General features: G+C 43.7%; 3 protein-coding genes and 1 non-coding gene across 6 annotated transcripts; 1 reads left to right on the top strand and 3 right to left on the bottom strand.

Annotated features, from left to right (window-relative positions):
* Positions 1-52,409: 52,409 nt before the first annotated feature.
* SOWAHA (sosondowah ankyrin repeat domain family member A) lies at positions 52,410-54,095 on the bottom strand. The gene has a single exon (XM_056569426.1). It carries the CDS (start codon positions 54,093-54,095, stop codon positions 52,449-52,451), a length of 1,647 nt encoding a protein of 548 aa, XP_056425401.1. The 3' UTR covers positions 52,410-52,448.
* A 51,416-nt stretch (positions 54,096-105,511) lies between these two features.
* Positions 105,512-214,986, top strand: SEPTIN8 (septin 8). Of its 3 annotated transcripts, none has more exons than XM_056574947.1 (10): positions 105,512-105,809; positions 139,568-139,682; positions 148,566-148,761; positions 157,757-157,937; positions 168,004-168,165; positions 174,004-174,100; positions 176,504-176,672; positions 177,567-177,699; positions 178,924-179,114; positions 214,807-214,986. In XM_056574947.1, the coding sequence occupies exons 1-10, from the start codon at positions 105,780-105,782 to the stop codon at positions 214,970-214,972; spliced, it is 1,440 nt and encodes a 479-aa protein (XP_056430922.1). In that variant the 5' UTR covers positions 105,512-105,779; the 3' UTR covers positions 214,973-214,986. The 3 variants fall into 3 exon arrangements, with proteins under 3 accessions (XP_056430922.1, XP_056430923.1, XP_056430921.1); XM_056574948.1 differs by lacking the exon at positions 214,807-214,986 and adding an exon at positions 185,570-186,408 and having other exon boundaries at positions 105,514-105,809; positions 157,751-157,937; XM_056574946.1 differs by having other exon boundaries at positions 105,522-105,809; positions 157,751-157,937.
* On the bottom strand, positions 201,517-201,705 carry LOC130267847 (U2 spliceosomal RNA). Its single transcript, XR_008843307.1, has one exon. It is a non-coding gene; the product is annotated as a U2 spliceosomal RNA (small nuclear RNA).
* On the bottom strand, positions 214,979-232,700 carry CCNI2 (cyclin I family member 2). Its single transcript, XM_056574949.1, has 5 exons — positions 232,352-232,700; positions 226,187-226,342; positions 225,345-225,479; positions 223,635-223,709; positions 214,979-216,298 (listed from the first exon to the last, which is right to left on the bottom strand). Exons 2-5 carry the CDS (start codon positions 226,298-226,300, stop codon positions 216,140-216,142), a joined length of 483 nt encoding a protein of 160 aa, XP_056430924.1. The 5' UTR covers positions 226,301-226,342; positions 232,352-232,700; the 3' UTR covers positions 214,979-216,139.
* Positions 232,701-259,761: the final 27,061 nt, after the last annotated feature.

Raw genomic sequence — 259,761 nt, 5'->3', positions numbered from 1 at the left:
AGACATATTCTGCTGAAACATTACTCAGGCCTGGATGAGCTATTTTGAGCTTTGTCTCTCTACTTCTCACAGGGGTCCAATTAACCCCTTCAGCCTTGAATGAGGATTACATCATGGGAAAAATACTAAGCTACTAAGGCCCCTATTATGAATCTGGAATGATGACCTATTTGGCTTGTTGAACAAAATATCTGTGAAACAAAAATATCATTGGATATATTTTACTTTATTCGATTAAATGTCTGTGTTAATCTTGGTGAAATATTTTGGAATGTAACTTTGTGCCCAGTTCACACATTTTTCTCCGGACTTATCAAAGAAACAGAAGCAGGGTAAAGTTTTTCTTTGGAATGCTTTTTCCATTGCCTCTATATGGTATCCATTGAATAGCTATGTCCAAATAATCATACTGCACTAAATAATACTGTTATACAGTGGACAAAAACTGTGCTCAACATGATAAATAATACTGCTATGAGGGCTTCAGACATTGACCAAACTGGGCACCAATACACTTTAGCATATGCAGATGGTAACATTTGTGACTAGCCCTGCTAGCACTTTTTTCTATCATCTTTCCAGTGATTCTTTTGAAAGTTCTGCAAACACAACTTATTTGGGCAGTTGGCTCTTCATGCATTAGTAATAAGTATTTCATCTGACCATAATTAAATGGATGTCTAACTTAAAGGGGTACTCCACCCCTAGACATCTTATCTCCTATCTCTGCTGCACCCGGCGTTCGTTTAGAGCATCGGGTGGAGGGCCAGAGGCTTGTGACGACATGGCTGCGCCCCGTTCGTGACGTCATGGCCATGCCCCCTCAATGCAAGTCTATGGGAGGGGGCGTGACTGCCATCACACCCCCTCTCATAGATTTGCACTGAGGGGGCATGGTTGTGACGTCACGAGTGGGGTGTGACCGTGATGTCACAAGCCTCTGCCCTGCATCGCCAGTCTTCCGGCAAAGAGCGAAGTTTGCTTCATGCACCGGATTTCTGGGGTGCTGCAGCTGAGAGCCGATCAGACATCTTATCCCAATCCTTTAGATGGGGGATAAGATGTCTAGGGATGCAGTACACCTTTAAGTATTAGTTACTACATATCATCAAAACTCGGCCAATGTTCTACATTGGTTGTTTCCATTGGTGTTTCACCTGTTATGGTTGTCTCCCATCTTTAACCCTAAAACCTTGGCCTATCTTCATTGGCCCCCAGATTTATTGTTTCTGGGATGAGCGGCCTAATATCTTCTGGGTATGCCGCACTGTTTATCCACTCGGATTAGCAAAGCAAGGAACAGATGGTTCTGCTCTTCACCCTTTGGGTTCCTTTCCTTGGGGAAAATGTCTTCAGGCTCTCCAGTTACAGATCTGACGCGCTTCAACTATCTGTGATACTAAACAACTTCCCCTGCCCATTTGGTGTCTTTCCTATATGCACTGTTACTTGAGGGAAGGAGGGCTGATGGCCTTTCTCTTTATCCACACATTTTTTAGACACCTGTAGAAAATGCATCGGTTCTCCTCCTGGTGTTACAAAACATTGGTGAAGTTGAAACAGGAGTTTCCAAATAGCTCTGGAATATACTGAAGCTGTAGTGGGGAGGAGGACACACATAGGCGTATCTCCTCTTTTGGGAAAACTCTCAAATTATATCCTGAAGCCTCCATAGACCAGACCCTCTGGACTCCCTCAACAGCTTTATTCTCTATCCGACCCAGTGCTTTCTCTTCCTAAAAGAAAGGGTTTCTTTCTACAGGCAAATCCATATTGGCCCCAACTTACCTTAGGATGGCTATTGAAACTTTCTAATATTAAAAGAATGGAGATACTTTTGCTCATGACTTAGTATTAGATAGAAGATATATAATTTAGAGTCCTTGGTCAAGTTACAGGTAACAGAAGTTACGGGCCTTTTCAGACTGGCTTTTTAACTAGTGCTCAGACACCCACTGATCAATAGATTTAGAAGCATGTGGCTATGCACTTCACTCCCAAGCTTACTCCTCAATCTGACTTGTTGCAGGAGACAGGCTCTATTTTAAAGGGGTTGTGCGCTGCCCTGCAGTTCGGAACTCTGCTCACAGCGTCCGGAGTTCATTACTCCGAACGCTGTGTCCGGTCTTCCGTGTTCGCAACCGCCGGCGTGACATCACGCCCGGCCCCTTCGTGACGTCTCGCCCGCCTCCTCGTTACATCACGCCCGCCCCCTCAACGAAAGTCTATGGTAAGGGGGCGCGACCGCTGTCATGCCCCCTTCCCATAGACTTTGGTAGAGGGGGTGGGCGTGACGTCACGAAGGGACCGGGCGTGACGTCACGCCCGGCGGCTGCGAACACGGAAGCCTGCACACAGTGTTCGGAGTAATGAACTTCCGGACACTGTGAGCGGAGCTCCGAACTGCAGGACAGCGCACAACCCCTCCTACAGCAGGCTCCATTTAAAAACTCCAAAAACGAGATACAGTTCAGTTGGCATGCCACTTGGTGCAATATAGAAGACACCAATATGCTGCTATGCAGATTAGCTACTCACGGATCCTCCGCTGCATGGGTGCTCATCCAGGATATTAGAGGCAATCATCAAAAGAATGACACCGGAGGCACTCAATGCTGTTGCGGGTGATTTATTCTAAGCAGGTTCACAGGTAAATGCTCAGTCGACGAATCGTTTCGCGCACCTGCGCTTAAAGGGGTACTCCGGTGAAAACCTTTTTTGTTTTAAATCAACTGGTGGCAGAAAGTTAAACATATTTGTAAATTACTTCTATTAAAAAATCTTAATCCTTCCTGTATTTATTAGCTGCTGAATACTACAGAGGAAATTCTTTTTTGGAATGATCTCTGATGACATCACGAGCACAGTTTTCTCTGCTGACGTTATTATAATAACACTTTATTTATTGTTGTCCTTAGTGGGATTTGAACCCAAGTCCCCAGCACTGCAAGGCAGCAATGCTAACCACTGAGCCACCATGCTGCCCTTAGCGTACATCTGCTATACATGGTTGCTAAAATGGACAGAGATGTCAGCAGAGAGCACTGTGCTCGTGATGTCATCAGTGTTCCAAAAAGAAAGGAATTTCCTCTGTAGCATTCAGTAGCTAATAAGTACTGGAAGGATTAAGATTTTTTAATAGAAGTAATTTACAAATATGTTTAACTTTCTGCCACCAGTTGATTTAAAAGAAAAAAGGTTTTCACTGGAGTACCCCTATAGTCAATGACCACCCATCTAAATCTAAAAGATTAATGCGGGTCCCGGCTATGACACGCGCTCAGCTGCTGCGTCTGCTGCATAGCACAGGAGTTGGCACAGGGCGTAAAATTTGCGCCCTGCGTCCTCTAGGAGTTGATCCGTGTGGTGAGTGCAGACGGCTTACCACACCTCCGTGATACCTGCCGGCGGGAGTCTCACTGGCAAGTATCGGATTAGGTATCTGGGACATTTGCATGAGTACAAGTACTTGTGCAAATCCTTTGGATAGGGGATAAGATGTTTTCAGCGGAGTAGCCCTTAAAAATCAATTCATCGTTTCATTGCCAAGTCCCAGACTCTTAACAAAGTATGCAGAAACACACTGGATCCACAATTTTGCATATGATTCAAAAGTAGGAACCGGTGGTGTCTGTTGTGCATGGGGTCCGTTCGGCACCGAACAGACCCTAAACAGGACACAGCTCTAGTTCCCCTTGGCAGCCCATTTACAAAAATTGTACCCCATATTTGAGCCATTTTTGTAATTAATGTAGTATTATTCATATGTTTTTTTTTCTACTCCATATCCTCTCCTCAGGCCCCCAGCTCCTCTCCCTATCTCCCCAAGCCCCTGGACTCACAGGTGACGTCTTCGCTGATCGGAGTCTTTCACTTTTCATTTTCTTCACTATCCGGCCTAGACTGCCATTGAGATTTCTCCTGGCCTTGTAAAAATTTTAGGCTCCTTTTTTGAAGCACAATGCTCACCTCTTTAGCACAAACTCCCCATGTGTATTGCCACACACAATAATAGTGCCCTCTTTGTGCCCCTGTATAGCTGTAGGCCCCTATTCTGCTCCCATATATAATGTTAGCCCTTCATACTGCCCCGCTTCAGTGCTCCACTGCTTCTCCGGTCTGAGGATGCTATGGCCCTTAGCAGTAGGAGCACCAATGCTGATGGTAGTTACTACAGCAGCCGGGGGCCTGTGCCTTTACTCTGCTGTCCTCCTGCTCCGCTTCTAAGTGCAATGACATCAGCATACCACCAGCCAGGGCTCATTTCTTTTAAAAGGGCCATGGCCACTTTTTCCAATACCCCCCCTGGAGAACTGCAAAGTACCCGTAAAGGGTACTTGTACCCCAGGTTGGGAACCACTGGTCTATGGAAATGCATCTTCTCACTAACATAGACTCCTGTGGAAATATATAACAATTCTATGTTGACAGATTCAGGATTACTTGTGAATTTAATTTAAAACATACACACACACTACATTTTTATTATGGTCGGTTATATTTTTTGTGCCCTGCCCGCCCACATAAATTGACCCCTGTTTAAAAATTTATAAAAATGTTGTTATAAAAAAGAAAAATTTCGTTAAATGCAATTTTTTCCATCACTACTGTATCTTTATTTATTTTTATTTTTTAATGGAACCCTACAAAATTTTATTAAAAAAAGGTATCTCCATCACTTATTTAGATCGCTAAAGTCCAAAAGAGAATTAAAAACCGCCTGAAAAAACGCCAAAGTTAAAACCCACATGTCGTTTTTCTTCGCGTTTTTTCACTCCCATAGACTTCTATGGGAGTAAAATGCCACGATTTCAGGGGGCCATAGGCTCAACATGCTGCGATTTTGCAAAACCACCAAGGAGCTGAAAAACGACAAAAAAAGAGTGAAAAAGCGCCATAAGGATTAAAAGATGCCAAACTTCAAAACGCAAAGTGGAAAAAGAATTTTGCAATTTCTCATTGATTTACAGCTAACATCTGGCCGCATCGTTTTTTGGCCGAAAAAAACGCCATGCAGCAGAATTGACATTTTTCTTGGCGTTTTTCCCCCCAAAAAAACAAGTGGAATTCCAGCCTAGGCCTTGTTTCATTCACTACAAATGTCTTTAGTCTGATCAACCAGGCCACACCTCAGGCTTGCAGGGCTAGAAGACCTTTCTTCAGCTATTCACTATGCAACTAGGACAAGAATCCTACTAAGATGCCAAATAGAACTTCTCCATGTTTGAGCCATTATTCATCCTATACTATGAAGTGAAGGGCAGTTCGGCAGCACGATTCCAAGTAAAAATGTATCTTTATTGAGTTAAGCCATAAAAATATGAGTCAAAACCACACAACATAAAAACACTATGCATAGACCTGATGTGTAATTTATTTATGTTGTGCGGTTTTGACTCATACATTTTTATGGCTTTTAACCTGGAATCGTGCTGCTGAACTGGCCAGTGCTTGTGGCCTGTGCGTGTAGTCTGTTACCAGAGAGAAGATGAGAGCTGGTTTACATTTTTCTACTTCATATACAGTGATCCCTCAACTTACAATGGCCTCAACATACAATAGTTTCAACATACAATGGTCTTTTCTGGACCATCGTAACTTGAAACCAGACTCAACATACAATGTACAGACAGTCAGGATCTGTGAAATGTGTCATAACTGGAGGAACCGACCAATCAGAATGGGCATTCACTGGTAAATCACCTGTATTACTGAAGTGCATGCACCGACTGGCGGTCTGGTAGCGCCCCCCTGCAGTACAGGGAGGAACTACAAGTTCTCTACTACTCCTTATCTGTGCCAGGGTTAGCTGCTCCTTTTGAACACCAAGTAAGGACGACTCCATTTGGGACACTGTGTGTACTGTATAGGACCCTGAAGAAGCTCCTGTCCTCTACATAAACCATTGTTTCCCAACCAGGGTGCCTCCAGCTGTTGCAAAACTACAACTCCCAGCATGCCCGGACAGCCAACGGCTGTCCGGGCATGCTGGGAGTTGTAGTTTTGCAACAGCTGGAGGCACCCTGGTTGGGAAACACTGACATAGACATTTATTTACAGCTCCCAGCAGATCTTTCTTACTTTTATATGTAAGGATTTGCTTTATCTATATTAGTTATCTACTTATTTTTCTATAATCCTCATTTTTTTTTCCCTATTTTTGGATGACATTTTTGTGGCTTCAGAACCAATTACCAGGTTTCCATAGAGTTATGGTCTCAACATACGATGGTTTCAACATGCGATGGTCGTCCCAGAACCAATTAATATTGTAACTTGAGGGACCACTGTATTCATCCCTTGCTGGTTCCCTTAGGGTCCTATTACTATTACAGGGTGATTATCAGACCAAACATCCCAACATCGCCCTGTGTGATAGGGCCAAATATTAGCCAACAAACAAAATGCCTGATCAGGTTGTTTTTATCTGCCAAAAAATTGTTGCTGCACATTTCCCTGTAATAGCCGGCAGCTGATTCCTGCAAAAGGTGGCACAAACTATCCAACATTCATTCACATGACCCTTCCGGCATTGCGCTCTAGTCGTGTGATAGGCTCTGTGAATGACCATCGACCTACGAGACCAGTGCTCATTTACAGGGACTGGGCTTGGGCTGTTTATCTTGGTCCATAAGTGAATAATGTTATCTCCAAATTCCTGACAGACTCCCCAGAGCTAAACATCTCACATCCGAGGGGCACTCGGTCAATACAGCCTTAGTGGCCACAAGTACAGGACCATTAAAGCCATCATGTCCAAGGCTAGACTCTCCTAGTCCCATATTACTTATGTACACCCCATGAGCTGCTCCCATATTATTGGATTTCTTGTATACTTCTATTATTAAGGGACTTAATAACTATTATTTAGAGGCATAAAGGAAAATCATACTTATGCTTTTCTTTTTAAAAGGATACACTGCTGGTGTATTGTGCACCTATTGTCTCACACTTTTACATTACCTGCCCAGGTTATCATACGCTCCAAATGTGTATTTGTTTTTAGGGTCTGTAAATTTTATTATGGTTATGTTCACACACTCCTGAGGTAATAGCAAGGCCTAGGAAAGAGGCTGGGAGGGTGCTCAGATCACATGCCCAAAGGGTGGAACTCTATGTTTAAGGCTAGGTTCAGACTACGGAATCTCCGGGCAGAAAATTTCCGCCCGGAGATTCTGAGTTCCGCCTGCGCCGACTGAATCAGTAGGCGCTAGGACCATGCGGACACTGCAGTCTCCCATAGACTGCAATGTGTTCCGCGAGGAGTTCCGCCTGAAGAAAGAGCACCGCCTTTCTTCAGGCGGAAATTTCTAAGCGGATTTACTAAGCGGATTTTCTGCTTCACAAATTCCGAAGTGTGAATTTGTGAACGGAAAACCATTCACCACACTAGACATTTTAGCAAGCGGAATTTCTGACGGAAATTTTACGACTGAATTTCTGTCGGAAATTCCGTAGTCTGAACCTAGCCTAAGAAGTGGAAGGCAGAAGGAGTGTGGTGCCTGCTATTACATTGTTCTTAAGGTTAAAAGAAAAGAGTCCACCAAGTACAACCTATAACCCAACTGAGTTGATCTAAAGGATGTCATAGAACCCTAATGGAGCCAGAAGAGGATGGGCACATTCCTAGCATCCAATATATCAATCGGAATAAATCCGATTGAATGAATCAATGTCCTGTCTCCAAAAATCTAGTATCCATAACTTAAAATATTATATTTTTTCAAGAAAATTTTTTGTCAGCCATCTCAACATCATGTGGCAGAGAGTTCCATTCACTGCTCTGTGGAACCTTTTTTCCTCCAGATGTAGATGGTTACCAGCCTAGGTATAAAAAGATCACTAGAAAGATCTTTGTACTGTCCATTCATATATATTTACATTGTGATCAAATAGCCCCAAGACATCTTTTCTCCAAACTAAATAACCCCAAGCTTGATAACCTGTCTTGATCCTGTAATCCTCCCATACCATTGATTACCTTGGATGTAGGGCGGCCATCAGGGGGGTACAGCCAGTACCCCAGTGAAGGGTCCGGGCACCCAAGGTGGCCCGGGGCCCTAAGGCTGCAACAGGCTGGGACGGATGCTGGCGCAGTCCCTGCATGTGCATAACCAGACCCTTCACCTGCAGGCCCCATCGTGCCCCCTATGACTGGGCCAGCAGGGGGAGGGGGGCTGCGCCCGCAGATCAAGAACACCCATCCCGAATCCCCGAGCGACCGCAGCTTTTAACACTGAGTGCGCCTTTAAGACGCACACAGCGTTGAGCGTGCGCTCGGCCGTGGCAGCTGACGTAACAGAAAGGAGCCGGTGGCTCCGTCCTGTCACTCCAGCCCGGGCTTCCTGTGCAGCAGCGGCTCTGCGGAGGCTGTCAGCACAGGAAGCAGAGAGAAGAGCAGAGAACAGGAGCTGCGGGGAAAGAGGCAAAGGTGAGTGATGTTTTTGTTTTTGTTAAAGGCATTACTATATATGGGGGCCTTGTGAGTGGGCATTAATATATATATATATATATATATATATATATATATATGGGCCATGTGAGGGGGCATTATTATATATATATGGGCCATGTGAGGGGGAATTATTATTATATATGGGCCATGTGTGGGGGCATTAATATATACATGGGCCATGTGAGGGGACATTAATATATATATATATATATATATATACATGGGCCATGTGAGGGGGCATTAATATATATATATATGGGGGCCATGTGAGGGGGCATTAATATATATATATATGGGGGCCATGTGAGGGGGCATTAATATATACATGGGCCATGTGTGGGGGCATTAATATATATATATATATGGGAGCCATGTGAGGGAGCATTATTATGTGTGGGTCCCATGTGAGGGGGCATTAATATATATATATATACACATATATATATATATATATATATATATATATATATATATATATATATATGGGGGCCATGTGAGGGGGGAATTATTATGTGTGGGGGCAATGTGAGGGGCATTATAATCTATGGGGGTAATGTAAGAAGGCATTATTATATGTGGCGGCAATGTGAGAGGGTATTATAATGTATGAGGACAATGTTGGGGCCTAATACTATACAGGGGCACAGAAGGGACTACTATATGGGGCAGTGTAATACATATAGGGGGTTTGTATAGAGGTGTAGCGAGAATCCTAAAATGTTTGACTGGCAGATTCGGTGAAGAGTTGTGATCGGGAGAAATCTTCATGATGACCCAGAACAGATGGAGAAGAAAGAGAAAAGTGAACGACTCCGATCAGAGAAGACAGGACCCTGTGAGTATATAACAATAATGTGACATATCGCCTGCAGCACCTGTGTTCAGCTCAAATCTACTATTATATAGGGGTTATTGGGGGAGATTTATCAAAACCAGTGTAGAGGAGGAGTGGTGCAGTAGCAACCAATCAGATCGCTTTTTCCATTTTTAAATAGACCTGTGAAAAATGAATGAAGCAATTTGATTGGTTGCTATGGGCAACTGCACCACTCTTCCTCTACACAGGTTTTGATAAATCTCACCCATTGATCTTTTGTATAGTGGTTTTTATTCAATAACAATATAGCAGTGTTAATGGTAGTGGTCATGGTGTGGCGGAATTATATGTCCCTTATATTGTGGTGTTATTAGTGATACTGGTCTGTGTATAGTGGCTTTTATTTCCTTAAAGTATGGTGGCATTACTGCAGAATTAATATGGAGTGGCGATATTATTTTATGTTTCTAAGCCCGATACTAAGGTAAAATCCAGCGTGTGCTGCAGTAAGGGAGGGGGGGGCACTACAAGCTGTGTAAGGGGCCCCAAAATTTCTGATGGCAGCCCTGCTTGGACGCCCTTCTCTGCACCCTCTCCAGTTTCACCGTATCGTTCTTATATACAGGTGGCCAAAATTGTACACAATACTCCATATGTGGTCAGACTAGTAATTTATACAGAGGAAAAACTATGTTCCTGTTACAAGACTCTATATCTCTCTTCATACATCCCATTACTTTTTTTTTAGCTTTGGCAGCAGCTGCCTGGCACTGATCACTAACGTCAAGCTTATTGTCCACCAGTACCCCCATGTCCTTTTCTCTAGCAGTTTTACCCAGTGTTTTATTATTCAGTACATACTAATACACTTTGTTTTTAGGGCCCAAGTCCATAACTAGAGATGAGCGAATTTACAGTAAATTCAATTCGTCACAAACTTCTCTGGTCGGCAGTTGATGACTTTTCCTGCATAAATTAGTTCAGCTTTCAGGTGCTCCGGTGGGCTGGAAAAGGTGGATACAGTCCCAGGAAAGAGTCTCCTAGGACTATATCCACCTTTTCCAGCCCACGGGAGCACCTGAAAGCTGAACTAATTTATGCAGTATAAGTCATCAACTGCCAAGCCGAGAAGTTCGTGACGAATTGAATTTACTGTAAGTTCGCTCATCTCTATCCATAATCCTACATTTTCCATTTTGAAATGTATATGCCATTTTTCTGCCCAAGCTTCCCCAGATCCATCTCTGATAATATGCTGTTTTGAGTAAAGAACGCTTCTGGAAGAAAGAACCATGCAACAGAAAAAGGTACCAGCCAGTCAGGTGCCCACTGTGTATGTGCTCAACCAAGTAATAAACTCCACTGGTCCACCAGCAACAGAATTAGGTTAGCTTCACGCTACTGTGGTGCTCCGACCCGCTAGGAATCCGTTTGGCTCTATTTTCTACCCTGAACGGGTCAGAGCATAACTGACACCGCTGGGTCCCGACAGATCCCATTGACTTGAATAGGGTTCGTCAGTGTCTAGTATTTTAGTAGAATTGTGCAGACAAAAAAAGTAGTTGTGCCGAGCGCACAGCTCCCTATAGCAAAACACTGCGACAGTGTAAATGTAGCCTTCCCAGCATGTCTTTTAGGTTCCATGACAGAGAATCCATAGGGAAAGATGCATCCAGACAATAGAAGTCACAGCTTTAATGGTATGAAACCTGAACAAATGGGTCCCAGACAGTAGTAACAAGTAGTAAACTTTGTAGCCATTTAAGATAGCGTTTTCAAATTTAGGAGAATCCAAGCAAACCTGTTACCCTTGTTGTGTATGTGTTGACTGCAAACACATGAAAAAAACAAACGAATTTATGTGTGGACTGCTTACGTCCAGTGATCCAGAGGAATTGCTAACTACGCTCAAATCACATCCTTCAAAAGTATATACATAATATCCAGCTCCCAACTAAAAAAAGGTCAAAATCCTAAATTTTTTAGATCATGTCAAAAATGAAAAAATAACAAAATGGTATGAATATGCCATGATTAAGAACCATGGGGTTCAAAATGCATCAGCGCTTCTGTTGTGTTTTTAGCTACGATTATGCAATTTTTTCATTTTTAACATGGCCTAACAAATTTGGGATTTTTAACTTTTTTTTTTTTCATTGGGAGACAGACATTATGAGGGAGATTTATCAAAACCTGTGTTGCAGTTGCCCATAGCAACCAATCAGATGGTATTTTTTTTATTTAGTTTTTTTCATTTTTCACAGGCCTCTTTAAAAATGAAAGAAGCAATCTGATTGGTCGTTATGTGCAACTGCACCATTCTTCCTCCACACAAGTTTTAATAAATCTCCTCCTATGTATTTACTTTCACCCATGTGCCTTCACTGAGAAAATGGCTCCGCTATTTATCCTGTGCTTCCCAAAAAATATCTGTGTGTCCTGTTTACTCTCCTGAACGATGTGCTCGTTATTTAGGTTCTTGTCAAATCCCATTCTACCGGTAACCTTCCTTTCAGGTTGAAGACTGATTTCCCTTTGGTGGGCCCCATGTTCTAACCAGGGGCGGATCCAGAGTCTAGTCTCGGGAGGGGCACTATCAGTATATTTTGTGTTGGTGGAGAGAAAATAAGATTTGTTGCTCACGGAACTGTATCATACAGGAATTTGGCATGGAAATTCTGCTGCAGCATAGTCCCGTTGAATTCAACAAGATTCTGCTGCACTGTGCACATAACGGAATTTCCATGCCAGATTATTTTTTTACAGCACGGAAATTCCCATTACTGTATCTGCAGAAACAATGAACCCGTTCAATCTTTCTGCAGACACCGCACAAAATGCATAGCCTTCTAGGAGACGGCTGTCCGCACAGAGATTCTCTGTACAGAAATTCTGTAGCGTGAACATGGCATTAGAATACAAACAGATATATAAATATTACAAAGATCATAAGACATTTTAAGCAGTTTATGTACAATATAATAGAATGTGTACAGAAACAGGGCTTTATATAGGACACATGGTCACACATTTAGACTGGAAAAAAGGGGATTTTTCTAAGGCAAAGGAAAATGTTTTTTACACAAAAAACAATAAAGATGTGGAGTCCTCTGCCTGCAGAAGTGTTTTTTGAGAGAGTCTGAACAGACGTTTAAAGAGCAACTGGATGAATACTTGCAAAAACATAACATTAAAGGGGTACTCCGGGGAACTAAATCCATAGCCCATTCTTTCCCTCTCACCAATCTATGAATTTGTCTAAATATAATTCATTAGCTATATACAACAGTTTTCCTCTTTCAGCTGTCACTTACATGCAGGAAGTGAGAGAAAAATTCATTTTTTAGATCCACGTTGTCTCCTCAGTGAAAGCAGCCCCTCCCATCAAGACAACATCACCTGATCTATGACTGATTTCTGATTGGGCTAGCACAGACAGGGGTTATTTACTGTAAGAGCATTAAGACTGTGGAACTCTCTTCCAGAGGAGGTGGTCATGGTGAACTCAATAAAAGAGAACAGAACGTTGATCCAGGGATTTATTCTGATGCCATATTTGGAGTTGGGAAGGAATTTATACCTCTAGTATGAGGGTTTTTTGCCTTCCTCTGTATCAACTCGGTAGGAACTCATGAGGGATATAGGATGAATTTTATGAACTCTGGTCTTTTTTCACACCAATAAAATAGTAATCACAGCCCTGGGAGTATAATACAGAACTATTACTGTCTGGGATCCCTATCTTTCAACCCCTGCCTCAAAACGTTGTATATCCTGTATTCCCATATATATATTAATGCAACACATTTAGTGTCCCCCCACAATGCCCCATATAAAATGATATCCCCTTATATAAAATATTTTTTCTCAAACTGTCCCATATAATCTTTATGAAAAAGAATACACCTCGAAAAGTGTATATATAAATACTTACTCACTGCTCCCCTTGCTCCGCTCCCTCACACCAACCGGTACCTATGGTCCCCCTTTTCTCCCTTATTGAACCTCATATCCCCCTGTCATACTAATGGTGCCCCTCAAAGTGCCTCATAATATTGATGACCAACCTTTTCATAGTCTGCTCCGGGTCCCCATGGGCTCCCACTCTCTCAGAGAAAGTAAGATATCATAAAACAGCCCTGTGTTTCCAGCTTCCTTTTCCTTTGCGCTGCTTCACCAGGCTGAGCTTGGGCTCCGTCACTCTGTGACCATCCTGATGCCACATGTCTACACAGCCAATCCCTGCTCGAGGGTTGATGTCACCCGATGTGGCAAAAAAAGGTGTCACCCCATACCCCTTCTTCCCCCAAAGTAATTTTTTAGCCTGTTGTGATGCCCGCGGTGTAGCACGTTGCAGAAAATAATTTCCAGTATAATAATTAAATATATCAACTGTCACAGAATGGGAAGGTGCAGAAGAAATTTTTACCATTTAATACTACAGCTCCCAGAATCACCTAAGCAGTGGTAAGGTTATGCTGGGAGTTGTAGTTTCACTCGTCATAACTGTAGAACTTGCAAGTGACTACAGCTCTGATGGGACATAGTGAGAAGAATACAGAATGATATCAGTGACTACAGGTGACCTCTTCTCTATAGTCTTTCCTTAACTAATTCAGATGGTACATACCACCGGGGCTTTGTCAGCTAAGTCTTCTTTCTGAAGAAAATGACGCCCAGATGGCTCCTTAATTTGTCAGTGAATTCTGATCCTCTATATGAAAACAATAATTATTATAATAAAGCTAAACACTGTACCTCTGAATATAACACTACCACATACTGCGCTTTCTGAATATAAACCCGCCACACACTGTGCTCTCTGAATATAATACTACCACACACTGCGCTCTGAATATATTACTAGCACATAATGCGCTCTCTGAATATAATACTACCACACACTGTGCTCTCTGAATATAAACCCGCCACACTGTACCTCTGAATATAATACTACCACACACTGTGCTCTCTGAATATAATGCTACCCCACACTGCACTCTCTGAATATATTACTAGCACATACTGCGCTCTCCGAATATAATACTACCACACACTGTGCTCTCTGAATATTACTAGCACATACTGCGCTCTTTGAATATAATACTACCACACACTGTGCTCTCTGAATATTACTAGCACATACTGCGCTCTTTGAATATAATACTACTACACACTGTGCTCTCTGAATATTACTAGCACATACTGCGCTCTTTGAATATAATACTACCACACACTGTGCTCTCTGAATATTACTAGCACATAGTGCGCTCTTTGAATATAATACTACTACACACTGCCCCTTCTGAATACAATACTGTAATGTATTGTGGCCCATAAATATCGTAGTACCCCAGAAATTCCTTCATAATATAAACTATACCTCTAAAATGCAAAACATTCTATGCCCCTCATAAATAGTAATAATGCCCAATCTTGTCCCCCACATATAATAATTATGACCCGTCCTGCACCCTCACATAATAATAATGTCTGACCTGTTTCCCCCAGATAATAATTCCCTCTGTCCTGTGCCCCTCACATATTCCTCCTGTGCCCCTTACACATAATGCCCCCGTCATGCCCCCCTCACATATAATGCCCCCTGTCCTGTGCCCCAACATATAATGCCCCCGTCATGCTCCCCTAACATATATTGCCCCGTGCTGTGCCCCTCACATATAATGCCCCCTGTCCTGTGCCCCAACATATAATGCCCCTGTCAGGGGATCATGACAGAGGCATTATATGTTGGGGCACAGGACGGGGGCATTATATGTGAGGGGAGCATGATGGGGGCATTATATGTTGGGGCACAGGACAGGTGGCATTATATGTGAGGGTCACATCACAGGGGGCATTATATGTTGGGGCACAGGACAGGGGGCATTATATGTGAGGGTCACATACAGGGGCATTATATGTTGGGGCACAGGACGGGGCATTATATGTGAAGGTCACATGATGAGAGCATTATATGAGGGGCGCAGCACAGGGGACATTATATGTTAGGGGAGCATGGCGGGGGCATTATATGTTGGGGCATAGCACAGGGGGCATTATATGTTAGGGGAGCAAGATGGGGGCATTATATGTTGGGGCACAGGACAGGTGGCATTATATGTCATGCTCCACTAACATATAATGCCCCCTGTGATGTGCCCCTTACACATAATGCCCCCTGTCCAGTGCCCCAACATATAATGCCCCCTGTGATGTGACCCTGACATATAATGCCCCCTGTCCTGTGCCCCAACATATAATGCCCCCTGTGAAGTGACCCTCACATATAATGCCCCCAGTTCAGCCCCTAAGGGGGGAATTATACGTAAGGGGTACAATATATGTGAGGGGCACAGCACAGGGGGCATTATATGTGAGAGACACATGACAGGGGTCAGTGCTCTTAACATATAATGAACCTGTCATAGGCCGCTCACATAAAATTTCTCCTTTCCTGTGCCACATAATTGCCACATAATTGCCACCTGACCCCAGTGCCATAGTTGACTCTTTTAAACAGAAAAAAAAAATTTACACTTAGATTTTGTTCCCCCGCCGAAAATCTTCTTACTGGCAGCGTCACACAGGCAGCTCAGTGTGCACTGCAGACGAGCCGAGCGACGAGCCGCGGGGACGGGATCTTCCAGCGCCGGCGCGATAATGTGATGTCATCGCGCCGGCCTGTCAGCAGCACTTTGTATAGAGTCCCCGCAGCCGTGCCGCACCGGCAAAAAGGTTAATAAACAGTGAATGAGGGAGCGGGAGCTGACACCTCCCGCTCCGCTATGCTATTTTACTAGTATTATACAGGGGGGCAGAAATCTCGGGGGGGGGGGGGGGCAATTGCCCCGTTGCGCCCCCCCCCCCCCCCTGGATCCGCCACTGGTTCTAACACATCTAAGGATATCCGTGCCTTGGAGAGCATGCTGGTATTTGTAGCACAACAACAGCTGAAGAAATGCCTTTGAATGTTGACATCACTCTCTCATCTGTTTGCTTGTAGTGTGAGATATAGGAAGAATATGAAATCCCCACCAGAGTTCTCATCTTTTCCGTTGCGCACATGTACCATAGATGTATACATTGAAAGTAATAAATCAGAGACTACCACCCACACTCCCTGAAAAGTGATCGATACATATAATTTTCTACTAATTTACACCCACACAATTGCTTCATAGCAGGTGGTATTTTGTCGGAGAAGGATGTGCGCAGTATCCAATGTTTGGAGCAAGGCAGTAAGACATATCCGCTCTTCTCATAGAGCCAAAAGTGTTCTTGTCTCCAATTACTTAATCACTAATTACGGAATAGTTGTAGCAGCCATTCTGTGCATGAACCATGTGAATCACAGGCTGAGGACTTTGTTATATAAATGATCCTGGCTACTTGAGTCGTAGGAACTACAATACAACTGGGTATGTCAACTTTATTTCCCAGATTGAATTTTAATGAATTAGATATTTATACAGGGCCTATATGGTTTATATACTGCAGTAATTCACTGATTTGTGGCCCCATTAAGGCCCACAAAATACACCAGCAGCAGCCAAAAAAAGGGTGTTTTTGCACCATTAAAAACTTAGCAGCTGCTCCGCTTTTCCTCTAAGGCTAAGTTTTTTTGGGGGGAGGGAAACGTCAAGAAAAACGCCAATTCTGCTGCATGGCTTTTTTTCAGCCAGATGTTAGCTGTAAATGAGAAATCACAAAATTATTTTTCCACTTTGGCACTTTTTAACATGTTAAGGACCATGGACGTGTATACACGTCCAGGCAGGATGCACGTTCCGCCATTAGGACGAGTATACATGTCCATGGCTCTCGTGGGTGCTGCCCAGTGCACCCACAAAATCACGGCAGGGACCCGGCTGTAACACAGCCGGGACCCTGCCGCACTGCCGGGACCGAAGTAAACTTCGGTCCCGGCAGTTTAACCCTTACAGCCACGGTCGTAAGTGACCATGGGCTGTAACTCTTTTGACAGAGGGAGAGAGCTCCCTCTATCTTCCCTGCAGCACCCCGCAGCGCGATCGCGGGGTGCTCTGTGTAATCCCCGACTCCCTCTGTCTCTCTCCTGTAGCACCCCGCAACTATTTTGAGGTGCTGCTGGTTACTTGGGCAGCCGGTTGTCTTTACTAGGACCCCCAGGACTGCCCCGGTTATTGCCTGTCAGGACGTGCCAGAGGCCTGATATGCTGCCTGCTAGTGTAAAACTGGCAGACAGCATATAATTGCAATGCTTTGGAATACTAAGTATTCCAAAGCATAATAAAAAGTGTAAAAAAAAATATAAAATAAATAAAAAAAGTGTAAAAATAATAAGTGTAAAAAAATGTTTAAAAAAGTTTAAAGAAATAAAATTAAAATACATTTATTAAATAAATATAATGAAAAATAAAAATTCATAATGTGTAGGATCACACAGCGCACATCCGCAGCATATTACATGCTGCGGATGCCCGCCAGCAGTCACAATAATGAAGCACAATTGTAGAAAAAAGTAGATTGCACATTTGGAGATAAAAACGTCTTCTTTATTGGATGCTCACTTAAAACATGCTGAGGTGGCGGTAGAGAGATGCGGTCAGCGCTATCTACTTTTTCTACAATTGTGCTGCATACAATATTTCTGGACATTTGATGAGCACCCCCAGGAGTCTATTCATTCTCTGCACTACTCCATGCCACACACCTGCATATTAACCCCCGCTTACCTGCATTGGTGCCTGCCCAGCTTTTCTCAGCCACAGTGATAGTCACAATAATGAGCTCCCTGCTGCGGCTGGGAAGCTTTGTGTGTACACTCATAGCAACAGATTTCCTGCCGGCAGTCATGAGCGGACACAATGAGCTACCCAACCGCAGCAGTGATCTCGCCCTTATGACTGCATCCGCAGTGTAAAATAAGCCACAGATGTGCTCTATGTGACCCTACACTGCGTCCTGTTCATACTGCGTTTCAGCAGTATGTTACAGCCACGCGTCACTACAAGCCGACCAGGGACCGATCAGAGCGGTGCCTGGTCCAGCCAATACACTTGTAGGGCTGCGGTATTGTTCTGCCAGCTCCAATCCTTTGCAGGCATGGGGTGGGGTCTATAATTCATAGAATGATGCCCTGAAAGGTAAAGGGGGCTCCTCTCCTTCTTGGTCCTACCAGGTGGTCAGGCAACCAGATATGGCCTAAGTAGGGGTACTGCCCAGCCCGGGACGTACACGGTGATAAAATATGGGAGCATTTACTCCATTTCGAAAGCGACTTAACAAAATGATGTCCCACAAATAAAGAATTTGTGGGGGGAAAAAAGCTAATTTCTATTTTTTTCCACTGACTTTGAAATAATTCGAGCCACACAATAAGGGCTCAACGTACTCACATTTGCCCTAGGTGAATACTTTAGGGGGTGTAGTTTCAAAAATGGGGTCACATCTGCAGGTGCGGTATTGTTCTGACAGCTAGAATGCTTTGCAAGATGAAATGCTGCCTATAATTTGAATAACGATATCCTGAAAGCCAAATGGGGCTCCTCTCCTTTTGGGTCCCCCATGTGGCCATGCAACCAAATATGGCCTAAGCGGGGGTATTACTGAACACGAGACGAACAGCGTAATAAAATATGGGGTGCATTTTCTACTTTACAGATGCAATGTACAAAAAATATGTCCCACAAATTATGCATTTGTGGAAAAAAAAAAGAAAATTTAATTTTTTCACTGACTTTGTATCCGTTCCAGCCACACAAAAAGGACTCAAAGTACTCACTTTTGGTCAAGGTGAATACTTTAGGGGGTGTAGTTTCCAAAATGGGGTCACTTGTGGGGGTTCTGTATGGTTCTGGCAGCTAAAACCCTTTGCAGGCATGAAGTGCGGCCTATAATCCATTCAGCCTAAAATGATGCCCTGAGAGCCAAATGACGCTCCTCTCCTTCTGGGTCCTACCACGCGGCCAAGGAACCAAATATGGTCTAAGCGAGGGTTTTTCCAAACACGGAAAATATAAAATATAGGGTGCATTTTTTTCAATATCAGAAGCAATGTACAAAAAATATGCCCCACAAATGATGCATTTGGGGAAAAAAAGCTAATTTTGAATTTTTAACACTGACTTTGTAATAATTCGCTGCTATCTGTCTATTAATGCAGGTACTACAGCTCCCAGCGTGGAGCAGAGTGTGCTCCATGTTGTGAGCAGTAGTACCTGCAGTTAAGGACAAATCACAGCGGGTGTCACTCCTGACACCCGCTGCGATCATCCTTCATCCCTGAGATTTCTCAGCTTTCTCCTGCGCTCGCATCTCTGCTCTGTACTCCGGCCGGCCACCCACTCATTCATATTTCCCACTGAGAGCGGGGATTGGCTGCCATCATCTGGACAATCCCTACTCTGGATGGAAAATATGAGTGATGTGAATTTCTACTCACATCACAGGCCGGCCCGGAGTATAGTGCAAAGATGCAAGCACTGTATAGAGCCACTCCGCATCTCTGCTATATTATGGAGGATCGCATCAAGTGTCAGGAGTGACACCCAGGGAGATCTGTCTAATAGTACAGGAACTACTACTCCCATCATGGAACAGTGTGTTCCACGCTGGGAGTAGTAGTACTACCTAAAAAATATGAAGAAAAAAAGTGAAAAACACACACACACTACATTTTTATTATTGTCGGCTAAATTTTTTGTGCCCTGCCTGCCCACATAAATTGATCCCTGTTTAAAAAAAAATTTAAATTTTGTTATAAAAAATATAAATTTCGTTAAAAAAAACACCAAAGGGGCCAAAAATTGCATTTCCACTCAAATGCAAAAATGACAGAAAAAATGTCAGACGCAAGAAATTGCACTGGTGTTTTTTCTGGCGTTTTTTTCGCACAAAAAAAAGTGGGAAAGAAAACCAAGTGGAAACTTAGCCTAAACAGGTATTGATACAACTAACCTTATTTTTTAACCCATGGGTTTTTTAACCCTTATGGGTTTAACCTGTCTTTTAACCCAACTTAAGGACCCAGGGCGTACCTGTTTGCCCATGGGAATTCTGGTCCCGCTCACCAGGCGGGGACTGGACCGGGATGCCCTTCTGAAATCATTCAGCAGGCACCCCGTGCAAACCCCTGGGGGGGGGGGGGGGGGTCCTGAGACCTCCTCATGTTAACCGGTGATTCCAAGTCAATCGGGTTTCCAAACGTCCTTCATAGTGTTGGGCTGTAAGCATAACCACCACCTGTGGACGTTGGGCCCTCATACCACCCTAATGGAATCTGTTTCTGACCGTTTGAGTGGACACATGCACATATGTGGCCTGCTGGAGGTCATTTTGCAGGGCTCTGGCAGTGCTCCTCCTGCTCCTCCTTGCACAAAGGTTGCAGTAGCGGTCCTGCTGCTGGGTTGTTGCCCTCCTATGGCCTCCTCCACGTCTCCTGATGTACTGGCCTGTCTCCTGGTAGCGTCTGCTCTGGACACTACGCTGACAGACACAGCAAACCTTCTTGCCACAGCTCGCATTGATGTGCCATCCTGAATGAGCTGCACTACCTGAGCCACTTGTGTGGGTTGTAGACTCCGTCTCATGCTACCTCTAGAATGAAAGCACCACCAGCATTCAAAAGGGACCAAAAATATCAGCCAGGAAGCATAGGAACTGAGAAGTTGTCTGTGGTCACAACCTGCAGAACCACTCCTTGATTGGGGGTGTCTTGCTAATTGCCTATAATTTCCACCTGTTGTCTGTTCCATTTGCACAACAGCATGTGAAATTGATTGTCAATCAGTGTTGCTTCCTGAGTGGACAGTGTGATGTCACAGAAGTGTGATTGACTTGGAGTTACATCGTGTTGTTTAAGTGTTCCCTTTATTTTTTGAGCAGTGAATTATTAATACTGTGCAGTTATAATAATACTTTCCCTTTATGTAAATTTCAGACATAGAACACTTGATCCTGGCTGGCGGCCAGGTGATAGCTTGCGGTATGCTGGGTAGATGACATCCAAATAACTACTCCTTGACACACCTGTTTCTATATTTAGACTGCCTGAAGCTTATTCTGTAGATCTGTGGTAAGCAATAACTAAGGAGTCAAGGAAGTAGGAAAGGACAAATTCCATGGGGCTAAAACCAGGGGCTTATTTATATCCAGCAATAAACTCGTATTTGTCTCACACTAAATGCCAATGAATGGTTCTACTGATTCTAATCCAGTTTGTTATTCTGAGCTTGAGATAAACATAGTAATCCTTCTCTTTATTTTAACTTCACCTTAAAATGACCTTGATCATAGTAAAGTGAAAATGCACTTGTGTTACAGCAGAACCAGTAAGACTGTTTACCCAACGACTAACAATGCCCATTGTACAGCTGATCTGTGGTTTGGCAATAGATGACATACAGGAGTTTCTCACTCTTTAATATGCTATCAATGTACAATGGTCGTTCTGGTGTGATCATTGGGTACGCTGTGGCCCTGGCAGACTATAAGAATGAAGCTGCAGGGTACCTAGGAAAGTGCCAGGCCCCTTTGGCTCTTCTCAGCCATATATAAAGCCCACATTGGGAGGCAGTAAATATAAGTGGTTTCATTTCATTCACCAGTGGTGGTATCAGTGGTCAGACCCATACCAAATAGACATTGATAGTTTATCCTGTGATAGTCCCTTTAACCCCTTAAGGTTTTTCCGTTTTTGCACTTTCGTTTTTTCCTCCTTACCTTTTAAAAATCATAACCCTTTCAATTTTCCACCTAAAAATCCATATTATGGCTTATTTTTTGCGTCGCCAATTCTACTTTGCAGTGACATTAGTCATTTTACCCAAAAATGCACAGCGAAACGGAAAAAAAATAATTGTGCGACAAAATCGAAAAAAAAAACGCCATTTTGTAACTTTTGGGGGCTTTCGTTTCTACGCAGTGCATATTTCGGTAAAAATTACACCTTATCATTATTCTGTAGGTCCATACGGTTAAAATGATACCCTACTTATATAGGTTTGATTTTGTCGCACTTCTGGAAAAAATCATAACTACATGCAGGAAAATTTATACGTTTAAAAATGTCATCTTCTGACCCCTATAACTTTTTTATTTTTCCACGTATGGGGTGGTATGAGGACTCATTTTTTGCGCCGTGATCTGAAGTTTTTATCGGTATGATTTTTGTTTTGATCGGACTTTTTGATCACTTTTTATTCATTTTTTAATGATATAAAAAGTGACCAAAATACGCTTTTTTGGACTTTGGAATTTTTTTGCGCGTACGCCATTGACCGTACGGCTTAATTAATGATATATTTTTATAGTTAAGACATTTACGCACGCGGCGATACCACATATGTTTATTTTTTATTTTTTTTACACTGTTTTATTTTTTTTATGGGAAAAGGGGGGTGATTCAAACTTTTATTAGGGAAGGGGTTAAATGACCTTTATTAACACTTTTTTTTTACATTTTTTTTGCAGTGTTATAGGTCCCATAGGGACCTATAACACTGCACACACTGATCTCTAATGCTGATCACTGGCGTGCATTAACACGCCTGTGATCAGCATTATCGGCGCTTGACTGCTCCTGCCTGGATCTCAGGCACGGAGCAGTCATTCGTCGATCGGACACCGGGGAGGCAGGTAAGAGCCCTCCCGGTGTCCGGTCAGCTGTTCGGGACGCCGCGATTTCACCGCGGCGGTCCCGAACAGCCCGACTGAGCAGCCGGGTCACTTTCACTTTCACTTTAGAAGCGGCGGTCAGCTTTGACCGCCGCTTCTAAAGGGTTAATACCGCACATCGCCGCGATCGGCGATGTGTGGTATTAGCCGCGGGTCCCGGCCGTTGATTAGCGCCGGGACCGACGCGATATGATGCGGGATCGCGGCGCGATCCCGCTTCATATCGCGGGAGCCGGCGCAGGACGTAAATATACGTCCTGCGTCGTTAAGGGGTTAAAGGGGTGCTCCTGTGGAAATCTTTTTTATTTTTTATTTTTTTTTAAATCAACTGGTGCCAGAAACAGATTTGTAAATTATGTCTATTAAAAAATCTTAATCCTTCCAGTACTTTTTAGCTGCTGATACTACAGAGGAAATGTTTTTTTGTAATTTTTTTGGAACACAGAGCTCTCTGCTGACATCATGATCACAGTGCTCTCTGCTGACATCTCTGTCCATTTTAGGAAGTGTCCAGAGTAGGAGAAAATCCCCATAGCAAACATATGCTGCTCTGGACAGTTCCTAAAATGGACAGAGATGTCAGCAGAGAGCACTGTGGTCATGATATCAGCAGAGAGCTCTGTGTTCCAAAAAGAAAACCACTTCCTCTGTAGTATTCAGCAGCTAATAGGTACTGGAAGGATTTTTTTAATAGAAGTCATTTACAAATCTAAAAAACAAAATGTAGCCCAGACCTTCTAGGTGAGTATATAGAAATAAATGATCATGGATCGTGCTTCAATAATAATGCGAGCGAATTGAGCAAAAATGCTTAATAAATTATTTCCCTCTTGTGTATATTCAAGGCAGATGTGTCCTTTTTGCATATAATATCAGACAGTTTGTAACAATTTCAGATTGTTAAAAACTGTCTGATATTATATGCAAAAAGGACACATCTGCCTTGAATATACACAAGAGGGAAATAATTTATTAAGCATTTTAGCTCAATTCGCTTGTCCTGTGTAGTTGCTGTTTTGGCTACACATTAGAAGCCAATTTATGCCAGTGATACCGTTACAATAATTTCATGCATCATTTTTACTGTTAGGTTGCTTTTATTATGTATGTTCTTCTCACAAGGGCCCTGTGAGAAGTATCTAATTTTACTCACATTATATTTTTAATAAATTGTTGATCATTATTATTGAAGCACGATCCATGATCATTTATTTCTATATACTCACCTAGAAGGTCCGGGCTACATTTTGTTTTTTGTTTTTCCATTTTTAGCAATTAAGGTATAATTGCTTGCCCAGTTTGACCTCGGTATGTATTAATTGTGAGCTGCACACACCTATATATTTTCTCTTTTTTAATTTACAAATCTGTTTAACTCACCAGTTGATTTTAAAAAAAAAGTTTGCCACGGGAGTTCCCCTTTAATGCTCCATCAATACTGTGCATAGAGGGCACAACTAAGGACAATCAGGTGTCTGGTGTCTTAGACCATACAATGTATTTTTAACACCAGTGGTTGGTACCTGCGCCAGTGTACAGCATGTCCTGGAACTCACTGCTGTTGGGCCACATTCTCTTCTCCAGTTTCTTGCAGACTGCTTGGGGCTTTCTCCTTTGGTCTCTCTCCTGCTGCTATCCCCACAGCTGCAATTCCTGCCCACGTGCATGCACTAGCTGCAACTTTAAGGGGCAATGCATGCGTCTTTCCCACTTAGTCACCTATGTCTGAGAAATAATGTGGCTCATCCATAGCAAAGGTATGTTCCTACTATCCTGTATCTGAAGTATGCTTGTTTACCTGATGTTTCCTCTACATGACTCTTATTCCAGGATTTTTTTTTATTTGACTATGCTTCAGGAGCTGTAAAGTTAGAGTGGTTCATAATATAGTGTTTGTACCTGTGAGTGACAGTTTTCTCACAATTCTTCTGTGATTTTCTCTCCAATATTTATTTTTAACAGCATACAAAATGACTGTTGTCTCAGATTTTTCCCAGCTTGCAATGTGGCAGAGACCAGAGATCACTAGTCAGCTGATGACTGGGTGGAGCGATCGCTTGTTGGGAGAGAGATCAATCTGCAGCTACTGTAGGCACCCTGATTCAAAACCACAGGTCTTTTGAATGGATGCAGCTCATTTATGTTTCAATGGGTGTGGTGGCTGATGTGTGGGAGGGAGGAAGATGGAATTGTGGGATTTGTAGTCGAAAAAGAAAAGGAAATACCAGTTCACAAAAAGCTAGCCACAGTATTATGGTAATCTCGCAACAAAGCCATTTAGCCCCAAGACAAGCGCAGATCCTTCCTAAGTATGTCCATTACTGTCTGTGAGGTATGTACTAAAATCACCTTATGGTGGATAACCCCTTATACTCATACTGGACTGGACTGTCTCTTTTGAATTTACTACTAGACCGCTGACCTGTTGCACCAGCCCCACCTCTGTCTGTATGCCTAATGCCTGGCTTCGGGGCTGTATGGCCTGCTTGGTCAGCCATTACCAGGAACACTTATGGGGCAGCAACTTGGTATCCACTAGCAGGAAAAGTCCAGCTTCCACATTCTGGAGGGGAATAAAGGGTAAAAACCTAGAGGATACTTAGACTCCACTCCCAAGTTTGGCCCGAAGTCAAACCAGTAAGGCAGAGATCCCCAACTGGGGCACCGCAAGAACCCGCCAGGCATGCTGCGGGACTTGGGTTGGAAAGATGGCATCTGAGAGAAAATGAAAAAAAATTTCTTCCAGGACTCCTGATGGGAAGAGTCCCCAACTGGACACTTCCAACAGAGAGGAGCAAATGTATGTAGACAGGGCATCGAGTGGGAAGCATCCACAGCACTGCAGAAAGTCCTACCTATCACTATCACAATGGACGCTACCCACCAGGGAAGACCCTCTGTGCCGCCACACCCTCTGCGAGCCTCCATGGACTCTCCAACAGGTGCTCACTTGTACTGAATATGCTGGAACTGGGGAGTCTGGAGGCATTTTGGGACAGGAGTCTGGAGGGATTTGGGGAGGTGGGGGGGGGAGTCTGGAAGCATTTTGGGGAGGGGAGTCTGAATGTATTGTGTAGAGGGGGTTGGGGAAAATTGGGGGAGTCTAGAGGTTTGTGTTTGAGAGGAAACTGGAGGCATTTGGGGGGTAATCTGGAGATATTATCTGTGGGGGGAGGAGTTATGGGGGGAGCAGAAGGTATTGGATGGGAGGGTCTAGAGCCATTGTGTGTAAGGGGAGTCTGGAGGTAATGTGTATGAGGGGAGGCTGGAGGCATTTTTGCGGAGTCTGGAGGTATGGGGGGAACAGAAGGTATTGTGTGTGGGGGAGTCTGGAAGTATGGTGGGGGCAGAGTCTGTAAGCGTGGGTTAGCATGTCAGTTGTGCACAGTGAATGATGTTAAAGGAAAATCCCCCAAAAGTTACAAAACATAGAAAAAAAAATTCAAAACCACACTGTAAGTGGGAACTTTTGATGTTGTGAAGCATGTATAACCAATAGGTTTTGCAATTGCTTGCATTAGAAAATTTTCAGTATTTCATACTGAAAAAGCCAGTCAAACAACTGCCCCCCCCCTGCCTGCTTGGACACATACTAGTCCTGCTGTGTCCATGCATCATCACCTATGTCATGGACACACTTCCATGATTGACAGCTGTGAGCACAGGGCTCACTACACTAACATGCTGGTGTTGCCCTTTACTTTTTATTTTCACAAGAGGTAAAAGGAAAAAAAGACCCCCAAAATTTGTAACGCAATTTCTCCTGAGTATGCAAATACCCCATATGTAGGCGTTAAATGCTAATTATCTGCGAGCACACAACAAGGCTCAGGAGTGAGAGCACCATGTACATTTGAGGCCTAAATTGGTGATTTGCACAGGGGTGGCTGATTTTACAGCGGTTCTGACATAAACGCAAGAAAATTAATACCCACATGTGACCCCATTTTGGAAACTACACCCCTCTCGGAATGTGTGCGATGTGGGGGGGGGGGGATGTTTGCTGTCCTGGCACCATAGGGGCTTCCTAATGCGACATGCCCCCCAAAAACCATTTCAGAAAAACTCACTCTCCAAAATCCCATTGTCGCTCCTTCCCTTCTGAGCCCTCTACTGCCCCCCCGAACACTTTACATACACATATGAGGTATTTTCTTACTCGAGAGAAATTGGGTTACAAATTTTGAGAGGATTTTTCTCCTTTTACCCCTTGTAAAAATTCAAAAACTGGGTCTACAAGAACAAGCGAGTGTAAAAAATGAAGATTTTGAATTTTCTCCTTCACTTTGCTGCTATTCCTGTGAAACACCTAAAGGGTTAACACACTTACTGAATGTCATTTTGAATACTTTGAGGGGTGCAGTTTTTATAATGAAGTATTTCTAATATGAAGACCCTTCAAATCCACTTCAAACCTCAACTGGCCCCTGAAAAATTCCGATTTAGAAAATTTTGTGAAAAATTGGAAAATTGCTGCTGAACTTTGAAGCCCTCTGATGTCTTCCAAAAGTAAAAACATGTCAACTTTATGATGCAAATATAAAGTAGACATATTGTATATGTGAATCAATATATAATTTATTTGGAATGTCTATTTTCCTTACAAGCAGAGAGCTTCAAAATTAGAAAAATGCTACATTTTCAAATTTTTCATCAAATTTTTAAATTTTTCACCAAGAAATGATGCAAGTATCGACGAAAATTTACCACTAACCTAAAGTAGAATATGTCACGAAAAAACAAACAATCTCGGAATCAAATTTATAAGTAAAAGCATCCCAGAGTTATTAATGCTTAAAGTGACAGTGGTCAGATTTGGAAAAAATGCTCCCGTCCTTAGGGTCATAATGGGCTCCGTCCCCAAGGGGTTAAAATATAGGATAGTTAATTTAACCCTTAACTACCCCCATTTGTGAGGGTCAGGGTTTTTGTTTAAAGTCCCATGCAAATCAATGGGAAATGTATGTTTCTACATAACTTCCATACGGCTGGAGATATTTCAATAATACCTGGTACACATATTACTTATATGTCAAATAAAAAGATATGATTAAATTAACCCTTACCAACACCCTTATATAAAAGATGGGTTTTTGTTTCAAGTCCCATGCAAGTACATGGTATTTCCAGTACCTTACTCCACAAGCTCCGCTCTGCATCTCCTGGTGAATGTGTCAATCTGGCTTTCAAGCCACACCCCATCTCACAAAGATATGCCCACATTTTAAGCCCCACCCCTTTTATTATCTGCCCTTTTTGTGCATCGGTCTGGCTTGCATATCACACCCAGTCCCACAAAGCCACGTCCCTTCTATTTTCAGCTTACAATATCTTCATCACAAATCAGTCTCACCTGAGGACAGGATATGAGGATGGGACATAAGGATGGGATATACAACACAAAGAGAGAAACACAGCTGCACATTCACCATTTGTAATTTGATCTACTTGCTTCTCAGCATAATTTCAAAAACTAACAGGTTGTTAGTATACATTTTGATAAAAAAAGTACATGCCCACTCGCCACGTCAAGGCCACCTCGTTAGAGTGGGTCCCTAACCTAAGACTGGCGTAGCCCCCCGGCGGCGACCACTGCCTCCGAGACCCCATGCCCAGAGGGGGGAGTGACCCAGTGGCCAGGCAGCCCCACTACTGCCCGACCAAGCCCCTGGCTCTGGGCCACTCCACCCCACAGACAAAGCATCACAGAAACAATGGCCACCACAGAGAACCACACCAGTATGAAACCTACCATGTGCTCACTGCCAGAGGGCTGGGAGAATGGTAGGAGAAAACCCTTATGCAGTTTCCTGCTAATTAAAAACGCCTGGGCCAAATGGGTGGAGCGGAGTGCTGGCCATGGAAGAAGGGAGAGACTACAAATGTGCAACACAAAGAGAGAAACACAGCTGCACATCCACCATTTGTAATTTGATCCATCTCAGCATAATTTCAAAAACTAACAGTTTGTTAGTATACATTTTGATCAAAAAGTACATGCCCACTCGCCACGTCAAGGCCACCTCGTTAGAGTGGGTCCCTAACCTAAGACTGGCGTAGCCCCCCCGGCGGCGACCACTGCCTCCGAGACCCCATGCCCAGAGGGGGGAGTGACCCAGTGGCCAGGCAGCCCCACTACTGCCCGACCAAGCCCCTGGCTCTGGGCCACTCCACCCCACAGACAAAGCATCACAGAAACAATGGCCACCACAGAGAACCACACCAGTATGAAACCTACCATGTGCTCACTAGTGTTGCTCACGAATATTCGCAATTCAAATATTATTCGCGAATATCGCATATTCGCGAATTCGCGAATTTCGCGAATATAGCGCTATATATTCGTAATTACGAATATTCGTTTTTTTATTTATTTATTTTTTTTTTTTTTCACAGTACACATCACAGTGATCATCCCTCTCTGCTTCCAGCTTGTGTGGTGTAAAGAATATTACTGTGTGAGACTGGCGTGCGCAAATTCGCATATGCGAAAATTCGCATATGCTAATTTTCGCATATGCGCATTTTCGCGTATGCTAATTTTGTATATGCTAATATTCACATATGTTAATTTTCGCATACGCGAATTTACGCATATGCGAAAATAAAACGGGAATATAACGAATATGCGAATATTCGTGAATATATGACGAATATTCGTCCATATATTCGCGAATATTCGCGAATTCGAATATGGCCTATGCCGCTCAACACTAGTGCTCACTGCCAGAGGGCTGGGAGAATGGTAGGAGAAAACCCTTATGCAGTTTCCTGCTAATTAAAAATGCCTGGGCCAAATGGGTGGAGCGGAGTGCTGGCCATGGAAGAAGGGAGAGACTACAAATGTGCAACACAAAGAGAGAAACACAGCTGCACATCCACCATTTGTAATTTGATCCATCTCAGCATAATTTCAAAAACTAACAGTTTGTTAGTATACATTTTGATCAAAAAGTACATGCCCACTCGCCACGTCAAGGCCACCTCGTTAGAGTGGGTCTCTAACCTAACACTGGCGTAGCCCCCGGCGGCGACCACTGCCTCCGAGACCCCATGCCCAATGGGGGGAGGGACCCAGTGGCCAGGCAGCCCCACTACTGCCCGACCAAGACCCTGGATGGATGGGATATGATGTCGGGATATGAGGTCGGGATATAAGGACGGTATATGAGGTCGGGATATGAAGACTATGAGGACGGGATATGAAGTCAAAAGCTCCCTCCTTTGTTGATTTTCCTCCCCAACAAGGATTAGGAAGGAAAAACTGGGCAACGCCAGGTACTCAGCTAATATATATATATTTGAGTAAATGGTTTCAACTAATAAACATATGGAATTGGGAAATGCTGTTTGCATGCATGAATTGTAAGCCAGGTTATTAAACCATGTGCATTGTGTGTACACAATAAAGACAGTACGCCTTTGTTACTGTACAGTCCCGCACATCCACAGTAATGCCTGCAGACTGTCATGTTCTATTAGAAACATGTGTCTTGGGTTAAACACTGAGGAATGTTTATTCAGCCATCATCTGAAGGTAGATCTATATCTTACTAATGATACCATGTAAACAGAGTGGATGGGTGACCTTAAGATACCCAGCGAGTTCATATTTTATAGCAGGAATGACTTCACTTTTAAAGAATTTAGTGAAAAGATTTTTTTTTTCTGTAGCTTTTATCTTATTTTATCTCATTTTTCAAAGATGCTGAATTCTAGCATCATATGTTTTATTACTGTTTTATTATAATGACTCAGATGACCTAATAAGTGACCTAATAAGTAACCTATGACCCTATGTAACACCGAAAGGGTCGTATCCGTAGCAAATTTTAGTATCAAGTGTTCCAACTCTAAAATTGACACAAATAGAGTTGCACTACCATTATGAGTAAACGTTTGTGGCTATGTTATCACTTCTCTTATGGTTGCAAAAATGTGGAACTCTTAAGGAAGCACTCCGGGTTGTTGTTTGTTTGTTTTTTTCACCCATATCATGCACACTCACCATCACTAGTGGTACAGTCAGTTTGGTCAGCTGACTTCATGTGAACTACAGGATGGCATCATAACCTATATGATGCTAGCTTCCAGGCCCCTCCCCATCCAGATCTGTATGCTGATGCTATTTTAAGAGGATCAGGGTATAGAGTAGTTATGCAACGTCTGGAGGTCCACAGTTTGGAGACCATTGCTATAGACTATGAATAGTACGCATGCTCATCGTTTGAAAATTCATAAGTTTCCCATTGTGCTGTGAGGTACAACAGGGCATTCGGGACCCTGTTCTAGGGATCATGGGGGCCGTAATAATCTACATTTATTCTCAATCTTGTGGGTAGGTGATAAATGTTTTTTGTGAAAGTAAGAAATGTGCATTGCCCCTCTGTAATTCCTCTGGGAAATGTATGACTAAATGTAACCATTGTAAAGGGGTTGTTGAATGGACAGTGTCAAAATGTATAGGGACATGCCTCTTTTAAAAGTAATATTAAATTTAATGGGGTACTCCGGAGCTAAGACATCTTATCCCCTATCCAAAGCCCCGTGATCTTGCACACAGCACCCCAATAGAATCAGTCCCTGGAGCGTGTTCGCTCCGGGTCTGATTACTGGCGATCACGCCCCTGATTACTGTCACGCCCCCCCCCATAGGCTTGCATTGAGTGGGCGGAGCATGACACCCCTGCCACGCCCCCTCCCATAGGCTTGCATTGAGTGGGCGGAGCGTGATGTCACACCAGTTCTTTTCTAGTGTGGAAATAAAAAAAAAAAAATTGAATGGTTGTTTTTTGTTCATAAGTTTGTTTTTTGTTTTTTTTTGTTTTTTTTGGGGGGGGGGGTCGGGGAACTGTTATTTAATAATTTATTTAAATATTTGTTATTGTCAAATGATGAAAAAATATATTTAACCTGTTAAGGACCCAGGGCGTACCTGTACGTCCTGAGTCCGCTCCCGTTCTATAACGGGGGGGCCACGGCGTGGCCCCGCGTCATAGCGGGTCGGGCCCAGCCTCTAACAACGCTATTAACCCTTTAGACGCGACGTTCAGAGTTGAACGCCGCGTCTAAAATGAAAGTGAAACCATGCTGGTTAGCTCAGGGAGCTGTTCGGGATCGCCGCGGCGAAATCGCAGCATCCCGAACAGCTTACATGAGAGCCGGAGGATCCCTACCTGCCTCCATGCTGTCCGAACGCCGAATGACTGCTCAGTTCCTGAGATCCAGGCATGAGCAATCAAGCGGCAGAATCATCAGAAACCAGTGATTAATGTAAAAGATCAGTGTGTGCAGTGTTATAGGTCCCTATGGGAGCTATAACACTGCAAAAAAAAGTGAAAAAAAAGTCAATAAAGGTCATTTAACTCCTCCCCTAATAAAAGTTTGAATCACCCCCCTTTTCCCATTAAAAAAAAAACTGTGTAAATGAAAATAAAAATAAACATATGTGGTATCGCAGCGTGCGGAAATGTCCAAATTATAAAAATATATAATTCATTAAACCTCACGGTCAATGGCGTACGCGCAAAAAAATTCCAAAGTCCAAAATAGTGCATTTTTGGTCACTTTTTATATCATGAAAAAATGAATTAAAAGCGATCAATAAGTCCTATCAATTCAAAAATGGTGCCGCTAAAAACTTCAGATCACAGCACAAGAAATGAGCCCTCATACCGCCCCGTATGCGGAAAAATATAAAAAGTTATAGGGGTCAGAAGATGACAATTTTAAACGTATACATTGTCCTGCATGTAGTTTTGATTTTTTCCAGAAGTACGACAAAATCAAACCTATATAAGTAGGATATCATTTTAACCGTATGGACCTACAGAATAAAGAGAAGGTATCATTTTTACCGAAAAATATACTGTGTAGAAACGGAAGCCCCCAAAAGTTACAAAATGGTGTTTTTTTTTCAATTTTGTCTCACAATTATAATTTTTTCAGTTTTTCCGTAGATTTTGGGGTACAACGACTGATGTCACTGCAAAGTAGAATTGGTGGCGCAAAAAATAAGCCATCATATGGATTTTTAGGTGAAAAATGGTAAGAGTTATGATTTTTTAAAGGTAAGGAGGAAAAAACGAAAATGCAAAAACGGAAAAACCCTGGGTCCTTAAGGGGTTAAAAAAAAGTTTTTTGGTCTTTTTTTCACGGTCGCTGCACCTGCACTCCCATTTAACCCCTAGACATGTTTCATCCACACAGTGTGGGAGATTTATCAAAACCAGTCCAGAGGAAAAATTGCTGTGTTGCCCATAGCAACCAATCACATTGCTTCTTTCATTTTTAAAAAAGGTCTGTGAAAAATGAAAGAAGCAATCTGATTGGTTGCTATGGGCAACTCAACAATTTTTTCCTCTGGACAGATTTTGGTAAATCTCCCCCAGTTATCGCTTGTTTGGGTACTAGTAATCATGGAATACCACATGAGATGCTTCTGCAGAATGTTTTGTGATTTACAATGTGGTCAACTCTTTACTCAGAAGACATCACAGCAGGGAGAAGCTATATCCAGTATAATATTTATTGTGAACCAGATACAGATATAACAACATTTACAACTACAGTAACCCCCCGACCTACGATGGCCCCGACATATGATAAAATCGACATACGATGGCCTCTCAGAGGCCATCGCATGTTGATGTCAACATCGACATACGATGCTTTTATATGTCGGGGCCATCGCATTAACTGCTATCAGACAGCGCAAAATGCTTAAGCTGCTGTCGGATAGCAGTTTAAGCATCCCTGGCAGGTTCGCTTACCTATTCCCGCTGCTCCGGGTCCACTTCGCGATCCTCCGGTGTCTTGCGCATCTTCTCCAGGGTCCGAGCCTTGCTTTCCGGCGTCGTTATTACGTCACTACGCACGCCGCGCCGGTGCAGCAGCGTAATAACGTCACCAGAAAGCGAGGCCCGGACCCTGCAGAAGATGCGCAAGACATCGGAGGATCGCGAAGAAGACACCGGAGCAGCGGGACAGCATCGGGAGCCCCTGGGACAGCATCGGGAGCGGTGAGGACCTGGTCCGGAGCGACGGGGACAGGTGAGTACAGCTTCCTATACTTTACATTGCACGGATCCCTCAACATACGATGGATTCGACAAACGATGGGTCGTTTGGAACGAATTACCATCGTATGTTGAGGGACCACTGTATTACACAGTTATTACAAAATACAAAGTACACATGGAACATCCTGCCCCTGTTTACCACAAGTGATAACCATAAACCACCATCTATACGCTATCTAATATACAGGTAAGAATTAAAGGGGTCCTTTTCACCCGTTGTAATAGGTGCAAACATTGGTTAAGATATTAATTTTTATGTCAAATCTTCTTGTCAACAAAAACTGAGATGAATCTGCATTGGATTGGATTGTAGTGTTGAAGGAAAGGACTCATTTCTATTGGCTCAGATTTGTTATAGTCGATATGGTATATCGTGCATATTAAGGTAAGGACATATTTGTCATGTGCAAAAGCTTTTATATAATGTAGATAATACCATTATATATATATATATATATATATATATATATATATATATATATATATATTTGTAATATACATTGGTTAAAAAATTTGTATATTTTTTGGGGAAAAATGCAATCCCTTCAACTATTGCCTGCTTGTCTCAGTGCTCTGTACAGACTCCTGGCTTGTCCATCATCCTGATGTGTGATCCAGGAGCGTTTCACAAAGCCTCAGTGCACAGAGCTCTACTTCTCCTCAGCACACAGAGCCCTGCTTGTCCTCACTGCACAGAGCCCCACTTGTCCTCACTGCACAGAGCCCTGCTTGTCCTCACTGCACAGAGCCCCGCTTGTCCTCAGTGTACAGAGCCCTGCTTGTCCTCAGTGTACAGAGCCCTGCTTGTCCATGCTGCACAAAGCCCTGCTTGTCCTCACTGCACAGAGGCCTGCTTGTCCTCACTGCACAGAGCCCTGCTTGTCCTTGCTGCAAAAAGCCCTGCTTGTCCTCACTGCACAGATCCCTGCTTGACCTCAGTGTACAGAGCCCTGCTTGTCCTCACTGCACAGAGTCCTGCTTGTCCATGCTGCACAAAGCCCTACTTGTTCTCACTGCACAGATCCCTGCTTGTCCTCAGTGTACAGAGCCCTGCTTGTCCTTGCTGCACAAAGCCCTGCTTGTCCTTGCTGCACAAAGCCCTGCTTGTCCTCACTGCACAGAGCCCTGCTTGTCCTCACTGCACAGATCCCTGCTTGTCCTCAGTGTACAGAGACCTGCTTGTCCTCAGTGTACAGAGACCTACTTGTCCTCACTGCAGAGTCCTGCTTGTCCTCACTGCACAGAGCCCTGCTTGTCCTTACTGCACAGAACCCTGCTTGTCCTCACTGCACAGATCCCTGCTTGTCCTCACTGCAAAGAGCCCTGCTTGTTCTCAGCGCACAGAGCCCTGCTTGTCCTCACTGCACAGAGCCCTGCTTGTCCTCACTGCACAGAGCCCTGCTTGTCCTCACTGCACAGAGCCCTGCTTGTCTTCACTGCACAGAGCCCTGCTTGTCCTCACTGCAAAGAGCCCTGCTTGTCCTCACTGCACAGAGCCCTGCTTGTCCTCAGTGTACAGAGCCCTGCTTGTCCTCACTGCACAGAGCCCTGCTTGTCCTCAGTGTACAGAACCCTGCTTGTCCTCACTGCACAGAACCCTGCTTGTCCTCACTGCACAGATCCCTGCTTGTCCTCACTGCACAGAGCCCTGCTTGTCCTCACTGCACAGAACCCTGCTTGTCCTCACTGCACAGAGCCCTGCTTTTCCTCACTGCACAGAGCCCTGCTTGTCCTCAGTGTACAGAGCCCTGCTTGTCCTCAGCGCACAGAACCCTGCTTGTCCTCAGTGCACAGAGCCCTGCTTGTCCTCCCTGCACAGATCCCTGCTTGTCCTCCCTGCACAGATCCCTGCTTGTCCTCAGCGCACAAAGACCTGCTTGTCCTCAGTGTATAGAGCCGTGCTTGTCCTCACTGCACAGATCCCAGCTTGTCCTCAGTGTACAGAGCCCCCGCTTGTCCTCACTGCACAGAGCCCTGCTTGTCCTCACTGCACAGAGCCCTGCTTGTCCTCACTGCACAGAGCCCTGCTTGTCCTCACTGCACAGAGCCCTGCTTGTCCTTGCTGCACAGAGCCCCGCTTTTCCTTGCTGCACAGAGCCCTGCTTGTCCTCACTGCACAGAGCCCTGCTTGTCCTCACTGCACAGAGCCCTGCTTGTCCTCACTGCACAGATCCCTGCTTGTCCTCACTGCACAGAACCTTGCTTGTTCTCAGCGCACAAACACCTGCTTGTCCTCAGTGTATAGAGCCATGCTTGTCCTCACTGCACAGATCCCAGCTTGTCCTCAGTGTACAGAGCCCCCGCTTGTCCTCACTGCACAGAGCCCTGCTTGTCCTCACTGCACAGAGCCCTGCTTGTCCTTGCTGCACAGAGCCCCGCTTTTCCTCGCTGCACAGAGCCCTGCTTGTCCTCACTGCACAGAGCCCTGCTTGTCCTCACTGCACAGAGCCCTGCTTGTCCTCACTGCACAGATCCCTGCTTGTCCTCACTGCACAGAACCTTGCTTGTCCTCAGTGCACAGAGCCCTGCTTGTCCTCAGCACACAGAGCCCTGCTTGTCCTCACTGCACAGAGACTGGCTTGTCCTCAGTGTAAAGAGCCCTGCTTGTCCTCACTGCACAGAGCCCTGCTTGTCCTCAGCGCACAGAACCCTGCTTGTCCTCAGTGCACAGAGCCCTGCTTGTCCTCAGTGCACAGAGCCCTGCTTGTCTTCACTGCACAGAGCTCTGCTTGTCCTCACTGCCCAGAGCCCTGCTTGTCCTCACAGCACAGATCCCTGCTTGTCCTCCATGTACAGATCCCTGCTTGTCCTCCATGTACAGAGCCCTGCTTGTCCTCACTGCACAGATCCCTGCTTGTCCTCACTGCACAGAACCTTGCTTGTCCTCAGTGCACAGAGCCCTGCTTGTCCTCAGCACACAGAGCCCTGCTTGTCCTCACTGCACAGAGCCCGGCTTGTCCTCAGTGTAAAGAGCCCTGCTTGTCCTCACTGCACAGAGCCCTGCTTGTCCTCAGCGCACAGAACCCTGCTTGTCCTCAGTGCACAGAGCCCTGCTTGTCCTCAGTGCAGAGCCCTGCTTGTCTTCACTGCACAGAGCTCTGCTTGTCCTCACTGCACAGAGCTCTGCTTGTCCTCACTGCCCAGAGCCCTGCTTGTCCTCACAGCACAGATCCCTGCTTGTCCTCCATGTACAGAGCCCTGCTTGTCCTCAGTGCACAGAGCCCTGCTTGTCCTCAGTGTAGAGAGCACTGCTTGTCCTCAGTGTACAGAGCACTGCTTGTCCGCCCACACTTCCTGTATTTGGTCTCTGCACAGAGACACACAGACAATAGCTGCAGGGACAAGGCAGAATTTTTTCAACAAAAATATACACATTTATTAACCAATATATATTACACATATAAATATAGTGTTATCTACTTTATATATGTTTTTGCAAATAAAAGTGCCTATTTAACTAATAAAGGAAGACAATGAAATGTGTGAAGTTGTCATGTATCACTTCCCCATAACAACAATAAGTGTCTAGATATATCCTTAGAGGAAGAACCCAAATAGTATTTTGTATATAAGATGTTTAGACTGTAACCACTGACTGAGTTTTCCTGTAGTGTTCATAGTAAAACAGCTAGATGTTACTAGAAGTGTATAGTGAAATATTAAAAAGTATATATGTAAAGTATTTTGTTTGTAGTGTTGTTGGACAGTATTTGGGGGAAGGGGGTGGGTGGGTTGGAACATCCCCGACACACAGAATGCATTGATTCAATTATTATAATGCATCTTTTAGCTAAATGTAGTGCATTCTATGTTTAACTGCTGGACTGCAGCAAATATCTGACCACAGTGTTTATATATATATATATATATTACTCACGGAAAACACTGGTTAAATTCCTAGTTGTGCTAAAACTGCAAGTGGAAGAAAACTGTAAACTCTGGTATAAAACTACAACAAAACAATAAGATAGCAGCATGCTGAGCAGTTTTTAATAAGAGCACATGAACAATATTTGTCTATGGTATTCCTAACTACAAAAGTTATCCCTTCTCCACAACATAAGGGGAAACAAGACTGATCAGTGGGGTCTGACCACTGCAACCCCCTGCACCCCCATCCTGAGAATAAAGGGAAATTTTTTCACAAATTGTAGTATAGAACTTCATTCACTCTCAATGGGGCCTCCAAATGAGCTCAGCGGTCGGATCCCTACCAATCAGCTTTTCACTCCATGGTACATACAACATTACTAGAGATGAGCGGACTTTTGAAAAATTTGATTCGACCGATTCGCCCAATTTTTCGAAAAAATTTTGTCCGATCCGAATTTATTGGTGGCAAATCTATATTAAAAACGGCTATTTCTGGCCTACAGAGAGCCTCAATAGGGGTGTAGAACACTTTGCTATGTTCTAACACGCATATGGAGTGTGCTGGGGTAGTGAAATAATACTGTTATTCAGAATGACATGCAGATTACAGGCATCGATTTTAGAATCACTGCCGCAGAGCAGCACAATGACAGAGCCTGGAGGTGGCATCAGTATGAGGAGAACATATAGTGGCTGAATGACACAGCGTGGAGGTGTTGGCAGCATGAGGAGACCATATAATGGCTGAATGGCACAGTGTGGAGCTGTTGGCAGCATGAGAACACCATATAGTGGCTGAATGACACAGCTTGGATGAGGCTAAAGCATGAGGAGATCATATAGTGGCTGAATGACACAGCGTGGAGATGTTGGCAGCATGAGGAGACCATATAGTGGCTGAATGACACAGCGTGGAGGTGTTGGCAGCATGAGGAGACCATATAGTGGCTGAATGACACAGCCTGGAGCTGGCAGCAGCATAAGTAGACACTAAGGCTTCACAATCCCTAAGATTAAAAGATGAATTTTGAAATTTAAATTGAAGATTTATGGTAGCTGGTGCAACCAAATTTCTTTAGGTCCAGGCCCAGGCGAAGCAGCATCAGTAAACCATATATTGGCTGAGTGACACAGCCTGGAGGTGGCTGAAGCATGAGGAGACCATATAGTGTCTGAATGGCACAGCCTAGAGTTGGCAGCAGCATGAGGAGACACCAAGGCTTCACAATCCCTAAGATTAAAAGCTGAATTCTGAAATTTAAACTGAAGATTTTAGGTAGCTAGTGCTACCATAACAAAATTTTTATTCCCAGGCCCAGCAGCATCAGTAAACCATATATTGCCTGAATGACACAGCCTGGAGTTGGCTGAAGCAGGAGGTGACCTTTGAAATTTATGATTTTGAAATAAAAAATGTAAGATTTTTAAATTGGAATTAAGAATTTTGAAATTGAACTTTTAACACTCAAGTTTTAGTGTCCCGGGCCCCGGCGTGTGGGTACAAAGGACCAAATCTAACAAGGAGTCACATGGCAGCACAATGACAGAACCTGGAGGTAGCATCAGTAGGAGGAAACCATATAGTGGCTGAATGGCACAGCCTGGAGTTGGCTGAAGCATGAGAAGAGACCACATATGTCAGGATCCGGACTGGTATGCGGAGAGGACACGGGTGGTGTGTCAGTGAGGTGATGGCGTGGGCCGTACCAGGGGAACGGAATCTAAGGGGTTACTGGTTTTCACCAGAGCCTGCCGCAAAGCGGGATGGACTTGCAGCGGCAGGTAACCCCCAGGTCGTTCCACCCGATAGCGACTCAACCTCACTGACAGCTGAGACAGGCGCGGTACACAAGGACAAGGAAAGAGCAAGGTCGGACGTAGCAGAAGGTCTGGACAGGCAGCAATGGTTCGTAGTCAGGGGCATCAAGGGTCTGGATACACAGGCAATGGAACACACAAACGCTTTCTCACGGCACAAGGCAACAAGATCCGGCAGGGACAGGAAGGGGAAGTGGGTTTATATAGTGTAGGGAGTGTTAGGAACTAATTGGGCCAGGCACCAATTAATGGTGCACTGGCCCTTTAAATCTGAGAGACCCGGCGCACGCGCGCCCTAGAGAGCGGGGCCGCGCGCGCCGGGACTGAGCAGAAGGACGGGGCCGGTGATTGACACGGGATGCGACCCGCGGGCAGGCACATCCAGCCACGGTGATCGCATCCCCGCCGAGGGACACAGAGCAGCGCTCCCGGTCAGACTCGCTGACCGGGGCACTGCAAGTAGGGAAGTGATGCCGCGAGCACTCCGGAGGGGAAGCGGGGCCCGGAGCGCTCGGCGTTACAACATAGTGGCTGAATGATACAGCCTAGAGGTGGCATCAGTATGAGGAGACCATATAGTGGCTGAATGACTGCCTGGAGTTTGTGGCAGCATGGTGAGACCATATAGTGTCTGAATGGCACAGCCTAGAGTTGGCGGCAGATGAGAAGACAATAGGGCCTCGCAATTTCTAAGAATAAAAGATGAATTTTGAAATTTCCATTGAAGATGTATGGTACCTAGTGCTATCATAAACATATATAGGTAATGTCCTAGGCCCAGCAGCATCACTTAACCATGTAGTTGCTGAATGACACAGACTGGAGCTTGCTGAAGCATCAGTAAACCATATATTGGATGAATGGCACAGCCTGGAGGCGGCTGAAGCATGAGGAGACCATATAGTGCCTGAATGACACAGCCCGGAGTTGGCTGAAGCATGAGAAGAGACCATATAGAGGCTGAATGAGACAGCCTGGAGGTGGTAGCATCATCAGGAGTCCTGAAAGTGACCCGGTGACAGAGTGGTGCGGTGGGTAGCAATACCAGTACCCGGTGACGAAGGTGGGTGAAAAAAGGTCTGATGTGGAGGAATGTTTGTAACTGGAGAGCAGCACCTTTAATCTGTTTGGCACTATCCATATTTGTGAAGTGTTGGTGTGGCACCATTGTCAATCTACTCTTATGCATCAGGCATTGGTGGTTGGAAATCCTGGCTGATCCATGCCTGATTCCTCTTCACAAAGGTCAGTCTCTCCCCATTTTTTGTAGACAGATGAGTTCTCCTTGGGGTGTCTATAGCCCCCGCCTCACTAAACACCCACTCTGATGGCAAACTACTGGCCGGGCAGGACAGCTTTTCCAGTGCAAACTCTGCTAGTTGCAGCCACAAATCAAGTTTGGTTGCCCAGAACTCCAGCGGATCTGTAAGGTGTGTTGGCATGGGCATGTCAAGGTATGCCACCACCTGCTGGTTCAGGTCCTGCTACTTGTCTACCTGCTGATGATAAGTTGCTTCACTATGCGGCTGAAGAAAGCTACTCCTCAGCGACTGTAGACTCAGGCTGCTGCTGATGAAGCTGGTACTGCTCCTGCTACCCCACCCCTCTGCAGCAGCCATGGCAGTGGAAGGTGAGCGCAGGGGGCCCCCTGATTCAGACCTGCGAGAGGATGGACGATGGCGCCGATAGGCATTGGCCAACTGACTACATAGGATGCCTCTGTAGTAGGTAATTTTGTCCTCCCTCTCAGTGGGTGTAAAAAAAAGGCCCCTATTTTGTGGCGGTAGTGAGGGTCCAATAAGGTTGAGATCCAGAAGTCCGAATGGTGACAATTCAACTGCCACTACGCAATCAAGTGAGCATGCATCGTGCCATTTGTGCAAGTGACTCGGAGGGACTCCCTGCCTCCATCTCCAGTACATACTGCCATGGTGTGTCTGTGTCCTCTGTCTCGCCTTCCTCATAACCCTCTAGCTCCTCTGGCTGACCCTGCTCCTCCTCTCCTGTCAGATTACTAGAAAAAAATGCCCATTTGGCAAAACTTAAACTGTGCTCCACTGTACCCCTCCCCCTCCTTCTCCAGTTCAGCCCCCACAGGGCTCATGTGGCCGTGAGATGTAGGCGCCATGTCTCCAGTGCCCTAACCAGCCATCATTTCCAACAGGTGTAAGAAATGAAGCAGTGCAATGACGTCGTTCATCCCGTAATCCTGGCGACTTACTAGTAAGGTGGCTTCCTGAAAGGGCCTGAGCAAACGGCAGGTGTCATGTATGAGCTGCCACTGGTTCACATTGAAGTTACACAGGGGAGTGTCCCTATCCACTTGGATCATCAAGAAATCGGTGATGGCTTTTCTCTGTTCGTACAGTTGGTCCAACATATGGAGGGTGGAATTCCAACGTGTGGCAACGTCACAAATCAGACTATGTTGGGGGATACCGTTCTGACGCTGCAGCTCAAGGAGGGTGTGTTTTGCGGTGTACGAGTGGCTGAAGTGTATGAAAAGTTTCCTTCCCATTGTTAGGATGTCTTGCAAATGGGGGGGGGAACACTTCAGGAACTGCTTGACAACCACATTGAACATGTTTGCAATGCAGGGCGCATGGCTCAGCCTTCCCAGTCGCAGCGCCTGCAAGATGTTCTTCCCGTTGTCAGTCACCATGGTTCCTATTTCGAGTTTTCTTGTAGCAAGCCATGCTCCGATTTCTTTACGAATGACTTTTAGCAGTTCCTCCCCTGTGTGACTCTTTTCGCCAAGGCAAATCATGTGAAGAACAGCATAACACCGCTGTGCCTTGCACACATGGTATGCTTAAGGGCCACTGAAGCTTGTCTGGGCAGTGGAGGCTGAGGACACGGTGGAGGATGAGGAGGCAGAGTCGCACACTTTCACATGACCAACGGCCTGAGAGCATGGAGGAGGAAGCGGCGTGACCTGTCCAAGTTGGTGTTGTGGCTGTGCAGGAACCACATTCACCCAGTGAGCCGTAAAGGACATGTATTGTCCCTGACCGTAGTTACAGCTCCAGACGTTGGCGCTGCTGTGCACTTTGGTACACACCAACAGGTACAAGGACTGGACCACCTTCTCTTTCACAAAATTGTGCAGGGCTGGTACTGCCTTCTTTGCAAAGAAATGACGGCTTGGCACTCTCCACCTCGGCTCGGCAGAAGCCATCAGTTCTCTGAAAGGTACAGAGTCCACCACTTGAAAAGGGAGGGACTGCAGCACCAGCAACTTAGACAGGAGCACATTCAGCTTCTGCACCGTTGGATGAGTGGCGCATACTGTGATCTCTTGGGGATGGCTTCGCCGATGGATTGTTGGAGTACTGGCTGACTGGCAACAGGAGGGTATGACACACAGCCCTCTTCGGCAGAGGTGGTGGAGCCTTGGCTGGCGGAAAGAGGGAGCGGCATGTCACTGGGTGATGCAGCAAGCTGGACCACTACATCGGAGCCAGTTTTCCCAGGCCGCTTTATGGTGGCGAAGCATATGTTGACGCAGGGCCGTGGTGCCAACATTGGGACCTTGGCCACGCTTCACCTTCTGCTGACATATCTTGCATGTGGCTATGTGAACCTCCTCTGGATGCTTGATGAAAATCTGCCACACCACCGAGTAGCTGATTTTCCCACCAAAAGTCCGCACTGATTGACTGCTACTACCGCCTTATCCAGGTACCCGTGTTCCACTACCCCTCGGGAAGGTAGGCTGCCGCAAAGCAGGTGGTCTCCCGCGGGCACGTTTGCTGACTGCCAGCCATGCCACCACCTTGCTGGCTCAGCTGCTGCCTCGCGGGCAACCTGTAACTCTTATGATGATGAAGCCCCTTCTGCACCTGGCTCCCAATTGCGATCGGCTTCATCATCATCAACAAGTGTCTGCACGTCACTGATGTCCTCCTCAGGTTCCTCAACAGTGTCTGCTTCAGGTCCCTGAACGCTGGCAAAACCGGCTCCCACGTCACTCTCCTCATTACTACTTGCCTGCCTAGTGGGGGAAGCGGCAGATGTCTCCTCCACTTCTTGGCTGGGCAATAGCTGTTGACTGTCCTATTAGATCATCCTCACTGAATAGTGGAGCCGAACCCACAGCATAAGATACTTCTTTAGGGGAGGGAACAGCATAGGACAGAGGCAAGGGGAGGACAGAGACTGCTTTTGGGCCATGCCATCTGAGAGTTGTGGCTGCGACTCCTGCTGCCACTCGCCCCTAGTCTGCTGCGACCTCTGCCTGAAGGATTTAGGCCTCTGCCACTCCTCTGTGCATGTCCTGGCACTTCTTTGCCTGACCTACTTAGTGCGTATATGAGGGAAGTACAATACGCTTCACTATGCTTAAAACAGTATTTGTCTAGGACAGCAGCAGGTGAGCACTTTTGGCTGGCCTTTCACAGTATCTAGGCCCTTGACAGATTAACAGGTACAAAATAGTACACTACTTAGATGTAGGTATGTAGTATGAGGTATGCACTTATGAGGGCAGAAAAATGCAGTACAGTACGCTTAAAAAAAAAAAAAACGCATTTCTGTACAACACCAGCCGGTGATTACTTTGTCCAGGACTTTCACAGTATGTAGGCCCTTGACAGATTAACAGATTAAAGATTTTATAAAACACCAGCAGTACACAACCGTGCTGCATCCAAAAAAAAAAAAGCAGTGCAATAAACACAAAATTGCACTCTGTCAAAGACTATTAGGAATGGACTGCAGGTTATTATACTGTCTACAGACTAATATAACCAGCAGATGATTTTTTGTGGAACAAAGACACTGAATTGCGCTGAAAAATTATTGCTGGCTCCTCTGCTAAGGTTTCTGAAGTTGATGCAGCTTGTTGAAATGTATGAGGCAACACACAGCGGTCGCGCCCCCTTTCCATAAACTTTCGTTGAGGGGGCGGGCGTGACGTCACGAGGGGGCGGCCTCGAACACGGAAGCCCGCAGACAGCGTTTGGAGTAATAAACTTCTGGACGCTGCGAGCGGAGCTCCGGAAGTCAGGGCAGGGGAGAACCCCTTTAAGAATGTGAAGGACAAATTGTCGTTCAGGAAAGCTTGAAGAGAACCCTTGTAGGAGCTGTAATGATGTTATTTTGTCTGTGATTTACTGACGTAGCTTTATTTGCGTGTGTTTTCACTCAAAGAATTCATGGTAGCCTCTTGTTTTCAGTACTGACAGACATCCTAAAATATCATGCTTCTTTGATGTTAAAATGTGCTTTTCATTATTATTTAATAACATTTTATAGGATCCTCGTATAAGAAGAAGAAAGCTGCACGCTCCTATGTTTACTAGCATCAATGCAAGCAGGATTTCCAAAGACAGGGGCCTCTTCTAATAAAAACTAGTTACATACAAGTCATATATATTTATCATAGCACAGTCCATGCAATATTCCTGTCTATCTTTAGAAGGCCTGTAGAGTTTGAATATGAATAAAGAGACCATACCCATGCTTGACTGCTGCTGCTTTCTAAAAGGGGGACTCAGGATCCCCGTTCTAGTGAATGCTAGGGGTCTCAGCAGTAGTGTTGAGTGCGAATATTCACATTTCGAATATTTATCGTGAATTTCACATATTCGCAAATATGGTGAATATAGCGCTATATATTCGCAATTACGAATATTCGTAATTGTTTTTTTCACACAGAACACATCACAGTGATCTCATCCCTCCCTGCTTCCAGCTTGTGATCTAAAGAAGGCTCCTATACTATTCACTTTATTAGGAGAGCGAAATTCATGCATTTGAGAATATGCAAATATTGTCACAAAAATTAGGTAGATAGACAGTGACAAATTTGAATATGGCATATGCGGCTCATCACTTCTCAGCAGTCAGACCCCCAATAATCAGACACTTCCTCTGAATAAGAGATACGTTGTCAGTATGGCATAACCCTTCAGTGTTTGGCATGTCTGTATATGTACCCTTATAAAACAGATAACTGTCAATCACTGTGAAGGACCGCCCATATGACTACCTAATCCAAATTAGCCCAGCTTTACATGAATAGGTAGCCCATTATCCTGGAACATTTCATATTTCCTTCTTGACTCCCAGCTAACATCTGGCTGCAGCATTTTTACACTAATTTTTTTGTGGACATGAATGTTTCAGTGATAGTACCCAAAACACACCAACAAAACAAGAAAAACAAAACACCAGTAACCATGAAGTGAGGATGTAAGGTTCTGTAAGCAACTTTCGGAACCCCAAAAAAAATTATATTATATTACTGCATTTATGGTTATGCACCAAGACCTAAAGTGCGGCTATCGTTTTGAGGTCCTGTTTCACAGTGGTTGGAGGGGAGATCCTGCTCCCCATTACAATCTTTCAAACACAAAAGCAGCTACATGAAGAACGTTAAACAGCAATACTGCGCAGTGTTAGGGCTAATTCACACTTTTGTATGATAATACGAATCACATATGGATCTGCAATAAGTACTGTTTTTGTTATTTTTTTTTACATATTGTATTTGTTTTTACTTTAAGCGCTCTCTTTTACATATGTATTTGTTACATTTTTTTTGTTTAAAGTTTTTTTTTATGCTCTTTTGGTAATGTTAGCAAAGTACATATTTAGTGTACCTATCATGATCAAAACTCTCCTGAATACCTCCCCCTCTGTCCCTGACCCTCACTGACATTATCCCTGTGTTTCTTTTCATTCAAAACCCCCTCTTTCTACCTGATTTATTGTGTTCTTGGCTGCTCATTCAGCTGTCCTAGTGTGAGGGAGCACGACCCAGCATAGAGGCTATGAACACAGCTCTGAATCTTCTCCTCTGTTTTCAACTGCATGTACAGAGAAAAGAAAGATTGGAGCTCACATAGTAAAATGAATGAGGGCATGCAGTAAGGCAGAGTCAGGAGGGCAGGAAGCAGTGCTGAGCTTGTCTGTGTCCCAGCTGCAGTCTGAAATCTATAAAAAGACCTTGCAGCCAGGACTGGTAGGGAGACCCCTAGTGGTCATTTTTTCAAAGTGGAAAATGAAATAGAAACATATTTTTTAATAACATGCAATTGGAAAGTTATTCTGCATACATTAATCTATAATATATCAAGTTTTTTTTATGAAAAGGTACCCTTTAAAGAAAAATATACTTAAAAAAAAGAAAAACAGAAAAGAAAAAAAGTACAAGGAATAGACACATTTGCAGACAATACAAAAAACATTGTCCCTAATAAAATACACAATTTTAAATAGAAAAAAAGTGAAATAAAGGGGTTAACCAGGTTTTTTAAATTGAAGACCTAATCTTAGGATAAGTCATCTATTTCAGTTTAGCAGGGGCCCCGACACCCCCACTGATCTGCAGCGTAGTCTTGGAATGGAACTGCAGCGTAGTCTTGGAATGGAAAAAATGTAAACAATAACGGGGCTGCGGTGCTTGAGTGTCATGACCCCTTCAACCAGATGATCAGTTAGGGGGCTGGGAGTCAGACCCCTCTGATATAATACTGATGACTTTTTTGACATTGGGCAATCAATTTTAAAAAACTGCATAACCTTTTCATAGGGGTCACCCAGCATTCAGCATTAGAAAAATACAGCAAATTTCTTCCAAAAGCTGCACCACATTTGTCTGCAGGTTGGCAGTGGTTTTGCAGCTCTGTTCCATTGAAGTGAATTGAGCCAAGTTGTAATACCTCGCACAGCCTGAAGACAAGTGTGGTGCTGTTTTTGTAAGAAATTTGTTCTGTTTTTCTATTGATGGATAATCCCTTTAATAGGGGGTCTGATATACAAAAGTATAAACAAGCCTTTACTGAGAATGAACACAGGGTGAGATACAGCACCAGAAGTAACAATCTCGTTCTTTGAAGCTGAAAATCCATTTTATCAGGGAGTTAAAGGGGTACTCCGGCGCTTAGACATCTTATCCCCTATCCAAAGGATAGGGGATAAGATGCCTGATTGCGGGGGTCCCGCCGCTGGAGACCCCCAGGATCTCGGCTGCTGCACCCACCTCAACTGCTTCCGGCAACGCTGGAGGCTTCGGATCCCGACCACGCGAGCGAAAGAGCGTGACGTAATGACTCCGCCCCCGTGTTATGTCACTCCCCGCCCCTCAATGCAGCGGCAGGACCCCCGCGATCAGGCATCCTATCCCCTATCCTTTGGATAGGGGATAAGATGTCTAAGCGTCGGAGTACCCCTTTAAAGGGGTACTCCACTGTCCAGCATTCGGAAGTAAATGTTCCAAACGCTATTTTCGTACTGCGGGGGGTCGGCCATGCCCCTCGTCCCATCACGACCACGCCCGCTCAATGCAAGTCTATGGGAGGGGCTGTCACGCCCCCTCCCATTGACTTGCATTGAGGGGGCGTGACTATGACCGCACGAGGCATGTGGTTGACCCCCGCAGCGCGAAAACAGCGTTTGGAACATTTTATTTCCGAATGCTGGAAAGTGGAGTACCCCTTTAAAGAAAGTGGTCAGAATAGGATTGGGGGGGGGGGGGGGGGGGTGTCCAACAAGAGGAGAAAGAAGCACTTTTCTGCAAAAAGATATATTACAACATTTCATAGGAAAAACAGTTACGCATTAGGAGGAGAGTTATGAAACCTTGTGCAAAAGGACGTGCGGAGTAGTTGGTTGCCCATAACTGTTTCTCTGTACAAGTTTTGATAAATCCCCCCCCCTTTAAGGTTTTGTACAATTTCAGTCACAAGTAACAAATACAAATTATGTTCAATTACCATGTGACAAAAGGTTTCCTTCCAATTGCACAGGAAAAATGACATGCTTCCACAAGAATGTCAATTACCAAATGACTGCCCTGTTCCTGGTGAAAGACTGCGCCCTGAGCTAGAGAGTCTAAAATAAAAAATATCACATCGAAAAGAAAGATGAAAATTAGAGACATCATGTACGTTAGAAGGGCAGAATCCTAACCCTAAGGCCACTTTCACACACGTGTATATAAAATCCATATTACTCCCACACTTTGACTGCAATACAGAAATAACGTCCATCTAGGAGGCTTTTATAATGGGCAAATATTATATTTGCATATTTAATGGAAAAGGCCCATTAAAGGGGTACTCTGCCGGAAAACATCTTGTCCTCTATCCAAAGGATAGGGAATAAGATGTCTGATCACGGGGTCCCACCGCTGGAGACCCCCGCGATCTCCGGGCTGGCAGCGGCGGTGTCTGGAACATGGAAGCCTGGAGCTTCCTTGTTCATGACGTCACGCCACGCCCCCTCCATTCATGTCTACAGGAGGTCACGCCTCCTCCCATAGACATGAATGGGGGGGCATGGTGGCTGTAGTCACCAGTTATCCGACACAGAGCAGAGTTCGCTCTGTGCACCAGATGACTGGAGTGCCGCAGCGGAGATAGCGGGGGTCCCCAGCGGCAGCATCCCCGCAATTAGACATCTTAAACATCAAAGATGTTTTCCGGTAGACCCCTTTAAACCCTATAGGGAGGAATTACAATAAAGACGCGTCCAATATTTGATTCATGGTGCATTCACATTCATCCAGTATTTATCTATTTTGCATTTAGTTTTTCAAAGTTTAGTTCCATTTCTTGATGACTGCCATACAGATATTCAGGATTCAATACTGCTCAAATACTGATGACATCCATCCATATTTTGTAGCCGTATTAGAGGCATATACCAATACGCTCATGCAAAACAAGACTAAGAATATATAGACAATTAATTGCAGAAATCTATGGGGGAGATTTATCAAAACCTTCCTAGAGGAAGAATGGGGCAGTTGCCCATGGCAACCAATTAGATTGCTTCTTTCCTTTTTAGAGAAACCTGTCCAAAATGAAGGAAGCAATCTGATTGGCTGCCATGGGCCACTGCCCTTTTCCTCTACACAGGTTTTGAGAAATCTTCCAAATCAGTTTCATGTGAATAGCACTGTGTCAGTGGAAGCACCTGAATTTCCTTGTGTGAATTCCCTTATCTGCCTTGTATACGTAGACTAGGAAAACTACCTGTTGGAACAGGCTACCGGGGCACTCAACAGCAAGTTATTATTGTCCTAGGGCAAAACAACCTTCACGCCTGCAAATTGTAAATATTTCTTTGCGTAAAAGTTACTATAACTATCTGCTTTCCCAGTGATAGAGAAAAATGAGGAAATTGCCATTGAGAAGTGAATTCCAATTCCTGCCGTTCTACTGGAAATATTGTAGTATCATTGGGAGATCTAAATGCTCATATCCATACAATAGATGGGCAAATACTCAGGATCAACTACAGTAGATCATGGACTTGACTGCAAAACAGGAAGACAAACAGAAGACAAGACGAAGTGAGCAGAAACTATGCACATCTAAGAACCCTGGGTGACCCTGTGACAAAAAATACATAGCTATTATAGGGGTTATCCAGGGGAAAAAAAACTTGAGATATATATATATATATTTTATAAATATATCAACTGGCTCCAGAAAGTTAAACAGATTTGTAAATTACTTCTATGGAAAAATCTTAATCCTTTCAATACTTTTAAGCTGCTGAAGTTGAGTTGTTCTTTTCTGTCTAAGTGCTCTCTGTCTTGGGAACTGTCTTGGGAACTGTCCAGAGTAGAAGCAAATCCCCATAGCAAACCTCTTCTACTCTGTGCAGTTCCCGAGACAGACAGAGGTGTCAGCAGAGAGCACTGTTGCCAGACAGAAAAGAACAACTCAACTTCAGCAGCTAATAATTATTGGAAGGATTAAAGGAGTAGTCCAGTGGTGATTCAGTGGTGAGCAACTTATCCCCTATCCTAAGGATAGGGGATAAGTTGCAGATCGCGGGGGGTCCGACCCCTGGGGCCCCCCGCGATCTCCTGTACGGAGCCCCGACAGCCCGCTGGAAGGGGGCGTGTCGACCTCCGCACAAAGCGGCGGCCGACACGCCCCCTCAATACAACTCTATGGCAGAGCCGAAGCGCTGCCTTCGGCAATCTCCGGCTCTGCCATAGAGATGTATTGAGGGGGCGTGTCGGCCGCCGCCTCGTGCGGGGGTCGACACCCGCTATCTCGGCGGAGAGCCGGGGCCCCGTACAGAGAGATCGCAGGGGGACCCAGCGGTCGGACCTCCCGCGATCTCAAACTTATCCCCTATCCTTAGGATAGGGGATAAGTTTTTCACCACTGGACTACCCCTTTAAGACTTTTTAATAGAAGTAATTTACAAATCTGTTTAACTTTCTGGTGCCAGTTGATATATATATATATATATATATATATATATATATATATATATATATATATATATATATAAGTTTTTTTCCTGGAATACCCTTTTAAAATAAGTGCTGTAACGTTGTTGCCGCACGATTTCCAGCAGCCATAAGTATTTTTACAGCAAGCAGCCTATAGATATACATCATTGATATCAATAAAAAACACCCCAAAAACCATTGGTACCAGTCGCAAATTATAATGAGCTACATGATATGAGTTTAGGTGACTAAGAAAATTTCGCAGCACTGATAAGTTATACAAATTTATCTGAAGACATCTTAGTAGTCACGATTCTATTATTACAAAACAGGCATGAAAACAGAACCCACATACTAATAGTGAAAAACTCACACCCAAAACAGAGGAAATAGCCCATGCATTTAAAGGGGTACTCCGCTGGAAAACATTTTTTTCTTTAATCAAGTGGTGCCAGAAAGTTAAACAGATTTGTAAATTAATTCTATTAAAAATTCTTAATCCTTCCAGCACTTATCAGAAGCTGTATGATCCACAGGAAGTTCTTTTCTTTTTTTAATTTCCTTTCTGACTGACCACAGTGCTCTCTGCTGACACCTCTGCCCATTTTAGGAACTGTGAGCAACCCTCTCCTGCTCTGGACAGTTCCTGACATGGACAGAGGTGTCAGCAGAGAGCACTGTGGTCAGACTGAAAGGAAATTCTAAAAGAAAAGAAATTCCTGCAGATCATACAGCAGCTGATAAGTAATGGAAGGATTAAGATTTTTTTTTAATAGAAGTAATTTACAAATCTGTTTAACTTTCTGGCACCAGTTGATTTAAAAAAATAATAATAATAATAATTCCACCGGAGTACCCCTTTAATCCATTATCAGTGCAAGGTGCCAGCTACTGGCTTAAAAAAGGGATAGAAAAACAGAGTTAATTTACACAAGAGGAAAAAAAAAAAAAAAAGCACACTTGTCCTCATGTTGGGTGTGGTATTACCACTTGACTCCATTCATTTTAAAGGGGTATAGCGGCCATAGACCTCTTATCCCCTATCCAAAGGATAGGGATAAGATGTCTGATCATAGGGGGGCCTGCTACTGGGACCCACCACGATCTCCGTGTAGCACCCACATACTATGTCGGGCTGCTGCTCCAGTCTCGGAAACCTCCTCCATTCAGATCTATGGGAGGGGGCTGTCACCCCCCCTCTCATAGACATGAATGGAGGAGATGTGGCTTGACATCACAAGGGGGCGTGGCACGACATCACGTCTCCAGTCCCGGAAACACAGAGGTTTCCGAGACTGAAGCAGCAGCCCGGCACAGAATGAAGGTTCTGCATGGAGATCGCGGGGTGTCCCAGCCGCGGGCCCCCTAACGATCAGACATCTTATCCTTTAAATAGGGGATAAGAAGTTTATGGCCGGAATACCCCTTTACTGGAACTGGGATTCAATACCACACACACAACACAAGGATAAATGCATCTCTCTGTTGTCTGAAGAAAGCAGCTCTAGTTTTGCAGTCCTGGATAACCCCTTTAAGAGTCAACTAGTGGCTAAAAAACTCAGAAACAGGTCTGCGCTTTCCCACAATTTCCTCAGGCTCCTCAGGTTCTTCACAAAGAGAAGAGATGGATGGATAGCTGTCCCTTGCCTTCAGCTTCTTCCTCACCCCAGAGGGTGCAGTAAAGAACTTATTGAAAGTTCCAGGCTTCTTGAGACCTTTTGTCAAGTCATGAAATGCAAGGTCATCAGAAAGGACACCAAGGAAGGCGCTGGTCGTTCCCAATATAGAGGCAGCAACCTTTGAGTTTCTTTTCGTTGGGATAGCATGTTCTTGATTTGAAACAGTGGGATCCTTTAAAATAAACCGGAGCTGCACGGGGGCACTTTTCTTTAAGTAATGGTACGGCTTTCTGCCACTGTTATCCCGGATGTGGACGTTTGCATTATACACGCTAGTTAACAAAAGGATGACATCTTTACACTCATGGATAGCAGCTATATGTAGTGGTGTATACCCGCCAAAAGACCTCACATTCACATTAATGTTACTGCCACTTCTCGAACTTTGTTCAAACAATAATTTTACCATCTCCAAATTGCCACTCTTGGCTGCCCAATGCAATGCTGTATATCCAGATATAAAGTCTTTCTTACCAGCCAAGTCACTGTCAGTCATAAGAAGACCAAGGAGTTTATGATTCCACCTACCATTGGTGGAATGTACCATCCACTCGTGTTCGGATTGCTCCATGGGCACCACCTCGGAATATTTGTTCTCCTCGCTTATTTTTATCATTTTGGAGGACTTCTTGATTTGGGGGGACTTGGAGCCTATATCTTCAGGTTGCCTCCTAGGCACCTTGGGGGACCTGGGTAATGAAGCTTCCTGAGGAGCTTTAGTTAGTGCCGTTGGTGGAGAAGGGTCTTCACCCTGGCATATTTCATCCGAAGAAGGGGCATAACGTAATGGCAACATGTGCGGCTTATACACCTGTTCTTTAGGCTGGGTATCAGACCACGATTTGGGGAAAGGGACAGGTCCAGCATTGTCCATTCTAGACACAATGTCAAAGACAGACTCCCTTTTATCTCCATTAAGGTCTTCCGTATACTCCTCATACATGGTGCTGGTTTCAGGCTGGCCAGTAGTCTCAGGAGTAGTCTCAGGAGTAGTCTCAGGAGTAGTCTCAGGAGTAGTCTCAGGAGTAGTCTCAGGAGTAGTCTCAGGAGTAGTCTCAGGAGTAGTCTCAGGAGTAGTCTCAGGAGTAGTCTCAGCAGAACCTTGTAGCTCATCTAGTCTGGGTTCTGGTTCAGATGGATCCTGCTGTGAAGTCCTTGTCTCCTGACAGCTGGGAGCCCCCTCCTCTATGTTGTTAGTCAAAGGTACAAGTAGTGTTGGATCTTCTGTGCTGTACCTGGCCATCTCCTCTTCCTCCAGCACTGAGGTACTTGGTGCCCCTGCCAGTAAGTGGGTATATTTCTTCTTTAGCACCACCATCTTGGTGCCCTCTTCATCTTTAACCACTGCTATGTTATTGACAAACTTCTTGAACAGTTCCCTGTTGTTTGCCTTCTCCTGAGGGTTAGAAGACTCCACCGCAGCCTTAAACCTTCTGATCAGATCGGAGTTCTTCACCTTTCCTCCCTGCTCCAGCAGAAAGTTCAGCACAACTTCTTGTGTTACAGCCATTCTCCTCTTTCACATTCAGGGGGTGTTAGAGGGGGGGTCTTATCTGCTGTACAGTCCAGATCTCCCTCCTCACATGTCTTCTGCTCCTGGCTTCATGTGCAGCTTTTACCTGTGGCTTCCGGGGTGAAACTGTGATCAGCTCAGCTACGCCCAGTCCTGACTGATCAGTCAATAAAGGGGGGAGGGGAGCAGCCGGAGGCTATGGCAGTCCTTGTGCTGTCACCTGGAGAGCTGACAGGTGACATCGGAATACAGGCATAGACGAGCAGAACAGGTCTCTGTTATCTCTGACCATTCATCTGGGATCACAGCCGGTATTTTATACATTGCAATGACATTTACATCCATATAGTATTTCCCCTTTTATCCTGGTTGCTACGAATAGGCAAAAAGCCCCATGAATGTAGTAAATAATGTGCTTCTATTTTCATAACATGTAGTATTATTTTACTCATTGGGTCTTAAGGGTGTAATTACATGTACAGGATCTACTGCCGCATATTTCAGTGTAAAACTAAATGATTGAACACAGGCTCAAATATGCAGCAGATCCTGTATGTGTGAATACACCCTTAGGGCTAATTCACACGAGCGGATTGCAGGTTTCCCGCAGCGAATTTGAAAAGGGGACGGACTCTTCACAGCTGCCAGCAACAGGTTTTCCGCTGCGGATTTTCCGCGAAGAGCCCGCCTCCTTTCAGATACGCAGCGGGAAACCCGCAAATAAATCCGCTCATGCGAACGAGCCCTTAGGCTCGTTCGCAGAATTTCTGCCGGAGATCGAGACGGCGGCGCTAGGACTTAGCAGACTACATTGTCGTTCCCATAGACTGCAATGCATTTCTGGGTGGATCTTTTGGGACATCTGCTCAGAAATGCATTGCCATCTATGAGAACGACAATGTAGTCTGCACAGTCCTAGTGCCTCCGGCAGAAATCCTGCCCAGAAATTCCACAGTGTGAACCTAGCCTTAGGGTCTATTCACACAGCAGAATTTCCACTTGCGGAATTCTGCTATCTGAATTTTACCTCAAATTAAAGCCCATAGACTTCTATGGGATTCCGCATTCCCATTCACACTTCGGAATTTCCGCTTGCGGAAATTCCAAAGTGTGAATGGGAGTGCAGAATTCCATAGAAGTCTATGGGCTTTAATTTCGGGCGGCATTCCGCAGGTGGAAATTGTGCCATATGATTGGACCCTAAGGCTAGGTTCACACTGTGGAATTTCTGGGCAGAATTTCTGCCGGAGATCAATCCGGCGGCATTAGGACCACGCGGACTACATTGCTGTCGCCATAGATGGCAATGCATTTCTGAGCAGATCTCAAAAAAAAAAAAACAGAAATGCATTGCAGTCTATAGGGGCAGCAATGCAGTCTGCTCGGTCCTAACGCCGTTGGCTCGATCTCCGGCAGAAATTCTGCATTGTAAACCCAGCCTTAGGATCAGTTCACAGGTTCTAATTTTTTTGCTGCAGATTTGCTGCAGCAGATTTTGCTACCCATTGATATTCCACCATGTGAACAGTGCGGCAGAATCCCATTTAAATCAATGGGACTCTGCTGTAGCAGAATTTCTGAGCGGAATATTCCCACGGAATTCCGGACATAAATTTTGCTGTGTGAACATAGCTTAAGGGTTAATTCACACAGGTGGATTTCATTGCGAGTTACCAGCATGTTTACTGCTGCAAGTTTAAATCGGGGCAGGCTCTCCATGGCCGATTTTTGGCTGTGGAAAATCTGTCACAGACCCCCATTGACTTGGAAATGCACCATCTCCATAGACAGCATGTACAGGATCTGCTGTATATTTGATGCTGCAGAGTTTAATGTAAACTAAATGAACACAGCTTGAAATCTGCAGCAGATCCAGTGTGTGTGTGAATACATCCTGAGGGCTCTGCCACACGGGCGGATTTGATTGTGAACTTTGAGCACCTATATTCAAACTCAGGGAAATAAGCAGCAAGTTCACAATCAAATAAGCTTGTGTGACAGAGCCTTTAGGCTATGATAACATGGTGGAAAATGTTAAATGTCCGTCCGGATAACACGACCAGAAAGTCCTTACGTTTGCATGTTCCGCTAGCACTAGGACTGCTCTGAAATGCACTCAATGGATGGCAAAACATTTCCGAGCAGCATCCACAGAAACCATGCGGATTGTTTCTGCCACAGAAATTCTTTACGTGCACGGTGCTGCAGAATCAATAAGAAATCAATAGGACTCTGCTGCAGTGTAATTTCCATGTAGAACTTTTTGTGGATGACTCTGCTCAGAAATTCTGCCGTGTAAACATGGCCTTTGGGTTTGTTCACATGGGTAGTTTTCAGGGCTTTTTCTGCCACGTATTTGCTGCAGAAAATCTGCAGCTGATTTTGCTACCATTGATTTCAATGAGTCAGCAAAAAATATGCAATAGTGGCAGATTCAGGGATTTTTTGCAGACCCATTGAGGTCAATGGTAGTACAATCCCCTTAGGGTACGTTCACACATGCGTATTTTGCTGCAGATTTTCTGCTGCTGATTTTCCTACTTGTTGGCTTACCAGCAAAAAAATAAGCAGCAGAAATAAAGCAGTAAAAATAAGCAGCTGAAAATCTGCAGCAAAATACGGACAAAAATATGCAGGAAAAATACACTCATCTATTCACACGTACAGTATTCTGCGCAGATTTGATGTGCAGATTTGATGCACAGGATTTCAAGTCATTCAGTTTACATTGAAATCAGCAGTAGAAAATCCTGCACATCAAATCTGCGCAGAATACTGTACGTGTGAATAGACCCTAAGGGAGAGGTTCACACGTGTAGAGGAAGGGTGGTGCAGTTGCTATGGGCAACTGGACCACTCTTCCTCTTTACAGGTTTTGATAAATCTCCCCCTAAGAGTAGGGTGACACATGACGTATTTTGCTGCATATTTGCTGCTGCATATTTTCCTATCCATTGAAGTCAATGGATAGCAAAATCGGCTGCATATTTTGCTACCCATTGACTTTTATAGGTAGGAAAATACGCAGCAGCAAAATACTACACGTGACCCTACCCTAAGGCTCGGTTCACACTACGGAATTTCCGCCTCCAATTCCGCTTTGAAATTGCAGAAATTCCGCTTGCTAAAATGTATAGTGTAGTGAATTGGTTTCCGTTCACAAATTCACTCTTCGGAATTTGTGAACAGAAAATCCGCTTGGAAATTTCTGCCTGAAGAATGGCGTTACTCATTCTTCAGGCGGAAATACTTGCGGAACACATTGCAGTCTATTGGAGACTGCAGTGTCCGCACGGTCCTAGCGCCGACTGATTCAGTCAGCGCTGGCCGCACTGGGAATCTCTGGGCAGAGTGATTCCGTACTCTGAACCTAGCCTAAGGATGCGTTCACACATGCATGTTTTCTACTGCAGATTTGTTTCAGTAGATTTTGCTGCCTATTTAAGTCGATGGGCAGCAATTCTGCGGCATAAATACGCACGTGTGAACGTACCCTAAGGGTGCGTTCACACGCTAGTAACCAGCAGCGGATTTTCCGCTGCGGGAAATCCGCTGCGTGTTACGCTACCATTGATTTAAATGAGTTCACAGACAGTCCGCGGAGTGTCAGATTTGCGGACTGTCCGCGGACCCATTCAAATGAATGGTAGCGTAACTCGCAGCGGATTTCCCGCAGCGGAAAATCCGCTGCTAGTTACTAGCGTGTGAACGCACCCTCCAACAACATTTACCTCCTAAACATCCTCAGCCCCATGTTGCAATTACAGAGTCCATAGGGTTCCTCACCCAGCTTTCACAGACTTCTCAATTAAATTTCTTTCTCCTAAACACAATGCTGTTTTGGCTATACTTTCATCGTCTTTTTGTTTTGTTTTTTGTTTTTAAACAAACCTATCAAGCTGTTTGGGAGAAAAACACCTGAGACTGAGTGGAAAGTGCCGCAGCTAGAGCATGAAGTGTTTCTGAAAGACTAACATTAACCCCTTAATGACCAGGCCCATTTTCACCTTAAGGACCAGGCCAACTTTATTTTTGCGTTTTCGTTTTTTCCTCCTCGCCTTCTAAAATCCATAACTCTTTTATATTTCCATGTACAGACCCATATAATGGCATGTTTTTTGCGTGACCAATTGTACTTTTTAATGAAACCTCTCATTTTACCATAAAATGTACGGCGAACCTTAAATGAAATTAAATGAAATTTAAATGAAAACCAAAATTTAGCGGTTTTGTTTTCACACTGTACAATTTACGGTAAAAATGACATGTGTTCTTTATTCTGTGGGTCAATACGATTAAAATGATACCCATGGCTAGATACTTTTATATTTTTGTACCGCTTAAAAAAAAAAATCTAAAACTTTTTGTACAAAATCAGTAATCTAAAATCTCCCTATTTTGACCACCTATAACTTTTTCATTTTTCCGTATATAGGGGGGTATGAGGGCTCATTGTTTGCACCGTCATCTGTACTTTTTTTCGATACCACATTTGCATATATAAAACTTTTTTAGATCATTTTTTCTAAAAAAAAAAATTTTTATAAAATGTGACAAAAAAGCAGTTTTTGGACTTTTTAAATTTTTTACGTTTACGCCATTCACCGTACGGGATCATTAACATTATATTTTGATAGGCCGTACATTTACGCATGCGGCGATACCAAATATGTTTATTAAAAAGAAAACTTTACGCTTTTTGGGGGTAAAATGGGAAAAACGGACAATTTTCATTTTTATTGAGGGAGGGGATTTTTCCCTTTTTTGTTTTTTTTTTTACTTTATTTTTTTTACATTTTTCTACTTATTTTTTTTACACTTTTTATGTCCCCATAGGGGACTATCTATAGCAATCGTTTGATTGCTAATACTGTGCAGTGCTATGCATAGGACACAGCACTGCTCAGTATTATCGGTGATTTCCTGCTCTGGTCTGCTCGATCGCAGACCAGAGCAGAAGACCCCGGGAGACGGCCAGAGCTAGGTAAGGGGACCTCCGGCTGTCATGCTGGATGATCTGATCCCCGCGGCAGCGCTGCGGGCGATCCGATCATCCAATCAAAGTGCTGCAATGCCGCAGATGCCGTGATCTGTATTGATCAAGGCATCTGAGGGGTTAATAGCGGCATCAGCCATTACGGGCGGGTCCCCGACTGCCGTGTATGACGCAAGCACCCTTCCGATGCTCGCGGTCATACACAGGACGTAAATGTACGTCCTGGTGCGGGAAGTTCCGCCAAACCAGGACGTGCATTTACGTCCGTGGTCGTTAAAGGGGTACTCCGGTGGAAAACAATTCTTTTTTTAAATCAACCCGTGTCAGAAAGTTAGACAGATTTGTAAGTTACTTCTACTTAAAAATCTTAATCCTTTTAGTACTAATCAGTTGCTGTATACTACAGAGGAAGTTTAGTTATTTTCTGTCTGACCACAGTGCTCTCTGCTGACACCTCTGTCCATGTCAGGAACAGTCCAGAGCAGGAGAGGTTTGCTATGGGGATTTGCTCCTACTCTGGACAGTTCCTGACATGGACAGAGGTGTCAGCAGAGAGCACTGTAGTCAGACAGAAAAAAAATACTCAACTTCCTGTGGAGCATACAGCAGCTGATATGTACTGGATTAAGATTTTTAAATAGAAGTAACTTACAAATCTGTTTAACTTTCTGGAGCCAGTTGATTTAAAAAAAATTGTTTTCCTCTGGAGTACCCCTTTAACCTAAAAAAACACACACCTAAATGAGGAAAAACACCCCAAAATAGAATGCATCGTAGGTATAGTATGTTATATTTCTCTATTGACTTCTAGCTAACATCTGATCCCTAAAATGTTGCTGCATATATAGACAAATCTGCTGTTCATCATGTTGAAAAGCTGGATGACATCAGGTACAGAGACTATAATGGCTGCCAGGTGAGTGACAACCTACAAGCACATGTATTATTTACTATTGGTGTACAGGTTTTTTTTAAATTTTTTATTATTATTATTTTTTTTTATGCCATAAAGAAACCTCGATAAGATTGTGATAAGTGATAAATGAAAGAATGTAATAAAAGCAACCAGTCACATGTGCAGAACTAGATCGCCTAGATGGCATTTCTGGCAAATCCAGTGACCCCTACATACAACCAGTCTGCTGCATGATCATGGTAAATAGAGCACTGTAAGGGTACAGTAACACTGCGTTCCTGCTCCGGTTAATTGTATTCATTGGCATCCCAACGAAAACGAGATGCCGACGTATATGGTTACCGGGAGCAGCAAACGCCATTCACTTCTATGGCCAAAGGGAGTCATCCATAGTGACGCTGTTCAGGACTTATCCACTATTTTAAGTAGACTCATAACAGGCGCTGTTGCGCTTTTGAATAAGCACATACGTCCGGAATGGAGTTACTAGGTGACTCCATTCAGCCCAAAAAATTTATGGAGTCTGGGACTGCAGGGTCCTTGTACCCTGAGTCAGTAGGTTTGTTGTGCAGCTGTCTAGTTCTTTTGGTCTTTCCCCTGAGACAGTTTGAGAAAAGACATAAGGCTAGGTTTATACTGCATGTAGCGCTTTCGTCACGGGTATCCCTCGTCATCTTGTTCTCGGTGGGGTGGAGGGCGCAAGATGCCATTAATTTCACTGGCCCAAACAAAATCACCTACAGAGAGATTTATCAAAAACTGTGCAGAGGAAGAGTGGGGCAGTTGCCCATGGCAACCAATCAGATTGCTTCTTTCATTTTAAGAGACCTGTGAAAAATGATCGAAGCAATCTGATTGGTTGCCATTTGGCACCTTACTCTCACTTGAGTATTTAGGGTGGATATGTTGTACCATACCCTCCAGTTCAATAGTGTGCCATGACACTTTATATTTATTCTTATTCATGTTTGCTGCTATAGATTGTGACTAGAGATGAGCGAACTTACAGTAAATTCGATTCGTCACAAACTTCTCGGCTCGGCAGTTAATGTCTTATCCTGCATAAATCAGTTCAGCCTTCAGGTGCTCCGGTGGGCTGGAATAGGTGGATACAGTCCTAGCAAAGAGTCTTCTAGGACTGTATCCACCTTTTCCAGCCCAGCGGAGCACCTGAAGGCTGAACTAATTTATGCAGGAAAAGTCATCGCCTGCCGAGCCGAGAAGTTCGTGACGAATCGAATTTACTGTAAATTCGCTCATCTCTGTGACCTATTTACATATATCTTTACTGATAGATTGTGGGCAGGGCCGGTGATAACACCTTATCGATGCTGTATTTCTCTCGCTATTCACTTTTTATATTGTATGTAATTGTTTTTCATATATGTTTAAAAAAAACTTGTTGTCCCTCAGACATATTATTTATTCATAAGTGACTCTGATTTGTTTTTCTTTGTTGTTGCACTGTTTTTAATCACCCCCCTAGTGATTATGTTCAGGTTTTCTACACTGTTTTAAGCAGACTGGGCAACATAGCAAACCATGCTTTACATAGATTATACAGCCTGAATGGAGTCACTAGATGACGCTCACTAAGCCCCACCCACTTTTCCTTAAAGCGGTGTGAGCATTGTGAAAGAGTGAATCTCTGTGGATTATAGTAACAAAGTTAAGAAATCGGAAGAAAAGAAAATAGAACATCAGAAAGGCTTTTACGTGTTAACAGAGACCAGGTGAGTAAAATTTACTTTACTACCTTTCAGCCTATTATGTCATTTTATTTCAAGGAGACATAACCCATTTCACCTGAACACTCACATTAAACCCTTAAAGTGTGCCTGTTGTTAACAAAAACTTTTGATACAATGTAGATAATACCAATATATATATATATATATATATATATATATATATATATATATATATATATATTATTTGTAATATACATGGATTTAAAAAAATGTGTATATTTTTGGGTGAAAAAATGCTGTCCCTGCAGCTATTGCCTACGTGTCTCTGTGAGGAGACCAAATGCAGGAAGTGAGGTCAGGACAAGCAGGGTTCTGTACAGGCTCCTGGCTTGTCAATCATCCTGATGTGTGATCTGGGAGCCTGTTACAGATCATCACTGCACACAGCCCTGCTTGTCCACCCTCACTTCCTGTGTTTGGTCTCCTGGACACACATTCAATAGCTGTAGGGACAAAAATATACACATTGTTTAACCAATGTATATTACAAATATTACAAGTATTCTCTACATTATATGAACATTTTTGTTAACGACAGGTACACTTTAAGGGCCAAGCCCATTTTAGTCTTAAAGGGGTACTCTAATGGCAAAGAAAAATAACTTTTTAGAACAACTATTGCCAGATTTGTAAATTACTTCTATTTAACAAATCTTAATCCTTCCAGTACTTATTAGCTTCTGTATGATACAGAGAAAGTTGTATAGTTCCTCTGAATATAACCACAGTGCTCTCTGCTGACACCTCTGTCCATGGCAGGAACTGTCTAGAGTAGGAGCAAATCTGGATCAAATGAAGGAGAGAAGAGAAAACAGAAAGAAGAGATAAAGGGAAGAAGCCTGAGCATCTATAAGGGAGCAAATACAATCAGTATCACTGTTGAAAGTATATTGAGTTGAACCAGGCCGTCCATGTTTTAAGGAACACATCATGTGAGCGGTTCACACGGTTAGTCATTTCTTCAAATCTACAGATTTGATTAACCTTTTCGGTCCAGTCCTGCAGTGCAGGAGGGGAAGTCTGAAGCCACTTCAAGGGGATCAATGATTTTGTGGCTCAGAAGGTGGGTGACTGGTAGGTCTGTGGAGGGTACATTGGAGATGGAAGGGCAGCCCAACAGGGTCGCCTCCGGGGTCAGGGATATGTCTTTACCAGTGACGTTTCTCAGCGCAGCTTCAATGCCTGCCCAAAAGGGGGAAATAAGGGGGCATTTCCCCTTGTGTGCGTGAGTGCCAATATGGGTATTGTAACACCAACAAAGATTTGTGGTGGCAAGTCCGTGTGCATAAAGGAATTCGGGGGACCTTATACCACCGAGAGAGTATTTTAAAATGCGTCTCCTGCAGGCAAACTCACCTGGAGTGACCAATCGGAAGTGAGAATACGATCAACCTCCACATCAGTGAAAGATCAATTGAGCTCTTTTTTATAAAAATTTTATGGCATATAAAGTGACCAAAAATGCATAATTTGGGGCATTGTTTTTTTTTTGTTTTTTTTACGGGTACGCCATGGAATGTGCAATTTAATTAACATTATATTTTAATAGTTTATTAGACATTTATGCACCCAGCTATGCCACATATGTTTTATTTTTTTTTACTTTATTATATTTAAACAAATGTGAAATGGGGGGATTTTAAACTTTTATTATGCATAGGCTTATGCACATATATTAACTCTTTTTATTTTTACACTTTAAATTTTTATTTTTATTTTTTTTCTTAGTCCCCATAGGGGGCTACAACATGCAATTTTGCAATTGCATACACTGTTCAATGCAGAGCTTTGGCTCAGCATTGATCAGTGTGATCTGTGCTCTGCTGCTCCAGCCTGTGGAGGCGATTAGCTCCGCTGAGCTGCCGGGATTGTTTTACTTTCATTTCAGATGCCACAATCAACTTTGATTGCAGCATCTAAAGGGTTATTGCCGGGCATTGTCCCAATTGGTAATGCCTGGCCCAAGCACTGTTGAAAGCACGGTCAGCCCGTGAGCCTGCTTTCAATGGGCACTGTCAGATACAATAACTTTTCATATGTTCTAAAGCAAGCAAAAACAAAGGGGGGAGATTTATCAAAAACTGTGTAGAGGAAGAGTGGTGCAGTCGCCCATGGCAACCAATAAGGTTGCTTGTTTAATTAATTTATTTTTTTTGAGACCTTTGAAAAATGAAAGTGATCTGATTGGTTCCTATGGGCAACTGCACCGCTCTTCCTCTGCACAGGTTTTGATAAATCTCTCCCAATATATTTTGCAATTGTGTTCATCAGAAAAATGTTAACTTACTTTTTTTATTTTATTTAAATTTCCCCATAGGGGGGCTATATACACTGTTCAATCCTGGGCTTTGGCTCAGCATTGATCAGTGTTATCGGCGCTCTGCTGTTTTAGCCTACAAAGGCTGTCTGGAGCATCTGAGCATTGATCGGATGGTAAGGGCCCTGCCGTCGTCCACTCAGCTGATCGGGACCTGCAATTTCGCCGCTGATGTCCTGATCAGCTCCCTGAGCTAACATGCAATGGTAAATCCCACATTCAAAGTTGATTGCTGCATCTAAAGGGTCAATGCCGGGCAACATGCATGCATCAAACTGCGGAAGCGGGACCAGGGCATAAAGGTAAGCCCTTGGTCCTTAAAGGGGTATTCCAGGAATTTTTTTTATTTGACTATGCTACAGGGGCTGTAAAGTTAGTGTAGTTCATAATATAGTGTCTGTGCCTGTGTGTGACGGTTTTCTCACAATTCTTCTGTGATTTTCACTCCAATATTTATTTTTACCAGCAGATTTTTTCCCAGGTTGCAATGCGGCCGAGACCTGACTCTCTAGTCAGCTGATGACAGGGAGCCTGTCTGCTTCAATGGGTGGAGAGAGATCAATCTGCAACTAATGCAACAGCTGTAGGCACCCTGAATAAAACCACAGGTCTTTTAACCCCGGACCAAGCCCATTTTCACTTTAAAGACCAGGCCAATTTTATTTTTGCATTTTTGTTTTTTCCTCCTCCCCTTCTAAAATCCGTAACTCTTTTTCATATTTCCATCTACAGACCCAATTGTACTTTGTGATGAAACCTCTGATTTTACCATAAAATGGACAGCGAACCCCCAAAAAATTTTTAGGGAGTAAATTTAAATGGAAACCAAAATGTTGCACAACTACAACTCCCAGCATGCCCAGACAGCTGTTTGCTGTGTGGACATGCTGGGATTTGTAGTTTTGCAACAGCTGGAGGTCTACAGTTTAGAGACCACTGCACAGTGATCTCTATACTGCCCTCTAGATCTTGCAAAACTACAACTCCTAGCATGCCCACACAGCTGTTTGCTGTCTGGGCATGCTGGGAGTTGTAGTTTTGCAACATATGGAGGTCCACAGTTTGGAGATCACTGTTCAGTGGTCTCTAAATTGTAGCACTCCAGATGTTGCAAAACTACAACTCCCAGCATGCACGGTCTGTCAGTACATGCTGGGAGTTGTAGTTTTGAAACAGCTGGAGTTTTGCCCCCCCCCCCATGTGAACGTATAGAGCACATTCACACAGGCGGGTTTACAGTAAGTTTCCTGCTTCAAGTATGAGCTGCGGCAAATTTTTCGCCGCAGCGCAAATTCCTAGCGGAAAACTCACCGTAACCCACCAGTGTGAATGTACCTTAAAAACACTACACTAACACCTAATAAAGAGTAAAACACTACATATACACCCCCTTACACTGTACCCCCCCCCCCCCCCCCCCCAATAAAAACGAAAAACGTATTGTGCGGCAGTGTTTCCAAAACGGAGCCTTCAGCTCTTGCAAAACAACAACTCCACACATTTCTGGACAGCCACTGACTGTCCAGGCATGCTGGGAGTTTAGGGGAGTTTAGCAACAGCTGGAGGCACCCTGTTTGGGAATCACTGGCGTAGAATACCCCTATGTCCACCATTATGCCATCCCTAATTTAGTCCTCAAATGCGCATGGTGCTCTCACTTCAGAGCCCTGTCGTATTTCAAGGAAACAGTTTAGGGCCACATATGGGGCATTGCCGTACTCGAGAGAAATTGCACTACAAATTTTGGGGGGCTTGTTCTCCTTTTACCCCTTATGAAAAGGAAAATTGGGGTCCACACCAGCCTGTTAGTGTAAAAATTTTTATTTTATTTTTTACACTAACATGCAGGTGTTGCCCTTTACTTTTTATTTTCACAAGAGGTAAAAGGAAAAAAAAGACCCCCAAAATTTGTAACGCAATTTCTCCGGAGTACGGAAATACTCCAGATGTGGGCGCAAAATGCTCTGCGGGCGCACAACAAGGCTCAGGAGTGAGAGCGCACTATGTACATTTGAGGCCTAAATTGGTGATTTGCACAGGGGTGGCTGATTTTACAGCGGTTCTGACATAAACCCAAAAAAATAAATACCCACATGTGACCCCATTTTGGAAACTACACCCCTCACGGAATGTAACAAGGGGTACAGTGAGCATTTTATGCCCCACAGGTGTCTGACAGATTTTTGGAACAGTGGTCAGTGAAAATGAAAAATGTAATTTTTTTTTTTGTTTGCACAGCCCACTGTTCCAAAGATCTGTCAAACGCCAGTAGGATGTAAATGCTCACTGTACCCCTTATTACATTCCGTGAGGGGTGTAGTCACGTGGGGGGTCCACTGTTCTGGCACCACGGGGGGCTTTGTAAATGCACATGGCCCCCGACTTACATTCCAAACAAATTATCTCTAAAAGCTCAATGGCGCTCCTTCTCTTCTGAGCATTGTAGTTCGCTCGCAGTGCACTTGATGTCCAAACATGGGGTATTTCCATACTCAGAAGAAATGGGGTTACAAATTTTGGGGGGCATTTTCTCCTATTACCCCTTGTAAAAAACTTAAATTTGGGGAAAAACCAGCATTTTAGTGAAAAATATATTTTTCATTTACACATCCGACTTTAACAAAAAGTTGTCAAACACCTGTGGGGTGTTAAGGCACACCGTACCCCTTGTTATGTTCCTTGCGGGGTGTAGTTTCCATAATAGTGTGCGATGTGGGGGGGGTTTGCTGTCCTGGCACCATAGGGGCTTCCTAAATGGGACATGCCCCCCCCAAAAACCATTTCAGAAAAACTCACTCTCTAAAATCCCATTGTTGCTCCTTCGCTTCTAAGCCCTCTAGTGCACCCGCCGAACACTTGACATACACATATGAGGTATTTTCTTACTCGAGAGAAATTGGGTTACAAATTTTGAAAGGATTTTTTTTCCTTTTACTCCTTGTAAAAATTCAAAAACTGGGTCTACAAGAACATGCGAGTGTAAAAAATGAAGATTTTGAATTTTCTCCTTCACTTTGCTGCTATTCCTGTGAAACTCCTAAAGGGTTAACACACTTACTGAATGTCATTTTGAATACTTTGAGGGGTGCAGTTTTTATAATGGGGTCATTTATGGGGTATTTCTAACCAGAAGACCCTTCAAATCCACTTCAAACCTGAACTGGTCCCTGACAAATTCAGATTTTGAAAATTTTGCGAAAAATTGGAAAATTGCTGCTGAACTTTGAAGCCCTCTGATGTTTTCCAAAAGTAAAAACATGTCAGCTTTATTATGGAAACATAAAGTAGACATATTGTATATGTGAATCAATATATAATTTATTTGGAATGCCTATTTTCTTTACAAGCAGAGAGCTTCAAAGTTAGAAAAATGCTAAATTTTCAAATTTTTCACCAAGAAATGATGCAAGTATCGACAAAAATTTACCACTAACATAAAGTAAAATATGTCACGAAAAAACATTCTCTGAATCAAATTTATAAGTAAAAGCATCCCAGAATTATGAATGCTTAAAGTGACAGTGGTCAGATTTTCAAAAAAATGCTCCCGTCCTTAGGGTCATAATGCGCTCCGTCCCCAAGGGGTTAAAAAAAAAAAAAAATCTAAAACTTTGTACAAAATCAATAAGCTAAAATTGCCCTATTTTGACCAACTATAACTTTTTCATTTTTCCGTATATAGGGCGGTATGAGGGCAAATTTTTTTTTTTGCGCCATCATCTGAACCACATTTAAAACTTTTACATCATTTTTTATTTTAAAAATTTCAATAAAATGTGACAAAAGTAGCATTTTTGGAAATTTTTTAATTTTTTACGTTTACACCGTTCACCGTACAGGATCATTAACATTATATTTTGATAGCTCGGACATTTACGCACACAGCAATACCAAATAGGCTTATTAAAAAAATTATTTTATGCTTTTTGGTGGTGAAATGTGGAGTTGCTATCAGTGTGTGAAGAGTGGGAGAAGAGGGTTGCATTGACAATCCAACACAATGGGCAGCACAGTGAACACATTTTATAAGTGGTCAGAAACTTGTAAATAACTCATGAAAGAATAAAGCTATGTTAAAACCAAGCACATCATTGTTTTTCTTGTAAAATTCATAATAAATTTGATGTCACATGACCCTCTTCCTATTGAAAAAACTAAAGTTGGATTCAAAATGGCCAACTCCAAAATGGCCACCATGGTCACCACTAGACTAGCAAATGGATGAGTCAGAATAGACTCCATGAACAAGCAGGAATTTGCTCAATCCCGCAGAAGACCTACGGTAGACAAAGGGAATAAACAATACCCCTGGATTCCCCTACACAAAGTTAAAAGATCTATTGCTAAACAGGAATATAACATACAGAGCACAGGTAATAAGCAAGACTCAGACAGACACAATGTGAACACAGTCTAAGCAGAACAGACATACCTAAAACCGACAAATGTAATAGACTAAAATCTACAAAGAACAATACTATTTAACAATGGCTAAAACTTAGATAAATACAAGGTACATGCTCAAGCAGACTTGAAAGTATATAGCACAATAACCAATTAGGTTAAATAACCGCACCTGAGTTCTCATTCGTTCAGAGCAGTAACTATTTCCTACTCAGGTAGAATAGCAAACTGCTCTGAACAAATTAGTGTGTGATGTTGTAGAAAATCCAGACTTGTAATAAGATTCAGCGTCAGTGTTGCCTGCTCGGGATAGCGAATTCGCAGTAGTTGGAAAAACACAGACTGAGTCAGTGGTCCTACAACTGATTCCTCCCACCAGCATAAAGAGAAATGCTGTCTCTGGAGGTCAGTACAGTTTATTTATGCAGACAACATATGGAGGGTTTTCAATAGCCACACCCATAGGACAGAGTCATGCCCATACATACAGTCAGCATTAGGTTACAAGGTGATTCAGCCTACAGAAGATATGACACACCTCCATGTGCCATCAACAAAAACCCCACCTCTGCTGTTATGGTGGCCAGTTGACAACTGGGGAATAGAGCTTATGAACAGATTAAACAATTTCTCATCTATAGTGGATCAAATGTTTAATGAAACTTTGGAGGCTGTAAAGGAGATTTCTGATGAACAGAGCCAGATAAATATTCTCCTGTTTCAGGAGAAAATGGCTTTGGACTATTTTGTTGGCAGCTAAGGGTGGGTTTTGTGAATTCATAGGAAGAGATTGCTGCACCTGGATCGCAGACACAAAGGATCAAGTGCAGGCTCATCTGGACAAGATAAAGGATCTACAGGGCAGGGCACGGGCGATTGCAGAGGAACGATGTAATCAGTTTAAAACCTTAGGCAGTTTTGGAGATTTCATTTGGTCCATTGGTAACTGGTTTAAGCGGATTGGAGGATACTGTCTTGTGGGAGTGCAGGGTGTTTAGGGTGTTGTTGTGCAGGATAGTTAAGGGCGCTGTTAACCCTTGTCACTCGTGACGCCAGGGTGAGGGTTAAATGCTGTGTTCTTGATAGGCCTATTGCCACCCTTCCCAAGAGCAATAGGTGATGCAGAAATAAAGGATTGTCCACAACCGCTGTTAACTGAAAACTTGCAGGAACTTTTACTGAGGAGTTTCTGTGCAAACAGTAACAGTCCAGATAACAAATTCTCTTACATATAGCTTGAGCAGCGATTGACAGTCGGTTGGGATCAGATAAGCCCAATTTAGCTTTTGAAGAATTATATAGCAGAGATCCGCTTGATTTAGGGGAGTAATTAGGTCCAGTGATCTTGCGATGAGTAGCGGGGAATTGCTTAGTCTATCCGCTAGGTTAGAGGCCTAGGCCGCAAGGCTTTGGCCTAGTAAATCGTTTTGTAAGCTGCGGAGGTCCTACCTCTTCCAGAGTCAGCAACCCAAGAGAGGGATCAAGATGGCACGGGTCCCTTATATGGGCAGGGGCCGGCCGTTTTGGATTGGTCCGTAACGACTGTCACTCACTGTTACAGTGCATTGTGGGTGAACACGTCACGGGAACCTCCAAAGGTCCCAAAGCAAAACCAGAGAGTTTCAACCTATTCACGTGACCCGCAGGTCCTGCTACGCTCCGAAAGGGTAGATAACTACATATATATATATATATATATATATATATATATATATATATATATATATATCCTTATACTTAATATTGAATAGAACTGCTATATAGTTATAGACTAAATGTGAGGTGACAAGGGGGGATCTACAACAGAGGGACCCCCGACGTCCTAGGGGCTCTGGCTATGGGGACCTCTACACATGTTACGTATATAATACGGTACCGGGACACCACATATACTAATGCTATTCTTTTCTATCCTGATTATATATGCATTTACTCGATGTTCCTGCTGTCTAATGGAGAGAATCGCCAGAGATCGAGCTACAAATCACATCATATCAAGACCAATCTACTGTGGAGATCAAGCCGCCACATCGCAAGTTCAAAGCAGGAAGATTAAATACCTTTGATTTGGACTATTTTATTACATCTTTGTGGACTATTTTATTACTTTTTTTTTTCTGGACATCCTGGTGGGAATGGCCTTTGGGTTGGTTTTCATTGGGGGAGCTGACTTGGCCTATCTTGTTCTTCTTCCCTCTAGGTAATATACCACTAGGAAGGAATATGACAAAAAGGGGGGGAACTGTCGTGGAAATATTAAGTTGTCACATTGCCTTCATATTGTGTGATATGGCGTAGATTCATGTGTTGTTGTCTGGCCACCATAGCTTCAGATGTGGGTTTTTTGTTGATGGCACATGGAGGTGTGTCATATCTTCTGTAGGCTGAATCACCTTGTAACCTAATGCTGACTGTATGTATGGGCGTGGCTCTGTCCTATGGGAGTGGCTATTGAAAACCCTCCATATGTTGTCTGCATAAATAAACTGTACTGACCTCCAGAGACAGCATTTCTCTCTCTGCTGGTGGGAGGAATCGGTTGTAGGACCACTGACTCAGTCTGTGTTTTTCCAACTACAACTACGAATTCGCTATCCCGAGCAGGCAACACTGACGCTGAATCTTATTACAAGCCTGAATTTTCTACAACAGTGAATACACATCTAAACAGAAATATACAACAAATAAATGGACATTATAGGCATAAGAAACATGGTCAGAGTAACAGGTGAACTAACCAGCCCAAAGCAGCACCTAAAGAGGCCTTATATACCCTCCCAGTGCTGACAGGCTGGAAGCATTATCTCTCATGTTACCAGAGAGAAGTTAACACAGAAACTGTTCAGAAATAAACTGCATGTTTGAACAGGCCCCAAAATAGAAAATACCAAAAGCCAAATAAATGGACATTACACTGTGACTGACTTGATTTCAGGGTGCAAAAAAGAATACAACCAGCTTCCCATCTGCCCTTCCAATTCTGTTGCGGAGAAGTACAGGGTGGGCCATTTATATGGATACACCTTAATAAAATGGGAAAGGTTGGTGATATTAACTTCCTGTTTGTGGCACATTAGTATATGTGAGGGGGGAAACTTTTCAAGATGGGGGGTGAACAGTGTCCTATATTTTTATATCCTGTTTGGTTGATCTGATTTTTATCCTTGTACCTGTTAGTGAACAGTGTCCCATGTTCCTGTATCAGTTTGCCTGATTGATATTCTGCCCTGTTAGTATTTGTATCCTGTCTTGTAAATCTGGTTGTCTAGTAGTTTTCCGTTCCTGGTCTGTGACTGATGTATGTGAGTTTTTACGCCACTTTAGTACAGGAAGGGACCGTCACCCATTTGACGATCCATCATTTAGGATGGATGGGCAAGTAGGCAGGGAGAGATGTTTTAGAGTCCCCCAGTTGGTCCCTGACAATGCCATTCACAATAGTGTAGGTGTGCGTTAGAAGATACAACCCATAGACAGAGTTCCGCCTAGCTCCTTGCAATACTTAATAGAAACCTATGGGTGAAGGTGTATGCTCAGCAGCAACACTGAATATATTCAAAGAAGCACTTACAGTTTAGTTGCTCATTTCTTCATCTTTATTAGATGTATATCATGAGTTTCTATCTCTTTCATGCAGAATAAAATACATCAGTAGGTATAAATATGCGCTGGCCGAAATCGATCACACCAAAAGATCTCCAGAGGTCTGATGCAGAGCAACTAAACTGTAAGTGCTTCTTTTAATATTTTCAGTCTTACCGCTGAGCATACACCTTCACCCACATGTTTTTTATGCACCTTTGTCTGTCTGAGCACATTTCCTTAGTTTGACCATGGCTAGCTATCCTGTCTGTTATTTATATCTGTATTTTATCCTGTTTTGTTTAGTACCTTGTCGGGTTTTAGTATTCTTGCAATGCATATATTTAGTGTTGCTTGTTTAGACCTGTGTTTAGATTGTATTCTGTTTTGCTTGATTTTTTTAAATCTTAGTCCATGTTAACATTATGGCTTGCTATCAGTCCTGTTTGACCTTGTTGGATCCTGGATCTCCTAGGATAGAATCCTGTTCTGAGCTTTGCACTAATCCATCTATTTAGGAGTAGGTTGGTGACTAACCATGATTTTGTGCATTTCATGTATTTTTATTTGTGTCCTACTTGGCTGGTATCCATTCAACACTGTTGAGTGTGCCGCTAGCAATGAGTCCCTGTAGAGCTATTATTGCTGTCCACCCCATGGAGTGGGGTGTCTTTTTGTCTAATGTGAATTGTGCTCTTGTTGTTCTGTCCTGTTTTTGAATGCTATATACTGCCTTGTATGTATCTGTTTGTTGCTTAGTAGCATTCCTGTTATGTTCCTGACTCGTTCCCGGCCTTAAATGTTCCATTTGTTTTGTGTGACTTGACATTCATGCACTTTAGTGCAGTATAGGGACTGTCTTCGTGATAGTCGATCCATCGCATAGGGTAGATGGGCAATAGGAAGAGTCAGCAGTTTTAGGGACAGTTAGGGCTCACTAGCTCCCTGCCACCCCCTTTCATGATGCACAGGGGATATATATAGACCAGCTTAAAAAAAAAAAATGCATGAGCCAACTCGAGACATAAACCTCAGAACCTCTATATGGATTCACCGCTTAAACATTGTGCAGGTAGGGTCACATAAACAATTGCTAGATTATAAGGTCTGTAACGCCGAGCGCTCTGGGTCCCGCTCCTCCCCCGGAGCGCTCGCGGCGTTCTTCTCCTCCTTGCAGCGCCCCGGTCAGAGTCGCTGACCGGGAGCGCTGCTCTGTGTTTCTCGGCGGGAATGCGATCCCCGCGGCAGGACGTGCCTGCCCGCGGGTCGCATCCCGTGTCTCTCACCTGACCCGTCCTCCTGCTCAGTCCCGGCTCTCTAGGGTGTGCGCCGGGTCTCTCAGATTTAAAGGGCCAGTGCACCATTAATTGGTGCCTGGCCCAATTATTTCCAAGCACTCCCTACACTATAAAAACCCACTTCCCCTTCCTGTCCCTGCCTTGTGCCAGAGAAAGCGTTCACGTGTGTCCATTGCCTGTGTATCCTGACCGTTGCCATTGACTACGAACCGTTGCCGCCTGCCCTGACCTTCTGCTACGTCTGACCTTCCTTCTTGCCTAGTCCTTGTGTACCATGCCTGACTCAGCAGTTCAGTGAGGTTGAGTCGCTATTGGGTGGAACAACCTGGGGGTTACCTGCCGCAGCAAGTCCTTCCCGCCTTGCGGCTGGCTCTGGTGAAAACCAGTAACCCCTTAGATTCCGTTTCCCTGGTACGGCCCACGCCAACTCCTCACTGACACAGAGGATCCACTACCTGTGTCGTCCCCGCATATCAGTCTGGATCCTGACAAGGTCCCTGCTACAGATGGCCCTTTTGAAAGTTGGGTCCAACCACTATGGCTGAACCTCAACAAAGTTAGGTTCAGAAAGGACTAATTTCAAAACCATATTGAAATAAACTCCCCCATTCCAAGGCTCCTAATTATCCCTTTTAGTATTTAAAAAAAATTAAAAAAAATAAAAATCTTCATTGAGCTGAAGTAGTCCTGGTTGTCTTCCTGTAAGAAAAAACAAAAAGAAAATGTTAGTTCTTTTCCTTTCTCCAGGGTTTCTGGTGCACAGCTAGAAAATCCTTTTCTTATGGCTGGGAGACCCTTTAGCAGTTGGCAGCAAGCCAACACGGTGTTCAGCATCGTTGGCTTGTTGTGTAGTGCGGAGGAAAGATTCCCTGAGTCAGGTACAGTGCACTTGGCCAGGGGATTTGTTACAGTAAGCTGTGGATGCGTACAACATCCCTAGCCCACTGTATGTACGCAGGCACAGCCAAAGTGAACCACCTAAGGCTTGTGATAAATAGAAATTTTTGCTACGTTCAGACTGAATTCAGGTTCCGTTAGCTTAACACTAGCCCTTGCTAAGTCTTTCAATGTTGCTTGCTCTCTTCTCCAGCTTCCTACTTGCATTAAACCTAAATAAGATGTGCTGCTATTGTCTATAAATGTTTTGGAGGTTACCAAAACAGGTAATATGTGACACAAGTATCATGGAAGAAAACCGAGCTATCCTCTCATCAGCTTGAAAAGGTTGGCAACAAAGGACAATAGACTACATTTACTTTTACATGTAGGGAAACCTATAAAAGGCATTTATCTTTAAATGCAAAATAATACTAATAGTAGTACTGGTACTAAAACGTTCATTAGAGAAAAAAAGCTGTAATTTGACATTGTATTTATTAGTCTGTTATGACAATGTTCCACCTTTCTCAAGGGCAGACTGGGTGGTAATAGGGAGGATTAACCTGCTCAAGATCTAATTGGTACTTACCAACACATGACGAAAACATTGTGATTATAGTAGAGTACGTCATTATTTATTTTAGTTATGAACAATAATCACATAAAAATTACATCTGAGTCCAGCTTTAGATATGTGTCATCATTAGCAGCGAGTTGCGAACATATGTGAACCCAGCCTGAGTATTTAGTGGATTTGGTATGAGCTTTTGTTACATTCCAATAGTCCAAGTGGGTGAAAAGCTTCTGAAATATCGAGTACACTTCAGAAAATCCATTCATTCCATTATGGGCAATGGCCTTAGCCTCACAGGCTTTTCTTTTTAACTGTCTTTTACAACTGCTCCTTATCTTAAAGTCATCTTAGGGTATCTTAGGCCAGGTTTACAGCTGGTATTTTCAGATGTAAAAAAAAATGGGCAAAAATCAGTTTTCAGCCATTTTTGCATACACCCCCCCCCCCCCCCCCCCCCAGCTATAACCAGCTTTTTACCTTAATTTGTTGAAATAAGTGTGTCAATTTGTATTATTGAATTGGCAAGCGCTGTGTCAGACACATATCTATTAAAGCTAGGTGGTAGGGACTAACCTGATGCTGCTGTAGGAGGAGGGAAGGATCCTGATGATATGGATGAGACTGTAAGTGATGTGAGGAAATGCTCACCTGATGACCAAAAATGAAAATACAGTGGCTGGATTACATCTAGATATGCATATCAATTTAAATGAGCTCTATCTATAAAACGTGGTCTACCTTTAAATGATCGGTCGCGCTGGTGCGGGCGATGAATAACTGATGTGGTAAGCTGAAGGGTTGATATTCCTATGATATAAAACGGATTATACAATCTGGTTATGGTGAGAAAAATGATAAATACTTTCAGCAGAGTCGTTCTTATTAATACCTGTTCAAGAGTTGTATTACTAATTCCGAGTGGGTAGTGTAGAGGAAAATGCTTGATGCTGTGGGCTCTCCCTGAGGGTACTCCAGAGGTTGAAAAAAATGCGAATGAAGCCCCTTTATATCGTTCAATTCTGTATAATTTATAATAATAGTATAGTCACAACAGAGTATTGTAAGCTAATAGAATGTCCACAAAGCATAGGGGTATTTTTATAGGTAAATGATTACTATTAGATCGCTTAGTGGCGTACCTGATAAAGCTCCCGCAGGTACCTGTTGCGCGGTCAGCACTGTTGCGGGCCCTCAATGGAGGTATTTCCTGGATTGATAAACAGGTATGAAGTTGGAGTTCAGTCCGGGAAATCGTTGGTTGTAATCCGGTTAGTTGAAGGGAGCGTTTGACGGCAGTGGGAGTGCGCCCCGGCCAGTGGCGTCTCAACCTACCTGCACGCTCGCTGTTAGGTGAATCAGGTGGAGGTGATTTGGATCTGAGTGACGTCACTACGGTATCCTCTATGGTCCACACACCTATCAACGCGTTTCGGAAGGCTGTCGGCTTCCTTCGTCTGGATAGGGCTGGTGGCTTGATGGTCCAATTCTTATAGCGGCGTGTCTCCGATGTTACCCCTTACTGACCGGATTAGCAATGTGTTGTTGCTCGTGGTTACAGGTATGCAAACAGTTCCAATTCAGCATTTAAACCGTGAGGTACTAAAGAATTGAGGTTAAATATCCATTTTGTTTCACTTCTGGATAGTTGTGCAATAAAGTTACCTCCCCTCCAGTGGGGGGTGATTTTTTCTAATCCCAAAAATTGGGACATTTTAACTGATTGTTTGTGCATAGTTTTATAGTGTGCAGATAACGGGTGACCCTCAAAGCCTCGTTGTATGTTATATATGTGTTCTTTGATACGCACACCTAATTGCCTCTTGGTTCTACCCACATATATTTTCTCACAGGGACATCTAATGGCATATATGACTCCCTGTGTCTTGCAATGTATGTGACTTCTGATTTTATATTCTGTTTGTTCTTTGCTGTTTTTCACACTTGTTGTAGGATATTTATTCTCCATAGCTTTACATGCATTACACATTTTGCAAGGATAGAAACCATTTTTTAGGGGCAAGAAATTACAACTGGTGTTTTCTATATCCCTCTTATTTGTTGTTTTATTCTGTATTGAAGGTGCTATGAAGGTTCCGATGTTTTGGGCCTTCTTATAGACAAAAGTCGGTACCTTTGGTATAATGCCCCCCAGGATTTTGTCTTCCAGTAGAATGTCCCAATGTTTCTTGATTATTTTTTGAAATTGCAGACTATGTTTATTATATTGAATTATTATTGGGATTTTTGTATTGCAATTTGTATCCTCTTTCTTTCCAGTTGTTTTGTCTTTTGGTATTAGTAATTTTTCTCTGTCCGCTTCAAATACTTGTTGTTGGATTAGATTTAAATCTTCCTCTTTATATCCCTTACTGATGAATTTCTTCTTTAGGTCCTCGGATTCCTGACTATATTGTGTTGCCTCTGTGCAATTTCTTCTCAGCCTAAGGAATTGACTTCTGGGGATGTTTTTCAGCCAAATTGGTAAGTGGCAACTATCTCTCTGAATAAACGAATTGCTATCTGTTCGTTTGGAATAGGTATGCGTAGTTATCTGATTGTTAAAAATATTGATAGTAAGATCTAAAAAATGAACAGAAGTCTGGCTGAAATTTAAAAAGTACGGATTTTTATTAATATCTATTAAAAATGAAGCCAGACTGTCAGGCCCCCCTTTCCAAATAAATAAAATATCATCAATAAATCTACGCCAGAGGACGAGGTTTGCGCACAAGACTCCTCCTGGGTGGATGGCTTGTTCCTCCCAGAGTCCGACATATAGATTTGAGTAACTGGGCGCAAACTTCGTCCCCATAGCGGTTCCCCACTTCTGATTAAAAAACGTGGTTTCATATTTAAAATAGTTGTGGGTGAGTATAAAATTAATACATTCACCGATAAAATTAGTTTGGGTCGGTGGCATATTTTGTTGTTTATTTAAAAAATATTCCGCTGCATACTGGCCTTGTTTGTTTTCTATTACCGTATACAGGGATGTAATATCCAGAGTTCCTATAATGTACTCCTCTTTCCATGTGACTTCTTTGAGTAGTTGCAAAATATGCGCCGTATCTTTCAGATAGGCTGGTAGTTGTATGACACATGGTTGGAGGTGGGTATCTATATATCTTGATAGGTTAGACGTAAGGCAACCTATACCTGAAATGATAGGTCTCCCTGGTGGATTGTCTAGATTCTTGTGGAACTTCGGAATTTGATAAAATATGGGGATCCTGGGGTCTTTAGTGTTTATAAAATCCCTTTCTTCTTTAGTGATTAATGCCCATTTGTGTTCCCCTATCTAATAAAGATATGAGTTCTTTCTGGTATTTAATAGTTGGGTCACTTTTTAGTACTTGATATGTCTGTGTATCGCCCAGAAGGCGCAAGCATTCTTGGTGGTACATATCATAATTTAATATCACTACACCTCCACCTTTATCCGCTGGACGGATCACTATATTATTATTGGTTTGAAGTGTTTTAATTGCTTGTTGCTCTTGATGTGTTAAATTATTTTTCTGGTACTTGTGGTTAGTTTTAATTTTTCTAAGATCCCTGGTCACCACACTTTCAAAGGCTTGCATAGCCTCAGAATATTCATACTGTGGAAAGAACGTTGATTTCTTTCGTAAATTAGTATGAATATACGGTGTAGTAATTGCATTACTCGATGCTGTTTCTGAAATTATGGGATTTTTGATAAAATATTTCTTGAGAGTGAGTTTCCTCATAAATTTTTTGACCCCTATATATGCGTCTAATTTGTTGATGGATGCAGTAGGCGCAAATTTTAGGCCTTTTTGGATCAACGCTTGTTCCCCTATGGTGAGAGTATGGTGGCTTAGGTTAAATATTTTCTGTTGTTGATGTTGAAGTGTGTCAATTTATTGTAATGCCGTAAAAATTACCAATGCAATAGAACTCAATAAAATTCAATAAAACTCAATAGTTAAAAATCAGCTTTTTTTTCTCAGTTCTGTTTTTTAAACACTGTTGTCTTTATTAATTTTAGTGCAGTTTAGGATTCTTCATAGCCATGTGGTAGCCACAGGGAAGATGTTCATTATCTGCCAGACAAACATTTTAGGAATCTCGCTACAGCAAAGTCCTCACCCCTATACAAACCCCTATATTTATAATACTGCCCCATATAGTAGTCCCTTCTGTGCCCTGTAGAGTATTAGCCCTGTAGAGTATTAGGCCCCAACATTGTCCTCATGCATTATAATACCCCCGTACGTTGCTCTGATACATTATAATGCCCCCTCATAATATAATGCCCGCGTATATTTCCCTCATATATGGTAATGACACCTCACATTGCCCCCATATATAGTAATGTCCCCGTACACCTCCCCCATATATAATAATGCCCCCTCATATGGCCCCCATACATAATAATGTCCCCTTACATGGCCCCCACGCATAATAATGCCCCCACACATAATAATGCCCCCTCACATGGCCCCATGCATAATAATGCCCCCTCACATGGCCCACATGCATAATAATGCCCCCTCACAGGGTCCCCATACATAATAATGCCCCCTCACATGGCCCCCATGCATAATAATGCCCCCTCACATGGCCCCCATGCATAATAATGCCCCCTCACATGGCCCCCATGCATAATAATGCCCCCTCACATGGCCCCCATGCATAATAATGCCCCCTCACATGGCCCCCATGCATAATAATGCCCCCTCACATGGCCCCCATGCATAATAATGCCCCCTCACATGGCCCCCATGCATAATAATGCCCCCTCACATGGCCCCCATGCATAATAATGCCCCCTCACATGGCCCCCACGCATAATAATGCCCCCTCACATGGCCCCATGCATAATAATGCCCCCTAACATGGCCCCCATGCATAATAATGCCCCCTCACATGGCCCCCATGTATAACAATGCCCCCTCACATGGCCCCCACACATAATAATGCTCCCATATAAAGGCTGTCATGCCCCGTCCCATAGACTTGCATTGAGGGAGCGTGATTGTGGCGTCTTGAGCAGGGCATGGCCGCTCTAAACGAACGCTGGGTGCAGCAGGGAGATCCAGGGTCCCCAGCAGCAGGACCCCCGCGATCAGACTTCTTATCCCCTATCCTTTGGATAGGGGCAGGGCCGGTTTTAGGCTTAGTGTGGCCCTAGGCAAAATCTAAAGTTGGGCCCAAAAAAGTCGTAATAGTGCACTAACCAGATTTGCACATTTTTGGTCACTTCAAATACCATAAAAAATAACTAAAAAGCTATTTAAAAAAGCCCCATTAAAACAAAAATGGTACCAAGAAAAACTACAAATCAAAGCGCAAAAAAATTACCCTCATACATCCCCATATACAGAAAAATAAGAGTTATAGGGATCAGAATAGTACAATTTTATATTTTTGTATAGTTCCCCCCCACATTAGGTTGGCATTACAGTCCCCCCCCCCCACATTAGGTGTGCAGTACAGTTCCCCCCACATTAGATGTGCAGTACAGTTCCCCCCACATTAGGTGTGCAGTATAGTTCCCCACAGACATACAGCCTTCAGCCATATACAGTGTATGGCTGGAGGCTGTATGTCTGTGTACTGCCCCACTTCAGTGTTCCGTCCTCCGGTCCAGCGTCACGATCTACTGCTATGGACCATAGACCATAGCAGTACGTCCCGGGACCGGTGGTCAGAGCACCGAAGAGGACGTGCTGCCAGTTGGTGCTGGTGACTTACCATTCCGGCCGGCGCTCGTCCTCCTCACAGCTCCACTCCTCCGTTGCTATGGGCGCACGCACGGGACGTCAGTGACGTCCCTGCGTGCGCTAACTCCCGGCGGCCCCTGCGTTTTTAAAGTTAACCCGGGGGCCACCGCAGAAAGGTAACAGGGACATCCTTGTGTCCCGAAAAGATTTTTCGGGACACAGGGATATCCAGAATGTGACGGGGGCCCCAGCGGGCTGCTCAGTGGCGGCTGCGGATCCCCTCCGGGCTTGATTAGGCATGGGGCCCCTTGGGGATGGGGGCCCTAGGCAATTGCCTGGTTTGCCCCGCCCTAACGCCGGCCCTGGATACGGGATAAGATGTCTAGGGGTGAAGTACCTCTTTAATGAGAGAAACAGGGAAATCTGGATAAAAATGCCAAAAGTTTTATAATAGTCCCTATATATATATATATATATATATATATATATATATATATATATATATATATATATATATATATATATAGAGATGACTGGTTATTCTGAAAACCTACGCGAAACTGGTATACTTTAAGCAATATTTCCACAAAAGCATCAGCCAACCAGATAAAATTATAAGTAATGTGTATAGCTAGCTATGTGTTGCACATCAGTCCTGCCCCTGCCAATCCATCATGGTACAGATGGTCTTATTAATGGCCATAACACCTATACAAATAACAGTGTCAGGATTAGAAGGAACCTCCTGGATTAAATATCATTGTTTATATTTATGCTATTGGTTCTTATCCCCTGTTTTTACAGCGTGTACACCATCCCTTTCAAGCTATTCTTCAGGTAATTATCCAGACGGCGCGCCCCCTCTTTCTCGCTTCGCTCACAACATGTCCTGTTGTTGGTAATGACAGGGCTTATATTATACATTGCCACCCATATATATAAGCATTTTCTGCTTCTCTCTGTTTCCTGCAATCCGCTGAATCACGCATCATCTGTCACATTGTTAAAAGCTGCTGTCAGGCGCAGTGTAAACAATGGCAGTTTTCTGTATCAAGTGAGCCAAATGAATTCATGGGGAGAAAGAAAAAACGATTCGCTATAATGAATGAATTCTGGAATTTGTTATTAATAGGATTCACATTTTTTTACTGTACGATGTTGTCTTTCCTGAGATATTTGAATGATTTACTGATAAGTCATAGCAGTAGACATTCCAATACAACTAGTCATAGTCAGACCACCTATATATTATATATACTGCACTTCTCTACTATGAGTATATATTATGAGTAATTGTTTGTATAGCAAATCTCTAATATACTTTTTAACTTAGATTTGCTCCATTAGGCTAAGGTTTCCTTTTTTGGATATCTGCCACTGCAGTTTTTGAGCCAAAGTCAGAAGTGGATCCATAAGGGAGGAGAAGTGTAAGTCCTTCCTTTATATTTCATATTCCTTTTGAATACATTTCTGGCTTTGGCTCAAAAACTGCAGTGGCAGATATCCAAAAACCGCCAGAAAAAAAAACAAGTGGGAACTTAGCCTGAGGCTTGGTTTCCACACAGGTTTTTTTCTGGCGTTTTTTAGAAAATTGCCACTGAAGTTTTTGAGCCAAAGTCAGAAGTTGATCTAATAGGTAGGAGAAGTGTAAGTTCTTCCTTTATATGTCCTATTCCTTTTGAATACACTTCTGGCTTTGGATCAAAAACTGCAGTTGAAGTTTTCCAAAAACCGCCAGAGAAAAACCTGTGTGGAAACCTAGCCTTAAAGGGGTACTCCGGTGGAAAACTTTTTTTTTATTTTTTTTTTATTTTTTTATCAACTGGTGCCAGAAAATTAAACAGATTTGTAAATTTACTTCTATTAAAAAATCTTAATCCTTCCAGTACTTATTAGTTGCTGAATACTACAGAAGAAATGGCTTTCTTTTTGGAACACAGAGCTCTCTGCTGACATCAGGACCACAGTGCTCTCTGCTGACACCCCTGTCCATTTTAAGAACTGTCCAGAGTAGGAGAAAATCCCCATAGAAAACATGTGCTCCTCTGGACAGTTCCTAAAATGGACAGAAATGTCAGCAGAGAGCACTATGCTCCAAAAAGAAAATAATTTCCTCTGTAGTATTCAGCAGCCAATAAGTACTGGAAGGATTAAGATTTTTTAAGAGAAGTAATTTACAAATCTGTTTAACTTTCTGGCACCAGTTGATTAAAAAAAAAAATTCCACTGGAGTACCCCTTTAAGGTTATATTAAACAACTAACACAGACTTTAAAGGGGTACTCCGCCCTTCGACATCTTATCCCCTATCCAAAGGATAGGGGATAAAATGTCAGATCGCCGGGGACCCCCTGGATCTACCATGCAGCACCCACCTGTAGCAGCTTCCGGAACCGCTGGAGGTCCTCAGGCTGAGTCCATCTCGACCACCGGGATGGAAGATCGTGACATCACGACTCCACCCCTGTGTAACATCACACCCCGCCCCTCAGCTCCAGAAGCTGAGCTCCGGAAGCCGCTACAGGTAGGTGCTGCATGGTAGATCCAGGGGGTCCCCAGCAGAGGGACCCTGGCGATCTGACATCTTATAAGATGTTGAGGGGCGGAGTACCCCTTTAAAGGGGTTTTCCCATATCAAGGATCCTATTTAACCTTGTAGTGTGTGTCAAAATGCATATTTCTGCATATAGTTATAATTACCTTTCTTGCTTCCCTTCAAAGATGGACTTTTTTTCACTTCCCTTGTAGACAGCTCATTTTCTAGGTTACAGATCACTGCTAAGCTCTGCAGCAGTGGTTGGACTGGCCAGCCACCTGATCTGTCTGTCCTCAGTCTCATTCTCACATTGACTATTGAGGACCTTTTGATCACATGATCCTGTTTCAGGTCCTGCTGTCAGAGGAGGCACAGGTGAGCAGGATTAAAGGATTTTTTTACAGTTCCAATGTAATATACCTATTAAAATGTCCATGCGGCAAAGCCTATGTCAGTCAGACTTCAAGACAAATCTAAGTCAGGCTTGGTGAACACAAATCTATGATAAGACGGTATTCACACTTGGAACCAGAGGGAATGAAAGAAACGCAACATGGAGAAACGAGTGTAGCACGACACTTTAAACAATTTGGACACACTACAACAGATCTCAGATGGCAGATAATAGAAGAAGATGAAAGGAGAACAAAGAAAGAAGAAAATAAAAAATCATTGTTGAGGCGCGAGGCATATTGGATTACAGAGTTAGCGACAATTGAACCGAAAGGAATGAATGAAATGTGCAGTTATAAGGTATTCCTATGAGTAGCTGAGGTTATATAAAACATACCTGACGTTATATATGTAAGAGCTATATTTAAATGCAACAAGCCCTGAAAGAGTTAAATTCTTGTAACATACCAGTGTATTTAACCCAGCTCAGACTCCTCACTTGTGCGCATGACTAAGGGGTTGTTCCCCGCAATGTAGCGCGGCAGGCTGGAGCTGAGGCATTTGTCATCTTGCCCATTTGGGATGTAAACCATTGTACCCCATGCATCTCTATAAGAAATTGTGATGATTCTGAAAAGAACATATGAATAAAAAGAAAAACTTCAAGAAGACCTGAACGTGGTGGTCGTGAGTAATTCACCTAAATTTTCTTGTGCAGCTGTATATGCTCACCGCATGCTATCCAGGTCAGTTAAATAGAGTAGACTTTGATAGACTTTGTATGTATGTATATATATATATATATATATATATCTCAATAATACCCATATACCACTGTAACATTTTGTTATTCAACAGAATTAAAGGGGTTCTCCGCTGCCCTGCCTTCCAGAGCTCCGCTCGCAACGTCCAGAAGTTCATTACTCTGAACGCTGTGTGGGGGCTTCCTTGTTGGAGGCCAACCCCTCGTGACATCATGCCCGCCCCCTCAACGAAAGCCTATGGGAAAGGGGAATGAGAACGGTCGCACCCCCTTCCCATAGACTTTAGTTGAGGGGCGGGCATGACGTCACGAGTGGCCACCCCCTCGTGACGTCACGCCTGCCCCCTCGGGACATCATGTCCGCCCCCTCGTGACGTCACGCCCGCCCCTCAATGAAAGGGGTACTCCACGGAGTAATGAACTTCCGGACACTGCGAGCGGAGCTCCGGAAGGCAGGACAGCGGAGAACCCCTTTAAGGGAGTACTGCAGCTTGAAATCCTGCAGCCTTAGGGTATGGTCACTCAGAAAAAAAAATATTTTATCCCTCAACAGCAAAAAAAAAAAAGAAAATTCTAGCCACAAGGGATCTTTGCTGGCAGTAAACAGGTTTTGTTCCTATTTTGGAAAATGTACTGTACACAAAGCAAGTTTTGCTGCAAATGTTTATTCTAAAGAAGGAATGTATGAATAAAACAAGATCTTCCAGTATATACGTTATGTGGTTATATTCCGGATTAGTGTGGTGCAATTCTGTTATATGGAGCGCAAAGCTTGACATAGGGCCCCTATAGTTCTATGCTGGGTATGTGCCTGTTATCTGCCTCGGAAATACTGATCCATAATAAGGACATATTTTAGATAAAATACCATCATGATGTCATCAGTTGTTTCTTAATATTGCATATGTATTTTTTTGTTTTTTATAGTAAATGCTGATGGGCTATCTTCTAGATAACATGTGAATAGCACTACAGATTAATATTAGCACCATATCATGGAACCCAAAAACGGAACATACTGTAATACAGACTCAAAATACGCCTGTGTGAAATCCAGTTTATATATGGATTCGCTTGATACCAACTGTGGTGCTCTGGAATGTCCACAATCTAACCAGACCATGAAAATTCATGGTGAACGAAGTCTGGTCCAGTAGATCTGGTGTCACATCTCTAATACAGAGACTACGGTAAATACTTTTCAGACTTTAGTTGTCTGAAAAAAAAAATCTTTAACCCCTTAAGAACACATTTTGGCCTTAACCCCTTAAGGACTCAGCCCATTTTGGCCTTAAGGACTCAGACAATTTAATTTTTACGTTTTCATTTTTTCCTCCTCGCCTTCTAAAAATCATAACTCTTTTATATTTTCATCCACAGACTAGTATGGGGGCTTGTTTTTTGCGCGACCAGTTGTCCTTTGTAATGACATCACTCATTATATCATAAAATGTATGGTGCAACCAAAAAACACTATTTTTGTGGGGAAATTAAAACGAAAAACGCAATTTTGCTAATTTTGGAAGGTTTTGTTTTCACGCCGTACAATTTCTGGTAAAAATGACGTGTGTTCTTTATTCTGAGGGTCAATACGATTAAAATGATACCCATTATTATATACTTTCATATTATTGTTGCGCTTAAAAAAAATCACAAACTTTTTAACCAAATTAGTATGTTTATAATCCCTTTATTTTGATGACCTCTAACTTTTTTATTTTTCCGTATAAGTGGCGGTATGGGGGCTCATTTTTTGCGCCATGATCTGTTCTTTTTTTTGATACCACATTTGCATATAAAAAACTTTTAATACATTTTTTATAATTTTTTTTTAATAAAATGTATTAAAAAAGTAGGAATTTTGGACATTTTTAATTTTTTTTCGTTCACGCCGTTCACCGTACGGGATCATTAACATTTTATTTTAATAGTTCGGACATTTACGCACGCGGCGATACCAAATATGTCTATAAAAAATGTTTTTTACGCTTTTTGGGGGTAAAATAGGAAAAAACGGACGTTTTACTTTTTTATTGGGGATGGGGATTTTTCACTTTTTTTTTACTTTTACTTTTACATTTTTTTTAAATTTTTTTAACACTTGAATAGTCCCCATAGGGGACTATTCATAGCAATACCATGATTGCTAATACTGATCTGTTCTATGTATAGGACATAGAACAGATCAGTATTATCGGTCATCTCCTGCTCTGGTCTGCTCGATCACAGACCAGAGCAGGAGACGCCGGGAGACGCACGGAGGAAGGAGAGGGGACCTCCGTGCGGCGTTATGAATGATCGGATCCCCGCAGCAGGGCTGCGGGCGATCCGATCGTTCATTTAAATCGCGAACTGCCGCAGATGCCGGGATCTGTATTGATCCCGGCACCTGAGGGGTTAATGGCGGACGCCCGCGAGATCGCGGGCGTCGGCCATTGCCGGCGGGTCCCTGGCTGCGATCAGCAGCCGGGATCAGCCGCGCATGACACGGGCATCGCTCCGATGCCCGCGGTTATGCTTAGGACGTAAGTGTACGTCCTGGTGCGTTAAGTACCACCTCACCAGGACGTACATTTACGTCCTGCGTCCTTAAGGGGTTAAAGGGGTATTTCCATGGAATTTTTTTTTTTTTTTTAAATCAACTGGTGCCAGAAAGTTAAACATATTTGTAAATTACTTCTATTAAAAAAATCGTAATCCTTCCAGTACTTATTAGCTGCTGAATACTACAGAGGAAATTGTTTTCTTTTTGGAACACAGAGCTCTCTGCTGACATCATGACCACAGTGCTCTCTGCTGACATCTCTGTCCATTTTAAGAACTGTCCAGAGAAGGAGAAAATCCCCATAGGAAACCTATGCTGCTCTGGACAGTTCCTAAAATGGACAGAGATGTCAGCAGAGAGCACTGTGGTCATGATGTCAGCAGAGAGCTCTGTGTTACAAAATAAATTCCTCTGAAAATATACAGACCCTAAAAAGTTCTGGAAAGATTAAGATTTTTTTTATTAATAGAAGTAATTTACAAATCTGTTTAACTTTCTGGTACCAGTTGATTTAAAAAAAAAAAAAAAAATTTCCACGGGAGTACCCCTTTTTTCCTCCTCGCCTTCTAAAAATCAGAACACTTTTATATTTCCATCCACAGACCCATATAAGGGCTTGTTTTTTTGCATGACCAATTGTACTTTTGTAATGACATCAGTTTACCATAAAATGTATGGCAAACCCCAAAAATATTATTTGTGTTAGGAAATTTTGAAGGGTTTTGTTTTCACACTGTACACTTTACGGTAAAATTAATAAACCAACAAACAGTTAGTGGATAGGGGGGAAGAAATAGGGGGGGGTGACATATGAACCCTCATACACTATCTCTTAAGTACTGTAGTGACCCCCAAAGTGTAGCAGCATGTACTAAGACTCCCACTGAAGCTATACAGCCAAAAAGAAAAATGGAGTCATGTCAAAATAATTATGAACTTTATTAGGTCAAAAACTCATAAAAACAGACACATAATATGCAAAGGAGGAAAATAACAACACATGGGAAAAGCAAAAACACTGCCCCGGAACCTGCGCTGTCACATAAATATAAGCTATGGCAAAAATGTGATGACAATATTGCACTAGGGAAGGTAGCTATAGTTGATATTGCACTAACCCCTGTAGCTAGATGGCAGTATATACATAAGTCACACTATAAGGTGGACTAAGGGGGGTGTGCAAGATAAATGCATGAAGTGCTCGAGTAAATATCAAGAGAATACCAACCCAGAAAAGTGCAATGTGCAAGTGCAGAATATAAGCAGCAGACAGCTCACAGGGTCCAAGGCAGCGTCACCCCAACGCGCGTTTCGGCACGTTCAAGCCTTCGTCCGGTAGTGACGCTACCCTCAACCTCTCTTCTATTTATACAACCATAGAACCAATTAAAACAAAGTTGCCACCCACCTTATATGTGTCCTCATTCCACACACGTATTTCGGCGCATGTTCGCTGCACTGGATACTCCAGCTGGCGTCCCGGAAGGCCGCGTCATACAATCCGATCACATGACCAGTCACGTGACTCGGATCGCGTGAGGGACGCGACCGACAAGGACGCCGAACGGGAAGCAGGGCGGCGCATGCGCACTACTGGTGGAGGCAGCGGCTGGAAATCCAGCTAAACTGCACATGAGGAAACATATTGCCCTCTAGTGGCATAACATAGTATTAATTTATAAACCAACACAGTATAGCTAGAAACAGTGGTCCACACACCACATTGCTATTAAATTGGTATAGATACATATACAAGAGCAAAATTTCACAAGCAGGGGGGTAAACAGACAATAAATAATACATCAAAATAGACAATTAATTTTCACATATATACATGTTAGGTACAGTAATATCTCAATACATTGATTTAATCCTAATCTCTTGCCCACCGTACATTAGAAACCCCACAAAAATAATACAAAAATATCACAAAAATATATTCCCCTCCAATTCCTATCCAATGATATTGAGCAAATAATTTTGAGATAAATTAAATAAATGAATTGTTTTAAATAAAATACCGTAAAAAATATATCAATATTAACATATATATCCGTAAGTGAGTCATCTATAAAAAATAAAAATAATTTTCAATAAGTTTGTAAACCATACTGATAATTTACAATAAGTTTATAAACCATACTAGTAAAGTGCAATTGTGCCACGGGTAAACACTGCGTGAGAAAAATTTATAAGTGCTACTCCAGTACATAATAAGACTATATTCTCTCTCTGACCAAATCCTGTATACTGAGACCAATAATACCAGTTTACAAGGAGGAAATATTCCGCCCATATAGTGGTAGATATCAGCTCTACAAAGGTTCTACCGACCATTTAAGTAATTTACAGTGCAGTTACATCAGGTAACTCACAGTGGACATTTCTAATTGGAGTTTCTTTTTTCTTCTCCATCTAGCCCAAACCCTACCAGAACATTTTAGGCTCTGAAGTTTTCCAGCCCCTATAGTGCTCCATACAGTAACAATGTCCCTCTTGGTGTCCCACACAGGAGTGTGGGTAGATAAGTGGGTTTGGGAAGAGTAGGTAGGTCCCCCCTCATTAAGCAGCTAGGTTGCTCCAGTAGGTAGACCGGTCTCTTCACCTGGTTTCCCCCCCCCCCCCCCCGATAAGACAGGTGCCCCGACTAAGTATGTGCCATCTGTAAATAGATTTCAGTATGGATAGCTGCCCCCTGTATGTAGTAGCGACCATTCATAAATATGGGTTTCTCCCTGGAGGTAGGTCCTCTTGTACATAGTATCCCCCTGTATATTTGTAACACGGTTCAGTAGACAGGAACACTTGTGGTAGTGGATCCGTTGGACCTGTGTGGCAGATGACACCGGGCCGTATCACGGAGCGGGGTCTAAAGTGACGCTGTTTTTCACCAGAGCCCGCCCCAAAGCGGGATGGACTTGCAGTGGTAGGTGGCGGCCAGGTCGCTACCACTAGCATGACTCTACCACACAGACGGCTGAGGAGGTTCTAGGTACAGGTAGGATACGGCAACTCGAGGTCAGGATAGCAGGTCAGGGCAGGCGGCACAGGAGCGTAGTCAAGACATAGCAGGAGGTCAGTAGGCAGACATCTGCGGAACCAGAAACGGTAGTACAAGTAGTGTTCTTTTGAGTAAAATGGTTAATTACCAGAGGCTTAAGGAGTGACACATGAAAGGAGTTTGTAATACGATGTGAAGACGGCAAATGGAGTTTATAGGAGACTGGGTAAATTCTTTGCAGGACCTCGAACGGACCCAGGAAGCGAGGACCCAACTTGTAACTGGGAATTTTGAAATGAATGTACTTGGAAGATAACCAAACTTTATCACCAGAAGAAAAAGACGGAGGAGATCTTGGCCTGGGTTTTTATGCAAGAGGAGGCTTGAGACAAAAATTGCAGAGTCTGTTGCCAGATAGACGAGAAGTCACTGATCAGAACATCAACAGCTGGCACACCAATGGAAACAGAAACTGGGAGAGGAGGATGCAGATTATATCCATAGACAACAAAGAACGGAGAAGTCCTAGTGGATTTGGAATCCTTGTGGTTGTAGGAAAATTTGGACCAAGGAAGAAGATCAACCCAATCGTCCTGATGAGCTGAGACAAAATTACGTAAATAAGTTTCCAGAATTTGGTTTACCCTCTCCACTTGGCCATTGGACTCAGGGTGATAGGCAGAGGAGAAGTCCAGGTTGATGTCAAGGCAGGAGCAGAGAGCTCGCCAAAACTTAGAAACGAACTGAACTCCTCGATCCGAGACAATATGATTTGGTGGACCATGGAAACAAAAGATATGTTGCAGGAAGTGCTTTACAAGCTGTGGAGCAGATGGGAGACCCGGAAGAGGAATAAAGTGAGCCATCTTAGAAAACCGATCAACCACCACCCAAATGACTGTGTTATTACGAGATGGAGGCGATCGGTAATAAAGTCCACAGCAATGTGAAACCAGGGAGTCTCCGGAATGGTCAGAGGCTGTAAGAGTCCTGCAGGTCTCTGCTGAGGAGTTGTGTCACATGCACAGGTTACACAGGAATGGACAAAATATGAAACATCACGTTCAAGATGCGGTTACCAGTAGTGCCGGGAGATTAAAAGCATGGTTTGGCGAAGTCCAGGGTGACCTGCCAACAAAGAAGAATGACCCCATTTTAAACCCTTGCGTCTCAATCTGGTGGGTACAAAAGTTTTTCCTGGAGGAACCTTCTGAAGAACGGCTGGAGCGACAGGAATCAAATGATCCGGAGGAATAATGTGCCTAGGCGCGGAGTCCAAACCCACAACGTCAGAGGACCTGGAAAGAGCATCAGCTCTGACGTTCTTGTCAGCAGGGCGGAAATGAATGAAGAAATTAAATCTGGAGAATAATAAAGACCACCTTGCTTGGCGGTTATTTTAACTGCATGTTGTTCTTGGAATTTAGTCTACGATTAAGCACCTGCCGGTGCGAAACACGTCGGAAATTCCTGATCTGTATTGTGACTCCTTGCCAAGCATAATAAAGCAAGTTTTATCTGCACATCAAGCATCGGACATTCTTACAACTGAAGGAAGATCCGAGGCTTCTGGCAGAGGTACCTCAGCGGCATCCATGGCCGGATCTTACTGTAACACTCACAGTTCAGTAGACAGGAGCACTTGTGGTAGTGGATCCGCTGTACCTGTGTGGCAGATGACACGGGCCATACCAGGGAGCGGGGTCTAAGGTGCCACTGATTTTCACCAGAGCCGGCCGCGAAGCAGGATGGACTTGCAGCAGCAGGCGGCACCCAGGTCGCTACCCCTGGCACTACTCGACCACACGGGTGGCTGAGGAGATTCGAAGCACAGGTAGGATACGGCAAGTCAAGGTCAGGATAGCAGAAGGTCAGGGCAGGCGGCACAGGAGCCTAGTCAGGACATAACAGGAGTTCAGTAGGCAGGCAGCAAAGGAGTAAGGTCAGGTCATGGAACAATGAGGTCAGAAAACAGCAAGGCAACTCACAGGAACGCTTTCTCTAAGGCACTAGGGCAACAAAGATCCGACTGGGGTAAGTGGGAGGTACAGAAACTTATAACAGGAGGTAGGGGGCATGCGCGCTGGAGCTGAGAGGAAGCAACAGAGGACAGAGGTGAGTGATGGGCTGGGACTCGCATGCAGGCATGTCCGGCAATGCAAATCCCAGCCCCGCCGGCTGGGGACAGGAAGGGGACAATATAGTTGCAATCCCCTGTATATAGTTGCAGCCCACCTTTAGGTAGTATTAAGTAGGAGTAGTATCAACCTCTTTAGGTAGTAGTAGTATTAGCATTCTCCTTTTAGGTGGTAGTTTTAGCAGCCTCCTTATTGGGGGTACTCCAGTGGAAAACAATTAATTATTATTATTATTTATTTATTTTTTTTTTAATCCACTGGTGCCAGAAAGTTAAACAGATTTGTAAATTACTTCTATTTAAAAAATGTAATCTGTCTTTTCTTTCTGACCACAGTGCCTGCCCGTGTCAGTACATGTACAGAGCAAGATAGGTTTGCTATGGGCATTTGTTCCTGCCCTGGACAGTTCCTGACATGGACAGAGGTGTCAGCAGAGAGCACTTTTCACAAAGAAAAGAACTTCCTCTGGAGCATATAGCACCTCAGTACTTCAGTACTGGAAGGGTTAATATTTTTAAATAGAAGTAATTTACAAATCTGTTTAACTTTCTGGCACCTACCAGTTGATTTTATATAAATTGTTTTCAACCGGAGTACCCCTTTTTAAAGGGGGTTATCCAGGAATAGAATAACAGAGCTACTTTCTTTTAAAAACCGCTCCCCGTCTGTCTCCAGGTTAGGTGTGGTTCTGCAGCTCAGTTTCATTGACATTAATGAAGCCAAGTTGTAAAACCACACCCAACCTGGAGACAGACGTGGAGCTGTTTTTTTTTTTTTTTTTTTAAAGAAATTAGCTACGCCATGCTTGCCAAGATGGCATTGCCTTCCCACATATCAAACTTACAACAATTTGCACCTAATAACAGCTCCTACCTGATGTAGATTTCTTTAGTTGCCACACAGACAGCCTCAGATAAATCAGATTTTGAGAGGCATATGCCTGGCATCTCATTACTAGGAGGAAAACACACCGAAGGAAGATAAGAAGAGGAGTGCAGGACTATTGTTGAAGATTAAAAAAAATTGGACTCACCTTGGTGGTAAGTGACGTGTGTGTGTATGTATATGTGTGTGTGTGTGTATATGTGTGTGTGTGTGTGTGTGTGTGTGTGTGTGTGTGTATGTGTATATATATATATATATATACACACACACACACACACACACACACACACACCGTATGCCTGAGGCCTGGTGCTTTCAAGGTTTATACAGATATTGCACATTTGTTGCAGAAATTTTCATGACTGAAAATCAGGCAGTTTCTGCAGCAAATACATGAGGGGTTTTGATTAGACATGTGCAATTTGTTTCGTAACGAACACGGAACGAAACTAATTTTCCCATATTCGGATGTTCGTTACGAAAAGAATGCACAAAAAAAAATCACAAAATCCCGAAAAAGCGTAGGAATATACAGTTAACGAATGCATTCGTTAACTAACGAATAACGAATATGCATGTCAACGAACAACTAATGCATTCGTTATCAGTATACCGAATGTCGGGGCCATGCATCAACTGCTATCAGGCAGCGCATAATGCTTAAGCTGCTGCCGGATAGCAGTTGAAGCAGCCCGGGCAGGTTCACTCACCTTTCCGCGCTGCTCCGGGCCTTCCTCCGGTGGGTCCTGGGCTGGTCCGGGGCCTTCATACGGTCTCCCTCTGATGTCGTCATGACGCCGTCACGCACGCCGTCCCGTCATCCAATAGGAACGGCGTGCGGCAGCGACGTGATGACGTCGCTATGGAGGCCCAGTAAGGCCTTGCGGCAGACAACGGAGGACCAGAGAAGACCAGGAGAGCCCAGCAGATCACCGAAGAGGACTAGGAGAGCCGAGCGGAGGCCCGGGGACACCATTGGGAGCAGCGGGAACAGGTGAGTAGGACTTTTACTTTTTTACATTGCACGAATCCCTCAACATACGAATTACCATCGTATGTTGAGGGATCACTAGACATGTGCAGAACCAAAAACTCAGAATTAACGAATGCATTCGTTGTTTTTAACAAATGCATCCTTCTTTTAAACGAATGCATCCGAAAACAAAAAAAAAATTTCACGGATGCATCCAAAAACCGAATATGACGAATGCACAGCATTCCGAATATTCACAGAACCGAAAATTTTTAAAAAACGAACAAAACGAAAAAAACAAAATTTTTGGTTCTGCACATGTCTAGTTTTGATATTGGAAACATTGAGAAAATTGACAAAAAAATACCATCAGCAGCTTCTTTTAGGCAGTAGTAGCAGTAGCTCCGTTTACTTAGTAATAGTAGCAGTAGCTCCCTTTACTTTGTAAGTTGTATTTGTAAAAGCTCTCTTAAGTTAGTAGTAGTAGTAGCCAACCCCTAGGTAGTAGTAGTAACAGCTGCTCCTTTTAGGTAGTAGTAGCAGCAGCCCTCTTTAGGTAGTAGTTTAAACAGCCCACTTTAGGTACTAGTGGCAGCAGCCCCCTTTTAGGTAGTACTAGCAACAGCTGCCTCCTTTAAGTACTATAAGAAGCATCCCCAATTAAAGTAGTTTCAGCCCCTCTTGCTTAGACTAAAAAAAAGAATAAGAACTGAAACCTTGCCTTGGTGCCTGTACTCAGCCCAATTGTTCATATGGTATGCTCACATCTTTTTCTGGGGACAAGTATTCTGCCTGGTCCTAGTGTGTCAAGGACCAGACAGTGTATCAAGCTAATGTTTCCTCAAAAAACAGATGTCAGGAATCCTTGACACCATATACATTGGACTTTAGCAAGCCCTTATCATTACTGTTTATATTAGGGCACATTCACACTTTACTTGCATAGAAAGTTCTGTCCCTTAGTATAACTGTCTCCTGATAAGACAAAACAGCTACTTCCTATAAAAAAGAAAACAACAAAAATATGACAACCACAGTCTTAAATTATTTGTATGATTCATAATACACCAGGAGGCAAACCAAGTATGAATGAGACTAATGTTGTTCTGAGAATACAGTTTGTAAACAGTGACAGCATCAATCTTTACAGAACATTCATACTATAAGAGATACAGCATTCACAAGAGACTGCTGCCATCAGGGCCAGATTAAGGCTGCCTGCAAGACGGAGCACTTCATTATGATGGGCCCCCCCTGACAGTTCCCCCACATTAGGTGCAGTGTAGTTCCCCCGCATTATGTTGTAGTTCCCCCACATTAGGTGCAGTACAGTTCCCCCACATTAGGTGCAGTACAGTTCCCCCACATTAGGTGCAGTACAGTTCAGTCAGTGACGACTCTGGGTGCGCTACCTCCTGGTGGCCCCTGCGTTTTTAAAGTTAACGCGGGGCCGCAGAGCGTTAACATCCTTGTTTCCTGAAAAGATTTTTCGGGACACAAGGATGTTCCAAATGTGGCGGGGGCCCCCTGCGGACGCTGGGCCTGGAGCAGGGGCTCCATGAGCGCCAATGATGATCCGGCCCTGGCTGCCATAACAGTGAGTAGAATAACATGGGAAAGACTCTTCAAATCCCAGGAGAAATCACTGACTAAAAGTTTTCATACATCTTGAATAGAGTTAGCTGATGCTCATTGGGCTAACTGCTACCCTGAAAGCCAATGAGCTTACACTGAAAGGAGAGGGAGTAATACAGGAGCGGCATCACCTCTGCAGATAACCTTGTAAATTGTGTATCCTCTGCATTCAGGTTTTTTTCTAGTTGTCACTTGCAGTGTTAGGCTAAGTTTCCACTTTTTGGTAAATTGCCACTGCAGTTTTTGAACCAAAGCCAGAAGTGTATTCAAAAGGAATAGGAAATATAAAGGAAGGACTTACACTTCTCTTCCCTTATGGATCCACTTCTGACTTTGGCTCAAAAACTGCAGTGGCAGTTTTCCAAAAACTGACAGAAAAAAAGTGGAAACTTAGTCTTAGAGAGTGTGTGCACATAATTAAGAGTGGGTCACAGTTATGTATTTGGTAGCAACTGTGTATACTGAGCTTAGGAGGGGAGTTCCTAAGTTGACCCCTGGCAGAAGTCCCTCTAGTATCCCTGCAGAATTCCAAGCTAGACCCAAGTGGAGACCCTTCACCATAGTGAGGTGAGACCTTTAAGTCCCCCTGGGACATATGTATAAAGGGTGTTTATAAGGACCCCTACAACTTATAATAGATCCGGAGCATTTAAATGGGTACTCCGCCTCTAGACATGTTCTCACCGATCCAAAGGATAGAGGATAAGATTTCCGGTTACAGGGACCCCTGCATTCTGAACATTCATGCGGGCAGCCATGGTCGTGACATCAAGCCATGCCCCCTCCATTCACATCTATGGGAGGGGGCATGAAGGCTGTGGTTGCTCGTCACGTCTCTTCCCATAGACATGAATTGAGGGGGCATAGCGTCAATGTTCAGAACACTAGGGTGCCGGCCCAGAGATGACGGGGGAGGGGGGGTCCAACTCACCAACTGAAAGGTCAGGCATGTTGAATTTTTAATGCCCAACTCTATTGTTCTGGGAGGGATAACTTGGCACCAAAAGCATGAACGCTAGGGTGTGCCGAACATTTATGTATAGCGAGGGTCGAAAGAGATAACTGCCAGCCGAACAATTGGGCGCCAGTAATTAAAAATGTATAGGACAAACTACAAAAGAGCCACCAATGGCACAAAGACCCCTGCAGGGGGCACGTTAGATTGATCCAGTCTATGGCCACCTAAAAGCTGTATTCGAGTTTTTATTTAGGTATATTTATTTCCCTCTACATTAATAATGCATAATACTTTCAAATAAGCAGTCACTGGCAGAAGACATTTCAATTCCTCTTCTATAAGCCATTTCAATAGAACCATTGTGAGATTTGTAAGTAATTTGCATAGGCTTTTACTGAAGGACAGTGGAAGCAAAATAGTGTGACAAGCATTTTCTGTTTAGAGAAAGCCTTTAACCCTCCAATCCCATAAGAGCTTTGTATGAATGATCTATCTCTTAAGAGGAAAACAGAGGAGCTCTTTCCAGTTGTCATAACATGGGATAATAAAGTCGCTATATCAAAACAAATGTAGTTAGCTGCTGCTACAGAACCTTAGTGTAAGAGCATGTTCTCATGAATGGGAACCACACCACTGTTATACACAATAAATAATAGCAAAGCCATATTTAGATTGGAGCTTTTGATAGTGATGTTATTAGTTTAATTGTTACTGAACAACTTCCCTCCATGTGATAGCCAAAGTGGGTTTTAGTATTGGACGCATGGATTAAATTGGCAAAAAATACCATTGCATACACCTCGCTGTGTGCAAAAATGATGCAGTTATTTTCCATTTTCGCTAAATGGGAGTGGCTTCACATAAAGGGGCGTGGTCAGTCCGCTCGCCAAATTTATAAAAGTTTATGGAATTTTAGGAAGGGAGCACTGGCTCCATTGATTTATGTAGAGGTGTGTGCCACTACATAAATCCAGCAAGCCTGTATGCTGCCGGGGGATTCATTTTGACCAGTGTATGAAAAGACTTGATAATTCCCCCTTTCCCAAGGACTTATGAAAGTTCTATTTAGATAAAGAAGACGGTCACTGACATTTCTGCAACAAATGTGAATGCACACGGTATTTTGGTCACTATATTTTACAGCATTTTTAGCCAAAACCAGCAATAAAATAACTGCAAAACAGAGAAAACTATAATGAAAAGGTGTGCTGCTTTTTCGGTGTCTTGGAACAACTCTTGGTTTTAGCAAAGACTAACTAAATTACTGTCTGCAGCGGAGCCCATTGACGGTAATGAGACACCAGAATTTCTGAGCGGAATTTCAAAGAGGAATTTCGCATTGTCAACCCATCATAATGGTGTTCGTTCATTTAACAGGATTCGACCGGTCATATGGTCAAATTCTGCGACTAAGACCCCAAACAGGGCCTCTGACACAGATGTGAACCCAGTCTTTGTCTGGATTCGCTCATGGTACTTTTGTCAGTATTTGTAGCCATAAGATGGAGTGGTACCAACACAGAGAAAATCTATGAGGCTAAGTTTCCACCTTTTTTTTTTTTTTTTGTTAACACCAAAAAAAAAAAAAAAAAACCCCTGCAAAAATGCCAGAAAAACAGCCACAGCTTTTTTCTGCGTTTTGGCAGTTCTTCTGGCATTTTTCCTGGTGTGTGGAAACAGCCAGTTTTTTCCCCTGTGACAGTTTTCTCACTGTCTTCAGGTACCACTCTGTGGGTCGCAGGCCCGTCGCAAGAGGACAGGCAAACCAAGCAATTGCTTTGGGCCCCGAGCTGGCCCGGGGCCCCCGAGCAGTGCCGGTCTCTGCCTGTCCTCCTGCGCTATACTGTTCTGCAGGCAGCCCGCCCTGTCGGCCTGACGGGCCAGCAGTGCGAGACCCTGCCTGGAGCGGGAAGCAGAGACTGAAGTCCCTGCCTCCGGCTCCTTTTTGTGCCCCGCTCTGGCTCACCTTCACTCAGTCAGTCCAGGATGCGTAATTTCGCACGTCACGTCATGACGTCACTGCGCTGAGTCCCATAATTCAAGGGCCGGCGTCCTTACGTGACGTGTCACGTGATGGTGCGCGGTGCGCGAACTCACAGCCTCGTCACAGGATTACCGCGCACGGCGTTTAGTGCTGCGATAGTGACAGTGAGTAAATGCAATGTTATTTAAAGTTCTAAACTACGTGCCTACTGGGTCTGGGGGGAGGAGGGGAGGGGGTTAATCTGGGGTACCGACGTACTACCTTCCTACAGGGAGGGGGTTAATCTGGGGGGTACTACCTTCCTACAAGGGAGGGGGGGGTTAATCTGGGGGGTACTACCTTCCTACAAGGGAGGGAGGGGGGGGGTTAATCTGGGGGGTACTAACTTCCTACAAGGGAGGGAGGGGGGGTTAATCTGGGGGGTACTAACTTCCTACAAGGGAGGGGGAGGTTAATCTTGGGGGTACTACCTTCCTACAAGGGAGGAGGGGTTAATCTGGGGGGTACTACCTTCCTACAAGGGATGGGGGGGGGTTAATCTGGGGGGTACTACCTTCCCACAAGGGATGGGGGGGTTAATCTGGGGGGTACTACCTGCCTACAAGGGATGGGAGGGGGGTTAATCTGGGGGGGGTACTACCTTCCTACAAGGGATGGGGGGGTTAATCTGCGGGGTACTACCTTCCTACAAGGGAGGGGGGGTTAATCTGGGGGGTACTACCTTCCTACAAGGGGGGGGGGGGGGGTAATCTGGGGGGTACTGCCTTCCTACAAGGGAGGGGGGGGGTACTGCCTGTCTACAAGGGGGGGGGGTTAATCTGGGGGTACAACCTTCCTACTGGGGGTAGGTAGTACCCCAAAATTAACCCCCTCATCCCCAGTAGGAAGGTAGTACCCCCAGATTAACCCCCCTCCCCCAGCAGGCATGTACTACCCCCAGATTAACCCTCCCCCCCCCCAGCAGGCATGTACTACCCCCAGATTAACCCCCCCCCCCCCAGTAGGCAGGTAGTGTCCCCCATACCGTATGCACTGACTGGCTATCTGGTGTTGCCCCCTACAATACAGGGAGGTATTACATGTTCTGTACTCTTTACCTGTATTACTGAAGTGTATGCACTGACTGGTGTCTGGTAGCGCCCCCTACAGTACAGGGAGGTATTACATGTTCTGTACTCTTTACCTGTATTACTGAAGTGTATGCACTGACTGGTGTCCGGTAGCACCCCCTACAGTACAGTGAGGTATTACATGTTCTACACTCTATCTGTGCCAGGGTTAGCTGCTCCTTTTGGACACCAGGTGAGGGCGGCTACATTTCGTGTGTACTGTACAGGACCCTGAAGAAGCTCCTGTCCTCTATATAGACCAGTTTGTCCAAACCAGGGTCCCTCCAGCTGTTGCAAACCTACAACTCCCAGCATGCCTGGACAGCCTTTGGCTGTCCAGTCATGCTGGGAGTTGTAGTTTTGCAACAGCTGGAGGCACTCTGGATGGGAAATAACTGACAGACAGGGATTTACAGCTCCCAGCAGATCTTTCTTACTTTTATATGTAAGGATTTGCTTTATCTATATTAGTTATCTACTTATTTGTCCTTTAATCCTCACCTTTTCCTATTTTTGGATGACATTTTGGGGCTTCAGAACCAATTATCAGGTTTCCATAGAGTTATGGTCCCAACATACAATGGTTTCAACATACAATGATTGTCCAGGAACCAATTAATATTGTAACTTGAGGGACCACTGTATATTGGATTGTATCCAATATACATTAAACATTTGCAAAAAAAACACCACTGTACCATACAATTTGTATGGTACAGTGGTGTTTTTTGCAAATGTTCATTTGTTCAAAATGTTCAAATTTCATGCACATTAAATGCAACAGCAGTATTTGCACAGTGCAAATACTGCTGTTGCATTTAATGTGCATGAAAATTGCACTGTGAACCTACTTTTATTATTTATATAAAGTGTGGGTGAACTTAAACTGTATGGCTATGCTGTGGTTCCTGTAGGCTTTGCGTGCATAAGGGGGAGCCCTCCATGTCTATTTTGCTTGGGGCCCCCAAATTCCTTCAAACGGCCCTGGTGGGTCGGATGCTGAGCGCCCGATCCACAGAGTGTAAGGTGGTGAGGAGTGATGTATAGCATCACTACTCACCACCTCCAGCCGTATAGTATACAGGGGTGCCTAGGGTACCCGTGTATACAATACAGGAGCCAGGAATCCCATCACTATGCTGACAGGACTCCCTGCTCCTATCGCACCTTTGGGCAGTATACAGAATATACAGCTATCTATAGGTAGCTGTATATAGTGTATACAGAAGCAGACATCCACTTACCTCCCTTGCTCCTGTCCCGGCTGGGTCCGTGTAGCTCCTCCCCCTAGTGATGACATCCTTAGGGGCGGAGTTACAGACGGGAGCCAGGCTGGTAAGGGTCTGAAACTCTGTTCACATTATCCGTTTTGTATAATGTGAACAGACCTTTCTGCCAGTGTCCTCACAGACAGGGAGACTCCAGCTGTTGCTAAACTACTACTCCCAGCATGCCCAGATAGCCAAAGGCTGTCTGGGCATGCTGGGAGTTGTAGTTTGGCACCAATTGGAGGCTCCCTGTTTTTTTTCTTCTCATTTCAGATCCGTGTATGCAGAGGATTACAGTGGATTCGATGGATTACGGCAGATGAGCTGGATTTTTTTTTCTTTTAATAAAATGGTTAATGAGGGCTGTGGGGGAGTGTTTTTTAAAATAAAATAAAATTTCTAATGTGTTGTGTTTTTTTAAATATTTTTATTGAATTTTCAGGCTTAGTAGTAAAAACTGTCTGATAGACGGAATCCATTATTAAGCCGGGGCTTAGCATTAGCCCCAAAAACAGCTAGCGCTAATGCCCAATTATTACCCCGGTACCCACCGCCACAGGGGTGCCGGGAAGAGCCAGTACCAACAGGCCCGGAGCGTTAAAAATGGCGCTCCTGGGCCTAGGCGGTAACAGTCTGGTGTTATTTAGGCTGTGGAGGGCCACTAACAATGGTCCTAACCCACCCTGGTAACGTCAGGCTGTTGCTGCTTGGTTGGTATCTGGCTGAGAATAAAAATACAGGGAACCCTATGCGTTTTTTTTAATTTATTTATGAAAAAATGCATGAGGTTCCCCGTAATTTTATTCTCAGCCAGATATCAACCAAGCAGCAACAGCCTGACGTTACCAGGGTGGGCGAGGACCATTGTTACTGGCCCTCCCCAGCCTATATATACGGCTGTGCAGGGGACCATAGAAGGACGGCCGGCAGCATCTATATATTATACAGAAGGATCGCAACGGACCTGGGGCGATCTGTCAATTAGTGCAGGTACTACTTCTCCCATCATGGAACAGTGTGTTCCATGCTGTGAGTAGTACTACCTAATACATTTATTTAAAAAAAAGTGAAAAACACACACACACTACATTTTTATGCAAAAACACCAAAGATAAAACCCACATGGCTTCTATGGGAGGAAAATGCCAAAGTTTCAACAAGCAGTAGTTTTTTAAAAACTGTCAAGAAGCCCAAAAACGCAAAAAGGATAAAAAAAATGCCAAACTGAAAAATGCTAAGTGGATATGGCATTTTGCAGTTAACTATTGACTTGCAGCTAACATCTGGCCGCAGTGTTTTTTCACACAAAAAAAAATGCCATGCGGCAGAATGGGCATTTTTATTGGCGTTTTTGCAAAAAAAAAAAAAAAAAAGTGGAAACCTAGCCTAATGGAAAAATATACACATTTTTATGTGCTTTGTGGCTATTACTGGTTTTGCCGGGTTCACAACGCATCTTTACTCTCCATCATAGGTATCTGTTCTCCAACATATACTGTAGCGGAGAGCAGCGGGTGCCATTAATTTCCATTGCTCATATGAAATGACCTGGTGACTCACAAGGTCACATACGCTAATTAAACACACTGGGGGAGATTTATCGAAACCTGTCCAGAGGAAAAGTTGCCCATAGCAACCAATTAGATTGCTTCTTTTATTTTTAATCAAGGCCTCTTCAAAATAAAAGAAGCGATCTGATTGGTTGCTATGGGCAACTGGGCAGCTTTTCCTTTGCAGGTTTTGATAAATCTCCTCCACTACGTTTTGGCCCTCCTTAATCTTATCCGTCGGCCTCCCGCCGAAAACAGGATGCTGACATATGCTGTTAAGGGGTGCAGAAGACCCCATTCAATTCTATGGCCGAAAGGAGTCACGTAGTAACTCCTTTCCGGACGTGTGTGCTATTTTTAAAGCGCAACAGGCCCTGTCATGAGTAGCTTAAAATTGAGCATATGTCCCGAATGGAGCAACTATGGGTGACTCTCTCGCAGCAGCAGAAATGAATGGGGTGTGCTGCTCCCAGAACATAGTGTATTCCTACCCTCAATAGCAAAGCGCTATCAAGCCTTGTTACAATAGCATAGCGCTTCCCAACCAGTGTTCCTCCAGCGGTTGCAAAACAACTGCCAGCTTGCCCGGACCGCCGAAGCCAGCACACTGGCTGGGAAATACTGCAATACCAGCTGTAAGGCTGGGTTCACATCATGTTTTTACCAATACGGGACCGCATGAGGCTGGGGGGGGGGAGCTAAAACCTTGTGCTCCCGTATCCTTGCCATATGCCACCCGTATGTAATTCATTTCAATGAGCCGACTGGAGTGAAACGTTGACTCCGGTCGGCTAACTTTTGCCCTGTATGCGGTTTTCCACCGGACCTCAAACCGTGGTCGACTACGGTTTTGACTCTGGTTTAAAAACCGGACTGCAACCGCATACTTTTTTTTTTAACATGGACGTCAATGGGAAACGCACATGTATACGGTTCCATACAGGAAACTGTATACGTTTTTTTTACTTTGCACATGCGCATTTGCATCCTAAAGTCCCCACCCAATACCCCACCCCTCCCATTAAAAATGGACATTTTCAAAAACGTACAGTAACCCCCCGACATGCGATGGCCCCGACATATGATAAAATCGACATACGATGGCCTCTCAGAGGCCATCGCATGTTGATGTCAGCATCGACATACGATGCTTTTATATGTCGGGGCCATCGCATTAACTGCTATCCGACAGCGCAAAATGCTTAAGCTGCTGTCGGATAGCAGTTTAAGCATCCCGGACAGGTTCACTTACCTATCCCTGCTGCTCCGGGTCCACTTCGCGATCCTCCGGTGTCTTCCGCATCTTCTGCAGGCGCCACGCCGGCGCAGCAGCGTAATAACGTCACCAGAAAGCGAGGCCCGGACCCTGCAGAAGATGTGGAAAACGCCGGAGGATCGCGAAGAAGACACCGGAGCAGCGGGACAGCATCGGGAGCGGTGAGGACGCGGTCCGGAGCGGCGGGGACAGGTGAGTATTAAATGCACTTTTTACATTGCACGGATCCCTCAACATACGATGGATTCGACAAACGATGGGTCGTTTGGAACGAATTACCATCGTATGTTGAGGGACCACTGTATATATTTTTTTTATAAAAACGTACGGAACTGTATGCACTTTTAAAAACAGTATACGGTTTAAAAACGCATACGGTTTACTTTTTCCCATACGGTTCCATCCGTTTTTTTGCCATACGGTTTTCTTTTTTTTTTAAAGTGATTGAAAATCATTCACATCTTGTTTTTGCAATACGGTTGCCGTATCCGGTTTCATTGACAAAACCGTATCGAACCGTATTGCAAACCGTATATATATAGACATTTCATTGTAAACCGTATGCCAACCGTAGCATCAGGTTGTGTACATTTTGCATCATTTACGGTTTCATACGGTTTTTAACGGTACACCAAACCGTAGTCTACTACGGTTTTGTGTCCCGGTCAAAAACCGTATCCAACCTGTATACGGTTATTTTAAAATGGAGTTCTAAGGTAACCGTATGAAACCGTATGTGCATCCGGTTACATCCGGTTTGCACAATACGTTTTTTCATTTTTTTTCTTTTTTTTTGGGGAAATTCAATAAAAAGAACTTTATTTAAAATATTGACAAACATAAAACCGTATCCGATTTTTTTCAAGGAAAACGTATTAAAACGTATGCAAACGGGCATCCGTTTTCAAACTATATATGGTTTAAAAACGTGAGGAGGCCTATACGGTTGTATACTTTTCGGTCCGGTTTGGAGACAAATATGTTTTTTTGTACAGAAACGGGATACGGGACCCGTATTGCAAAAACGAGATGTGAATGCAGCCTTAGGCTGGGTTCACAACACGTTTTTCAAATACGGTTACCGTATACAGTTTTCTGCAAAAAACGTATACGACCGTATCCAAAACCGTATGCATAGAGAATGCATTTTAAACCTTATTCCAAATGTTGTGTACGGTTGCATCCGTTTTGCCTCGGATACGGTTTTGCAGATTTTTCAACCGTAGGCAAAAATGCTGTAGACCACGTTTTTGCCTCCGGTTGGAAAACCATATGCGGTTCACAGAATTTCAGAATACGGTTGCACACGGTTTTTCTAAACCGTTTTTGGAGTTGACACATGCGCAGATCTTTCTAGAATTCATCCCAGACATCCCACCCCTCCAACAAAATAGAAAAACCGCTGGCAAAAACGGATGCAAACGGATAGAACCGTACATACGTTTTGGAACCGTACACGGGGAAAAACCGTATACGTTTTAATTTGCAGTCATACGGTTGTACACGGTTTTTGCCATACGTTTTTTAGCGGAAAACCGTATACGGTAACCGTATTTGAAAAACGTGGTGTGAACCCTGCCTAACTTTGTTGGGGCTATTGAAATGAATGGCACCTGCCGCTCACCCCCACAGTATACTTCAGCATCTCATTTTTAATGTCACTGGTACCTGTGATGGAAAGTGAAAACGCAGTATGAACCTAGCCTAAATATACGGATAAATACCGTGTGTGAACGGAGGTAAATAAGACGTTTTTTTGCTTCATACACGTTATTTATTTCCAGCTGTCATGTCCTTAACATACTGATAGAGGGCGCCAAAGTAGCCTGTCATTCGAACATCCCCGCGTCCAGCTGTCAATCTAAGTCCCTGTCCCCATAGCCCACTATAGCGCTATACGTGTATGTATACGGCCCGTTCTGCACATTACACGACCCCATCTCTCAGCACAGTGACAGCAGCAGCTCTCTGGGGGAGACTACAACACCCAGCATGCTTTGCGGGCAGAGGGCGGCGCCGGGCCCTGGCAGGGTATTCCGTGTAATTCCCCGCTGCCGCCCAAAGGCTCGTTGTGAGGCCAGGTCCTCGCTGCGCCCTCTACAGGCCCGTGGGAGGTGACAGCGACTCTGTAATGCAGAGGGGAGTTTCCAGGAAGTACAGTGGCCATATTGGATCCCATTGAGAGCCAGGAGCTGCGATTGCATCAATTCAGACGACAGCAGCTCGGGAGACGGCCGGCAGGATCTAGAGAGCACGCCAGCATGGCCGCGACTGATGTAGAGAGGGCAACTGTGAGTACAGGGGCAGAGAGGGGGCACACACCACCGCCTGGCACCACACGGGCACCGGCACTGCCAAACTTTCCATCACCGGTGCAAGTTATGTCCTGGGCGATCACCGGCTCAGTGCAGAGGCTGGCACAGCTGGCAGAGGGGGCTTCTAGTGGCCACATCCGCACTTGTCCATGTATTGTGTGTAATGAAGGGGTTAAAAGACCCCCCTCCTCCACGCTGGGGCACCATGGTGTGACATTTGGGCAGTTTGAATGGCACTGACATTAACCCATTGATTTGTATATATTTTTTTCTTCTGTACTTTATTTTTTGTATTTTGTGTTGAATTTTATTTATTTTTTGTTTTGTGTTTTTGTATTTCTGTTTTTAGTATTTTTTTTCTTCTGTACTTTTTATTTTATTTTTTGTTTTTAATTTTACTTTTTTGTTTGTTTTGTATTTCTGTTTTGTATTTTTGTGTTGAATTTTATGAATTTTTTTTGTATTTCTGTTTTAGTATCTGTTTTGTATTTTTGTGTTGAATTTTATGAATTTTTTTTGTATTTCTGTTTTAGTATCTGTTTTGTATTTTTGTGTTGAATTTTATGAATTTTTTTTTTGTATTTCTTTTTTAGTATCTGTTTTGTATTTTTGTTGTTTTGTGTTTTGGATGTGTTCTTGTTGCCCAGATGCAGACCCTTTATACTGTATTTAGGTAAAGATTGAGCAGCGGTGAGTACGTTTTTTTTTTTCTTAGAGGGGTTGTCCAGGGTCCAAAAAATGTATTTTCTGACTTCATAGAGACTATAGGAGGAATAGTTTTTAGTATGGTTGCACCTAGGGGGGTGTTGTGGTTTCTGGTACGATCCCTCTATACTCTGCACAGCCCTGCGCTCCCCTTATTGTCAAGATGTTGCATGTCTGCTTTGGAAAAGGTTTTCTGATCCATTTAAAAAAAATTTAATATTTCGTTTTTTTAAATATTTTTTATTTATTTTTTTGTGTGCGCAAAACTGGTGCGTAAGTGTTTTTTGCAGTTGACTTACAAAGCTAGAGAAACCGTCGCCCCAGATAAATGGATGAAAAGCAACAGCTTTATGTAAGTAGAAAAGCAAAGTACATGACACACTTTAGCGGCCATACATTTTTAATAAGTGTCGGCCGAACATTTGTTTGACTGATAGTTATCTTTCCCGACCTCTCCTTACAAGTGAACGTTTTGTGTGGCCGAACCTTCGTGTTTCCCCTATGGGAAGGGGTAAGCCGCAGCCAGACAGCTCTGGCTTATCATTCTTTCTTGGGTCAGATCATTCTTTTTAATGAGATCTGTTGGTGGAGAAAGAGGCCACCTTAGACTAGTTGTTTCCCAACCAGTGTGCCTCAGCTGTTGCAAAACTACAACTCCCAGCATGCCCGGACAGCCTTTGGCTGTCCGGGCATGCTGGGAGTTGTAGTTTTGCAACAGCTGGAGGCTCACTGATTAGGAAAGTATCCAAAAAAGCAAATGGTACAAAAAAACTATTTAGCAAATCGTAAAATCCAAAATTTATTAAATCATATTAAAATGATACCCAAAATGTGAAGAATAAAAACAAGCGGAAACGCCGACGCGTTTCGAACCGTGCGGTTCTTAGTCACTGATTAGGAAACACTGCCTTATACAGCCAGCCGAACTTGCCAGTTTTGGTGGGATAGGGCCGCTTCAGAATAGGGCACCTTAAGAGCTGACAAAGTGGGTCCCCAACTTTTGTGATAACAAAGAGCACCTCTCTTGAGGACCTGTCCTGGGCTGCAATACAGACATCATGTTGATTTGTGCAATGCTTTATTTCTCCTGTGGTGGCGCTGCAGGGAAGCTAGATGCTAATTTGCAGGTTTCCCAACTGATTTCAAGCTGATCACTTATTGTGTGATCAACCTATTGTTAAGAGACCCTACTAACCTGTAGTTATTGTCAAAAGCGGAGAGCTCCTTTAAGGCGTCTTGTAAGATTAGGTTGTCGGGAGAAATAATTGGTTAATACTCTTGATTGGTTGGGTGTTATTTGTTGGCAGTGGGCATATTTATTGGCTAAATACCAGCAAAAACTCAACTCTTGGATATGTCAGTTTTTTTTTATTTTTTTAATACTGATCCTTAAAGGGGTACTCTGGTGGAAAACCTTTTTTTTTTTTTTTTTTTTTTTATGGTGCCAGAAAGTTAAATATTTGTAAATGACTTCTATTAAAAAATCTTAATCCTTCAAGTACTTATTAGCTGCTGAATACTACAGAGGAAATTATTTTCTTTTTGGAACACAGAGCTCTCTGCTGAATCACGAGCACAGTGCTCTCTGCTGACACCTCTGTCCATTTTTAAGACCTGTCCAGAGTAGGAGAAAATCCCCATAGAAAACATATATTACTACAGTTCCTAAAATGGACAGAGATGTCAGCAGAGAGCACTGTGGTCATGATTAGAGATGAGCGAACTTACACAAAATTTGATTCGTCACGAACTTCTCCGCTCGACAGTTGATGACTCTTCCTGCATAAATTAGTTCAGCTTTCAGGTGCTCCGGTGGGCTGGAAAAGGTGGATACAGTCCTAGGAGACTCTTTCCTAGGAATGTACCCACCTTTTCCAGCCCACCGGAGCACCTGAAGGCTGAACTAATTTACGCAGGATAAGTCATCAACTGCCGAGCCGAGAAGTTCGTGACGAATCGAATTTAGTGTAAGTTCGCTCATCTCTAATCATGATGTCAGCAGAGAGCTCTGTGTTCCAAAAAGAAAAGAATTTCCTCTGTAGTATTCAGCAGCTAATAAGTGCTGGAAGGATTAAGATTTTTTTTAATAGAAATAAATTACAAATCTGTTTAACTTTCTGGCACCAGTTGATAAAAAAAAAAAAAATAATAATAATAATAAAAGTTTTCCACCGGAGTACCCCTTTAAAAGGGTTATCCAGCAATAGAAAAACAGAGCTAATGTCTTTCAAAAACTGCTCCCCGTCTGTCTCCAGGTTGGGAGTAGTTTCTGCAGCTTATCTCCATTTGAAGTGGATGGAGCAAAGTTGTAATACCACACCCAACCTGGGGACATACTTGGGGCTGTTTTTGAAAGAAATTAGCTCTGTTTTTTCTATTCCTGGATAACTCCTTTTAAGGGGGCAGTCTGGCTTTAACGGGGTATTCCAGGCAAAAACTTTTTTTTATATATCAACTGGCTCCGGAAAGTTAAACAGATTTGTAAATTACTTCTATTAAAAAAATCTTAATCCTTCCAATAGTTATTGGCTTCTGAAGTTTTCTGTTTAACTGCTCAATGATGATGTCACGTCCCGGGAGCTGGGCATGATGAGAGAATATCCCCATAGGAGCTGCACAGCTCCCGGGACGTGAGTCATCAGAGAGCAGTTAGACAGAAAACAACAACTCAACTTCAGAAGCTAATAACTATTGGAAGGATTAAGATTTTTTTAATAGAAGTAATTTACAAATCTGTTTAACTTTCCGGAGCCAGTTGATATATAAAACAATTTTTTGGCCTGGAATACCCCTTTAACAGCCCTATTTCCTAAAAAGTGATTGGTGATCCTGGACTGGGCAGCTCTGTATTTTCCAGCTGTTGCAAAACTACAACTCCCATCATGGTGGGATGGTTTTGCAACAGCTGGAGATGGAACACTGAAATAGCCACGCTAACTAGACATTTACTGCCATATAATGTTTTGGGGGTGTAATTCAGTTCTTCTTGGGGGAGATTTCTTAAAAACTATCCAGAGGAAAAGTTGCCCAGTTGCCCATAGCAACCAATCAGATCGCTTCTTTCATTTTTAACAAGGCCTCTGCAAAATGAAAGAAGCGATCTGATTGGTTGCTATGGGCAACTGGGCAACTTTTCTTCTGGACAGGTTTTGATAGATCTCCCCCCCCCCCCCCCATTGTCTGGTCAAAGTGTTTCCCAACCATGATGCCTCTAGCTGTTGCAAAACTACAACTCCCAGCATGCCCGGACAGCCGTTGGCTGTCCGGGCATGCTGGGAGTTGTAGTTTTGCAACAGCACACTGGTTGAGGAAACACTGGTCTGGCTACTCTATTTTTGCCCATCTCTGGAAGAGTATGAGGACACTTTGCATTGTACATTCTGTATCAATGATGAGTGTGAAGGGTTAACGCAGAGACTAGCATTAATCTGGATCTCTGGGTGTCTCGCTACCCATGTGACATTGACCTTCCCCCTTCATGTGCCTGCCAGCTGTTTGACAGTGGCTCTGAACTCTGCCGCCTTTTGTGTGTTCCTGCCCGGGTAATCTTAACCCTGCTTTGCTCAGCACTAGTGGGTTTTGCACACTGGATGTGTTGCCTGTTGCACATGACTTGGGGATTTCGGTAACAAAAGCTATTAAATGGTATTTATCTGGAGTCTGGAGTTTTGGTGGTCGACCGTCTTCTGGTATTTGATCACTGCGCAGTCCTCAAGGAAAGTCTCCGTAGTTCCTAGAATTATTTTATGGTTTTCACGTGCGCTACCGCAATTCTATTTTCCATTAGGGATGTCCCGATACCATTTTTTTTAAGACAGAGTACCAACGCTTTTTATTTTTTTTTAATTTAATTTTGAGTACCTGCCGATACCAATTACTGTTCCTTTTTTTTTTTTCCATGTCATGTGACAGGGTTTATTTTTATTTTTTTTATAGGAAAAAGGGGTGTTTTATTTTTTTATTTGAGGAAGGGCTCTATATATATATATATATATATATATATATATATATATATATATATATATATATACACACACAAAAGAAGGCATCCGACACTCAGAGAATAGCAGGTAAAACTTATGTATGGCTTTATTCAGAAGGCAATTGGCAGGACAAGATCTGACGCGTTTCGCACACTCAGGTGCTTAGTCGTAGATAGTCGCTATCTACGACTAAGCACCTGAGTGTGCGAAACGCGTCAGATCTTGTCCTGCCAATTGCCTTCTGAATAAAGCCATACATAAGTTTTACCTGCTGTTCCCTGAGTGCCGGACGTCTTCTTTTGTGGTCTCTACTGAACCGGGAGCGGTACCGGTGTCCGTGGCACAAGGACGTGCAGCAGACGTAGGAGTGTTGAGCGGTTCCACCTTGTTTGTATCATATATATGATTTTATTTTATTTAAAGGGGGGATTCAACACTTATTTATTTTTTTAATGTTATTTTAACTTTTTTCACTTCTTTTAACATGCAATCTGTAGATTGCATACACTGATCAATGATATGCCATATCATAGCATTGATCAGTTATCGGCGCTCCTTTACTACTGCCTGTCAAGACTAGCAGCAGTAAAAGAGCAACAATTGGAGAGCACAGAGCACGGTAAGGGACCTCTGGCCGTCCTCACAGCTGATTTTTACTGCGGTGATCCCCATCAGCATTCCTGAGCTAACCGGCAGTTAACTTCAGAACTTCAAAGTTGATTGCTGCGTTTATAGGGTTAATGGCGGACATCACCGCAATCGGTGACGATCGGCATCAGCCACAGGTCCCGGCTATGACACGTGCTCAGGTGCTGGGCGTGCTACATAGTTCGGCACCTCCGTGATACCTGCCAACGGGGGTCCCGCCGGCAAGTATCAGATTAGGTATCGGGGACACTTTCACGAGTACAAGTACTCATACAAATGTCCAGTATCGGTCCCGATACCAGTATCGGTATCGGGACATCCCTATTTTCCATAAAGACATCCATAAGTGCATGTATATAGCGCAGGGTTGTGCTGCACATTTTTGCAGATGCCTCCCGATGTATAAGCATGGCATAATGCATCAACATCTTTTAGATGGTATTAGGGGGCATCAGGCGGATTGCTGCTATATGGTCTCTATAAGGGTATGTTCACACTATGGAATCTCTGCCCTGTATTGCGATGAGGAATTCTGCTCAGAAATTCACACACTGAAAGAATGAATATTTTCTTTTTTCGGAATTTTGCACGGACTGCACTGCCGTCAATAGTGATGGTCCACGCGGACCTAGTTCTGAAGAACTTCATCGGCGGCTGCTCAGACGGAATCTCTGTACCGGAATATCTCATGGTGGAGATTCCGCAGTGTGAACAATACCCTAAGTGGGAAAGACAGGCCACTTCTGACAAGTTAGATGCTTTATGGCAGGTGAGAGGTCATACAGCCCCACTGGCCATTTAGGGGGAATTCACAATTGACTGGTTTCTAGGTGTAAATCCAACCATATAGTCACGCGTGTATATTTTAAATATTGCATTCATAAGTCACGTTTTATGTCCATAATGAATTTAAACGTTTCTTAGATCCAATCATTTTATTTTGCATGTCATATTTTTTACAAATAAGATGCTCTTGAAATAGCATTCCAAAAAGCACTTGTTAATGAATAAAGCGTTTCTGCCTTGAAATGCACATCTATTTTTTTTGCTCCTGTTTTATAACGTGTGATAGCCTGAGGCTGTTTTTACATGAAAGTAATACATATGCAAGTCTGGACCCAACTGCAGGTCTAGAGTCCGATTTTATAGGATCCTAATGCTGGGTAATGCTTTCATTTCTGGTCATCAGACTTGAGTTTGAGCTGGGACTTGCGTCTGTATTGTGGGCACATAAATGCATCTATATTATACTTATGTGAAAGCAGCCTTATACATAAAGGGGTTGTTCTGGTATACTCTCTCCGCTGATCTGACAGTAGGCATTGAGTGACGCTGCGGCACGCTAAGCAGACAGTGGGTGGGGCAAGCACCCAATGCCCTTCAAGTATCGCACACGGGTTTTATTTTAGTGAATGGAACCTGTGGGTATTGTCCCACTGGGCATTGGATGTAGGGATCGACCGATTATCGGTATGGCCGATATTATCGGCCGATAAACACGATTTTGGGCATTATCGGTATCGGCAATTACCTTGCCGATAATGCCCCACGCACCGCGACCGCCCCCCCCCCCGACCCACCGCGTCGCACCCCCCACCGTAGTGCTGGGCGGAATACCGGTATGAACCGGATCCCACGGTATGGATTTTTGCCCATACCGGTCGGGCCCCTCCCCCACCCTCCGAGTCAATAAAAAAAATTTAAACTTACCCATAATGGGGGTGGTCCGGGCCATCCATCCTTCCTGTAGTGTCCAGCGGCATTCTGGGTGGAGGGTGAACCGGTCCGGGCTGTCCTTCTTCTCCGCGGGTGCTCTTCTCCACTCCGGGCAGGCTCCGGCCTAGTACGCTGCATAGACGCCGCTACGCCGTGACGTCAGGTGCGTCGCTGCGCAGCGGTGTCTATGCAGTGTACTAGGCCGGAGCCTGCCCGGAGTGGAGAAGAGGATCCCCGGACCAGAAGGACAGCCCGGACCGGTTCACCCTCCACCCGGAATGCCGCCGGACACTACAGGAAGGATGGATGGCCCGGACCACCCTCCCCGGACGGTCCCTGCAGCAACTGGGAAGGTGAGTCAGGGTTCTGGGATGGACAGGGGTCTGTATAATATACTATACCTACAGTAGGCCCTCCAGCAGTTGCAAAACTACAACTCCCAGCATGCCCGGACAGCCAACGGCTGCTGGGAGTAGTAGTTTTGCAACAGCTGGAGGCACCCCTAGGTGCGGCGCGGTGGGGGAAGCGGTGGCGGTGATAGGTCTCAGGACCCCCGGACAGGCAGGGGGAGAGAAGCGGGTGGCGGCGGCGGTCTATGGCACCGCAAAAGCCACCGCAGTGCATTGATTTAAAGCGCCCGCTTTAAATCAATGATCTGCAGCGGTGTCGCGGGGGACAAATAGCCGATAACTTATACCGGAATATCGGTATAAGTTATCGGCTATCCGCCCTAACCTCCACCGATTATGGGTATCGGCCCTAAAAAAACGATATAGGTCGATCCCTAATTGGATGGTTTCCTCTGCAAGCCAAACACCCAGAATGCAGTTGCTATTCTCCACATCTGATGCCTGGACACCCCCTTAGGGTACACACAGGTTCTCCTGTCCCACCGGGGGATTATCAGCTGAACAGGCCAATACCGATCTGTGTAAAATGGGCAGCAATCAGCTGGTTCTTTTTTGACCCGCCAATAAATTCTTGGCCGTTGACTGTACATGTAATAGGGGATGTGTGGCCAGTGGCTGCTAGCTCCATCCATCTGACAGATCAGGGCCCATTTACAGGTCAGCTTGGGCCGCCTAATACATCCCTTAGTCCAAATTGGCTCCTAAGCTTGTTGACTTGAAAATGTATGAAATAGATGGGAGGATGGGATGTAGTTTCTTCTAAGGTAAAATGTGGAGGTTCTTTTTATAATGGAAATTGCCCTGATGTGCATTATTTTATTTTTGAATTTCCTTTCTGTCTGGCCTCAGTGCTCTCTGCTGACACCTCTGTCCATGTCAGGAACTGTCCAGAGCAGGAGAGGTTTGCTATGGGGATTTTCTCCTACTCTGGACAGTTCCTGACATGGACAGAGGTGTCAGCAGAGAGCACTGTGGTCAGACAGAAAAGAAACTCAAAAAGAAAAGCACTTCCTGTGTAGTATACAACAGCTGATAAGTACTAAAAGGATTAACTTTCTATCGCCAGTTGATTTAAAGAAAAAAAAAGAGAAAATTTCACCGGAATACCCCTTTAAACAGACATGTCAGGAGAGGCTACATGTCATGTTTTTATTTTTTTTTACCTGCATGGAGAGTGCCTGCTGCTATGGAGACTCCACGGCCAGACATGTGGCTGCATTACGCTGTGTTGTGTATGGTTTGAGTAGGAGTGGGCATTGCCTCCACCAGTCATGTAAAGTTCATACTATAGTAGCCTTGTATGTGCTGGCAGTGATCTGGAGCTGGCTCTCCGCTCTGTGCACCCGCCAGATGTACTTGTTCTTCTGCATGCTTTATTTTACAGTCTTCCTTTAACAACAATGACTTCTCTGTCACCAGGTTGTTCTGTAGTCTGTACAAGTCCTTGTTTAATGGGAACTGGTGGATGTGATTAGGCAACAGATCTAACATAATAATGTGGTGGCTGAGGTACAAGGATCACTTATCAGGATTCAGCTATTGTAATCTCTTTTTACTGTTTACCCAAATAAGCAATCTGTGCCAGGCTATGCCAAAGACCTTACAACCTGGTTTCAAATAGATGTATGTTCTGAAAGGACAGATCTGCAATATTGGAGTGTTCCAAGTGGCGGATACAGTGGATTGTGTCTTGTTCCTTCCTGATATTTGCTAATCCTTCATCAGGGATAAGCCCCAGGAGCCAGACATCCATTGTATCTAAGAATTCAGCGTCCTTGACAAAAGCAACCCATGCCCTAGTGATTTCACTCAACCTTTCACTGAACCAGCGAAGATGTTTTTGGTAACCAAGCCATACGTTAAAACAACAAATCACCCATAGATTTCTAGCTTGATCACATTACGCTATACCGTGCACTGACAATCCCAGAAGAAGACCTAGATACCAGACCAAACAGCCCCAGGACATTTAGTGGTCACCATGATGCATGGGAGACCTGAGAGTGGGAGGTTAGCAGGCATTTCAGGACGAGAAGAGGAACTGCTGGGGAATGGCACAGGTGGAAGATCAGCAGTAGGTGAGTACAGGACTTTATATGTTAGACTGCCCTCCCTGGGGACTCATAAATGCCGATTTAAACTTGTAGGTTATTTTCTTTTGATGTCTTAAACAACGTATCTGCCTAGTACATATAAACATTTTCTTTTTATGGCTTCTTCTTTGAAGTACTTACAAATGTTCCTGGAGGAGGTGTGTGTCGCTCCCCCCCCCCCCCACATCCTTTCAAAGGGGAAGGTTGTTTTAACTGTGCAGTCGAATGCTACCTGAACTACGATCTAGGGAACCAAAAAAAACAAAAGCAAATGGGGGATAAGTAGCTGATGATCCCCTCCCCCCACCGCACACTTCATTGAACGCACACGCACTTGGCTGAGCCCAAGCGTACATGTGCATTTGGGGGATCAAAGGAAATATCTGTTGGCCTAAATAGATCAGCTGACAGCAGTCTTATTTGTTAGAACTACAGTTCCTCGAGGACCAGATAGAGTTCACAAGAACACTTTATTGACGTTGATAATGTGTTAATGAAATTTTGTGTGATATTATTTCATTTTCCAGTTACCATGGTGGGTGTTGCATTGAACATATTGGTCTTGGTGACTGGCGCTCACATGGTCTTGGTGTAATTTGTGTCATTTTAGCCCCTTGCTTACACGGTAAATTGAATTTCTTCTTCTGAACAACTTTGCCTAGAGCCATGATTTTATAGGTCATGCTCGATAGAGCTTGTATTCATGGTAAAGATTAATTTACACAGTAGAAATGTGGAGTAAAGCTCCCCCCCTCTTTTGCACACGCACATTCCTGTGAACATTGTAGAAATGTGTACATTCCATAGCAGGAGACTCGGTTCCAGAATAAATATTTCTTACCACAGAGCTGAAGAAATCCCAGGAGCCAGGTAGTCACTTGCTGCTGAGTAGCTGACTACTTGGGATGTTTTCTGTTGTCTACGGAAATTCTTCTTTTACGGTTGCTGTCTTGATCTTGTTGACTGCACCCGTCTTAGGGTGCAGCACACCACGTTTTTGCTATACAGTTCCCGTATACGGTTTCAAGTTAAAAACCATACGGAACCATATGCATTAACTTAAAGGACATGTCCGGTGCTCACTTTTCTTATTGTATCCGTTCCGGGATGCAAAAAAATAGAAAATAAGCTTTCTCTTGCCTGCCTATGCTCCCCCGGTGCTCCGGTACAGGCGTTCGGTCCCTGGGCTGTATTCTTCTTACTTCCTGTTAGCCCGGCACGTCACACGGAGCTTCATCCTATCACTGGCCGAGGCGGGACATCGCTGTGGCCGGTGATAGGTTGAAGCTCCTTGTGACGTGCCAGGCTAACAGGAAGTAAGAAGAATACAGCCCGGGGACCGAACACCTGTACTGAAGCACCGGGGGAGCCTAGGCAGGTAAGAGAAAATGTCTTTCTTTTATTTTTCAGCCCGGAACGGATAAAATAAGAAAAGTGAGCACTGGACATCTCCTTTAACATTATAAACCGTATGTCAAACGAATCATCCGGTTTAGTCCGTTTTACATCTTATACGGTTTTGTCAGTTTTTTACCCGTTCCCAAAACCGTAGTCTACCACCTTTTTTGGCCTGGGTGAAAAACTGTGTTAAACTGTATAAGTTTTTTTTTTTTTTGTCATGGAAGTCAATGGGAGCCGTAGAGAACCGTATGTGCGTATGGTTCCATCCGGTTTTCACCATACGGTTTTTGACTTTGCACAGTTTATTTTTCTTGGAATTTCAAGCAAACAAGTGAAGCTTTATTATTAAAAAAACTGCTGCAACCGGACATCATTTTTCAAACCGTATACGGATTGCAATTTGTACACACGTTTTGATACAGTTTAGTCCGGTTTTGAGTAATACGTTTTTCATCAAAAACCTGTGACGGAAACTGTATTGCATAAATGTGGTGTGCATGCACCCTTAGGGTACATTCCCACACGGCGTATTTGCTGCTGCGTATTTTATTTTCTCTGTTGAAGTCAATGGGTAGGAAAATACGCAGCACCAAATACGCAGCAAATACGCAGCAAAATACGCCGTGTGGGAACGTACCCTTACTGAGTACACAGTCATGATTTCTTACCATACATATTGCAGTGCTGGATTTCTGGAATTGACACACTCTTAAGTGGCTTGTTTTAGGTGCAAGTATTTAATTATTTCCCTCCATAAGTATGTCCCTTATCTGTAGCTGATACTGCTCCTTTTGAAGGTCTCCAAAGATCTTGAGCAACCCCTCAAGAAATTACTAATGGCTGAGGAATTTAGATTCCTGAATGTCTTTTTTTGTCTCATTCAAGAGCAAGGAAGCATATGCTCAGCATGTGCAGGATTTTATTTGTTATGCTCAACATGTGCTGGATTTTATTTGTACCTGAATGTACAGATTTTCTTTCTAAGCTGGTGTCATAAAACAGAGTTGAAATGTTTCATTAGTTGACAGCTAGGCTTGTATACCATAAATGTGAAGCAGTCTCTGTTCTTCCACTAGTCGGTTATGGTGTGTTTGGCATTGGTGGCCTGCACTACGCAGACTGGTGTACCCTGCACTGCTTGATTTTGTTGGCCTGTGTAGGAATTGGAGGGAACCAGACCTTCTATATCTCCGTATATCTCTGTTCCTATCCCAGTTTTTTTTTCTGGAAAAAAATAGATTGGTGTAGTTTAAAATCATATCATTGCTGGATGCTAGTCCCACCTTTACAGAGAGAAGGAAAATAAAACCAATTTACAGTGCCTGTTAAAATGACGGTCACTATAACTGAAACGGAATTAAAGGGGTACTCCGCTGCTCGGCTTTTGGAACAAACTGTTCCAAACGCTGGAGCCGGCAAAGGGAGCCCCACCACCTCATGATGTCACGCCCTGCCCCCTCAATGCAAGTCTATGGGAGGGGGCGTGACAGCCGTCACGCCCCCTCCCATAGACTTGCTTTGAGGGGGCGGGGAGGGATGTCATGAGGGGGCAGGGCAATGATGTCATGAGCTCCCAGCTCCAGCATTCGGGACAGTTTGTTCCAAACGCTGAGCAGCGGAGAACCCCTTTAACTCACTGCAGTTAATTTTTATTTTTTTTCGTTCTGCACATATATTGAAGCAGAACTATAGAAATGAACAACACAAATGTGAACTGAGCATTAGCGGTTTTTGAACTGTATTTGTGCTGTTCCTCTGTCGTATTTTTTGTTAAATATCCTGACACATACAGCAAACCTATCCATAGACCTCCATCCCTGATGGAAGCCAATAGTGTCCCATAGCCCCCTATTTAGGTGGTTTCTGTCAGGTCCGTGTTAACGTATACTGTGCAGTGCTTGTTTTTTCATGGACTTCTATGGATCATGAATGCCACTAAGCATGTTGAAATTACATATAGAAGGTTTTTGATTTTTTATATCCATAATAATAAATTCACAATACGGTATTTCCATCTACCGTATATACTCTAGTATAAGCTGAGGACCCTAATTTCACCCCAAAAACCCAGGAAAAGTTATTGACTCGACTATAAGCCTAGGGTGGGAAATGCATCATTTCCCCCCCCCCCCCCCAATGTCATCATCACCCTGTCATCATCCCCCCCCCCACCTTCATCATGACCGCCTGTCAATCCCATCATCAGTGGTCTTCAACCTGCGGACCTCCAGATGTTGCAAAACGACAACTCCCAGCAAGTCCGGGCATGCTGGGAGTTGTAGTTTTGAAACATCTGGAGGTCTGCAGGTTGAAGACCACTGCGGCCTTCGTCATCATCCAGACCCCCCCCCCTTTAGTTTTCTACTCCCCTCCCCTCGGTGGGAAGGAACGGTGAGCTTGTCCGGGCCATCTATGCTGCAGGGACCATCCGGTGGGGAGGGTTAGTCGTTCCGGACTGACTATATTCACCGGGAGGCCCCCTTCTCCGCTCCGGGCCGGCCCTGGACTAGTGACATTGCCTTGAGAGGGACACACAGGAATGTTCATGCGCAAGGACGTCCTTGTGGGTCGTCGTCAAGGCAACGTCACTAGTCCGGGGCCGGCCGGTGAAGATAGCCCGGAACGACTAACCCTCCCCACCATACGGTCCCTGGAGCATAGATGGGCCGGACCAACTCGCCCTTTCTTCCCACCGAGGGGAGGTGAGTAGAAAACTAAAGGCGGTCTGGATGATGGAGGCCGCAGTGGTCTTCAACCTACGGACCTCCAGATGTTTCAAAACTACAACTCCCAGCATGCCCGGACAGCCGATGGCTGTCCGGGCATGCTGGGAGATGTAGTTTTGCAGCATCTGGAGGTCCGCAGGTTGAAGACCACTGAGAAGGGATTGACAGGCGGAGAGTTCACTCGAGTATAAGCCGAGGGCGGCGTTTTCAGCACGAAAAATCGTGCTGAAAAACGCAGCTTATACTCAGGTATATACTGTATATGACAAGTTGAGATTATGTTAAGAACCATAACTTGCCTGCCCATTGACAATCTGACAGCTCTATCGTGAGTCCATATCATATCCTAAAAAGCACATTGCAGTCAGTTCCTGGACCTAGATCAAAGTGCCCGGGCAGCCACAATCCTTGGCACTGGAATCGCCTCTTACATATCTGCTTTTTTTTTTCAAGTACTCTTGAAATATCTTTTGTTTTCACCCTCATTCATTTTGCAGTTGGCTTACCACAAAGTTAGTTTAGTCATTGCAGCTGAATTGTACTTGGGGATAACATAGGTAACACCTTGTTCTGTATTCACTTGCTTCCATCAAACAGACATTACGACACGTGCCTGAAAATAGCATCTGTTACTAATATCCCAGCTCTAAGCAAGCAGTGTTGTTTTTCTACTTTACTCCTGAGGACGGGCGCGTCTGTTCATTCAGGTATATGATGAAAACGACATATTCTGTAATGCTGTCATCTCACTATGGCAGTGTTTCCTAACCAGGGTGCCTCCAGCTATTGCAAAATTATGACTCCCAACATGCTCGGATAGCCAAAAGCTGTCCGGGCATGCTGGGAATTGTAGTTTTGCAACCACTGGAGGCACCCTGGTTGGGAAACACTGGCCTATAGCCGATTTCTCTTCCGCTCATTCCAGCCCAGCCTGAATTGTACCATATGTTATAGTTGAACCATTGGTAACACTGCTTTGGTTACTTTGTATGCAGGTTCATACATTGGTGCAAGAACTTTTTGGCTCTGTTCAGTAACCCAGCCCCATGAACAGCATGTGACTGATGACATGCAATACTTTTAGGAAATACTTTTGCAGATTGAAAAGTTGTCCTCATTGTTGGCGATAAGTTTGGGGTGCTCTGATCACACATTGTTTTTTTTTTTTTTTTCTTACAGTTTCTTCATACACCCTCCTTTCTTTGAGATATTGGGGTTTATAATTTTGTGTGACAATTCAGGGAATGTCAGATGGGAGAGAACCTAATTTTAATAATGGGAGTTCACATCAGGTGATGGGTGCATTATACAGTCAGGGGATGTTTTTCATAGAGGCTTTTGTTTGTCTAATACACCCTCTGACTGAATAACCTGATAGTAAAATTAAAGGGGTGCTCCAGGGACTAACTATACAAAAAAAAAAAAAAAAAACACCACACTACTTGGATATGTTTCCTGTATATGATCCTGCCTGATATGCATGACTCCTGTGGTCTTCTTTGGCTGCTTGATATTCTTTGCCATCCGTCCCTCTCCTTGCTTCATAGATACTAGATTTCCCAGGAAACATTGCAGCTCTGCTTTGTGGTCCAGCTCCCTCTCTGAGAGAAGCCCCCACCCTCCTGCTTTGAGCAACAGAGATTCACTGTCTGGTTAGCGAAGGCTGCCCACCTCCCAGCTGTTGGCACTAAAGGGAGAAAAGATGGGCTATGGATTTCGTTACCCAGAGAACCTCTTTAAAGGGGTATTCCAGGTAAAACCTTTTTTTTATATATCAACTGGCTCCGGAAAGTTAAACAGATTTGTAAATTACTTCTATTAAAAAATCTTAATCCTTCCAATAGTTATTAGCTTCTGAAGTTTTCTGTCTAACTGCTCAATGATGATGTCACGTCCCGGGAGCTGTGCATGATGGGAGAATATCCCCATAGGAACTGCACAGCTCCCGAGACGTGAGTCATCAGAGAGCAGTTAGACAGAAAACAAAAACTCAACTTCAGAAGCTAATAACTATTGGAAGGATTAAGATTTTTCAATAGAAGTAATTTACAAATCTGTTTAACTTTCCGGAGCCAGTTGAGATATAAAAAAAAAAGTTTTGGCCTGGAATACCTCTTTAAATCCAGACCATTTTTAAGTCTAACCTAAATTTTCAAACAAGTTATAAACCCTCATAACTAGGGATGTATTTAGAAACTGTACAAAGGTGTGTGTGATGAGGGTATTTTAAGTTTATTTTTTGATAATTTAATATAATGGTGGGATGTTGAGAATTTTTCCTTATTAAAATCCATGTGAATTCACCCTCATCGCACATGCCTTTTCCAACAGGAATCCATGCTTTAGTTCATAGGATGTTGAGAATTTGAAATTAAAATAAAGTCATATAAAGTAAAAATAAAATAAAGTGAAAATAAATAAAAAGTCATGTAAATAAGGATGTCAAATGGAGCAGAATTTTCAACCAAAACTTTAACAAAACCTACAAGATAAAAAATACAAATCTGACAGAAGTATCCACTGTGTAAACATGCCCGAACCACTGTGTAATACAGGTAATTACAGATATTGTAATGGATGTCTGTGCTCTTGAAGTGTTAATAGTGGGTGTCACTACAGCGGCTACAATATTCCTATTATAAGCTTTTTCAGAAGGATATATATTTAGTGATGTATATTATTGAGTGGCTGTCTTCCGTAGAATTGACTTGAGGTCTTGTGGTCTAGCTGCATCTGCTGATGTGTAACCAGAATGACTGCATTCTGCAAGAAACCTGCTCATCCTGCAAGGTCACCTCTTATGTTTTAAGTGTCAAGGGTGGAGTGATACTGGGGAGCACAGTCCTCCTACATGCGTACACGTGTAGGCCTTGTGTGTAGTTCATACAGCCCAAAGGAAATATGAAGCAGCACTGCCACCGTCCACCAATGAACCACCACTGGAGAGACACGGGTTAACATAACGGGTCCTCAGAATAGTGAGAATCTCGGAGGTGCTGGGATAAATATCGAAGATACAACTTAGAACAATAAACTGTGCAGAATACAAAAAGACTCCCGCACTCACCAAAACCACAGATGTCTCACGGCTCGACCTCGGAACCCTCCGTGGACGGGATGACAGGGCTGGCGTTGGGCGCTCAGAGGTGACTGCCGGCGGTAACCGCCGGCAGTCACCTCTGAGCGCCCCACGCCAGCCCTGTCATCCCGTCCACGGAGGGTTCCGGGGTCGAGCCGTGAGACATCTGTGGTTGCGGTGAGTGCAGGAGTCTTTTTGTTTTCTTGTGTGTAGTTCTCCTTTAATGCCATGGACTGTGTTGACGTAAGGAATAATTCTGAAGTGGCAGCCACCCAGCACCCAATATAATGAAATCATGCGTGGGATCCTTGCCAAGAAGTTGCAGACATAAACAAGATGTATGACATTTGTTTTATCAGTCTCTTTTGTTCCAGTCTGTGTAGACTCTGGTGAGAGGGAAACATAGGGTATACGGGGCACTAGACATTGGAGGAGCATCCTGGCATTCCACATGCACACCACTAACATCCACAGAATTTATACTATTTCTGAAGCCCAGCTGCGGTTTGACGGGTGCCTTCACGCGGCCGTCTGTCCCCGTAGATTTTTTTTTTTTTTTATCCCCATTTCGGTTCCGTTCTTGCAGGCTGTAAACCGATTAAAACCGGTTAAAAAATAAAAAAAATGCCATTCATGTCAATGGGATTTTTTTTTTCAATCCGTTGACATCCGTTTGTTCCCGTCTGCACTCCTTTCCGTTTTTTTGACGGCAGAAAAAATGGCACGTGCATACAATAAACAGATACAATAAATTTAACATTGAAGTCTATGGAAAACGGATGAGCCTTTAATGTCATCCGTTTGCATCCGTTTTTTTTATTTCGTTTTTACTTCTGAGCATGCTCAGAACAAAAAAACATTTTTTTTCTTTATTAACTGAACAATAATGGATCCAAACGGATAACATCCTTTATTGTCCTTTTTTATTTATTTTATTTTTTAAAGTCCGTTCTTACTTTTGACTGGAGAAGAACGGGACGGGTCTAGACGGCCGTGTGAACGCAGCCTAAGCTCCTATGTACAGTGCTGTGTTGCCAGCAATCTCTGGCCAGACTGATTAATGGGCTTACAATGAACCAGAAAGGTTTCTTATCTGAGAGTAGACATCTGTTGTTGGTAGGATAAGCCTGCCAGAACACTTCAGATTTCCTGCAGAGACTACCTGCCCATTTGTCATGTGTCAGGCTTCACCTCCTAGTACTGTACTGAATGGACACCAGAACACGTAATAGTTGGGGTGATCTGACAGTCCGGTATTGTTAAATGTTTATTTTTTTTTGTTTTGTTTTGTTTTGTTAATTTCGAGGCAAAAATTCTACACCTCTCCAGTGTGTATAGTTCTTTATGGGATTATATAGAGAGGTCTGCTGGTCAACAGTCTCGCCCCTCTATGTCACCTCAAGCCAGATAAGAAGGCAATGTAGAAATAGCCTTGTGGACCAGTCATGTCTGTGCCCTACACACATGCCTATTGGTTTCAATACTGGTTGTGTGGTGCTTTATATTGCTGCAGGGGAAATGCCCTGTGTCCCATACACACCTTCCCAGCACACAATGTGGGTCCAACTGGAAGGGTCAGTTTATATGTATTTTCTCAATCTTGCACGTTCCTTCCACTCATGTCATGTATTGAGCATAAGTCACACCCCAGCATAGTTCACACTCTCCAGATGCACAACATAGTTCACACTCTCCAGATGGCACCACCTTACTGAGCTCTGCGCCGAAAGGTCCCTGCCCACATACTCAGGTTTTCCAGCTTATACATCGCTTTTCAGCAGGCAGACGGTTAAAGCACTTAAAGGAATGTTATGGATTCTTTAGAACATACCAGGATTGCACTTAATAAGTGTAGGTCTACATGATGTAGGTTATTTTGTGGTTAAAATGCATGGGCTGCATGTTAAAAAAAAAAAAAAAAAAAAAAAATTTTTATATATATATTTTTATTTATTTATTTTTTTTAGGCTGGCTTTGTAGATTTTATTAAGACATTTTGTAAAGAGTGAAATTAAAGAGTGTTCCCATCTTAACATGCTATGCTCCTACCCATCACGATCAGTAGATAAGAGTGAAATAGCATTCCAGAATGAATGGAAAACACAGTACATTCATGAAAGTGCTCCGTTTTCATGCCAAGTGTTAAATGGGCACGGTCATTAAAATTATTTATTTATTTTGCATATGATTTGAGCAGGTAAAATAAATAAGATTTGTAAAAAAAAATGTATTTGTCACTTTCATGGCATTATAAATCCTATCACTAGGGGTCTCCCTTCTGGTCCAGGCCACAAACTTTGGTCTCCTGCTGGACTGGCAGGAGGCCAGACCCAGGAAGTGCAGTCTGGCCATAGGCAGTGAATAGCAATCGCTCTCTGTGTATGAAACAGAGTGCTATTCATTGCCTATGGCCAGACTTCACTTCCTGAGTTTGGTCTCCTGCCAGGAGACCGAAGTCTGTGCTTTTGAGCAGACGGAATGTGGTCTGAACCAGAAAGGAGACATCTAGTGGGCAGATTTATAATACCATGAGAGTAACATTAAAAATAATAATTTTTTTTACAGGGAGTAAATTACAATTCTAATTTAGTTTACCTGCTCTAGTATATGTTTAAAAAAATATATATATTTTTTTTCATGACGGTGCCCATTTAAGCTCAGCAAAAAAAAGCCTCATAGGCAACAAAAGGCCAAGCATGCAGTTTGCTCCAATCATTCAGTGACAAGTCTTCTACTGATTGGTGGGGCACCACACCAGACCCCTGAAAAGATTTATGCTCCATACCAGACCCTTCAATTAATGGACATCTGTAGTGCAATATAACTTATCCCCTATCCGAAGGATAGGGGATAAGTTATAGATCGCGTGGATCCGAGCACTGGGGCCCCTCGTGATCTCTTGTACGGGGCGACGGCAGTATGCTGGAAAGGGGCCATCCCCGCGTGATGCAATGGCCTATACTCCCCCCGTCCTTGTATCCCATAGAAATACATGGAGGGGGTGTGCCTGCCGTAGCTTTCTGCTAGGGACGACACTGCACTTCCTGCAGACTGCTGTGACCCCGTCCAGGTCCGAGTGCTTGGGCCCCCCCCCCAATCTCTAACTTATCCCCTGTATTTCAGATAGGGTATAAGTTATATTGCTCTACGGATTTCCTTTGTCTTACCCAAGACAAAACTCCATGTTCACTCCGTGCAGCAGATGTCAGGTAATGCTGCAGGAGAGATCTCGGGAGTCCCCAGGGGTGGGACCCCAGCGATCAGACATCTTATCCCCTATCCTTTGGATAGGGGATAAGATATCTAGGGGTGGAGTTGACCTTTAAGTGTTTGTACATCCAGCCTACATGGTGTAGTGTACCTATTGACACCCCTCAGTTTCCACCTTGAGGAGGGCACCACCTAAAGGTGCACCTGTTTATTCATCTTGTTCTCCTATACATTGTAGTAGCTACTTGAGGTTAGTGCTCTATTCCTCTAAGTAGTGTAGCATTATATAATCGTCCTTTCATCCAGTGGGGTATTGAGCACGATCTAGGGGGAGATGTCAACTTGAATTTTCTTGTTCTTTCTTCGTGGCTCACATTGCTTGTCCTCATGACTGACATTTCGATTATTTCTTTAATAACATTTTAAACATGACTGGGGGAGCTTGTGGCTGGGGCTGGGCGGGCGACGGAATAACAAAGCTTCATTTCCTCTGAAAATTCCTCAGTTTATGAAATGGCACATATTTGGTCTCCACACCAGATACTTTGATCTTCTAACCATGTAGTACAGTCTGACATCTTTTTTTGGATCTATGTTATCCATAGTCTGTCTAGGTATTTTGGAACACTTTTTATCTCTTTGGCATTAAAGGGGTACTCCGGTGAAAACCTTTTTTTTTAAATCAACTGGTGGCAGAAAGTTAAACATATTTGTAAATTGCTTCTATTAAAAAACCTTAATCCTTCCTGTACTTATTAGCTGCTGAATACTCCAGATGAAATTCTTTACTTTTTGGAATGCTCTCTGATGACATCACGAGCACAGTTCTCTCTGATGACGTAATTATAATAATAATATCGCTATATTTATTGTTGTCCTTAGTGGGATTTGAACCCAAGTCCCCAGCCTTACAAGGCAGCAGTGCTAACCACTGAGCCACCATGCTGCCCTTAGCGTACATCTGCTATGCATGGTTGCTAAAATGGACAGAGATGTCAGCAGAGAGCACTGTGCTCGTGATGTCATCAGTGTTCCAAAAAGAAAGGAATTTCCTCTGTAGCATTCAGCAGCTAATAAGTACTGGAAGGATTAAGATTTTTTAATAGAAGTAAGTTACAAATATGTTTAACTTTCTGCCACCTGTTGATTTAAAAGAAAAAAGGTTTTCACCGGAGTACCCCTTTAATGTTGCCTACATTTATCTGGTTGCCAAGCCGTTTGCTGTGAGCAGTACTGAATAGAAGAGGTTAATAATTTAGTACATAACACGCACCACCCTGATGCAGGGTTTCTTCTGGAAGCTTTGAATAAACACTTTAATTTCCAGCTCTTTTTCCATGTAGATGAAGCAGTACCACCCTGTACATTGACATAAGAGGCACGTACCCCGTCTTCCTCAGAATTTCTGTGGGATTTTCTCTTGAATGCCAACTCTTGGCTTACTGTATAATGGGCAGTGTTGCCCAGATGTCCCCATAACTACACATTAGCTATGGTACTTGGCCAGTTACAAAGGACCAAATCAAAGCTGAGCAACCACTTATGTCTGTTTTGTTTTTATACTTATAAAAACTAAATTTTTTTTTTTTTTTTTTTAAATCCCGTCTGTTCATTGACATTGGCTGTAGCTATATTTTACAACCATAATGAATCCGTCCCTACCTTGTGGTATTTGGTTGCTGTCAGTGAATTGTTTAGGCTGGGATCAGACTTCTTTAATGAATTCTGTCCCAGCTTTATGTCTGATCCCATTAAAACAAGGATGCTGACCTGAACTGTGACCCATGCAGTGGGCGGGCTCAGTTCACTTCAGTGGCCCAAAAGTAGTCCTGCTTACCATACATTTTCGAGTATAAGCAGAGTTTTTCAGCACGATTTTTCGTGCTGGAAACGCCCCCCCCCCGGCTTATACTCGAGTGAACTCTCCGCCTGTCCATCTTCACCGGGAGGCCCTCTTCTCCGCTCCAGGCCGGCCCCGGACTCGTGACGTTGCCTTGACGACGTCGCACAGGGACGTCCCTGTGCGTCGTCGTCAAGGCAACATCACTAGTCCAGCCTGGAGTGGAAAAGAGGGCCTCCCGGTGAAGATGGACAGCCTGGAATGACTAACCCTCCCCACCGGACGGTCCCTGCAGCATAGATGGCCCGGACCAGCTCACCCTTCCTTCCCACCGAGGGGAGGTGAGTAGAAAACTATAAAGGGGGGGGTCTGGATGATGACGAAGGCCCGGCAGTGGTCTTCAACCTGCGGACCTCCAGATGTTTCAAAACTACAACTCCCAGCATGCCGATGGCTGTCCAGGCATGCTGGGAGTTGTAGTTTTGCAACATCTGGAGGTTCGCAGGTTGAAGACCACTGATTGAAGGGATTGACAGGCGGTGATGATGACTGGGGGGGTAGTGATGATGATGACGGGGGTCTGGATGATGACGGGGGGTATGATTTATTTCCCACCCTAGGCTTATAGTCGAGTCAATAACTTTATTTTATTTTTTTTCTCCTGGGTTTTTGGGGTGAAATTAGGGGCCTCTGCTCATATTCGGGTCAGCTTATACTTGAGTATATACGGTATATATGTTTTATTTGCTGGCCTTTTTGTTGTGCTATACTGAATCCATCATATTGCTAAAATTCATATCCCTCTGCAGTGTCCTGTCCAGTGAGTGGCTGAGCTGGCAGGTCCTGCACAAAGCACTCGTCTTGAAAGCAGAAAGAAGATCAGGGACAAGACATAGCAGCACTGAAGTTGGGGAACTGACCCATACGTAGTCACTAGCGGACTACATTTCAGCCATTGAATTATGTAGGGTCCACTACAGTGTGTCCCAGCATACATTGGTATCCCTGGTTTGATTAGATCTGGGATACACTGCAATAACAGTGTGAACTCTGCTTTACATCTATATGCCTATACATAGCTAGTCATGCTTCCAGATGAACAGTGGATACAATTGTATCCAGTCGAGAGAATTTTAATTTATGATTTATTATTATTATTTTATTTTTTTAAAGCCGCATAAGGCTCCATTCACAATAGTGCTGTGCGATATGACCTAAAACTTATATCACGATATATTTTCAGGTTATGGCGGTATCGCGGTATTACCGTGGTACCATGTGGGAAACAGTGTAGAAGTGCAGCGGCTGACAGTTAACCTCTTCCCCGCCATGGGGACCATGCGCACGGCCCCTATAGCGGGGAAGGGGTTAACTGTCAGCCGCAGCGCTATCGTGATTCCCCCCACGGGCGCACTTTCAGCTATTTACATACATTGTCCGCCACTGCAGTTTATAATCCCCCGACCCCAGCCGCTGCAGAGCCTTTTCCCCCTGTGACAGGCAGGCACAGGACATCTGATCTTCATCCCCGCTCTGTTCTCTGATACCCGAGCGGGGACGGGAATGTAAGAATCAGCAGAGCCTTCTCCTCCTGCAAGCGCTGAATGTACGGGTGCGGCAGAGCTGATCCCCATCCCTGCTCCGGGATCAGAGAACAGAGCGGGGATGAAGATCAGATGTCCTGTGCCTGCCTGTCACATTTAGTGCTTGCAGGGGAAAGGAGGTCCTGCAGAGTCCGCGCCTGGGGACGGGTATGATAAACAAATAGCCTGTGGGAAGGGGAGAGCGGGGCTGAGCAGGGAGCAGGCTCGGGGCTGAGGGAAACATCAGAGCCAGGGGATGAAGTTTCTGCGCTTTCCCCTGGCTCTGATCACTGAGAACAAGCGGCAGCTGCAGGGGAGCGGGGATGTGCACCCCACGTGAGCTCAGCGGCTCCTGCTCCTGCACATCCCGCGGCTCCCTCACAAGTAATTCATTCGGGGGTGGGGGTAGGAACCGATATACCGCCCAGCCCTAATTCACACGTCAATGGATATGATAGAAACTTTTAAATACATAAAGGGAATTAACACTGTAAAGGAGGAGAGCAGGTTTAAGAGGAAAAACTACCACAAGAGGACATAGTTTTAAATTGGAGGGGCAAAGGTTTAGATCAGGAAGTATTACTTTACTGAGAGAGTAGTGGATGCATGGAATAGCCTTCCTACAGAAGTGATCGCTGCAAATACAGTGAAGGATTTTAAGCATGCATGGGATAAGCATAAAGCTATCCTCCATATAAGATAGAGATAAGCATAAAGCTATCCTTCATATAAGATAGGGATAGGCATAAGGCTATCCTTCATATAAGATAGAGATAGGCATAAGGCTACCCTTCATATAATATAGAGATATGCATAAGGCTACCCTTCATATAAGATAGGGATAGGTATAAGGCTATCCTTCATATAAGATAGGGATAGGCATAAGGCTACCCTTCATATAAGATAGAGATAGGCATAAGGCTATCCTTCATATAAGATAGAGATAGGCATAAGGCTATCCTTCATAGAAGATAGAGATAGGCATAAGGCTATCCTTCATAGAAGATAGAGATAGGCATAAGGCTATCCTCCATATAAGATAGAGATAGGCATAAGGCTATCCTTCATAGAAGATAGAGATAGGCATAAGGCTATTCTTCATATACGATAGAGATAGGCATAAGGCTATCCTTCATATAAGATGGAGATGGGTATAAGGCTATCCTTCATATAAGATAGAGATAGACATAAGGTTATCCTTCATAGAAGATAGAGATAGGCATAAGGCTATCCTTCATATAAGATAGAGATAAGCATAAGGCTATCCTTCATATAAGATAGAGATAAGCATAAGGCTATCCTTCATATAAGATAGAGATAGGCATAAGGATTCAATTTTCACAGGTCACCTGCTGGTGTAATTCTACCTTTTTTATGTAGATATTTTGCTATGCTAAACTGGAGTGATTCACGCTTTTTTTTTTTTTAATTTTTTTAACACTTCTCTTTTGTGTCTTGAATGTTGGTTGGGGCCAAATGTCCCTTCTCTTCTTCCTTTTTTCCTTTTGGTTTCTCTTATTGGAACTTAATGTTAAAATTGACACTGCTATAAATGGGTGTGGAGTATTAGAGGGGTATTCCAGGATTTTTTTTTTTGACTATGCTACAGGGGCTGTAAAGTTAGGGTAGTTCCTAATATAGTGTCTGTACCTGTGTGTGACGGTTTTCTCACAATTCTTCTGTGATTTTCACCCCACTATTTATTTTTACCAGCATACAAAATGACTGCTGTCTCAGATTTTTCCCAGCTTGCAATGCGGTCGAGACCTGACTCACTAGTCATCTGATGACAGGGAGCCTGTCTGCTTCAATGGGTGGAGGGATCAATCTGCAACTAATGCAACAGCTGTAGGCACCCTGATTGAAAACCACAGGTCTTTTGTTTCAATGGGTGGGGTGGCTGATGTGTGGGAGGGAGGAAAATGACATTGTGGGATTTGTAGTAAAAAAAAACAGGAAATACAACTTCACAAAAAGCTAGCCAAGGTGTTATGGTAATCTCACAGCATAGCCATTTAGCCCCAAGACAAGCGCAGATCCTTCCTAAGCATGTCAATTACTGTCTGCCAGGTACGTACTAAAACCACCTTATGGGGGATAACCCCTTTAACCAATTTTATGTGCTGTTGGGTGTTCTATAACACCTTTGTTACAAGTTTTAGTTTTTTTTTTCCCAGTATTGTACATTACATATTCTCTGGATTGAGCTTGCTCTCAGTACTTTGTTGATTAAATTGTATTTTGCTCTCTCCTGCTCTTGTTTTGATGTGTTCCCTATGTTTTCGATCGAAAAATATGAATAAAAACCTTTTGAAGATAGGGGACTTATCCTAGATATCCACAATGTTACGTATAATTTAACGCTGTATATTACATTATCGGAATAAAACCGCTTAAGTTCACGAAGAGGTTGTATAGTAGCTGTTTTCATTTGGGGACGAGACATCTTGTTGCTAATCATTTTGACAGCTTGTCAGCTTTTTAGAAGTGTTAACTGAACATTAATGCCTTTGGTTGGGGTGCGGAGGCTGCGGCAGACAAATAGCTTGTGATGGCCATACACTGCATTAACATGGTAAGGTTTTACTCCTATCCTAGGATACTGCAGTTTGGACAAAATCTATTTACTGGGAATGGCTTAGACTTCAGATCAATGTATCATTGCCAGTACAAAGGGTTATTTCACATGGATTTTACCCTCGGCCTTCTGATCCTATTAATTTTAAACCCCAGCATGGATTTTCTCATTGAGTTTTGGCTCCCTTCTCGGCATCCCAGTAGTGACCTAGGTCAGTAAAAGAAACTTCCCAGCTGGGATAACAGCATTATCATTCCTGCAGTTGATTCCCATAACCTTCTGTCTTTCTGCGGTCTTTAACTTTGTTTCATTCAGCCGAGCGCAGTTTTCTATGTTGGAATACGTTTTCCTATTTTCTGTGCTCTGCTGAGATAAATATCAAATATCTGAAACTAGAAGGGTGTGGTGCTGCAATAAAACAATCCGCACATCGTAAACAATTCCATTCCGGCATGTGGCATTTGGCTAAGATGCCACCCTGCTAGTATGGACAGGGTGCTGATTGTTGGCTTGGCACTGTTTCCATAGACTTTGTGTAAGTTTCTTATAGCCTAAAAAATGTTCATTTGTTAATTGGCTTAACATAAAATTCACCATAGTTTGGGCCTTAACTTGTGAAATTCAATTGTGGGGCCTCAGAGGTTAAGATGAGTGATGGCTGATATTTTGGACTAGCAATCGGCGGTCACACTGGTCTGTCCTGAGACAACCCCTTAATCTGTAATCTGATGCAATCGTTGGTAAAGGCACCGAATTATGGAGACAGGACCACTTAACTAGTCCAAATGGAACAAGAAAAACATATGTGCCCTTTGGCTAATAGAGCCTGAATTGGAATACAGCAGATAGTCATCAGCCTGTTGTTTTCCTGAGTGGTCTTCCTTCCTGCATGTTACTGATGAACAATTACAGCCGAGTATACATGAAGTCACTTACTTCATGAATATAACAAACTCATAAGGCCCACTGTTGTTTGTTTGTTTTTTTGTTCAGTGTGGCATTGCCATATATGTTTATTTTAATATATTATTGTGTATGCATATAAGAGTAGCTGCCTCGCTTAAATGGTCGCTGTGGTGTCAACAAAATGTAAAAAAGTAGTACAAGCAAATATTATGAACTTTGCCCTATATCTTATCAGAAAAGACCTCATTTCCTGCTCTCCCCTACCTTAAAGGGAACCAATCATCACTTTTTACCCCCTGTAACTATTAAAAACACGTCCTAGAGCATGTAACCATTGTTCCTACCATGTTTCTGGAGTGCATGGCAATGAATGAAAAGCTCCGAAAATCAACTTATAAACTGTCCCGCGCTGTATGTTAATTTCTGTAAGTAGTCACTTGGGCGGTGCTGCGTTCCTATTTAGTCACCGTGGCCAGAGCTGAAATCACGCCCCTCCAGTCCTAAACACGCCTACATGGGCGTGATTAACAGCCCGGCCGCAGTAGAATCAGCCTCGTCTCTCCTGTCAGCTCGTACAGGGAAAGGAGCGCGCGAGTCTGCAGACTGCTGGAGTGCCGCTGGGTCCTAGTGCCAGCCGGATACATACACTCTCCTGCTGTCAGTGGAGAGATCAGAGCAGAACATCTAGAGATCGGCGAGGGACACATAGGACATATTGTACTAGTGATCATCAGATCCACCACCACTCTTTTCAGTGTATAACATAATTTAATACATACACCTAACTAACATTTAGTAATCTACCCAAGAAGACAGGACATATTGTACTTCAATCCTCCTGTCCACCTATGTGTCCCTCGCCGATCTCTAGATGTTCTGCTCTGATCTCTCCACTGACAGCAGGAGAGTGTATGTATCCAGCTGGCACTGGGACCCAGCGGCACTCCAGCAGTCTGCAGACTCACGCGCTCCTTTCCCTGTACGAGCTGACAGGAGAGGAGGCTGATTCTACTGCGGCCGGGCTGTTAATCACGCCCATGTAGGCGTGTTTAGGATGGGAGGGGCGTGATTTCAGCTCTGGCCACGGTGACTAAATAGGAATGCAGCTCCGCCCAAGTGACTACTTACAGAAATTAACATACAGCGCGGGACATTTTATAAGTTGATTTTCGGAGCTTTTCATTCATTGCCATGCACTCCAGAAACATGGTAGGAACAATGGTTACATGCTCTAGGACGTGTTTTTAATAGTTACAGGGGGTAAAAAGTGATGATTGGTTCCCTTTAAAACTCCTTATTCACGCTGCAAAATCTTCTACAAAGACAGATGAACTCTGTGAAGTATCAGGGTAAAACTGCCCATAGAAGTCTATAAAGGCTTAAGAGACATGGTTGCAGCTTGTAATGTTTATTATATCTCACCCCAGCCCTGGATTCACAGCCTTTACTGCTCTGTACTGCTTTATAATGCCCCCCTGCTTTTTAGGGTGTGCTATAGAGAGCAGGATCGTCTCTCGTGTGTGTGTGCGTGCGTGCGGGCGGACTATTAGACCTCATAGGGATAGACTTCACACGTTAGCTCAGGGACAACTGGAAATTAGAAACTGAGATTTAAAACTATTGATAAATAGCACATACATGGTATATAACATAACTGCCATTATTTCTGCAAAGCTACCTGAAAGTACAGGAACGCTAAATAAAATAAAATAAAAATCTAGAAGCCTGCTTTTGAATCAAAATATAACTATAATTTGTCATTACAAATCTAACGGGATAAAGGGATATTCATCAAACATGTCCCTGCATATACCTACACAAGGTTTGTTCTGCATTCATAAAATGTGTGTTTGTGGTTCTAAACCCAACCTACATTGTTCAGGACCGACCAGTTAGTGCACATGATGAAGAATAAAAATAGCAAAGTCTCTTTAATCTATGGCTCAAGGTTGTTGGTTAACTGGTCTCCTTTGCCTGTCTTTACATTAAAGGGCTTATCATGCAGGAGGGGGGTATTTGACAACTTTGCCCATTGCACACTTTCTGGTTAATGCTTCACCATTGGCAGCTTTTGATCGGACAGCTCAGTTGAGAATTGTGAAGCTTGTGTATTCTGTAGGATTTGTATGTTTTCACACATTTTTGCATGTTCTGGAATTTGTGGAGAGTCTGAAATCTGATATTCACTATTACTACATATAAACATTTAGTCTGAGATGCGTGCTACTTCCTCATAGCTTTCTTCTTACTGCTTTTTAGCTAAACCTTAAGTTACAAAGACGCATAGTTACTACAATTGAAAAAAGACACCTGTTCAACCAAGGAGGTGTTTGAAGAATTAAATAATGAAGTTGGCTATATGCCGTATAAGACGCACTTTTTCTTCCCCAAAACTGGGGGGGGGGGGAAGTTGGTGTGTCTTATACGGCGAATACCTGTGGCCATCAACTGCCGGGACCCGCGGCTAATACAGGACATCACCGATCGCAGTGATGCCCTGTATTAACCCTTCAGACGCAGCGATCAAAGCTGACCGCCGCGTCTGAAGCGAAAATAACACTAACCCGGCTCGGGACCTCCGAACAGCTTACAGGACAGCGGGAGGGACCTTACCTGCCTCCTCGGTGTCTGCTCCGTCCCCTGCATGGCCGGCACTCTCCTTCGACATCATCACGTTGTCGCGCACGCCGACCCGTCATCCGATAGGAGCGGCACGCGTAGCGACGTGATGACGGAGAGCGTGGATCCCGGGGAAGATGATGTCCGGAGCGTCAGGGACACCACGGGGATGCGGCGACAGCGATGGAGCGACATCCAGGGCAGTGGTGAAGGGTCCGGAGCGGCGAGGACAGGTGAGTATTACCTCCTATCCAGTGGTCTTCAACCTGCGGATCTCCAGATGTTGCAAAACTACAACTCCCAGCATGCCCGGACAGCCAACGGCTGTCCGGGTATGCTGGGAGTTGTAGTTTTGCAACATCTGGAGGTCCGCAGGTTGAAGATCACTGTTGGGTGCAGAATCTTTTTTTTTTCTCTAGATTTTGCACCTTTTAAAATAGGGTGCGTCTTATATGCCGGTGCGTCCTATAGGGTGAAAAATACGGTACTCCCATTCCCTTAATGCACAATTATGCTTGAAAGTAAGCTGTCCATTAATCCAGAGGGCTCTTTAATGGATGAGAATAAAGTAATGTCTCTAGATGTTCCCTTAAGTGTCCCTGCAAACTAAATCACTTTTAATTGCTCAGAGACATATCAAAGGTTTTTATCATTTGGGATCTAAGGGGTTCAGAGCCTCACCGATAGCTAGAACAAGCCAGGAGAAGCTCTGGTCGTCTCGTTACAGGAAACGGGTTCTATGGTAAGTCTATGGAGCCCAAGCCAGGGAGAGAAACTCATCCACATGCTTCTCCCATCTCGTTCATGCGATACGTAAGGGTCCAAACACCTAGACCCGACTGATCATAGCTTTTGAGGTCACCATGTCATAGTTAAAACCTAAAAAGCATGCTTCATCTTACAAGTCCTTATTCACATGTGTGAAAACATAAATGCGGCTTGGGCTCCTCTGTTCATAAGAGCAGTGGGGATCCACCTTTTAAAATTGCAGGGCAAGAGCTTTAAATTTCTTTGGAAGAAAGCCATGTCTCTAGGAGAGGTTTTATTCAACAGTACTGTAAACAATTTTCAACAGAAATCTGTTCAACCAGATTGGTAAGAGTAGCTTTCAATTAAAGGGGTAATCCACCAAATAAAACTCACCCCCTTTCCACAGGACCCCCGTGATTTACGCTTTAGCCCCCATCATGCGAGATGAACTTTTCTTGCGAGTGATGGCCTACTCTGCCAATAACCGGCTGAGGCAGGGAGTTACTGCAGCCAGTCCAACTGCTGGGACCCTCTAAATCGGACACATCCCATTTCCCATAGATGGGATATAAGTTTTATTTGTCGAATAACACCGTTAATGAATAACTAAGTGAACCAAATGTTAGATGGATGTCGTAACTTGTAATTCATCCATTATGTGGACATAAAGGTCCATTTACATACTAAGCTAATCTTTACCATCAGTTCATGTCTGAACAACTATGCCAGTACTTGCCTTGTGTTAGAGACAATTCGCTATGTAGAAAATTGATGTTTTGGTAGTGCTGTGCCCAAATTTTTTTCAAAGTCATTTGGTATTCCGGCAACATGGGTGTAGCTTGTTGTGGACGTGGCTTCCTGTGAGTGTGGTTTGTAGGGGTGTGGCTTGTCACAGGGTGGGTTTCTTACAGTTGTTCGTGAGAACAACCATTTTACCTCAGACCTGTATAATGCAATCCCCGAAATCGGTCCCCACCACAATACAGACCCCAGAATTACCACCCGCCATAATACAGACCCCAGAATCACACCACACCATATACAGACCCCAGAATCAGTCCCCACCATAATACAGACCCCGCCCCCTTACATAATTCAGACCAAAGTCGTGTTGTGCAATAATATACATAGTTACATTAACTGACTCACTCCCCCATCATCACTTGCACCTCCCCCATCATTACTTGCGCCCCCCCCCAAATCATCACTAGCACCCCCCCCCCCCCCCCCCCTCTATAGCAGGCAGGGATCTCCTGGGCAGCACAAGCTAGCTGTGTTTTTCTCCCACTACAGTGCAGGCGCTGAGTAATTTCATCGGTGCATGTGGGCAGAGGTAATCACAGGTATCCTCTCAGGTCCTGCAGCTCACACTGAGAGGAAGATTTAACTGTGCGTGCGTGTGCGCACACAGCTTAAAGCGGCCCTCGCTCACCTGGGGATCCGAGACAAGTGTCCTGGATCCCCATTAGATTGGATCCAGCGAGCACCTCTCTGACCAAAGCCCCACGTGCCCCACGTGCCATGAACGTGCCAGGGTTTGCCGACCCCTGGGTTAGAGCATGCACACAGCCGTTCCATATAAACACTAAACTTAAAGGCTAACTGACAGGCTTTTCACCCGCACAAATCCCAATACACAGGTAAACCTGAGTAAAATGTTACTTACTTGTTAATATCCAGCCTTTTTCTAGATATTTCCCCCGTTGCTAGTATGCAAACTAAATCTTGTGCGCAATGGAGGCAGGAGCTAGCTTGCTAAACTTCCCTGCTCCCGTCTGGTTTGCCACACTATGCCCACCTACCTTCTACATATTCCTAATTCTTCACTCCCGTGTCCTAGTGGGGTATTGTCAGCAGCTAAACAAGGGTAAATATAAGCACATTCCTAGATATGGTTTCTCATCAGGATGCTTTCTTTATTACCTTCATACTCCTTTTCAGCTCCAGGATTTAAGCCTTAGGGTATGTTTCTCACTGAGTTTGCTCAGTGGATCTGCGCCAACTGGGTTGGTGGATCAGTGCCTATTTCATGTGGAGTTTGCCATAAAAATAAAGGCCAAAATTAAAATTCATAAGGGGCGGAAATCCTTGCCAGAAGTTTTGCTTGAAATCAATGGGAGGCTGCTGCTGATCCTACTCTGAGGCCCAAGTGACTGGGAACGTTCGCTAGCCTATCTGCTCATGTTAATCGCCTTCATGGCCGGTTTTTAACTATGCCTCCTTTATCAGTAGGCACAAATGTGGTGGATAAGAGTTTGTTTGCCTTCCTGTTTACCCATGCCTACAAATGGCTACCTGACCTCTCACTGTTGGGCCTCTGTACAAAGACTCCCATAGTTTCATAATATAGCACCTGATGTAAATACTACATCATGAAGCACTGTACAATATGGTGTACTGTCATACAGTGTATAAATTGGAGATATCCACATGTACTTAACAGAAAACAAAAATATGGAAAGTAACCATATTAAGGTGGTATTGGCACATCCCTGGAATTCGGGGTTTGCTTATTTATGTCCTTTGGTTTCCTCCAGTGATAGGTGTTGCACAACCGGAGAGAATATTTTTCTGTAACTGGATAGATCTAGGCATAAATATCTAAAGATATATTTTTGGTATGTGTGCTGTGCTCGGGGGTTGCTCAGTGTGTCCTACTTCTATGCTTTATTCACATACCTCTTGTGCCTGCTGTGTGTGACTTTTAAGTGTGTGCACATTTTCTGGTCAAATCGTGATGTACTGAGCTATTTTGAGATGAAAAGCATAACCATATAAAACAGCAGTTTCCTTCTCTTTTTTCACCTACATCTCGTGGTGTGTTTATTTTCGAGCCGAGATTCATGGAGATTATTGGCTTGGAAAATAAAAAAACATACAATTTGTACTCTACCTCTGTATAATCTTCAGTACTCTGAATAATTAAACTCGTACATCTTGGGGTAGAGTTTTTGTTTTAGTACTAAAAAGATTTCTTTGTAGAGATTTGCAGTTTGTTTAACTGTTATTTGCAGTTTCTAGTGTTTCTGTTCTTGATGGTTTTATTGTGAACAGTACATTTGAGTAAGGTTGTGTTCACACTGCCTTTTGTGCTTACATTTAACTCTATTTCATTATGTTTAATTTTATTGTATAGAAAAGTATAGCAGCTAGTATACAACAAAATAAATGTATACATTGCAATGTCTTTTTTGTGTTTTTTAATAAAAATTATAACCCTGGGCAAAAAACCCTATACTCTGATCAGCCATGACATTAAAGGAGTAGTCCAGCTTAGAAAAATGTATCCTCTATCCGAAGTGTCAGATTGCAGGGTTGATCCGACCACTGGGCCCTAGAAATCTCCTGCACGGTGCCCTAGCTCTCCTCCTACACGGAACTGTCCCAAACCACCACATGAAACGGTGGTCGACAAGCCCCCCTCCATGTTATATCAGGATGTCTGGAATTATTCCTGTCCATTAACTGATTTTTTTTCTTGTGACAGAATGACGAAAAACGCAGCCTCACACTGAGTGGCCATGTGGGTTTTGACAGCCTTCCAGATCAGCTTGTTAGTAAATCGGTGACCCAAGGTTTCTGCTTCAACATTCTATGTGTAGGTAAGTGACTCGGTTGTAGCTGTATGGTTTCGAGCACCTCTTCCCTATCCTACCGTGGCAGCCTATTTTTAGGGTCTGGATAGACTGCATAATTTTTACCTTAAATATTCATATGTTATTTAAAAGGATTTTGTCCCTTTTTGAAAGAATTACGAAACCCTGCGAACAACCCTATAGTCTAATCCTGCAGCCATACGCCCTTCCCACTATACCATCCTTGTTTCTTACCTACTGAATATTAACTAGCGATTAACACGATTTGCAACATACTTATTTTTTTATTTTAGAAGCATTGTTATAATAGAATAAATGGTTGTGAAGTTGGACATGGTCTTTAAACACTTAGTAATAGGCAGCAAATGAATAGTAATATGTTGCTTCTCTGACCTACTATTCTGCAGATTTCTGATGGGAAGTTCATGGTCAAGCATGTTGTGTGAGAAATTCCAGACCTTGAGTTTCCTGACATCGTCAAGACTGTTGAAGTTTATTTAATGTCTATGAGCATCTGTGCAGGAGAATTTAAATCAGACCGCTGCCGCATCTCCACCAGACCTGCGCTGCACCCCATTCATTTGAATGAGCCAGATAGTGACTCCAGTCGGCACATTTTTGGACCTTTTCCAGTTTTATTATGGGACTGAAAACCATTGTCTGCCACAGCAATAAAACTGATATTTGTTCAAAAGTGAGCTATCTGACTCCGTCCAGCTCATTCAAATGGAGTGCAGTGGGAATACGGCAGCAGACTCTTTTTAAGTTCTCCCACCGGATCCGGATGTTGTATCCCCAAAACATGGTGTGAATGCACCCTTAGCATGTCTTAAGTACAGATTTGCCCCTCTCAGACCTGGCAGTGTACTTAAGATATTAAAAGGTGGGGGTGGGGGGGGGGGTCGCATGCTGCGGAACTCCTGCACTGACCTCCTGATTTATATCCTGTAGCCACCCAGCACGTGTTTGAAACATCCCCTTACCTGCTCCTAAAGGTCCCTGGCTGTTCCCGGTCATCTCTGGCAGCATGGTGGGTGGTCGATCCGGCAGGAATAAGTAGACTAGACTAAGCCCTGGGGCCTAGCCACGCTGCGCACCAAAGATGGTGTCTCCGCGGCTCTCTGACGTGGCGGCGCGCCTGAAACAATGCCTCGGGTGGCGGCTTTGGTGCGCCCACGAATGCGGACTGGGAAGCCTCTTCTGACACCTCAGAGGACTGTGTGGAGGCCCTGGAATCAGGTGTGCAATCCCAGGCCGGTGCATCCCTGTGGTCTGGGCAGGTTAGTGGAGGGGCCGCAACGGGGGTGTCTGCCACACTATCTACTGGGCACTCTAACCCCTCTCCCCTTGTGGAGCCTACTATGAGGGACATGTATTCTGCTGTCTTGGCTCCAGGGGCTGACACTGACTCCATTAAAGAAGTTTCCCTAAGAAGACATGATCTCCGTTGCACGAACGAACGGATCACAGCCAATGAAGATAGGCTGGGGGATGTTGAGGATAAATTCCCTGCTGTACAGAGTGATCTAGGCTGTGGGGTGCATAATCTTTCCCTACTGATTGCCAAGTCTGATGACTTAGAAAACGGTCTCCGACGGAATAATCTCAGAATTATCAGTGTCCCTGAACGTGCTGAAGGGAAGGCTGTTGGGGACTTTTTTGAATACTGGCTCCTTAGGAAGTTCAGGAAGGAAACCCTTTCTCCATTGTTTGCTGTGGAGCGGGCGCACAGGGTGCCCAATTCTACTGAAAATCCTTCATTTCAAGAATAGGGATACCATCTTACGTGCTTCCCATGATCACCCTGACCTCACCATTGATGGGGCATGAATATACATATTCCCAGACTTTTCTAATGAAGTACAAAACAAAAGGGCCCAATTCCTGGATATTAAACGACGACTCAGGGCAATCAAGTTGCTTACTCCATGCCTTATCCTGCCAAGTTGCGTGTAGTAGCCCTGGGGTCGACTCATATGTTTGAATCTCCTAAACAAGCTCTGCAGTGGCTGGATTCCAATGAGGCTCACCTCCGTCATGATCCGGATAATGCCTGATACCTACGACCTACTTTTTTGCTTATCTTACGCCGGGACACTCTGCTGTATCATTGCCCTGGATCGGTTGTATGTTGACTTTTTCGGTTGCTGACCTGTTTTATAGCTGCACTGTCTGCAATGTTGTGACCGGTGCTGCCTAGAAATGGTGCTTACTATCCTGGCATGGGCAGGGCTGTGGAGTCGGTAGATAAATTTTCCAACTCCGACTCCAGAGTTTTCTGTGCTTCAGACTCTGACTCCCCGACTCCGACTCCTCTGTATTAATATGCGAATGTATTTTATACATTCCTTGAAGCAACAAAATTATAAGGAAATAACGTCTAATTCCCTGGGGAGGTGCATTAATACTTAACTTTTAATATCGAAAAGTAAAAAAATCACCAAATTATAGTGCTCAAATATACCCAAAACAAAAGATTAACTTTGCTGGTCGAGGTATATAACGCTCTCCAGCATGTGATAATACAATTTAGTAGGGTGTATTTCTCATAGCTCTCAACGCGTTTCTGCCAACAGTAGGTGGTGTCTTCAGGAGAGGCAAAGCAGCAAAACTCTGATACCCTATGAATAATTATTTACAGTATCAAGAGCACCCTATTAACAAATAGTAGGTGAAGACATCTTAAAATCACGGCAAAACTGTATGAGACCACCTGTAATAGAACAGGACATCAGGAGTCCACTGTTCTGGTGACAGGGTCAAGTGTACAGTTTAGATGCGCCGTTCCGAAGATCCCAGGACGGAGCGCACAAACCCGTAGTGACGGGGAGCCTTGCAGTAATGCCGGCTTCTGTGCGCTACCGGTTCCAATTTAGTCGGAGTCGGTGCATTGTTTGCTGACTCCGACTCCAGGTACCCAAAATTTCGTCCGACTCCACAGCCCTGGGCATGGGGGATACTTTTTGTGATGCTGCGGCTTACTTTCTCCTAATAGGCTAGCAGGACGCTTGGAGCTTTTCTACCTGTGAAAGATCGTTTGCTCCTCTCTGGCGATATGATGTTGGACCCCTGCTGTTCTCCTGTGTGGGAGACAATGTCTTTTTCTTTTAAGTACCTTTGTGATTTGTTTTTATGTTTTTTTTGTTTTTTTTTGTTTGTTTTTTCTTAACTGCTGTTTTTTCCTTACCATGTGCAGTTTTTCTACATGCTATTACCAGTGATGTCTACCATGCTCAGACCTGTGGTTCTGGGGAGACACCGTGAGTTATCTTTCTCTGTTTGTATGTGCCAATGGCTAACCAAGTTCATTTCCTTTCCTGGAATGTTGAGGGCCTGGGGGACGCCAATAAGCACTGTGTAATTTTTCAGCAAATGAAGGACTTTCAAGCAGGCATTTTTTGCCTCATGGAAACGCACCGTGTCCCTTATTCAGTTCGTGTCCTTCGCCATTCTTGGGTGTCCCAGGCCTTTCACTCCACTTATGCCCGGGGGGTGTCTGTTTTGGTACATAGAGCCATTCCTTTGTCTGCGCTATGTTTGTATGCACTGCACCATTTTTAAGGAGCAGATTATACTTGTAGCTATTTGTCCCTCCCCCCTACTCTAGCGATATCCTTCGGAGGGTGTTCTCTGTTCTCTCTGCCTTGCCGCAGGTGCCCACCTTACTTATTGGGACTTTAATGCTGTTCTATCACCTCAAATTTATAGGCACCATGCAGTGCCTGGTGCTGTCCCTCACACTCTTTCTTCTCTAGCGTGTCTCCTGGAGGAGGTGGGCATCTGCGACATGTGGAGAGTGCGGAACCCTGTTGTTCGCCATTATTCCTGTTATACTAGCTCTCACAGGACCCTTTCAGTTTCCTAGCACTAGGTACCTACTCCTTAATGCCTTTAGTGAGGGCTGGGGAATACCTCCCCCGCAGTATCTCTGACCACTCCACGATACACCTGAAACTCTCCTGGGGTGACTCTTCTCGCTCAGTGTTTAACTTGTGACGCTTACATCCCTTTTTGGTTACGTCTGGTTGATGTGCGGGGTGACATAGATCAAGCCCTTAGTAACTACTTTACCCTTAATGCTGGTTCTGCCTCTGTATCTATGATATGGGAGGCGATGAAGGCTTATGTTAGGGGATTGTATATTCAACGGATTTGCTGACATAAAACTAAGTCTAGGGAACTGACAGTGACCCACCAACTAGGAGTGATTGAGACTGAAGCACTATATGTGGCGAACCCTACCGCTGTGGCTGAGACTCATTGGAGGGAGGCACAAACCCTGTTAAAGAATTACCTCCTTCATGTTGCTGATAACAAAAGGTTCTTCACCAAACAATCCTTCTTTCAGGAGGGTGAGAGCACTGGCCATATGCTGGCTACTATCGTCTGGGCACAGATGGGTTCTCCATATATCACTAAATTGACCGACTCTGCAGGGGACCTTTTGCATGGTGACTCTGACATCTTGGGCTGCCTCCATGACTTTTATAAACACCTATACACTAGTAGACTCTCCTCTGTCTCCCCAACTGACCTGGATGCTTGTGTTGCTGATATCTCTTTGCCCACCCTCACCCCGGAACAGAATACAGTATCTAGATGAGCCCCTTACGGTTGAGGATCTGGAGCTGGCTCTCCAGTCCTTGGCCAATGAGAAGGCTCCGGGGCTGGATGGTCTGCCAGGGGAATTCTTTAAGCTGCACAGTGAAATCTTACTCCCTAAGCTATTGGGGGTGTTTGAGGATACCCTTAGTGTCATGTAATTTCCCCCTCTATGAAAGAGGCAGTCATAGTTGTTTTGCCCAAACCGGGGAAGGACCTGCGGTCTCCAGACTCCTATTGCCCGATTTTGTTATTGACGTCCGACGTCAAATTGCTGGCGTGGACACTGGCCAATAGATTATCCCAGGCAATCACGGACCTAATACACCCTGATCAGTCGGGCTTTATGACCAATAGAGCCACTTCCCATAATCTAAGCCGTTTACACCTTTAAATCCAATCTTATTGGGGGGGGGCGGGCGCACAGCCATTATCTCACTCGACGCTGCAAAGGCATTCAATAGCGTCGAGTGGGAATTTTTATGGGCTGTAATGCGTCGGATAGGTTTTGGGGCTCCCTTTCTGAGTTGAGTGCAATTATTGTACTCCAGCCTGAGGGCCAGGGTCAGGAATAATGGGGGTCTTTCGGATGGCTTTCTCCTCGGTCGGGGGACGAGGCAGGGATGCCCATTATCACCTTTGCTCTTCGCCATAGCGATTGAGCCTCTGGCATCCCTGCTTCGCTCCTCACCGGATATTAAAGGGTTCCCCTGGTGAGATGGTGAGGAACGTGTATCCCTCTATGCTGACGTTATGTAATTGTACATGAGTGATTATGACTCTTCAATTGGATCTATTATGTCCATTATAACTTACTTTTGGTCTATATTCTGGTCTCACTATCAACTGGGACAAATCTGTAGTCATGCTTATGTCCCCATCCCTGCGGTCTCCACCATTACCCCCTACTCCTCTACAGGTTGTCACTCGATTTAACCACTTGGGTATATTGATTACAGTACGGTTGAAGGACTATATTTCAGATAATTTATTGCCCCTATTGAACCAATTTCAGAGGAAGATTAATGCATGGTCCCATTTGCCCCTGTTACTGGTCACTGTAACCTGATCAAAATTATTTTAATGCCCCAACTGCTTTATGTTCTCCATAATTCCCCCATTTGGATACCGGCCATATACTTTAAAAAAAATTAATAGCCTTTTCTGCTCCTTCATTTGGAAAGGGGGATGTGCCTAGATTTGGATAGAGACGCTCCAACGCAGTAAAATGGATGGTGGACTGACTGTTCCTAATCCCTACATTTACTTTTTGGCCTCTCAGGTGCAACACGTCAAAGGTTGGGGGGAGCTGGGCAGGGGTGGAGTGTCCGGGAGATTGGTGGAATGGCTTACTAGAATGTCTCCTCCTGTGGGTGCCCTCAAGCTGGGTCCCATTTGGGGCTCTACTCGTTCGCTCCCAACGGTCTCTTTGATGACTCAGGTGTGGAGTGCAGTGAAATCATTACTCCAGGTGTTGGGATTTACTCCCTTCACTCCCTTATGGAAGAACCCCCATATTCCTGAGGCTTTCCGGTTGGAAGGTTTCTCACAGTGGATAGCGGCGGGTATACGTAATTTGCCTGATGTGGTAGTGACAGTTCTATTCTCCCTGTCTCAGACCTACAGACTAAGTTCTCCCCCATAGGTTTTCTATCAATATCTACAATTACTTCATGCACTGGACCGACAGCAGCGGGAGATTCCATTGACTATTTCTACACATTGCCTCCTTCAGGACGTAGGTAAGGCGGGTCTTCAAAGGGGGCTATATCCCTGGCTTATCGCACCCTACTGGACAAACATTTAGCTACATCCCCTTTAGTGGTCAGGAATAAATGGACAGAGGAGGTTGGACTCCTTACTGGTGAACAATGGGCTGACCTGCTGACAACTCTGCCCCTCCTGTCTCTTAGCGAACCGCACAGTCTCTCCCAGTTGTATCTCATCCACAGAGTATATCGGACCCTGGTCTTTCTGTATAAAATTGGATGGCGTTCTGACTCTGCATGCCCCAGATGCTCTATGGAAGATGCAGGTATCTTCCGCATGTTTGGGAATGTAGGGAACTGGAGGAATTTTGGCGAGGTATTGTGGCCTTAATCCATAGGGTTTACTCAGTAACCGTCCCCCTCACTTCTGCAGTATGTGTACTGGGTTGCCTGGATGGTACTCATGAGGATGGCTGTGCTCTCCTTGGCATCCAGCGTATACTTTACCAGGCACAGAAAACTATTGCTTTGCACTGGACACATGTGACCCCCCCAATGCTGCAGGAATTTACAACCAGGTTGAATGCAGTAATTAGGTTGGGGGGGGGGGGGGGTTGTTATCTCAAAAGAAATGCTATGGCTAAATTTGAGCGTATATGGGGATCTTGGCTGTACTCCTGCAGTTATGTAGAGGCCCTCTGCAGACCTTTTTCTCTGCTGGCCTTACGTAATCTATCTATTACCTACTTTTTGTGTCTTTTCTCCCCCCCCAACCCCCCCGCCCCCGTGCAGCACCTCCTCTCATACTCTTCAGTCTTACTCCATCCTTTCTTACTATGCTCCTTTTTTGGCATCTACTGATTCTTTTGTACTTACATTTGCTCTCATGGTGTCTCCCCACGAGATACTTGATCACACATCTCATCTTGATGGTTTCCTAATGTTCTTATCTAGATTAATACTAATTTACGAGACTGTTCACGCATGGTTACTGTTCGAATGGTTTTTATTTTAGTTTTAATGTATTTTATTATACATTCTTCATATGTTTTATGCACAATGAGGTTATCTTTCATGACTGGACGCTGTTGCACTCCTATTATTCGGACTGCATTGAGATGAGCTGTCTGGCTGTCATGTGCCTCTGTTCGTTTGTTTGCCAATTTCTGTTGTGATAACAAAAGTCTTTATAAAAAGATCTGATTTAAAAAAAAAAAGATATTAAAAGGTGGAGTTTCTATTATTTACACAAGATCTGCTTAGAAGACGTGGAATGCAGATTATCAGATCCAACCTGTATATTTAGCTTCTTGACAGAGATGGGAATCTCTTCGTCAGCAGAAAAAATTTCCTGAGATATGTCAGACGTGTTGGTAAATGCCTGATTGCTATGTAGACGTTGGGTCATAAGGGTAAATTGCAATTGGAATTACTGTACGTGTCATTTGTACATTTTAAGATTTATGGCTGGTTGACATGTGTTTTACTATTTCTTATTTAAGACATAAAGCAACTTGCCTAAGATCTCATAAAGCCTAAAAAAAAAATTCCTGGAAGCTATTTGTCCTTCAGATCTGTTGATTCAAACCTGATTCCATTTTCTAAACCTAGAAAATCTGATTTTGTTTTTAGAAGACATGCTTAATGCTTAAAGGGGTACTCCGGTGCTAAGACATCTTATCCCCTATCCAAAGAAGATTTTTCCCATTATTCATGTGTCTAGTTTTAGCATTTAATGATTTTAGTATGAACTTTCTACAAATAAAGCTAAGTTTTTATCCGTATCTGGCGCTTGACTCCGATCTATATACTTGATTTTTAATTTAAGCTGGCTGGGCCACATACTCATAAGGGTATCTTACAGGAAGCCTACTGTTGAATGTTCATTGCTGCCCCAACAACCATTGCATGGACTTTAATTAAAGGGGTACTCCCGTGGAAAACTTATTTTTTATTAAATCAACTGGTGCAAAAAAGTTAAACAGATTTGTAAATTACGTCTATTAAAAAATCTTAATATTTCTAGTACTTTTTAGGGTCTGTATGATACAGAGGAAATTCCTTTCTTTTTGGAACACAGAGCTCTCTGCTGACATCATGACCACAGTGCTCTCTGCTGACATCTCTGTCCATTTTAGGAACTGTCCAGAGCAGCATATGTTTGCTATGGGGATTTTCTCCTGCTCTGAACAGTTCCTAAAATGGACAGATATCAGCAGAGAGCACTATGGTCATGATGTCAGCAGACAGCTCTGTGTTCCAAAAAGAAAACATTTCCTCTGTAGTATTCAGCAGCTAATAAGTACCTCGAAGGATTAGGATTTTTTAATAGAAGTAATTTACAAATCTGTTTTAACTTTCTGGCACCAGTTCATAAAAAAAAAAAAAAAAAAAGTTTTCCACCGGAGTGCCCCTTTTAAGCCTTCACCCTCAAAGAAACCCATATGCAGTTTTTTTGTTTTTGTTAAAATAAAGTTTTTTTTTAAATCCTCCGCTCCTGCACTTTCAATTCAGTTTACATCCGCGTTTTGTGGTGATACCCTCCATATAATAAGCCTGTCTGATTTTTATTGTCTAGGTGAAACAGGTATTGGAAAGTCTACATTAATGAACACACTCTTTAACACCAACTTTGAAACGGAAGAGGCCAGCCATTATGAGAACGGAGTGCGACTAAGACCACGAACATACGAACTCCAGGAGAGCAACGTACACCTAAAACTGACAATTGTGGACACTGTGGGATTTGGCGACCAGATCAACAAAGATGACAGGCAAGAATTACCACTTACTGTTTTTATGTTTAGGGTCTCCTCCTAACCTTAAGGGGGTTGTGGCATTATGATGGAAAAATGAGGGCTGTATCTGGTGTTGTCACAAGGCTTTGTTCTTAGTAAGGCCACGTTTACACTGCAGAATTCCGCAATTCTGTACAAATTCTCTTCAGGAAAGTTAGTTGAATGGAATTGCGGAGGAATTGTGTTCTAATAAATACAGAATTCCACCAAAATTCAAGGCCCATTGAGTTCTATAGGATTCAGCCAGCAATTCCGCAAAATTTGCCCAGAAATTCTGCCTTCTGAACATGGCCTAATGGTCCCCTGACAGTAAATCATTGCACTCAATGCAAAACATATTAAGCATTAGAATACATACGGTTGTGTCAGTTTTGTTTCCCGTTTAAAGGGGTTCTCCGGTGCTTACACATCTTATCCCCTATCCAAAGGATAGGGGATAAGATGCCTGATTGCGGAAGTCCCGCAGCTGGGGACGCCCGTGATCATGCACGCGGCACCCAGTTTGTAATCAGTCCCCAGAGCGTGTTCACTCCGGGTCTGATTACGGGCGACTACAGGGCCGGCAGCGTGTGACGTCACGCCTCTGCCCCCGTGTGATGTCACGCTCCGCCCCTCGATGCAAGCCTACGGGAGGGGGCGGGATGGCGAACACGCTCCGGGGACTGATTACAATCGGGGTGCAGCATTCATGATCATGGGCGTCCCCAGCTGCGGGAATCCCGCGATCAGGCATCTTATCCCCTATCCTTTGGATAGGGGATAAGATGTGTAAGCACCGGAGAACCCCTTTAAGGAAACAAAAAACTGATACGGCAACCGTATGCAAAAGAAAAAGTGAGATGTGTGTCATAATTGTACTTACAAAGGGTTTTTCTAAGGCTGCATTCACATCTCGTTTTTGCAATACGGTTCCTGTATTCTGTTTCAGTGGAAAAAAAAAACGTATGGAACCGTATTGCAAATCGTACGTATAGACGTTTCATAGAAAACCGTATGCCAACCGTAGCATCTGGTTGTGAATGTTTTGCACCATTTACGGTTTTATCCATTTTTTAACCCGTCTCCTAACTGTAGTCTACCACGGTTTTATGTACGGGTGAAAAACCGGATAAAACCTGTATACGTTTAAAAAAAAAAATGGTGGTCTATGGGAACCGTACTGAACCGTATGTGCATACAGTTCCATCTGGTTCGCACACAATACGGTTTTGCAGTTTGCACATGCGCAGTGCACGCCGAAAGTTCTTCCCACAAATAGAGCAAGAAGAACTTTATTTAATTAAGGACAAACATAAATCCGTTTCCGTTTTTTTTTCTTCAAAAAAGGTATTAAACCGTATGCAACCGGACATCCGTTTTCAAACCGTATACGGTTTAAAACCGTAGAGAGGTCTATACGGTTGTACGTGGTTGTATGCGGTTCGGTCCGGTTTTGAGACCTGATACGAGAACCGTATTGCAAAAACGAGATGTGAATGCAGCCTAAGACATGCAACCTCGAAGTCCTGCCACCTTGCCATCTCTTTGCTTTCAGTTCAATCGACATTAAGTAATCTGTTATCTAGAATTTCAGTAGCAACAAGACTGTGGGCCATGACACAACTTATCACCTAAATGGTGGATAGGTGCTTTGCAAACTTCTGCGAACCCGCTTTTTACCTTATTTGGCTCACAATGGCTCTCACCTACCCCAAGGATCCATTTAGACATTATTCAATACAGTGGTCCCTCAAGTTACAATATTAATTGGTTCCAGGACGACCATTGTATGTTGAGTCCATTGTATGTTGAGACCATAACTCTATGGAAACCTGGTAATTGGTTCTAAAGGCACCAAAATGTCATCCAAAAATAGGAAAAAGTGATGATTAAAGAAGAATAAATATATAACTAATACAGATAAAGCAAGTCCTTATATATAAAAGTAAGCAAGATCTGCCGGGAGCTGTAAATCACTCTCTATGTCAGTGTTTCCCAAGCAGGGAGCCTCCAGCTGTTGCAAAACTACAACTCCCAGCATGCCCGGACAGCCAAAGGCTGTCCGGGCATGCTGGGAGTTGTAGTTTTGCAACAGCTGGGGGTACCCTGCTTGGGAAAACACTGTCTATGTAGAGGACAGGAGCTTCTTCAGGGTCCTGTACAGTACACAAGTGTCCCAAAAAAAGTAACATGGAGCCGCCCTCACCTGGTGTCCAAAGGGGCAGCTAACCCTGGCACAGGTAAAGAGTACAGAACATGTAACACCACCCTGTACTGTAGGGGGCGCTACCAGACACCAGTCAGTGCATGCACTTCAGTAATACAGGGGTTTTACCAGTGAAATCCCCATTCTGATTGGTCGGTTCTTCCAGCCATTGACACGTTTCACAGATCTGGACTGTCTGTAGCATTGTATGTTGAGTCTGGTTTCAACTTACAATGGTCCAGAATAGACCCTTGTATGTTGAAACTATTGTATGTTGAGGCCATTGTAAGTTGAGGGATCACTGTATACTGTTAATTGTACAGTTACAGATTTGCTGTTTTTTTGCTGGATTTTCTTGAACATTAAGTGGGCAACAGCACTTCCAGAACTTTCTATAACCCAGTCCCATCCAACTCTGTGTAGGAACTGCATCCTGGCTCCATTCACTGGTCAGTAGCCCTGTGCCATGGGAAAGGTGAAGGACCTGTTGTGCTATCCCTAACACTGCGGCCCATTCACAGTAGAAGCCCACAGGTCGATGGCACAATGACAGCAAACGTCATCAGTCTGTCCATGGTTATAATTATGGAACATTATATTTGGAAAAAGCTTCAACACCTGCTGGACTGATAGAATCTCTCAGGAACAGGCACAATAGACCTACAGATAACCACGCAGCAGTGGCATCCATGTGACCAGCCAGTTATGAGGCTAGTAAATGTCTAATGATAGAGTACTTACTAGGGTTTCCACCTGGCCGGTATTTTGGCAATGCAATGGGCGGTATTTATCCAACCAATCCGCCAACTCCCGGAATGTTGCACCATATACTATACCTGTGTTTCCCAGCCAGAGCGCCTCCAGCTGTTGCAAAACTACATCTCCCAGCATGCTCGGACAGCCAATGGCTGTCCGGGCATGCTGGGAGTTGTAGCTTTACAACAGCTGGAGGCACCCCTGGTTGGGAAACAATGACCTATACTACTATATAGTCCATGCTGGGAGTTGTAGTTTTCGTTTGAGGCAGCTGCTGAGCCACAGGCTGTATCAGGGCATGCTGGGACTTGTAGTTAGCAACGAACTGCAACTCCCGAATTTAAAGGAAAAAACTTTTATAGATAGATATAGATATATCTATATCTATCTATCTATCTATCAACTGGCTCCAGAAAGTTAAAGATATGTAAATTAGTTCTATTAAAAAATCTTAATCCTTTTCAATAATTATCAGCTGCTGAAGTTTAGTTGTTGTTTTCTGTCTGGCAACAGTGCTCTCTGCCGACACCCCTGCTTGTCTTGGGAACAGCACAGAGTAGAAGAGGTTTTCTATGGGGATTTGCTTCTAAACTGGGCGGTTCCCGAGACAGGTGTCATCAAAGAGCACTTAGACAGAAAAGAACAACTCAACTTCAGCAGCTCATAAGTACTGAAAGGATTAAGATTTTTTTAATAGAAGTAATTTACAAATCTGTTTAACTTTCTGGCACCAGTTGATATATAAAAAAGTTTTTTTTTGCTGGAATACCCCTTTAATTGAAGAAAAGGGGGGTGAAGCGATCAAAAAGTAACATCAAAACAAAAATGGTACTGTTAAAAACTACAGATCAGGGTGCAAAAAATTAACCCTCATTCAGCCCCGCATAAGGAGAAAAAAAGATATGGGGATCAGTATAGGACAAAATTTCCCCCGCATATGTATCTTGTGATGTTACACCTATATAAATTAATTATGCAAATTAGCATGGCCGGTATTTTGCAAGAAAGGAGACAACCCTAGTACAGTACTTACAGACCATGGACTTAGCCTGATGACTTTATACAGCAAGACTGCCTTATTGCACTGTAAAAAAAAGAATATCTGTCTGGCTTTGGTGGCCCTATAGAGCTCAGAGCCAAGAAAGAATATTCCAAATAGGTGACACGACCATCTGTAGCTGTTATGTGCTTTCTGCCCTTCATCAATACAGCCGGGTACTGTCTGGCAAAAAGACTCTGACCCAGCTCTTGGGGACATTGTTTCATTGTCTTATTTTGCTACCTAACTAGATAGACTACAGAAGGGAAAATTGAAGCTTGGTTGGCACCAATGTAGGAGGTAGAATAGTGGTTGGTTATGTGGTCGGCTAGCTTTCCTGATACCAGCTAGCAACCAAAATGTAGACATTTTTTTTACTTTTTTTTTTTTTTTGCCAAGAGTTAACAGCTAAAGACTTTTTCTTATAGTCTTTCAATTTTAGGATCAAATGCTCTTTAATCCTAATCTTGCTTTAGCTCAGGCTTGTCATTAACTTCATTGTGTAAAGGAAGCTCTCGACAACGACTTCAGACATAGTGGTATGATATATAGTACCTGGTAATGACAGGCTGCCTGTGTGTCTGAAGTCTGTTGTAAAGGATAATGCTGAGGTAAAGACATTGTAATGTTGTGCACGCACACGTCTAGGATTTAATGATTTATTCTCAGATAAGGCAAAAATTAATTCCACAGGAGTACCCCTTTAAACTCCTTTTAAAAACCACGTGTTTTCAATTCAGCTGAAAAAATAGAAAGTTAAACAGATTTGTAAATTACTACTTTTTAAAAATCTTAATCCTTCTGCAGTATACAGCAGCTGATAAATACTAGAAGAAGTTTTGTACTTCTTCCTGCTGACACCTCTGACGATATCAGAAACTGTCCAGAGCTGGAGAAAATCCCCTTAGCAAATCCCTCCTGCTCTGCATAGGTCCTGACACGGACAGAGGTGGCAACAGAAAGCACTCTGGTCAGACTAAAAAGAACTTCACAACTTCTGGTGGAGCATACAGCAGCTGATAAGTACTGGAAGGAGTAAGCTTTTTAAATAGAAGTAATTTACAATTCTGTATAATTTTCTAGCTCCAGTTGATTTTAAATGTACCTGCTATTGACAAACTTTTTTATATAATGTAGAAAATAACATATGTAAATTTTTAATATACATTGGTTAAAAATGTGTATATTTTTGTCCCTGCAGCTATTGCCTGTGTGTATCTGTGAGGAGTCCAAATACAGGAAGTGAGGGTGGACAAGCGGGGTTCTGTGCAGGGAGGACAAGCGGGGCTCTGTGCAGGGAGGACAAGCGGGGCTCTGTGCAGGGAGGACAAGCGGGGCTCTGTGCAGGGAGGACAAGCGGGGCTCTGTGCAATGAGGCTCTGAGACAAGCTCCCGGCTCACAGTCGGATGATTGACAAGCAAGGAGCCTGCACAGAGCCCTTTATGTCCCGCCCTCACTTCCTGTATTTGGTCTCCTCATAGAGATACTCAGGATGACATAGAGATGCAGGGACAGCATTTTTTTTCACCCAAAAATTATACACATTTTTAACCAATCTATATTACAAATATATAAATATATAATGGGATTATCTACATTATGTAAACTTGTATAACTTTTTTTTTTTGGGTGGGGGTTGCAAGCAAGAAAATATGCGACACTTCCAGTATCCAAGCATTATGAAGTGCATCTAGACATTGCAGCATTGAATACCCCCCTCCCCAAATTGGAGCAATTTAAAGAAGACTTATCGAAATACTAATTGAAATAAAAGATAGACAGCGCTCCGTGGTGTGATATCGTTGATGCACAATTAAGGCTCGAGGTAAAAGAGCGCTTACCGTAAATGGTTACACTCAGCCAAGTGCAACAATGGATAAAGGCATCAATAGTGGGGCATCTGCAGCTACTCCACGTCCGAAAGAATACAGCAAAAACAGGAACTCCAATGTGGTGATGGGATTGAGAGCGCAAGACACCCAGGTTAAAAGAAATGAGGTTTATTCACCCATGATGCAACGCGTTTCACAGAGACTGCTTCACCATTCCTGATGAAGCAGTCTATCTGTGAAACGTGTTGCATCATGAGTGAATAAACCTCCTTTCCTTTAACCAGGGTGTCTTGCGCTCTCAATCCCGTCACCACATTGGAGTTCCTGTTTTTGCCGAAATACTAATTGACTTGCATGGACTCTGTGCTTTCTGTTTCCTGATGAACACTCCATAATGTAGGTCTAGCAAACCTGGTGACAGATCCATCCAAACCTGTGTTTTATGTTCCAGCATAGCCTATAATTAAAGTAATGGGGAGGCATCGTCTTTGGTGCACACATCTTCAGAGACATTTGATCAGTCCCATAAATCATGGAACCTGTCTGTATCACACACTTTCCAGTAACTCTTGGCACTGGTATTAAGCCGGTGGTTTTTCTTTTTATTAATAACTTGGCATTTACATATACATATAATTCTGCTGTCAAGCTGACGTGACATCGCTCGGAGGCATAGGGTAGACAATGCATTGGAATGAGAATTTACTGTAAATCACGTCCCCTGCCCCCACTTACAGCTTGGCTTAAGTAGTTCTGTTACTTTGAGGAGGCTTTTTAAGGAGAACGTCCAATTATATAGTGCAAAAAGTTCAGTGTGTCCCATAAGGGAGTCCACCCCTCGTATATACCTGTGCTGTGGGGATCTCATAAGATGTGGATGGGACACACATAGGGTCCCTGTTACTACTACAAATCAGAAGTGTTATCATTGATCACAATAGCACAACATTGTTCACTAGAGGACTTTTCTATATTGCATCTAAGATTTAGAGAAGATATATAAGGGCTTTAAAGGGGTTCTCCGGTGAAAATCTTTTTTTTTTTTTTTTTTTTTTTTTTTAAGATCAACTGGGGCCAGAAAGTTAAACAGATTTGTAAATTACTTCTATTAAAAAATCTTAATCCTTCCTGTATTTATTAGCTGCTGAATACTACAGTGGAAATTCTTTTCCATTTTGAACACAGAGCTGTCTGCTGACATCATGACCACAGTGCTCTCTGCTGACATCTCTGTCCATTTTAGGAACTGTCCAGAGTAGGAGAAAATCCCCCTGCTGTTCTGGACAGTTCTAGTTAATAACTCTCAAGTTAAATTTTTCTAACACTTAGACCACCCCTTTTGGTTTCATAAAGAGACCTCAGAGCATTAGTCATATAAGGCATACAAGACTATAGTCAAATGTAATTTAGTCATAACACTAAGCGGTTGTCCGAAGCAGCCAAAGCGAGGATTTTATGCAATTTGCATGACTCCCACTGACTAGATTAGTAATGCAAACAGTTTTGCACTGTGGGCTACTCTTGTTTTTTGTAGCACCTGGAGTTACATAAAGAGAGTAGCCCAGGGGGGACCATGTAATGTGCACAAGTCACATTAAAGTCAATAGAAGTTACGCAAATTGCGTATAATCCCTGCGTCGTCCCACCTCTGGATGCTACAAACCGGCTGGAGGGAGTTGGAAATGCTGGAAGTAAGGAGATGAGACAACCCCTTAATATATGGCTATGGGAAGCTTCTGTTCAGGTGACAGGCAGTACTGAAAGAAGCCTCATGGTCATTTTCCAGTAATAGATATTCCACCACAAGCCTTGCCATTGGTTCTTGTTGTAAGATTGAATAAAGTGCATCAGGTGATGGGCGGAAATATAGTCGGGGGGAGTGAATTTTATTTTTTCCATTAAAGGGAGTGTATGCCTAATACACACCCCCTGACTGTATGATCCCACACATTCCCTAATAGTCACTCCCATTATTAAAATGAAGTTTACGCCTATCTGACTAATTCCCTGTATTTTCAAACTATAAACCGTAAACCCTCATATCTCTGGAACAGGAGGCTTTATTAAGAAACCGATCAGGACCTATTTAATGATAATGCAATCTCATTTTGGGGGGAGTTGGACACAGGTCATCTTAAACAATCGACCATGCAACCAGGCACCATCTTTCTCTTGGCTAGGTCTCCTGCTGTTACTTTTAAATTTCTGGCATGGGAGGCATCTACCCTGGAGAAATGGATTAAGCATTGCCACTATAATACAGTTTATATTGAGTACATGCATGTTTTAGAATTTTATACTAGTGAGCACATTGTAACTTCATGTAACTTCCACATATCTAAAGATCTGCCCCCATTTAAAGGGGTACTCCGGTGGAAAACGTATTTATTTTTTAATTTTTAAATCAACTGGTGCCAGAAAGTTAAACAGATTTTGTAAATTACTTCTACTAAAAATTCTTAATCCTCCCAGTACTTATTAGCAGCTGTATACTACAGGGATTTCTTTTCTGTCACAACCACAGTGCTCTCTGCTGACACCTCTGTCCATTTTAGGAACTGGCCAGAGCAGCATATATTTGCTATGGGGATTTTCTCTTGCTCTGGACAGTTCAGCAGAGAGCACTGTGGTCGTGACAAAAAAGAAATAAAAAAAAATAATAAAAAAATTTCCTCTATAGTATACAGCTGCTAATAAGTACCGGAAGGATTAGGATTTTTTAATTGAAGTAATTTACAAATCTGTTTAATTTTCTGGCATCAGTTGATTTAAAAAAAAAAAAAAAGTTTCCACCGGAGTACCCCTTTAACCTAAAACCCCACCAGAAAATAAGATTGCCAACATGCCATTTTGAAACTTTCATCTTCCAACGCCATGGTCTTCCCTTCATGCTGAAACTTGGCTGAACTCGTCCACACGTGTGCCCCGCTCCCGTTCTTGCTCCTGTTTTGGTGCTTTTGATAAGAGCACAGAAGTGGCTTTGTCCAGCATTTGAGAACAATCTGGCCCACACAATCTCTTGGGATTTGTGGCTATTTTAACATTTACTGTGCCAAATAATAATTCATCCGTGTTGCCTGTTTTTCATCCAGTCCTTCAGTCATTTTCTATGATGTTAGAGTAACCTCCATTTACATGGCATTTTTGTGCAGTTACAGGTCAGTCGTTGACTACATTGATACTCAGTTTGAGAATTACCTACAAGAAGAGCTGAAAATTCGACGTTCCCTGTTCAACTTCCATGACTCCAGAATACACGTCTGCCTATACTTTATCACCCCAACGGGACACTCCCTAAAATCCCTGGATCTGGTGACCATGAAGAAGCTGGACAGTAAGGTAGAAGCAGAAACCCTACATATGTTTACACAAATTCATCGTATTTCATTTTTTTAAAGTGAAGCTTTTATTTAGTTTGTTCCTTAGCAACTCAAATCTGTTGTCTGCAAAACAGGAAGCTTTCCCAGATACCGTGGTGACTGTCATATAGATGGTGACTGGTGAGCATAAAGGATATTTTTAGAGATGTAAAACTCTTTATACAGTTCTGTACCAGGCTTCCAGTTTCAGTTGAAAAGAGTTGCTTTACTTTTCCTGCATCCCTCGTCATTAAAGGGGTACTCCAGTGGAAAACAATGTCAACTGGCTCCAGAAAGTTTAACAGATTTGTAAATTACTTCTATTAAAAAAAATCTTAATCCTTCCAGTACTTTTTAGGGACTATATACTACAGAAGAAATGCTTTTCTCTTTTGGATTTCTCTGATGTCACGACCACAGTGCTCTCTGCTGACCTCTGCTGTGCATTTTTGGAACTGTCCAGAGCAGGAGAAAATCCCCATAGGGAACATATGCTGCTCTGGTCAGTTCTTAAAATGGACAGCAGAGGTCAGCAGAGAGCACTGTGGTCGTGACATCAGAGAAATCTAAAAAGAAAAGCATTTCCTCTGTAGTATACAGCCCATAAAATTTATTGGAAGGATTAAGATTTTTTAATAGAAGTAATCTACAAATCTGTTTAACTTTCTGGTACCAGTTTATTACAAAAAACGTTTTTTTCCACAGGAGTACCCCTTTAAACTCCTTCACAGTATTTTCAGCTACCACTTTTGCAGGAAGGCTATTCCATGCATCCACTACTCTCTCAGTAAAGTAATTATTTCTGATATTGCTGCGTAAACCTTTGCCCCTCTAATTTAAAGCGTACCTGTCAGATCCCACAAAAAATGTTACTTAGGAGCTAATCCTGACCTTGTACATCTAATTTTTATGCATCGAACACCTATATTTATCATAAAAATCCATCTTTTCATTAGCTCACAGTGTTAGAAATCCTCTCAGGTGAAGAGGGCGTGTCCCTCCCTTGTGGTGGTGGGAGGTGATTGGTGTGTCTGTTTTGTCCATGAGTCATCTCTAGTCCATGACTCATGGATAAGCCTGATGTTTCTTCTGGACTGGTTAGTGTCCCAGGAGGTATGGGGACCCTAGTGTTGGGATTTTCAGGAGCCATTTTCTTTGTTAAATTTCTTTACAATATTTAATAACCATATTACAAAAGGACTTTACTGTTCATCAGTAACAACAGAGAAACATTTTTTGGATCTGACAGTGCCCATTTAAAACTGTGTCCTCTTGTGGTAGTTTTTCTTCTTTAAAATTTCCACTCCTCCTTTACAGTGTTGATCGGTGAGGAGATGGTAATCACATAACGCATACCAATGTATTGAACCAAATATGCCTCAGGATGGGGAGTTTCAGAAATATAAAGTAGACAGAAAATAGAAATGGTGCGCACCTCGTGCAGATTACCAATTGGTAAATGGAATTGACTTAGGGCCAATTGGATGGTCCCTTACCTGGCAGAGTTATGCTGAGAGCATAGCGTCTGAGTCCGTATTTAACAAACGGTTGCAGCCTCGTGGTCCCTCCGCCAATCCAAAAATGACGACCGGTCAATAATGGCAAAGACTAAGTAAAGGCAAGGAGTACCTCTAAAATGGGGCATCAATCGGGCGCAGCCTGATTGATGTCCCATTTTAGAGGTACTCCTTGCCTTTACTTTGTCTTTGTCTTAGAAATATAAAGTAAAGCAGGTAAAGTACAGCAGCTGATAAGCATCAAATCATGTAGATTTACTAGTGTGGATTTCTGGTTTGCATTATGTAAAATGTAGAAGAAAAAAATCTTAAGTCTGCAGAAATAAAGTTTTGTTGAGGTTTTTTACTTCCCCATTAATGGCTATATGAAACAAATCTAGAGAGTATCTGCAACATAAATTGACGTTCTGCTGGTTTCACATGTGAACTGAGCTTGAGTTTCCTTGAAGAGTTGGTGCAGGTTTTTTCCACAGTGTTTGGGTGAGAAAATCTGCACATCTGCAACATATATGCACGTGTAAATATACCCTATAGATATTTTTTTCTTTGAGCTTATCTTCTATAAAATAGACAGAAAATAGAAATTTTGCCCACCTCATGCAGATTACCAATTGGTAAATGGAATTCACTTGGGGCCTATTGGTTGGCCCTTACCTGGCAGAGTTATTGTGAGAGCATAACGTCCGAGTCCGCATGTAACAAACTGTCGCAGCCTCGTGGTCCCTCCGGCAATCCGAGAATGAAGACCGGTCAATAATGGCAAAGACAAGGAGTACCTCGATGGGGCTGTGCCCGATTGATGTCCCATTTTAGAGGTACTCCTTGTGCAGCCCGATTGATGTCCCGTTTTACAGGTATTCCTTGCATAGCCCGATTGAGGTCCCATTTTGGAGGTACTCCTTGCGCAGCCAGATTGATGTCCCATTTTAGAGGTACTCCTTGCGCAGTCCGTTTGAGGTCCCATTTTAGAGGTATTCCTTGCGCAGCCCGATTGAGGTCCCATTTTAGAGGTACTCCTTGCGCAGCCCGATTGAGGTCCCATTTTAGAGGTACTCCTTGCGCAGCCCAGTTGAGGTCCCATTTTAGAAGTACTCCTTGCGCAGCCCAGTTGAGGTCCCATTTTAGAGGTACTCCTTGCGCAGCCCGATTGAGGTCCCATTTTAGAGGTACTCCTTGCGCAGCCCGATTGAGGTCCCATTGTAGGGGTACTCCTTGCGCAGCCCGATTGAGGTCCCATTTTAGAGGTACTCCTTGCGCAGCCCGATTGAGGTCCCATTTTAGAGGTACTCCTTGCACAGCCCGATTGAGGTCCCATTTTATAGGTACTCCTTGCACAGCCCAATTGAGGTCCCATTTTAGAGGTACTCCTTGCGCAGCCAGATTTGAGGTCCCATTTTAGAGGTACTCCTTGCGCAGCCCGATTGAGGTCCCATTTTAGAGGTACTCCTTGCCTTTACTTCATCTTTGCCTTAGAAATATAAAGTTTATAGATATTTTTTTCTTTGAGCTTATCTTCTATGTGGCTTTATTAACACATTTTTAGCTAATGCCTCTTATGTTAATGTGACCCATATTAAGATTTGGGCACAATTAGTTTTCAGAGGCACAAGATGTTGGGGTGAGGAGGTGGTCAGTGGAAGCATGCATAAGATAAACAGTGTAACAGTAAGCTTTTATTTTGTAGGAAAAGAATGAAACACTGTACCATTTATATAGCAGCAGGGCATGGGGTGTTTACTCAGTAGTCTTTTCTTCTAAACTATTCTTTATTACACATGAATGCACCCTCCTACCCTGTGTTTCTGCAGATGGGGCTGTGCATTGTGTGCACATGTTCTGTAAAAAGTTTAACCCTTGCAGGGATCTGCTGGATTACATCGTAGTTCATGAACGAATATTCCAGATCAGCAGAATATTACAAGAAAAAGTAGAGCGTATTACCACCTTATATAAGGGGTGGGGAGCCTGCGCGCTGTATGTGTCCTGCATACAGTGCCTATGGGGCACTGGCGCAAAATCAATACTTGTGGCCGCCGGGATCCCTCCGCATTTCACAGCCCCTGGTAAGCATTAGGACTGCCAGCTGCAACCAGGACTGTAATTTGCGGATGTGCGGGAGGGGCTGCATGTCACAGCCGTGGTTGCGGCCTGCAGTGGTAGCAATGCCCAGGGACAGGAGCTTCATCTCTGCCTCCCAACCTGCTCCTCTCATGCCTTAAGATCCCATCTAAGCCTTCCTCCCCACTCTCTGCTCTTAACAATGTAAAACAATTTATTGCAGCAAACAGTAAGTGTTTTGGTGTACATCTGCCCAGTCACGCACCACTGAATAGAGATATAGAGAATAGAGATGTATTATATGCGTACCTACTGTTTGGCGAACCCTGCCCCTGCTGGGAGCACACAGACCACAAAACAGATCCAGAGCCTGAGGCTCCAGGCATCCTTACTTGTGCTGCGGCTCGCCATTTTGACCTCAGGGCGCACGATAGGGGCAGAAAGAGGGCTGGCATTTGCAGGTTTCAGTTTGTGCCAGCATGTGCCCTGAGGTCAAAGGTCGCAACCAAGATGCAGCACAAGTAACAGATGCCTGGAGCCTCAGACTCTGGATCTGTTTTGTGATCTGTACGCCCCCTGCGAGGGCAGGATTTGCCTCTGCATATATACATATTACCCTCAGTGAAAAGGTTCTACCTGTTCTGCTCTCAGGCACTCCGCTCCCTGGTGATCTCTGAAGTATATCATTTTTTGACTAGAGGAGAAGGGTACTTGTCCTGATCATCGTGTGCAGGCGGAACTATACCCAGAAGTGATGTCCAGTAATGCATGATGTAACGCTGCAACATCAGTCACCTCATGGTGTCGCCTAGACACTAAGATCGTCCCATGAATGATTATTATAAATCTCCAAATGGCCCTCAGCAAAGAGAGGTTTCCCACCCCAACTTATAGAAATAGATAATATTTACTTGGTGGATGTTGGAACCAAAGTATAAATGACTTTTACATAAGATCGTTCAGTTCTGTCAGAATATTGCTGTCTCATTTTGCAGGTAGATCCGTAACTAATTCTGGCGTGGAAAATCATTGATTTATCCTTTCATGGGATATGATAACTGGTATCACGTCCTTGTGATTGAACAGAGCATTTCCTGTACTCATCTACTTACCCTTATCAAGTTCTGTAGAATTCCTGGTCTGTCTGTATTATTGGGGTTGTACAGGATGTCCACTACATCAGTCCACAGGTTATGTGTAAGATTGTAGTTAAGGGTATGTTCACGTATGCTTCAGAGAATCCCATCAGGGCCTTGTCACAAAATCAGCTCAAATAATTGGGGAAAAAAAACTGTTGCATCCGGTATTTTATTATTCATTTTTGTACAATTAATTTTTCAGTGATGGACACCAGCTGGAATCCTGATGGACCCATTTAAAGTAGAGATCTGGTAGAATTTTTTTTCTTTTCTTATGCATTGTGCCTGGGCTGCAAAAAATAAAATAAACTGTAACTCCTCTCCTGTCGCTTCCCCCGATGTGCTGATATCAGTCTTCTATCTTCTGGGCCCAGGCTTCTTCCACATATTCGAGTCTGACGTGTCACACTGCCTTCAGCTTATTGCTGGACGCATCAATATCCCGCCTCAGACAGTAATGGGCTGAGAGTACATTGTCATGTTTGCCCAGGCAAATAACATGACACTGTATAACCGGCCAAGGTGGGACATTGCTGCATCCGGCGATAGAAGACCAATATCTTTTTTGCAGCCCAGGCACAATGGATATAAAAAAAATCCACCGGGTATCTTCTTTACATGGGCACTGTCAAATACAAAACTTTTGATATGTTGTAAAGCAAGCTAAACCAATAGGTTTTGCCATTGCTTTCGTTAGAAAATTTTCAGTATTTCATACTGAAAAAGCCAGTCAAGCAAGCCCTCCCCGCATGCTTGGACACATACTAGTCCTGCTGTGTCCATGCATCATCACCTATGTCATGGACACACTTCCTTGATTGACAGCTGTGAGCGCAGGGTTCACAGCTGGAGGAAAAATCCACCCACTGTCAGCTTGTCCTGCTACTGTCAGTGAGGACAAGCTGGAAGTTGTAGTTTTTCTAATGCTAGGGGAGATGTGAGCAGACAGCATACTGAGGGAGGGGGCGGAGACCTGCACAATGAGGCCACGCCCCTTCCATTTGAGAGGAATTCAGACTAGTGAGCTAAATTAAGTGTAATAAAAAAAATAAAGGTGCTAGACACATACAAATTAGATGTACATGGTCAGGATTAGATACTGAGTGAGATATTAAAAAAAAAATTATTGGATCTGACGGGTACACTTTGAGTCTTTTGCGGTCCGTTGGGCTTTGTTGCTGTCTGTTGTGCAGCAGACCAGACAACTCCTGGAAGGAATCTGTGATGGAGACCCCAAAAGATGGTGTGTGTGTGTGCCCGGCCTGTATTTTGTTAGAGCAGAGCTGCAATAGTAGTGAGACCCTGTGCGATCAATCCCTCAGCCCCTGTACTACTACCCCCATCATGGAACAGACTCTGTCCCATGATGGGGGTAGTAGTACACGCACTAATGTAGTCTCCCCAGCCACCCGCAAACTCCTGCAGCCGGGGAAATACTACTGTGTAGTCCCTTGTGTAAAGTAGACGATCATCCTTATCATCAATCAATAATCATAATCATCCTTAACACTACCCTCATCATGGAAACAAGTCTGTTTCATGATGGGAGTAGTAGTAGTCCCTCCATACTGCAGGAGTCTGCTGATTTCACCTCTTCTGAGCATGCTCAGAAGTAATAACTGATAGTATAAACCGGCGGCAAACGGATGACATTAAAGGTTCATCCATTTGCCATAGAGATCAATTTTAAATTTAAAAGACCCGTTTTTCATCCGTTATTTTTGACGGCCCAAAAAATTCTGCATTCAACGTCTTTTGGCCGTCAAAAATAACGGTTTACAAACAAAACTGATGCAAACTGGTTATAAAGGACTGTAAAAATAAAAAAAAAACATCCCATTGAGATCAATGGGATTCTTTTACAGCAGTTTGCAAAAGTAGTAAACTGATTGCAGAAAGGAATTTTTTGATTGGGGCAGGCGGAGTGTGAACGAGCCCTTAGACGTTTAGCAGCACATTTTTAAGAACATTTCTGAAAATGTAAAATTTTTAGGGGACCAGTTCAGTTCTAAAGTGGATTTGAGGGGCCTGTATGTTAGAAACCCCCATAAATTAGAGCGGTATGACCAAATATGTGTATTACGGTATTTTTGTAACTTATGGCGGTTCCACAGTATATAACAGTACTTCTCCCCCCCCCCCCCCCCCCCTTATCATGTGACCTGCGAGCGCTGTTCTGCTTCCCGGGGCCCCCCCCCCCCCCCAATTACCAGCCCAGCGCTGCACTGTCCCCATCGGGGTCACTCACATGTCACCCGCAAGCGCTGCCCTCCTCGTCCTCCTGTTTGTTGTGGGCCGCCAGCGCTGGAACTCTGTACTGTACGCTGTATCCCTATGCCCGGGCTGCAAAATATAAACAAAATAAACTTTAACGCACCTTCCTACGTCAGCCTCACGCTCTTCCTGGGGATGGGAACGTCGGAGAGCCGTCAGCATATCCCAGGCCGCAGCGATGTTCTGCATCGGTCGGTGATAGGTTGAGCGCACTGTCATATAAGAAGACGGCTTCTTCATGACAGTGCGCTCAACCTATCACCGGCCGAGGCGGAACATCGCTGCGGCCGGGAATAGGCTGACCTCTCTCCGACGTTCCTGTCCCCAGGAAGCAGGTCCGGACTGACGGGGGAATGTAGGGAGGTGCGATAAAGTTTGTTTATATTTTGCAGCCCGGGCATAGGGATACAGCGTACAGTACAGAGTTCCAGCGCTGGTGGCCCGCAACAAACAGGAGGACAAGGAGGGCAGCACTTGCGGGTGACATGTGAGTAGTACCCAGATGGGGGACAGCATAGTGCTGGGCTTATAAATAATTGGGGGGGGGGGGGGGGGGCAGAACAGCGCTTGCTGGTCAGCGCTGGGTTGATAATTAATTCCTGAGGGGGAGGGGCCAAACCGGGAATTGCGGTATGGGAAAAATTCATATCATGCAGCACAAAAATTTCGGTATTCGGTATGAACCGGTATATCGCCCAGCACTATCATAAATCGCCCCATTTTAACTCCTTATCAGCACACAACGTACATGTATATAGCATGTCCACTAAGAAACTTTAAAGCGAGCTCAGGAGCTGAGCTTCCTTCAAAGCCAGTGAGAAATGGCTGCGATCAGCATTAACCCTTTAGATGCCACTATCAAAGTGAAATTTATATATACATATATGTGTCGATTTGTAATCAGATTTGTGTATTGCTATATTGTAAGATGTTTTTTTTTTTTTTTTCCCAAGGATTGTTTTTCGAGTGATGAGTTGGCAACACTTGATGTACCTACGCAATATGTTTTTAGGATAGAGCCACACGTGCCATATTTGGCTGCAGATTTTCTGCAGCTGATTTTGCTACCCATTAACTTCAGGGGGTAGGAAAATACGCAGGAGCAAATACGGCACATGTGACCCTACCCTTGCAGTACATACAGACACACATACAGTTTATGATTTGATACTGCAGATATCAAAATGAGTAAAAATAGCATAAACTCTGCTGCAGATAATGTTTGAGTGAATGTACCCTCCTGCTTTCCCTTTAGCCAATACTGACTCTACCACCCAGTGGAGGCCAATAAGACATTGTTGGGTAATGTGTTTACCGCATATGCCGGGAGTCTTACCAGCACGTACAGTAAACTGCTGATACAAATTCGGGGTGAAAAGAAACTTTCAGAAACTTTCTTTTCCAATAATCCTGAATAAAAACGTGAATTCTTGTTGAACTCTTGTGGCTTTTGTTAGTGTTAAGATATTGCCTGACCACATGTCTACGCACAATCACATTTTCTTCACATGACTAAGAACCATCTATTTGGCTAGAAGCTTCTATTTAGACATTTTTGCCCTGTTTCTCTTATATGCATGGACGGAACTGGAACGGGATTGTTGGGTGTGGGGGAAGGGAGACTGCTGAGAATGTACTGCAGCAATCCCTGATATTGGTCATGAGCACTTTTAATGTTTGGGACAGTGTTTTCCAACGAGGGTGCCTACAGATGTTGCAAAACTACAACTCCCAGCACGCTCGGACAGTCAAAGGCTGTCTGGGCATGCTGGGAGTTGTAATCTTGCAACAGCCAGAGGCACCTTGGTGGAGAAACATTGGGTTAGGATGTTAATACATGTGCTACAGCAGTGTGGAAGACTGACATGAAAACATAGAAAGGTTTTAGCTGCATTTAAAGGGGTATTCCAGGCAAAAACTTTTTTTTTATATATTAACTGGCTCCGGAAAGTTAAACAGATTTGTAAATGACTTCTATTAAAAAATCTTAATCCTTCCAATAGTTATTAGCTTCTGAAGTTTTCTGTCTAACTGCTCACTGATGATGTCACGTCCCGGGAGCTGTGCATGATGGGAGAATATCCCCATAGGAACTGCACAGCTCCCGGGACGTGAGTCATCAGAGAGCAGTTAGACAGAAAACAACAACTCAACTTCAGAAGCTAATAACTATTGGAAGGATTAAGATTTTTTTAATAGAAGTCATTTACAAATCTGTTTAACTTTCCAGAGCCAGTTGATATATAAAAAAAAGTTTTGGCCTGGAATACCCCTTTAATGATGCTTATCTAGGATTAGAAAATTGGAGCTGAATAAAAATAAAATAAAAAAACCAGCACCACACTTGTCCTTAGTTTGTGTGTGGTATTGCAGCTTAGCACCATTGAAGTGAATACAGCCAAATTGTAATACCACACAAAACAGCACCACACCTGGGGACAGGTGTGGTGCTGTTTTTGGAAGAAATTAGCTGTTATTCCCTTATACGGGAGACACAGGTCTACTCATTGGATCTCCTTCTCCATTCGGAGCTCCATGTCAGTCAGAGGTGGATCTTCTAGAAGAATTGCGTCTGCTAGATGCCTAAAGAAAGGTGTGTGTGTTTGTTTGTTTTTTTTCTTTAAGACAGTACAGCATTGTGGCAGTGCTTGTCACAATTTACAAAATTAAAAATCATTTTGCCATTTACAAATTCATGGTCAAATCGTCACCCATTTTGGTCACCATCTGGAGCCCTGCAAATATTATCTTTCTCATTTGGGTGGCAGGCTTGGTGCACAGGCGATGCTTCCTTGGGTCGGTTTGCAGCCAGACCAAGCAATGAAGCAGCACTTCAGCAGGCTCCTAATGCTCTACCTACACACCAAGCCTGCAGCCCAAATCGAGGACAGGTAAGTATGGTTCTCATCCGTGTCACCCGCACTGCACGCCTGTACCAACAGGTTAGTGTGGGCGAAACAAATATAACATTTTCTAGACAGATTACATTCTATTCTTTGTGACACTTTCATATCAAGAAAACCTGCTCACTATCTCTAATCGTCTGTCTCTTCTTCAGGTTAATATCATTCCAATAATTGCTAAAGCTGACACCATTTCCAAGAGTGAGCTCCACAAGTTCAAGATCAAGATCATGAGCGAGCTGGTCAGCAATGGTGTCCAGATCTATCAGTTTCCAACCGATGACGATGCTGTGGCAGAGATCAACTCTGTCATGAACGTAAGTAATATAATATAATTAAAAAAAAGGTAAAAACAAACTCCCATAGAGTACCCTTCGGTCCTTTGTTTCTATGTCCACGGGCAGTGCTGTAAAGCCTAAGGCTGGGTTCACACTATGTTTTTGCCATACTGTTTCCAATCCGTTTTTCTAAAGAAAACCGTATGGCAAAAAAATGGATGGAACAGTATGGAAAAAAGTAAACCGTATGCGTTTTTAAACAGTATACTGTTTTTAAAAGTGCATACAGTTCCGTCAGTTTTTATAGAAAAAAAACCCATACGTTTTTGAAAATGTCCATTTTTAATGGGAGGGGTCTTGGGTGGGGACTTTAGGATTCAAATACGCATGTGCAAAGTAAAAACGTATACGTTTTTCCCGTATGGAACCGTATACATGTGCGTTTCCCATTGACATCCATGTTAAATAAAATGTATGCGGTTGCAGTACGGTTTTTAAACCGGAGACAAAATTGTGGTCAACCACGGTTTTGACTCCGGTTTAAAACCGTACTGCAACCGTATACGTTTTTTTTTTAACATGGACGTCAATGGGAAACGCACATATAATACGGTTCCATACGGGAAAAACGTATACGTTTTTACTTTGCACATGCGCATTTGAATCCTAAAGTCCCCACCAAGACCCCTCCCATTTTTGTCTATAACAACTGACGGAACTGTATGCACTTTTAAAAACAGTATACTGTTTAAAAACGCATACGGTTTACTTTTTTCCATACTGTTCCATCCGTTTTTTTGCCATACGGTTTTCTTTAGAAAAACGGATTGGAAACAGTATGGCAAAAACGTAGTGTGAACCCAGCCTAACTTCAAATGCTGCTAAAAGTTTGAGCCAAGATGACTGCCACCAGAATAATGTACAAAAGAATGGGGGAAAAAAAAGTATTACAAATCGAAAAAGGTTGGAAAGAAAATGTCGATACTTGCATCATTTTTTTAACTTTGAAGCTCTCTGCTTATAAGGAAAATGAATATCCCAAATAAATTATATATTGATTCACATATACAATATGTCTACTTTGTTTCCATCATAAAGTTGAGATGTTTTTACTTTTGGAAGACACCAGAGGGCTTCAAAGTATAGCAGCAATTTTCCAATTTTTCACAAAATTTTCAAAATCGAAATTTTTCAGGGACCAGTTCTGTTTTGAAGTGGATTTGAAGGACCTTCTTATTAGAAATACCCCACAAGTGACCCCATTATAAAAACTGCACCCCTCAAAGTATTCAAAATGACATTCAAAAGGTTTGTTAACCCTTTAGGTGTTTCACAGGAATAGCAGCAAATTGAAGGAGAAAATTCTAAATCTTCATTTTTTACACTGGCATTTTTTTTAGACCCAGTTATTTAATTTTTACAAAGGGTAACAGGAGAGAAATATTCCTAAAATGTGTAACCCAATTTCTCTCGAGTAAGAAAATACCTCAAATGTGTATGTCAAGTGTTCGGCGGGCGCAGTAGAGGGCTCAAAAGGGAAGGAGCGACAGTGGGATTTTGGAGAGTGAGTTTTTCTGAAATGGTTTTTGGGGGGCATGTCACATGTTGGAAGCCCCTATGGTGCCAGAACAGCAAAAAAAAAACACACATGGCCTACTATTTTGGAAACTACACCCCTCAAGGCACTTAACAAGGGGTCCAGTGAGCCTTAACACCACGCAGGTGATTGACGACTTTTCGTTAAAGTTGGACGTGAAAATGTTTTGGTTTTTTTTCACTAAAATGCTAGTTTTCCCTCAAATTTACATTTTTTACAAGGGATAATAGGACAAAATGGCCCCCAAAATTTGTATCCCCATCTCTTCTGAGTATGGAAATACCCCATGTTAGGACGTAAAATGCTTTACGGGCAAACTACAATGCTCAGAAGAGAAGGAGTCACATTTAGCTTTTGAAAAGCAAAATTTGCTGAAATGGTTTTTGGGGGGCATGTCCCATTTAGGAAGCCACTATGGTTCCAGGACAGCAAAAAAAATCCACATGGCATACTATTTTGGAAACTACACGCCTCAAGGCAATTAACAAGGGGTCCAGTGAGCCTTAATACCTCACAGGTGTTTGACGACTTTTCGTGAAAGTTGGATGTGTAAATTATATATTTTTTTTTTCACTAAAATGCTAGTTTTCCCTCAAATTGAAAATTTTTACAAGGGGTAATAGGACAAAATGCCCCCCAAAATTTGAAACCCCCATCTCTTCCGAGTATGGAAATACCCCATGTGTGGACATCAAGTGCTCTGCTGGCGCACTACAATGCTCAGAAGAGAAGGAGCGCCATTGAGCTTTTGTGAAAAAAATTGTTTGGAATGGAAGTCAGGGGCCATGTGCGTTTACAAAGCCCCCCGTGGTGCCAGAACAGTGGACCCCCTCCCCACATGTGACCCTATTTTGGAAACTACACCCCTCACAGAATTTAATAAGGGGTGCAGTGAGTATTTACACCCCACTGGCATTTGACAGATCTTTGGAACAGTTGGCTGTGCAAATTAAAAATTACATTTTTCATTTTCACTGACCACTGTTCCAAAAATCTGCCAGACACCTGTGGGGTGTAAATGCTCACTGCACCCCTTATTACATTACATGAGGGGTGTAGTTTCCAAAATGGGGTCACATGTGGGTATTTATTGTTTTGCGTTTGTCAGAACCACTGTAAAATCGGCCACCCCTGTGCAAATCACCAATTTAGGCCTCAAATGTACATGGTGTGCTCTCACTCCTGAGCCTTGTTGTGCGCCCGCAGAGCATTTTATGCCCACATATGGGGTATTTCTCTACTCAGGAGAAATTGCGTTACAAATTTTGGGGGTCTTTTTTTCCTTTTAACGCTTGTGAAAATAAAAAGTATGGGGCAACACCAGCATGTTAGTGTACATTTTTTTTACACTAACAAGCTGGTGTAGCCCCCAACTTTTCCTTTTCATAAGGGGTAAAAGGAGAAAAAGCCCCTCAAAAATTGTAGTGCTATTTCTCCTGAGTACGGAGATACCCCATATGTGACCCTAAACTGTTTCCTTGAAATATGACAGGGCTCCGAAGTGAGAGAGCTCCATGCGCATTTGAGGACTAAATTAGGGATCGCATAGGGGTGGACATAGGGGTATTCTACGCCAGTGATTCCCGAACAGGGTGCCTCCAGCTGTTGCTAAACTCCCAGCATGCCTGGACAGTCAGTGGCTGTCCGGAAATGCTGGGAGTTGTTGTTTTGCAACAGCTGGAGGCTCCGTTTTGGAAACACTGCCGCACGATACGTTTTTTATTGGGGGGGGGGGGACAGTGTAAGGGGTGTATGTAGTGTTTTACCCTTTATTTTGTTAGTGTAGTGTTTTTAGGGTACATTAGCACTGGCGGGTTACGGTGAGTTTCCCGCTAGGAGTTTGTGCTGCGGCGAAAAATTTGCCGCAGCCTAAACAGTAAACTTACTGTAGACCTGCCCGTGTGAGTGTACCCTGTACGTTCACATGGGTGGCAAACCTCCAGCTGTTTCAAATCTCCAACTCCCAGCATGTACTGACAGACCGTGCATGCTGGGAGTTGTACTTTTGCAACAGCTGGAGACACACTGGTTGGAAAACCTTCAGTTAGGTTCTGTTACCTAACTCAGTATTTTCCAACCAGTCTGCCTCCAGCTGTTGCAAAACTACAACTCCCAGCATGCACTGATCGCCGATGGGCATGCTGGGAGATGTAGTTATGCAATAGCTGGAGGTACACAACTACAACTCCCAGCATGCAGAGACAGCTGTTTTCTGTCTGTGCATGCTGGGATTTGCAGTTTTGCAACATCTGGAGGGCTTCAGTTTTAAAGAACACTGCAAAGTGATCTCCAAACTGTGGTCCTCCAGCTGTTGCAAAACTACAAATTCCAGCATGCCCAGACAGCAAACAGTTGTTTGGGCATGCTAGGAGTTGTAGTTTTGCAAGATCTGGAGGGCTACAGTTTAGGGACCACTATATAGTGGTCTCAAACTGTAGCCCTCCAGATCTTGCAAAACGACATATTCCAGCATGCCCAAACAGCGGTCTGGACATGCTGGGAGTTGTAGTTTTGCAACATCTGGAGGGCTACAGTTAGAGACCACTGTATAATGGTCTCAAACTGTACCCTCCAGATGTTGCTAGGCAACTCACCGGCTTCCGTTGGATCCAGCCACACGTCGCCATCGGCCGCAGCCTCCGTCGCCCGCCCGGATCGGTAAGTGGATCTTCGGCGCCGGTCTCCTTTCGTTCCCCGTTCTGCCCCGCCTATTGTGGGTGGGAAGGACAGAGAAAACGAAAGTTAACCCCCCGCCCCCGATCTGCTATTGGTGGTCGCGTCTAGACCACCAATAGCAGGGATAGGAGGGGTGGCACCCCTGCCATCTCATTCCTATACCTTCAGGGGGATCGTGAGTGTCTTAGACAACCGCGATCCCCCTTATATTCTGGGTCACTATAGACCCGTAATGACCCGGAATCGCAAGTGTGAATTCACTTGCGATTTGCCGCGATCGCCGAGATGGGGGGGTCTGATGACCCCCCTGGGCGTTTGCACGGGATGCCTGCTGAACGATTTCAGCAGGCATCCCGGTCAGATCCCCGCCCGGTGAGCGGCAGGGTCTGGAATTCTCCATGACGTACGCGTACGTCATGGGTCCTTAAGTACCAGGGTGTCATGATGTACGCTTACGTCAAGGGTCCTTAAGGGGTTAAAGGAAAACTGACACCACTTTTGGCCATATGAAACTGCTGAACCTGCTTAATAGAGATTGTAATACATTTTTCATTGGTCCCTTTGTAATGCAGATATGCTGTGTCTTTTATTCATTATACTAACTAGGTCTTTGATGCACTGGCAGCGCATGCGCAAGATCTCACATAGGCCTTGAGTCCACGGTATGGATGATGGGTAGTTTCTCTTTAACTGTATGATTTAAGAATGCATTATGGAAAGATGACATCATACCCACTTCTGATTTCCATCAAGTGTAACAATGCCACAAAGATTTGTGTGTATCTAAATTCTTAACTACACCAATAGCCCTACATGTGTGGGTATGAGGACATTCTTGTATTTGGTGGTTTGAACAAATGAGTTTGTTCTATGTTGGCCGTAGAAATGTAGAAGACCAGTGGAGTACCAATGATGCCTTTATTGGCTAACTGAGAGATTGTAAACTTTCAAGACTTCTTAGGTCCCATCCTGATGAAGGAACCTAAGTGGTTTGGACACTCACAAGATTTTTGTGTGTATCGACTGTAAATTTCTTTGAACACCCTTATCACATATGTTGGTGATATTGAAACCAATAGCACCAGATCCTTCTTTACAATGACATACAGTACGTATAGACTTTCTATATAGACTTTCTATATATTTCTTTATAGGCTTTCTTTGATTGAGATATATATATATATATATATATAATTTTATTCTTTTTCTTTCTTGGAAAGTAAACATTGTGTGTCTCCTGTTCCTGTTGAGTAATCTGTGTTCATTGTCCCCAGTACATTTCTTCTGCAGCACTCTAGTGCCCTCTAGAGTTAATTTTAGTGCAAATAGTTTTTTTTTTCCTCTGGAGGCAAAAGAAAGTGCCATAAAGGCCCACCGCCATTTCTGTCATATATTTACTTCATTTTATGGGTGGTTCTGTTTAGTTGTATAGGGACTTTATTAGTGTGTTGTGTTTTTTGCTGCCATAAATGCATTAAATTTTGCCAAAATATTTTGCTCCATTCCAGTACCACAAAGGGGAATGAGTAATTGTCTGTCTATTATGTCTGTGCTAGTAGTTTATTGTCCACTTACAAAGACCTAATTTTGCTTTCGGTTTTTAGGCTCACCTCCCATTTGCAGTAGTGGGGAGCACAGAGGAGGTAAAAGTTGGGAATAAGCTTGTGAGAGCCAGACAATACCCATGGGGAGTTGTACAAGGTATGTAACCAGGCTTTTACATTTTTATTAATGTTATAGACCTAATGACATAGTGAACTCTGCATTGATTATCGTGTCAGCAAAGGTACAATCTAGCATCTTTGTACCACGGTTTCAAGAAAAAGTAAACCCTACTAATAAAATAATCTGATTATCTATGTCACAAATATAGATATTCCGAATGTAACTGAATATACCACCCTCCCCCTGTAATCTTAAGAATGGGACCCTTACACCTTTGTTTTGAATGGAGCAGTGACTTGTACATACGTGCTGCCTTTCCATTCTATTCATACAGATGCTGGAGGTAGTGGAGTACAGTGCTTGGTAATCTCCAATAGTTCCATAGAGAATGAATAGACCGGCAGCATGGATGCTTGAGATGCCGATCCATTCCAAACAGCGTCTGGGCCCCTGTATCAAGATTGTAGGTGGTCCAAGCAATCGGTAACTTCACGATCTGACGCTTATCCCATATCATGTGCGTAAGGGATATCTACTTTTAACTCAGAATACCCATTTTAAGGTCTGTACTCTCAGACATTCCAAAACAGAAAACTTTTTTGATTTACCGGTGTGTTTTGGGTTGTTGTCTTGTTGCATCACCCAACATCTTAAAGGGGTACTCTGCCCCTAGACATCTTAAAGGGGTACTCTGCCCCTAGACATCTTATCCCCTATCCAAAGGCTAGGGGATAACATGTCTGATCGTGGGGGTACTGCCACTGGGGACCCCCGCGATCTCTCCTGCATTTCTCAGCAGCATAGAGCGAGGATCAGGGGTGCTGCAGGAGAGATTGTGGGAGTCCTCAGGGGCGGGACCCCCACGATCAGACATCTTATCCCCTATCCTTTGGATAGGGAATAAAATGTCTAGGGGTAGAGTACCCCTTTTAAGCTTGAAGTCAGGGAATGCTGCCCTTACATTCTCCTGAAAATATATATATATTTTTTTATAGTTTTAAGTTGTCCTGGCCCTGAGGCAGTAAAGTGGCCCAAAACCATGCATTATAGTTGGGATAAGGTTTTGATGTTAGGATTGGTCCAGCACATGTATATGGAGAAAACAGCGTCTTAGCTTTATTCAGGATCAATGTTACATGAAAAATGTAAACAGGAACAGTAAAAAATGTCTGTGATTCTATGATTAAGTGCTGTTAACATGAAACATGTAAAGCATTTTTACTGTTCCTATTTGCATTCTTCATGTAACATTGATGGAAAACAAAGCCAAGACACTGTTTTCTCTGTATCAATGTGCTGAACAATCTTTCTTCTATTGTTCGTGCTTTGAAGCTGGAGGCAGTGCTGGCAGGTCCTGTACACAGGTTATTGGAGCTGGATGGGGTGAGCTGTTTTCCCCTACTAGAGGTTTTGGTGTTGCCATGTGCTATTATTTTTTTACTCCAAATATAGCAGTGTGCATATTGTGCTGAAAAATTCTATAAAAAAAACAAACAAAAAAAAAACACATTTCAGCCTTTAACCAAGATCACTGGGATATTCCACAATGCTTCTGAGCAAATAAACAGAAAAGTGAAAGTTTTTATCACAAAAATGTAGGCCTTAACTTTTCTGGCCGCCTTTTAATGGTCTTTCGGATTCTATGATGGCACAAGGGGCACCTGCACAATGTTAATAGTATGTCTGATCGGTGTATATCATTACCTGTATTTTGTAGGTATGCATGTAATATGGGGGAGGTTTATCAAAACTTGTTGCCCGTAGCAACCAGATTTTTGTCATTTAGGGTATGTTCACTCTGTGGAGAATCTGTCAGGTGTTCGCCGGCGAAAATTCTTCGGCGGTAGGGCAGCGGGGCACTGCGCCGTCACCATTGACTGCTATGCAGTACTCGCGGAATTCCACGCAAAGAGTGAACATGTTTTTTCTTTGCGCGAAACAATTTCAGCAGCGGAATTGTCCGCTGCTGAAATTCCGCAGTGTGAACGGGTCTCGCGGAATACCCATTCATACTGATGGTACTGGTCACTGCGCAGAATTTCAACTTTTCCTCTGCACAGGTTTTGAAAATCTCTACCGGGATAAAGGAGATCTGCGGTATATAACACTGGTCTGATCGTGGGGGGTCTGAACTCTGGGTCCCCCCGCGATCTCTTATACGGGGCCCTGGCTCTGCTGCTGCTCTCCTGATCAGTGAGGTCGACGACACGCACATTAGCCAGCGCACAGCGAGTCAATGCCGATGCCCCATTCGGGAGATCGCGGGAGTCTCTGCAATCGGACCCCCCTCGATCAGACTGTTTATTTTACTGCAGTACTTTAATTTAAATTATAATAACATTGGGCAGACTTGTCCCATTTACATCCTGAAGTGTTTTTTGATAAAGGTTAATGATAGAATCCTGAGATTATTTCATATTTCTCCCTGTTGATATATAGTTGAAAATGAGAGCCACTGTGACTTTGTAAAACTGAGAGAAATGCTGATTCGGGTCAACATGGAAGACCTCCGAGAGCAGACACACACCCGCCACTATGAGCTATACAGGCGCTGCAAGCTAGAAGAGATGGGATTTAAAGACACGGACCCTGATAGCCAGCCATTCAGGTCAGTACAGGAAAGTTGCTACTTCTTTGACAGTGTTCAGCTGCTAACCTGTACAGTGGTCCCTCAACATACGATGGTAATTAATTCCAAACGACCCATCGTTTGTCGAATCCATCATACGTTGAGGGATTCGTGCAATGTAAAAAGTGCATTTAATACTCACCTGTCCCCGCCGCTCCGAACCGCGTCCTCACCGCTCCCGATGCTGTCCCAGGGGCTCCCGATGCTGTCCCGCTGCTCCGGCGTCTTCTTCAGCATCCTCCGGCTTCCTCCGCATCTTCTCCGGTGTCCGGGCCTCGCTTTCTGGTGACGTTATTACGTTGCTGCGCCGGGACGGCGTGCGCAGGACGTAATAACGACACCAGAAAGCAAGGCCCGGACCCCGGAGAAGATGCAGAAGACGCCGGAGGATCGCAAAGTGGACCCGGAGCAGCGGGGATAGGTAAGTGAACCTGTCCGGGATGCTTAAACTGCTATCCGACAGCAGCTTAAACATTTTGCGCTGTCGGATAGCAGTTAATGCGATGGCCCCCGACATATAAAAGCATCGTATGTCGATGCTAACATCGACATATGATGGCCTCTGAGAGGCCATCGTATGTCGATTTGATCATATGTCTGGGTTATTGCATGTCGGGGGGTTACTGTACTCTCCACACTCTATTCAATTTAGCGGCTTAGGCTTTGTGCGGGGTTCTTGTTATACAGACTGATATAGCTGGGAGTTTCTTCAGTGCGATGAATGATCACAGCAACATCATACATCTTACCCTGACAAACAAGGAAGTCCTGGCAGTCTTATGTGCAGAGCAGTGTTTCACTATAGCATATCTGATGACAATGGCTTTACCAACCACAGTCACTTGACGCATTGTTCTTTCTGCTGTGGTTTAGTCTTCAGGAGACTTATGAAGCCAAAAGAAAAGAATTTCTTGAGGACCTGCATCGGAAAGAGGAAGAGATGCGACAGATGTTTGTGAACAGAGTCAAGGAAACTGAAGCTGAACTAAAGGAGAAGGAGCGTGAGGTTGGTGATTTTCTTACTATATTTATTTACTTGCAGTCTTTCCGGATGTATATTCAGTCAGGACACTGACATAGAGAAATGGTCTCCAATCTGTGGACCTCCAGATGTTGCAAAACTGCATCTCTCAGCATGCCCGGACAGCCAGCGGCTGTCCGGGCATGTTGAGAGATGTAGTTTTGCAACATCTGAAGGTCAACAGTTTGGAGATCACTGCGGTAGAGATTCTATTACTGATCAGTTTGGAGACCACTGATGTAGAGGTTTTATTACTGATCAAGTCTGTATGGATTTCCTCCCAGGAAATGCACTGGTGGGTTAATTGACTTCCCAATAATATCATTATTGACCCTAGTGTATGCTTGGCAAATAGACTGTGAGATCCACTGGGGACATGGACCAATTTAAATGACAACCTCTGTACAGCGCTGTGAACTATATTGGTGCTTTATAAGCCTTTGAATATAATAAATACTTTAGCTCGGACACTGTAGCGGTAAGAATAGGTTAATTGGCAGCTGAGATTGATGGTAAGGGTAGAGGGTCACACACAGCGCATCAGCAGGGTATTTGACGCTGCAGATGCACTACTGACCATCCAGAGAGTGAGTTTTCTGCTTTGTCCTGCGTTGTCTGTTCTTAGCAGCAATCCGCAACTATGAGCAGACACAGCAATCTGCGATTCGCATGAGCAGTGTACTCACAAACATTTCGGTCGCTCCCCCTGCTCTCTGAGCGAAGTCAAAAGCGGTGAGTGAGTAAACTGCGCGCGCGCAACTTGTAGTTCCCTGTGTGTCCTCTCGTAGCGATGGATTGCTGCTACGAGCAGACAACGCAGAGCACAGCATTGGGATCACTTTAGGGACGGTCAGTAGCACATCAACAGCGTCAAATACGCTGCACTATGTGTGAGCCTACCCTAAGACTCAATACAGTTGTGTTTGTGCAAGCACGTTGGTCATTGTGGATCCGCCACGTTCACATGTACATAATACAGGCTCTAGTTCTGCCCTGATCACAGGTCTTATGACCCCAACTAACAGAATATTTGATCACTATGATTATTTCAATTTGATTTTCTAGACCCATGGTTCTGCCAGGAGTTGCATCCATTATACAGGTGCAGACATTGCCTCTATTACACACATCATGTCTGGTCTAAAGATAAAATAAAGGGAACAAAAACTGTTTTGCGTGATTTAATAGAAATAAATGAAACTCTTACAGCTGCAAGAGAAATTTGCACATTTAAAGAAGATTCACCATGATGAGAACAAAAAGCTGGAAGATAGGAGGAAGGAGTTAGAAGAGGAGATGAATGGGTTCAACAGAAGGAAAATGGCGGTGGAGTCCATGCAGTCACAGTCATTCCAAGCAATGTCTCAACAGCCTTTAAAGAAGGACAAGGACAGGAAAAAGTAAGTTTTTTTTATTTCTTCTCTTATTGGATTCTTTGTGAGCTTCTTTGCATATTTTCCTTATTTCTCAGAATTCCCAGTGCAGCATTAATGACCAAGAAGCCTCCACCTTTCTTTACGATGCTCTCCTCCAAAGAGAAACATAACCCATTTGGTCCCAGTATCATTTATAGGAATATATAGAACTAAATAATTTATGCAACAAAGGACACATCCAGGCATATCGCCTTAGTTTTGTTAGTAGCCAGGGCGTTCATATGATGGATGAGCACTACAGAAGGGTTTGTTTTTGTAACTACCATTCATTTTAGTGGTCTGCAACAGCACAAGTAACTTAATCTGCGCAGGCAGTCAGGGAAAGGTGGTTTTAGAGCGGCTGCATCTCAAAGATTAGGGTTTCATTAGACTTTTAATGGGTGAACCCCTTTATCAGATGTACCGGGTGGAAGAAGGCTATTTTGTACTCAGTCTGAGGGAAAGTATTATGGTTTGATTGAAATCCAAAGAATGGTTTCCAGTTTAGATGTGGCGTAGGGATGTGGAATTCCTATCGCCCAATGCCCGGGGCAAGCAGTTTTGGGCGCCGGGCAGGTGAATTTGTCCGGCCCTTAGCCCTGCTTCGGGCAAGCAGGGCCAAACCTGACAAGCGAGGCGGCGATCTGCAGTCTGTATGGAGCGGGCTGCCGACTCCTTCCCGCTCCATACTCTGCAGCCCCCGGCTATAAAAACCTGTGTCCTCCGTAGCAGAGCAGGGGAGATGAGAAGCTGTGTATTTGTCTTCTCTCCCCTGCTCTGCAGACGTGCGGGGGGAGATGAGGGGGCGTGGCTTATTTCTCCCCGTGCAGACCTGCGTCCTCTGCCTTGACTCCCCCCAGCTGTAGCTTCGGAGAGCTGAGGAGGCGCGTCTGCACGGGGAGATGCATGCGGCGCTAACAGGGGAGTATGGAGCGGGCTCCGGATTCCTGCCCGCTCCATACTCTGCAGCCCCCGGCTGTTCTCAGTAGCCGGGGGCCGCCGCTAATAGCCTGCATGCGGCGATCGCCACGGCTGGCTATTAACCCTTTAGATCGCCGCTGTCAAAGCTGAAAGCGGCGTCTAAAGGGAGATGGGAATGCTCCCTGGTGGGCTAGTGGGGGGGATCGCAGCGCGATCGCAGGGGGGCGATCCACTATGGAGGTAGCCGGTGGGCTTACCTCTGTTCCCTGCTGTCCCGCTCTGTCATTGATAGATCCTGGCTGGACTAGGCTCTATCAATGGATCACAGAGCACACAGATTAATAGAGTTCAATAGAACTCTATTCATCTGTATGAGGAATCTAATGATTCCTCATAGAAGTGTAATAAAGTGTTAAAAAAAAAAAAAATGTATAAAATTTTGTAAGACACACATTTACCCAGTGGTTTTCAAACTGTGGCCCTCCAGATGTTACAAAACTACAATTCCCAGCATGCCAGGACAGAGGTTGGCTGTCTGGGCATGCTGGGAGTTGTAGTTTTGCAACATCTGGAGGGCCACAGTTTGAAGACCGCTGCATTAAAGGAGAAGTACGGGATTGAAAAATGTATCCCCTATCTTAAGAATAGGGGATAAGTTTCAGAGCCCCCCGCGATCTCCCGTATGGGGCCCCGGCTCTCTGGTTAGAGAGGGCGTGTTGACCACCACACGAAGTTGACCATATGCAGAGAGCCGGGGCCCTGTACGGGAGATCGTGGGGGGCCCCAGCGGTCGGACCCCCGCGATCTGAAACTTATCCCCTATCCTTAGGATAGGGGATAAAATGTTCAATCCCGTAGTTCTCCTTTAACCCCTTCCATGTTAAAAGTTCAAATCACCCCCTTTTCCTATATAAAAACATGCAAACATAATAAAAATAAACACATTTGGTATCGCTTCGTGCGTAATTATACAACCTATTAAAATATAACATTATGTATCCCGTACAGTAAATGTAAAAAAAATACCAAACCACAGAATTGCAATTTTTATAATATCCCAGAAAAAAAAGTTAAAAAGCGATTAAAAAGTCAGATCAATACCAAAGTGGTACCGATACAAAAAACAGATTATGGCGCAAAAAATGAGCCCTCATACAGCCTGATATGTGGAAAAAAAATAAAGCTACAGGGGTTAAAAATGGCAATAAAAAAAATCTGGTATTGCTGTAATCAGGCGGCCTAAAGTATAAAACTAACATGTTACCCCAACCACAAGGTAAATGGCGCAGAAAAGAAAAAACACTAAATCTGCAAAATTATCTTTTACTATTTCAATATCACTTCCCTAAATATATATATATATATATATATATATATATATATATATATATATAATATAATATAATATAATATAATATATAATATAATATATAATATAATATTTTATTTTATTTTTTTTTTTATTTTTTTTTTTTTTGGTTCAGAGAATATGTTATTGAAAAATTAAAAGGTATCCTTATAGTAGGTAGTTATGGCTATTATAGGGCAGGGAGGAAAAAATCAGAGCGTAAAAGCCAAAATTGGCCGGGACAAGTGGATCGTCATGAAGGACAAGTAGATTTTGCTCCATTTTAGTCCCGTGGACAAGTAGTTTTTTATAAAATTTCCACACCCCTGGGCGGAAAGTTCCTGCAAGTATTGCATTGTGTTATGTGGACATTCTGCCCATGGTTTATATTATGTACAGTGATATTTCCCATCTATTAAATGATAAATGCATGTAATGGAATTAATATGAGGAGATGTAGATTGCCTGATTTATATTAATGGGTGTTTGCATGTTCTTAGAATGTGTAAAGCCTTTATACACTGCTCAAAAAAATAAACTGAACACTTAAACAACACAATGTACCTCCAAGTCAATGACACTTCTGTGAAATCACACTGTCCACTCAGGAAGCAACACTGATTGACAATCAATTTCACATGCTGCTGTGCAAATGGAACAGACAACATGTGGAAATTATAGGCAATTAGCAAGACACCCCCAATAAAGGAGTGGTTCTGCAGGTGGTGACCACAGACCACTTCTCAGTTCCTATGCTTCCTGGCTGATGTTTTGGTCACTTTTGAATGCTGGCTGTGCTTTCACTCTAGTGGTAGAATGAGACGGAGTCTACAAGCCACACAAGTGGCTCAGGTAGTGCAGCTCATCCAGGATGGCACATCAATGCGAGCTGTGGTGAGAAGGTTTGCTGTGTCTGTCAGCGTAGTGTCCAGAGCATGGAGGCGCTACCAGGAGACGTGGAGGCGGCGGCCAAAGGAGGGCAACAGGACCGCTTCCTATGCCTTTGTACAAGGAGGAGCAGGAGAAGCACTGCCAAAGCCCTGCAAAATGACCTCCAGCAGACCACAAATGTGCATGTGTCCATTCAAACGGTCAGAAACAGACTCCATGAGGGTGGCATTAGGGCCCGACGTCCACAGGTGGGGGTTGTGCTTACAGCCCAACACTGTGCAGGACATATGGCATTTGCCAGAGAACACAGAGATTGGAAAATTCGCCACAGGTTCACACTGAGCACATGTGACAGACGTGACAGTCTGAAGACGCTGTGGAGAACGTTCTGCTGTCTGCAACATCCTCCAGCATGACCAGTTTGCCTTTGGGTCAGTAATGGTGGGGGGTGGCATTTCTTTGGGGGGCTGCACAGCCCTCCATGTGCTTGCCAGAGGTAGCCTGACTGCCAGTAGGTACTGAGATGAGATCCTCAGACCCCTTGTGAAACAATATGCTGGTGCAGTTGGCCCTGAGTTCCTCCTAATGCAAGACAATGCTAGACCTCATGTGGCTGGAGTGTGTCAGCAGCTCCTGCAAGAGGAAGGCATTGATGCTATGGACTGGCCGCCCGTTCCCCAGACCTGAATCCGATTGAGCACATCTGGGACATCATGTCTCACTCCATCCACCAATGCCACGTTGCACCACAGACTGTCAAGGAGTTGGCAGATGCTTTAGTCCAGGTCTGGGTGGACATCCCTCAGGAGACCATCCACCACCTCATCAGGAGCATGCCCAGGTGTTGTAGGGAGGTCATATGGGCACGTGGAGGCCACACACACTACAAAGCCTCATTTGGATTTGTTTTAAGGACATTACATTAAAGTTGGATCAGCCTGTAGTGTGGTTTTCCACTTTGATTTTGAGTGTGACTCCATATCCAGACCTCCATGGGTTGATAAATTTGATTTCCATTGATAATTTTTGTGTGATTTTGTTGTCCGCACATTCAAATATGTAAAGACGAAAGTATTTCATACGATTAGTTCATTCATTCAGATCTAGGATGTGCTATCTTAGTGTTCCCTTTATTTTTTTGAGCAGTGTATTTGGAACAATATTTCCATCAAGCCCAATGGGGATTTTCTTTCCATTTTTTCAGATTTGTGCCTTTTTCCCAAGAGTTTTCCCTGCATCTATGTGTGTGTGTGTGTGTGTATATATATATATATATATATATATATATATATATATATATATATATATATATATATATATATATATATATATATATATATATATATAATGTGTGTGGCCAACAATGGCATTGTGCCATGAGGTCTATGAGGCATCCCACATTTTACCTGCTTATTCCATAAGGAAATAATCATGCTACATCTTATACTGTGGTCCCTCTCTCTAATGGCTGCCAGTCACATTTCCTTATGTGTTTATATAAAGTGCTTATAGATGGATTAAAAACCGCAATGGAGTAAAGAGAACTGAAGAGATCCCAGTAAGCAAAATGTTACTCCACCATAACCTCTTCTGTTTCAATGAGCACTTTGGATGCAATCTTTATCGGTGACCCCAATGGTGAGAGTTTTTGAATAGGAATTCTATATGAGTGTTATGGATCCATCCAGCAAAAATCCATACCACAACAAGGAAGGCGTCATTATTCTTTAGTATAAAAAAAAATAAGCTCTTACATTGTGTTTAATTTCTCCCCATTTTCAAGATCTATCCTTCCTGTTAGAAAATTAAATATTTTTGATTATATATTTAATTGCTCAAAATCTGTTGTGATTGTGTCCAGTATAGGTTAACATGAACCTTTTTAGCAGGAAAAACCTCTTTAACCTGCTGACCGGGTTAGCTAGCTATTGGTTCTAGGAGACAGAGGGGGAGATTTATCAAAAGCTGTCTAGAGGAAAAGTTTCTGAGTTGCCCATAGCAACCAATCAGATCGCTTCTTTCAGTTTTTTAAAGTCCTCTGAAAAATTAGAAACTATTTGTTTGCTATGGACAACCCAGTAACTTTTCCTATGCACAAGTTTTGATAAATCTCCCCCATATTATTTGTTACCCTTATTTTAGCTGTCTGTAGTATTAAACTGCTAAAAAGAAGAAAAGAAAAAAACACCACTACCGTTCCTATTTTTGTATGCAGCCAATGCTCAATGAGGCATTCCCAAAACTCTACAGTGTTTCTCAATACATGTAAATTGTCTATGAAGAGAGAAGTAAGGACCCGTCCCTAATACCAAGCACTGATTGTGTTGATCGGCACTAGTTTACAGAGCTTTCACAAGGCATGATCCAGTGATCGACCATCGGCTATACATCCCCTATTACACAAGATGTGCGGCTGATGATTTTTCCACAGCCAGACTGGTCCGGCATCAGGTTATCTCTCTAGAAGAACTGTGATCGGGCAATAAAAATCCAACATGCCTGTCACTTCCCTCCCCTGTTCTCCGGATGCCCCCCATTCACATTAGTTGAACCAGCTGAATTTGACACTTTCTAAAGTGTACAGGTACCAGAAATAGTGAGGACAAAAAAACAAAAGTTAAATTACAAAGTTGGCTAATATTTCATTATATAGCAATTTCTTTACCACTGGAAGAAGGGTGGTGTACCCACAGTCAGAAAAGACTGAAACAAATCTGGTCCCATTCTGTTAGATTCTGTAGTATTATCATTATTTCTAGGAGTTTTTCATTTGCTTTTGATTTTCTTTGTTTTATGTTGTTTTTTACATTTAAGGCTGATTCATACCACTCTTTTTTATTTTTTTTCCACCGAGGCACAGATACTTGGGGAGACTGCAAAATGACATGTCATGGGCCCCATTTATTTTAATGGCCCAAGTGTGTAGTCCACTAAGCATGTTTTGGCTTTGACTGAGAAGCGTGGTGGCAGCATGCCTGTATATTTTTGGGTCATTTACCAAAAGTATACAGGCATGCTGCAACCACGTCAAAGCCAAAACATGCTTAGTGGACTACACTTGGGCCATTAAAATAAATGGGGCTACACTAGCAGACTACACTCGGAGCTAGTGACGTGAATGGGGCCAGTGCCTGTCCGAGCATGGATATGTCTGCATGTCATTTTTACAGTTTTTAAATGTACCAGTGCCGTGGCGGTACAAATATTGGTGTGAACCCTGCCTAACTGTTATCATCTCAAGTATCCTTATTTTATTTTGCTTTTATGTTTTTTTTTTCAGTTAAGATGCACAGACGTACATGTCAAGATTGGACTTACAGGTTCATGTCATTACATTACATGAATTCTCACCATCCATCCTAACATTGTATTGTGTGGACCAAAGCATACCGACATCCTGGATACTAGGAGTTTACAACGTACCCAGTCATTTTAATATATGCAGGAACAATGTGAGTCCTATTCATTCTAGAAGCGTGAAGCTTTCTGGTGCAACACCAAATGTGTATTTAAAACTCTTACCAATACTTTTAATATGTGCATAATCTGACACACCCAAGACATCCATGATATTTTTATTATATTAATTATTAACTAATAGAAGATTCACTGTGGGTAGAGATTTGCTGTTCTAGTGCTATCCTGAAAAGGAAGGAACTTAGGGAACTTTGAGTAAACATAGAATTCCATTTTTTCAGTTCACCTAATATGTAAAGTGATTTGCTGCAAGCTGTGTTATTAATGGGTGGTGAATGGATGCGGCGCAACATTTATAGACTGCGGAATTGTAGTCCATTCACTGTAAAATGGATGACCTTTTATTACATGCAAAAATTGTTCGGAAGGGAACATCAGGTTTAACACAGTGTAAAGGTTTTCTATAGAGACATAACCCCACCATTGCCATCTTTCCAGGTGACCGCAGCAAGCTGTATTACTCTGTTTAATATGTTTTTTCACTTTTTACGTATTTTTTATAACTTTCTTAAAGGTTGATCCTTTTTAATGGATTTTCCATATTGATAGGAGGGATAATTTAGCTGATATGACCAAAAACCTTTGTTTCCTTTCTTCTAATGTTTATAGTAAAGGGGTTTTCTGGCGGATATACCTGGTAACCCAGCTCAGCCCCATCAAGTGATTCTAATGATCATTAAAAGGGTAGTCCAGTGGTGAAAAACGTATCCCCTATCCTAAGGATAGGGGATAAGTTTGAGATTGCGGGGGGTCTGACCGCTGGGGCCCCCTGCGATCTCTCTGGCCAGGCTCTATGGCCAGATAGCGGGTGTCGACCCCCGCACTAAGTGGCGGCCGACACGCCCCCTCAATACATCGCTATGGCAGAGCCGGAGATTGACTAAGGCAGCACTCTGGCTCTGCCGTAGAGTTCTATTGAGGGGGCGTGTCGGCCGCCGCTTCGTGCGGAGGTCGACACACCCCCTTCCCGTGGGCTGTCGGGGCCCCGTACAGGAGATTACAGGGGGCCCCAGCGGTCAGACCCCCCGCGATCTGCAACTTATCCCCTATCCTTAGGATAGGGGATAAGTTGTTCACCACTGGACTACTCCTTTAAGGATTGCAGCGGGTCAGACCCCCCCAATAATCACACCTTATAGACCATACCCCCAGAAAACCTTTTTATATGAAGTAGATAGGACAATCTATAATACATTAACTTCAGTTTTAATGGCTTCAGACTGTACAGAACTTTTAAGATATTTTTTACATATGCTTCTATACATCAATTGTATAAAATATTTAAGCTCTTAGTGAATAAAATAATCCTGTATAACTTTAGATCTATATATTTTGGCTGACATCTAGTAGTTTAGAATATACGTGTTTCCATGGAGCAAGTAGCTAAACAGTGACAATAATTCAGCGGATTCATGTGGCTGAAATGTGGCGGCCAATCACCACGTTAGGCAACAAATTTGTGCAGTGATTGGCTGACGCATTTTAGCGCATCGTGTTTTCACCATAAATGATCAGAAATGTTTTTGTTTTTTTTCCAAGCAGAGGAATGTTTTTATTCTTTTTGCATCTAGCGGACACTCCATATTTGGAGTAAATTATGTTTTGTAAGGCGCTTAATTCTCTACACGACAAAGTTGTTTTTTTACTGCTACTATTTTATGCTTTGTTACTTTTTGTAAATATATCTATAAGGAAGGTAGCTGAATTTGTCTTCCCCTTACCCCTACATTAAGGGCATTTACAGGCAATGTCACAGGTACAAAATGGAAGGAGCAAAGCTTTGTATAGACCTTAAAGGGCTACTCAGAGGAAGTAGAGTAGTTAATTTCTGTCTGACCACAGTGCTCTCTGCTGACACCTCTGTCCGTATCAGGAACTGTCCAGACGTAGAAGCAAATCACCCTAGAAAACCTCTCCTGCTCTGAACAGTTCATGACACAGAGAGAGGTGGCAGCAGAGAGCACTGTGGTCAGAATGAAAAGAGCTACTCAACTTCCTTTGGAGCATACAACGGCTGTTAAGTACTGGTAGGATTAAGATTTTTTTTAATAGAAGTAATTTACAAAACTGTTTCAACTTTCTGGAGCCAGTTGATGAAAATTGTTTTCCATCGGAGTACCCCTTTAACTGCCAGCTAAAAAGTTGTTCAGCTGAGCCGACTTCATTCCAAGCGACAAAAAATATAGGGCCATCAGGGACCTTCAGCGTGGCTGATATATACATGGGTGTCTTAACGGATATGGACACCTTTGCACTGATTTTCTTTGTTTCCTTAATGCAATTTACATAGCTGGCTTCAACAGAATTCCAAAGCAGGTTGCCCCTGGCTGTGTTACTGTCAGTCCCTCTTACGTTCCTCTCTTTCTCATCTACCCTTCCCTTCTCTCAGATACCAGCATGAAACGGGAGGAGATTGCACAATGCATCTGAAAAGTCTTCAACCCCCCCTTCTTTTTATATTAGGTTGCAGCCTTGTGCTAAAATAAAAAATAAAAATGTATTTAAAAAAAGTGAAAGGGTCTGAAGATTTTCCACTTGCAACATTCATTGTACATAGCAAATTAAAGTGTGGAGAGGGAGGAAACCTTTTAAAGTGGTTCTCTGATGTAACTGGAAAAAAATAGAACCTGTAAAATAATTAAATACAGCATATTCTACCTGTGGAGTCCTCCGCTGGCGCCTGTTTACCTACCCTGATGACCTGCTGTCCCTCTTCTTCTGGATGCACAGCAGCCTATCACTGAGGCTAACGTGCTTGAAACATCCGCTAAGCAAGGACAGCAAGTCATTCTTATAAGTAAACACAGGCTCTAGGGAAGAATGGAGCGCCAATGCCGAACTCGGCGAATATGCTCTTATTTTACAGCCCTAGCAAATCCTTTTTTTTAATTTTTTATTTAAAGGACAATTGTAATATTGCTACAGCAGAATATATGTTCAAACTTCCCGCAACATTTTAGCCAGCAGCTAAAGCGAGCAGCCTACAGAACTGCCGGAAGTCCCACAGACGGGTAATTCCGCACACTGCTCACTTTAGCAGCAGCCTACAGAACTGCCGGAAGTATGAACCTGTATCCTGCCGCTACAACATTGCTTCCCTTTGAGTCAGAGACTTAGGGCTATGTTCACACATCTGGCCAGAAACATTTCAGCAGGATATCCCCTCTGCAGCAGGTACCAACTTATCAAATGGTGCTAGGACTGCTCAGAAATGCGGTGTCTGCAAAGACTGCAAATCATATCTGAGCATATTCCGCAGAAAGACTTGACATTTTTATCTGCGGGGGCTAGAGAGAGGGAGGAAGGTGCCTCATGTGCGGGATCAGCAGATCTTGTTAGTGGGGGTGGGGGACGGTAATTCCCAAACCGCTTACCAAAGTTGGTTGTGCGCCCACACACAACAAGGTAAATTGCAGAAGAAATGTACAAGAAGGTCCACTGCAGCCCTCCTGGGTAGAAGTAAAATTAAAACCGAATGACCATGGATTCAGGAGTTTGTCCGGCGCAGAGAGGAACCATCAGGAAGCCAAGTAAAATCAATGGATTTATTAAATGCAACGCGTTTCGCTGCGCATGCGCAGCGAAACGCGTTGCATTTAATAAATCCATTGATTTTACTTGGCTTCCTGATGGTTCCTCTCTGCGCCGGACAAACTCCTGAATCCATGGTCATTCGGTTTTGATTCTGCGGGGGCTGGAAATTCTGTTGTGCACAGTGCAGCAAAATCCTATTGATACAGAGGGACCCTGCTGCAACAGAATATCCAAGCTGAATTTTTCTGCCGGATTCCATTCTGAAATTACGGCATGTAAAACGTGGCTTAAAGGTGTACTCTCGGCCCTAGACATCTTATCCCCTATCCAGAGGATAGGGCATAAGATGTCTGATAGCAGGGGTCCTGCCGCTGGGGCCCCCGCGTCCTCTGCTGCAGCACCCCAGACATCCGATGCACTGAGCGAACTTCACTCCATGCCGGATGACTAGAGATGCGGGGTGGAGGCTTGTGACGTCACAGTCACACCTCGCTCGTGACATCATGGCCACACACCCTCTATGCAAGTCTATGGGAGGAGGAGTGACAGCACGAGCGGGACGTGGCAATTACATCACGAACCTCTGGCACTGCACCCAATGCTCTAAACAAATGCCGGGTGCAGCAGGGAGATCGTGGGGTTCCCCAGCAACGGGACCCCTGCGATCAGACATCTTATCCCCTATCATTTGTATAGGGGATAAGATGTATAGGGGCGGAGTACCCCTTTAAGTTTATAAACAGATCACATAGGATGTTAGGTGACAGGGGGAGTAGAGTACACACAGTGCAGACTGCGAGGGGGGAAAAAATCACACTCTTCAGCCCCAGTGTCTCTTAGCATAGAGAAGAGAAGATTCCTCATGAGCTATGGATGGAGAAAAAGGTAAAACATGAGAACTAATAAAGGCAGCAGACTCCTGGACACACCAAACTCCCGTAAAGATGTCTTTATGTATATGTTTCTAAAACAGTTAAAGGGTACCTCTCATCAAAAAAAATGTTGATATATTATAGATTAATGTATGCAGAATAACTTTACAATTGCATGTTATTAAAAAATATGCTTCTTTCTATTTAATTTTCCACTTTGAAGAAATGACCACTAGGGGTCTCCCTACCAGTCCTGGCAGCAAGCATTTCAGACTCATGCTGGAGTCCTAAACACTCAGAGCTGCCAGTCTGCTTTGTTCACAAAGGAGAACACTCGGAGTTGCCAGCCTGCTTTGTTCACAGCCTGTTTGGCTGTGAACAAAGCAGGCTGGCAGCTCTGAGTGTTTAGGACTCCAGCATGAGTCAGAAATGCTTGCTGACAGGACTGATTGAGAAAAATACAATAGAAAGAAGCATATTTTTCATTAACATGCTATTGGAAAGTTATTCAACATTCATTAATCTAAAATATATCAAAAGTTTATTTGATGAGAGGTACCCTTTTAATCTTTGGGACTCTTGCAGGATAAATGGGGCCCTTCACATTTTGCTGTTTTCTATTGTCAACTGGATATTGGAAAGGGCAAAGATGAGCTAAAAGGGGTAGCACTTAACTTGTGCATTCTGGATTACTGACATAAGAAAGATTTTTGAGGCTGTGGTTTCTTTCTAGGCGGAGGCAAAGTGACCTCTTTCCTTTTCCTAGAAATTAAATATTATTGCCCTAACACTTAAGGCTGGGGTGAATTGCATACTTTAGGGACATCCTTAGAAGAATTTCTGTATTCTTTATTGTTCAAACACGGTCTCTGTTAAATTAAGAAATGTGTCAAGTTCACATTACTTGGAAATAGTATTTTAAGTTTTAGGGGCGTTCTGTGGGGTCATGCCGTTGTACCTGTAATACAGCAGAACCTACTCCTATTACGTAAAATATGAATCCTAACAGACAGGAAACAGAATTATAAATCTGAAGGCTTTGCACCACCGGTAGCTTGTGTTCACATCTGACCTACATTTGTTGGTAATTTTTGTTAGTGTGGGTTTCCTCTAGGTGTTCAGATGCACACTAGGGCCCATAACCCTGTTAGCAGATGCGAGAGGAAAGAAGAACTTGAATAATAAGCCCTGTTGTGGACAGACACTGATGTGAGCGATGACGGCCTTTTCCTTTTGGTTATAAGGTTTCTCAAGCATTTTCCAGTAGGAAAATCTGATCACTGGATGTCCACCAATCCCAAAAACCAGAAGATATTTGTAAATAAAAAATAAAAGACCTAGTCAATGCTTGGATGCAGTGCGCTTTGTTGGAGGGCTGTTGTCATACTTCACATGATATTTTGATATTCTTCTGCTTTTGTAGATTTTTAAAATTCCAACATATATTGTTGGGATTTTGTTAGTACTGCCTGTCTCCTATTTTAATTCTCATCTATTACTCCTATGTTATCTGTGTCATTTAAGGGCTTACACATTTGACAGACTAAATTGTTAACTGGATCAATGATCTGATAATAGAGCAAAATGAAAAAATAAAAAGCAGTGAAATTAGATTCTTTGGTGCACTCATGGACAGGCCATCCAGAACAGCCAGTGCCACATGAATGAATACTGGATGGTTCATGCACCCTTCACACCACTGTCAGCTGTACATCCCCTGTTCACGCAGGGTTATATTAGGCCAACCATATGGCTGCATGATCAAAGCGATCAGCTGGCAAATGAACAATTATTAGCTAATTGCTTTGTTTTTAATCGGGGCAATAATCGGTCTGTTTGGACCATAATTTCCTCATCTTAAAGGGTGCTCCACTAGCCAGCCTTCTGCCTCCCATAGACTTCCATTGAGGGGGCGTGGCCTGATGTCATGAGGGGGCATTGCCGACCCCCACAGCGCGTGCACAGCGTTCGGAACTAGATGTTCCGAATGCAGCTGGAAGGCTGGCCAGTGGAGTACCTCTTTAAAGGCCCTTAAAGGGGTTCTCTGCTCCCCAGCATCCGGAAGTTTATTGTTCCGAACGGCTGTGTGCGGGCTTCCGTGTTCAGGGCCGCCCCTCGTGACATCACGCCCGTCCCCTCGTGACATCACGCCTGCCCCCTCAACGAAAGTCTATGGGAAGGGGGCGCGACGGCCGTCGCGCCCCCTTCCCATAGACTTTCGTTGAGGGGGCGGGCGTGACATCACGAGGGGCGGCCCTGAACACGGAAGCCCGCACACAGCCGTTCGGAACAATAAACTTCCGGATGCTGGGGAGCGGAGCTCCAGAAGCAGGGCAGCGGAAAACCCCTTTAAGACTTCATTCAGTTAAATACATTGTTGGAATATAACGCCCCTCCAGTTTAACAAAACCAAACTTAAGGCACCAAAGTTCTCCTTGGTTTCGTAAAAACTGTTTAATAGAATAGCCGGGTGGTCCAGGGTTCTGCATCTAGAGTACAAACAATAAGCCCATCTGAAGACCCAATTCTGATAAATGAAACAAAAAAAGAGAAAAAAAAAAAACAAAGAGAACTATGCAGAATTTATTTTATTTTTCACAGTTTTTTAAAATAAGTTTTCACTCATTGGGGTCAATAAATGTCCCGCATATGGTTCCTCTAACATAAGGTACTACTCCCCATCCAGTTTGTTTACCTTGTCATTCACAGATTTTATGGTGCTGGAGACATCGACTGCTTTCTTCCTAACTTGTATGTTCATTGAGATGTAAATTGTTATATTGTATTACTCACTTTACTGTGGCCAAACAACATTACTTGTTAGAGAATACATAAAGGATTGTTTTTTGTTCCGCCATTGTGACTTTGTTCTTTATTTTTGAAGATTCACCTCTGTTTACTTTGTAATTTTTTTTGTTTCTTTTTATTAAATTTCACTTTTATTTTGCATTGTGTTTGTGTTTTTATTTAATTTGTTTAAAATGTTCAATTTTATTAAATTTTTTCATATAACCATAAAAGATTACAAGCAAGATCTGTGATGAAAGAATGGTCATGGAGGAGCCAAGGCAAATGTAAACAGGGTCTATTGTTTAAATCATGCTTATGTTAAACTTGGTGTGTTTTTTTTAATTTTTTTTATTACTAATTTTCCATTTTACTATCTATATTTTAAAATGAATCCTGACATTTTGCAGTTTCCATTTTTACAACCAAGAAGAAATGTAGCCGGCACTACTACACCCCTCCCTCTAGCGAACTGCTAGCTACTCCCGATGCCCGGTATACAGCTTCTGCTAATCCCCTTATGCCCTCCAGCGGTGTCTCAGTCCTTCATAAGCATAGCACTAAGCACAACAGTAGAAATAAGAATGGACGGTAACTCACTGTAAAAGTCCAAGGCTTCTTTATTTACAGGGACAGGTGCAAATACAGGTAGGTGTATTCCAAAAAGAGTGATGTTTAGTGTTATACGCTTCCGGCTCACTCGGAAGAAGCGTATAACGCAAAACGTTGCTCTTTTTGGAATGTACCTGCCTGTATTTGCACCTGTCCCCATAAATAAAGAAGCCTTGGACTTTTATAGTGAGTTGCCGTCCGTTCTTATTTCTACTGTTGAGTTTCATTTTTTACCACTAAGCCTTAAACTAAGCTGAGACTTAGGCTAGGTTCACACTAAGGAATTTCCGCCTGCAATTCCGCTTTGAAATTGCAGGCAGAAATTCCGCTTACTAAAATGTATAGTGTAGCAAATGGTTTTCCGTTCACAAATTCACACTTCGGAATTTGTGAACGGAAAATCCGCTTGGAAATTTCCACCTGAAGAATGGCGTTACTCATTCTTCAGGCGGAAATACTCGCTGAACACATTGCAGTCTATTGGAGACTGCAGTGTACGCGCGGTCCTAGCGCCGACTGATTCAGCCGGCACTGGCCGCATTTTGAATCTCCGGGCGGAAATTTTCTGCCCGAAGATTCCGTAGTGTGAACCTAGCCTTACTGTTCTGTCTGTAATAAAAAGGTGGTGGCTGCTTGAGAGTAATCTGTACAACATTATAGTGAGAGATGACACCAAAAAATAAAGACAAAAGATGAAGCTCACAGCTCAGCCTCCCCTTCCCTGTGATATGCCCAGTAAGGTTTCACTTTCATGTGAATGGGACACCTCCTGTCAGTAAATCACCTTTCTAAATGGTATTAAAAACAGCTCAGGCAACATGGTTGTCCCTATAGTGTACAAAAAATGAACCAAAAAATTATTACAATCTGAAAATAGAAGAAAATTGGGAAAAAATTTTTTACATTCCCATTAAAGATCACTGAAGCCAGTCAATGACACACAGATGATACATGACTACAAGCCAAGATGAGAGGGGAGGGATTAGGTAGGTGTAGTGGTTCAGGTTAATAAGGCAGTGGAAGTCAACTGGGTACAGAAGGATTGCTGGGGGGGGGACCAGACTTCTCCAAAGGTTCTCATGCGCTTAGGGTTTGCAGAGAGGGCTGCAATTTTCTCATTGGCCACATTGCTGTACTTCAAGCCAATGTTCTTCCAAGAAGTCAAAAGTTCCGTATTTTTCGCCGTATAAGACGCACTTTTCTTCCCCAAAACTGGGGGGAAGTTGGTGCGTCTTATAAGGCGAATACACACCTATGGCAGAGGCCATCAACGGCCGGGACCCGCGGCTAATACAGGACATCATGATCGCGGTGATGCCCTGTATTAACCCTTCAGACGCGGCAATTAAAGCTGACCGCCGCGTCTGAAGCGAAAATAACACTAACCCGGCTGCTCAGTCGGGCTGTTCGGGACTGCCGCGGTGAAATCACGGTGTCCCGAACCGCTTACAGGACACCGGGGGGACCTTACCTGCCTCCTCTGTGTCTGCTCCGTGCCGGGATCCCCTGCATGGCCGGCGTTCTCCTTCGCCCCCATCACGTCGTCGCGGACGCCATCCCGTCATCCATTAGGAGTGACGTGCGTAGCGACGTCATTGTAGCAACGGAGAGCGTGGATGCCGGGCAGCAGAGACGTTCCGGAGCGACGGGGACACCCTGGGGACGTGGTGACAGCGATGGAGGGCGACATCCAGGGCAGCGGTGACTGGTCCGGAGCAGCTGGGACACGTGAGTATACCAGTGGTCTTCAACCTACGGACCTCCAGATGTTGCAAAACTACAACTCCCAGCATGCCCGGACAGCCGTTGGCTGTCCGGGCATGCTGGGAGTTGTAGTTTTGCAACATCTGAAGGTCTGCAGGTTGAAGATCACTGCCCTATACTTTACATTGTGTTTGGTTCAGAATCTTTATTTTCTAGATTTTTATCCTATAAAATTAGGTGCGTCTTATATGACGAAAAATACGATACTTTGTTTCCAGGACTTAACAGTTGTTTGCATTGCAGCAAGAAAAATAAAAGTAAACAATTTGTCATTTGCAAAACCTAGTAACTGCAGGACAGTCCCAACTAATATGGCGGACATCACCAGAAGCTGAACAGCCTCTAAAGCAGTAAACAGGGACTGTGTGAGCAATTCGTACAGACTGGTGGGCTGCCAAATTGTATCTGTTGTGTGGTAAACAGGAGGGAAGAAATAACCTTTTTGATTTGCAAATACAATAGAACAAATCGGGTCTGGAGAGTAAAAAAGGGACTCCCACCCTCGATGGAAAGGAAGTGATGTATCAAAGTAAGGCCTTTAAGGTGCCAGGAGGCCGTGTAAGGGGGTAGTCATGTGTTGACTGGAATAAGAGAGAATGAATTAAGGAAAAGTAGGTAAATATGAGGTGGTAATTTACGTTCTCCCACAGGTGAAGGGAATGTTTCATGAGGGGATTATATATGGGGGATTAAAGTAGGAGGGTGTCCAGAGCAATGCTCGCAAGGTGCAGAGGTAACATTCATGTGCTTCAAGGGTAAGCCAGACGGGGGCTCAGTAAATATGTGGTATTTTACAAAAGGGAGCCAAGTGGGTTGCGTAGCAGTATTTGGCTATATTAGGCACCCCTAGGTCACCATTGGGTTTTGGACGGTACAGTACAGATTGTGAGATACAGGATTGTGTTCCTGCCCATAAAAAGTGCTAGATCATTCATTGCACAGTCAACAGTTCGGGGCATGGGGCTGGAAGTACTAGTATAGGAACTTGGGAAGAAAGGACATTTTAACTGCATGAATGTGGCCAAACTATGACATAATCCTCTCCTTACTCATTTGCAGAGCCTTTTGGAACATTATATTTGTTCTATTGTTCACAAAAAAAAAAAAGAAAGCTCTGCAGATGAGTAAGGAGAGGAGGATAATTCACAGAATAGAGAGTTTCCCATAAGGGGGTTAGCGTAACCCCCAGATAACTGATAGGGGCAGAGGACTAAGAAAAGGGAAATGAGAGAGTCTGGGTCGACACTAGGGAGGATGAGGTAGGTAGAGATGAGTACATATTCATTTTTAGAGGCAGATTCCTGCTGGTGTTAATATACACAAAGGGGTATTGAAGGAAGCAATAGCTTTTTCCAAGTGGTACAAAAATGATCCCCTTTTTGTTAGTGTTTTGTGCTTTGTGGAGAAAGTGATTTTTTTCGGATAAGCTGTTAAAAAGAATTCCCATTTTTGGGATGTGACAACAGGATTGACTTGCTAGAGAGTGCACAAAACCCTTTGCGTAGCTTCATTACAATTAGTGTTAAAAAAAAAAATGGCGCACTTCCAGCCCATTTTCACCTTAAGGACCCTATTTTGCAATTCTGACAACTGTCACTTTATGCATTAATAACTCTGAGATGCTTTTTTACCTTTTATTCTGATTCCGAGATTGTTTTTTTTTTTTATATATTGTTTTTTGTTGTTGACATATTCTACTTTAACATAGTGGTAAATTTTTGTCGTTACTTGCATCCTTTCTTGGTGAAAAATCCCCAAATTTGATGAAAATTTAGCATTTTTCTAACTTAGAAACTTTCTGCTTGTAAGGAAAATGGACATTCCAAATTATATATTGATTCACAAATACAATATGTCTACTTTAAAAAGGCATCATAAAGTTGACATGTTTTTACTTTTTGAAGACCTTAGGGGGCTTCAAAATATGGCAGCAATTTTCAAAATTTTCACGAAAAATTCAAAATATGAATTTTTAAGGGGCCAGTTAAGCTTGAAGTGGATTTGAGGGGCTTTTCTGTAAAAAAAAAAAAAAAAAAAAAAAAAAAAAAAAATTTGAAACCCAACTTCTCTTGGGTAAGGAAATACCTCATATGTGAATGTAAAGTGTTCTGTGGGTGCACTAAGAGGGCTCAGAAGGGAAGGAGCGACAATGGGATTTTGGAGAGTGAATTTAGCTGAGATGATTTTTGGGGGGCATGTTGCATTAAGGAAGCCCCTACAGTGGCAGAACAGCAAAAAAAAAAAAAAGCACATGGCATACTACTTTGGAAACTACACCCCTCAAGGAACGTAACAAGGGGTAAAGTGAGCCTTAACACCCCACACATGTTTGACGACTTTTCGTTAAAGTCAGATGTGTAAATGAGAAAAAAAAAATTCACTCAAATGCGAATTTTTTCCCCAAAATTTTACTTTTTTTTTTATTTTTACAAGGGGTAATAGGAGCAAATGCCCCCCAAAATTTGTAACCCCCATCTCTTCTGAGTATGAAAATATCCCATGTGTGGACATCAAGTGTTCTGCTGGAGCACTACAATGCTCAAAAGAGAAAGCGCCCTTGACCTTTTGGAAAGCAAATTTTGCTGAAATGGTTTTTGGGGGGCATGTCACATTTAGGAAGCCCCTATGGTGCCAGAACAGAAAAAAAAAAAAAAAACACATGGCATACTATTTTGGAAACTACACACCTCAAGGAACGTAACAAGGGGTACAGTGAGCCTTAACACCCCACAGGTGTTTGACGACTTTTCGTTAAAGTCGGATGTGTAGAAGGAAATTTTTTTTTTTTCACTAAATCAGTTTTTTCCCCAAATTTACATTTTTACAAAAGAGTAATAGGAAAAAATTACCCCCAAAATTTGTAACCCCATCTCTTCTGAGTATGGGATTAGTGTGTGTGTGTGTGTGTGTGTGTGCGTGCGTGCGTGCGTGCGTATATATATATATATATATATATATATATATATATATATATATCTCTACATATATACATATATATATGTATGTATGTGTAAAGTGCACTGCGGGCGCACTACAATGCTCAGAAGAGGAGCGCCATTGAGCTTTTGGATAGAGAATTTATTCGGAATGGAAGTTGGGGGCCATGTGCATTTAACACACACACACACACACACACACACACACACTACATCACAGAATTTAATAATTCTGTGCAAATGAAAAATTACATTTTTCATTTACACGGACCACTGTTCCAAAAATCTGTCCGACACCTGAGGGGCATAAATGCTCACTGTACCCGTTATAAATGCTCACTGTACCCCTTATTACATTAGGTGAGGGGTGTAGTTTCCAAAATGGGGTCACATGTGGGGGGGTCCATTGTTCTGGCACCATGGGGGTTTTGTAAACACACGTGGCCTTCAATTCTGGACAAGTTTTCTCTCCAAAAGCCCAATGGCGCTCCTCTTCTGAGCATTGTAGTTCACACGCAGAGCACTTTACATCCACATATGCTGTATTTATATACTCAGAGAAAAAAAGCCCCCCAAAATGTGTATCAGCATTTCTTCTGAGTATATAAATACAGCATATGTGGATGTAAAGTGCTCTGCGTGTGAACTACAATGCTCAGAAGAGGAGCGCCATTGGGCTTTTGGAGAGAAAACTTGTCCAGAATTGAAGGCCACGTGTGTTTACAAAACCCCCATGGTGCCAGAACAATGGACCCCCCCACATGTGACCCCATTTTGGAAACTACACCCCTCACGGAATGTAGCAAGGGGTATAGTGAGCCTTAACACCCCACAGGTCTTTGACAATTTTCTTTAAAGTTGGATAGGAACATGGAAATTTTTTTTTTTTTTTTTCACTAAAATGCTGGTGTTACCCAAAATGTTTAATTTTCACAAGGGAAAATAGAGAAAAAAAGCCCCCCAAAATGTGTATCAGCATTTCTTCTATTTTCCCTTGTGAAAATTAAACATTTTGGGTAACACCAGCATTTTAGTGAAAAAAAAAAAAAAAAATTTCCATGTTCCTATCCAACTTTAAAGAAAATTGTCAAAGACCTGTGGGGTGTTAAGGCTCACTATACCCCTTGCTACATTCCGTGAGGGGTGTAGTTTCTAAAATGGGGTCACATGTGGGTAAAATCAGCCCCCCCTGTGCAAATCACCAATTTAGGCCTCAAATGTACATAGTGTGCTCTCACTCCTGAGCCTTGTTGTGCGCCCACAGAGCATTTTATGCCCACATATGGGTTATTTCCATACTCAGGAGAAATTGCGTTTCAATTTTTTGGTGTCTTTTTTTTTTTTTTTCCTTTTACCTCTTGTGAAAATTTAAAGTATGGGGTAACACCAGCATGTTAGTGTAAAAAAATAAAAAAAATTTACAATAACATGCAAGCCAGAGCGGGGGGGGGGGGGGGGGGGGGGGGGAGAGGACGTACACAGCTCCTCATCTCCCCTTCCCCTGCTCTGTCTTCTGAGGACGCAGGTCTGCACTGAAAGAAGACAGAGAAGATAAGTGTTATCTGAAGGGGAGGATAACAAGGTGCACGGGCCGGGGTTGTATAGACTGCAGGGGAATAAATCTCGGACTGGGGATGATTTCTATGTGTGAAGGGGGGGGGGGGGGGGGGGGGACGACTCCTGAATCACACATGCTGGGAGTTGTAGTCCCTGTTGTGTGTGTGTGTATGCTAGCGTTTACAAACCAGTGTGCCTCCAGCTGTTGCAAAACTACAACTCCCAACATTCCCTGACAGACTTTGGGCATGCTGGGAGTTGTAGATTTGCAACAGCTGGAGGAACACTAGTTGGGAAACACTGTCCTAGCCTATTCAGCATACACATCATGTTACACCAGTGTGCCTCCAGCTGTTTTAAAACTACAACTCCCAGCATGACCTGACAGCCTTTGGGCATGCTGGGAGTTGTAGTTTTGCAACAGCTGGAGGCACCCTGGTTGTAATATACTGAAAAGGCTAGGCCAGTATTTCCCAAACAAAGTGCATTGTTTCCCAACCAGGGTGTCTTCAGCTGTATCAAAACTACAACTCCCAGCATGCCCGGACAGCTTTTGGCTGTCCGGGCATGCTAGTAGTAGTAGTTTTACAACACCTGGAGGCACCCTGGTTGGGAAACACTGGTGTATACCCTATAGAGGTGTGGTGAACTACAACCCCCAGGAGACTACAGAGGCAGCATGCTGGTGTTAAACCACAGATTGAAGACTCCTGAATGACACATGCTGGGAGTTGTAGTCTCTTTTGTATGTGTATGCCAGTGTATCCCAACCAAGGCTGATTATATTAGTGTGCTGTGTATAAGGAGGCCGACCCGGGCAAATAGTAGGGTGGGTAAAGGGCAGAACAAAAAAAAAAAAAAGGAGCTGCCCCAAACCAACAAGGCATGTGGCATGCTGGGATTTGTAGTTTTCAGCACAGCAAGAAACAGGAAATAAAAGCAAAGATAGGAAAACAAAGTGGGGGATAAAAAGACAACAAAGAACGGAAATAGAGTTTTATTTTGTTAAGAGCCGAGGCAGGTGCTTTCTATCACTCAAAGTGCAAGAAAAAGTGCAAACGTGTCGCACTAAAAAAACGTGCACAAAGGATGCGGTCTATCGCAAAGCCCTTCTCCGACAGGAGAGAGGCCCCCCCCCCCAACAAACCTACCCTTCACCTCCGGGCCAAAAGGTACCTGCAAGGATCCAGGTTCAATGCCCCTTTTCGTCGAAGCTACTAAGGGGCCGAAAATGCTCCTGGCTTCAACCTAGGTGTTAGCCAAGGTATCAGCCAAGGAGCCGTATACTGGTGGCATCTTGACCAAAGCAAAGATGCCCAGGGGTTGCAGGGAGGTGAGGAACCTAATGGCCACACACACCTCCCCTAGACCGCCAGGAGGGACACCCAGAAGGGCTACCGTATCCTGACAATCCTGTGTACAAATAAAGACACAAACGTGGCACAGTGACCAACGTAAAAAAAAAAATAATAAGTGGATGAGTGCAGATATACTGCCCGGTCATCCAGCTGGATCTATAAAAATTGCCCTGATCCTAGCCAGAAGGCCGGGATACCAAGGGTGAGTGCCAAAGGTGAAGAGTATGGTGCAGTGCGTTCACTCAGTGAGTTAACACCCAGTGAGTTTTGGCACCTCAGGGTCACCACTCCCCAAGGCACAGAAGTACCTCGGCTCTACACCCCTCTACCTCATGGTGAGACCCGGAGGAAACAGGTCACATCAGGACAGCCGTTGTGCTGGTTATGTGGTACCAGCCCCGAAACGCCCCGGTACACCTGCTCCTCCATGCAGCATCCATCCTACATTAATGGCAGAGACTAAACCACTGATAAGAACAGATACTACACTTGATCTAAGCCAAAAGGCCGAGAAGCGAACGGAAATAGAGTAGCCTAAACAACAAGAATAGAAATGAACAAATAGGATAAGTCAAAAACGGAAAAACATGTTGACCACCGGAGAACCCCTTTAAGGTTCGGGGATGCAGGGCGTATGCATGTAAAATGGTCTTTGCAGTGCTGCTTTACTACAAGTATTATATGTGTGCTCCTTCCTCAAAGATCAATATACACCTGCTTTCCCTAAAATGGCTGCTGAAGCGATGTGCATAGTGGCTCTGATGTCACCCTTTTACTGCTGTTTCTGGCTGGGAGAGATGTTTGAAAAGCATTATGGGATTCCCTGAGGTCATGTGATCCTTTCTCCTTTTACTATCTGCAATATGGCTGATATTATTTTAACAGGTTCTCCTAAACCCCAGAAGTTCGCACTCTAGGTAAACCAAAGTTTTAGCAAAGTTCTCCCCAGACTCTGTTTCATCAAGTTTAGTTTGCTTCTCTCTAATCATAGGCATAAGATTTACTTTGACTAACCCCAAGTAACAGATATTTAGCAAAATCAGAAAGAGCTTGTAAGGCTATGTTCACCAAAGCCTTACAAGACACCAAGTCAGTAGGGTATGTATAAGCTGTTTTTATATTAAAGGGGTATTCCAGGATTTTTTTTTTTTGACTATGCTACATTGGCTGTACAGTTAGTGTAGTTCATAATGTAGTGTCTGTATCTGTGTTTCATGGTGGTCTCGCAATTCTTCTGTTTTTGCCCCAAGGTTTATTTTTACCGCATACAAAATTACTGTTGTCTCAGGTTTTCCCAGGTTGCAGTGCAGCTTGAGACATTACATCACTAGTCAGGTGTTCAGAGGGAGCCTGTCTTTGCTTTAATGGGTGGAACGACTACAGGGTGAGATCCAGTACAGAAGCTCCAGTGGGCATTCTGGTCTCTATTTACTAGCAGCAGACACATAACCACTACAGCCAATCAGTAGCTTTACTGGTCACTGGCCATATTACTGCCATCACTGTTCAGTGATGGAAGTCATGAAGTAATACAGAACGTCACCACTAAGGCTAGCGGCAGCCACGCATTGGCCTCTAGTAAACAGAAGCTAGAAACATCCATCATTTCTGCACTGAATCGCCAGGGTAACTGAGTTTAGTAAACATTCTTATTCTGTGACTTTTAGGTCTCTCACTTAAATGTTCTCAAAAGGGATAAACCCTTTTAGAAAAAGCTATATTGTACCATACTTTCATCTTGGCAAGATGCATTATCATCCCAAAATATGACCATCAACAAACTAATACTTTTCTTACTCCATTGATAAAAAAATTAAACATTTCTATATACATTCGTGCACAGCCAAGAAATAATTCCCACCTCCCCTGGTCCTTATACCAGACATATAACCCAATATCATAAATGATGGGGAAAAAAAATAGGGAACACTAAGATAACACGTCCTAGATCTGAATGAACTAATAGTATGAAATACTTTCATCTTTACATAGTTGAATGTGCTGACAACAAAATCACACAAAAATTATCAATGGAAATCAAATGTATCAACCCATGGAGGTCTGGATATGGAGTCACACTCAAAATCAAAGTGGAAAACCACACTATAGGCTGATCCAACTTCGATGTAATGTCCTTAAAACAAGTGAAAATGAGGCTCAGTAGTGTGTGTGGCCTCCACGTGCCCGTACGACCTCCCTACAATGCCTGGGCATGCTCCTGATGAGGTGGTGGATGGTCTCCTGAGGGATGTCCTCCCAGACCTGGACTAAAGCATCCACCAACTCCTGGACAGTCTGTGGTGCAACGTGGCGTTGGTGGATGGAGCGAGACATGATGTCCCAGATGTGCTCAATCGGATTCATGTTGGGCCACTCCATAGCATCAATGCCTTCCTCTTGCAGGAACTGCTGACACACTCCAGCCACATGAGGTCTAGCATTGTCTTGCATTACAATGAACCCAGGGCCAACCGCACCAGCATATGGTCTCACAAGGGGTCTGAGGATCTCATCTCAGTACCTAATGGCAATCAGGCTACCTTTGGCAAGCACATGGAGGGATATGCGCCCCCCAAAGAAATTTCACCCTACACCATTATTGATCCACCGCCAAAACCGGTCATGCTAGAGGATGTTGCAGGCAGCAGTGTCTCCAGACTCTGTTTCTCCAGACTCTGTCACGTCTGTCACATGTGCTCTGTGTGCCCTGTGTGAACTCTGTGTGCTTTCATCTGTGAAGAGCACAGGGTGCCAGTGGCGAATTTGGCAGTCTTGGTGTTCTCTGGCAAATGCCAAATGTCCTGTATGGTGTTGGGCTTTAACCCCTTAAGGACTGAGCCCTTTTTCACCTTAAGGACCATTTTTTGCAATTCTGACCACTGTCACTTTAAACATTAATAACTCTGGAATGCTTTTAGTTATCATTCTGATTCCGAGATTGTTTTTTCGTGACATATTCTACTTTAACATAGTGGTAACATTTTGTGGTAACTTGCATCCTTTCTTGGTGAAAAATCCCAAAATTTGATGAAAAATTAGAAAATTTTGCATTTTTCTAACTTTGAAGCTCTCTGCTTGTAAGGAAAATGGATATTCCAAATAATTTTTTTTATTCACATATACAATATGTCTACTTCATGTTTGCATCATAAAATTGATGTGTTTTTACTTTTGGAAGACACCAGAGGGCTTCAAAGTTCAGCAGCAATTTTCCAATTTTTCACAAAATTTTGAAACTCGCTTTTTTTCAGGGACCAGTTCAGGTTTGAAGTAAATTTGAAGGGTCTTCATATTAGAAATACCCCATAAAAGACCCCATTGTAAAAACTGCACCCCCCAAATTATTCAAAATGACATTCAGTCAGCGTTTTAACCCTTTAGGTGTTTCACAGGAATAGCAGCAAAGTGAAGGAGAAAATCTACAATCTTCATTTTTTACACTCGCATGTTTTTGTAGACCCAATTTTTGAATTTTTGCAAGGGGTAAAAAGGAGAAAATTTTTACTTGTATTTGAAACCCAATTTTTCTCGAGTAAGGACATACCTCATATGTTAATTGTTCGGCGGGCGCAGTAGAGGGCTCAGAAGGGAAGGAGCGACAAATGGTTTTTGGGGGGCATGTCACATTTAGGAAGCCCCTATGGTGCCAGAACAGCAAAAAAAAAAACACATGGCATACCATTTTGGAAACTAGACCCCTCGGGGAACATAACAAGGGGTAAAGTAAACCTTAATACCCCACAGGTGATTCACGACTTTTGCATATGTAAAAAAAAAAAAAAAAATTTCCTAAAATGCTTGGTTTCCCAAACGTTTTACATTTTTAAAAAGGGTAATAGCAGAAAATACCCCCCAAAATTTGAAGCCCAATTTCTCCCGATTCAGAAAACACCCCATATGGGGGTGAAAAGTGCTCTACTGGCGCACTACAGGTCTCAGAAGAGAAGGAGTCACATTTGGCTTTTTTGAAGGAAATTTTGCTCTAGGGGCATGCCGCATTTAGGAAGCCCCTATGGTGCCAGGATAGCAATAAAAACCCCACATGGCATACCATTTTGAAAACTAGACCCCTTGGGGAACGTAACAAGGGGTAAAGTGAACCTTAATACCCCACAGGGGTTTCACAACTTTTGCATATGTAAAAAAAAAAAATAATAATCATTTACCTAAAATGCTTGGTTTCCCAAAACATTTACATTTTTACAAAGGGTTAAAGCAGAAAATACCCCCCAAAATTTGAAGCCCAATTTCTTCCGATTCAGAAAACACCCCATATGGGGGTGAAAAGTGCTCTGCTGGCGCACTACAGGTCTCAGAAGAGAAGGAGTCACATTTGGCTTTTTGAAAGCAAATTTTGCTCTGGGGGCATGCCGCATTTAGGAAGCCCCTATGGTGCCAGAACAGAAAAAAGAACACATGGCATACCATTTTGGAAACTAGACCCCTCGGGGAACGTAACAAGGGGTTAAGTGAACCTTAATACCCCACAGGTGTTTCACGACTTTTGCATATGTAAAAAAAAAAAAAAAAAAAATGCTTGTTTTGCTACAAATTTTACATTTTTAAAAAGGGTAAAAGCAGAAAATACCCCCCAAAATTTGTAACACAATTTCTCCCGAGTACGGCGATACCCCATATGTGACCCTAAACTGTTGCCTTGAAATACAACAGGGCTCCAAAGTGAGAGCACCAGGCGCATTTGAGGCCTAAATTAGGGATTGCATAGGGGTGGACATAGGGGTATTCTACGCCAGTGATTTCCAAACAGGGTGCCTCCAGCTGTTGTAAAACTCCCAGCATGCCTGGACAGTCAACGGCTATCTGGTAATACTGGGAGTAGTTGTTTTGCAACAGCTGGAGGCTCCTTTTTGGAAACAGTGACGTACCAGACGTTTTTCATTTTTATTGGGGAGGGGAGGGGGGCTGTGTAGGGATATGTGTATATGTAGTGTTTTTTACTTTTTATTTTATTTTGTGTTAGTGTAGTGTTTTTAGGGTACAGTTGCATGGGCGGGGGGTTCACAGTAGTTTCTCGCTGGCAGTTTGAGCTGCGGCAGAAAATTTTCTGCAGCTCAAACTTGCAGCCGGATACTTACTGTAATCCTCCGCCCATGTGAGTGTACCCTGTACATTCACATTGGGGGGGGGGGGAGAAACATCCAGCTGTTGCAAAACTACAACTCCCAGCATGTACGGTCTATCAGTGCATGCTGGGAGTTGTAGTTTTGCAACAGCTGGAGGCACACTGGTTGTGAAACACCGAGTGTTTTGCAACCAGTGTGCCTTCAGCTGTTGCAAAAGCTACAACCCCCAGCATGTACGGACTGCGGAAGGGCATGCTGGGTCTTGTAGTTATGCAACAGCTGGAGGCATACTACTTTGGCTGGGGATGCTGGGGACTGTAGTTATGCAACAGCTGGAGACACACTGGTTTGCTACATAACTCAGTGTGCCTTCAGCTGTTGCAAAACTACAACTCCCAGCAGTCATCGACAGCCAACGGGCATGCTGGGAGTTGTAGTTATGCATCAGCAGATGCACTACTACAACTCCCAGCATGCACTTTAGCTGTTTGTGCAAGCTGGGAGTTGTAGTTACACAACAGCTGAAGGTACACTTTTCCAAAGAAAAAATGTGCCTCCAGCTGTTGCAAAACTACAAGTCCCAGCATGCCCATAAGGGAATGCTGGGAGTTGTGGTGGTCTGCCTCCTGCTGTTGCATAACTACAGCTCCCAGCATGCCCTTTTTGCATGCTGGGAGCTGTTGCTAAGCAACAGCAGGAGGCTGTCACTCACCTCCAACGATCCAGCCGCATCACATCAGTCCCTCCTCGTCGCCGCCGCGGCCGCTGCTCCAGGGGCCCCGATCCCAACATTGACGCCGGGGATCGGGGTCCCCAGCACCCGGGGTGTACGTCCCGCACCCGCTCACGTCCTCCGGAAGAGGGGCGGAGCGGGTTGCGGGAGTGACACCCGCAGCAGGCGCCCTGATTGGACGGCCGGTAATCCGGCCGACGAATCATGGCGATCGTGAGGTGGCACCAGTGCCACCTCACCCCTGCAGGCTCTGGCTGTTCGGCCTGTACAGCCTGTAACAGCCTGTAATTCCGGGTCACTGGAGACCCGATTGACCCGGAATCTGCCGCAGATCGCTGGACTGAATTGTCCAGCGATCTGCGGCCATCGCCGACATGGGGGGGCATAATGACCCCCCTGGGCGATATGCCCCGATGCCTGCTGAACAATTTCAGCAGGCATCGGGCACCGGCTCCCCTCCAGCTAGCGGTGGGGGCCTGGATTTAACAGGACGTACTCAAACGTCCTGAGTCCTTAAGGACTCGGAAAAGGGGCCGTTTGAGTGCGTCCTGCGTCCTTAAGGGGTTAAGCACAACCCTCCACCTGTGGACATCGGGCCCTCATACCACCCCTCATGGAGTCTGTTTCTGACTGTTTCAGTGGACACATGCACATTTGTGGCCTGCTGGAGGTCATTTTGCAGGGCTCTGGCAGTGCTCCTCCTGCTCCTCCTTGCACAAAGGCGGAAGTAGCGGTCCTGCTGCTGGGTTGTTGCCCTCCTACGGCCTCCTCCACGTCTCCTGATGTACTGGCCTGTCTCCTGGTAGCTCCTCCATGCTATGGACATTATGCTGACAGACACAGCAAACCTTCTTGCCACAGCTCGAATTAATGTGCCATCCTGAATGAGCTGCACTACCTGAGCCACTTGTGTGGGTTGTAGACTCCGTCTCATGCTACCACTACAGTGAAAGCACCGTCAGCATTCAAAAGTGACCAAAACATCAGCCAAGAAGGATAGGAACTGAAAAGTGGTCTGTGGTCACCACCTGCAGAACCACTCCTTTATTGGGAGTGTCTTGCTAATTGCCTATAATTTCCACCTGTTGTCTGTTCCATTTGCACAACAGCATGTGAAATTGATTGTCAATCAGTGTTGCTTCCTGAGTGGACAGTGTGATTTCACAGAAGTGTGATTGACTTGGAGTTACATTGTGTTGGTGAAGTGTTCCCTTTATTTTTTTGAGCAGTGTAATAGCTGAAAACTGTCAATGCAGACTGTTACGTTCATCCAATTCTTCACACTCTATGACCACTTCTCTTTAGTTCATTTGTTTAGGAGTTAGAGCTGGTTTTCTTTTGGCATTTCTATATACAAACCCAATTTCCATAAGCCGATTTGTTAGAGTTTTTATTAGGGATGCACCAAAATTTTGGTCACCGAAATATATCAGCCGAAAATGCCCCTTTCGGCATTTTTGGCTGATGCGTTTTCGTGCCGAAAATTTCAGGGGGTCGTGGCCTAAATGACACAGGGACGCCAGGAACTTGTACGCCCCGAGTCCTGCCATGGCTATGATGGAAGTGCAGGAGATGCGCTCACATCATAGCCCGTGGGTACCGGCTGCGCCGGTAACGGTAGAAATTGTAGGCGGCTGATGTTGTCGCGCGGATGACGTCATTAGCAGCGCTGCATGAACCGCTTCTGGTTCCCATGGTAACCCGGGCCGACAGGGACTTGTCTGCTGCTGGCTACAGGACCACAAGCTTTGTAGATGAGGTGGCCGAGGCGGTGACCGTGGGGTCTGAGTGGAGGAGGTCGCAGGGGGAGCGCTGTGACTCGGCAGCTGCTCCGTATCATACCCAGCGGCCATCTTCAAAAGAGGGAGCCCAGGAATATATAGTGCAGCGTTTCCCAACCAGGGTGTCTCCAGCTGTTGCAAAACTACAACTCCCAGCATGTCGACAGCATGCTGGGAGTTGTAGTTTTGCAACAGCTGGAGGCACCCTGGTTGGGAAACACTGCTATAGTGTATGATCGTCCTGAATAGAGTAACCCCTATCACAGTATATGGCTTATAACAGTGATAGAGTACCCTCATAAGAGTGAGTACCCTCATAACAGCATATGGCTTATAACAGTGATAGAGTAATGGCGTAAATATTTTTGGACTTTGATTTCCTTTTAAATATGGATTTTTATCAGGAAATAAAAAAAAAATAAAAAAAAAGACATCGGAACTAGAACGGTACCAATAAAAATTACAGATCACGGCACAAAAAAAATAAGCCCTCATACATCCCTATATATGGAAAAATAAATAAAAACATTTATATAAAAACTATATTAAAAAAAAAAAAAGTGGTCGGAGCAATGCATTTTCGGTTTCTGTTTTCGGCCAAGCACAGCCTAAATTTTCAGTTTCGGCCCAAAATTTCCCTTTTGGTGGATCCCTAGATTTTATCTCATACCTCGATTCCTCTTTCTACCCATTTGTTTTGCTGGGCAATTCCTATTGCTTTAATTTCTCCTTGATGAGGCTTTAACATTGTTTTTTATATAACGGATTGGGAACGGAAATATAACGGATTGGGAACGGAAATATAACAGATTGGGAACGGAAATATAACGGATTGGGAACAACCACCATATTTTACAGTGAAGTGTTGGATTTCCATCTTGAAGGCATTTCATAATCCCTTCTATTGTCCCCTGTACTCAGGACCATCATTGAAGCCTGACTGGGAGGGAGGCAGAGCCAATGTGACCAAAAGCATCTGCCGCCTCTCCCCTCTGTGACTAGTTACCTGTAATCCACATATGGCACAAGCACCAACCAGCTTTTTTTTTTTTTTTTTTTTTTTTTTTTTTTTTTGGCTTTGCAGTAGACCTCAGAATGTTCAGCACAGCTACCAGGTACTGGGGGGTACTAGGGACCTGACAAGTTTCTTTTAAGGCAGGAATTACACATTCCCTTTAGATGAAACTTTTACAGCCAAACAGGAATAGATATAAAAGAGGAATATCAGTTTGTCCTTTATTCTTTTCCTCGTTTTTACATTCGCTCTGCATGAAAAAATAAAAAACACCAAAACTACCACAGAAAAAATAAAGGAAGATCTACTGTAGCAGATTTTGCTTTCCATTGAAGTCAATATTCTGCAGCAGCAGATCTGCAGCAAAAATATAAAGGGCTCGTTCACACAAGCGGATTTCATTTCAAACTCGTGGCGGGTTTCCCGCTGTGCGTTTGAAAGGAATGGGATGTCCACAGCTGATTTTCAGCAGCGGAATCTCCGCTGTGAAAAATCCACCCCATTGACACTACAGTTCCCGTCCCTTTCAAACTCGCTGCAAGTTTAAAACGAAATATATTTAGAGTAATTCTAGAATTATTGTTCCCTGGCTGGGTCTACACTTCAATCCTTTTGCGTATGATATGTAAAAGTGAAAAAAAAAAATAATACTGTAAATAATAAAATCCTAATATACTCATGCTTACATTTAGTGAAAAATTCCATCATTGTGGTTTAAAAATATGACTCAGAAAGAGAGACAAAACAGTGCTCAGAAGAGAGCACTGTTGTCAGACAGAAAAGAACTCAACTTCAGCAGCTGATAAGTACTGAAAGGATTAATAATTTTTTAATAGAAGTAATTTACAGATCTGTTTAACTTTCTGGAGCCAGTTGATATGAAAGGAAAAAAAAAAAACTTTTTCATGGAATACCCCTTTAAGGCTGCGCCCAAATAAAATCTTAGTGCCCATAGTAGTGAAAGGGTTAAAATACAATATCCTTTGTGGCATTGTAGTGTTACTTCATGATAATGCAATAACAAAAAAAGAACCATAATGCTTTGTGTTATAGGCTCCAGGTTTAATGAAATTAGACAAAATATCCAACATGACTGGAATTAGTACGCCAGAATTTGCCTTTCCAACATCAGGCAACTCACAGTTTTAAAACGTAAAATATAAAAACATTAAAAATAAATACATTGTGATTTACAACTTATCAGGAATATAAAAGAACGTCACATCTTTTCCAACACTGTAAGGAAACAATAACACAATCATACAGTACATGAGAAGACCTTGCATCCTCTGTCCTGGACTGTACTGAACATCAGTATTGGCACCAATTGTGGCAAAAGCCACAAAATCAATAATATGGGGCTTCTCATCTGTGCCCTTTAAAATTAAGATAACATTCAAACCATACAGGTAACTTTTGTAACCATTTTCTCTTAAAAAAACAAAACAAAAAAAACAAACACTTTAACAGTTTAAAAAGTAAAATAAAAACCCAAATCAGATTATTTATGCACAAACACATAATGGTAAAACAACTAGCTGCCCGCTGTTACAAAGAAATAAAAAGGTGCAAGTTGGTCATGTGACAAGTACTCTTCACTAGCACGTCTCAATAAAAAGAGCTTACAGTAATCCATTAAATAAAATTATATAAAAGTAACATATTGAGTAAACACAAAGACATACTGGGGTCTCATGCAGAATTATTATAAGAAAAAAGCCAGAGTTTCCCATAGCAGCCTATCAGATCACTAGTTTTCAACACTGCCATAAAGCAAAAAATAAAAAAAATGGTTTCCTGACTGGTTGTTAGGGACAACAATGACTTTATTAGTACAATCATATGTATGGACGGCCATGTTATTGCTGAGCTTATAATAAGATACATAAGGATTTTTAAATCAGAATATTTAGAATTAATTTCCAGAATGAGATGAAAAATTGCCCGGTGTGATAACGTTTATTGTGAGATGGCAGTAGACGGCAAGACACGAGTTATGCAAGCGCGTTGGAGAAGCTGTCATTGCTACTACAATGCGCATGCGTAACTTGTGTCTCGCAGTTAAAGTTTATTACACCGATATTATAGGCCATCAATGGTCAAGAAAGTGAAAAAAGGGAGAGGTCTCAAAACTGGTGCAAAAGGAAAAAGGGGTTGTTGTCCATGACAACCAGATAGATTCTACTACTTGCTATGGGCAACTACTTTTCCTTTGCATCACTTCTGATCCGTCTCCCCCATTGTATTATTCACCTTTGTTCCTAAACAGGAAATCCCTGAGTGTCAGCGTTAAGCATCACAGCTAAAGTAGATGAAAAATGGACAGGAACATGTCAGCCAGCACCCGATATGACATCTTGAGGGAAGTAAATGGTAGCCATCTGGGAAAGACAACCCCTGTGTGTATGGCCAGTCAGGGTATATATGAACGTCATTAAAAGGGGAATTCTCTGCTCAGGACCCCCTGCTCTATAAGGCAGAGCTGGTCCTGATCAGACAGACTCTGACATGTACTAGTAGACTAGCTGTAATCCACATATGGCTGATCGTGGGGTTCCAGAAACTAGACTTGCGGTAACCCTGGCCAGCATGCTTTAAAGGGGTACTCCACTAGCCAGCGTTTGGAACGAAATGTTCCGTATGCCGTTTTTGCGCTGCGTGGGTCGGCCACGCCCATTGTAATGTTATGGTCACGCCCCTCAATGCAAGTCTATGGGAGGTGGCCACGCCCCCTCCCACAGACTTGCATTGAGGGGCGTGATGTTATGGTCACGCCCCTCAATGCAAGTCTATGGGGGGTGGCCACGCCCCCTCCCACAGACTTGCATTGAGGGGCGTGGCGTCACAATTGGTAAGTGGAGTACCCCTTTAAGCGAAAGGGATAGCTTGTGGAGTTAACTCTTAATGGTAAAAGGTAATGGGGTTAATGCAAGAATTTTTTTTTTTTTTTAACCTTCAAAGAACTAAAAACAAAATATAGATGGCACCATTTTCACCTCCACATACCCAGATCATGAACAAAATAGGGTTACATAATGGTTCAAAATAGAACCATTGATCTGAGCATATTGCTTACATTACATCATCAATCAGCAGGTTCCACACGGATCAGCTTAGGTCACTCCCTTGTACACCAGTAGGAAAGAAAACGATAATATAAAATTAATCCTCTGGCCTTCGAATTGTGCCATACTACTGAACATGGCCAGCGTATGTTAAATACTTACATTCTTCTGTATACATTAGGACTATATACAGTAATGGGAATGGATGGAAGAACCTGCAGTACAATAGTGGCCGCATGTCAACGGCCGGCAGCAGAAACTGTAGTTTGGCAATACTAGACAACAGCGTGCCATGTTTGAAGGGGGGGGGGGGGGGGAATGTTAGATGCGCGCACACACACACCCATATATACACAGTATTGCTTTGGCACCAGCAACTTGTAGAGGTTTTGGCATTAAAATCTACAGGCTGTCTAATCCAGATGTGGGCACTGTGAGGGGGGGACATAGCCCACTCTCTTCTGTCACAATCTGTGTCTTCATGCCCATACGAGCTTCATTCATCTCTACCCGGTCTTCATTGTACAGATGTTGAAACCCATCATAAAACTCATCAGTTTCCATTTCTAAGTTGGTCGACGTGAAGTCTTGTGTGACCATCTTGTTCGTTTTCACTGTTGAACAAGTTGTGGAAGGAAGACAATATGAGACTTGGTCTTTGATATGTGCCTGAATGTCTTTGCTGCCAGAAAGAAAAATGTACACAGGGTTGGATGGAGTTCCAAGGCATCTATCAACCAGCTCCTTACAATGAATGAACTCCGCATTGTCCACCTGTGGAACACATATGAAGATTAGTATGTTTTTTTGTTTTTTAGATTTTTATATAGTTACAGAATTGACATAAGTACAGAAAGGAAATATTAAGTTACTACAAGAAAAATGTAAACTGAGAGGGTATAACCTTAGTTCCAACCTGCGAGGAGATTCTGTCTGGCTTTGCCATTTTGACGGCAATAATAGTGCCGTCTGCAGTTAAATCTGACCAAATCCAGAAATCATGCTGCTATGGCCTGAGCCTATGAATTCCTACATTGTAAACCTTGAAATAATACAAAGTCGGGCAACAAGAACACCTGCCTATACGTCAGGTTGCAATCTCTTTTTTTTTTTGCCTAAAGCGATGTTCCTCAGCTCTACTCAAGTAATCACAAAAGTAATGTATTGAGGATTTCCTAAAAACAAAACTAGCCTTTGCAGTAGTTGGTAGTACATATTAGTATGTGCAACTTTATAATTATCTTAAAAAGGAGTTGTCCAGCTCAATTGTTTCTTCTAAACATGTTCAGACTTCTCAAACAAACAAAAAAAACTATACTTACCTCTCACTCCATCCCTGCATCCTCTAGTATTGCTTCTCCAGGTCTTTGCCAATTCCTGATGGTGGGGCCCAATATGGTATAATGCCTCTCAGCCAATCATTGGGTGCAGAAGTGTCCTGCTAAACCAGGGATTGGCTGAAGGGCACTCTGACGTACCAGGAAGAAGAGTACGGAAGAGAGCAGAAGCAGCGATACCAAAGGTTACAGGGAACTTAGTGAGAGGTATGTATCATTTTTTGTTGTTTAAGGAGGCAGCCTTGGCATGTTTTTTGGAAAAAAAAAAAAATTCACCGGACAACCTCTTTAATAGGGCGAAAGTAGCACCTCCCAGCAACCTAGTCTGCCTATTGTTCCTGTCATAAAGCCTCAAAAAATAATTAGCAGCAGTAATAGATTAACCTGAAGAAAAAAAAGAGTGGAGCACAAGTGGGGAGACAGGATTGCCTCAGAATACATATATGTAGGCCGTAGGAAACTTTACTAAGGTAAAAATATGTGTTCCACAGATAATTGTCCATAAGTCCTGACAGGTAACTTTCCTAAAGCCCCCATGTTACCCTCTAAAGTAAATTGCTCTTTTTGAATGACGACATTTTTCTTCTTACTTTTGTTTTCTTCAGCAGTTCAGTCATAACAGGGAACCAGTCGGCGGCCATTCTTTCCAATTCTAAGGTGATAATCGCCAAGGCCACAGTTGAGCCTCTAAACTGCAATAACTGGTGGCACGCCATGCAGTGTTGTAGTTGCCTAGTCAAGAGTGCAACATGGAGGGAAGGATTCATCTGAGAGAAGCCACCGAAGAGATGAGGCCAGTTGGACATCACCATGGCATGGAACTGTGGAAAGAAAAGCAAATGTCTATTATGTCTCGGTCGACCGTCTTCATGTTTTACTTATGATGACCAAACATGGCAAAAGCAAAATGCAGCTCACATCAGGAAGGCTGAAATGTGGCCACTTGTCACATGTTCATACACAGTCATTACCCATTGGACTATTACGCTTCTAATGAATGTAACAACAATGTTCTCTGAACACCATCAATTGTACGTGTTTTGTTCTTTGGCTACATTCGTGGTCTTTGCTTATGCTCCGATTTAACCCACCAAATCTGTACATTTTCACTTTTGGTCCCCAATGGATAATGGTAGATCAGGATGGAAATGAGAGATACTGTGTTTCAGAGTTCTCCCATTACAGAAGTAAACTTTTGTAAGTAAAATCACTGCCTAAGAAGGGGGTGGGGACGTGATTTAAAGGCAAGTTTCTTCTTAGCATAAGCGGAGCAGGACTTGCATCATTGTAGCCAATAATCAGAAAAGACATGAGATTCCCATTCCTCCAACATTACAACTATGTAATGTATGCACACGCACACACATACAGGGATTATAAAGTCGGGACCATGTATAAGCTTTACAACTATGTTCTTTGATCAGGGTATACTTCCACCAGGCCGAGCTTCAGCACTACACATACCAGCATGTCTCCTGCTCAGAGCACCAAGTAAACTCCTCTAAATTCTGCTGCCTGGAGCAGAGCCCAATCCCTCTAAATACAGTTTTGCCTTAATACCTGAATATTTATTCTGCTCGAATGTGTTACTTTCCAGCAGAAACCGGTCACAGACACATTACAAGTGCCAGTACAATGATACGTTAAGCTTCAGGCCTTCTTGGTGGCAGGTTACAAGGTGTTCGAAACCAGACAGCTTTGTATGTACAGTGTTATTCGAAAGAAAAAAAAAAGCAGAGTAAGAAATATTTTTTCAACGTGTTAATATTTCATGGAATAGAAAATTTAAAAAGCGGAATAGATTTTTTTTTATTAAAAAAAATGAAAGTTTTATTTTTGTCCAACTAAGTCAGTGACTTGTAAGTCTTAGCTTCTTTAATATAGAAGATCAGTAGCGGATTTGTGAAAATGTGTATATCGTACGCGATCATACTTCTTTCAGTAACATATCCTTACAGTGTTCAGGAAGTCCACCGGTGTGGATGTGTACAGATCCCACTGCAGTTTATCTAGTATGATTCTCTCCATCCTTAAGATCTCCGCAGAGGAATACATGCAGCCACTCTGCACTGCAAGCTTCTTCACTGATGGTATCATCTAGAATAAATAAAAGTTGAGACAAAACTTTTTACTTTGTTTTGTATTATTGACAGCATAATAAAGAAATGTCACACCTATATACTACAGAGAAAGGCCTGAAGGTTGTGAAAAGAAAAAGCTGGTGTAACCCCTGCACCACAGTATGGTGGGAAGACGAAAACAAGAACATTTGTTGAATCTTTATAGGACTCTGGTCTGAGGGTTTTATCAGCACTTCCTCCTTTATTTCCGCTGCGTTTCTTCTTAGCTCTTTTTTCATATCAGTATGTGCAGCTACTTTACACAGTTCACTTTGAACTAGAGACAAGTCAATTTACAACTTGGAACAACACACAGTTACGATACAAGTACTACAATCGTTCAGTACTGAACCCGTCAGCTGGTAATAAGGTCTGCTGCACAACCTCTTTACTGCAATATTTCAACAAGCGTACCTAGACAGGGTGGCTTTGGCTAGGTGTCTGCTGACGTCAGCAAAGTTACTCACGCGCTTAGTAGCTTTCACATTAACTTTTTTATTTCAGTTTCAAAACTTCACATATGGTAGCGATAACTTAAACAACAGATCTTACGCAGGTCAGATGGACAAAGATCTGTGCTCCATCCTGCCGCGCGCTACGTTTCAGGGCAAATCTCCTTAGTCATGCGCGTGACTAAGGGTGCATGACTAAGGGGGTTTGCCCTTAAACGTAGCGCGCGGCAGGATGGAGCACAGATCTTTGTCCATCTGACCTGCGTAAGATCGGACATCTGTTGTTGAAGTTATCGCTACCATATGTGAAGTTTTGAAACTGAAATAAAAAAAAAAACTTAATGTGAAAGCGGCTAAGTGTGTGAGTAACTTTGCTGACGCTAGCGGAAGCCACGCTGTCCAGGTACACTTGTTGAAATGTATCAAGTAAATTTACAGTCAGTTCAGATTCATTCGAACTCTACTGTGTGGCAATTTGGATGAATCCGACCTTAAAGGAGCGGTGACCGACACACCCCCTCCATGTATCAGCGTTCAGTATCTCCGTCCCTCCCACACAGATACATGGAGGAGGCGTGTTGTCTACTGTTTCATGCATGGGTCAACCCGCCAAATTCCTGGCAACTGCCGGGGTGCTGTGCAGGAGATTGTGGGGGGCCCAAGTGGTCATAACCCCCTCGATAAGTGTTCCTGCACTGGAGTTACCTTTTAACCCCTTAAAGGAGTTCTCCGGCGTGCACTGTTTTCATTTTATCCCGTCCGGGCTGCAAAATAAAAGAAAACACTTTTTCTTACCTGCCAACGATGTCCCGCCTCTTCTGGTGATAGGTTGAAGCTCCGTGTGACGTGTCGGGCTAACAGGAAGTAAGAAGAATACAGCCCGGGGACCGAACACCTGTACCAAAGCTCCGGGGGCTCGTTGGCAGGTAAGAGAAAGTGTGTTTTCCTTTATTTTGCAGCCCGGACGGGATAAAATGAAAAAAGTGCGCGCCAGACTACCCCTTTAAGGACTTAGCCCTTTTTCACCTTAAGGACCCGGCCATTTTTTGCACATCTGACCACTGTCACTTTAAACATTAATAACTCTGGAATGCTTTTAGTTATCATTCTGATTCCGAGATTGTTTTTTCGTGACATATTCTACTTTAACATAGTGGTAAATTTTTGTGGTAACTTGCATCCTTTCTTGGTGAAAAATCCCAAAATTTGATGAAAAAAAACTTTGAAGCTCTCTGCTTGTAAGGAAAATGGATATTCCAAATTATTTTTTATTCACATATACAATATGTCTACTTTATGTTTGCATCATAAAATTTACGAGTTTTTACTTTTGGAAGACATCAGAGGGCTTCAAAGTTCAGCAGCAATTTTCAAATTTTTAACAAAATTTTCAAACTCAATATTTTTCAGGGACCAGTTCAGTTTTGAAATGGATTTGAAGGGTCTTCATATTAGAAATACCCCATAAATGACCCCATTATAAAAACTACACCCCCCAAAGTATTCAAAATGACAATCAGTGTTTTAACCCTTTAGGTGTTTCACAGGAATAGCAGCAAAGTGAAGGAGAAAATTAAAAATCATTTTTTACACTCGCATGTTCTTGTAGACCCAATTTTTCAGTTTTTGCAAGGGGTAAAAGGAGAAAAATTTTACTTGTTTTTTGTAGCCCAATTTCTCTCGAGTAAGCACATACCTCATATGTCTATGTAAAGTGTTCGGCTGGTACAGTAGAGGGCTCAAAAGGGAAGGAGCGACAAGGGGATTTTGGAGAGAACATTTTTCTGAAATGGTTTTTGGGGGGCATGTCACCTTTAGGAAGCCCCTAGGGTGCCAAAACAGCAAAAAAAAACAAAAAAACACATGGCATACCATTTTGGAAACTAGACCCCTTGGGGAACATAACAAGGGGTAAAATGAACCTTAATACCCCAAAGGTGTTTCATGACTTTTGCAAATGTAAAAAAGAAAAACATTTTTTTACCTAAAATACTTGTTTTCCCAAAAATGTTACATAAAAAAAAGGGTAATAGCAGAAAATACCCCCCAAAATTTGAAGCCCAATTTCTCCCGATTCAGAAAACACCCCATATGGGGGTGAAAAGTGCTCTGCTGGTGCACTACAGGTCTCAGAAGAGAAGGAGTCACATTTTGGCTGTTTGGAAGCAAATTTTGCTCTGGGGGCATGCCGCATTTAGGAAGCCCCTATGGTGCCAGGACAGCAAAAAAAAAAAAAAAAAAAAAAACACATGTGACACCATTTTAGAAACTCCACCCCTCAATGAACGTAACAAGGGGTTGAGTGGGAAACAACACCTCACAGGTTTTTTGAAAAGTGGGCCATAAATTGAAGAATTAGATTTTTTTTACACTAAAATGCTGGGGTTACCCAATTTTTAACATTTTCACAAGGGGTAATATGAGGAATTGGGTTACAAATTTTGAAGGGCTTTTTCCCCTGACTATAAAAATACATCCACATATGGGGTAACGTGCTGGACGGGCGCACAACAAGGCTCAGAAGTCATAGAGGTCACTTTGTATTTATGACCTATGGCATAACAGTAGCTGACGGTTACATACATTCCGAGCAAAATACAAAAATGAAACACCCACATGTGGCACCATTACAGAAAGTACCCACCCTGAGGAATGGGTATAGGGGTAAAGAGGACATTTTGAACGCACGGGTGTTTCCTAAATTTATTTTCCAGGAATGGATGAAGGGTAGCTTTTGAAAATTGCAATTTTCAACCTATGCTCTGCTTCATTATTCTGGGAACAACTAACATGTGACTCCGAATTGTCGCCTGGAAATACGACAGAGCTCAGCGAGAACTCTTCGCATTTGAGGCGGATGTTTGTTACGGACCTAACAGTTACATACATTCAGAGGAAAATACAAGAAAGGAACACCCACATGTGAACCTATTACAAACAGTACACCCCCTAGGGAAGGTGTATAGGGTGAAGTGGAGATTTGGAACAGACGGGTGTTCCCTTCATTTATTTTCCAGGAATGGATGAAGTGTACTATGGGGGGAAGAAAATTGCAATTTTAGTACTGATATGCCAATTATTTTCCCTTATTTTTTTACAGTCAAAAGTAAAAATGATGCCCGCCCCAAACCCTATTCTCTGAATCATCATTCTGGGAAGGGGATGTGTGGGGCCGTCCCTATTCTGTTACCTCAAATGCGCAACCCGCTCAGGTGGAGAGAGAGAGAGCGTTGCGCATTTGAGGCAACTGCAAACCTCCAATGCTGTTGACTCTGTGTCCCATGACCCATTTTTTAGGGGGGGGGAAGAAAAAAAAATAAAAGATAGATATTGGGGTATTGAGAATAAGTGTTTTGTTTTGTTTTTTTCGGGGGGGGGGGGGGGTTTTGGGCTAAAATTTGGAAGTCAATGTACCCTGGACTGGTACATTGGAGCCGAATTCTGGGGAATGAAAATTAGGGAAAAGGATGGAAAATTTAGTACTCCATGGAAGTGGGATACTCCCTGAAGCAGCCTATGCAGAGGCCCGGATGATCGAGGCAAGTGTCACATTGAGTGGTGGTGTCCCTCCGTCTCCCCTTCCTGTGACACACTCTGCATTTCTTCTGGGTTCATCCCGTGCTTCTAGTGTTGGGGATCACACCTGGAAAGTGTTGGCCGGGGACGATTCGGGGACCTAAAGTTCCAGAGGTGCTCTGACCCGCTCCTCGGCGGTCACCAAAGATGAGGGCCCTTAGAACTACCTCTTGAAACTCCAGGTATGTCCCTGTGTTGCCAGCGTACTTGTACAGTATAAAAGAGTTGTACATGGCAAGCTGTACCATTTAGACCGCAACCTTTTTATACCATACACGTGTTTTCCGCATGGCATTATATGGTTTCAGGACTTGATCAGAAAGATCAACTCCCCCCATATACCGATTGTAGTCCAGAATACAATCAGGCTTGAGGACCGGTCCCGCGGTACCTCGCACAGGGACAGGGGTGCTGCCATTCCCATGAATTGTGGTGAGCATAAGGACATCCCTCTTGTCCTTATACTGGACCAACAACAGGTTCTCATGGAAAAAGGCACGGGACTCACCCCGGGGGATAGGAGCATGTAGGGGATGGGGCGGAAGGCCTCTTTGATTCTTCCGAACTGTCCCACAAGCGACCGTGGATCTGGCGGCGAGGGATGTGAAGAGAGGGATACTAGTATAAAAGTTATCCATGTAAAGGTGGTAACCTTTATCCAGCAATGGGTGCAAAAGGCCCCAAACTATTTTCCCGCTAACACCCAGAGTGGGGGGGGACATTCTGGGGGTTCAAAACGGGAATCTCGTCCCTCACACACTATAAACTTGCAAGTGTACCCGGAGGTACTCTCGCAAAGTTTATACATCTTCACACCATCCTGCGCTCGCTTGGTAGGGATGTATTGCCGGAAGCTGAGTCTCCCCTTAAAGCTGATGAGAGACTCATCAATAGCGACCTCCCGCCCCGGGACATAGGCCTCCCAAAATCTGGCCCCGAAGTGATTGATGACCGGCCCGATTTTATACGGGCGGTCATACGCAGGATCAGTTCGGGGGGGGGGGGGGGGGGGGGACATGCCGCATTATCAGCATAATGCAAACATCTCCGAATGGCCTTGAACCGGGGACGTGTCATCACCATACTGTAGAGGGGTGTCTGGTAAAGTGATGTCCCCACTCCAATATTGCCTGACACTGGGTTTTTTAAGTAAACCCATATGCAGCACGAGGCCCCAAAATGTCCTCATTTCGGCTGCAACGACTGGAGTCCAGCCGCCGGGTCTAGCTAAAAGTGAGCCCGGGTTAGCGGCGACGAACTGTTGGGCGTACAGATTTGTCTGTGTGACCATTAGATTAACAAAGTCGTCACTGAAAAAATGACCGAAAAAGTCCATTTCAGTGAACCCGGCGATGTTAATTTTGATTCCTGAGTCGCCAACAAACTCAGGAATCACGGGCTCGTGGTCCGCTGGCTGAGTCCAGACAAGTTCGCCTGTACGATGTACCAGTGAACGAGGCTGGGGGGCTTCACTAGCCAGGGGGACTCATACTAGCATGGGGCACAGGGTCAAGGACAGAGGAGGTTTGCGGTGCCGCACGGCGGCGAGTTCGCTGCCTTGGTGGCTCATCATCGGAACTAGATGATGAGGAGGACGATGAAATAAGGAAGGTGGGGTCTTCATCGTTCTCTGAGCCGCTCTCGGTGCCGGAGGCAATTATGGCATATGCCTCCTCCGCCGAAAATGCCCTGCGGGCCATTTCCCTACTCTAATGGGGATACGGGTGTGTGTGGGGGGGGAAACTTTATTTGTGTATGTGCTGAGTGTGGTGTGGTGCAAGACTACCTCCCTAACAGAAAAAAATATAAAATAAAAAAGGGGACTTTTAGTGCAAAAAAGCCCTGCGCCAAAAAAAAGCGTTTATCTAATCAGTGGTGTGCGCACTGATTAGCACTTGTGGCGGCAGGGGGCGGAGAAGTCAGTGGGGGGTCCGGCCACTCAGCCCAGAACAGTGGCTGGTGGCTTGTACACAGACCCCCACACAAAAAACCCGAAAAACTTAACCCCGAAAAAATGCACCCACCTGAACCCAAAAAAAACGCTGATCACTGAAAAATCACTGACAGCGGTGGGACAGGCTGTACACACAGGTACGGTCCCTCCACACAGTACACGCCTGCTACTGGTGGCACGGACCGCCTATGGGTGCAAAAAAAGAAAAAACGCGTTAACCAAAAAAAAGTGCCTTTACCACAAAAAAAATATGCTGATCAGTGATAAATCACTGACAGCAGTGAGGCATGCCGCACACACAGGTACAGTCCGGCCAAACAGTACACAGCAGCTTAAAGGTGCTACGGACCCCCGGACACCCACTGATGTACGCTGAAAAAAAATATATATATATATTTTTTTAACCTTAACCTGTCCCTACCTAATCTAAAGCTAACCCTGGGGGATTTCTGTGCCAAGGGGCCACAGAAAGGGGGCAAGGGGCACTTTTTTTTTTACTGAGGGGATGGTGGGCACCACGGAGCTCCGTCCTGCTCGCCATATCTCTGTGGAATGGCGGGCAGAACGGAGCAACATGCTCCTAGCCCCCACCATCCCCTCCCATTACACTGTGATTGGTGTGGCCACATCATGACCCCACTGGGCGATATGCCACGATGCCTGCTGATCGATATCAGCAGGTATCGGGCACCGGCTCACCTCCGGCTAGCGGCGGGGGGCCGGGAATTGACAGGACGTACCCATACGTCCTCAGTCCTTAAGGACTCGGAAACGGGGGCTTATGAGTACGTCCTAAGTCCTTAAGGGGTTAATGTCAATTTTCTCATTTGTTCCCCTATTATCCTGCTGACTGGCTAATCTTTTAGATTTTCAGTTTAAGAGCTACAATATGAAGACATGGCATTAAAGTTGTTTTCGAACTTAAAAAACTTATATGAATGGAGGATAAGTGTCTGATCTCAAAAACAGGGAGCCAAGTCTCCCCTAAAAATGGAGCAGCAGGTTACGCATGTGTGGTGCCAATCCACTCATCTATGGGAGAGATGGAATTAGCACTTGGCTATCCCCAGGACTCCCAAAGATAATATCTGTTCTTAAGATCACAGGGGTGATCCCAGAGGTGGGAACTGCAGCAATCTGAAACTTATTCCCTTTAAGGAATTAATTCCCATGTAAGTTTTTTTTTTCTATGTGTTTTCTTTTTGTATTTAACATGATCTTTAACATTTTTTTAAAACTTAAGAGGATAACAGATGAAGAACCAATGCAAAGTGTACACACAGGGTCAGAATAGAGAAAACAGAAAAAGATCTATGGCAGGACAGTCCTACCTCATCTTCCTCATTGGTTTTGGCTGCAAGGTAGAAGCATGTGACGGCAATACACTGAAGATATTTCACCTGGACCTACAAGGGAAAACACAAAAAAAAGTTTGTGAGAGTGAAAATAGAAGGCAATTTAGTGTATTCACAAAAGTACAACTTTTATTTTTACTAGGGCAGCTTGTTAAATGTTAGAGATCCTCTATTATATGTGATTGGCTGTAACCTTAACTTGTTAAAGGATCTAACTGGTACTTAAAAGGGATTATACAAATATATAAAAAAAATATATATATTATGCTTCCGTAGATTATGTCAGAGCGGAAGACCTAGTTTTTTTTTTTTTCAGAGGCAAAAACAAAATAACAAAAACTTTATATATCCAGACAGAGGATGCCCCCTATCATGGTCACTGGCCTGGGTATAAAAAGATCACTAGAAATATCATTGTACTGTCCAATCATATTTGTACATTGTGATCAAATTACCGTATTTTTCACGTATAAGACGCACTTTTTCTTCCCCAAAACTGGGGGGGGAAAAGTCGGTGCGTCTTATACGGCGAATACACCCCTATTGCGGCGGTCCCTGCGGCCATCAACGGCCGGGACCCGCGGCTAATACAGGACATCACCGATCGCAGTGATGCGCTGTATTAACCCTTCAGACGCGGCGATCTAAACTGACCGCCGCATCTGAAGGGAAAGTGACACTAACCCAGCTGTTCAGTCGGGCTGTTCGGGACCGCCGCGATTTCACCACGGCGGTCCCGAACAGCCCGACTGAATAGCCGGGTTAGTGCTTACAGGACACCGGGAGGGACCTTACCTGCCGCCTCGGTGTCTTCTCCGTTCAGGGATCCCCTGTATGGCCGGCGCTCTCCTTCCTCATCATCACGTCGTCGCGTACGTGCGTAACGACGTGATGGCGGCGACGGAGAGCAAGGATACCCAGCCGGCAGCAGAGACGTTCCGGAGCGACGGGGACACGGCGACAGCGATGGAGCGACATCCAGGGCAGCGGTGACGGGTCCGGAGCGGCGGGGAGACGTGAATATTACCTCCTATGCAGTGGTCTTCAACCTGCGGACCTCCAGATTTTGCAAAACTACAACTCCCAGCATGCTGGGAGTTGTAGTTTTGCAACATCTGGAGGTCCGCAGGTTGAAGACCACTATTGGGTTCAAAATCTTTATTTTTTTAGATTTTGCACCTATAAATTGGGTGCGTCTTATACGCCGGTGCATCCTATAGGGCGAAAAACACGGTACCCCAAACTTAATAACTAATACTATTTTTGGGGAACTTTTTTCTTTATCACTAAATCTCAGTAGGGGTCTAGAACACTGCACTGAAGCAGCCTACTGGGAATATGTCCACAACAGTAATGGGAGCTACTATTAGGCCCCTGGCTGCCATCGAGTGGTGTTTAAACACTTGGATGCCACAGTCAGCCCCTACAGCAGCATCTAGAGGGTTAAATGCCCAGCAAAGTTAGCTTCGATCCTGCCCATTGCAGCAGCACAGCGGTTGTCTGTTACAGCTGACAACTACTGCTGATGGCATGGGCTCAGCTTTACAGACCACTTTATGCTATTACAGCACTGCCATGTAATAGTAAGCCGATGTACAGGAAGGAGCTCTTACTAATACATGGACATAGGAGTAGTATTTCGCCAGTAAACAGCTTTGTACAGATGACGTGTGGATCATTATTCACCTTTACTGAAGCTAAAATGCGATTTAGGATGCTAACTGCCAAGCCAAATGTTTCCGGGTAGAAATGGAAGCGCAACTTCAATTCTTCCATCCACAACACAGCCTGTTCATATTGCATCGGAGAGATATCTGTGCCCTGGAGGGAAAAAATCAATTACAAAACCATTATGGATAAACTGGATTAGAAGAGCACTATATTTAGTTTAGAGGTTGTCAACCCAATAGTTTAAGGGCTTCAATTTCTATTGTTAACCATCCAGATGGCCTGTAATTTAATATCATGGTTGGTCCATATATGGGTTGGTAGGTGACACCTGTATGGACCTGTAACAAAGACATGGCAGCTCTCTGATCTCCGGCCTGCAGCTTGCATATGACAAATGAAAGCTGCAGATTAGAGAACTGGTACAAGGTAGTGAGGTATATTACTAATATTGCTCAGTTACTAATATGGGCTGACCCTTGCATAAGTGTACCGAATGTGACACGGGCCATCGATCATAGCAGGTAGAGATGAGCGAACTTACAGTAAATTTGATTCGTCACGAACTTCTCGGCTCGGCAGTTGATTACTTTATCCTGCATAAATTAGTTCAGCTTTCAGGTGCTCCCGTGGGCTGGAAAAGGTGGATACAATCCTAGGAGACTCTTTCCTAGGAATGTATCCACCTTTTCCAGCCCACCGGAGCACCTGAAGGCTGAACTAATTTATGCAGGATAAGTCATCAACTGCCGAGCCGAGAAGTTTGTGACGAATCGAATTTACTGTAAGTTCGCTCATCTCTAATAGCAGGTTTTTTAAATCTAAGATATAATAATTATTATAATTCTTATTCTCTTTACCTTGATAGTGGAGGCTAGAAAGCAGGGAACTTTCCATTTGCTATCTTCTATGAGAAGTGCATTGTCCAGAAGTATTTCCAGGCGTTGGCTCTCGGACAGTCCTGTGCACTTCATTGCTGGCACAGATGTCACCCAATCCAGTTTATGCACAGATATCTATAGAACAGAAACAAAAAAGGATCTCTGCATTTCTGGGATTTCTTAGGCCAGTGTTTTCCAGCGTGTCTCCAGCTGTTGCAAAACTACAATTCGCAGCATGGAGATTTCCAGTTCTCAAACATATGTACATGACAACAGTAGTTACTGCGGACAGCCATCTCTACAGAGGGATAGGGGCATAATACAGTCTTATGTTGTGTATATAGCGTACACAGAACGTTTCAGGATACAGAGTATGCCAAGCACTTCCCTAAACATTACAAATTCCCCCCAACAATTATGTATTATTTATAGATATTACAGAAAGCCCCCTACATTTCCTGCTCCAGCCGAGTCCGCCCCCTTAGGTTTTGCACCATGCATATTTATTGGGAATTCTTTCTGAATGAAAAACTCTTAATGCCAAACTTTCCCCCAAAAAAACCTCCATGAGATTGGATGGCTGCCTAGAATCAGACCCCAGCACCCCAATAGAGCATTAAAGGGGTACTCCTCCCCTAGACATCTTATCCCCAGCCAATCTCGGCTGCGTCACCCCAGACATCCGGTGCACAGAGCAAACGTGACATCCCAGCCGCGCCGCGCTCGTGACGTCCCCTCCCATAGACTTGCATTAAGGGGGCGTGGCCGTGACGTCACGAGCCTCCGGCGCTGCACCCGATGCTTTAAACGAACATCGGGTGCAGCAGGGAGACCTGCGCGATCAGACATCTTATCACCTATCCTTTGGATAGGGGATAAGATGTCTAGGGGCGGAGTACCCCTTTAAGAATACAATCTTCATATCCTGCTGTCCAGGTCTAGTGAGGAGAGCGCTGCTCCTGAGTCATAACAATTACAGTGCAGACGGAGCGCACATTAGGGCAGAAATCATAACATTGTGTCACCAGTTAGTGACTAAACTGTGCCAGCCACATAGCAATGGGCATGACGCGCTACCAATAACATTATGGAGGAACTAACTGCCTTACACTGATCTTATACAGGAATGTCAGCGGATCTTTTTCTAAAGAGAGACATAAGCCCTAAAACAAACCTAGAGACAGCAGCATTTGGCACCGTACCAGAACACAAGAGTTTTGTAACGCAATATATACACTTTTTTGGCAGAGCTACTTTGAGAACACATACATTATGCAGATTTTAAGCCCCAAAGGCATATATTTAGCAGTAACAGAACAGAAGCCATCTGCAGGAGCAGCCCTTGTAGGAAGCAATGCCAGCAAACTACCACAGATAAACCTATGTGCACCCCAATCCCTGTAAGGCTCCGTTCAGGGAGAGAAAAACACTAGAGATGAGACAACTTACAGTAAATTCCATTCGTCACGAACTTCTCAGCTCAGCAGTTGATGCCTTATCCTGCGTAAATTAGTTCAGCTTTCAGGTGCTCCCGTGGGCTGGAAAAGGTGGATACAGTCCTAGGAAAGAGTCTCCTAGGACTGTATCCACCTTTTCCAGCCCACGGGAGCACCTGAAAGCTGAAATAATTTATGCAGGAAAAGTCAGCAACCACCGAGCTGAGATGTTCGTGACTAATCAAATTTACTGTAAGTTGGCTCATCTCTACTCCACACACTTCACTATCTGGTCCCTATATATGCTCAGCAGAAATCTAGATTTGCAAAGTAGCTTCCCTCCATAAGGCAGGGTCTCTCTCTCTATTAGAAGTAGAGTACCTTCATGTTAATGCTCAGCTTTTAAAGGGGTACTTCAGAGAAAAATAAATTGTTTAAAGGGGTACTCCACTGGAAAACATTTTTCACTTTTAATCAACTGGTGCCAGAAAGTTAAAACAGATTTGTAAATTACTTCTATTTAAAATCTTAATCCTTCCAGTACTTTACTGCTTTATGCTCCCACAGGAAGTTCTTTCCTTTTTACATTTATTTTATGTCTGACCACAGTGCTCTCTGCTGACCCCTCTGTCCATTTTAGTAACTGCTGAAAGCAGGATAGGTTTGCTTTGGGGATTGCTCCTACTCTGGACAGTTCCTGACATGGACAGAGGGGTCAGCAGAGAGCACTGTGGTCAGACATAAAAGAAATTAAAAAAGAAGAGTACCTCCTGTGGAGCATACAGCACATGATAAGTACTGGAAGGATTAACATTTTGAAATGGAAGTAATTCACAAATCTGTTTAACTTTCTGGCACACGTTGATTAAATTATAATTTTTTTTCTTCAGTGGAGTACCCCTTTAAGATAAACTGGTGATAGAAAATTATACAGATTTGCAAATTACTACAGTGGTCCCTCAACTTACTATGACCTTAGGTTACCATAATGTACCATACAGTGGTCTGGCTGGCTGTCGGGGTAGCGCCTCCGTACAGTCCCTATATGTAAGGACTTGCTTTATCTATATTACCGTAGTTATCTACTTATTTTTGGATGACATTTTGGGGCTTTATCACCAATGACCAGTTTCCTGTAGAGTCATGGTCTTAATATACAATAGTCATCCTGGAACCAATTAATATTGTAACCTGAGGGGCCACTGTATGTCCTTAAGCCTCCCTGTACTTATCAGCTGCTGTATGCCCTAGTAGAAGTCTAGTTGTTCTTTCCTCATTGACACGGTGCTATCTGATGCCGTCTACTACACAACTTCCTCCAGAGCAAATAGTAGCAGGTACAATAGAAGGACCATTGTATGTTGAAAATATTGTAACCTGAGAGATCACTGTACTGGAAGTCTTGATTATTATTATTTTTATTAAACAGAAGGAATTTACAAATCTATAATCCTGTCTGCCTCAAACTGAACTGAAAAGAAACATTTTCTCAGGAATTCTTATTAACTGCATCTGTCGAATACATTGATGGCACGAAATCCCCACCATGGGTTATCAGGGGTTGGTGTCTCCATGCCATAGATGCCTTTCTTATTGAAGGGTCTATTTTCGGAATTATACATATCCCCTATCTACAGGCTGTGCGGGCCGTCCCAGTGGTCAGAACCCACTACCCCCTCACCCCCTATCACACTTCTCTCCTATGACATAACCCCTTTCATTTTCGAGTCTTCACCCCAAAATGATGTTTCTTCCGTGTTTAACAATGTTAGAGAGGAATGGGCAGGAGTCCGCTGTCCCCATGGGCCACAACATCTCTCTGCACTGTGCTTTGGTTGACCCCTAGGGGTCGTCTGCCGACAGCAGCCCTGTGTTTTGTCCGCGTGACCCAATTCATAACTGCACATGCGCATTGAGTCCGTGACCATGACAGACACACAGCACGTGTCAAAACTCCACACATAAGCAGGGTCAGACTGATGCATGTGTGCAGCGTGGCCTCTCTGACACTTAAAGGGGTAGTCCAGTGGTGAAAAACTTATCCCCTATCCTAAGGATAGGAGAGAAGTTTGAGATCGCGGGGGGTCCGACCGCTGGGGCCCCCTGCAATCTCTCTATACGGGGGCCAGGCTCTCCGGCCGGATAGCGGGTGTCGACCCCCCGCGCGAAGCGGCGGCCGACACGCCCCCTCAATACATCTCTATGGCAGATTGCCGACGGCAACGCTTCGGCTCTGCCATAGAGTTGTACTGAGGGGGCGTGTCGGCCGCCGCTTCGTGCAGAGGTTGACACGCCCCCTTCCTGCGGGCTGTCGGGGCTCCATACAGGAGATCGCAGGGCGCCCCAGCGGTCGGACCCCCCGCGATCTCAAACTTATCCCCTATCCTTAGGATAGGGAATAAGTTGTTCACCACTGGGTCACCACTGGACTACTCCTTTAAGAAACAATATTTTGAGGGAAAATAAATATGGGGAATTTTGGGGAATATTAGCAAAGCCTGATTCTGCTCCTGTCGGAAGAGTCGCCCATATGTAGATGGATGTTTTAGGGTGCTTGTCCCTTATCAGTACAAGGCAGGCTTCCTTCATTCTGGAGGAGAGCTACTCCGCATATTCTTTTCCCAGTTGAGCATTGCACGGCCTAGAAGTTTGAAGACACCTATTGGAGTTCTCCTAAAGGCATCACTTTACCCCTTCATTACCACACGATGACTCACTAGCCAGCCAACACCCTGTTCTGTACTGACAAGGGGAAATCACACCGAAACAACTGTCTGCCAATGGGAATTCTCCACTTCTGGAGAGATCTCTGGCGTGGCATACATTCCCAGTCAGTTTCCAAGTCTCCTAGTTGGACTGAAACACTGAAAGGGTATGTTCACACAGCAAAATGTCCGTGCAGAATTCCGCCAGAATATTCTGCTGCAGCAGAGTCCCATTGATTATAATGGGATTCTGCTTTTCACTGCACTATGTGTAAATTCAGATTCCGGTGTCCGCAGAAAGAATAAACATGTCTATTTGTTCTGCAGATATCACTCGGAAATTCATTGCCATCTATGAGACGCCACATTTTCGATTGGTCCTAGCACTCGTCGGATCGTGTAAATGTGCGGAACGTCCTCCCATGTTTTCAGGGCAGACATTCGGAGCATTTTCCTAACTTGAACATACCCTAAGGGTGCGTTCACATGCTAGTAGCGAGTTTCCCGCTGCGAGTTTCGCTACCATTGATTTAAATGGGTCCGCGGACAGTACGCAAATCTGACACTATTGCGGACTGTCTGTGGACCCATTCAAATCAATGGTAGCGTAACTCGCAGCAGGTTTTCCGCAGCGTGAAAACCACAGCTAGTAATAGCGTCTGTACGCACCCTTAAAAGGGGTACTCCACCCCAGGACATCTTATCCCCTATCCAAAGGATAGGGGATAAGATGTCAGATCGTGGGGGGTCCCGCCGCTGGGGACCCCTGGGATCTAGCACCCCGCTTTCATTACTGCACAGAGCAAACTCACTCGGAACATAACAGGCGATACAGGGGCCGGAGCATCATGACGTCACGGGTCTGCCCCCTTAATGCAAGTCTATGGGAGGGGGCACGACGGCCGACGATGCCCCTGTATTGGCCATCATTATGCACAGGGTGAGTTTGCAGTGATCACAGCGGGGTGCTGCAGCCGAGATCATGGGGGTCCCCCTGCGATCTGACATCTTATCCCCTATCCTTTGAATAGGGGATAAGATGTCTAGGGGTGGAGTACCCCTTTAAAGGGAAAACCACTTGGAAATAGTGGTGCGAGAGCTGCTTTGCATATTCTTTTTACCCCTTCAGCAACATAGAAACCAAAAGGAAAGAAATCTACTGCAGTTTCCTATCGGTCACAATACATGACCCAAAAATGGGAGAATGCCCAGCCTGGAAATGCTGCCGCCCCCTTTATAGCCTGAATTATTCCTAGTCTACAGATCAGGGAGCGCCTTCCCTACCTGTAAAGATGGCATAGGCCACTAATAAAAACATTCCTAGAGATACAACGGTCAATAATAGTTCCAAAATGGTGGACCTCTTGATGCTTCAAAACTACAACTCCCAGCATGCCCGGACAGCCAACGGCTGTCCGGGTATGCTGGGAATTGTAGTTTTGCAACATGTAGAGCTGGTCTACAGAATCAAACACATCAGATGCCATTGATCCAAAGCCAGCAGAGGAAAGTCATTGGGCATGGAATAAAGTAGTACAGCACACCATTCCACTGGGAAACATCCATGCCAGGGTGGGCAGTATCTGTTGGCATACACCTATGGGCATTATATTACACAGATGCCCATCGGATGCACCCTACACATACTGCTTCTGCTCTAATCTAGGGGTAGTTATTCTGCACGATGGGGGAGATTTATCAAAACCTGTGCAGAGGAAGAGTGGTGCAGTTGCCCATAGCAACCAATCAGATTGCTTCTTTCATTTTCCACAGGCCTATAAAGAGGCCTGTGGAAAATGAAAGAAGCAATCTGATTGGTTGCTATGGGCAACTGCACCACTCTTCCTCTGCACAGGTTTTGATAAATCTCCCCCGATGCCCCTATACAGAGTGGCACCTTTCCTGGCACGGCTGCTATAGGGGGTGCACAGCCGTTGTGTCATGGATTTGGGCGGGACAGGGCGCCCTCTGTGTATGTATATGGGTGTGTATGAGCCACTCACCTCTCCAAGGCTACCTGCTGTGTGCGGCTATAGACTCAGATCACGTAGCCCATAGTGCCCCCTCCTCTGCCCATCCTATTCAGTCCATTATACGGTGACCCCCCTCCAGGGCGGCCAGGTAGGGCACAGCTGCCGCCCCGCAGCCCAGGCACATATCAGGGGGTCGGTGGCAGGCGGGGTACAGTCGCAGTTTGCGGGGGCTCATCAGAGACGGCCGGGGACAGCTCTCTCCAGTCCGGGGAGCTTTTTTTGTTTACTCCGTTGTAAGACTACGGGGTGTTTGAAAGACACAAGCCACTCCCTGGGCGGCGCCTCTCTGGTGACGTCAGAGCAGAGGGCAGTGCACATGCGCAGCAGGAAGCACTGTCTTCCTACATCTACGTGACGTCATCCACAGTGCCCCTAGCGGTGAAGCTTTAGTCCTACATCAGTCACTAGAAAGCTGCCATTATATCACCAGAAGGAAACTCTATATAAAAAAAGGGTCATTTGTGCAAGGTTGGAAGTTATAATGGGTTTTCCCAGGAGGATGTTTGACTTTTTAGGGTCTATTCACACGTACAGTAACCTGCTCATATTTGATGCGCAGGATTTTAAGATGTGTTCAGTCATTTAGTTTGTATTAAAGGGGTACTCCCATGGAAAACTTTTTTTTTTAAATCAACAGGTGCTAGAAAGTTGAACAGATTTGTAAATTACTTCTATAAAAAAAAAATATTAATCCTTCCAGTACTTTTTAGGGGCTGTATACCCCTTTAAGGACCAGGGGTTTTTCAGTTTTTGCACTTTCGTTTTTTCCTCCTTACCTTTAAAAAAATCATAACTCTTTCAATTTTGCACATAAAAATCCATACTATGGCTTATTTTTTGCGCCACCAATTCTACTTTGTAATGACATCAGTCATTTTACCCCAAAATTATGGCGAAACGGAAAAAAAAATCATTGTGAGACAAAATTGAAAAAAACACCATTTTGTAACTTTTGGGGGCTTCTGTTTCTACACAGTAAATTTTTCGGTAAAAATGACACATTCTCTTTATTCTGTAGGTCCATACGAATAAAATGATACCCTACTTATATAGGATTGATTTTGTCGGACTTCTGGAAAAAATCATAACTACATGCAGAAAAATTTATACATTTAAAATTGTCATCTTCTGACCCCTATAACTTTTTTATTTTACCGCCTATGGGTCGGTATGAGGGCTCATTTTTTGCACCGTGATCTGAAGTTTTTAGTGGTACCCTTTTTGTATTGATCGGACTTGTTGATCGCTTTTTATATATTTTTTCCTGGCCATTGTTAGAGGCCGGGCCTGGCTCGCTATGACCCGGGGCCACGTTGTGGCTCCGTGTTATAGAAAGGGTGAGGACTCAGGACGTACCGGTACGTCCTTGGTCCTTAACAGAATACTACTTCGGAAATGCTTTTCTTTTTGGATTTCTCTTATGTCATGACCACAGTGCTCTCTGCTGACCTCTGCTGTCCATTTTAGGAACTGTCCAGAGCAGCATATGTTTGCTATGGGGATTTTCTCATGCTCTGGACAGTTCCTAAAATGGACAGCAGAGGTCAGCAGAGAGCACTGTGGTCATGACCGGGATTGTTAAGGATGGGTTAATGTGCGGCCTTAATCTGTGAGTGACTACCGCTGTAATATTTTTGCCGAGTGTCGACGCAAGAAAATTCACACCAGGCCAGGTTGGTATGAGTTTCCCTCCTCGGTACGGACTCCAGGGAGTTCTGTTTATTATCTGGAAATCACATTCGTTTTTTACAATCTGACAAAAAGGGGAAGGGTAAAGGGTAAAACTATGCATCGTTCTATATGCTGATTGGTCATTTGAGCGTGGCTTAGCACAAGTCATTTATGTTGCAAGCCCTCTAGCTTGAGATTTCTGCATCTTTCCACAAAGATGTTTAGATTTCTTGTATCCATAGTCTCCATCTCAAGGTTCTAGTCTTGATTACGGGCAAAGAGAAGCTGAAATGTTTTGAAATAAGGAAAGCAAAGTTCTTCTGCAATATTTAGCAATAGCATATAGCATTTTAGCAAAGGCATATGAGTATAGATATAGCAATCAATATATCAGAATATTATAGACCCAGCAGTATATAGTGCTGATATCTATCAGCAGGCATCCCGTCCTGAGACCCCTTCCCCCCCATGTCGGCAAATGCCGCAAATCGCCGGTGAATTCACACCAGCGATTCCGGGTCATACGGGTCTCCAGTGACCCGGAAAATAAGGGGGATCGGGATTGTCCAAGACACCCCCGATCCCCCTGAAGGGATAGGAGTGAGGTGGCTCCTATCCTTGCTATTGGTCAGTCAGAAGTGACCGACCAATAGCAGATTGGGGGTGGGGGGGTTATAATTCGGTTCCCCCGTTCTGCCCACCCACAGTAGTCTGGGCAGAACGGGGGAACTGATGGTGACTGGCGCCGGAGGTCCACTTACCCATCGGCGGGCGGCAGAGGATGGCGATGCGGCTCCCTGGTGCGGCGATGACGCGCGGCGATCCTACGGAAGCCGGTGAGTATTGCCTAGCAACATCTGGAGGGCTACAGTTTTGAGACCACTATACAGTGGTCTCTAAACTGTAGCCCTCCAGATGTTGCAAAACTACAACTCCCAGCATGCCAAGACAGCTGTTTGCTGTCTGGGCAAAATGGCATTTGCAGTTTTGCAACAGTTGGGGGGCTGCAGTTTGGAGATCACTGTTCAGTGGTTTGGGCATGCTGGGATTTGTAGTTTTGCAAGATTAAGAGAGGTACAGTTTTGGAGATGACTGTGCAGTGGTCTCTAAATTGTGGCCCTCTAGACCTTGCAAAACTACAACACCCGGCATGCCCACACAGCAGTTTGCTGTCTGGGCAAAATGGCATTTGCAGTTTTGCAACAGTTGGGGGGCTGCAGTTTGGAGATCACTGTTCAGTGGTCTCTAAACTGTGGCCCTTCAGATCTTGCAAAACTACAACTCCCAGCATGCCCAAACAGAAAACAGCTGTCTCGGCATGCTGGGAGTTGTAGTTGCATACTTTCAGCTGTTGCATAACTACATCTCCCAGCATGCCCTTCGACGATCAGTACATGCTGGGAGTTATAGTTTTGCCACAGCTGGAGGCACACTTGTTGGAAAATACTGAGTTAGGTAACAGAACCTAACTGGAGGTTTTCCAACCAGTGTGCCTCCAGCTTCCAACTCCCAGCATGCACGGTCTGTCAGGATATTTTCAGGGAATTTATGTCCTCAGGGTCGATCACAAAAGAAGCTTCTTTAGCGTACATAAAGGTCTTACCGAAACAGGGCAAAGACTCTAGTGATCTGGGCTCATATAGGCTGATTTCTTTGATAAATCAGGATATCAAGATTCTATCAAAGATCCTTGTGGGTCGACTATGCTGCTTCATGACAGCCCTGATCAGTAGCCACCAAATGGGCTTCATTAGGCACCAATCGGCTACCATGAATCTGAGGATGGTCCTTGTGGTATTAGATGTAGAGACAAAAAAAGACAACCGGGAGGCAGCGCCTCGTGTATTACCCTTGGCTAGTGAGGAATCCACTACACTTACTGGGTGAATAAACCCAGGATTTTAGTGAAGATGGCCGCTCACCTTATAAATGAAGAAAATGCGCATATCTCCCCTCATCCAGGGTATCAAGTGGTTAGGATCAGCTGCCAAGCCCGATGGTCACAGGAAGACAGGTGTCTTCCTGTAGAAACTGAAGCAATTTACGTAGAAGAAGACCACTATAATCCAGGCGCTGCTTTATCCAAAGATGCAAAAATACACTTTACATATCAAGATAGTATCGCTATATACATACAGAATGGAGCCTTAAATTAACAAGAAAAAATACAGAAAAGTATAAACACGACTTATATCTGTCACCACATCAATAGGAAATGTGTCCCGGTAGTGTTACATCAGAGCGAGGCTCCATTGAAGGAGCCGTCATGATTGTAAACAATGTAACATGTGGGGCCAGTTGTAAACATAACGGTCCCGATGTACACGGAGCGCTGGCAGGTTCTTCTAGCGCTGGCAGGTTCTAGCGCTGGCAGGCTCCTCTAGCGCAGCGCGCGCCAGCGTCTCACCGACAAGCGTCTCTATGGACGCTTTGCTAGGTTGACAGCTCTGTAAACACAGAGGCAGCCAATCGGATTGCCGTAGGCGCAGCCTGCGCCGGAGAGCTGTCAGGAATGCGAGAGGTACGGACACAATATTGTGTCTCTGATCTTACAACTTTGGGGTGTTATTCTAAAAGAAGGGGAAGAAAAACAGCTATATTAGCAAACAAAAAGAAAAAGAAAACAATTGCTATTACTAAAAGGAGTCAGTCAAACCTCAGTGACTCCTCCCATACCAGGCCTCCCCAAGGCCTATCAGGACTATGCCGATGTTTTTTGCAAAAAACAGGAAGAGACTTTGCCTCCTCACAGGCCTTATGACTCCTTCCTGGTACTACTCCACCCCGGGGCAGGATCTACCCGCTTTCTGCTCCTGAGACTCAAGCCATGTCGGACTACATCCAAGAAAATTTAAAGAGGGGATTCATCCGCAAGTCTTCATCCCCTGCCGGAGCGGGGTTCTTCTTTGTCTCCAAAAAAGACGGTTCCTTACCCCCGTGCATCGATTACCGCGGTTTAAATAAGATCACTATAAAAAAACGCTATCCCCTGCCTCTTATCTCGGAACTCTTTGACCGCCTACATGGCGCTAACATCTTCACCAAATTGGATTTAAGAGGCGCATATAATCTCATCTGCATCAGGAAAGGGGATGAGTGGAAGACCGCATTTAATACCAAAGACGGACATTTTGAATATCTGGTTATGCCCTTTGGGCTCTGCAACGCCCCTGCTGTCTTCCAGGACTTCGTGAATGAAATATCCAACGCTTCTTGGGGTTTGCAAATTACGACCAACAGTTTATTCCGCATTTTTCCACCATTGTGGCTCCAATTGTGGCCCTAACCAAGAAAAACGCCAACCCTAAGTCCTGGTCTCCCCAAGCGGATGAGGCATTCAATCGTCTCAAAACTGCTTTTTCTTCTGCTCCTGTACTCTCCAGACCTGATCCATCTAAACCCTTCTTGCTGGAGGTAGACGCCTCTTCGGTGGGAGCCGGAGCTGTACTCCTACAAAAAACTCTTCTGGACATAACATTACTTGTGGTTTCTTCTCCAAGACCTTCTCTCCAGCGGAGAAAAATTACTCCATTGGTGATCGAGAACTGCTGGCCATTAAACTAGCCCTCGAAGAATGGAGGCACCTGCTGGAGGGTTCCAAATATCCAATTATCATCTACACGGATCACAAGAATCTCTCGTATCTTCAATCTGCCCAACGGCTGAACCCACGCCAGTCTAGGTGGTCGTTGTTTTTTGCCCGTTTTAACTTTGAGATTCATTTTCGCCCTGCTGACAAAAACATCAGGGCTGACGCCCTTTCTCGTTCCTCTGATGCTTCCGAAACGGAAGCCCCCCTGCAACACATTGTTTCCCCTGAGTGTCTGATCTCCTTTTCTCCAACTTCTATCAGACAAACACCTCCTGGAAAGACTTTCGTCCCCCCACGCCAGCGCCTCAAGATCCTCAGGTGGGGACATTCCTCGCACCTCGCCGGCCATGCTGGCATCAAGAAGTCCATCCAACTCATCTCTCGTTTATATTGGTGGCATACCCTGGAAGCAGATGTTGCTGATTTCGTTTGGGCCTGTACAGTCTGTGCCCGGGACAAGACTCCTCGCCAGAAGCCTGCCGGCCTCCTTCATCCTCTGCCTGTCCCTGAGCTACCATGGTCTCAGATTGCCATGGATTTTATAACGGACCTGCCTTTATCCCATGGCAACACAGTCATTTGAGTGGTCATTGATCGTTTCTCCAAGATGGCACATTTTATTCCACTTCCAGGCCTTCCTTCTGCGCCACAGTTGGCGAAACAATTTTTTGTGCAAATTTTTTGCCTTCACGGGCTTCCCACGCATATCGTCTCGGATAGAGGCATTCAATTTGTGTCGAAATTCTGGAGAGCTCTCTGTAATCAACTAAAAATCAAATAAAATTTCTCGTCTTCCTATCATCCCCAATCCAATGGGCAAGTAGAGAGAGTTAACCAGGTCCTTGGTGACTATTTGCGACATTTTGTTTCCTCCCGCCAGGATGATTGGGCCGATCTTCTACCCTGGGCTGAATTCTCGTACAATTTCAAAGACTCTGAATCCTCCGCCAAATCCCCGTTCTTTGTGGTGTACGACCGTCACCCTCTTCCCCCACTCCCACGCCTTCTGGTTTGCCTGCTGTTGACGAAGTTACCCGGGACTTCTCCACCATCTGGAAGGAGACTCAAAAATCCCTCCTACAGGCCTCATCCCGGATGAAGAAGCATGCTGACAAAAAGAGAAGAACTCCTCCTGTCTTTGCTCCTGGAGACAAAGTGTAGCTCTCCGCCAAGTATATCCGCTTCCGTGTCCCCAGTTATAAACTAGGACCACGTTATCTTGGACCCTTTAAAATCAAGTGCCAAATCAATCCTGTCTCCTACAAACTCCTTCTTCCCCCTTCTCTCCGTATTCCTAACGCTTTTCATGTTTCTCTCCTTAAACCGCTTGTCCTTAATCGCTTCTCTCCCAAGGTTGTCACTCCAGCTCCTGTCTCCGGTTCCTCCGATGTCTTCTCAGTTAAAGAAATTCTTGCGTCTAAGACGGTCAGAGGTAAAAAAAAAATTCTCATAGATTGGGAGAATTGCGGTCCTGAGGAGAGGTCGTGGGAACCCGAGGATAACATCCTCGACAAGGACCTCATTCACAAATTTTCGGGTTGCAAAAAGAGGGGGAGACCCAAGGTGGGGGGGGGTACTGTTACGCTGAGCGCTCCGGGTCCCCGCTCCTCCCCGGAGCGTTCGCAGCGTTTACCTGCTCGCAGCGCCCCGGTCAGACCCGCTGACCGGGAGCACTGCGATAGTGTCCTTAGCAGGGATGCGCGGTTCGCATCCCAGCCTGCTTACCAGACCCGTTCCCCGTCTGTACAGTCCCGGCGTGCGCGGCCCCGCTCCCTAGGGCGCGCGCGCGCCGGCTCTCTGCGATTTAAAGGGCCAGTGCGCCGCTGATTGGCGCCTGGCCCAAATTTGTGAAATCACCTATGCACTGCTCTATATCACCTCACTTCCCCTTCCCTGTATTGCCGGATCTTGTTGCCATTGTGCCAGTGAAAGCGTTCCTTGTATGTCCCAAGCCAGTGTTCCAGACCTCCTGCCGTTGCCCCTGACTACGATCCTTGCTGCCTGCCCTGACCTTCTGATACGTCCGACCTTGCTCTTGCCTAATCCCTTGTACCGCACCTATCTCAGCAGTCAGTCGGGGTTGAGTCGCTATCGGGTGGAACGACCTGGGGGTTACCTGCCGCAGCAACTCCATCCCGCTTTGCGGCGGGCTCTGGTGAATACCAGTAACCCCTTAGACTCTGTTCCCCTGGTACGGCCCACGTCATCACCCCACTGACACAGAGGATCCACCTCCAGTATCCTCACAGTACCCGGATCCTGACACGCGCGCTGCGCTAGAAGAACCTGCCAGCGCTCCGTGTACATCGGGACCATTATGTTTACAACTGGCCCCACATGTTACATTGTTTACAATCATGACAGCTCACTCAATGGAGCCTCGCTCTGATGTAACACTACCGGGACACATTTCCTATTTATGTGGTGACAGATATAAGTCGTGTTTATACTTTTCTGTATTTTTTCTTGTTAATATAAGGCTCCATTCTGTATGTATATAGCGATACTATCTTGATATGTAAAGTGTATTTCTTTTTGTAGTTTTTACTATGTTATCTGCAAATGAACTGGATGTGACATCACATTCAGCCCACCCCCTTGACCTGTATTACCTCCCTTATGTCTCTATATAAGGCCTGCTGGTGTCAGTAGTCCTTCAGATCATCTGAGGAAGGGGCAATAGACCCCGAAACGCGTCATGATTCTGCTAACTTGTATGCTGTGATATAAATAAAAGTATCTGGTTTTACAATACCTACCTGCATCCTTGCATCTTTGGATAAAGCAGCGCCTGGATATAGTGGTCTTCTTCTACGTAAATTGCTTTCGATAGGCTTTCGATAATGTTCGCTGGGATTGGTTGGGGCTGGTGCTGGACCGCATGGGCCTACGTGTGTGGAGGTGCACCCTGAACATGTCTATGCCGTTTAATCCTCTGCATTTTTTTTTAAACACAAAATAAAAGAATGACCGGATGATCCTGAAATCATAGGAAACGTGAGTGTTTATGCTTGTGTTTGTTAAATATACCCCTGCTACAGCAGTGTTGTTTGATGCCCTGGAATTTTGTATGTGTTTGTTCAGTGGGAGCTAATGGTGGAGCTCCTAACTGGGCTATAAGAAAATTAGAGGCACTAAGTGACTGAGACTGATTTTGCTTTTGTTCTACCCCGTTAACAGACTTATGGCATGGAGTTTGGAAATGTTCCCACACCGCCACACATTGGCGACTGATTCTCACTTATATTTCTGACACATGGGGTTTGACTCTACCATTTACACTGAGAGCTCTGCTCTTTCACCAATTTAGGCCACCTGACTCGGACCTTCAGCCTCCTCCCAAGGTACCCCAAATGGTTCATATTGTCCTCCTGGTGGCTCTCCGTTGCCTTTTTGCTTCCTGACTGTATCCTTCTGTCCCGACCCCTGCCATGGTCATTCAGCAACTTAAGTTACTTTGTGGGATAGACCGATTAGACACGGAAAGACACAAAAAAACTCACACAGGTCGTTTTTTTATCACATTATACTGCCACTGAAGTTGAGTACATTGTTAGACAGTTTAGTTCCAGTGAGTGGTACTGCTTGGGGGCCATTGGGCGGTACCCTGGGAGCCTTGCAACTACCATAGCCATTCTGTCAAGGGCGACACATTTTCTCTTCTGAGGTCACCGCTGACTGGATTATTCTGTATTTATTATATATTGCATGTTTTGTCACTATGATCCCAATGTTTCCTACATTGCTCATGTTTACAGTTTGGAAATGTTGTCTTTTGCCACTGACAAAGCTTATGTGGGACTTGTTCCTACATTGTGGAAATACCATCCCAACTATAACGCCGTCATTGGACTTTCGTGGGATGTCCTCCTTATGCTGTGGCTTTTCTGATGTATGCATACCTCTGTTGTATTGGTTTGCTGTTTGTTTACTGATGTCAAAAAATGTATATAAAACATGTAAAAAAAAAAAAAAAAAAACAGTAACCATTTAAGTTAAAATCAGTTATTAATAGAACTTAGCCTTACCTAATAAGAGGAACACCCTGTGCTACAAGAATAGATAGGCAGCCTATAGCTAACATGCTAATGATATGTGAGAATCATTCAGCACTTGGGTGTTGTTGCATTTAGAATTTTCAGACTTAATGCAGTATCATTGTGGCTTAGACTCTGGGTGCTGTCCTACTCTTGGGTGGCATATAGCTTTACTTGCATTAATATATTATTGTTACACGTTTAAAGATTCCAATCATGTTTTCCTATTTCTTATACTCAATTGTGTACAGACATTATACGTAAAACATACATTAAAAATATTGTCTTATATAATGGGGATAACAGAGTTTTTGTACCATTGTACAGGTTCATGCATACAGCATGAGGTCTTAGGGATCAAGCATGTGGATGTATTAGAATACTTCTTGCATAGGAGCATGCCACCATTTTTTTCCAGGTACAAACATCTTTTAGCCTCAGTATATATAATGTGGCATACATCAGAAAGTGGTTGGCACATCACAGCAGTTTGTGACCTAAATACATCTGCTGTCTGTCTGTTCCAGATCAATCTTAAACCTACTATGGAAATAAGAACATTGCGCAGACAGAAAGGGTATGTTCACACTGCGGAATTCCGTGAGTAAATTCCGAGCAGTAAACAGTACCATCAGTGTGAATGGGCCTTCCACAAGGCCCGTTCACACTGTGGAATTTACGCAGCGGACAATTCCGCCACTCAAATTGTTCTGCGCAAAGAAAGAACATGTTCATTCTTTGAGCGGAATTCCGCGAGTACTGCATAAACTTTAATGGTGATGGCGCAGTGTCCCGCCGTCCTACTGCCAAAGTATTTTGGGCGGAGGTCGCCTGACAGAATCTCCGCTCACGGAATTCCACGAGCGGTGATTCCGCAGTGTAAATATACCCAAAGGTGCAAAGAAAGGGGTTTGGGCCATGCTGTTGGAGAGGATAGATTTACCACTGCTGAAAACTGCCTGATGTGATGGAGCATCCATCTATTCATATGTAGTCTTCACTTTACATTCATAGCAGTAAAAACAAGTTTTACCCTTAAAACCCCTTTATACCTTTTTACTAGTTTATAGTTGAGAGCCATAATATTTAATCCATAAAAGTATTTGGGATCATACTGTACCCCTGTATCAATCCACTTTTATTAAATATTTTAGAAACGTATTGCGTCTTACAAAGAAGCGGCCATTTTTCGCTCCTCCCAACCGGATCTGGCACCCCTACACTACAACCGTAGTGTGAACCCACCTTAACCCTAGTGTCTAAAGCTTTATTGTACAAAGCTGTAGGGACACTGTTTGCTACTGTAGAGGCTCAGGTCATCAAAGTTTTTCAACCCATGCTGTTTATGACTACTTACTTGCAGCGACACTTGAGGGGAGATTAAAGGGGTACTCCATTTGAAAACATTTTTTTCAGGTGCCAGAAAGTTAAACAGATTTTTAAATTACTTCTATTTAAAAATCTTAACCCTTCCAGTACTAATCAGCTGCTGTATGTTCCAGAGGAAGTTCTTTTCTATTTGAATTTCCTTTCTGTCTGACCACAGTGCTCTCTGCTGACACCTCTGTCCATGTCAGGAACTGTCCAGAGTAGGAGTAAATCCCCATAGCAAACCTATCCTGCTCCGGACAGTTCCTGACATGGACAGAGGTGTCAGCAGAGAGCACTGTGGTCAGACAAAAAAGGAAATTCAAAAAGAAAATAACTTCCTGTGGAGCATACAGCAGTTGATAAGTACTGGAAGGATTAAGATTTTTAAATAGAACTAATTTACATATCTGTTTAACTTTCTGGCACCAGTTGATTTAAAAAAAAAAATGTTTTCCAGGGGAGTCCAACTTTCAAAGTCTACCCGTACTAAGTGCTGCTCAGGTGCCACAATCTCTCTCTTTCAGAAGAAAGCATACTACATCAATCAATAATAAGCACAAAAAGACAAGACAATGGAAGAAGTACATGCACTCAAAATAGCAACAATTTATAAGAGCCACAGATAAATTGAAGACATATTAAAACATTAAAAGATTAATGTAAGGTATATACATATAAACCCGGGGGGGCACAAAGACCAGACCTCTGGAGCAGTGTCTAGCATCGTTCTGATGTCTCTGCAATAGTACAGCAGATTACCAACAAAAACTGCTTTTGTAGGCTCAATGACTGCTCCCCCACGCATGTTTACACAGTACCTCTCACCTACAGTCACAGGGATTCCTAACCTAGCAAGCCACACAATCCAGTAGCATAGCACATCAGAGTGGGATTTCCATGCCGCCAAGTTGCAAACACTATATTTAGTCACTAACCAAGTGATTAAGGTCAACAAATAAAAATTGTTCAGTTATTATTTGGTGTCAAAATGACAACAATATAATACTATGTAGTTAGAGACTATGGTTGAGATACATAAATGTAGCTAAAAAAAAAGTTTAATCTAAAACGTACCTGTCTGCTCAGTAAAGGAGCTGTGTTACAGCATGAAACATATTTAATGCAGCCTTCATAAAGTTGTTCCCAAGCATCAGGACAGTAACCTACTGTATATCAGAATAAAGGCAAAACTGGTCACCCAAGATGTCACCATTGTAACAATACAGGATAAGGATGTGGCAGTGAATAACATGACAGGCATCACTATGATGAAATTCTGTATTAGTTATTAGTTTGTCCACACCTACTAATCATTCTCTGCCGAGCGTATGACTAAAGAACACACCTGAAAACTTACATTCCTCCTTATTTATACCATCATCATGAGAATGTGTCTACAGGGTAAACAACACTGTCATCCCACAAAATTCACCACATCTATTTTTATTACATCACTTGTCATAACCTATTTATTAGGGCTCATTCACATAGTTACTAAAACTTTAAAAGCCTTAATCTGGTGACCAAGTGAAACGGGAGGCAGACTGAAGAAGAGTGACTGTCGAAGAAAGCAGTAATATGTGAAATACTTGTGATTAATAGGGATGTAAGAAAAAAATCGATTTGCGCGATTATCGCGATTTTTCATTTGGTGATACTGAATCGATTCAAAATATTTTTGAATCAATCCTTTTAGGGATGTGGAATTTGTATCTCCTGATGCCCGGAACAACATGTCCCGGGCGTCAGGAGATACAAATTCCACATTTGTGGAGCCGGACAGGTGAATTTTTCCGGCTCGTGCAAGCAGGGCCGGATCTGACGTGGCGGCGCTCTGGGTGTATAGAGTGGGCTCCCGACTCGTGCCCGCTCCGTACTCTGCAACCCCCGGATGATTTCAGTAGCCGGGGGCCGCTGATGAATCACCGCCGCTAATATCCAGCATGCGGCGCTCAGAGGGGTATATGGAGCGGGCTTCGGACTCCTGCCCGCTCCATACTCTGCAGCCCCCGGCTGTTTTCAGTAGCCAGGGGCCGCCGCTAATAGCCAGCATGCAGCGATCGCCGCGGCTGGCTATTAACCCTTTAGATCGCCACAGTCAAAGCTGACAGCGATGTCTAAAGGGATCTGTGAATGCTTCCTGGTGGGCTAGTGGGGTGTATCCCCCCCCCCCGCAGCGCGATCACGGGCGGGCGATCCACTGTGGAGGTAGCCGGAGGGCTTACCTCTGCTTCCTGCTGTCCCGTGGCTCTGCCATTGATAGAGCCTGGCTTTACTAGGCTCTATCAACGGATCACAGATCAATGGAGTTCAATCGAACTCTATTCATCTGTCTGAGGAATCTAATGATTCCTCCTAAAAGTCTAATAACGTGAATTAAAAAAAAAAAAGTTTTAATAAAAGACATTGTTTTTGAGACAGAATCGGGATATATCGCAATGTATCGTCACCTAGACGGTATCGCGATATATCGGGATATATCGAATCGCCACATTGGTATCACAATTCGAATCGTATCGCCAAATTCTTGGTGATTCACACCCCTAGTGATTAACATTAGTTAACCATAGAGCCAGAAATCAACTCTAAGATTAAGATAGTATCTAATAGACTGAGTAAGAAGGTAGTTGGGGATGTCATAAGGGAGGATATCATGCAAGTAAATAAACAGTTTATGAGACAATAATGCAATGTCCTACTATGATACTAAAGTTAGAGCAAACTGAGATAGCTAGGGGTCGCAGAGCAAGAAGAAAGAGTTCTGCATCTAGAGAGTAACCCACAAAATGACGGATGGTTTCCTTCAACACTCATCTCCAAATCGAGTAAGTTTCCCCCTCTTACACTTGTTTCTAATGTTGATCTATTTGTTCAAGTGGTATCCAAGGAAATTGAACAGATGCCAGTTTACAAAATCACCGGCAACTGTACCTCTAAACAACGTCAGGCGATAGTGGAATTGAGATCTTTGCCTGACGTGGTTATTAAACCATCAGACAAAGGTGGCAATATTATTTTATGGCCAACATCCATGTACGAAAGGGAAGCATTAAAACAACCGCGTGATCCTAATTGTTATCGCAGGCTAACTTTCAACCCCACCACTAAATTTCAGATGGAACTAAAGACGATTTTGACTACAGCCCAATCAAGAGGGGTCATCACCAACAAACAAGTTGAGTATCTACAAGTGTCTAATCCCACGGTGGCAACATTTTACTTACTGCCTAAAATTCATAAAAATCCTAATACACCACCTGGGAGACGAATAGTCTCTGGTCGCAATAACATGTGTGAAAAAATTTGTAAACTAATTGATCATGTTTTACGACAGATGGTGGTTGTGCTTCCATCTTATCTTAAAGATACAACTGATGCTCTCAGGCGTCTTGAAGGGATTCATTTGGATGAAGACATGATGATAGTCACCTGTGATGTTGAATCACTGTATACTTCCATACGTCATGAAGATGGTATTCGAGCAGTTCGATCCTCTTTCCTCATGTCAGACTTGGATCCAGAAACGGGTGAGTTTGTCACTGAGTTACTATTCTTTGCACTCACCCACAACTACTTCTTCTTCCGTCAAACGTTATATCTGCAAACCCAAGGGACCGCTATGGGGGCTGCTTGCGCGCCCTCGAATGCGAACCTCTTTCTGGGAGCATGGGAGAGAGAGATCTTTATGACCCACCCCTGCCCACAGGTCGACAAGGTCCACCTGTGGGCAAGATATATAGATGATGTCATCATGATCTGGAAGGGATCGCAAGAAGACTTGGAAATGTTCATAAATGAATTGAACAATAACAATCTAAACATCAAATTGACGTTTAAGTGTGGTAGAATAGGAATGGAATTTTTAGATATTCTTTTCCATGTGGATGACGAAGGCTTCTTACATTCCAATTTGTATAGGAAACCTACATCAACAAATGCATTGTTACATGCCAACTATTCACATCCCACGAAATTGATTCGAAGCATCCCTATTGGGCAGTTCCTTCGGGCTCGCAGAATCTGTTCATCCATGGAAGCATTTGAGACACAGGCGAAGGATCTTAGCCAACGATTTCGCGAACGAGGTTACGATGAAGCGTGTATCAAGAGAGCATATAAACGTGCCAAATACTCGGATAGAGACTCCTTACTACAACAGAAACGATCACGCATCGACGACAATCAGGTGAGATTTATCACGAAATACAATTCACAATCAGGACATATACGCCAGATTCTGTCGAAATATTGGGATATACTTACTGTGGATCCTGTTCTTAGATTATACCTGAAATCACACCCGTCCATTACATACAAAAGAGCACCTAATCTTAGAGATGCTCTAGTTCAAAGCCACTATGGGGGCAAGATACCTCAAAAAATATTTGGATCACGTGGCCCGAAATGGGGATGTAAACCATGTGGTTCATGTGTGGCATGTTGCAATGTAGTGGTGGACACACAATTCTGTGACTCGAAAAAAAATAGAGAATACAAGATCACACATACTATCTCATGCAATACGGTTGGCGTTATATACCATGCTACCTGCCCTTGTGCTTTGATTTATATAGGTCTCACCACAAGGGAATTTAAGAAGAGGATTCGTGAACACGTTTTGGGCATCCGGTCAGCCAAAGATGAAGAAGATGACACTGCATTGACCACAATACCTCGTCATTTTAAGTCTCTTCACTCCTGCGATCCTTCTGGTCTTCAATTCCGAGGTATTGATCGAATCTTCCCTGGCCAACGTGGAGGGAATTGGAAAAAATTATTGACCCAAAGGGAGGTTTTTTGGATTTTTAAATTAAAAACCATCTATCCCCTGGGGCTTAATGACTCGCTTAGTTTTTCCCCCTTTTTGTGATTCCCTTTTTTCCTCAGTCATACCCGGAATGCCTCTTATGAGGTAAATTCGATTCCATTGCCCTCATTCGTCTTCCATCTGTAGTGGGGTTCTTTGATGCTAAATCATTCTTCTCACCCTGATCCGTCCTCTCTTTTTCTGTTGTGACCGTCCTAGGTTAGGCTCTCACAATGTTTTTATTCTTGGTTTTTTATCTAAGTTTTATAACTAGTTCTTATTTTGCTTTTCTCTTTTTCTTGTTTTCTCCTTTGCAGAGTCGTCTCCTGCGCCTTTGAGCCATCTTCAAGCCTTCTCCCATGAGTCTATCTGTTATGCAGTATGCACTAGCACCTTATATTGCCCATATAGCCGTTCAGCCGCTTAACCCTTGTAGAATATCATACTTATGCATAATCTAATTTTGCATCGATCCGCATCTAGTCTACTCCTTCCTTATGTACCGTTCCCCATGCTTTTAGTCATCCGCCTGCTCATCCAAGTATTGCCAGACCCCTTTTTTATTTTCAATTCCTCCTTTTTTCTCCTGTTGTATTTTTTATGATATGTCACCTGGCTATCACAATGTATACCTACCATGCTTTAACATTTTAATTATTTGTTACATTTACATATACACACATATAGATTTATATATATTTTTTTTATACATCTATTTTTGATACTTTTTTATAATGTATTTATTATATTTGTGCACTTGCACCTTTATTTCATGTTTCAATCACCAGTATCTCAGTGTGTCTTACTTACATTCATACATACACACATGTCTGCTTTTCACCTATTAATTAATATTACACTTACTCACTTTTAGCACCTTTCCATTAGCATCTCCATTTTTGGATATTTGCATCGCTCATTAGGTTTATTTATTCCTTACTATTATTTAAGGTTAATTCATATATTTTACATTCACATTTATTCACTATTCACATATTTATACTGTTATTCTAAACATCTAACACTATAATAATAATATGTATATTATTTTTATTTTATTTTTTTTAAATTATATTTCTTTAATTATATTTCATTCACTATGTATTTACTATTTATTATTGAATTATTCTATTAAATGAATTAATTTATTTATTTAGGCAGCATTTACTCACTTATGTTTTTATTCTTTTAATTCTTTCTATCTTACCCACTGCATGATCATTATTTGGGTGCATTAGGTCACCTTCTATAATATTTTCTCATGTTCACGTGTGGCTTGCTGTGTTTCACTTTTTCACTCACTCCCGTTCCCTTCTCTCACTTCACTCATCCTCTCACTTTCCTCTTTTTTGATTTATTTCGTTCCGATCACGTGGTACACTTATCACTTGCCTTTACTTCTTCTTCCCCTCTGCGCCTGCGCACTTTCTCTTCTATTTTCGCTTGCGCCGTTTGATCCGGACTGCGCCTGCGTTCTCCTGCTTGGGAGCCCGGTCATGTGGTTGATGTACCACATGACCGTACCCGATTGCGGTAGAACTCAGTGCGCCTGCGCACGCGTTCTCAAAGCCCGTTCACGTGATCACATTGATTATGTGACTCGGCTCTTTACCGGAAGTACGCCAATGACGTCCCGGATATGTAAGCTCTGGCGGACACCAGCTCCAGGCAAACCCGGAACATCATTGGATATAGCCTGATCTTATGGGCGGTGATACTTTTTAAGATGTATTGATTGGGGAAATTTATGTCAATCTTGATGTGATGAGATGTAATTGGCTGTGATGCGGCATATTAGGCCAGTGAGAAGGTAGGATAGCCACACCCCCTGAGGAAGCCATTTAGTGGTGAAACGATCGTTGGGGTTGGTAGGTAAGGTCTGGCATACTTGTTCCCTCTGGTCCTTGGGTTTGATCCCTTTGTTCATTTTCTCCTTGCCCTCGTGCTTGCGTTCAGCAGCCATTTGGTGCGTCTCCACCTCTGACATATACTCTTATTGCCCTTTGACCTCGTATTTATATTTATTACCTCTCTATATTCAGTTCCAGTCCTCACCTACCCATCTGTAGTGTTTTTCGGTGCCTTGTTTTTATTATGTATTTGTGCTATCGTTTTTTAATCAATGATATACTTTAATAAAGATTTTGTTAACTTTCTTCCATTTCTTGTTTATTTATCTATTTGTGTATAATTTTTTCTGTATTTTTGGTGGTGCTTCTATCATGCACATTACTTACCTCTTTGAGGTATAGTCTCTTATGTAGGTGTCTACTAACATGCTGGTGTAGACCCCAACTTCACCTTTTGATATGGGGTAAAAGAAGAAAAAGCCTCCCAAAATTTGTTAGGCAATTTCTCCCGAGAACGGCGATACCCCATATGTGGACCTAAACTGTTGCCTTGAAATATGACAGGGGTCCGAAGTGAGAGAGCGCCATGTGCATTTGAGGCCTGAATTAGGGATTGCATAAGGGTGGTCATAGGGGTTTTCTACGCCAGTGATTCCCAAACAGGGCGCCTCCAGCTGTTGCAAAACTCCCAGCATGCTTGGACAGTCAACGGCTGTCCGGCAATACTGGGAGTTGTTGTTTTGCAACAGCTGGAGGCTCCATTTTGGAAAAAGTGGCGTACAAGACGTTTTATCATTTTTATTGGGGGAGGTTGCTGTGTAGAGGTATGTGTATATATGTAGTGTTTTTTACTTTTTATTTTATTTTGTGTTAGTGTAGTGTATTTAGGGTACAGTCACACGGGCTGGGGATTACAGCGAGTTTCCCGCTGCGAGTTTGAGCTGCCGCGCAAAATTTGCTGCATCGCAAACTTGCAGCCTGATACTCACTGTAAGCCCCCTGCCCATGTGAATGTACCCTGTACATTCACAGGGGGGGGGGGGGACCTCCAGCTGTTGCAAAACTACAACTCCCAGCATGCACAGTCTATCAGTGCATGCTGGTAGTTATAGTTTTGCAACAGCTGGAGGCACACGGGTTGGGAAACACTGAGTTAGGAAACAGACAATGTTTCCCAACCAGTGTGCCTCCCGTTGTTGCAAAACCACTACTTTAGAGCCAGATGTTGCCGAACTACAACTCCCAGCATGCTTGGAGTTGTAGTTTTGCAACATCTGGAGGACTACAGTTTGCAGACCACTAATACAGTGGTTCCCAATCTGTGCCCTTCCAGATGTTGCAAAACTACAACTCCCAGTATGCCAAAACTGTCCAGGCATGCTGGGAGTTGAAGTTCTGCAACATCTGAAGGGCCAGTGGACAGTAAGGGCATGCTGAGGATGTGTAGTTTTGCAACATCTGAAAGGGCACAGTGGTCTCCAAACTGTGCTGTCTGGGCATGCTGGGAGTTGTAGTGTAAGGGGGCCAGATGGAGCAGTCCAGATTGCTTTACGTGGTATCACCACGTGCATAAACGTCTGTACTGTTATCATTGCAACAACGTGTGTTCAGTATCATTGCAACATGGGTGAGTGTGGTGTTAGGTCCTGAGGGACCACTTACAATAGCGGGGTTTATGTAGTGAGGCAGTGGCTTTATACATAGGACAATTGATTGCTATCTCCTGGATGGAGAATGCCTTTGGTTAGCACTTTATTGCTCGCTGTTTACAATATGGACCCAGATTTATCAAACTGTGAGAGAAAAATTGAGAGAATTTCCCACAGCAACCAATCACAGCTCAGCTAACGAGCTCTAGTAAAGTGAAAGCTGAGCTTTGATTGGTTGCTGTGGGAAAATCACTCCACTTCTTACACAGTTTGATAAATCTGGTCCATTAACCCCAAAGCCCATTTTTACCTTAACCCCTTAATGACCAAGCCCATTTTCACCTCAAGGACCAGGCCAATTTTATTTTTGCGTTTTCGTTTTTTCCTCCTCGCCTTCTAAAATCCATAACTCCTTTATATTTCCATACCCATATAAGGGCTTGTTTTTTGCGTGACCAATTGTACTTTGTAATGAAACCTCTAATTTTACCATAAAATGTACGGCGAACCCAAAAAAAGATTTTTTTTAGGGAGGAAATTTTAATGAAAACCAAAATTTTGCACATTTTGGAGGGTTTTGTTTTCACACTGTACACTTTACGGTAAAAATGATAGGTGTTCTTTATTCTGTTGGTCAATACAATTAAAATGATACCCATGGCTAAATACTTTTTTTGTACCGCTTACAAAAAAATCGATAACTTTTTGTACAAAATCAGTAATCTAAAATCGCCCTATTTTGACCACCTATAATTTTTTTCATTTTTCCGTACATAGGGTGGTATGAGGGATCATTTTCTGCGCCGTCATCTGTACTTTTTTTTTTAGATACCACATTTGCATATATAAAACTTTTAGATAATTTTTAATACATTTTTTTTTTATAAAATGTGACAAAAAAGCAGCATTTGTGGACTTTTTTAATTTTTTACGTTTACGCCATTCACCATACGGGATCATTAACATTATATTTCGATAGTTCTGACATTTATGCACGCGGCGATACCAAATATGTTTATTAAAAAAATGTTTACGCTTTTTGGGGGTAAAATGGGAAAAACTGACAATTTTCATTTTTATTGGGGGAGGGGATTTTTCTTTTTCTTTTTTTTACATTTTTCAACTTTTTTATTTTTATTTTTTTACACTTTTTATGTCCCCATAGGGGACTATCTATAGCAATCGTTTGATTGCTAATACTGTGCAGTGCTATGCATAGGACACAGCACTGCTCAGTATTATCGGTGATCTTCTGCTCTGGTCTGCTTGATCGCAGACCAGAGCAGAAGACCCCGGGAGCTAGGTAAGGGGACCTCCGGCTGTCATGCTGGATGATCGGATCCCCGCGGCAGCGCTGCGGGCGATCCGATCATCCAATCAAAGTGCCGCAATACCGCAGATGCCGTGATCTGTATTGATCACGGCATCAGAGGGGTTAATGGCGGACATCCGCGCGATCGCGGATGTCGGCCATTACCGGCGGGTCCCCGGCTGCTGCCAGCAGCCAGAACCTGCCGTGTATGACGCGAGCACTCTTCCGATGCTCGTGGTCATACACAGGACGTAAATGTATGTCCTGGTGCGGGAATTCCCGCCAAACCAGGACGTACATTTACGTCCGTGGTCGTTAAGGGGTTAAAGCGTACCCGTCAGATCCAACAAAAATGTTTTTTATATATCACTCAGTACCTAATCCTGACCATGTACATCAAATTTTTATGTGTCTAGCACCTTTATTTATTTTTTTATTACACTTTTAATCTAGCTCACTTGTCTGAATTCCTCTCAAAGGGAGGGGGCGTGGCCTCACTGTGCAGGTCTCCGCCCCCTCCCTCAGTATGCTGTCTGCTCACATCTCCCCTAGCATTAGCGAAACTACAATTCCCTGCTTGTCTTCACTGACAGTAGCGGGACACAAGCTGACAGTGGGAGGATTTTTCCTCCAAATGTGAGCCCTGAGCTCACAGATGTCAATCAAGGAAGTGTGTCCATGACATAGGTGATGATGCCTGGACACAGCAGGACTAGTATGTGTCCAAACAGGCAGGGGGGGGGAGGGCAGTTGTTTGACTGGATTTTTCAGTATGAAATACTGAACATTTTCTAATGAAAGAAATTGCTTTACAACATGTCAAAAGTTTTTGTATGACAGTGCCCATTTAAGGACTAGGCCATTTTTTGCTAATCTGACCACTGTCAATTTATGCATTAATAACTTTTTATTCTTTTACTTATAAATTTGATTCCAAGACTGTTTTTTCATGACATATTCTACTTTAAGATAGTGGTACATTTTCTAGAATACCTGCATAATTTCTTGGTGAAAATTTTCTACATTTCATGGAAATTTTGCATTTTTCTAACTGAAACTCTCTGTTGGTAAGGAAAATGAACATGCCAAATAAATTATATTTTGATTCACATATACAATGGGGGAGATTTATCAAAACCTGTGCAGGGGAAAAGTTGCTGAGTGCCCATAGCAACCAATTAGATCGCTTCTTTCATTTTGCAGAGGCCTTGTTAAAAATGAAAGAATCGATCTGATTAGTTGCTATGGGCAACTGAGCAACTTTTCCTCTGGACAGGTTTTGATAAATCTCCCCCAATATATCTACTTTATGTTGGCATCATAAAGTTGACATGTTTTTATTTTTAGAAGACATTAGAGGGCGTCAAAGTATAGCAGCAATTTTCCAAATTTTCACAAAAAATGTAAAATCTGAATTTTCCAGTGACTAGTTCAGTTTGAAGTGGATTTGAAGGTCCTTTCTGTATAAACCCCCCCATAAATGACCATTATAGAAACTGCACCCCTAAAAGTATTTAAAATGACATTCAGAAAGTTTGATGCCCCTTTAGGTGTGTCACAAGAATAGCATTTAAAAAACTAACATGTTTTTTAAACTAATATATTCTTGTAGCCCCATTTTCTTTCTTCATTTTTTTAAGGAGTAAAGGAAAAAAAAGACCCCTAAAATGTGTAGCCCAATTTCTCTTGAGTATGTAAAAAACCTCATATGTGGATGTGTGTTTTTTGGGGGGCATGCCACATTTGGGAAGCCTCGATGGTGACAGAACAGCAAAAAAAAAAATAAAAACAAAAAAAAAAAACACATGGTATACTATTTGGGAAACTACACCCCTCAAGGAATGTAACAAGGGGTATAGTGAGCCTTAACACCTCACAGGTGTTTGACGACTTTTTGTTAAAATTGGACATGAAATGAAATATTAGATTTTTAACACTAAAATGCTGGTGTTACCCCAATTTTTTAATTTTCACAAGGGGTAATGGGAGAAAAGTCCACCAAAATTTAAACTGAGTATGGAAATACCCCATATGTGGATGTAAAGTGCTATGCGAGCGTACTAAAGGGCTGAAAAGAGAAGGAGCAAAATTTGGCTTTTGGAGAGAGAATATGGCAAAAATGGTTTTTGGGGGGCATGTCGCATTTAGGAAGTCGTCATGGTACCAGAACACCAAAAGAAATAAATAAAAACACATTGCACACTATTTGGGAAACAACACCCCTCAAGGAATATAACAAGGGGTATAGTGAGCCTTAACAAGCCTTCCAAAATTTGTAGCCCAATTTCTCCCAAATAAGGAAATGTGGATGTAAAGTGCTCTGCAGGCACATTACAGGTCTCCGAAGAGAAGGAGCACAATTGGGCTTTTGGAGAGAGAATTTGTCTGGAATTGAAGTTGGGGGCCATGTGTGTTTACCCCCTTAAGGACCAGGCGTTTTTCGTTTTTTGCTCTTTCGTTTTTTCCTCCTTACCTTTAAAAAATCATAACTCTTAAAATTTTGCACCTAAAAATCTGTATTATGGCTTATTTTTTGTGTCACCAATTCTACTTTGTAATGATATCAGTCATTTTACCCAAAAATCTACGGCGAAACGGGAAAAAAATCATTGTGCGACAAAATTTAAAAAAATACAGCCATTTTGTAACTTTTGGGGGCTTCCGTTTCTATCATTATTTTCTAGGTCCATACGGTTAAAATGATACCCTACTTGTATAGGTATGATTTTGTATTACTTCAGAAAAAATCATAAAGACATGCAGGAAAATGTATACGTTTAAAATTGTCATCTTCTGATCCCTATAACTTTTTTATTTTTTCGTGTTCAGGGCGCTATGAGGGTTCATTTTTTGCGCAGTGATCTGAAGGTTTTGTCGGTACCATTTTTGCATTGATCTGACTTTTTTATCGCTTTTTATTCATCTTTTCATGATATAAAAAGTGACCAAAAATACGCTATTTTGGACGTTTGAATTTTTTTGCGCGTACGCCATTGACCGTGCGGTTTAATTAGCAGTATATTTTTTTAAATCAGACATTTCCACACGCGGCGATACCACATATGTTTATTTTTGTTTTTATTTGCACTGTTTTTTTTTATTATTGGAAATGCTGGGTGATTCAAACTTTTATATGGGGAAGGGATAATTCAAAGGGTTAATGTTTTTTTTTTTTACACTTTTCTTTTGCAATATTATAGCCCCCATACGGGGCTATAACATTGCATTTACTGATCTTTAACAGTGTTCAATGCATCTCCATAGGGATGCATTTATCAGGGTTTTCGGCGATTGATTGCTCAAGCCTGGATCTCAGGCTTGAAGCATTCAATCGGCAATCGGACTGCAGGAAGGAAGGTAAGAGACCTTCCTCCTGTAGTACAGCTGTTCGGGATGCCGCGATTTCACCGCGGCGATCCCGAACAGCTCCGTGAGCTAACCGGCACTTTTTACTTTCACTTTTAGCCGAGTGGCTCAGCTTTGAGCGCACAGCTAAAGGGTTAATAGCGCGCGGCACCGCGATCAGTGCCGCACACTATTAGAGGCGTGTCCCGGCTTCACTATGATGCCAGGCCCGCCGCGATATGATGCAGGGTCACTGTGGGACCCCGCGTTATATCACGGAAGCGGGACCAAGGACGTACTCATACGTCCTTGGTCCTTAAGGGGTTAAAAAGCCCCCATGCTGCCAGAACAGCAGAAACCCCCCACATGTGACACCATTGTTGATAATACCCCCCTTTAAGAAATGTAACAAGGAGTGCAGTGATTACACCTTACAGGTTTTAAAAATGAAAAATTAGATTTTTAACACTAAAATGCTGGTGTTACCACAAATTTTGCTATTTCACAAAAGATAATAGGAGAAAAAGCCCCCAAAATTTGTAGCCCAGTTTCTCCCAAGCAATACCCCATATGTGGATGTAGTGTGCTGTGCGGGTGCACAACAGGGCTCAAGACTCATAGAGCTATGTTCGCATTTGAGACCTATGACATATCAGTAGCTGGCGGTTATATATATTCAGAGGAAAATTTTAAAAAAGAAACACCCACAAGTGACCCCCTTACAGACAGTAAACCCCAAGAGGAATCTGTATAGGGGTTAAGTGGACATTTGGAACAAACGGGTGTTTCTTAATTTTATTTTCCTGGAATGGTTGTAGTATAGTTTGTGAAAAACGAAAATTGCAATTTTCCAACTATGTACCCAGAACCCAGAATGATGACCCAGAGCATAGCAAAAAGTAAAATGTGAGCCCGCCCCAAACCCCATGCTCTGCTTCCTCATTCCAGGAATGTTTTTTGTGTGGCTGTCCTTAAACTGTTGTCTGCAAATGCGCACAGTGCACAGGGGAGGAGAGAGCACTGTGCATTTGAGGCCTATGTTTCTTACTGACATATCAGTAACTGGCGGTTACATATATTCAGAGGAAAATAAAAAAAAGAAACACCCACATGTGACCCCATTACAGACAGTAAACCCCCAGAGGAATCTATATAGGGGTGAAGTGGACATTTGGAACAAACGGGTGTTTCTTAAATTATTTTTCAGTAATGGATGAAGTTTCGTTTGTGAAAAATGAAAATTGCAATTTTCCTACTGATATGCCAATTATGTACCCAGAATGATGACCCAGAGCATAGCCAAAAGTGAAAAATTATGCCCGCCACCATACCCTATGTTCTGCTTCATCATTCTGGGAATGTTTTGTGTGTGGCCGTACCTAGACTGTTGCCTGCAAATGGGCACAAAGCTCAGGTGGAGAGAGAGCACTGCACATTTGAGGCAACATGAAAACCCCAAATGCAAGTGACTCGCTGACACATGACCCAGTACCCCATGAGGTATTATCAGGAGTATTATGTTAAGGGTTTTTTGGGGTTTAAAATTTGGAAGACAATGTACTGTGGACAGGTACATTGGGGTCTAATCAAGGGAAATTAAAATGGGGTAAGAGGATTTTAAATTTGCTACTCCATGAATGTGTGGTACTCTCTGAAGCAATTGTTAATGCAGAGGCCCGGATGATTGGGGGCAAGTGTTGCTCTGAGTGGTGTCCTTCCATATCCCCCTCGTGTGACACACTCAGCATTTTTCTGGGACCATCCCTTCTTTCCAGTGTGGGGGACCTCACCTGGAAAGTATTGGCTTGGGAAGATTCAGGCACCTTTCGTTCCGGAAGTACTTGAGGCCGCTGCCCCCTGATGGCCAAAGATCAGGGCCTTTATGAGTACTTCCTGGAACTGGAGGACTCTCCTGGTGTTGTCAGTGCTCCGGTATAGTACAAATGTACATAGCAACATGGACCATGTAGATCGCAACTTTTTTATACCATGCCCGGGTTTCAGGGGGCGCAGAAGACACAAAAAGAGGGAACAACCCCGCCCCCCCCGCCAAAAAAAAGCACCTGATAAATCACTGTCAGTGGTAAGGGCAGACAGCACACAGGGGTGCGGTCCGTTCACACAGCACAGACCTCAAAGCCCCCAAAAAAGGTGCTAAAAAGTAGGGGAAAAATATGCTTATGTCCCCTAAAAAGCATTGGTGTAATGAAGAAAACTGTGCCCCTGTAGCAAAATGTGACCCTACACACAGGGAAACCCTTTTCTGCTTTACAGCCGACTCTCTCACTCCCTAATGCCAATCCCTAACCCCTATCCCTAATCCCTACCTCTAACAGTGATCAGCGCTGAGAAGGGCTGAGAGTGTTGAGCTCAGGTCACATTTGGCTACATAGTTTTTTTTTTTTCACTTCACCGGCACCCAAAAAAATTTAAATAAAACATTAATCAGTGGGACAGCACTGATCAACGGTGGGGGGGGAGCAATTCGCTAACAGTGGCCGGCCGCTCTGGAAGTGGGTCCGGCCGCAAAGTTAGCAACAAATAAAGAAAAAATGCTTGCACCCCAAAAAAAGATGGGGGCAAGCCGCAGCCCCCCTGTAAGGTCTGGGGCACACAGCGGACTGTGCACCCTCAGACCCCAGACAGTGGGCACGCTGCCAATATACTGTCCCTTAACATCAGTGTTGAGGGATTAGCCAATGTCATTGTATACATCTACCACAGTAGTGCACCTAAATTTCTGTATTGTATTCTAATTGTTACACATCCACACCGTTTATCTGGTGTAGGATTCTATTGTGGCACTTGTAGTCTGCTGCAGGCATCCTCCATTGTATGCATTTTTATGCTGGGGATCGCCCTTAGCAACGGACTACAAGGGCAGGATCTGCTCCCCCAGTATATATGCACTACTGCATTTGGGGTTGAGCACCTTCTGCCATTTGACATCACGTTTTTTGTTGTTTAAAAATTTATATTTGGAGGTGTGTAAACTCCATATGTTAATGCGCCTTGAACATTTTCCAGGCAGCATTAGGGTTGCACCTGTGAGGCCATGCACCTATATCAGCCAACTTGGGTGGGGCTTGTAGCCTCTCTCCCCCCTTCCATTGTATGTGTGCTCAGTCATGCTGGAGGGCAACTGGGAGCAGGCTGCATGTCGACCTAGTGCTGCTGTAATTGCCTATTGGCCCCTGGTTTTTGCTTTTTACGCACAGGTAGGTTAGCGTTAGGTCCCGTGCCATCTGAGAAACCTTGGCGTTGGTGTGCGGGCTCTGGTGTGTCCTTAATATAAGGATACACTGGCGAATGTCTCAATTTTAACATCAGTGTTGAGGGATTAGCCAATGTCATTGTCTACATCTACCACAGTAGTGCACCTAAATTTCTGTACAATATACCGTCCCTGCCTACAAGCCAACTGTCCCTGCCGGATGGCACAGATGAGGGGAATCACAGTAATAGTCTCACCAGGCTCATCCAACTAGAAGGTGTTGGCGGGCAGAGCAGGGCAACAGGAGGGTAACCCTCCTGCCAGTGCCTGTGATTGGTCAATCAAAGTGCTCCTGGAGGTGGCATCACTGCCACCTCCCACCTACATGTGGTATTACACTACCCATCACCCTCCTCTTCCTGGTTATCAGGTCACCAGAGTGACCCAGAATCGCTGCGATTAGCCGGTCAGAATTGACTGGGGAATTGCAGCAATCACCAACATTGGGAGTTCTCAGGACCCCCCTCAGCGA

Source organism: Hyla sarda, chromosome 4 (genome assembly GCF_029499605.1).
Source record: "Hyla sarda isolate aHylSar1 chromosome 4, aHylSar1.hap1, whole genome shotgun sequence".
In the NCBI taxonomy this organism is placed as follows: domain Eukaryota; kingdom Metazoa; phylum Chordata; class Amphibia; order Anura; family Hylidae; genus Hyla; species Hyla sarda.
The sequence above is the reverse complement of the archived record's forward strand: the minus strand, read 5'-3'. Positions and strand labels throughout refer to the sequence as shown.

What these genes read in the sequence shown, in the direction of transcription:
- SOWAHA (XM_056569426.1), bottom strand. Translation starts at nt 54,095, where the DNA reads ATGGCTGTAACACAAGAAGTTGTGCTGAACTTTCTGCTGGAGCAGGGA.
- SEPTIN8 (XM_056574946.1), top strand. Translation starts at nt 105,780, where the DNA reads ATGGCCGCGACTGATGTAGAGAGGGCAACT. An exon ending in CCTGATAGCCAGCCATTCAG is followed by an intron (nt 176,673 to 177,566) that starts GTCAGTACAGGA and finishes GCTGTGGTTTAG; the next exon opens with TCTTCAGGAGACTTATGAAG. An exon ending in AAGGACAAGGACAGGAAAAA is followed by an intron (nt 179,115 to 214,806) that starts GTAAGTTTTTTT and finishes TGTTTTCTTCAG; the next exon opens with CAGTTCAGTCATAACAGGGA.
- CCNI2 (XM_056574949.1), bottom strand. Translation starts at nt 226,300, where the DNA reads ATGAAGTGCACAGGACTGTCCGAGAGCCAACGCCTGGAAATACTTCTG. An exon ending in GCATTTTAGCTTCAGTAAAG is followed by an intron (nt 223,710 to 225,344) that starts GTGAATAATGAT and finishes TTTCCCTTGTAG; the next exon opens with GTCCAGGTGAAATATCTTCA. An exon ending in AAACCAATGAGGAAGATGAG is followed by an intron (nt 216,299 to 223,634) that starts GTAGGACTGTCC and finishes TATTTATTCTAG; the next exon opens with ATGATACCATCAGTGAAGAA.